Here is a 288,358-nt window from a genome sequence, read left to right as displayed (position 1 = left end):
TATGTTTTTCATTGGGTTCACCTTAATACTTAGCTTCTCTAGGATCATGAACTATAGGCTCAATGTCCTTTGTGATGACTAGAATCCAATATGAGTACATACCATATTCATATATTTGGATCTGAGTTATCTCACTCAGGATAGTATTTTCCAATTCCATCTATTTGCATGCAAAATTCAAGATGTCAATGTTTTTTATTGCTGAGTAGTACTCTAATGTGAATATATTCCACACTTTATCCATTCTTCCACTGAAGGGCATCTAGGTTGTTTCCAGGTTCTGGCTATTACAAATAAAGCTATTATGAACATAGTTGAACATATTTTTTTTGTAGTATGATTGGGCATCTTTTGGGTGTATTCCTAAGAGAGGTTTTGCTGGATCCTGAGGTAGGTTGAACCCCAATTTTCTGAGACACTGCCACAGATTTCAAAATGGTTGCACAGGTTTGTATTCCTACCAGCAATGGATGAGTGTTCCACATACTCCATATTTTCTCCAGCATAAGTTATCATTGGTGTTTTTGATTTTAGTCATTCTGACAGGTATAAGATGGTATCTCAAAGATTTATGATTTGCATTTCCTGAATAGCTAAGGAAGTTGAACATATCCTTAAGTATCTTTTGGCCATTTGAAATTCTTCTCTTGAGAATTCTGTTTAGTTCATTGCCCCATTTTTTAATTAGGTTATTTTGAACTTTAAAGTCTAGTTTCTTGAGTTTTTTATATATTTTGGAGATCAGATCTTTGTCTGATGTGGAGTTGGTGAAGATCTTCTCCCAATCAATAGGTTGCCCTTTGTCTTAATAACTGTATCCTTTGCTTTACAGAAGCTTCTCAGTTTTAAGAGGTCCCACTTATTCACTGTTGCTCTTATTGTCTGTGCTATTGGGTTATACATAGGAAGTAGCCTCCTGTGCTTTTTCTTCTGTCAGGTTCAGTGTGGTCAGATTTATATTAAGGTCTTTAATCCATTTGGACTTGAGTTTTGTGCATGATGATAGATATGGATCGATTTTCATCCTTCTATAGGTCGACATCAAGTTATGCTAGCACCATTTGTTAAAGATGCTTTCTTTCTTCCATTGTAAAATTTTAGCTTCTTTATCAAAAATCAGGTGTTCATAGGCATGTAGATAAATATCCGGGTCTTCAATTTGATTCCCTTGGTCACGCCTCTGTTTTTATGCCAACACCAAGCCATTTTCATTACTGTAGCTCTATAATAGAGTTTGAAGTCAGAGATAGTAATGCCTCCAAAGTACCTTTATTGTATAGGATTGTTTCAGCTATCCTTTTTTTTCATATAAAGTTGATTATTGTTCTCTCAAGGTCTATGAAGAATTTTGTTGGGATTTTGATGGGGATTGCATTGAATTTATAGACTGCCTTTGGTAGAACTGCCATTTTTACTATGTTGATCCTACCCATCCAAGAGCATAGGAGATCTTTCCATTTTCTGGTATCCTCTTCAATTTCTTTCTTCAAAGCTGTAAAGTTCTTGTCAAATATGTCTTTCATTTCCTTTGTTAGTGTTACCCCAAGATACTTTATGCTATTTGTGGCTATCGTGAAATGTGAAGTTTCTCTCATTTCCATCTCTGCTTCTTTATCCTTTGTGTATAGGAGGGCTACTGATTTTTTGAATTGATCTTGTAACCTGCCACATCACTGAAGGTATTTATCTGATGTAGGAGTTCTCTGGTAGAGTTTTCAGGGTCACTTATGTACACAATCATACCATCTGCAAATAATGAAAGTTTGACTTCTGCCTTTCCAATTGGAATTCCCTTAATCTCCTTATGTTGTCTTATTGCTATTACTAGAACTTTAAGCACTATTTTGAAGAGATACGGAGACAGTGAACAGCATTATCTTGTTCCTCATTTAGGCAGAATTGTTTTGGGTTTCTTTCCATTTAATTTGATGTTAGCTGTTGGCTTGCTTTATTTTTATTATATTTAGATTTGTTTCGTGTATCCCTAATCTCTCCAAGACTTTTTATCATGAAGGAGTGTTGAATTTTGTCAAATGCTTTTTTGGCAACTAATGAAATGATCATATGGTCTTTTCTTTCAGTTTATTTATATGATGGATTACATTGATAGATTTTCATATGATAAACCAGCCCTGCATCTCAGGGATGAAGCCTACTTAGTCTTAATGGATTTTTTTTGATGTGTTCTTGGATTCAGTTTGCCAGTATTTTACTGAGAATTTTTTCACCGATGTTCATGAGTGAGATTGGTCTGTAATTTTTTCTTGATTGAGTCTTTGTGGGGTTTTGGTATCAGGGTAAGTGTAGCTTCATAAAAAGAGTTTGGCAATGTTTCTTCTGTTTCTATTATGTGTAACACTTTGAGGAGTATAGGTGTTAGCTATTCTTGGAAGTTCTGGTAGAATTCTGCACCAAAACCATCCAGCCCTGGTCATTGTTTGTTGAGAGGTTTTTGATGACAACTTCTATTTCCATGCAACTTACAGGTCTACTTAAATAGCTCACCTGGTCTTGATTTAATTTTGGTATATGGTATTTATGTAAAAAAAATTGTCCATTTTTTTTCACATTTTCCAATTTTGTGGTGTATAGGCTTTGTAGTAAGACCTAATCTTTCTCTGAATTTCCTCAGTGTCTACTGATATGTCCCCCTTTTCATTTCTGATCTTGTTAATTTGGGTTTTCTCTCTCTGCCTTTTGGTTAGTTTTGATAGAGGTTGTCAGTCTTGTTGATTTTCTCAAAGAACTAATTCTTTGTTTCATTGATTCTTTGAATTGTTTTCTGTGTTTCCATTTATTTGATTTCAGCTCTCATTTTGTTTATTTCCAGTCTTATACTCATCCTGGGTGAGTCTGCTTCTTTTTTTTCTAGAGCTTTCAGGTGTGCTGTTAAGTCACTAATGTGAGCTTTCTTCGTTTTCTTTATGTGGGTACTTAGTGCTATGAACTTTCCTCTTAGCACTGCTTTCATAGTGTCCCATAGGTTTGGGTTTGTTGTGTCTCCATCTTCATTGAATTCAAGGAAGGTTTTAATTTCTTTCCCTATTTCTTCCTTGTCCCAGGGGTGATTCAGTAGTTGACTGTTCAGTTTCCATGAGTTTGTAGGCTTTCTGGGGCTAGTATTGTTGATAAATTCTAGTTTTACTCCATGTTGATCTGATAAAACACAGGTGGTTACTCCAATTTTTTTTTTCGTATCTATGGAAGTTTGCTTTGTTATCGAGTATGTGATCAATTTTCAAGAAGGTTTCATGAGGTGCTGAGGAGAAGGTATATTCTTTCCTCTTTGGGTGGAATGCTCTATAGATGTCTGTTAAGTTTATTTGATTCATCACATCTGTTAGCTCTCTTATTTTTCTGTTATGTTTCTGTCTGTTTGATCTGTCCACTGGGGAGAGAGGAATGTTGAAATCTTCTACGATTAGTGTGTGGAGATTGATGTGAGATTTGAGTTTTAGTAATGTTCTTTTACATATGTGGGTGCTTTTATATTAGGGGCATAGATATTCAGAATTGAGACTTCATCTTGATGATTTGTTTCTGATATGAGTATAAAGTATCCTTCTCCATCTCTTCTGATTGATTTTAGTTTGAAATCAATTTTGTTAGATATTTGGATAGCCACACTTGCTTGTTTCTTACGTCCGTTTGATTGGAAAAGCTTTTGCCAACCTTTTACTCAGATGTAGTATCTGTCTTTGAGGTTGAGGTGTGTTTCTTGTAAACAACAGAATACTGGATCCTGTTTTTCTATCCATTCTCTTCACCTGTGCCTTTTTATATGTGAATTAAGTCCATTGATTTTAAGTGATTTTAATGAACAGTGGTTGTTTACTCCGGTGGGTTTTTTTTTTTTTTGGCAGTAGAGTTTGTGTGTTTCCCTTCTTTGATTTGTGCTGGTGAAGGGTCACTAGATGTCTGAGTTATTATGGGAATAGTTGGATTCCTTGGGTTGTGATTTTCCTTCTATTACTTTCTGTAGAGCTGGATTTGTGGCTATGTATTGTTTAAATTTGTTTTTATCCTGGAAATTTTTTTTTTCTCCATTGAAGGTGAATGAAAGCTTGGCTGGGAATAGTAGTCTGGGCTTGCATCCATGGTCTCTTAGTTTCTGCAGCACATCTATCCAAGACTTTCTGGCTTTCATGGTTTCCATAGAGAAGTCAGGTGTATGTCTGATAGGTTTAGCTTTATAACTTACTTGACCTTTTTCCTTTGCAGCTCTTAAAATTCTTTCCTTATTCTGTATGATTTGTGTTTTGATTATTATATGGTGAGGGGATTTTTTTTTGGATTCAGTCTATTCGATGTTCTGTATGCTTCTTGAACCTTCATAGGAATATCTTTCTTTAGGTTGGGAAAGTTTTCTTCTATAATTTTGTTGAATATATTTTCTGGGCCTTTGAGCTGTAATTCTTCTCCTTCTTCTACCCCTATTATTCTTAAGTTTTGTCTTTTTATTGTGTCCCAGATTTCCTGGATGTTTTGTGATGAGAATTTGTTGGATTAGCTGGTTTCTTTGATCAGTGCATTTATTTTCTCTATAGTGTCTTCAGCATTGGAGATTCTTTCTTTTATGTCTTATATTCTGTTGCTTATGCTTGTCTCTGTAGTCTCTGTTCATTTACCAAGATTTTCCATATTCAGTCGTCCCTCGGTTTGTGTTTTCTTCATTGCCTCCATTTCAGTTTTCAAGTCTTCAACTGTTTCCATTATCTGTTTTATTGTTTTTTCTTGTTTTCCTAGGGTATCTTTTAGGGATTTATTCATTTCTTCAAACTTTTTGTTATTCTTCTCATCTATTTCTTTAAGGGAGTTTTTCATATTCTATTTAAGGGACTCTATCACTTTCATAATGTCTTTTTTTTCTACTTTTTCTGGACTAGGTGTTCAACTCTTCCTGTTGTATGTTCACTGGGTTCTGGTGTTATCATGTTGTTTTTCAGATTGTTGGAGGAATTCTTGCATTGGTGCCTACCCATGTCTTCCTTCAAATGCTTGCCAATTGTAGTGAGCCGGACAGGATCGCCATTACAAGATGGCGCCGACATCCTGTCTTGTTGGTTATAAACAACTCCATATTTGGCTATGGCTTTGAGAGCTGCGTGTCCCCGCTTCCCGCATGCGCGGTGGATGAGGATCCTTGAGCCTATCCCCATGCGGTCTGGTGTCAGCTGTTGGTGGCAGCCAATCACAGGGCGACCTGTGTGCCAATTCCCTATTTAAGCAGCTGCCTAAGTGCACACCGGTCCCTTCGCTTCCTGCTGCCTCTCCCCTTAGCTCCCTGCCCCTCCGATCCCTGTTCCTCGTTTCCCCTCCCTCTCGTTCCCTGCTCCCCATCAATCAAGGGCACTCCAGTAAAAGCGTGTTCTGAGTGGAATCCTGATGTGGTGGTCATTCTTTCTTGCCGGTCGAGAAGTCCGCCACAACCAATAGATCTTCTGGTACAGGATCAGGGCCCCTTGCTTGCCAGGGACCTCGCAGACAAAGGACTAGCTTGCTGCCTGCAGGCTTAGTCTCCAGTCTTTTTTTAAAATTATTATTATGGGACCGTCTAGTCACTATCATCTTGATGTATCAAAATTCATTTTTACTAAAGCCACTTCCATGTTTATATTCTTCTAACATAGTCTTTTATGTGCTACTTCTTTTTTCTAATACTGTGAGACATAGGAACATTAACAAATACACTTATGATCTGTTGTGAGAATTTTCTCCCCAGTGGAGGGGTGCTGTGGGAGCTCCTTCCGCTCCTCCAGCCATTAGCTGCTGAGATACCAGACCATTGGGGCATGGTCTCCTTAAAAAGCATCGGCAGCCTTCCTCGCATGCTCTCTTGCTCCCAGCTCCACTTCTGGCTACTGATCGCGCAGAGGGATGTTTTCTGGGACAGTGATCTGTAAGTCTTTCCGCTTTAAATAACCATTCTATTAATCATAATTCCAAACTGGTGTGGGACTGTTTGCGACTTACGCCTCCATCTGACACCCAAACGTTTGGTTTTAGAATCCCCTTCCCACCCCACCCCCCAGCTCAGCTGCCTGCTGCCAGCTCGGCTTGGCATGAGCCCTCCCTCAGCTGTGGCCTGTGCCCTATTGTGGAGCCAGCAGTTCAATATAAATTATCACACAGAGGCTTTTCTTGCTGCAATTCTATATATTTTCTCTTTACACGCTTCAGATTGGCTTCAAATCACGACACAACCTATCATTTACCTCCCTATGTGGATTTAAACTCCATGCCTCCCGGGATCCACAGGCCTTGACGGTCTCTGCCCACCTGGTTTGCTCTTTTCTGCGTCATTTTTAAATCCCCCTTGCAAGCTCAACACTTATGTGGCGAGAATCAGAGCACAAGCAGTTGCTGAAAGATGCAACCCCTTGGGGCGGCTTTGTCATGTGCAGGCATGCGCTGCTTCCCAGTTGTTCTTCTCTACCCCTGGATTCTGGGTTTCTGGTTCCATATATGGGATTGATTTAATTACATTTACTTTGTTGAGCAACTCATATTTCCCAGTTTTTAACAAATACTAAGGTGGATACTGAAACAGGACCCCATATCCATCACCTTTGCAGTGGTTCTAGTCATGACACAGCAACGGTGCCACCTGCTGGATAATAGGTAATATGGCAGTTTTCATTTCCAACACAAATTTTACTGCTTTCTTTACTAATACAATGGATTATATCACGCAAGGTTCATATGACTATGGGGATACCTCAATTTACTGGTTACTAGGTTTCAGTTTTCTTTTCCATATTCTATCATTAAGGAAGAATATGGGACTCCTAAGAACGATACAATCTTTATGGACTAATAATGAACGGCTAGTTGAAAGGATTAAAATTATTGAAAATCAGAGGTTATCTTAACAAGTGGATACTATAATAGGCAAAATTGACTTCATATCCAAGGATACTAGAAAGTTACCTGAAAGGGTTCAGGCTGTTGAATTTGACATTCAGACGTTATCACAAAGTTTTGATAAGGAAACAGAAAGAATGTACCTCCAGGATGGGAATCTATGTGATTTCCAAGAAAAGTTCAATGAGGACATGTTATCTTTGAAGGAAAAAATAAAACCTTTGAGTCACAGGTGCAGAATGGGGACCAAAAAATTGACACCTTAGTGAAATCACTAGAAACACATGCAGGTCAGGAGAGTCAGGCTTTAAGAGAGACAATGATAAAAAAATATTTAAAATGATTGAAGAAATTATCAGAGCTGGTGAACAGAGTAAGAAGGCACAAGGATAGGATACAACATCACCACTAGCTGTCATAACTGGTTTACCCAGGGTTTTAGTGGCATACCCTGTAATTTACTCTGACAAAGAGTCAACTTCTAAAGGCTCAAAGGAAGTCAAAAAAGGTAGATAGACACCAATAGGAATGAATGATCAAAAGAAATTAAGCAAGCTGTCATTAATTATGGCTTGCACTCTGCATTTGTTAAGGAAATGATAAGGACTTGGGCTTCTAATGTCAAAGCTACCCCCTATGATTTCTCTCAGTTAGTGTTTGCAGTATTAGATGATAAACCTTCCTTGATGTTTAGAATTTATTTCAGAGAAGAATCCAAACATATGGAACAGCAAGGAAGAGCAAAAGGTGTGGAGATTTCCCAAGATCAAATTCTTGGTGTAGGAGCATATGCTTATCCACAGGTCGAAGCTCTTTGCGACAAAGAAGTACTGTCCTTATTTCACAAAACAGCCTTGAATGCTTGAAATAGAATACAAGATCCAATGAAAGGGGTTGAATCATATACCAGGGTTAAGCAGGGACAGAGAGAGCCCTTTATTGACTTTTTGCACAGATTAATTATGGCTCTGCAAATAGTAGTAACAGACCCAGAAGCTAGACAAATAATTCTTAAATCTCTGACTTTTGAAAATGCAAACATAGAATGTAAAAAGATAATTGGGCCTTTAAGGTCTAGATCAGCACCTATGGATGAATGGATTCAGCATATGATGAATGTTGAGATGTTTGGCTATAATGATGAATCTTGGATAGGAGAGTTTCCAAAGCAATGAGGGGACATCAAACTGCCAGGCATTTTATGGTAAATTAGGACAAGGGATTGCAGGCAAAGAATTTCTAGGAATATCTCCTCTGGGAACTACAAAAATAGGAGATCTTGGCCTTTAGGTATATTTAGAAGGTGCAGTAAAGGCCAATATTGTGCCAACAACAGACAAGGCAACCCAATACCACCAGGAAAACCCTTGAGGGGCCTCTTGCAGGCCCTCAAGCCAAAAGTGGCCCAGTCATTCCCAGTCTCAGTGGAGAACGTGTCTCACCAAAAAAATTAAAAACTCTAATGTCTGCTATAAAAAGCAATACTGGTCTAAATGATAGGTTACATGTGGAGGATGAGTCAAAAAATCCAGTAGGACAGAGTAAATGCATATTTTGGCAGACTTCTATTAACGATCAAAGACCAAAGCTAAGAGTCTGTATAAATGGCATTTTTATTGAAGACTTATTAGAAACAGGTGTGGATGTAAGTATCATTACTCCAGAATCTTGGCACCCGAATTGGCCTCTTCAAGAGGTAGGTATTCAGTTCTTGGGAATTGGAACCCTATCTCATGTAAAACAAAGCACAAAATGGGTTGAGTGTATAGGGCCTAAAGGGCAAATAGGAAGATTAAGGCCATATATAGCCAATGTTGCAATAAATTTATGGGGCCATGACCTGCTAAAGCAATGGAATACCCAGATTAACATTCCTATAGTTCCAGGAACTCATAATTCTGGGAAAGATATAATGAGGTATTACAGAAAAAGGTCACCAGGCATTCAGGCTGTACAAGAACATACAGCAAATAGCAAACATTTAGAGGTACCAACAGCCCTACCTTTAAAATGGTTAACTGAGAAGCCAATATGGACCAAACAGTGACCTCTAGCTGAAGATAAATTACAGGCATTGGAACAGCTGGTACCAGAGCTACTAGATGCTCAACATATTGTAGAATCAACCAGCCCTTGGAATTCTCCTGTGTTTATTGTAAAAAAAGAAATCTGGTAAATGGAGAATGGTAACAGATCTAAGAGCTGTCAACAAGGTAATTCAACCTATGGGTCCTCTACAATCTGGAATTACTTTGCCTTCTCTATTACCAAAAGGATGGCCTCTTATAGTTATTGATTTGAAAAATTGTTTTTTCACTATACCGTTACAAGAAAAGGATAGAAAAAAATTGCCTTCACAGTGCCTACTTATAACACTTCTCAGTCTACTAGGAGATATCAATGGACTATCCTCCCACAGTGGATGCTCAATAGTCCTACATTGTGCCAATATTTTGTAAGTCAGCCATTGGAAATAATTTATAAACAATTTCCTAAGTCTGTAATTTACCATTATGTGGATGACATTTTGATATCTGATTCATATAAAGATAATTTAGAAATGATGTTCAAAGAGGTAAAAAAAAAAGTCTTGCCTAATTGGGGAATATAAATTGTTCCTGAAAAGAGTCTAAGAGGAGGTTCTGTTAATTACCTAGGTTACAGAATAGGTTTACAGAAAATTAGGACACAAAAGGTACAAATTAGGAGAGACTGGTTATGGACTCTTAATTACTTTCAAAGATTGTTAGGAGACATTTCCAGTCTATGACCAGCTGTTGGGATAACATCTGCTCTAATAGTTCATTTAAATAAAACCTTAGATGGTGATAAAGATTTGAATAGTCCTGGAAATTAACAGATGAAGCAGAAAAGGAACTGACAATGATTGAGGGAAAATTACAGGAGGCACATGTGGATAGGGTGAACCCAAATATTAGTTGCATTCTAGTCATATTGCCTTCCAGAATTTCTCCTACAGAGATTTTAATGCAGAGGGAAGATATTACTTTAGAATGGATATTTATACCACATAAACCAAATAAAAAGTTAAAAACTTATGTGGAAAAGGTCTCTGTATTATTTATAAAAGGTAAACTGAGACTTCATCAACAAGCAGGGATAGACCCAGCAGAAATTATAATGCCTTTTACTACTGATGAAATAAAAAAGTTATTGGAAGACAATGAACTATGACAATAGCTTGTGCTATTTTGGGGGAGAAATTAATAGCAACTATCCCAAAAATGATAGACTTAACCTCATAAAGAGAACTTCTTGGATTCTTCCCTGAATTGTACATGATGCACCAATAACTGGAGCCCATACATTTTGTACTAATGCAAATAAATCAGGGAAAGCAGATTACAACTCAGAAGAATTGAGTAAGGTGGAACAAAGCCCTTATAATTCTGTCCAGAAGGCAGAATTATATGCCATTCTTATGGTGCTAAGGGATTTTAATGAACCTTTTAATATAGTTATGGATTCACAATATGCAGAAAGAGTTATCCTGCATATTGAAACTGCTGAATTTATACAAGATGATATAGAATTGACTTCATTGTTTATCCAGGTGCAAGACATAATAAGGAATAGGCTTTGTCCTATGAACTTAACACACATCTGATCCCATAGGGGTCTGCCTGTGCTGCACACCACACCCCGTGTCTGCACTCTGTGTGTTGGCAACCAATTCGCAAGCTTCGGGCAAGGGAGCTGGAGGTTAAAATACACAGACACACAGAGACAGAGAGACAGAGACACGGGTCATCCTTGAATTCCCCAGGAATGCCCCCTTTATTGTGTTCAGGAGCAGATTATATAGAGATAGCCACACCCCAGCCAAACCCACCAGAAACCACTCTCTTGCCATCAGGAACTCCTGAAGGTCTCATACTCAGAGCAGCTGTAGGCACTCAGATCAGGGGATTACAAGAAATTCAGGATCTGGGGTCTTACTGCTTCCTTCATGCCTCGTCCTCTAGCACAAGGTAATGCTGAAATCAATCAATTATTGATTGGAAGCATGTTGCAGGCCTCAGAATCTCATAAAAAATCACATCAATAGTAAAGGTTTAAAGAAAGAGTTATCTATTACATGGCAACCAGGTAAGGAGACTATAAAGAGGTGTCCTACCTGTTCTTTCTATAATCAAACACCATTGCCTGTAGGGAGAAACCTATACCACACCATAGACACGTTTCAGGTTTTCAATGGGCAACTGCCCTGAGCTCAGAAAAGGCTGATTCAGTAATCACACATTTATTGGATGTTATGGCCATCATGGGTATACTTGCACAAATAAAGACAGACAATAGTCCAGCATATGTATCTAAGAAAATGAAATGCTTTTTTGCTTATTATAATATAAAACACATCACAGGTATACCAAATAATCCTACAGCTCAGGCAGTTATAGAAAGATCAAATCGTACTATAAACAGAAAGGGACGGAAAATACCCCCAGAAATAGATTACATAGTGCTTTATTTACCTTGAATTTTCTTAACGCTAATGAGAAAGAACAACATCAGCGGAGAGGCATTGGATAATGGAAAAAACTTCTGAATTGAATCAACCAGTATATTTCAAGGATGTGTTGATTTCACAATGGAAACCAGGAGATGTACTACATTGGAAAGGGGATTTGCTCTTGTTCCACAGGAGATGAAAAAATATGGATACCATCAAAATTAATAAAGATTCACTTTGAAAAGGAGAAACCTATTGAAACAGAGAAATGACAGCTCATCCACACTGGTGATAACCATACAGGTGGTAAGAAAAGCATTTAGGATGGGGGCAGGGTTCTGCTCTTGTCATTGCAGGAAAATCCTCATCTTCAAAAATTCAAGAAACCCCTGATGTTTGAATGATGACAGGTAGAAAAATAACTACCCAATAAGGATCATCAAGAAAATCAAATACGATTCGTAAGTACAAATGATACAATGTATACATTTATGTATATGTATAGGTATGTATATGTTTATGAATATATAGAGCTGGTTTTAGAGTTGGACAACTGCTCTGTCCTTCTTTAAATCCAAGCATGTTGTTAAAAGAAAAAACCCAGAGATTCTATCTCATGTCTGTAGCGAGCAGCATAGAGCCACACCTGATGGAGATGTATAATCAATTCCTATGGCTAAAGTCTGACTTATTCCTGATCACGCAATGATCATCAGCTGCTTGCATATGCGTGGGCCTATGGGCAGTGCCCACCTGGCAATCCGGGATTGGCAGCCCATGCCTACTTAAGGGCTAGGAGAGGTTTGCCCAGAGAAAGAGAGGGTGGAGAGAGAGGAGAGAGAGAGAGAAAGAGGAGGAGAAGGAGATAGATTGCTGTGAATAAAGTCCTAAAAACTGCTGCAAGAAGAGCTCCGGTGGGCGCGACTTCCTTGCTGGACGAGGTGGGGCATGACACATGTCAAGAGCCATTTGATGTGGGACAGAAAGAAAAAAGAATTTAGAAAACATCTTTGTTGTTCTTCATATCTATTTTTGTCTTTATCATACATTCACTGAATACATATGTCTGTATATGTCTATATAAATAATATTTAAGTTTTCCACAATGAACAATGAATTTTCCTGCAGTAATTTTGAAGTTTCCAGGAAGAAGATGGGGCCCTATAACAACAGCTCTACCTGGTTGATATGATGTCATGATACTGATAGCGCTACTACAAGACCTGTTTGGGGTACCAGCTGCACAAGATGATTCCAACTTGGTTAGCTGAAATGGTGCACATCTTTTACAACATTCTGGCCAGACCTCCACAAAATACTCAGAGACTATTTGCAATCTTACCAGACATTAATCTTGAAATTTAACCATCATTTTACTTTCACAGGATCCCCCAGAAAGAACGTCACCTCCATGACAGCTGGAAGTAATTCTAGAGGACAACATTCCCTCTCCCAGTAATGTTTGTCCTTGGGTTTAGGGACATTATTTAGGGGTTGATTATAATTAGTATACGATTGAGGGTTGGGGGAGGAATTTTATAAGCTCAGGGATATTTTTGAAAAAGAAAGGGAAGGGCTGGAGAGATGGCTCAGAGGTTAAGAGCATTGCCTGCTCTTCCAAAGGTCCTGAGTTCAATTCCTGGCAACCACATGGTGGCTCACAACCATCTGTAATGAGGTCTGGTGCCCTCTTCTGGCCTGCAGTCATACACACAGACAGAATATTGTGTACATAATAAATAAATATTTTAAAAAAAGAAAAAGAAAGGGAAAATTGGAATGATGGGATAATAGGATAATAGGTTGGTATTTGTGAGCTATTGTTTATAGATAATTTTTACATTGGCATAGATTTTTATATGGGTACAAAATTATTGTATGCATTCATGCATTCTTCTACCTGTTTAAAACATTTTTATGTATTTATTTATATATATTGTATTGATATATATATATATATATATTTACCATATTGCAGTGTACATTTCTACCTCTGATTAAGATACTTATATATTGTTTATGTATTTGCCAGAAGCAAAAAAGAAGGCAATTCCGGTTCAGTGACACCCTTTGTGGTCCCTGGACCACATGTTAATCTTTGGGGTCATGATATCCTTACACAGATGAATGTTATAATGTGCAGCCCCAATGAGGTAGTTACTAAACAGATGCTTAAACAGGGATTTCTCCCAGGAAGGGGACTGGGCAAACACTCCCAGGCTATTAAGGAACCCATTTCTGTGCCACAGAAATTAGATAAAGTGGGACTGGGAGCTCCATCTCCTTTGCCTTTTTCCTAATGGTCATTGATATTCCTGCACCCCATGCAGATAAGATCACCTGGAAAATGAGTGATCCTGTCTGGGTTGATCAATGGCCTCTAACCAGAGAAAAAACAATGGCACCAATGGAGTTAGTGCAGGAACAGCTTGCTGCAGGACAAATAGAGCCCACTAATTCCCCATGAAATTCACCCATTTTTGTTAATAAGAAAAAATCTGGCAAATGGGGGCTGCTACAGGATTTAAGAGCAATAAATAAAGCTGTGTTTCCCATGGGAGCCCTTCAACCAAGCCTCCCATTTTAAAATTGTCATAGACCTTAAGGACTGCTCTTTTACCATCCTTCTGCATCCTGAGGATAAACCTCACTTAGCATTCAGTGTCCCTCAGATTAATTCCCAGGGACCTATGTCCCGTTATCAATGGAGGACATTGCTACAAGGCATGTCAGATAGTCCTACCTTAAATCAAAAGTTTGTAGCACATGCCATTGACCCAATAAGAACCAAGTGGCCTTCTGTTTATATTCTTCATTACATGGATGATATTCTTTTAGCTGCCGCTTGTCAAGACCAACTTTTTGATTGTCTTCAAGACTTGACCGATAGCCTACCGCAAAAAGGCCTTCAGATAGCACCTGATAAGGTCCAGATTGCTGGTCCCTTTACCTATCTGGGAAATGAGTGTAGTAATATGAGCTGCGGGGCTGCATCCCCAGCACCCTGGCAGCCCGGCTAGCTCAGTCGGTAGAGCATGAGACTCTTAATCTCAGGGTCGTGGGTTCGAGCCCCACGTTGGGCGCCAACTGAAGGCGTAAGTCATAAACAATACCACACCAGTTTGGAATTATGATCAATAGGGTGGTATTTATTTAAAGGGGTAAAAACTTACAGATCACCGTCAGCCCTCTGCGCAACCAGGAAGGGAGTCTAGTCGCCGGCGGAGCAGGAAGTGAAGAGAGAGAGGAGAGGGAAGTGGCCGCTTTCTTAAAGGGAGAGAGACCACACCCCAATGGGCTGGTATCTCAGCGGTGATAGGCTGGAGGAGTGGGAGGACCTCCCGTAACATATGAGCTTTTTCAACTGTGTGTCTTGACACCATGAATTCAATTACGCACCTCCCACTTGAGTACTTTAAATGATTTTCAAAAGCTGTTGGGAGATGTTCAGTGGCTCAGACCATACCTAAGACTTACCACTCGTGAATTACTTCCCCTCAACGATGTCCTAAAGGGGGACTCAGACCCTTTGTCCCCCAGGAAGCTCACCCCTGAAGCTCAGACTTCTCTTACCTTAATTAACAAGGCCATTCAAAGCCAAACTGTTTTTTAGGTCTACTATTCTCAGCCCTTGCCGTTTGTTATTTGTGCCACACCCCATGCCCCTACAAGTGTTTTTTTTTGTTTGTTTGTTTGGTTGGTATTTCTTTTTGGCAGCATGCATCCTTAAAAACATAAAAAGAGGCCACCCATTGCTTTGGGTCCATTTGCCTACTTCTCCTCCAAATGTGTTAGCCACCTATCCATCCCTAGTTGCTCAGATGATCATAAAAGGAAGGGAAATGAGTCGCCAATACTTTGGAAAAGACCCTAATTTTCTGGTTATACCTTATACACAGAACCAGCTTAATTGGCTGCTCCAAACTAATGACAATTGGCCTGTCACTTGCTCCTCCTTCCTTGGCACAATTGACAATCACTACCCCAGTGACCCTCTGTTACAATTTGCTACGATACATTCTTTTGCGTTTCCAAAAGTAACAGCTTTGCAGCCCATAAAAGGGGCCCCTTCAGTGTTTACTGATGACTCTGCCAATGGAACGGCTGCCTATGTGGTAGATGGGATTGCCACCCCTCACCCCTCGCCTTATACATCAGCACAACTTGTTGAGCTCTTGCAGTTGTTAAGATTTTCCAGGCATTTTGTTCCCAGTCGTTTAATTTGTATATTGATAGTGCTTATGTTGTCCATTCTGTTCCAATTTTGGAAACAGTTCCTTTAATAAAGCCCACTACCAATGCATCTCCCCTGTTTTCCCAATTGCATTCCCTGATTATTGCAAGGTCACGCCCTTTTTTTTATCGGCCACCTCTGGGCTCACTTAGACTTGCCTGGTCCCTTATCTGCAGCTAATGCCCTGGCTGATGCAGCTACTCAGCTAGTTTTTCCTGTTCTCCTAGGTTCTGTCACCCAGGCAGCTCAGGCCCATTCGCTTCATCATCTTAATGTTTATACCCTCTACCTAATGTTTAAAATTACCAAAGATCAAGCTCGAGAAATTGTTAAAAATTGTCCTGACTGCTCAATTTCCCTTTCAGTACCACATATAGGGGGTTAATCCACGGGAACTAGTCCCCAATGAGGTTTGGCAAATGGATGTCACCCATTTAAATGAATTTGGCAAACTCAAATACATACATGTCACACTGACACCTTTAGTGGCTTTATATTTGCCTCACTCCAGGCAGGGGAAGACTCAAAAAATGTTATTGTTCACACCCTGCAATGTTTTTCTGTCTTGGGCAAGCCTAAGGTAATCAAAACTGACAATGGTCCAGGATATACTGGAAAAAACTTCCAGTCATTTTGTCAACGCCTTCAAATAAAGCACACTACTGGTATACCTTATAATCCTCAGGGTCAAGGAATTGTTGAACATGCCCACCAGACCTTAAAGTCTATGCTCCATAAATTAAGGAGAGGGGACCTCTACGACCCACGGAATCTTTTACATCATGCTCTTTTTGTCCTTACTTTTCTTACTTTGGACAAAAATGAAAAATCTGCAGCAGATCATCTGTGGCACCCTGAGACACAAAAATATCAGGCCATGGTAAAGTGACGTGATCCTTTAACAGTTCAATGGAAAGGACCCGACCCAGTCCTAGGATCTGCATGTGTCTATGATCAGACAGAGGAGGCCCTCGTTGACTCCCCAAAAAGGCTAATAAGGCAAGTTAATATAACATCTTAGTCCAGAAATGGAGAAAAACCTCCCCCTGAGACAAGTTTCTCTTCTTTTCTCTCTATAGATAATTGTCAAGATGCATTTCTTGCTCCTAATAGCTGGGATCCTGCTTACCCCACCCCAGAGCTCCACTTCTGCCTCCAACCCCCACCAGCTGCTTAATTAATTATACCTAAATGGTAATCAATGAATGAGGTGACATTGTTTGGAGTGCCCCCCAGGTTTCGCATGAGGACTGGTGGCCTATCTTATATCCCGATCTCTGCAAACTAGACATGGAAGCCGGAGTCCCCTGGGGAATAGAACATGTTTTTGATCAAAGTGCAGCTCCAGAGATAGACACGCCTTCCTCTGGTCAAGCTCTGGGGGGAGGGTCATCTGGAGCCATAGAATTAGGGATACTTGTCCTAAGAACAGGCAAGCCCAGGTGCTCCAACCAAATTGCTAGATCTGTCCTTATGGCTTACTCTATGTATGTATGCCCAGGATACCATAGAGATTGTTCATTACTTCACCAGTGCGGAGGGAAGAGTGATTTTTACTGTCGATCCTGGGGATGTGAGACTACTGGTGATACTTGCTGGAAGCCATCCTCCTCCTGGGATTACATCACTCTTCAGGCAAATTACTTGCACCCCTCCACACAACTCTCCACCCTGGATGCATGCAAAGCTGCCAACCCTAAGACCAAGGAATGGTGCCATCCTCTTAAGATTCAATTTACCTCTAAAAGAAAGCAGGCCACCTCCTGCTTGTCTGGGTACACCTGGGGCTTAAGGCTCTACAAGGAGAAAGATGATGATGGAATCTTCTTTACAATTAAATTATCCAAACAGGTCCCAAGGTCCACATCTCCCACCCATGCTTGGTCCTTCTGAAGAATGATGGCCATTGTTTAATGAACAACAGCCATCGCCTAACAACCTTGGGACAACTCCATCACCCCAGAATCACTCTGATTACTCTGTATCTCCTGTTTTACCTCTTTATGACCCCGGCACTTATAATTTTGTTTTAAAAATAATTAATCAAACCTTTTTAGCGTTAATGCAACTAATCTTACCCTAACAAATTCCTGTTGGCTATGTTATCATTCCACCCCACCTTTTTATGAAGGTGTAGCCACCTATGGAAACTATAGCTACTCTAACGACCCCAAAAAATGCAGATGGAGCCAAGCCCCTACAAGTAAAATTACCCTGACTCAGGTTGTTGGCTCAGGATCATGTATAGGAAATAACATACCCTCCTCTCACAAGCATCTTTGTTACCAGACTGCCCCAGCCAACAGTACTTTCCTTTATTTACTTCCTGATATAGAGATCTGGTGGGCCTGTAAAAATGGGCTGACACCCTGTATCTATGTACCCCACCTTAAACAACCTAATAGTTTTTGCATTCTTATTTAGATTGTTCCAAGATTAATCTATTATGCCTCAGAACAATTTTCTCAGACTTGGGATCCTGACAATAGCTATTCCTTGACCAGAGTTAGGCGAGAGCCTGTGACTGCAGTAACCCTGGCTGTTCTTTTGGGCCTCGGTGCTGCTGGTGCAGGTATATCCTCCTTAATTCTCTCCAACAAGCACTACTCTGAACTATGCCTCACTATTGACGAGGATATCCAAAACCTAGAAAGAGGCATCTCTAATTTAGAAAAATCACCTGTTTCCTTGTCTGAAGTAGTGTTGCAGAATCGATGAGGACTAGATCTCCTACTTCTCCAGCAGGGAGGCCTTTGCACTGCCCTAAAATGGCTAAGGTCAGAGAGGGATTAGAGCATAGAAGAAAGCAGAGAGAGCAAGAGGAAGGGTGGCTCAAAAACTGGTTCTCCACCTCCCCCTGGGTCACCACTCTCTTACCTTAGGATTTTTATTTTTGATGGCTTTTGGACCGTGGGCCCTTAATAGGCTCACTAAATTTTTCCCCACCAATTAAACATGGGAGGATCGGGCCTCTGTTTCCCCACACCCACGGGTTAATGCCTGCTCATCTACCAGATGACCTTTAACTCGCCTCATTCAAATACTTAAAAAGAGCAGACGTGCAGGAAGCAAAGACCTGTATTTTGAGATCAGCATTTTGTTTACAGCAATCTTAAGCTCACACATCAAGAAAAATATTTACCTCTATCCCCTGTGCAGGGTCTAGAAAGTCAACCTGGCATCTTATATCCTAGCAGAGACCTGCAGGCACCAGGCTCCCAATTAGCATTTTCCTTTATTAGTCAACAATCACAAACCTTCAGTATTTACTTATCAGCTAGGGCTGTCTCTGGACCTGAATTCCAGCAGACCAGAGTTTCCTGACACCTTTCCCTCCCCTCTGACACCCTTCCCTTCCCTCCCTTTGCCCATTTGCTATATAACAGCTTCTGAGGAAATAATAAATGGGACAGCTTGATCAGAAATCCTGTCTTGCCGTCATTTCTCACATCTCTTGTCCCTTCATTACTCTCCCCTAGGTTTATCAGGGACACCAGTTCGCATCCCGCTGGTCAGGATATGTATTGATATATATATTTACCATATTGCAATGTATACTTGTACATTGTTTACATTTAGAGGTCATTGTCCTCATTTATTGCACAGTTGCTTATTGTCTTAGTCTTTAAGTTAGATAGGTATTGAGAATTATATAGATCACTAGTCATCTATGTTTGTCATTTATAATTAGACTAATCAGGTTCTTTAGATACATAGAGATTATATTCAGTATAGATAGATAATCTTCAATCTCTTCAAAGAGCTGTAGAAAATGGCCTTTAATATAACTCAGAGTTCCATGGTAGTGAGACACAATTGCTCCTGGCAACACCGATCTATTCCCGAAAGAATGTTGAGCACCAGAGACACTCCACCTGGAGCCTTTCTTCTTGGCAGAACTGGCCATTGGGCAAAGAAATGCCCATACTTCAACCACTGACAGAGATACAGAGTATCCGTAAATGGATAAAACAGGACTGTCATATCCTGCCAAGACAGGGTAAGAAGTTTTGAAAAGTTTTTTGCCTTTGAAAATAGTATTCAGTTACGTTAAGGCCTTAGCCAAAGTTGGTTGCTTCAACGCTGCAAATGTGACTTTGGGTGATTGCCCAGGTAGCCAGTTGTCTCTGTGATTTGTTGCATGTTTTGGAAGTTGTTTAATTGCACTTCCCTAATATACTCAGGTAACATTATTTCCCTTTTCAGCAGCGGCAGCTCTCCTTGTGCTCTCTTGCTTCCGGCTCCGCTTCCGGCTACTAGACTCCTTTCCTGATCATGCAGAGGGCTGTTGTCTGCGACAGTGATCTGTAAGTTTTTTTCCTTTAAATAAATAACCATTCTATTTAATCATAATTCCAAACTGGTGTGGGATTGTTTGTGACTTACGCCTTCAGAGGGGAACAAAGCAATGTCTTTCCCACCCACAGAAGTTCCAATGACATTGCAAACAAAAAGTTCACCCTGGAGAACCAATAAGTTTATTGAGTTCATTTACTGAACATGGTTAAGGAGATACAGAAGTTTAGATACTGTGATGGTTTGAATAGAGGTAGCCTGATGTGGAATTTCTGTCTGTATCCTATGGATATGTTTTATTGCCATTGGTTAATAAATAAGCTATTTGGTCTGTGGAATGGCAGAATATGGTTAGGTGGAAAAATTAAACTGAATGCAGGAAGAAAGAAGGCAGAGTCCAGCAGAAGCCATGTAGCACCTCAAGAAGCAAGATGTGAGGACACAAACCACGAGCCTCATCGTAAAATACAAAATAATAAAAATGGGCTAATATAAGATATAAGAACTAGCTAGAGTATATGCCTGAGCCATGGCCAAACAGTGTTGTAATTAATATAGTTTTTGTGATTATTCAGGTCTGGGTGACTGGGAAAGCAAAGGCAGTCTCCATTCACAGGAGCCCCATAGTCCCATAAGGAGTGGAAGTATTAGGAGGAGTGGCTTTGTTGGAGTAGGTGTGGCCTTATTGAGGAAGAGTGTCTCAGTCATTTTCTTCTGCCTTCTGATCTGAATATAGACCTCTCAACTTTTTCTCTAGCACCATGATGTCTGCCTGCAAATCACCATGCTTCCCACTGTAACTACAATGGAACAAGCCCTCTTAAACTGCATGCGAGACCCAGTGAAATGTTCTCCATAGTCATAGTTTCTTTTCACAATAATAGAAACTCTAAGACAGATACTCAAAAGCAGCCACACAGTAACGTCTTCACATAACTGCAGTGGTTTGCACATTATTGCATATGTGGAGTTCACCTTCTTTCTTCTTTTCCAAAGCCCATGTACTCTTTATTACATTACATTTCACAGTGTACATAGAAGGTAAGCCTGATAGCACTCCAGGTAAATTCATATTTTAAAAAACAGCTTTCTCATAGGTCCATATGCAGAATCCACCTCCACACAAGTCTTTTCCAGGCTTCTCCCAAAAACCACTAGTTCACACGCATGTAAGGCTGAATTGTATATAGTTGTCAGGGAAGGAGGCTGTATACTCAGAAGGAGGGGATACCCCCTTCTGTGATGGAATATCAACAGTCACCAAACCTGGTGGTGGTCATCCTTTTTAAGCAGGTACAGCTGATCATAGTAAGGTGACAATTGTTTGTCTTAAGACAGTGCTGAGCAACAACAATTAAGTAAAAAAAGTTGAATAAAAGCTGTAAAAAACATAATGTAATAAATTAATATTTCCTAGGTACAATCTGTTAAACAGTTTTTAACCAGAAAACACAAGGAAGCCTTTATATAAAACATGGCATTGCTGCTGTAACTATGCTTTTGGTTTTTAATAGGTGTATGTAGTCAATACAAAGAAACAGCAAACACATAACAAAACATCATCAAATTGATGTGTACAGCATCCAGGACAACACTACTAAGAAATCTTTCTTAAAACTCTGATGCCCCAGCTTACTACAGAGAGATCTATACAGTCTCTCTCCCCTCTCCATGGATGAGCATCCCATTCGCTGTTTTTACCACAGATGTGTGACCAATAACAACATACATAAAACGTAAGCAAACATTTAAATCCTAGCACCATAATTTCTAACAGCCTGGTTAGCATACTACTCATCTTTGGGGTATTTTACAGTCAGCCCTCCTATAGCTAAATTCTGCTTTGTGTGACTTTCTATCTCCTAGGCATTGGTAAATCCTTTATACTACCAATTTTGTTTTTCTACAGCACAGCTTAGTAATGGAGTGTTACCCAGTACGTGAGATGCCATTTATAACCTTCACAAAGATGACTCCAATTGGATCTTACACTTAATTGTCAAATGGGAAGTGCACAACTTCTAAAAGATACTTGAGAAACTAGACCTCTCCGAGTTTGGCAACCTGCGTAGGTCTTGGGAGGTTTCTCTAAGGCCCTGATGTATAGAGCGAAAATAGAGCTAGCTCCTTCCCAAAAACCATAACTATGCTTGGGACAACTGGTAAAGGTCTGGGGACAGGGCCATTGGGAGGGGTTTGTTTCTTCAGCTCCTGAGAACCCAACTCTTTCCACACATGTGGCTATGGTTATCAGTCTTTCACACCACTGTTAACTTTGTTTATAATGTTCTTGAACAACCCTGTGCTCCTCTTGTACAACAATGTCTGATTAGCCTTCTGAAAATGTACACTTCCTTTTAAAATTGAATCAGTCCATCGGTTTACATTAACAAGAGCCTTGCTAAGTCATTTGGCACAGATTTCCAGCCAATCTGGGACAGATCTGTGCTTTGGTAGGAAGCCAGGGCTGTGAACCACGGTCCTGTCACTCAGATCTCACTAGCCAATCAGAACCTCGAGTGGACCCGCCTGTCAGATAGGGTTCTTCCGGGGCCAGGCTTCTGCTCTGTGCCTCTGCTGAGGAAGTCGGACGTCGTCCTCGTTCTGCTGTGGAGAGACCGTGGACTCACCTGGCAACCGCGCCATGGTAAACAAGAGACTGCGATCCCCAGACGGGAAGGAGTGGCCGGCCATGGTGAGCGAGGGGCTGTGGTGCCCAGACTGAGCCTGGGGAAACGGTGTGGTGGGGCCTCCCCAGCCTGAGTTTAATCAGCGGGCAGACACAGAGTTTCGCGTGTTACTGCATGTCCTTTCTGTCCCTGCCTGGTAATCCTTGCAACTCCCTGGGCTAGGGCGGCAGCCTCTGAGTAACTTCACTCCGTGGGCTGCGTCTGGCAGATCACTGGGAGTGTGGCTGCGCTTAGAAATATCCTTGTTTTGGACGCCGCTGTGAAATGCCGGCACCTGTGATCCTTGAATTGTCACTATCGAGGGCAGATTTGCCAAATTCGGAGAGCCCTAGTCGCCCTAGTATCTTCCAGATGTTCCCATTTTTAGCATTTACGTTTAGGATCTGGATGGAGTTGATTCTGTAGAGCTTGTAAAACGGTATCTCCTGTTGAGGATAGCTCTCCGCTGCTAAACCGTGATGTAGAAGGGTAGAATTGGTGATAATAGAATTGATGGTGTAAGATATACCAATAGAATACTTTAAGTCACACAAAGTAGAATTTAGGTAGGACACAGTTGCCTGCCAAAGGCTCCAAAGATAAGTAGTTTGCTAATCACGAGCCTGCTAGAGATTAGTCTAATAAAATGCAAGTGTCTGTTTACCAGGATTAACTGGCCATTAAACTATATTCCCATAACAAAGGAGACAACCCTAATTTACAACCAGCCAAAAGCCCACCTCCCATCAAAGAATGGCCTCTAAGGTGCTGCTCAAGGGGCTGTTACAGAGTCACAACATTAGGTCCTGATGTGCCATAAAGGTATATTAATTCTAGAACAGCTGCATCTCGTCTCAGAAAAGTGGTTTTGAGCCAAGATATCCTATGTAGACTGAGGTGGACTTGAACCCTACCTGTAGACTAACCACCCTAAATTCTTGGATTACAGCTCTGCAGCACCACAGTTCTAAAATTACCAGTTTGTGTTACACAAACTGTGTAGGGAAATAAGATTAGGCAATAGCTAGATCAATGACTGAAGTGCACTGCACATGTTCCCATCATAAAGAAGGACTTGATGGGACATGTGAGTGACTTACTGTGTAATTAACCAGTGTGTATGAATTCCTTTCATGTAAATGAAGACAGACAGAATTAATGAGTTTGTGTAGTTTAGGGAGGATAGCTTGAGCTACTAAGTATTCAGTTTCCAGTTGGGGAACTCTTCCATGCAGATGTATGCAATCCTGATTGACTCAGTTAAGTCAGCTTAGAGGTTTAAAGCGCAGACCATTGGCTGTAAATCTTTATCAGCTTAAAACACACTCAGCAACTAAGACTTTACAGGGGACAAAGTCATACAATGTCTTATTAATGGTATTCTCGGTACCAGGGAAGCACTTACTTTGTTTCAAAGTCAGGATAGCTGTGTGCTCTTCCAATTATTTTTAATCATTTTAAAAAGTCAATTATTGGTATTATTTTTTAAGTTTCATTTTCTTTAAATACATCACTGCTCTAATCTCTATTTGTTTCTATTTTCCAATGTTTCCCAGTCATTAAGAATTTCATTCCATTTTTTTCTTAAGTGCTCTTTATTTATTTAATCAGTTTAGAATGGGGTATCAAATGACCCTATCACAAAAGTGGCCTAAGACCATCAGAAAAGACAGATATTTATATTACAGTTCATAACAGCAGCAAAATTATAGTTATGAAGTAGCCATAAAAATAATTTTATAGTTGGTGGCTCACCACCACAACAGGAACTATTTTACAGAGTCACAGCCTTAGAAAGTTTGAGAATTACGAGTTTAGATGAATGTCACCTGTAGCTCAGGCTTGCCTCTCCCTATGTAACTGAGAATTGCTTAGAACACCTAATACTGCCTCTGCTGCCTAGGGCTGGGAAGACTGTCCTGCAAGTCCTTTCAGGCTGGGTCTTGACTAGTCAGTGAAAAGGAAAATTAGACCAGTGAATTAGTGTCCTCCAACTTCTTTGGATTTTTATTGTGAATTTACAAATGAAGCAGGACCTGTGTAAGAATTGAGTTAACTGACCAACTGTAAAGCAGGTATTGTCACAGCACAGAAAGGGATTGGCAAGAAGGTGAAAGCTTTCCTGCTTTGACAGTAATTGACATTAGCAATGAGTAGTAAGGTGATAAATATTAGGTGATCAAAAACTGTCCTGACTGGCCACATCTTGTGTTCACAGACGAGGCAGTTAAGAATCCAGATAAAGGCCGGGCGCTGGTGGCGCACGCCTTTAATCCCAGCACTCGAGAGGCAAGCAGATCTCTGTGAGTTCAAGGCCAGCCTGGTCTACAGAGCTAGTTCCAGGGCAGGCTCCAAAGCCACAGAGAAACCCTGTCTCGAAAAAAACAAACAAACAAAAAAAAAAAAAAAAAAACCAAGAATCCAGATAAAGAACTGAACTTTAATGAAACCAAATTACTGTAGTTACACTAGTTCTTCCAAAATAGAAGAACTGAATAAAATTGTGTGGCCCTGCCTAACATGAATGTGTTTTCCAAGTTTAAGATGTGCAGCCTGGGAGAAAAGACATGAGTAGTACTTGGTGTGCTCTAATGCCTATTCACTGTTTTTGGAGCACATGGCCATAAAGCTTGTTTCAACTTTTTAATATAACATTTGGGAATTTTGATTACATCATTTTCACTGTCTCTTTCCTGTGTCTAAGTCCTCCCTTATGCTCTTCATTATTTTCTAATCTGTGACCTCCTTTTGCTTTCACTACAGTAACTGTTTGAATGTGACCTGTGTTTGACTACACTGGACATTGATGGAGTGTGCACAATGGACCCTGTGCCTTGTAAGAGCAACAGAACGTGCTCTGGGAAAATGGAAGATTCTACTAAACTACAATTTCCCAGACTAGGGCCCTATCTGACCCTAGGGTGGAAGGAGAGAACTAGGAAGGCCTCGGCTGTCTGAGTCATTTAATATCAGCTTACCCAATAGGGTAACTGCTAATTTTGGGGGGCCCAACTAGGTGGTTCTAGCTTATGAGGGACCCTGAGAAGGTTTAGCAGTAAGGAGTACCTATGAGAAGTAGCTTATAGGTTCTTTCTAGAATTCTCCTCTGGTTCTGCTATAGGAAGCTGTAAAGACCACAAGCTATGCCGTGGTGAGTGTACAGGCCACTGTCCCCAGTCTAGGATGAACAGGTTGAATGAACTATCAGAGCTGCTGGAACTGGGATGGACCATGAACCATACTGGTTCTGTTGGTCTCTGTGTTGACCTGGTCAGTGTCCCTTGGCCTCTGTGACTCACTGAGTGTGGATTCCCTGGGGAGGGAAAGGCTCCACCACCCTGCTATTGGAGGCTAGGATGCTTGTAATATCACTGTCAAGTATACACACACAGGCATTACTTTTGGTGTACAGTGAAAAGACAGATTGGAAAGCTGAAGGCCTGGTTTCTAGAAATTCTGAATGTTGCATTCCATGTGCAGGTTTGTCTTATAAATGTTACAGAGAGTTTAGAAAATGGTAGAAAGGAGATAATGGGCATCATTCTTCAGCAATACATGTTTAGAATGCTGTTAACTGTCTGCTACTGTCAGCCACCATGGTGTGGATTAGTGAAGTCCAGTTCAAGGGGATAAAAGGAATTTCTGGGCTGCAGAGGTATCTCAGGTTTGCATGGTGTTGGGCAGATGCCACATCTTGTGCCATAATCCATACGACAGACATTAAATTATTCTTCTACGTTACATTTTGATTGACCTTCACTAGGGCTCAGTTTGCCTGAAACCACAAAGGAACAGGAGGGACTATAGAGCCATAGTAAGTTCTAGAAGAGATCACCTTTGTTTGCAAAGGGAATTCTAGAGCATGGAGCCTTTCTGGAAGAACTATCAGTAGCTAGAGAGTCAGAAGCGTAACACTTTGAGTTAATTTTGTGGGAGTTGTAAAGTTTGTATTTATTAAATTTCTGTACACATAAAATCATAGTTAGCTAGGTAGCATTGATTAAAATCACAGTTTTTCTGGCTGAGTCTCCTTTGGTATTTAGATAAAAGTTTACTATATTTACCTGATTTTGTTTTCGACTTTTTCTATCTTCTTTTTTCTTTCACAAATATTGTATGCATTCTTGATTATTGTGGTAAATATAGAAGTTACATTATGTCAGTATGTGTACTTTTTTTTTATAATCCCATATAGCATTCTGAAAGTTTTTCAGCTTTGCATGTGACTCTGAAATTACCTTTTCTGTTATAAATTTTGGGTCATTGTCTTTGGATTGTATTCAGTTTGTGGTGCAAATTGACCGTATACAACATCTTAACATTGATGCATTGTGTTTCCAAGGATGATTTATTTACTGTATTTATTTCACTTGTTGTTAATCTGTAAAAGACTTTTAGACTCTTAGATAAAATATTATGAAGCTTGGTAGATGGTTCAGCACATGTTCTTCTTCGGGATGACCTGAGTTCCTATCTTAACACCCAAGTCAGGAGGCTCATAACAGCATACTACTCAAAGTCCAGGGGATCTGGTGTTTCTGGTTTTAAAGAAACATACAATGTATGTTTCTTTAAAAATATGTTATCTTGCCTCTGGTTTAGCAAAGTTTTCCTATCTTCACTCTGATGCAGACTTACATCTAAATATCTAATCATCAATTAGGAAAGTGATTCTAACTTTTATGAACATAGTTAGTATAACAAAAGTTGTATCTTATTATGTTGCCAGTCATCACAAAAGTTCACACTCTAAATTGGGTGTGTTCCTAAGCCTAGTTCCCCAAGGCTGCTCAACTGTGTCACGTATCTTAGCTAAAGTTCAGACTCTAACAAAAGTCTCTGATTCAGGGACATGATACTGGGGGGAGATGCTTTAGTCACTGGGCCAATCTAGATGATGATGTCTCTCCAGATGTGCAGAGCAGAGCATTGCTCTTGATATCTGCTTATTTACTTTGGACATCATGGGGATCTTGGGCTATATCTAGTGATACCACTTGGTTCTGGTTGTCAGGTATAGCCTTGGGTGTTGTAGGGTTCCTGATTAAACTACTTTTACATATCTAAAAGGCTCTAAAAAAAAACTATGCTCTTTCTTTTCCCTGGTCCTTGAGGCATAAATAGTGCTGATGGGGACCACACGCAAGAATCATCAACTCTTTCACAGCAATTCGCAAATTCGGACCACAGCAGGAAAAGGAGAAAGCATATACTACATATTCCAACTACTAATAGAAAAATAAATGCAAGAAAATGAATTTCAGGGACTAAAACATACAGCTATTAAGCAAAATGGCCAAAACTATGTAGGTCACAGGATATTGTTGTGATTCCTCTAGCATAGATGTATTTTCCCAAATTTATATTTCTCCAGGTTTAGTATGCACCAAGTTGAAAACACATTTAGAAATTAAATGTAATCATTTTCAAAGGAAAATGTTGTAAAGGAGAGTATAGCAGGGTTGGAGCTCTAGGACTCTGAGCTAAGGCAACCATAGTACAGCTTCATCCTAACTTGATCAGTGTCAAGTAAGAGCATGGGGGTCATGGCTGTGGGGCAGGTAGTGTTTCTTTTATTAATGAAAAGAGCATCTAGGAGTCCAGTAAGCTTCATAATTAGATTCCAATGTTGTTTCTCAGGGGTTATTTTGTATGTTAATAAGAAAAAACAAACTATGAATGTAAAGCATTTGGAAGTTTATTGAGTCTCCAGAGGCGTCCACCTCTGGTCTATGACCAATGTATATAGATCCCCTCTTTTGGCAAAAATGGCAATGGCATTATGGGGCAGAACTAAGAATATGGTATACAATAAATGTAGCCTGAGGTGTCATCATGGGGATGAAACATTTCCTGAAGAAGTTTCTTCAATCATGGTTTACACAAATGTGTCTGATGGAATCATACACCTGGTTTGTTCCTTCTGTGGTGATAGTAGTCTCTGGAGTTTATTGTCATAGTTTCTTCTAAAATGAAGTTTATTAAACAAGGCCAAAATAATTACAAGGAATTTATATGCCCAAAAAGCACTTTGGGAACCAGTGTAAGTTCAGGCTGGAATTTTAACAGACTAGGAACTAGTGTTCCATATTCTGGAAGGAGCCAATATGTGATGTTCCTGGCATGTATATCCATAGGAATTGGGAAGTCTATTGTTTTCTTATTGTGGAGTGTATGCACGATATTATAGCTACAAAAATTCTTTCTCATTGAATGGTTCCAGTGTACCATTGATAATTAGTGGAATCCATTGTTCTTATGGTTTCATAATTTTCCTTAAAAATACATCAGTAAATGTAGTTGTCAAGTTGTAAATCTTCTGAGGATGGTGTATGAAAAATACCAGTGGATTAGTTAGGTTACTCCATTGTCTCTTCTACCACTTAAATTTGTTTTTTGGCAGTGTACTAAACCTTGTATAGTGCTGGTCCAGTTGAACCTGGAGCCATTGATGGATGACATGGCACTTTGAAGAGAGTTTGTCCCATATGCAAGAGGTGACATTAGTCAGTACATTAGTCCTGTTTGCATAAGTTCGTACACATCCTAGAGAGTCTTTTATGGGGGTTGAGACCTTTTACATTAAAAATTGGTGGTGGTATATAGGTTATATATGTGCAAAACATGGCTGACTATGTGTGCTAAGGTATAATCTGAGTTCCAGAAAACACCATGCAGTTACAAAGTGACTGGATGTCTACATGGGTTCTCCTCAGGTGGTAGATACAAAGGGTTATGGCAGTGGATAGGTCAAGATCAGTGGAAATTTCTAATTGTTGTGTCCGCAATGCGGTAACTTCCAACATTTCTGCCTTTCCTCTCAGGTGGTTATTCCGCATGTCCATCTTACCTTAGTAGGGTAGGTAGGCCAGAAACACTGTGGTCATGTTTGTCCTATTCAGTTGTGTTTGTAGTCCAAAAAGTGAATTTGAGCATTTGAATCCATATGGTAGTGGTATTGTATTCCAAGAGGGAAAATGCTTCCATGGTGTTTTCCTAACCGTGTCTCATGAGTTTGTTGTTGATGTCTCCTTAGTCGAGTAACCTGGCTCCTCATTCTGGTCTGAATCTGGATAATTGTATACTTTATTATTTAAAACCCCTATAGTTTTATTGTACTGGTAGACAAACACAGGATTTGTCTGCCGTATTTATGAGGGCAAAAGTACTGAGAGGAATGTGTGCTGCCATATCTGACATCTTGAATTTCATTTTCTCCTACTTCTCCATTATAAGGTGGAAGGATGATTTAAAAGATATTTCTGTCAAGCTAGACAATGGTGGTGTACACCTTTAATCCCAGCACTTGGGAGGCAGAGGCAGAGGCAGAAGGATCTCTGTGAGTTTGAGGCCAGTCTGGTCTACTAGAGCTAGCTCCACAACTAGTGCCACAACTTCTATCTCTTTTAAATATTTCTGCCCCTGTAAACACATTTATGGGGAATTATTCTATATATTCAGGAAATATCTGGTTGTTGTTCTGTCCCTGAGTTAATAGCTTCTTCTAAGGGAGAAACTCTGTTCAATCTTTGTCTACCATTTAACTCACAAAATGCAATTGCAATAGCCTTTCAAGGGGTATCTTTGAATTGTAATAACTTGGTTTTAAGATGTCCATTCCATCTTTCTGTATTGACAGCTGCAGTTGGGTTATATGCTAAATGGAAGACACACAGTATATCAATAGTCTGGGACTACCTATGGACTTTAGAATGTGTAAATTGTGTTTCTTGATGTGACTCAATAATCATTGGGCAGCTGTTTCTGGCTTCCCAATACTGGACTATGACTTTCTATAGCTAATCCAAGGACTATGCAGGCAGATAGGCCCTGTGAGTATTCAAAGCTCCAATGAAATCTATTTGTAGTTTATAATTAAATTGTTCAGGATATCATGTTATAACTGGTACTTGATGTCTGGATCTAGTTTTAAGTGCTGGGCAAAGGCGGCAGTCTTCAGTGGCTCCCACGATATCTTAAGGTTCCTTTTATCAAATCATGTGTGTATCCCAATGTGTATGTAATTTTAGGATTTCATTTTTACTAATTATGCTAATATACTCAGGTTTTTTAATTTTTCAGTCTGGGTTCATTTTAAGTTATTCTTATAACGTTGTCATAATTTAATTTGGTTCTCCATCTACCCTCTTTTTTTAATGTTATTGGTAAACTCTCAAGTTTACCAACTGTATAATATATCTTCCTTGATAATTTATTCTGAATTTGTTCCCTTAAAAGTTTTAATATTTCAGTCTTAATTTAGCATGAAGTCAATTTTTCTGCTATTTTATTAGTTTTAGGTGTCATTGTCTGTCTTGCCTGTGTGCATGTTTACATCGGTTACATAAATTTTGATGTCTTTGCTATGTTTTGTCGTTTCCATCCATGCCTCCCTTGAACAAATGTCTTTTGTCATCTATCTGTCAGTTAGTGGTTTTCCAATTTAATGACCATATGGCTATACCATTGCATACACATCATGAATTGAAGAAAGATACAGATTTTCCTTTTGCCTTGTCTTATAGCAGTGCTTCTATTGCTGTGACCCTTCAGTCCCCAAAGTCCAATGGGTGCCTCTTTTAGGTGAGGGGACTATAGGCGACAGAGCTATTTCCTCAGTGCAGGAAGACACAGATCCCCTTGCTACCACATCCAGGTCATGAGCGAATTCAGATACCATTTTCTCTGTGATACCTTTCCTTCTGTGGCTAAGCCCGAAAAGGACTCTTGCCTTCAAGTAGAGCCAATATATCGGTGAGCAAGTATCTAAATGCCTTTTGTTCTCAAAGACTCAGTAACTCCACTAAGAATCCTCTTTTTTTTTTTTTAACTTTTTTTTATTGAGAAAAGAAAAAAAAAATTTCCTCCTCCTCCCAGCCTCTCATTTCCCTCCCCCTCCTCCCACCCTTCTCCCCCTCCTCCCACCCTTCTCCCCCTCCCCCCACTCCTCTCCCCCTCCCTCTCCAGCCCAAAGAGCAGTCAGATTTCCCTGCCCTGTGGTAAGTCCTAGGTCCTCCCCCCTCCGTCCATTTCTAGGAAGGTGAACATCCAAACTGGCTAGGCTCCCACAAAGCCAGCACATTACATAGGTTCAAAACCCCGTGCCATTGTCCTTGGGTTCTCATCAGCCCTCATTGTTCGCCATGCTCAGAGAGTCCAGTTTTATCCCATGCTTTTTCAGTCACAGTTCAGCTGGCCTTGGTGAGCTCCCAATAGATCAGCTCCACTGTCTCAGTGGGTGGGTGCTCCCCTCGTGGTCCCGACTTCTTTGCTCATGTTCTCCCTCCTTCTGCTCCTCATCGGGACCTTGGGAGCTCAGTCCAGTGCTCCAGTGTGGGTCTCTGTCTCTGTCTTCATCCATCACCAGATGAAGGTTCTATGATGATATGCAAGATATTCGTCAGTATTGCTCTAGGATAGGGTCATTTCAGGTTCCCCATCCTCAGCTGCCCAAGGAACAAGAATCCTCTTATATTAGTGAAAAGGCCACAAGTTCCTCTTGCCAGACTGACCTGGGAAAAGGATGTCCTTGGAGATCAGACTCTCTACTACAGTTTAAGAGCAATTTTTATTCCTCAAGGGGCATGATATAGTGTAAGCACTGAGCTGTCCCGTGATTGTGTTCCTTTGTGTCTTAGTCTTACTATATGGACCTGTTCCCCCCATATGCTCCCAAATGAAAGGGTCTGATTTCTTACTCTTTTTCCATTATACGCTACCATTCTGATTTACTTATTACTAAATAAGTAAATATATTACTTATTAACTAAACTTTTGTTTTAATGGCCTTGGGCTCTGGATCTGAATTGTACGCTTTCCATCCTTGGGGTCAGGTGTGTCCAGTTAGTAAATCTCTAAGTTTTCTGTTCTTGGTGTAATCAGGAAGATACAATAGGGATTCCTCTGTGCAGTCATCACTCTATATAATTGCAAAGTGGTGGGAAGTTTTTCCAAAAAATTATTTTGTTTGAAGAGACTGCCATTATATAAATTTTCATCCTTTAAAGCCCACACAAAATTTCCCAGAAGAAAAAGCATAAAGGAACTCCCAAAACACATACTGTGGATGATTAAAAAGGAAAGCAATAGGGTATTGGAGAATTGTGGTGTACAAAGTTTGTCAAACAACAGTGGTTACCATGTGGTCCACATCACCTCTTCTACCTTAATGGTCACTCAAGAAAGCATCTATAAATGATTTCATTGATTTATAGTGAGGCAGTGACTTTCTTTGCCATTGAAATTATTCCTCATCAAATTCTGTTGCTTAATCTTATTTAACAAGTATTGGACATGCATCACGTGCCAAGAACTGTGTGATCCTCTTGGAGGTCAAGCTACATTGTGATCTTTGCTTGGAAACTTTCCTTACAATTTTAGAGTGAATATGGGTCTACTGGTGGTTTAGTTGCTTACAATTTTTCTTAATTTTTATTTTCATAAGTGAACTCATAACTACTTGTTGGCTATTTCTTGTATGTCCTTATTGATTAGTTTCATTTGCTGACAGTTTGACAGTTATTTTTCTCACTTAGTTATTTGGTAAATTATACCTCTCTTTGTAATTTACTTACACAATGCATGTCTTCTCCTGGATCGAAACAGATACCAGAACTCCATTCTCTCATAGTCCTTTACAACATGAATGAAATATACCATAAAATAATCTTTTTCTTTTTGTTATTCATATTTTGATTCTTACTCTAGAACTGTCTGGAATGGATATTGATATTATAGACCAGGCTGGCCCAAACCCACATAAAACCACATTATTCTCATAAATCCCTCTTTATTCTAGAATTCAGAGTACATCTCTGAAGTTCATTATATACATGTATGTAATGTATACTTTTTCTTTGAGACAAGTTCTTACTATGTGATTACCCCACTCCCTCATCCTCCTGAGTTATGGGATTAGAGGAATGATTCATAGTTTCTGGATCTGTTTTTATTTTCATTGTGTTCAAAAATAAAGAAAAGAAAGTCTTGAGAGTATCTTAACAATTTTAAGAAACTTAAACAAGAAACTTAAGAATGGTACAAACAGCACAGGAGAAAAAGCTGTGATATCTTTTTAGGGATTCCATGAAACTATTCATAGAACTTCAGTCCTTCAGGAATTGGTGTGTACAAGTTTATTTGGAGTACATGATAGACGCTATTTCTTATGTTGGCCAACTTTATTTCTGCCTTCAGATTATACTCAAGGTGGAAACCTTCCTAGAACCTAGAATAGAGGCTTTTCATCCTCAGTGCCACCTCCTGTAGTGATTCTGCAACACCCTCGAGTGGTGTTTTCCTTTTTGCCACATAGTTATTTTCCATATAGGAACCAGAGTGATCTAATTATAGTGGCAGAAAAGACCTTTTGGTCATTTATTACCGATTTGGGCATTATTCTAGCTGTTGTGCCCATTCTCATCCTTCGTGTCCTAGTAATCCTCTGATGACTGACAAGCCCTATTAGCTCTCTTCAACATGATTTCAAAATGTCTAGTTTAGAAAAATAAAGGGAGAGATAGCATGGACTGCAAGGTGACCACTGCTGCTTGACAAAGTTCCAGCATTTTAACATTGCAGACCACACTTCTCCGGCACCTTTTTACTTTCATTTTTAATGATAAATTTTACTTTTTTAATATTTATTTATTATGTATACAATATTCTGTCTGTGTGCATGTCTGCAGGCCAGAAGAGGGCACCAGAGCTCTTTACAGATGGTTGTGAGCCACCATGTGGTTGCTGGGAATTGAACTCAGGACCTTTGGAAGAGCAGGCAATGATCTTAACCTCTGAGCCATCTCTCCAGCCCCTAATGATAAATTTTAATGCCGTTCTTTTGGAAAATTTTGTGTGGGCTTTGATAAAGGATAAAAATGTGTATAATGACATCCTCTCTAAACAAAATAATTCTTTGGGAAAAAAATCCAGGGAACCAGGAATTCTGTTTTTTCCTCCTAATTACACCATGAACAGGATTGTTGGAGATTTCCTAGACACACCTCATCCCAAGGATGAAATGCCTACAATTCAGATCCACAGCCTGAGGCCTTTTAAGTCAAGAGTGCAGTTAATAAATACAGAGAAATCAGAATGGTATGGTATAAAGGGAAAAGACATCAGGACCTTCCCTTTTTTTGATCATTATGAGGGCAACAGGCTTTTATAGTTAAAGACTAAGAAACTGTAGTAAGTTTCTGCTCACCAGTAGAAGTCAGACATTTGGATAAAGGGTCTCCAGTCCCTCCAGGGACTTGAGGATAGTTCTGTTTTCTAAAAGGAGACAGTGTTATCTTCAGCAAGAGGAATTTATAACGCTTCCTACTTTTACTTTTTATAGACCAGTGTCAATTGTCAAGGTCAGTGCTAGGTCCCTCAACCTCTAATCTCTAGCCACACCCCAGCTCACAGCCCCTCGTCTCAAAGTTTAAAGAAAAGGTAAGTCTTTTGTCTCTTTCCCCACCCATTAACTTTTAACTATTAAGAGGAGGTGCGTGGCCTATAACCCAGCACACAGAAGCTGGGAGGAAAACTACCATGAATCAGTGACTACCTTGGGCTAGATATCAAAACAACATTAACAAAATTCCATTCAGAATAGTAAGAACAGACCTAAGAATTTCAAGTCCCTGAAAAAACTCTAAAACCTCAGAGTGTCAGGAACTGAGCAACCCTTTAACTAGAACACTCTGGTTCCTGACCTGCTTTGACAGGGTAGGAGTGGGAAGTGGAGGGATGGTTCAGTCAAAGTATATACCTAGTCCATCATTGTGAACCCAGACTCCCAGAATGAAGAGCAAAATACAATTCTGTATTTTAGTCCGCCTTTAGGATATTTAGGGGAATTTAATGGGTGGTAGCACATTTGGATAGATTTTTAAATGGCTACATCAGCATGCTCCTTCATTTTCTTGCAATAGCTTTTTCAACATTTTACCTGAGCTAATGTCTATCCTTGATGTTGAGGTGTGTTTCTTATATGCAGCAAAATATGGACCTAGTCTGTGTCTTCTTATTGGATAATTCACACCATTTCTATTGAACCATAGCAAGGACCAATGATTATTGCTTCCTGTTATTGTTGTTATTGTTGGTGTGTGTGTATGAGAGAGAGAGATTGATTCCCTTCTTTTGGCTTTCTGGTATGAGATTACTTATTTTCTGTGTTTCTGTCATGTCCCTTTAAGAGACAAGCTTAGGAAAACCCTTATATACCTAACTGGGGCATAATGAACCCCCCCCCACCCCTTGCAGGCCCAAGATGGAGTAAACAATGGCCCTATAGTTATCCACCAGGGGGGCAGAGGGAGCACAGGAACAAACAGGTTGTTTAGCTGGAAATTGCAACAAGATGTCTAGCCAGAAACTGTCCTAAAGATGAACCTTGGGAGGAGGGGTAGACCTGTGGACCCTATACAATTTAGTTGTGAATTCTATTAGTTTCATTTTCTCAATATCTGAATGATATTGTGCAGTATAACTGTAGCAGTTTTCATTATTTATTAGTTGGTGCAAATCCAGGATGCTTTTATTTCCTGGCTACTGTAAATGTAATCTCAATCTAAATGTATTGTAAATTGACAGAAGTCTCTAGAAAAGGATATGGACTCCCTATTTTATATTTATATATGGGAGTGGTACTACTGGGTCAAATAGAATATCTACAGTTAGCATTTTGAGGAACCTCCATTACTAAGTTTTAAGCTGTTTTCACTCATTTGCATTCCCTCAAGCACTGAAATGGAGTTTCCTTTACCACACATCTATGCCAGCACTTGTCATTTCCTCTCTGGATTTTTAATCTTATCCACACTGACTGGGGTAATATGAAATCAGAGATATTATAATTTGCATTTCCCCAGTGACTACAAATGTTGAACATTTTTACGTGTTTGTCAACCATTTGTATTTCATTTTCTCATAGCTCTCTATTTAATACTGCGTCTCAAGATTAGCATTTAAAATTCTTCTTAAAATATAAATACATATCAGCTCACTTTCCTTTCTCCAGTTACCTCATGCCCCTCACTCACTGTCTCAAATTGATTACCTCTTTTTCTTTTATTATTATTGAATATATATGTGTTCACTTGAATATATATATATATATATGTATATATATATATATGTATATATATATATATGCTCCTGAGTCCATTTAGTATTTCTTGTATTTATATGATTTCAGGGCAGACTACTTTGTATTGGATAACCAACTAGGGGGCTTTTCCCTGGGAAAACATTATTCTCCCTATGTCAATCATTATCCACATCTGGGGGTCTCATTTTATCCCCCATTCCACCTTCTATGTTAATATGTTGTTTGGTCATGTTTTCTCCTTCACATGATCTGTCTACCCTGCCAGCTGTGGCTCTGTGTTCCCAGTTCCTGTATGAGTCCTGCCCTGCACTATCAGGGCCCAGTGGTTACAGTGTATGATCTACCCTGGTGTCTGCACTGGCCTTGATCTTAGAGCAGCTCTCCAGTGTAGCTGCCAAGCTCTTACCATTCTGCCTCTTTTCTCGGGACTGAGGTCACCTGAGTCATCTTAAAGTAATTCTTAAAGGACATTTCCTAGGGGCAGGTGTGTGAGCAGGTTTTTTTTAGGTGTGTCTGTGAAGGACTTGCCTAGAGGACCTTCTGGAGATTGTTTTACTTGTGCTTGTAAGGGGGTAGCGATTTCTTCACTATTTGCCTCTAGTAGGCATTTGGCAGGGCTGGCTCAGGGAGACAGGAAGATAGTCCTGCATAGATCACAAGCTATGCTTACCAGCCCAGGTCTTGTCTTGCCTGTCTGCCAATATCTGTGGAGCTGAAGAAGGTGTTTCTGGAGCATCACCCTGCTTGATCAATTTTATCCTTGGGAGTCAGTCATGGAGAACCTTGCTGAGTCTTGCTGAGAAACGGGTCAACAAGGGCTGATGATGAAACCCAGAAAGATGAGGCCATGCTGCTGCCACTTCAGCACAGAAACAGCTTGCCATGGTCACACAGGTGAGCCCCTGGTGCCGGGAAACTGAGGCAGGCATCAACCTTCCCCTTTTAAGGACCTCCCCACAAACAAGTAGCCTTCTAATTCCTTAGCCTCTAAACCACTCTCTAGATCCTACTTTGAGCCCAAAGGACTTCCAAATTCTTCCTGGAACCCAGCTGCTTTATAAAGTTTTTCATGGGTCCCATACTGCCTTCTTAGCCATCAGAAAATACTAGAGACTTTGAATATTTTTGCGATAGCCTGATATTGTTAAGCTCCTCAGTAAAACTAGAAATAGAAGGCATGCAAACTCATATACTGTTGTTTTGAGGCATTCGCTATTTTCTATTTTTAAAAAATGATTATGGTGGCTATTATCAGAATTGTGGAGGTTGTTTGATGTTATAAATTGTTCCTGTTTCTACAGATTATGGTATTGATTTGTTGGTAAGAATCATGGTAATTGTAGTTAGAATGGCAAAAACCCACCAAACAACTGACAACAAATGCTGGAGGTGAGGAAGAAGGTAAATATTTGTAGTTAATAGAATATAAGCTATATTTTACTATGCTGATGGTCAGCACACAAGGTTCACACTCTGAATTCCTCACTATGGTCTTAAGCCTATCTCCCCAAGGCTGTTCACCTGTTTGAAATATCTTAGCTGAAGGTCTCTAACAGAAGTCTCCTATTTGAGACTCTCTAGCTGCAAGGCAGATCAAGGTGGTGTCTCTGGATGTGTATACAACAGCATTGCTCTTGGTCTCTGCTTTTATACTGTCCAGTGGGCATATTGGGGTTCTAGGACTGTGTTTGGTTATCTTGAATTAGTGATGTCACTGGATTCTGGTTTTCAGCTATAGCCTCAGGTGCATGTCTAAGGGGATTGTTTTTATTGTGCTCATTGTAGGAAGGTTTCTGATTCATATATGTTTGCCCATGATTAATAAATAATGCACTAGAATGCCTTGAAAATGATGATGGTAGGGCTTTCCTTTGGGCAACTGAAAAAAAATGGGAAAAATAATATAAATTATTAGAAACAAGTTACTAAAAATCGGGATCTCAAAACACTTACCTGTTATTAAAGAAGTGCTTCACTTACCTACCTGTCCAATTGGAGGACAAGGAGCAACCTTGTTATTATTTCCACATTGAGTTAAATATAAGCAGAGTGAAAGACCCCAGTGGTGGGCAGTCTTTCAGGCTGAGGAGACCCTCCCAAGGAACAGCGAGTCACTCTTCGGGTGCAAATAGCAAGAGGCTTTATTCAGTACACAGGTACCTGGGGCGACTTAGTCTCTCGAAAGACAAAGCGCGCCTGCAGACTGGGGGAAGGTCTTTTTATAGGAAAGAGGGCAGCAGAAGCAGATTACAGAAGCAAATGCGTGGTTAGTGGTCAGTTGGAATGGGGCAAGGGGCACAGGTGGTTTTTCCTTTCCCAGCACAGATGTATGGGAACAGATATCCTGTTCCTCTTCTGGTTTTTCCTTTCCCAGCACAGATGTATGGGAACAGATATCCTGCTTTACAGCCAGGGACCCTGACCTCACTCTGCACTTACATTTGTTCGTCAAAAGCCTTGTGAAATGACGTTACAGCAGCTAAGCTGGGATCTTTCATAGGGGGAATTGTTTCTTTTGTGAATTGCTGATATTCTAAGTTGGGCACATGTGCTGACTATAGGCATCCTGTTTCCCTAAGCAAACGGGATGTTCTCATGAGAGCCAGCTAGCTGCAGGTCCTGAGAGGGTCCTGAGGGTCTTAAGCGAACAGGATGTTCTCATGGGAGCAGGCCAGCTGCGGGTTCTGGGGGGGGGGGGTGTCCAGAGGGTCTTTCATTTCCCCCTTTTTCTTTTTTATGGATTTAATCATAAATCCATGTGTTTAAAAACCTCTACGTCATTCTGCTTTAATATCTGATATTGCTGGGAGAGTACCATGGTTTGGATAACTGAAAGCCTGTCTCTTATAAATTGTACCAGGCGATTTAAAATGCAAGGGCCGATTGTAAAGATGAGAAGTAAAATAAGTAGGGGGCCCAGCTATAGTGGAAATTAAGGTTTTTAACCATGGCGACTTATTAAATCATCCTTTAAATTATCCTTGTTGTGATTTAAACAGCTTTTGTCTCTGCTTTAATCTTTCTCTAAGTTTGATCATGAATCTTCTAACCAATCCACTATGGTCAGCATCTAAAAACAACCGAACCAGGCCCCTCCTGTCATGGAGCACCATCTCTGAAAGATTTGCTCAGACAATAGCCACATGAAAACTAGTACAACTGATGGGACAAAATAACTCATACTTTACAGAGCAGTATTGGGAGAAGATAGTAGAGCATCTCTAGGGTGTGCAGAATAGCTCTTAGCAAAATTATCTGAATGAGGCTTGAAAGTAACTACATGGTAGACATCGTGAACCACTATAGACCCAAGAATAGCACCCAACATTGTGGCAATAATAGTCTATTGACTACAAAGAGCTTAACTCAGCCCTAAGAAACACATGGATGCCTTCTCATAAGAGACAAGTTCAGTATTATGAAGACAAATCTCTTTTGCTGTAGACACCGGGAGTGTTGATCCTCAACTCCAGAGAATGTGCCGGAGAGGTCAGTTTCGGTCCAGCTGGCACCACATGGCATTTACGGGTTTCCATTGCATCCTGTAGCATCAGCTTTATCCAAATGTACAGGGTTGTGTCCATTGTGAGAACTTTAACAAACAATGAGAGAAAATGCAATACAGGATGACAAATGTTCAAAATAAACAAAAAGCCCTAAAGCCAGAGGACAGCCAATGAGGACATAAATATCTTTTTGAGACTGACTTACCCAGGCTTTACATTTGTAAGCACAGCATTAAAAAAGTTTTAACATCCCATTGACATTTATTTTATTATATATTAAACCATATCTGTTTATCTTTTGAAAGCCATATCATTTCATAACCCCATAGAATAAAGTAAGATTTTCCTGTAGAAAAACAAAACCTGTCAAGAGGTAAGGAAGCTTTTTATCTGCACAAAACGGACTGATCCGGAAAAATCTCAAACTGTACAAAATAATTTCTGTCAATAGGTCCCAGACACACAGTGGAGGAACAGAACAGAATTGCCTTTTGCTTCTGCTGTCTGATATTGTGCTTCAAAAGTGATGTAAGCCCACTTTATAGCAGATGTGCCTGTCCTGTGTAAGCCTTGAGCTCAGGATTTCATCACCAGGGTCAGCCACTGTCAGCGGATACATGAGCAGCAGCTAACTAGCCAGGCAACAGAACTAGTGGCAGCGATTGCTGGGGTGTTTTGAACCCAGGACAGGACAGGAGGGAGGGAGATCTGTCCAGTCATTTTTGCTGGTCTCCAGGTCCAATTATGTCAATTTGTTCTTTTAGAATCTTCTTTATCCTATCTATCTGACCTGAGCTTTGGGGTTGGTAAGCTTAATGTCTTGGCCCCTCCCTAACTTACCTGGGCAACAAAGACAGGTCTATTATGGGACATGATTATCTTGGGCATCCCAAACCTTAGGATGATTTCTTTTTGATCTTCTTAGCCATTATATTGGGTGTCTCAATCTTGGTCAATGTATGATGGCTATTTTCTTTGGCAAATGCGTGGCCTCCTGGAGGCTCAAAATTTCCGCAGATGTCAGTCCTTCTTATCTGTATATTGCTTTGAAGCATACCTGCTGTTAGTATAGACGTTCCCTCTGCCATCTGTAGAGCTTGTATCAAAGCCACAAGTTCAGCATTCTGGTCGGGCCGCCATCCCTGAAGGGAGGCTACTGGCCCAGATCATTTGCTTCCTGTCCACCAATGTTGCCCCCGCCTTCCGCTTACCTTCAGTCTTGTGTACCTGTTCAGCTTGGACCGCCAGCCTTGTGCCCCTGGCAAGCTTCGCCCTCATTTTCGGCTCTGCCTGGCACAGCTTAGCCTGCCATTTTGCCATTCGCCTGTCTTTTATGCAGATGTTGGTAGGATCCATAGTCCATCGACGTCAGCCCAGCACAGGAGCAGTAGTCTGGCACAGGAGGGCACCTGTGGTAGCATGGTGACTGCTGTATCGCAGTCTGACATGGGTGAGGGGAGCAAGACTGTAGAGTGAGCAGTCAGGGCTCATGCAGGCTTTAGAGCAAGCACAGCACCAAGGCAGTTGCTAGGAGGTGAGGATTTCTTCAGCGGTGATGGCAGGGAGAGGTGGTCATCCTGGTGAGGAGGGCGTGGTAGAGGCAGAGGCAGACAAGCAGCCTGCATCTCCTGCAGAACTGAAAACAGCAGCGAAAGCCAAAGTCCCTCTTCTGGTCAACAAAAGGCTTTGGTCATACATTCAGAACTGACCAGGGAGGAACGAGTTATTTATTTGTCTTTTTTCCAAATTTATAGTTCGTAAGGTCCAGTTTGTATTCTTTACTCAGTTCCAGTGTCCCTCTTCATTTGTCTTTGATCTTCTGTTGCCCAGGCTCCTAATCTGTCTGAGTCCTTTCTTTTGCTTCCCGCCTCTCTCTCTTTCGCTTCCCTTTTTCTGTCCCTCCTTTAACAATTTTTTTTTTGGGTCTCTCCAAATTTTACTAAGTATAATCTTTTAACCCATTTACTTGCTGTATCTTTTTTTTTCTTATATCTGATGTTGCCCGTCCTATGTAGGCCATGGCTACTGCTGTCTGCTGACCTTCAGAGGTTGGGTAAAATGCCTGTAAACTTTTATTCCTCTCTTACCTTGGCCGAATTAGTGGGGTGCCTTGCAGCCCCCCCTGAGATTTGCCATGAGCCCAACATTTTGACTGTCAGTTTCTCCCTTTAAGAATTAATTAGACATTATCATGTAGAAGAATGAAAATAGATCCATATTTATCTCTATGCACAAAACTGAAATCCAAACAAATTAAAGACCTTAACATAAGGGCAACAATATAAATAGAATTTTGAACATGGCCTCAGTAGCGTAGACATTAAAGGAAACAATCAGTAATTGAAATCTCCAGAACTGAGAAGCTTTTTGTATAACAAAGGATATAATTAACAACATAATATCAGCCTGTAGAATGGGGAGGTATCATGAGACATATAAGGAACTTAGGAACTTAATCCTCATAAAAACAAATATTTCAGTACAATTACGTCACAGACCAAAACTGTAAATTCTCAACAAATGAACTTGAAATGACTGAAAGATATTTAAAATTTGTTAAATATAACATCCTTAATTATCAGGGAAATGCAAATTAAACAATTCTGAGATTTTATCTTATTCCTGTAAAACTGACCAAGATTAAAAACATCATTTGACAATTTATGCTTATGTCTACTTTGAACATTAGCATGGTGGATTTTCAGAATTAGATAACATATTACCTTAAAAACTTAGCGACATTTTTTTATATTATCATAGACAGAATCTGAAAACAACCCAAAATGCACCTTTTTTATATTAATAATAAATGAGAATCTTCGCCATGTTTTTTTTTAAATAGCCATAAACATTATAAAGAGTCAAAGGGGCCATTTTAACTCAACCTCATCATTTAGTAACACCCCCTCTGCCATTGTAGTGGGGTGAGAGGCTTTAGCAGATCTTTGCCTTGTGGGGCAACTCGGGGCCCCCACTTTATCACAAGCATTGTGAGCAGACAAGTGTTAAATTCAGTTCTAAACATGGGCTGGCTTAGAAGCTCATCTGGGCTGTTCATATGGCCCCGGCCCTGTGCCAGGGCTTTTACAGCAATAGTTCTTGAAGACAGTGTAGTCCTGCACCCATCTAAACAGAGCTGGGAATTCACTTTTCTCTGGACACACTGCATAGTAAGAAATATAGAAACCAACAATCTGTAGTTTTTTTTTTTATAAGCACATTATTTTAAAGTGACTTAATTTAATTTTTCCAATTTTTAAACCAGAAGCTTTTACCCTGGATGTAGCATATAATGACTGGAATAGAGCATCCCCAGAAGAGAGATGCTATCAGGGCTGGTAGGCCCTTTTAATGTCAGCTTATTCCACTACCTGTCACTCCTGAATCCACATTCACCATTTACCAACAGCCACAGGGATATTTACTTGCAATCTCTTGCCCTACTGCCAAAACGGAAAGGTCCAGGAGGGCTTAGTTCCGTGACCCTGGCGCTAGCACCAGCTACTTCCCCTGGGCAAGGGCCACAGATCTTTGGCACAAGGCTTTACATGGCATTTGTAGAGGGGAGGCTGCCATTCAGTCCCTAGCACCTTATTTTCCAAGGAAAACAAGCCTTCTCTTTGGAAAGAAGACCCCACAGGGAACCCCACTGGGGATCCTCCCAGGACCTGGCTTCAGCCTCAGCTCCGTCCACAGTGAGCTCCTAGCTGTATAGCACAAGCTTCCCCAATCCATACCTCAGTACTCACAGCAATCTAGCAGCTTTTCTCTGAGTGGGATTCCAGAGGCCCCAGGAGGCATTCCCTCCAGGGAACTCGTCAGGTCAGGTTTGGTCGGCTGTCTGGAAGCCTCAACTCAGTTCCTGGGGGATGCCACATCGGTCACCACTGAGGCTCCTCTTTAGCCCTCACACTGCCAGTAGCAGCTGGGAAGACTTTTGCATTGGCTACAGAGGGGAGGGAACACCCTGGACTGTCTAAGGCAGCCCTCCTCTCCCAGTCCTCCCGTGCGGTGCTGGTAGACTTCAGGTCAGCAAGGGAGGACGTCACTCTCAGTACAGGGATTTCAGGGGGGCAAGCTTCCCTTCTCGTGGATGCAGGCCAGCTGCGGGTTCTGGGGGGGGGGGGGGGGTGTCCAGAGGGTCTTTCACAGAGTATTTCATGTACTCTATCATGAGTTGGGCTCCACCAAATATTTCGTCATCTAACAAGGTATGGTGTGGAAACGAACTTACTTTTACTCTTTTTTTTCAATAATATGGATTTACTATTTCTTTACTTAGCTCACAATATAGGAGAACATATTATACTTCTTTGTGAACATTGATACTTAGTACTTTATTCATTACCCTTTAGAAAGGAAACATGAGAAACACTGCTAATTTTACTTTGATACAATGAACAATAAATCCTGTTGTGCACAGGCTTTTGTAGTTGTTCCTCATGTGTTTTTACTAGAAAATGTAGTAATCCAATGGAGTCATCTTTATTTCATGTAACATACAATAGCTCCTATTTAACTCAATGTATTGATATCACTACAAATGATAGTATAATTGTGTTTCAACAGCCTCCATTTCTTTTTCTGGTTCCCAGTAAAATTAGAAAAATACTGGTTTTCCTAAAATTTCAATCCAATTCTTAAAAAATTTCTAACTATTTTCCAAAAAAAAACTTTCTTAAAAATTCATTGGGTTACTATTAGCTAGAATATTTAATAGGCATTGTTTCAGCTTTCATAGTTGGAATCTTAACAATAAAACAAAATGTGCAAATGACTCAATTTACAAACTATTGAAATGTTTCTAAAATAAGAAAAGATTGATATTGACTTCATAAAATGATTAGGTGAAGGTGAAAGACCCCCAGAGTTGGGAGACTCTCACTCAAGTCTCAGGATAACAAGCCCCCCTCCCCCAAGAGCTCACAAGAGACTGTCTGTGCTGCAATCACATGAGGTTTGACAGGAACCAGCACCCTGGGGCTGAGACTCCCGTCCCACACAGGGGTAGAGAAGCTGGGAGAAGGGGTATTTAAGGGAAAAAACATAACCCCAAGGGGGTAGGGAAGGCATCATTGGAAAATTCCGAAAATACCAGTGATAATCACAAGGGATAACTCCCCGTTTCTCAAGATTGTTTCAAGGTTAGATTGTTTCAAGATTACAATCTAACTTTATTGTCAGCTAGTTCCTGGAACAGAGTCACTGAACCGGCTAACCTAGATTTGTGGCTCTACTCTTCCTGCTAGATTCTTTGGCTCTATTCTTCCTGGTCCTTCAAAGGTAAACAACATAGGAGTGTAAACAGTAAATTTCTCTCACTTCTAGTTCCTCTTCAAATATAAATATAAAGAAAATTGCTTGGAATTTCCCTTTTGTTTAGAAAACTATCATACTTTGAATAGTGAGCCAATGGTATAGAATGAAAGATTTACTGAAATTGTTTTAAAAGATTCAATATACACTATTCATTAAAACATACATAGTGAATTTCAGGCCAACTGGAGCTCTCCAATGAGATCTTTTCTCAAACAACAAACCAAAATTATTTTTTATTAACAACAATTTATTTAATTTCTGAAAACCTTTCCTTTCTCTGTAACTTTTCCAGCAATATGCAGGCTTAATGGCTGTCCCTTGGACCCTATTAGCCTTCTACTATCATTATGTTAGAAGTGTTGAGGGCTGCTGGCCGGTGAAGAGAGAGAATCACAACAAGACTTCAAGATTATTGCTGTATTTCTCGGCTGGAATCAGAGGAGTGTCATTTTCAGCGTAGAAAAAAGTCCAAAGATACTCTACTAGTGCAAAATTACCTTCAACTCTCTCTCTCCCTCCCTCCCTCCCTCTCCTCCTCCTTCCCTCCCTCCCTCCCTGTCCCTCCATCTCTTTCTCTCTCTCCCTTCTTCCCTCCCTCTCCCTCCCTCCCTTCTTCCCCCTCCCTCTTTCCCTTTCTCTCTCTGTCTCTCTCCCTTCCTCCCTCCTTCCCTTTCTCTCTCTCTCCCTCTCCCTCCCTCCCTGTTTCTCCATCTTTCTCTCTCTCTCCCTTCCTCCCTCCTTCTCTCTCTCTCTCTCCCTCCCCCTATTTCCCTCTCCCTCCCTCTCTTTCTTTCTGTGTATCTGTGTATGTGAGTGTGTGTAAAAGAGAGAAAGACTATGCAGCATGACGTTCCTCAAATTAACAGTGGTCTTCTTGCTTGTGTCTACTTTATTTTTTTTTATTTTTTTATTTTTTTTTGGTTTTTCGAGACAGGGTTTCTCTGTGGTTTTGGAGCCTGTCCTGGAACTAGCTCTTGTAGACCAGGCTGGCCTCGAACTCACAGAGATCCGCCTGCCTCTGCCTCCCGAGTGCTGGGATTAAAGGCGTGCGCCACCACCGCCCGGCTTTGCTTGTGTCTACTATTACGATTGCAACCTTATTTCTGCCCAATGGGGTGCTTCTAAAATTATTTAGTGAGACTGGAGAATGGTTAGACAAAGATACAGTTCTGTGGAAAGATGAAAACATCAGAGCCACAGCCTCCTGTTATGTGTGTAGTGTTGTTTTGTAACAAACCAGTTATTTATAGGGACTTCTGTTGAGATTAAGCTGGGTCTTTTCAGTGCACTTTGGAAAAGGATTTCAAGACTGGTCAATACAAATCAGAGTTGAAATTTTATTTATTTTGAGACAGGGTCTCTATGTTGCTCTGGCTGTCCTGGAACTTGGGATGAAATCAATAATTTTAGATGATCAATAAGTTTACCAACTGGCGATTTCTTGCGGTCCACAGACCAGGTTAGTCAAGAATAAAGGACTGACCTTCTCATGAAACCAAATTACTGTTGTTAATATTAGTTCAACCAAAGTAGAATATCTGGATAAAATAGTGTGGTCCTGCCTAACAGGACTGTTATTTTCCTGATTTAAGATGTACAACCTAGCCGGGCAGTGGTAGCGCACACCTTTAATCCCAGCACTCGGGAGGCAGAGGCAGGCGGATCTCTGGGAGTTTGAGGCCAGCCTGGTCTACAAGAGCTAGTTCCGGGACAGGCACCAAAGCTACAGAGAAACCCTGTCTCGAAAAACCAAAGAAAAAAAAAAGATGTACAACCTAAGAGAAAAGTTGTGAGTAATCCTTGTGCTCACATACAAATCCCTAATCTCTGGAGGACATGGCTATAAAACCTGTTTCGACTCTACAAAATAATTCTTTAATAATATAACAACATCATATATATATAGTCTCTTTCCTGCTTCCAAGCCCTACCATGACTCCTCATTGTTTTCTAATTTGTGTCCTGTTTTTCTTTAACAAAAGTTACATGGTAACAGTAGTTACTGTTTGACTGCAGGACTTCCCAGCAGTGAAGCAATGGGTTGGCTGCACTGGACATTGAGTGTGTAATGGAATGTGCACACAAGGACTCTGCCTTAGGAGAGGAACAGGAAGTGCTTTAGGAGACTGGAAGAATTTCTACTAAAATAGAAACTTCTCACACTAGGGACCTGTCTTTCTGGGTGGAAGGCAGTAATCTGATCTCTGCTCACCCAGTAGGGGAGCTGCTAATAACCCGAGGCTCAGCGGGGGTGGCCCTAGATAATGGTCTCTGGGAAGGATGGCAATCAGGAGTACCAGTGCCAGAAGCCTGCAGATTCTTTCCAGGATTCTCTTTTGATTCTGCTTTAAGGAGTTGTGAGGGAGACTCATTCATGCCAGGATGAGTGTGAAGGCCAATGTCCTTAGTCCAGGAGAAGCACAGTCTGCTGAACTATCAAAGCTGTTAGGACTGGGGTGGACCAGGTTGTGAATTTTTTAATTATTATTATATTTATATTATTATTTGGTCCATGTGGTGGCCTGGACAGTGGCTCTTGGACTCTGAGCCTCCCTGTGTGTGGATTTTCCTGGGGAGCAGGAGTTTCCTCAGGCCTGGCGATGGGAGACTGTGATGCTTGTTATGGCGATTGTGTCCAGTGTGCCTAAGCAGGCATTTCTTTTGTTGTTTGATTGGAAGAGAGATTGGGAAATTGAAGGTCTGATGCCTAGAAATTCTGAAGGTTCTCTTCATCTTTCAGGTTTATCTTCTAAATATTACAAATAGTTTAAAAACTGGTAGAAAGCAGTTGTTGGGAATCTTCCTTTAGTGATAATACCCAATTACAACTCTTTTAACTTTTCACTACCAACCAACCTCCTTGAGTGATAACTCTGGGAACCCTAAAAAAGAGTGGGTAAGGACTGTAGGAGTCAGAGGGGTCAAGGACAAATGTAAGTATTTTGCCTGTCTACATGGATATGTACCGCATATGTGCCTGGTGAACCCAGTAGTCAGAACATGAACTCCAGAAACTCTGAACTTGGAGTTATGGATAGTTGTAAGCCCTCCTATAAGTATTGGAAATTGAACCCATCTCCTCTACAAGATCAGAAAATGTTGTTCACTCCTGAGCCACCTATCCTGCCCTGTTTTTTTTTCTTTTTTCCTTTTTTTCATTATTTCTATTTACAATGCTTGCATTTTCATCTGTCCATCTCTAATGGTTTTAAACATTCATTCCCTTTTAGTAAAATCTTATTCATCTTACAATTTAAACTATGACAGTTCAGGTTTCTGGAAATGAGTGCAGAACTGAAATGAATGCATATCTCTTTGTAGGAACCTTTGGCTGTCTTGTCATTACATAGAACAGACAGGCCTCTAACTAATGAGACTCATCTGCCCTTGCCTCCTGAGTGGTAGGATTAAAGGCATGAGATAGTATATACCAAAATGAGTAAACATCTTTTTGTAGCTAGCAATTGTTCATTCAGTTTCTCTGATGCATACATAATCTTGTTTTTTTTTCCTTGTCTCTATATGTCTGTTAATAGTCATTTCTGTTGGAAGGGTAAATCCTTTTCAAAGGGCAAAGAAATGACATATCTGAACCTCCTTTTCAGTTTCTTTCTAGGAAAAAATCCTCTCTGTAATGGAATAAGTATGAAACACAATAATTATGCTATTGTCAAAGATGTATACATTGACATTGTGATCAGTATCACACTTTCTGTTGTACACATGTATGGGATATTTCAGAATGCAATAACCTATGATGATGTGCACATCCACTTCTCTTGTGAAGAATGGGCTTTGCTGCAACCTTCCCAGAAAATTCTCTACAAAGATGTGATGCTGGAGACCTACAGTAACCTTACTGCTCTAGGTAAGACTGAATTTCCCTTCAACATTTAAAATAAGGAGACAACTATGTCTTGGTTATTTATGCTCTTCTATAACTGAGTCTGAAAAAGCTGAAGAATGAGGTGAATAAATCAGGCATGATTCTTATGGTCACTGAATATAGTAACTTAAAGTTTGCATAATTTCCAGTAATATATCATGCATTTTCTGGTTCTAAATTTTAGGCTATAAATGGGAAGACAGTAATATTGAAGAACATTGTCAAAGATTTAGAAGACATGAAAGGTAATTTTCATGTGCAAGCTAAAACAGATGTCCTACAGAAGAATTTTAATATGCCTTAGAGATTTTAAAGAAAAGCAACTTCTAAATAAGCACACCTTTAAGTGTATTGATGATTATTAAATTCTGACAACACTATGTACCTAAACGTCAAGTTTGCAAGGCATTCTTCTAAGAAAGAAAACACTACTGGGCTTGTCTAAAAAAGAAAAAGAAAAAGAAAAAAAGAAGAAGAAAGGAAAGAAACAATGCATTAACAAATATCACCATTTTAATTATAGCTCCATGAGAGCTAGGCTATAGATCTATCAATCAATTTAGTTCCATACCATGGTGATATAGCAAAACACATACCTGATCATAAGTACATGTTAAAGTCGTCTAATAAGCAAATAATCCCTAGTAAAGTTAGTGCTACTCATGTTCTTGTGGTGAGTTACCAAATTATTGTGAGTGTGGCAATTTATGAGAGTTAAGAAGGTTATTGTGGAGAAACTTTAATAGCATTTCTCCATGAGGAACAAAAAATTTAGCTGTCATGGTGCAATATGGAAACTTTAGTTTGCTCTGTCTTTATTGGTATATTATATGTCACTCTTGAAACAAGCCATGTATGCCTAAAGGATAAGGAAAGAATAGCAATGTACTTCCCCCCTTGAACAATTAGAAGATACGCAATAGTCCCCACTTTGAGTAGACTTTATGAATGTGAAATAAGTTTACAATTATTTTTTTCAAACTTCATCTGAAATATATTAACTCATACCACGGAAAATTCTGAATACAAAAAGTGGGAATTCTTCTGTTTGTCCTGGTTCAGTTTGCAAATGTAGTGTGATTCACTGTTATGAATGTAATCTGTGTATAACTCTGAGTTCTTCCAGTTCTCTTCAATTATGTGAAAAAACTCACATAAAAATGCTATAAATGTGAGCCATGTACTAAGTGCTCTTAATATCACAGGTATCTTGAAGCACACAAAGGAACCCACAATGAAGAGGAGCCCTATGAATGTAAACAACCTGGTAAAATCTTAAGGTCTGACTCTTCTTCACCATTGTACCAAACTGTCAAATTAAGTCATACAGATAGAAAAACATGCATCAACGTAATGAATGTTGTAAAGCATTTACGTATGTCAATTATCTTCACAGGCATAAAGGAAGTCATACTGAAGAGAAGCCCTATGCATGTAGTCAATGTGGTAAAACCTTTTCACAGCGGAGTTACCTCCACATTCATAAAAGAGTCCATACTGGAGAAAAGCCCTATGAATGTAAGGAATGTGGAAAAACATTTTCACAACAGAGTCATCTCCACACTCATAAAAGAACCCATACTGGAGAGAAACCCTGTGAATGTAAACAGTGTGGTAAAACATTTGCAGATTACAGTCATCTTAAAAGACATGAAAGAATTCATACAGGAGTGAAACCCTATAAGTGTAATCAGTGTGGTAAAGCCTTTTCAAAACATGGTAGTCTCCAAATACATAGAAGAACTCACACTGGAGAGAAACCATATCAATGTAATCAATGTGGGAAAGCTTTTGCAGATTATAGTTATCTTAAAATACATGAAAGAATCCATACTGGAGAGAAACCCTATGAATGTAAGCAATGTGGGAAAGCCTTTTCACAACCTGCTCATCTCCAGACTCATAAAAGAACTCATACTGGAGAAAAACCCTATGAATGTAAACAATGTGGTAAAGCATTTTCAATTTGTAGTTCTCTTAAAATGCATGAAAGAACTCATACTGGAGAAAAGCCCTATAAATGTAATCAATGTGGGAAAGCATTTTCGTACCTCTGTAGTCTCCAAACACATAACAGAACTCATACAGGAGAGAAACCCTATGAATGTAATGAATGTGGGAAAGCCTTTGCAAAACATAGTGCTCTCCGAACACATAAAAGAACTCATACTGGAGAGAAACCTTATGAATGTAAGCAATGTGGGAAAACCTTTTCACAGCCTGCTCATCTCCAGATTCATCAAAGAACTCATACTAGGGGAAGACATCCACGGCCCATCTGATGCTACTTTGTTCAGGTGGGCACAAGCCACCCACAGGCCAACCTGGGTCCTCAAGACCTGGGGTGGCAGAAAGACATACAGGGCTCATCTGACCCCTCTCTGCTCAAGCAGACACAAGCCAGCCTGGTTCCTCAAATTGTGCCATGGCAGGAAGATATGTCCATGCCCATGTGATACCACTTGACTCAGGTGGGCACAAACCACCAGAATGCCAACTTGAGTCCTTAAGACCTTGACTGGACAGAAGACATCCAGGGCCCATTTCATGCCACTCAATGCAGGTTGTATCAATCCACCCACAGACCATTCTGTGTCCTCATGACCTGCGGTGGCAGGAAGACATTCAAGGGCCCACCTGGCACCACACAGTTGGCTCCAATATGTTGAACAAGTATATGGTAGAGAAAGAAGTGAATGGTTCATATGTTATGGAAACAAGGAAGAACAGAAGTAAAGGTGTAGGCTGATGTTGGAGGCTTTCTTACCACTCAGGGCCATTATGATATCTAGTTTTGGGCTACTGCCAAGGGCCATCTCTGGGTCCCAGGAGAGTACCACAGCAAGGGTCTGTTGCCAGCAAATGGCACAAGAATGCCAAATATCTGTGGTGCCACTGGCGGCCATCTAGGTGTCTAAGAGCCATTCTGCCACCAGAGTCATGCTGATCTAGGTGGCCTACGCTGCCATATGGAGCCATTGTGTGTTCCAGTCCCAAGCTGCTGCTGAGGGCCATGTATGGGTCCGTAGCACTACAACAGCCAGGATCTGAGCTGACAACTGTTGTTCCTGTTGCAGCTGAAGGATGTGTGATTTCCTGCTGTCTGGTTTGCCACCTGCAACCATATTGGTACCCATAGGCCATGCTGCATCTGGACTATAATGATATATATATATATATATATATATATATATGTATATATATATATATATAATGTTATGTACTGATCTCTGGTGAAATCTGGGCCTGGGCTACAGCTGGGGGCCAAGTCTGGTTCTGTGGATCTGGTTGCCAGGAAGACCATGTGAATTCCTGGGGTCTGGGTTGCCACCTGGAGCCATGTTGTTTGAGAACTTCATTGCTGCCACAACCATTCTGGCCTGTGTGGCCTGTGCTGCTACTAGAAAACATGGTGACATATGGACCCAGGTTGCTGCCAAGGACTATATCTGGCTTCATGGTCCTACTATAGCCTCAGTCTCTGTTGAAGCCCGTAACCCATGAAGCCATGAAGGTCCAGGTAGATTCGCAGGGTCAGATCAACCACCTAAGTTCATGTTGAAGCTGGGGCCATGCAGATCTGAGCAGCTCATGCTGTTACCCAATGCCAGGTAACTGGGCCAGAGCTGAAGCTAACGACCTTGTCTGGGTTTGCAGCCCTACTGCAGCAACAGTCTGTGTTGATGTCCGAGGTTCCTGTTACCATGGAAGACCATATGAATGCCAAAGATCTGTTATGTTAGGATCCCAGTGCCAAGTACCAATCTGAGTGGCACTGCCACCTGGAACAATAGTGACATCCAGACCTGGCTGCTACTGCGGACTATATGTGGGTTTGTGGTTCTACCCCAGCTGGAGTCTGTGTTAAAGTCCCAGGCCTATGTTGCCACCAACAACTTGGAAACCTGGGGATAAAGCCAAAATCTGTGACTCTGGTGTCTGGTTGCCATGCCGCGACCAGAGCCATACTTGCTTGAGTGGCCTCTGCTTCTGCCCAGAGCCAGGATGTCATTTAGGCTCAAGCCCCTGCTGGGGGCAATATCTGTGGTTCTGCTGCAGCAGGGCTCTGTGTTGTTTGTCCCATGTCATCTCAAGGGATGATAGGAACTGTGTCATGAAATCAGAGGGCCATGCTGAGCCATCCCTACACTTGGCTTGCCCCAGGAATAGCTGGTCCTATCTCTCATTGGACATTACAAGAGAACTACCCCTATACCTGCACTCTGGGGAGATGGCCCCACCCCTCGCCATTGGTGAAAGAGGATTTACCCTGGTAACTTGGCCATAAGGGAGCTGGTTCCACCCACCCCTTTTGCCTAAGGGAAGAAGCCCCAGTTGCCTGGACTGACCAGTTCAACTACTACTCAGACACAGCTGGGCCTGGAGTTGGCCCACTCTAACATCTACCCTATTTAGGACCTACTGGAACTCATGAAGGGACTGGTCCTGTGGAGCAATACTTCAGGATCTCCATGACTTGGGATAACTGTAGGATATCCAAGAGGAGTTTTGGTGAAGATTCAATGATGATGATATACCAGAACCTAGAGGCCTTGAACAAAACCAATGACCCATTGCAATGAATATTTGCAAGTAAACCTGATTGGACAAAAGGGTATACTTTGAAACACCAAGGCTCCAAACACCACCAAGACAAATGAGGTGTTGGAAAGGTGGAAAAAATGAAGGAGCAAAGAGGTATTTTTGTTTTGTTGTTTTTTGCTTGCCTGTTTTGTTTTGGTTTGATTGTTTAATTTTCTTTTGGTGAGAGGATTGTGTAGGGATAAAGTGAAGCTACAACTGGACTGGAAGGTGAGCAGAATTGGGGGTGTATGATGAGAAATTCCCAAGGATTCAATAAAGAAATTGTTAAATTTAAAAAAAGATCTCATATTGGAGAAATCCTATAAATGTAAGCAATGTAATAAAAACCTTTGCATGTCACAATTATCCTCAAAGTCATGAAAGAATTCATAATGGAGAGTAACCCTATGTAAGTAAGCAGTGTTGTGATTACCCATTACCTTAGTCTTTGGCCCTAAAAGAATTTATCCAAAATTAAATCTTACAGTGTGTTAATAGTTAAAGCCTTTGTATATCACAGTAGAATTTGAGGATTTTAAAGACCTCATACTGAAGGAGAATCCATGAATATAAGAGATTTGTTAAAGTCTTTAACCAACAAATTTACATTTTATTACAAAAAATATTTTTCTGGAGAAAAATAAATTTTATTTGTCTTTCATGGACTGTGAATTTGGACAAAGGTAAACTTTGAATATCACACTTTTCAATTACATGAAATAACTCATCCATGTATAAAACTATGAATGTGTGGTAATGCCTTTTCTATTGCTGTGATGAAACACAACATCTAAGGAAACTTATAAAATGTTGGTTTGGCACATGGTTCTAGTGGGATACAAGATTATCATGAGCGACAACTTGTGCCAACCATGACAGCGAAAGCAGGAAGCTAAGAGCTCATATTTTTAACCTGAAGCATGGAGCAGAAAGTTCAACTGATGTGAGGATTTAAAAATCTCAAATTCTACCACCAGTGAAATATTTCCTCTACAGACTGGCATTCTCTAAACATTCCAAGTGATACCAACAACTGAGAAGTATTCTCTGATTTTAAAGCCTACATGCTTGCTTTCTATCAGATGAACTAAGTAAAAATAAAAAAAAAAAAACTTTATGTAAACATTTCGACGCCTCAACATCTGGGTTACAGGAATGAATGTTTACATAGAAAAATAGTTATGAATGAAAATGTTTTTAACAATTTGTTCTAATTTTTATTATATGATGTCAGTGTGTCTTTGGGTACATCCATGTGCTTGATGGTTTCCAAGAAGATTAGTGTTAAGTATGGAGCATAGCCCCAGCCCCTCCCTGACATCCATCCCAGCCCCCCTGGCCTGAAAGTTGCATTGGTCTGGACTCCAAGTCCCAGCATATGCCACTCCCACTGGGTATTTAAGTGGGCTCCCAGAGGAGGAACACATGGTTCTGGGTTTGCATGTGCTCCCTGCTTTCCTGTCTCCCCGCCATGCGCTCGGCCACCCAAAAGCGTCATACTTAAGAAAATGATAGGCATTTTAATTTGGTTTGATCTTACCCAATTAGATTTCTTTGCGCTAGTGGAGCCACCCCTCTTATTAACAGTTAGACCCTGTGATCTTTCTACATTTCTAGCAGGAAATATATAGGAAGTTGTCAAAAAAAAAATCACCTGGTTCCTGGGCACAAACTTGTCTTAACTACTCGGTTGTCTCTAACCCTATAAATATTTTACAACCTTCATATATAGTCTTGACATTAGGAAAGAGGGAAGAACTCATACATGAGACTAGGCCTATTCATGTATAATAATTCAGTATAATAATGACTTTAAGCATCACAGTTATCTCTAATTTCAAGAAAAAAAATTTATTGTATTCTTTAAGCAAATACATTACCATCACTCAAGTCTGATGGTGGAGATCACAGTGTTGCTTGTATTTTGCATTTGTAATTGGTATTGAAGTGTTCTGTATATGAGGCAAATCCATTTATAGAAGTTTATTTGGTAGTTCATATATTACTTCTCTGATTTCTGTTTTTCTGTTGTGCTTTCAGTTGGTGATAATTTTATTCTGCTGAAATGTATAGAATGGGGTGCCCATCATCTAAGTGGCTCATTGTTTATTTAAATATCAGACAGTATGTGATCATACATTTGAAATAACTGTCTGAAAAGGTGGTGGGTTTTTACTATTTTTTTATGTTTTCACAAATTTCCTTTAGATGTTGTTTGTGTTCCAGCCAGGCCTGGGCGTCACTAAATAGTCAAGGCTGCATTTGAACTCATGATTTTCATGTGTCAGCCTCCTGAGTACAAATTCAAGGATAGAAGATACACTCCCAATGTCTACAGTTTTGTCAATACATTTTAAAAATGTTAATGTTAAAATGCTTAATAGAAGAGGATATAAGAACCATTGAATATATTATCTGTGTACCCTAAACAGCATTTTTATATAGCATTGTGATATAATAATGTAGAATAATCAGCAACCAATTGTACATTGTATAACAGTTTGTGTACTATGGATATATATATAAGATAATCTAAAAGCAATGAGATTTCTTTTTTAAAAAAAGATTACCATTGTGTATGTGTGTGTGTAATATGTTTATGGGTTTCCATGCCATGACAGATGTGTTGCAACTGGAAGAAAATCTCGTGGGGATTTTTTTTTTTTGGTCCTTTTATATGGCAATTGCGGTGATTTGAAAGAAAATGGTCCCCTTAGGTAGTACAAGCTTAAAGCTACACAGAGAAACTCTATCTTTTCTTAAAAATATTTATTTATTTATTATGTATACAATGTTCTGTCTGTGTGTATGCCTGCAGGCCAGACGAGGGCACCAGACCTCATTACAGATGGTTGTGAGCCACCATGTGGTTGCTGGGAATTGAACTCAGGACCTTTGGAAGAGCAGGCAATGCTCTTAACTGCTGAGCCATCTCTCCAACCTCTGAAACTCTGTCTTAAAAACAAAAAAAAAAAAACAAAAAAACAAAAAAAAAAGATAGCTTTGGTAATACAAGTTAGAATAGAAAATGAACTAGGTACAACCTTTTGGACTTATCACAGTAGGATAGATATGAAGTATTTTCTCTGAATTTGCTAATTGCTAATGGACTATAAATTTTTGATGTATTTGTTGCCTTATACAGTTGTGCTTATTGTATATAGTTTTTCTTATATTAGTTATAACCCTTTTTATTTTAGACAAAAAAAAAGAACTATGTGATATCTTATTTGTACTCTACAAATAAAGCTTGCCTGAATCTCAGGGCAGAGCTAGCTACTAGTTAGCCGTAGAGGTCTGGAGGTCTATACAAAAAGACAGGAAGTGATGTGACTGGGTGGAGAGATGAGTATGATCAGGAGGAGATAGGAACTCACTCTCTTTTCAACTGAGGAGTTAGCAAGGTAAGAGTTGGCTGTGGCTGTTTCCTCTCTTTCTCAGATCTCTCAGCATTGGCCCCAATATCTAGCTCTGGGTTTTTATTATCAATACTAATTAGAACTTGTGCAACAGAAGTGTGTCTTGTGAGTTTATCTTTCTGAGTCTGGTAACAAGGAAAACTATCTAGACCTAGTAGTAGCATGAGGAAAATGAGTCATGTGGCCTAAACTTTATACATGAGGAGAACTAAGAAGTTAGCTGAGACCTTTATTTAAAAAAAAATGGTTGTTTATTGTTAAATCTACCTATTTACAAAGATTATATTGTAATAAAACTTTTTATGGACTTAAGATGCTTTATAGCCTTAAAAATACTAAATATATCCAAAAGTTATTTTTAGCATATATATAGTATTTATATTTAGTATTTAATTATTTTAGCATTTATATGTAATATTTAATATATATTGAGTATTTTGTAATTTAAATGTAAAATTTTAAAATTTCTTCTTAAAAAGATTTATGATCTCTCAAAAAACAAGGTACCCTTTCTTTACTTCAAGTCAGAAAAAACAGGGCACAACCATAATCCACATGAGGTAAAAAGCAAGCTCTAATAGTATAGATTATTTAATGTTTAATATCTAGGATTAATTTATAAACCTTGGTTTAAGAACAAGACAGGAATTATTACACAAAAGTCCATCTTAATATAAAATATATTGGAGACCTATTGTCTCCTTCGTAAGCACACTGCATGTGGCTACCTTTAATTATATGGTGGTGACGTCACATCTGTCTTCTCCAACCCTAGCAAGGATGGCAGCAAACCACATGTTGCTATGTTACTAGTTTTAAGTTGACCTTTTGTCTATATTTAATAGATTGTCAACCAAACCCAATCCAATTAATTTATAAATCTTGAGGTGTAGAATGTTTACATAACCATGTCTTTTTTTTTTTTTTTTTGGCTGTTCAACTTTGCTCTCTGTGCCAGTAGAATCAACCTGACACAGGGCACAGAGGAAACTTTTTAACATGTTTTAATCTAGAGGAGAGAGCCAGACCCCAACTTTAGAAACAGCTTTTTAATAAAATTGAACAACAAGAAGAATCTTTAATGTTATCTATACCAAAAACCCGAATCCAATGACTAGAGATTTCAGAGGCATATTCTGAGGTGCGTCCATAAGGTACCCCATAGTGACTGCAGTGACAAAGGCGCCAAAGGCAAAGATACCAACCCATTTATTTCTTCATGTCATATTTAAATAGCATTTAGCTTTCTAATGACACAGTTTGCTCGAGAAATAGACAAAAACTTTGGTGGGAGAGACATTTTGTTATAAATTTTATAGATTTTGAATCTTGCCTAATGGGCAACTTATAAATGTTGAGAGAAGAGTTAGAATAATTTTAAGGCATAGAGAAAAGATTTTTAGAGGGTCTTTTAGTCTTCTGCAAACAGGATTGTAGCTCCTAGGAGAGGAGAGCATGGCAGCGGGTATGTGGCACAAGCTTTAGCAAGCACTGTGGCCAGGGAGCTGTAACATCTGGGGCAGAGTGTTTTCACCCCACAGGTGCAGTTGCCCCCGTCCCCAGTCACCTTCCCTGCTGGGTGTTCCCAGCTGTCCTGGAATCCTTTGCAGCGTACTGCCATGGTTAAAGTGTGCCAGGTGGCAGGTTGCTGAACAGGATGCGGTTCCCTGCAGAATCCACCCCTGGCCAGGTTCACATGCTCCCTGACCACCATCCTTTACCCCACACTGGAGTGCCTGCCGCCCTTGGAGGGGAGAGGGTAGCAGCAGGACACAGGGAGGGGAATGATGCAGAGGTGGAGGGGTTGGGATTTATGAGAAGTGGGAAGGATTCTCCAGGGCCACTGGCATAGCCAGATATGTTCAGCAGAGATGAATCCTTTGGGTGGACTGGTCAGAACCCACCCCTGGTTCCGCCCTCACAGGATCTGTCACGGGATCTGTCTGGCGGTGGATGGGAGGGGGTACTGCGGTAGAGACAAAGGCTTTATTCTGCAGCAGACAGGTTGCCTGGAAGCAGATGTTGGGATATGGTCTCCTGCTTTGCTGCTCTCGGCTGTTAGAAGTGGCAGTCTCATCCACTGCACATCCTGCATGCATATACAGTGGTGAGACAGGCTGTGCCCTCTATGAGCAAACATTTATATGAGAGAGTACCTGGTGAGAAGCAGAATTTTCCATTATAGAAAGGAGAGAGGAAGATAGGAGAAAATTTGCCTGTCTTCTGAGGGACAGCCAGGCGAAAAGTGCCACATTTTGGAGAGCCGCTGTGCTTACCATTTCCTGAGGATTCCAGAAGTCCGTGTTCATGGCACTAGGATGAGGTTTCCCCTTATCTTTAGCCTTCAATCCACAGGGTCAAAGGAGCAAAAGTTGTGACAGAGATACTTGGACAGTCCGTGAACACAATGCCAATTAGCCCTCCAGGAGCTAACTTCAGAGACACAACTCAGCTTCATTCCAGAGTATTACACAGGCTTGTGAAGCCTAGGGACAAATCCTAAATTGGACTAAGTGGCACACTCCTATTGTATAGCTGTAAGCATCGCCCTATCAAGATGGCTAGAACATTTGCCTAATTACTATGTGGGCAGCAAGGAAGGAGCATTTGTAGTGAACTGTGTCAAGGGTAATTCTTGAGATAAATCAGGCATCTGGGTATAGAGACAAGAGTCCAGATGTCAAGGGCAGGTAGAGAGCAGGAAGCCTTGCTGGGAAGAGAGTTCTTCATGTTGCTGAGCTTGGAAAAAGTCACCAGGCCATTTTGACTGCTACCTCTGACCAATATCTCCCCTGTTGAATTAACGTGAGTTGTAAAATACAGGCTAACTCCAAGACAAAATCAATTATAATTTTCTTTAATATAAGGGGCAAACTAACAGAAGAGTAAGGAGAAGTCCAAGCTCAGCTGTGTAGCAGGGGAATCACAGAGAGAGAGAGAGAGAGAGACCTTGGATAGCCCTGTGCTTTTCTCTGAGTATCCAAAAGGTCACACCCTAACCTGGTCTCACCTCTTAAAGTTCATTGGCTGACAGAGATTCCCCATCATCCCCCTCTTTTATATTATAAAGAAGAAGTATCAACTAAGACAATAATAATGGACTAAACCTCCAAAAAAAATGTAAGAATTGCCCAGTGAAATTGTTTCTTTTAGCTCAGTTGGTTAGGGCGTGGTGCTGGTAATGCCAAGGTCAGGGCCAGAGTGTACTAAAGGCGTGGTGCACGCCTTTAATCCCAGCATTAAAGGGAGGCAGAGGCAGGTGGATCTCTGAGTTCGAGACCGGCCTGGTCTACAGAGCGAGTTCCAGGACAGGCTCCAAAACCACAGAGAAACCCTGTCTCAAAAAAGCAAAAAAAAAAAAAACAAAAAAACAAGAATTTCTGTGTTCATGGTTCTGCACAGCAATAGAACATTGCCTAAGACACAAGTCAAAATTGTGTTTCTCTTTAGTATTTGTGTTTTGAGGTTGCTTTTACTATGGAAATGACTATTTAGACCAGTCTGACCTTGAGTTCATAGTGATTAGTCTGCCTGTTTCCCAGGTAGTAGGATTGTGGCATGAGCTAACATGCTAAACAATGTTTGCTTTTGAAAATGATGGATTATATGGAAACCAGTGGCTGAGAATAAAAAAGACTTCAAGAGGTGTTGTCCCATTTTTCCAATGGTCCTTTTTCTCTGTTGTTTTGTGTGTGTGTGTGTGTGTGTGTGTGTATTGATGTTGTACAACCTTTCCTACACTGACAATGATCTTTCGGCTTCTGCATCCTGAGTGCTGTGATTTAAGGCATGCATCACCGTGCCCGGCTAGAAAAATGAGAAAGTGTGTTTTATTCTGAGAGTTGTCACTCTAAACACACACACACACACACACAAAACCATTGGTTTTAGTCATTGGACATTTTGCCTGTAAGTTTGTCTGTGTACCCAGTTCATGCCTAGTGGTGTGATGACGTAAGTGACAAAACAATCCCACAACAGTTCAGAATTGTGAATAATAGAAGGGCCCAAAGGCCAGTTTTGCCAAGAAGAAAACAAGCTCCAAGTGAATGTCTTTGGTGCTCAACATTCTCTTGGGAATAGATTGGTGCTGTCAGAAGCAATCATGTCTCATGTCAACAGAACCCTAAGTTATTTAAATGCCATGTTCCACAGATCCTTGAAGTGGTTGAAGATTGCCTATCTAGACAGAATACAATCTCTGTGTATCTAAAGAACCTAATTGATCTGACTGTATGTACGAAAAACCTGAACAACTATTGACCTATAATAATTAATACCTGTATAACTTAAAGACTAAAGCTTCATGTCAGAATATTAAATAATTGTAAACAAAAGAGCAACAAATTGATGACCTCAAAATGTAAACAAACTATAAGTATCTTGATCAGAGGTAGGAGTTGTAATACAATATTAAAACATATCCTAAAAGTTGTATCAATATACAAAATTCCTAAACAGAGATAAAAAACATGCATATATACAATCTGACAGAATAACTTTGTATAGGTGTACAAATAATATAAACAAAAATAACAAATATAATTTGAACTTGTATCAATATAAAAAACTATACCAATGTAAGTTACCCATAAATAATAGCTCATAAGTATTCATTTTATTACCCATTATTACTATTCCCCTCTTTTTTTTTAAATAAACATAGTTTTCACCCCAACCCTCCATCTAGTACAAATGATAATCAACAACCCCTAAACAGTGTTCTCAACCCTATGGACAAACTTTTTTAGGGTAGGGGATGTCATCTTCTAAAATTGCTTCCCGCTGTCATAGGGTTGATGGTCTCTTAATGGTATCCTGCAAAAGTAAAGTGATGATTAAGTTTCAAAGTCACTGTCTAGTATAGTTGCAAACAATTTCTGAGCAGTCAATAATTTTTTTTAAGTTCTTATTTGGAGTTCTGGCCAGAATGTCATGAGAAGGTGCACCGTTTCAGCAGCTGGTAACCAAAAAGAGCGGTCTTACAGTAACACTGTCAGCATCATGATGTCATCTGAACTATCTGGAGTTGTTGCTGGGGGGCCCCTTCTTCCTTGAAATTTCAAGAGATTACTGCAAGAAAAGAATCTGTAGGAAAATCTATTGTTGATTGTGGAAAACTTTAACATCATTCATATAAACATACATTCAATGAAGAATATGATATAGACAAAATAGGCATGGAGAAAATAAAATTTTTCCTAAAGTCTTCCTTCTGTCTAATACCAGATGGACTCCCAATATGAAGCAGAAACTCTGAAGGTTTCTTTTAACAACATGCTTGGATTTAGAGAAGTAGAGAGCCATTGTCCAACTCCAAAGCCAGCTGAGTGTGTGTGTGTGTGTGTGTGTGTGTGTGTGTGTAAATGTAAGTCTAACCAGTACCTGGATTCATAATCCATATTCTGTTTTCTAGATGCTCCTTAGTGGATAGTTATTTTTCCTTCTATCAGCATTCAAACATCCAGGATGTCTTGAATTTTTGATGATGTTTTCTGCAAAGATAAGAGCAGAACCCTGCCCTAACAGTTACGAGTTTTTCTCACCACCAGTATTGTTGTCACTGTTGTGGATGAGCTGAGCTGTCATTTCTCTCAAGAGTTTTCTTATTTTTCAAGTGAGTCTTTATTAATTTTGATGGTATACATAATTTTTCTTCTCCTGTGGAAACAAGAGTGAAATGTAACGTGAGGGGCTGCTTGTTGGGGTTTCTGTCCTTCCCAGTTTCCACAGAGAGTAAGCTCCAAAGAAAATCACACAGAGGTCTCCATAAGTTATAAAACTTATTGGCCCATTAGCTCAGGCTTTGTATTAGCTAATATAACTTATATTAACCCATTATTCTTATCTATGTTAGCCACATGGCTCAGTACCTTTTTTAGTGGGGTAGGTCGCATCCTGCTTCTTTGATGTCTGGACAAGACTACAGAGAAATGGGCTTCCTCCTTCCCTTAATTCTCCTTTCCTTGCCTCTACTTCCTGTCTGGTTGTCCCACCTATACTTTCTGCCTGGCTACTGGCCAATCAGCATTTATTTAAAACATAATTGACAGAATATAGAATTGTCCCACACCAGTGAAATCCCTTCCCGAATGCAGTACATCTCCTGGTTTCCATTGTGAGGTCAACACATCCTTGAAATATACTGGTTGATTCAATTCAGAAGTTTTTTTTGCATTATCCAATGCCTCTCTGCTGCTGTTGTTCCTTTCTCATTAGTGTTAAGAAAATTCAAGGGTAATAAAGCATTATGATATCTATTTCTGGGGGTATTTTCAGTTCCTTCCTGTTTGTTCTTTCTGTTTTTCCTTTATAGTATGATTTGACCCTTCTATAACTGCCTGACCTACAGGATTATTTGGTATACCTGTAATGTGCTTTATATTATAATAAGCAAAAGAAAAAAAATCACTTCATTTTCCTAGATACATATGCCAGACCATTGTCTGTCTTTATTTGTGCAAGTATACCCATGATGGCCATACTTCCAATAATTGTGTGATTATTGAATCTGTCATTTCTGAGCTCAAGGAAGTTCCCCATTGAAAACCTGAGTATGTGTCTATGGTGTGGTGTACATATTTTAATTTATCAAATTTCATAAAGTGGAACATATCCATCTGCCAGATCTCATTCCCTTTGAATACCTTTTGGGTTACTCCCTGCAGGCAATGGTGCTTGATTATAGAAAGACCAAATAGGACACCTCTTTATAATCTCCTTGGCTTGTTGCCATGTAATCGAAAACCCTTTCTTTAAACATTTGCCATTGATATGGTGTTTTTTATTAAAATTCAGAGGCCTGCAATACACTTCCAATCAATAATTGATCAATTTCTGCATTATCTTGTGCTAGAGGACCTGGCAGACCTGTATGGGATTGGATGTGTGTTATGTATATAGGACAAAGCCTATTCCTGATTATGTCTTGCACCTGGATGAATAATGAAGTCAATTCCATTTCATCTGATATAAATTAATCAGTTTCAATATGCAAGACAACTCTTTCTATATATTGTGAATCAGTAACTATATTAAGAGGTTCATTAAAATCCCTTAGCACTATAAGAATAGCATATAATTCTGCCTTCTGGACAGAATTATAAAGGCTTTGTTCCACCTTACTTAATTCTTCTGGTTTGTAACCGGCCTTCCCTGATTTCTTTGCATCAGTGAAAGTGCACAGGCTCTAGTTATTGGTGCATCATGTACAATTTGGGGAAGAATCTTAGAAGTTCTTTTTATAAGGTTAAGTCTATCATTTTTGGGATAATTGCTACTAATTTCTCTCCAAAAATTAGCACAAGCCCTTTGCCAGGGTTCATTGTCTTCCTATAACTTTTTTATTTCTTCAGCAGTATAAGGCACTAATAATCTCTGTTGAGTCTATTCCTGCTAATTGACGAAGTCTCAATTTACCTTTTATAATTAATTCAGAGACCTTTTCCATATAAGTTTTTCATTTTTCACTTGGTTTATGTGGTAAAAAGTTCCATTCTAAGATAATATCATCCCTCTGCATTAAAATTTCTGTAGGAGAAATTCCAGAAGGCAATATGGCTAGAATACAATTAAGATTTGAATTCACCTTATCCACATGTACCTCCTGTAATTTCTCCTCAACAATCATCAATTCCTTTTCTGCTTCAGCTGTTAAATCTCAGGGACACTTCAAGTCTTTATTACCATCTAAAGTTTTGTTTAAATGAATTATTAGATCAGGTATTATCCCAACAGCTGGTTGTAGACTGGAAATGTCTCCTAATAACTTTGAAAGTCATTAAGAGTCCATATGCGGTCTCTCCTAATTTGTGCCTTTTGTGTTCTAACTTTTTGTAAACCTATTCTGTAACCTAGGTAAGTAACAGAATCTCCTCTTTGAATCTTTTCAGGAGCAATTTGTAATCCCCATTGAGGCAAGACTTTCTTTACTTCCTCAAACATCCTTTCTAAAGTATCTGTATTTGAAAGAGATAACAAAATATCATCCACTTAATGGTAGACTTAGGAAATTGCTTATGTATTATTTCCAATGGCTGGCTGACAAACTATTGGCCCCATTGGTGGGGCTATTGAGCATTTCCTGTGGGAGGATGGTCCATTTATATTTCCTAGTAGGCTGAGAATTATTATAAGTAGGTACTGTGAAGACAAATTTTTCTCTATCCTTTTCTTGTAGAGGTATAGTGAAGAAACAATCCTTTAAATCAATAACTATGAGAGGCCATCCCTTTAGTACCAGAGAAGGCAAAGGAATGCCAGATTGTAAAGGGCCCATGGGTTGAATAATTTTGTTGATAGTTCTTAGATCTGTCACCATTGTCTTTTTTTCCAGATTTCTTTTACAACAACAAATACAGGAAAATTCCAAGGGCTGGTAGATTCTTCTATATTTCAAGCATCTAGTCGCACTTAGCACTTGTACCAGATGTTTTAAAGCCTGCAATTTTTCCTCAGCTAGAGGCCACTGCTTAACCCATATTGGTTTCTCAGTTAACCATTTTAAATGCAGGGCTGTTGGTACCTCTGAAGATTTATCAATTGCCTTGTGTTCTTGTACAGCCTGAATGGCTGGTGTCCATTGTCTATAATATCTTCTAATATTTTCCTCAGAAACATAAGTTTTAGGGGCTGCAGGAGAGTTAAACTGTGTATTCCATTGCTGCAATAGGTCATGACACTAAAAGTTCACTGCACTGTTGGCTACATATGTCCTTAGTCTTTCTATTTGCCCTTCTGGCCATATGCATTCAACCCATCTCGTGCTTTGTTTTAGCTGAGATAGGTTCCAACTCCCAAGAACTGAATATCTTACCTCCTGAAGAGGCCAATTTGGATTCCAAGATTCTGGAGTAATGATCCATCCGCACCCATGTTTAATAAGCCTTCAATAAAAATGCCATTTATACAAACTCTTAGCTTTGGTCTTTGATCATTTATAGAAGTCTGTAAGAATATATGTTTTCTCTGTCCTACTTGAGATTTTTACTCATCCTCCACATTTAACCCATCATTCAGACCAGTGTCACTTTTTACAGCAGGCATTGGATTTTTAAATTTTCCTCGCGAGACACATCCTCCACAATAACTGGGAATGACTGGATCACATTCGCCATGGGGGCTTGCGAGAAGTCCCCCCGTGACATTTTCTGATGGTATCGGGTTGTCCTCTCTATCACTGACCAACATTCATTGGTCCAGTGTCGGCCTTTGCCTTGCCTGCTACATATACATGAAGGCTGAGTCCTCCTATTTCTGCCATTCCCAGAGGAGACATTATTTCTAGGAATCCATTGTCTACAATCCCTTCTCAGATGTCCCGTTCTACCACAATTAAAACATTTGGTATTTTGATGTCTTACCATTGGAAATTGCTTCTCCTAATCAAGCTTCAGTACCATAGTCAAGTGTCTTGACATTCATTGTATGCAAGACCCATTCATCCATGGGTAAGATCCTTTTATCACTCTACGTTGGCATTCTCATAGGCCAAAGATTCATCATTATACGTCTAGTTTCTGGGTCAGTTACCCCTATTCGTACAACCCTAGTTAGTCCTTGCAAAGTCTCTAAATGGTTCTCTCTAACCCTGTTTAACCCTAAGATATGATTCAACTATCTTTTCTGGTTCCTGACTCCTGTCCCAAGCCTTTAAAGCTGCTGTGCTACATAGGGACAAGGTGTGGTCATCATAAAGAGCTTGATCCTGATGATCAGAGTAAAGTCCTTCACCTAGAATTTGATCTAGGGAAATCTCAAGGTTTTTTTTTTTTTTTTTTTTTTTTTTTTTTTTTTGCTTTTTCTTTTTACTCTAAACTTCTCACCTCCTCTTTAAAAAAGCACCTCCAAAGTAGTTGTGGTCCACCTTCTTGAACAGCTGAGATTAACTGAGTCCAATCTTGAGCCATTGCTTTGCTAATGAAAAGTCCATATTTTGGCCATTTCCCTAACAAAGGACAAATGTAGTCCGTAAGCTACAATTGCTTGTTTAATTTCCTTCAGATCAGTCATACATATAGGCTCTTTTTTAAAGAATATTATTTATTTATTTATTTATGTATACAGCTAGCCAGAAGAGGGCACCAGACCTCATTACAGGTTGTTGTGAGCCACCATGTGGTTGCTGAGAATTGAACTCAGGACCTTTGGAAGAGCAGGCAATGTTCTTAACCACTGAGCCATCTCTCCAGCCCCTACATATGGGCTCTTATGTACATTCTTTGACAAATTCAAGGTACTTGGGGCCAGATACTTTTTCTGATGTTATTACTAGAAAGGCAGGCAGACGTCTGGGGAAGCTATCCCAGAGATTTTTATATACCAATGAGGTTAAATTTTGCCTTTTTACCTTTTGTTCCTGCTCATCAAATTTGATAATTTCTTCAATCTTTTCAAATCTTTTGTAATGTCTGGATCTCTTATCTAGTGTTCTGCTCTAATGTCCTCATTGAGGATTCCAAGGTATGAAGTCTGTCCGATAGAGATAATGCCTCATCCTTGGACATAATCTTTATAGCATGCATATTACCTTCCTGGAGAGACATTCTATCAGTCAATCAGTCATATCCCTTTGACAGAGTCGGATAAATACATTCAACAGTGTGAATTCTCTCAAATAATGTTTCAATACCCACTGTCATTGATTGGGTTTTATGTGCCAAATTGGCCATTTCCTTCTCCAAAGTGCTGAATCTTTCTTTAAATAAATTACTATCAGTATGTACCATTTCCAAAAGTACCTCAGTTGACCAAGTTTTGTTAATTAAATTGTTTGTATCCTCCTTCAGATTTCTGACCTCTTTTTCAAGAAGCTTGGTATCAGTATGTACTATTTCCAAAAGTATCTCAGTTGACTGAGTTTTGTTAGTTAAATTAGTCATATACTTCTTCAGATTTCCAAACTCTTTCTTTAAAAGTGTGGATTCAGTCTATAAAGACTGTACCATTTCTAGGAATACCTCATTCTTATCACTATTGTCAAACCATATCTTTAAAAAAAAAATATTGAGGACAAGAGTAATCCCCAGAATCAAAAATAGTGATATAGAAGGGACAGCATATAAGTCTTGTAAAGCCTTGAACATGGTGTAAGTAAAGAGGCTATTGAAACCTTGGACAGTTAGGTTGTCTGACATATTGCCCTTTTAAATTAGCAATTTATGATCTATATTTAGGATATTAAATCTTACCTGTGGCCAGGTGATGGTGGTGCATGCCTTTAATCCCAGCACTTGGGAGGCAGAGATAGGCAGATCTCTGTGAGTCCGAGGCCAGCCTGGTCTACAAGAGCTAGTTCTAGGACAGGAACCAAAAGCTATGGAGAAACCCTGTCTCGAAAAATTAAAATAAAGCCGGGCGGTGGTGACGCAAGCCTTTAATCCCAGCACTTGGGAGGCAGAGGCAGGCAGATCTCTGTGAGTTCGAGACCAGCCTGGTCTACAAGAGCTAGTTCCAGGACAGGCTCCAAAACCACAGAGAAACCCTGTCTCGAAAAAAAAAAAAAACAAAACAAAAAAAATTAAAATAAATAAATCTTACCTGTCGTTTAATTAGCTGGATTAGGTGCAATAACTGTTACCTGCCAGTAGGTGTCACCTGCCACATACGAAACTGACCCAGCTGGGCCTGGTAACACAGTCGAATCTAGTTTTAGTGTGAAATGCTGAAATATATGCTTAGATCAAAAGATAGTTATTAATAGAAATTACAGACTGGGTGTACTGTGGTGAGCTCTGATCAGTCAGCAGCCACAGGAGCACTGGGATAACAAGATAACAGCAGGCACCTAGGAAAGCCCGCATCCCATCTGAATTTCTGCATGGTGTGTGTGTATGGTGGTATGCAGACACTGGAGCTAGCATGTGGGGACTGGAAGCTACTCTGAGGCAAGTAATGAGATAATATAAAGAACTCCAGCTGATCTACAGCAAGAAAAGCTGCCACTTCATGAGAATTCTATATCCAAATGAACTGCTGGCTCAACGCACAGGCCATGGCCATCTGATGTGCCTAGCTGTGTGTACTTCAAGCTGGCAGTGGGTAGCAGAGCCGGTGGAGCTGTTCTAAAACCAAACGTTGGGTGTCAGATGGTGACATAAGACACAAAACAATCCCACATGAGTTCAGAATTATAAATAATAAAAGGATTATTTATTTAAGGGGAAAACTTACAGATCACTGTCCTAGACAACAGTCCTATGTGTAAATAGGAACAGAGTCTAGCAGCCGGAAGCGGGAGCTGGAAGCAAGAGAGTGGGCACACATTTACAGCTGCTTTTACAGTATAAGAGACTATGCCCAAGTGGGCTGGTATCTTAAAGGCTTTGGCTGAAGGAGAAAAATGTGCTCCCACAGTAGTGGTGAGGGAGGCAGAAAGAAAGTATCAAAATCTCCTGGAAATGAATTGACAGATAGATGAACCACCGTGTGTATACTGGAATGCATCCTGAATGCTCTGGAAGACTCTTCAGTATTTCAAACTGCTGAGCTATTTCTTCAGCCCCTGTTTTCTGGTTTTCACTATGTTTTCTGTCCAAGGCAGTCTAGGTGATTAGGAAATAAGATTCCTATTCATCATCAAAGAGTGGAATCTCCTTCAAGTGGGAGAAATAGCCTCAGGCAGGGATGAGCTCTCTAACTGATTACTTAATCCTTGATTAGGTGGTTAAACATGAAACTATGTATACATATCAAAAAAAATTTACTAAGCATGATATGGTCATATATATATATATATATATATATATATATATATATATATATATATATATGTGCACACTTCTTTCAATTGTATATAGAGTCTTGGCAAGAAAGGAGGAAATTAATGTAATTATATTTTAATTAAAAATAAATTAAAAATAAAATGTAAGTAAAAATTAAAAAGCCTAGATTCTCACCCTGTAAGTCACAGCCTCTTTGGACATTGAATAACCCTTTCACAGGGTTTGCATATAAGATATCCAGCATATCATTTATTTATATTATGATTCCTAGCAGTAACAAAATTACACTTAATGAAGTAACAATAAAATAATTTTATGATTGTGGTTCGCCAAAACATAAGGAAACATATTAAAGGATTGCAGCATTAGGAAGGCTGAGAACCACTGGCCTAGAGAAATGGTTCAGTGTTTAAGGCCATTGGGTGCTGTTGTAGGGGACCCAAGTTCCATCCATAGCATTCATATGTTCACTAACAAGCTACTCTACAGAGTTCTGGCCTCTACATATGCACAGACATATACAGGTAGCCAAAAAATACATAAAATAAAAGCCCTTTAAAAAATAATAGAATTTTCTACAAAAATGTCACAGCCCTGAGAAAAGACAACAGCCAGGTTTAGTTAAAATGGGCAATATGGAAGCAACTGCGACTTTCTCTGAGCCATTCTACACAAAAATTAAAGTAGCCGGCCTCCCTGCTAGGGCGCTGGGACCCAACCCGAACCGGGAGGACAAAGGGGTGGCGGTAGCTCCTTTGTTCCCATAGCCTGCCCACAGCGAGCAGGGTGGGCCCTTTGTTCGCGAGCTAACCAAGCAGCGCGGAGTTTCGATCTGGGCACCGAGTGAAACATCATTGTGGTGAGTGATGTGGCAGCTGGGGAACATACCTCAGCCCGCCCACACTTCCTGGCCATCCTACAGGGGCTATACTGCCCATACCTCCTCTCTCTTCCTATCCCATACAGCTTACATCCAGATCCCCCCACCCCCTGTCTCCCTCCCTTCCTCCCTTCCTTGGCGGCATAGTGCCTCCCTGCGCAGCCTGCTAGGGTGCTGGGACCGAACCCGAACCGGGAGGACAAAGGGGTGGCAGGTAGCTCCTTTGTTCCCATAGCCTGCCCGCAGTGAGCAGGGTGGACCCTTTGTTCGCGAGCTAACCAAGCAGCGCGGAGTTTCGATCTGGGCACCGAGTGAAACATCATTGTGGTGAGTGAGTGCTGTGGCAGCTGGGAACATACCTCAGCCTGCCCACACTTCCTGGCCATCCTACAGGGGCTATACTGCCCATACCTCCTCTCTCTTCCTATCCCATACAGCTTACATCCAGATCCCCCCACCCCCTGTCTCCCTCCCTCCCTCCCTTCTTTGGCCGCATAGCAGCCTGCTAGGGCGCTGGGACCCACCCCAAACCGGGAGGACAAAGGGGTGGCCGGTAGCTCCTTTGTTCCCATAGCCTGCCCGCAGCGAGCAGGGTGGGCCCTTTGTTCGCGAGCTAACCAAGCAGCGGAGTTTCGATCTGGGCCCCAAGTGAAACATCATTGTGGAGAAACATCTCTGGGGAGTGACATCACTGGGAAGGTACATCAGTGGGCAAGAAGACCTGATCCTGTAAAAGAAGATCCAAAGGGGAGTATTGGGAGGAAGAGATGGGCAGACGCCAATGCAGGAATTCTCCCAACAATCTGAAAAACAACACGAAACCACCAGAAGCCAGTGACCTCACAACAGGAGGACATGAACAGCTTAATCAAGAAGAAGTAGAAAAAACTGACTTCACGAAAGTGATTGACACCCTTAAACAGCATATAAAAAACGCCCTTGTAGAAATGGATGAGAAGTATAACAGAAAGTTCGAGGAATTGAGTAAATCAGTGAATGATACCCTAGGAAACCAAGGAAAAACAATCAAGCAGATAAAGGAAACAGTTCATGACTTGAAAACTGAAATGGAGGCAAAGAAGAAAACACAAACAGAGGGCCGGCTGGACATGGAAAATCTAGGTAAACGAATAGAGACTACAGAATCAAGCATAACCAGCAGAATACAAGAGATAGAAGAAAGAATCTCGGATTCTGAGGATAACATAGAGAAAATAAACGCTCTGATCAAAGAAAACAGCAAGTCCAACAAACTCTCATCACAAAACATTCAGGAAATATGGGACACAATAAAAAGACCAAACCTAAGAATAATTGGAGTAGAAGGAGAAGAAGTGCAGCTCAACGGTCCAGAAAATATATTTAATAAAATTATAGAAGAAAACTTTCCCAACCTGAAGACAGATGAACCTTTGAAGGTTCAAGAAGCATACAGAACACCAAATAGGCTGGATCAAAAGAAAACATCCCCTCGCAATATAATAATCAAAACACAAAATATACAGAATAAAGAAAGAATATTAAGAGCCGCAAAGGAAAAAGGCCAAGTTACTTATAAAGGTAAACCTATCAGACTTACACCTGACTTCTCAATGGAAACCATGAAAGCCAGAAGGTCCTGGATAGATGTACTCCAAAAACTAAGAGACCACGGATGCAAGACCAGACTACTATATCCAGCCAAACTTTCATTCACTATAAATGGAGAAAACAAAACTTTCCAGGATAAAAACAAATTTAAACAATACGTAGCCACAAATCCAGCCTTACAGAAAATAATAGAAGGAAAATCACTAACCAAGGAGTCCAACAATGACCACAATAAATCAGACATCTAGAGACCCTTCACCAGCGCAAATCAAAGAAGGGAAACACACAAACCCTACTACTAAAAAAGTGACCAGAGTTAACAACCACTGGTCATTAATATCACTTAATATCAATGGGCTCAACTTACCTATAAAAAGGCACAGGCTAAGAGATTGGATATGAAAACAGGATCCAACATTCTGCTGTCTACAAGAAACACACCTCAACCACAAAGACAGGCACCTACTCAGAGTAAAGGGCTGGGAAAAGGCTTATCAAGCAAATGGACCTAAGAAACAAGCAGGTGTGGCCATAATAATTGCTAACAAAGTTGACTTCAAACTTAAATCAATCAGAAGAGATGGAGAGGGACATTTTATACTCATAACAGGAACAATTCATCAGGAAGAAGTCTCAATCCTGAATATCTATGCCCCTAATATAAAAGCACCCACGTACGTAAAAGAAACATTACTAAAACTCAAGGCAGCCATCAAACTGCACACACTAATAGTAGGAGACTTCAACACTCCTCTCTCACCAATGGACAGGTCAATCAGACAGAAACCTAACAGAGAAATTAGAGAATTAATGGGGGTAATGAAGCAAATGGACTTAACAGACATCTATAGATTATTCCACCCAAAGAGGAAAGAATATACCTTCTTCTCTGCAGCTCATGGAACCTTCTCGAAAATTGACCACATACTCGGTAACAAAGCTAACTTACACAGTTACAAAAAAATATTAGTAACCACCTGTGTCTTATCAGATCACCATGGATTAAAGTGAGAATTCAACAACAATGCTACCCCCAGAAAGCCTACAAACTCACGGAAACTGAACAGTCAACTACTGAACCATAACTGGATTAAGGAAGAAATTAAGAAAGAAATTAAAGTCTTCCTTGAATTCAATGAAAATAAAGAAACAACATACTCGAACTTATGGGACACTATGAAAGCAGTCCTGAGAGGAAAGTTCATAGCACTAAGTGCCCACCTAAAGAAAACAGAGAAAGCACATATTGGAGACTTAACAGCCCACTTGAAAGCTCTAGAAAAAAAAGAAGCAGACTCACCTAGGAGGAGTAGAAGACTGGAAATAATCAAGCTGAGGGCTGAAATCAATGAAATAGAAACACAGAAAACAATCCAAAGAATCAATGAAACAAAAAGCTGGTTCCTGGAGAAAATCAACAAGATTGATAAACCCCTATCCAAATTAATCAAACGGCAGAGAGAGAACACGCAAATTATTAAGATCAGAAATGAAAAGGGGGGCATAACCACAGACACAGAGGAAATTCAGAGAGTCATTAGATCTTACTACAAAAGCCTGTATAACACAAAACTGGAAAATGTAAAAGAAATGGACACGTTTTTAGATAAATACCATTTACCAATACTAAACCAGGACCAGGTGAACAATCTAAACAGACCTGTCAGTCGCGAAGAATTAGAAGCTGTTATCAAAAACCTCCCTACCAAAAAAAGCCCAGGACCAGATGGTTTCAATGCAGAATTCTACCAGAACTTCCAAGAAGACCTAATACCTATACTCCTTAATGTATTCCACAATATAGAAACAGAAGGGTCATTACCAAATTCCTTTTATGAAGCCACAATTACTCTGATACCAAAACCACTCAAAGACTCAACCAGGAAGGAGAACTACAGGCCAATCTCACTCATGAATATCGACGCAAAAATCCTCAACAAAATACTGGCAAATTGAATCCAAGAACACATCCGAAAAATTATCCATTATGATCAAGTAGGCTTCATTCCTGAGATGCAGGGCTGGTTCAACATACGAAAATCTATCAATGTAATCCAGCATATAAATAAACTGAAAGAAAAAAAAAACATATGATCATTTCATTAGATGCTGAAAAAGCATTTGACAAAATTCAACATCCATTTATGTTCAAAGTCTTGGAGAGATTAGGGATACAAGGGCCATACCTAAATATAATAAAAGCTATATACAACAAGCCAACAGCTAACATCAAATTAAACGGAGAGAAACTCAAAGCCATCCCACTTAACTCAGGAACACGACAAGGCTGTCCACTCTCTCCATACCTCTTCAATATAGTGCTTGAAGTTCTAGCAATAGCAATAAGACAACATAATGGGATCAAGGGGAATTTGAATTGGAAAGGAAGAAGTTAAACTTTCGTTATTTGCAGATGATATGATAGTGTACTTAAGTGACCCCCAAAACTCCACCAAAGAACTTTTACAGCTGATAAACAGCTTTAGTAATGTGGCAGGATACAAGATCAACTCCCAAAAATCAGTCGCCTTCTCATACACAAAGGATATGGAAGCAGAAAAGGAAATCAGAGAAGCTTCACCATTCACAATAGCCACAAACAGCATAAAATATCTTGGGGTAAATCTAACCAAGGAAGTGAAAGATCTATTTGACAAGAACTTTAAGGTATTGAAGAAAGAAATTGAAGAGGATACCAAAAAATGGATGGACCTCCCTTGCTCTTGGATTGGGAGGATCAACATAGTAAAAATGGCAATTCTACCAAAGGCAATTTATAGATTCAATGCAATCCCCATCAAGATCCCATCAAAATTCTTCACAGATCTGGAGAGGACAATAATCAACTTTATATGGAAAAACAAAAAACCCAGGATAGCCAAAACAATCCTATACAATAAAGGATCTTCTGGAGGCATTACCATCCCTGACTTCAAACTCTATTACAGAGCTACAGTAATGAAAACAGTGTGGTACTGGCATAAAAACAGAGAAGTCGACCAATGGAATCGTATAGAAGACCCGGATTTTATCCCACAAAACTATGAATACCTCATTTTTGATAAAGGAGCTAAAAGTATACAATGGAAGAAAGAAAGCATCTTCAACAAATGGTGCTGGCACAACTGGATGTCATCCTGTAGAAGAATGAAAATAGACCCATATCTATCACCGTGCACAAAACTCAAGTCCAAATGGATTAAAGACCTCAATATCAGCCCGAACACACTGAAAATGATAGAAGAGAAAGTGGGAAATACCCTACAACAGATGGGCACAGGAGATCGCTTCCTATGTATAACCCCAGAAGCACAGACATTAAGGGCAACATTGAATAAATGGGACCTACTTAAACTGAGAAGCTTCTGTAAAGCAAAGGACATTGTCACTAAGACACAAAGGCAACCTACTGACTGGGAGAAGATCTTCACCAACCCCGCAACAGACAAAGGTCTGATCTCCAAAATATATAGAGAACTCAAGAAACTAGACTCTAAAATGCTAATTAACCCAATTAAAAAATGGGGCACTGATCTGAACAGAGAATTCTCAACAGAAGAAGTTCAAATGGCCAAAAGACACTTAAGGTCGTGCTCAACTTCCTTAGCAATCAGGGAAATGCAAATCAAAACAACTTTGAGATATCATCTTACACCAGTCAGAATGGCTAAAGTCAAAAACACCAAGGATAACCTTTGCTGGAGAGGCTGTGGAGGAAGGGGTACCCTCATCCATTGCTGGTGGGAATGCAACCTCGTGCAACCACTGTGGAAGTCAGTGTTTCAGTTTCTCAGGAAATTCGGAATCAACTTACCCTTGGACTCAGCAATACCACTCCTGGGAATATACCCAAGAGATGCTCTATCATATGACAAAAGCATTTGTTCAACTATGTTCATAGCAGTACTATTTGTAATAGCCAGAACCTGGAAACAACCTAGATGCCCTTCAATGGAGGAATGGATGAAGAAAGTATGGAATATATACATGCTAGAGTACTACGCTGCGGTAAAAAACAATGACTTCTCGAATTTTGCATGCAAATGGATGGAAATAGAAAACACTATCCTGAGTGAGGTGTCCCAGACCCAAAAAGATGAATATGGGATGTACTCACTCATAATTGGTTTCTAGCCATAAATAAGGGCCACGGAGTCTACAATAGGTAACCTAAGTAAGAAGGTGAACCCAAGGAAAAACATATAGTTATCCTCTTGGCTAAGGGAAGTAGACCAAATTGCCGGGGAGAAAATTGGGATCTTGGGGGTGGGGTGGGATGGGGGTAAGGGGAGATGGGAAGAGAAAAGGTAGAAGGGAAGGAGGGGGGACTTGGGGAAACAGGAGAATTGGGATAAAGGAAAGGTGGATAGGAGAGCACGGAACCACAATTCTTGGGTAAGGGAGCCACTTTAGGGTGGGCAAGAGACTTGACCCTAGAGGGGCTCCCAAGTGCCCAAGATGAGGTTCCCAGTTAGTTCCTTGGGTAGCTGAGGATTGGGAACCTGAAATGACCCTATCCTAGAGCAATACTGACGAATATCTTGCATATCATCATAGAACCTTCATCTGGTGATGGATAGAGATAGAGACAGAGACCCACACAGGAGCACTGGACTGAACTCCCAAGGTCCCAATGAGGAGCAGAAGGAGGGAGAACATGAGCAAAGAAGTCGGGACCACGAGGCGTGCACCCACCCACTGAGTCAGTGGAGCTGATCTACTGGGAGCTCACCAAGGCCAGCTGGACTGTGACTGAAAAAGCATGGGATAAAACCGGACTCTCTGAACATGGCGAACAATGAGGGCTGATGAGACGCAAAGGACAATGGCACGGGGTTTTGATCCTACTTAATGTGCTGGCTTTGTGGGAGCCTAGCCAGTTTGGATGTTCACCTTCCTAGATATGGACGGAGGGGGGGAGGACCTAGGACTTACCACAGGGCAGGGAACCCGGACTGCTCTGTGGACTGGAGAGGGAGGGGGAAAGGAGTGTGGGCAGGGGGAGAAGGGTGGGAGGAGGGGGAGAAGGGTGGGAGGAGGGGGAGGGAAATTGGAGGCTGGGAGGAGGTGGAAACTTGATTTTTGTTTATGTTTTTTTTCTTCTTTTCTCAATAAAAAAAAAAATTAAAGTAGCCTAACAAGGTTAGAATAGCTCAACATAGCTATCAATCTAAGAACAGCATTCACAATTGGAATAGGTGACTTTTTCTTAGTATTTTCTGTATTTGTGTCCTCTGTCTCACAATATTGTGAGAATTGTGGCATTGATACATCTATCTCTCAGATCATGCAATCAACTTTCATAGTATTTTCAGCGAAGAAATTATGGTACAAAATGAACATTCCTGGAGTATTTCTGTATATCATGTTTATACTTTATACAGCTTTCTGTATGACTTTGTGCTAAGAATGCCCAGAATGTCTCTGCTTTTACATGTTCAATGAGTGGACTTGTTAACTGAACATGAGGAATCTTTGGAAATGATTCTCAAGCTCTCTTTGCTTGCTACAGGTTAAAAAAAATCTTCCTCAGCTCTTTGTATTGGATCTTGTGTGTATTCTTGGTTATCAACTTAACTACCTCTGAAATTAACTAAAACTGATACACCTATGGGGTATTTATTAATCATGTAAAATGGTAAAACCCAGATTAATCTGGTTCTTCTGAGGTGGGAAGATTCATCTTTAATCTGGTACCTTTTGGTATCATATGTACAGAATATGGAAGAAGGAGGTTTTTGTTCTTTGTTTACCCGAGCTCTCTCTGGCAAGTTCATTCGTATAGTAATGTTAGAAGCCAAGTCTCAGAATTCTTGTTTATAAGACTAGCCGAGATATCCAATCTTGCAGACTGAACAACTATTGGAGTCTTTGTTAAGAGAGGGAATGTAACATGGTCAGCTTTTAGAGGCATGAATGCTTCTGAAATGCAAATCTCTGCACAGCTGGGGCTGGTCTCTGTCTGCAGTAGAAGCCAGAGCAGATAACCACTGTGTTGTGTCGCTTCAGCACATTGTTTCCATAGGGAAGCTGCTTTTGTCACTCAGGACTCACTAGCCAATCAGGGCATTCTAGTAGAAACACCAGTCTTCCTGCAGGGTCAGAGGGTTCTTCTACTCTCCAAGTTGTAGATTTGCTCCATTTCTCAGTTTGGAGCGTTGCTGTACTATGAGACCACTTCCAGGCACTATGAGAAAATATGGGTGAGATTGGGTGAGTCCAAAAAAAAAAAAAAAAAAAACTGACATGGTAAGGTAGGGACTGCTTTTCAAAGATATTGAGGAACTGACAACTGAGTTGCTAGAGCAGTTGTGCTGGATCCTCCCCAGGACTAGGTGTGTAACTAGAGGCCAGGCATGGTATCTAACTGGAACCAAAGTGGCCCTTATAATAGCCTGGGTCAGGGCACTGGCCTCTGAGTGACTTTGTTCTGAAGAATGAGCTGTAGAGAGCATGGGGAACAGAGTTTGTGTACAAAAACATCCTTATTGAACACAATAGCTGTGCAATGTGCTTTGGACATAGCTCTGTAAGGCAGGTTACCAAACTCAGAGGTGTGGTTTCTCTAAAGTCTTCTAGAAGTTCTGAACTTATTCAGCAATAAAGTTTAGGATTCATTTAGAGATAACTTTGCTGAGACCCAGTCTGACCTCATCCTGGCTAGACTTGATGTGACCAAAACCCACAATCAATTTTGGTGTATCTGCAAATAGAGGCAGACAACCTGAAAATCTTTGTACCCGCACCCCACACCCTATACAGAGATCAAGTTGTAGGAAAATACAATTCTTTGACATATTTTTCTGCAAGGAACACTCTTTATCCCACAGTTTATATTCAAATCAGGTCTTGGTACAGAAAACTATTAACACTTTGTTCTTAAGGCCTAGAGAATAGATCCCAAAAGGTAAAAATACAGTGAGTGGAAACCTTTGCTGACAATTCACCTATCTTTTAAGAAAAATAAAAGTAACCAGACTATCTTCCTGATCTCCTTTGTCAATCTTTGCAGGTCTTCACAACTTCATGCGATGAATTCTCAGGATCTCCTCAATGGGGCTCTGACTCTGCCAACTATAAATGCATGCAACAGTGCTATACTGAAACCACAGAGGAAGAACCTATGACCTTTAAATTTTGACTTTTATTTTCAGATAAAAGTATCATTCAGATGATACCACCATTTGGGAACCTGGCTATAAATTGTCTTTGCCCTACTTGCTGCAGAGTGTTCTGTGGGAAGTTGCTTTCTGTGGTTAGGAATTGGCTCTTATCCTTAATGTGCTTTTTCTATGCTTACAATGAAGGGCAGGTGTCTTTTCTTTAATGTCACTAAAGTCCTTGGAAATTACTGCCAATGCAAGCTACCTACATTCCGGGTTAAAGGCATGAGTCACCATACCTAGCTTGTGAAGACAAAGGCGTAAGCCAAAAACAATCCCACACCAGTTTAGAATTATGATTAATAGAATGGTTATTTATTTAAAGGGGAAAAAACTTGCAGATCACCGTCCCAGACAACAGCCCTCTGCGCAACCAGGAAGGAAGTCTAGTGACCGGAAGCAGAGCAGGAAGTAAGAGAGAGTGAAAAGGGAAGTGGCTGCTTTTTTAAAGGGAGAGAGACCACGCCCCAATGGGTTGGTTTCTCAGCGGCTATTGGCTGTAGGAGTGGAAGGACCTCCCTCAACACCTCCCCCTTTTGTTTAAGTAAGAGAGTTCTAAACCTACTACGAAATTATGTACAATAAGTACAAATATCCTATTCTAACTAGCTTAAGTCTTGTATAATAAATAACTTGGCCAAGTCATGAGAGGAAAGTAACTACATTTATATAGTCTCCAACCCCATCAAAGCTCTGCGAAGGGAAATAATGTTACCTGAGTAATTAGGAAGTGCAATCAAACAACTTACAAAACATGCAACAAATCACAGAGACAACTAGCTACCTGGGCAATCACCCAAAGTCACGTTTGCAGCATTGAAGCAACCAACTTTGGCTAAGGCCTAACATAACTGACATACCATTTTCAAAGGCAAAAAACTTTTCAAAACTATCTTACCCTGTCTTGGCAGGGTATGACAGTCCTGTTTTATCCATTGATGCACGGTCTGTATCTCTGTCAGTGGTTGAAGTGTGGACATTTCTTTGCCCAAAGGCCAGTTCTGCCAAAAAGAAAGGCTCCAGGTGGAATGTCTTTGGTGCTCAATATTCTCTCGGGAATAGAGCAGTGTTGCCAGGAGCAATTGTGTCTCACTACCACAAAACTCTGAGTTAGATTAAAGGCCATTTTCTACAGCTCTTTGAAGAGGTTGAAAATTTTCTATCTATACTGAATATAATCTCTATGTATCTAAAGAACTTGATTAGTCTAATTATAAATGACAAACTTAGAATACTACTGATCTATATAATTCTCAATACCTATCTAACTGAAAGATGAAGATAATAAACAACTGTGAAACAAATGAGAACAAGGACCTCCAAATATAAACAATGTACAAATATACATTGCAGTATGGTAAATATAAATCAATACACAAACAATATATAAGTATCATAATCAGAGGTAGAAATGTACACTGCAATATGGTAAATATATACAATATATATCAAAACAATATATGTCAATACATAAAAAATGTTTTAAACAGAGGTATAAACACGCATGCATACAATAGTCAATATAATTTAACTTTGTATCAATATACAAGAATTGAAACCAATATATTTGTCTAAAAACAGTAACTCACAATTACAAATCTATTTTCCCATCATCCCTCTTTTTTTTTCCAAAATGATCCCTGAGCTTATAAAATTCTTCCCCCAACCCTCAACTGTTTATAATCAATCCCTAAATGATGTCCCTAAACCCAGGGGCAAACTTTACTTGGAGAGGGAACGTCGTCCTCTAGAATTACTTCCAGCTAACATGGGGGCGATGTTCTTTCTGGGGGATCCTATGAAAGTAAAATGATGGTTAAATTTCAAGATCAATGTCCTTTAAAATTCCAAATAGTCTCTGAGTATTTTGTGCAGGTCTGGCCGAAATGTTGTATAAGATGTGCACCATTTCAGCTAATCAGGTTGGGTTCGTCTTGTGCAGCTGGTACCCCAAACAGGTCTTGTAGTAGTGCTATCAGTATCATGACATCATATCAACAAGGTGGAGTTGTTGTTATGGGGCCCCATCTTCTTCCTGGAAACTTCAAATGTCACTTCAGGAAAAACTCATTGTTCATTGTGAAAAACTTAAACATTAATCATATAGACATATATATATATATATATATATATATATATGAAAGGCATGATAATATATTCAATGAAAAGTATGATAGATATGAAGAAAAGCAAAGATGTTTTCAAAACTCATATTTCTTTCTGTCCCATATCATGGCTCTTGACATGAGACAGAAACTCCAGAAACTCTGGGTTTTTCTCTTACTAATAGGCTTGGAATTGGAGAGGGACTGAGCCAGAGTCAAAACTTCAAAACAAGCTCTATAAATTTAGAAATATGGTTTAATATATTTTACTTACACAACCTATTCAGTTTTCTTGATATTTCCTATTGGGCAGGTATTTTAACATATGTCAGTATCTAAACATCCAGGGTCCCTTGAATTTTTCAAAGAAGAGTGTTTTCCTGTGGAGATAAGAACAGAACCCTGCTCCCAGTCTATATGTTTTTCTTACCACCTGTATTAATATCATCATTGTGGATGAGTTGTCATTTCTCCTTTCCAAGAGATTTCTCCTCTTCAAATCGAAACTTTATTAATTTTGATGGTATCCACAATTTTTCTTCTCTTGTGGAAACAAGAGCAAAACCCCTTCCCCAACGTAGCACATTTCCTGGCTTCCACTGAGAGGTCAGCACATCTTTGAAATAAATCGGTTGATTTAGTTCAGCAGACTTTTCCATTATTCAATGTATTTCTGCTGCTGTCATTCCTTTCTCATTAACATTAAGAAAATTCAAGGTTAATAAAGCATTATGTAATCTATTTCTGGGGGTATTTTTGATCCCTTTCTGTTTGTTCAGCATATCCTTTATAGTACGATTTGATCTTTCTATAACTGCCTGACCTGTAGGATTATTTGGTATACCTGTAATGTGTTTTATATTATAATAATCAAAAAAGCGTTTCATTTTCTTAGATACATATGCTGGAACATTATCTGTCTTTATTTGTACAGGTATACCCATGATGGCCATAACTTCTAATAAATGTGTGATTACTGAATCAGCATTTTCTGAGCTCAGGGCAGTAGCCCATTGAAAACCTGAATATGTGTCTATGGTGTGGTGTACATATTTTAATTTACCAAATTCCATAAAGTGGAACACATTCATCTGCCAGATTTCATTTCTCTTAGTACCCTTTGGGTTACTCCCTGCAGGCAACGGTGTTTGATTATAGAAAGAACAAGTAGGACATCTCTTTATAATGTCCTTAGCTTGTTGCCAAGTAATGGAAAATTCTTTCTTTAGGCCTTTCCTATTGATATGATGCTTCTTATAAAATTCTGAGGCCTGCAACACGCTTCCAATCAATAATTGATCAATCTCAATGTTACCTTGTGCTAGAGGACCAGGCAGACCTATATGGGACCAGATGTGTGTTATGTATATAGGACAAAGCCTGTTCCTGCTTATGTCTTGTACCTGGATAAACACTGAAGTCAACTCTGTGTCATCTGGTATAAATTCAGTGGTTTCAATATGCAAGATAACTCTTGCTGCATATTGTGAATCTGTAACTATATCAAGAGGTTCTTTAAAATCCCTTAGCATGATAAGAATGGCATATAATTCTGCCTTCTGGACAGAATTATAAGGGCTTTGTTCCACTTTACTCAATTCATCTGACTTGGAACCTGCTTTCCCTGATTTATTTGCATCAGTATAGAACGTACGGGCTCCAGTTATTGGAGCATCACGTACAATTCGAGGAAGAATCCAAGAGGTTCTCTTTATGAGGTTAAGTCTACCACTTCTGGGATAGTTGCTATTAATTTCTCCCAAAATATTAGCACAAAAATGTCCATTTCTTTTGCATTTTCCAGTTTTGTGGCATACAGGCTTTGATTCTCTGAATTTCCTCTGTGTCTGTGGTTATGTCCCCCTTTTCATTTCTGATCTTATTTATTTTTGTGTTCTCTCTCTCTTGTTTAATTAGTTTGGATAGAGGTTTGTCGATCTTGTTGATTTTCTCCAAGAACCAACTTTTTGTTTTATTGATTCCTTGGATTGTTTTCTGTGTTTCTATTTTGTTGATTTCTGCCCTCAGTTTGATTATTTCCAGTCTTCTACTCCTCCTGTGTGCGTCTGCTTCTTTTTTTTCTAAAGCTTTCAGGTAGGCTGTTAAGTCCCCAATGTTTGCTTTCTCCGTTTTCTTTAAGTGGGCACTTAGTGCTATGAACTTTCCTCTTAGCATTGCTTTCATCATGTCCCATAGGTTTGAGTATGTTGTCTCTTTATTTTCATTAAATTCAAGGAAGACTTTAATTTCTTTCTTGATTTCTTCCTTGACCAAGGTGTGGTTCAGTAGTTGACTGCTCAGTTTCCATGAGTTTGTCAGCTTTCTGGGGGTAGCATGGTTGTTGCCTTCTAACTTTAATCCATGGTAATCTGATAAGACACAGGTGGACACTGATATTTTTCTGTATCTGTGGAGGTTTCCTTTGTTTCTTAGTATGTGGTCAATTTTCAAAAAGGTTACATGAGCTGCAGAGAAGAAGGTATATTCTTTCCTATTTGGGTGGAGTGTTCTATAGATGTCTGTTAAGTACATTTGCTTCATTACCTCCAATAATTCTCTTAATTCTCTATTAGGTTTCTGCCTGATTGACCTGTACATTGGAGAGAGGTGTGTTGAAGTCTCCTACTACTAGTGTGTGTGGTTTGATGTCTGCCTTAAGTTCTAGTAATATTTCTTTTACATAAGTGTGTGCTTTTATATTAGGGGCATAGATATTCAGGATTGAGATATCATCCTGATGAATTGTTCCTGTTATGAGTATAAAGTGTTCATCTCGATCTCTTCTGATTGATTCTAGTTTGAAGTCAGTTTTTTTAGAAATTAGTATGGCCACACCTGCTTTTTTCTTAGGACCATTTGCTTGAAACACCTTTTCCCAACCCTTTACTCTGAGTAGATGCTTGTCTTTGTGGTTGAGATGTGTTTCTTGCAAACAGCAGAATGTTGGATCCTGTTTTCATATCCAATCCCTTAGCCTGTGCCTTTTTATGGGTGAATTGAGACCATTAATATTAAGTGATATTAATGACCAGTGGTGGTTTACTCCGGTTATTCTTATTGTTTTTGGTAGTAGATTTTGTGTGTCTCCCTTCTTTAAGTTGTGCTGGTGAAGGGTCGCTAGATGCCTGAGTTATTGTAGGCAGTATTGGAAATGTTGGATTCCTTGGGTTGCGATATTGGTTCTATTACTTTCTGTAGGGCTGTATTTGTGGCTACGTATTGTTTAATTTTGTTATTATCTTGGAATGTCTTGTTTTCTCCATTAATAGTGAACAATAGCTTGGCTGGGTATAGTAGTTTGGGTTTGCATCCATGGTCTCTTAGTTTCTGCAGTACCTCTATCCAGGACCGTCTGGCTTTCATGGTTTCCATAGAGAAGTCCGGGTAAGTCTGATGGGTTTACCTTTATAAGGTACTTGACCTCCCTTCCACAAAAAGCCCAGGACCAGATGGTTTCAATGCAGAATTCTACCAGAACTTCCAAGAAGAGCTAATTCCTATACTCCTTAATGTATTTCACAATATAGAAACAGAAGAGTCATTGCCAAATTCCTTTTATGAAGCTACAGTTACCCTGATACAAAAACCACACAAAGACCCAACCAAGAAAAAGAATTACAGGCCTATCTCACTCATGAATATCGACGCAAAAATACTGGCAAACCAAATCCAAGAACACATTAGAAAAGTTATCCATTATGATCAAGTAGGCTTCATTCCAGAGATGCAGGGCTAGTTCAACATACACAAATCTATCAATGCAATCCACCATATAAACAAACTGAAAGAAAAAAAAACCCATATGATCATTTCATTAGATGCTGAAAAGCATTCGACAAAATTTAACGCCCCTTTATGATAAAGGTCTTGGAGAGATTAGGGATACAAGGGTCATACCTAAATATAATAAAAGCTATTTACAGCAAGCTAACAGCTAACATTAAATTAAATGGAGAAAAACTCAAAGCCATCCCACTAAAATCAGAAACAAGACAAGGATGTCCACTCTCTCCATGCCTCTTTAATATAGTGCTTGAAGTTCTAGCAATAGCAATAAGACAACATAAGGGGATCAAGGGAATTCATATTGGAAAGAAAGAAGTTGAGCTTTCGATATTTGCAGATGATATGATAGTATACATAAGCGACCCCAAAAACTCTACCAAAGAACTCCTAGAGCTGATAAACACCTTTAGTAATGTGGCAGGATACAAGATAAACTCCAAAAAAATCAGTTTCCTTCCTATACACTAAGGATAAGGAAGCAGAGAGGGAAATCAGAGAAGCATCACCTTTCACAATAGCCACAAATAGCATAAAATATCTTGGGGTAACTCTGACCAAGGAAGTGAAAGATCTATTTGACAAGAACTTTAAGTCTTTGAAGAAAGAAATTGAAGAAAACACCAGAAAATGGAAGAATCTCCTTTGCTCTTGGGTTGGGAGGATCAACATAGTAAAAATGGCAATTCTACCAAAAGCAATCTATAGATTCAATGCAATCCCCATCAAAATCCCATCAAAATTCTTCACAGATCTGGAGAAGACAATAATCAACTTTATATGGAAAAACAAAAATCCTAGGATAGCCAAAACAATCTTATACAATAAAGGATTGTCTGGAGGCATTACCATCCCTGACTTCAAACTCTATTACAGAGCTTCAGTATTGAAAACAGCTTGGTACTGGCATAAAAACAGAGAAGTCGACCAATGGAATCGAATAGAAGACGCTGACTTTAACCCACAAACCTATGAATACATGATTTATGATAAAGGAGCTAAAAGTATACAAAAGTATAAAAGTATACAATTAAAAAAGAGAGCATCTTCAACAAATTGTGCTAGCAAAACTGGATGTCAATCTGTAGAAGAATGAAAATAGATCCATATCTATCACCATGCACAAAACTCAAGTCCAAATGGATTAAAGACGTCAATATCAGTCCGAACACACTGAACCTGATAGAAGAGAAAGTGGGAAGTACTCTACAACACATGGGCACAGGAGACCGCTTCCTACGTATAACCCCAGTGATGTGGGAGTGTCAAATATCAATCTGTTGATTTCATTGGTTAAGCAATAAAGAAACTGCTTGGCCCTGTGGGTGGAGTAAACAGAACAAAATGCTGGGAGGAAGAAGAAGTGAGGTCAGACTCCACAGCTCTCCTCTCTGGAGCAGACGCCTCAGAGAGAGATGCCATGCCCCGCTCCCGGGCAGACACACGCCATGAAGCTCAGACCCAGGATGGACTAGGCCAGAATCTTCCTGGTAAGACTGGTTCTCACAGATTACTAGAGATGGGTTGATCGGGATGTGAGAATTAGCCTGTAAGTGCTAGAGCTAAAGGGCCGAGCAGCGTTCAAAAGAATACAGTGTCCGTGTAATTAGTTTGGGTAAAGCTAGCCGTGGGGGCAGCCGGGTGCCGGGGACGCAGCCCCAACGCTCTTATTACTACACCCAAGCAGCACAGGCATTAAGGGCCTCATTGAATAAATGGGACCTCCTGAGACTGAGAAGCTTCTGTAAAGCAAAGGACACTGTCACTAAGATAAAAAGGCAACACACTGACTGGGAGAAGATTTTCACCAATTCCGCAACTGACAAAGATCTGATTTCCAAAATATATAAAGAACTCAAGAAACTAGACCGTAAAAGGCTAATCAACCCAATTATAAAATGGGGCACTGAGCTGAACAGAGAATTCTCAACAGATGAAGTTCAAATGGCCAAAAGACATTTAAGGTCATGCTCAACTTCCTTAGCAATCAGGGAAATGCAAATCAAGACAACTTTAAGATACCATCTTACACCTGTCAGAATGGCTAAAATAAAAAACACCAAGGATAGCCATTGCTGGAGAGGTTGTGGAGAAATGGGAACACTCATCCATTGCTGGTGGGAATGCAATCTTTTGCAACCACTTTGGAAAGCAGTGTGGTGGTTTCTCAGGAAATTTGGGATCAACCTACCCCTGGACCCAGAAATACTACTCTTGGGAATATACCCAAGATAGGCCTTATCATACAACAAAAGTATAGGCTCTACTATGTTCATAGCAGCATTGTTTGTAGTAGCCAGAACCTGGAAACAACCTAGATTCCCTTCAATGGTAGAATAGATGAAGAAAGTATGGAATATATACCTATTAGAGTACTACTCAGCAATAAAACACAAGGACTTCTTGAATTTTGCATGCAAATGGATGGAAATAGAAAACACTATCCTGAGTGAGGTAAGGCAGACCCAAAAAGAGGAACATGGGATGTACTCACTCATAATTGGTTTCTAGCCATAAATAAAGGACATTGAGTCTATAATTCGTGATCCTAGAGAAGCTAAATAAGAAGGAGAACCCAAAGAAAAACATATAGGCATCCTCCTGAATATTAACCTTCATCAGGCAATGAAAGGAGACAGAGACAGAGACCCACATTGGAGCACCGGTCAGAAATCTCAAGGTCCAAATCAGGAGCAGAAGGAGAGAGAGCAGGAGCAAGGAACTCAGGACCGCGAGGGGTGCACCCACACACTGAGACAATGGGGATGTTCTATCGGGAACTCACCAAGGCCAGCTGGCCTGGGTCTGAAAAAGCCTGGAATAAAACTGGACTCACTGAACATAGTGGACAATGAGTATTACTGAGAACTCAAAAACAATGTCAATGGGTTTTTGATACTACTACATGTACTGGCTTTGTGGGAGCCTAGGCAGCTTGGATGCTCACCTTACTAGACCTGGATGGAGGTGGGTGGTCCTTGGACTTCCCACAGGGCAGGGAACCCTGATGGCTCTTAGGGCTGACGATGGATGGGGACTTGATTGGGGGAGGGGAAGGGAAATGGGAGGCGGTGGCGGGGAAGAGACAGAAATTTTTAATAAATAAATTAATTAATTAAAAAAATAGCACAAGCTCTTTGCCATGGTTCATTGTCTTCCCATAACTTTTTTATTTCTTCAGTAGTAAAAGGCACTATAATTTTTGCTGGGTCTATATCTGCTATTTGATGAAGTCTCAGCTTACCTTTTATAATTAATTTAGAGACTTTTTCCACATAAGTTTTTCATTTTTTACTTGGTTTATTAGGTATAAATAACAACTCTAAAATAATATCTTCCCTCTGCATTAGAATCCCTGTAGGAGAAATTCTGGAAGGCAATTTGATTAGGATGCAGCTAAGATTTGGGTTCACCCTATCCACATGTGCCTCCTGTAATTTTTCCTCAATCATTGTCAGTTCCTTTTCTGCTTCAGGTGTCAGTTTTCTTGGACTATTCAAATCTTTATCACCATCTAAGGTTTTGTTTAAATGAACTATTAGATCAGGTGTTATACCAACAGCTGGTCGTAGACTGGAAATGTCTCCTAACAATCTTTGGAAGTCATTAAGAGTCTTTAACTGGTCTCTCCTAATTTGTGTCTTTTGCGTTTTAATTTTTCTAACCTTATTCTGTAACCTAGGTAATTAATAGAGTTTCCTCTTTGAATCATTTCAGGGGCAATTTGTAATCCCCACCTAGGCAAGACTTTCTTTACTTCTTCAAACATCCTTTCTAAAGTATCTTTATTTGAATCAGATAACAAGATGTCATCCATGTAATGATAAATTATGGACTTGGGGAATTGTTTACAAATTATTTCCAATGGTTTACTCACAAAATATTGGCACAATGTAGGACTATTGAGCATATCCTGTGGGAGGACAGTCCATTGATATCTCCTATTAGGCTGAGAATTATTATAAGTAGGCACTGTGAAGGCAAATTTTTCTCTATCCTTTTCTTGTAACGGTATAGTGAAAAAAACAATCTTTCAAATCAATAACTATAAGAGGCCATCCTTTTGGTAATAAAGAAGGCAAAGGAATTCCAGATTGTAGTGGGTCCATAGGTTGAATTACTTTGTTGACAGCTCTTAAATCTGTCACCATTCTCCATTTACCAGATTTCTTTTTTACAACAAACACAGGAGAATTCCAAGGGCTGGTTGATTCTTCAATATGTTGAGCATCTAGTTGCTCTTACACCAGCTGTTATAATGCCTGTAATTTATCCTCAGCTAGAGGTCACTGTTTGGTCCATATTAGCTTCTCAATTAGCCATTTTAAAGGTAGGACTGTTGGTACCTCTAAAGGTTTGCTATTTGCTGTATGTTCTTGTACAGCCTGAATGGCTGGTGACCTTTTTCCATAATACCTCATTATATCTTTCCCAGAATTATGAGTTCCTGGAACTACAGGAATGTTAATCTGGGTATTCCATTGCTGTAGCAGGTCATGGCCCCATAAATTTATTGCAATATTGGCTATATATGGTCTTAGACTGCCTATTTGCCCTTCGGGCCCTATGCATTCAACCCATCTTGTGCTTTGTTTTACACAGATAGGGTTCCAATTCCCAAGAACTGAACATCTACCTCTTGAAGAGGCCCATTTGGATGTCAAGATTCTGGAGTAAGGATACTTACATCCGCACCTGTGTCTAACAAGCCTTCAATAAAAATGCCATTTATACAGACTCTTAGCTTTGGTCTTTGATCGTTAATAGAAGTCTGCCAAAATATACATTTACTCTGTCATACTGGGTTTTTTTGACTCATCCTCCACGCGTAATTCATCATTTAGACCATTATTACTTTTTACAGCAGAAATTGGAGCTTTTAATTTTCTTGGTGAGGCATGTTCTCCACTGTGACTGGGAATGACTGGGCCACTGTTGGCTTGGGGGCCGGTGAGAGGCCCCTCAAGGAGTTTCCCGATGGTATCAGGTTGCCTTTTCTGTCTGTTGTTGACCTGCATTCGTTGGACCAATGTCGGCCTTTCCCACATCTCCTACTGAAGGCCGAGGTCTCCTATTTTTGTCATTCCCAGAAGAGATATTATTCCTAGAAATTCTTTGCCTGCAATCCCTTTGCAAATGTCCTGATTTACCACAATTAAAACACCTGGCAGTTTGATGTCTCCTCATTGCTTTGGAATTCGCTTCTCCTACCCAAGATTCATCATTATATCTAAACATCTCAAAATTCACCATATGCTGAATCCATTCATCCATAGGTGCTGGTCTAGACTTTAAAGGCCCAATTATCTTTTTGAATTCTATGTTTGCATTCTCAAAAGCTAGAGATTCAAGAAGTATTCGTCTAGCTTCTGGGTCTGTTACCCCTATGTCCAGAGCCTTAATTAATCTTTGCAAAAAGTTAATTAAGGGTTCTCTCTGTCCCTACCTAATTCTGGTATATTATTCAACCCTTTTTGCTGGATCTTGTATCCTATTCCAAGCATTTAAAGCTGCTTGGTGACATAAACACAGTACTTCATCGTCATAAAGAGCTTGGACCTGTGGATCAGCATATTCTCCTGCACCAAGAATTTGATCTTGGGAAAATTCGACACCTTTTGCTCTTCCTTACTGTTCCATATGGTTGGATTCTTCTCTGAAATGGATTCCAAGCATCAAGGAAGGTCCATTATCTAAAACTACAGACACTAACTTATGGAAATCATGGGGGGTAGCTCTAGCATTAGAAGCCCAAGTCCTTATCATTTCCTTAACATATGCAGAGTACAAGCCAAAATTAACAATAGCTTGCTTAATTTCTTTTAGATCATTCATTGCTATTGGCATCCATCTAGCTTCTCTGACTCCCTTTGAGCCTTTAGAAGTTGACTCTTTGTCAGAATAGATTACAGGATATGTCGTTAAAATCCTGGGTAAGCCAGTTCTAATAGCAGGTGGTGGCATTGTATCCTGTCCTTGTGCCTTCTTACTCTTTTCACCAGCTCCAATAATTTCTTCAATCATTTCAAGTCTTTTTATTATTGTCTCTTTTGAATCCTGAATCTCCTGACCTGCATGAGTTTCTAGTAAAGATTGTATGGTTCTTAGGAGTGCCATATTCTTCCTAAATGATAGACTATTCAAATAATATTGAAACCTAGTAACCAGTAAATTATGTTGTCCCCATAATCATATAAACCTTGCATGATATGACCCATTGTATTAGTGAACAAAACAGTAAAATTTGTGTTGGAAACGAAAACCACCATGTTACCTATTATCCAGCAGGTGGTGCTGTTGCCAAGTCACGACGAAAACGAGGTTCTGTTTCAGTGTCCACCTAGTATTTGTTAAAAACTGGGAAATGCAAGTTGCTCAACAAAGTAAATGTAATTGAATCAATTCCGTACACGGAACCATAAACCCAGAATCCAGGGGTATAGAAGAGTAACCCGGAAGCCGTGTATGCCTCCACGTGACAGGGTTGCCCCGAGGGGTTGCAGCTTTTGGCAACCATGTGCTCTGGTTCGTGCTGCTTAAGCGCTGTGCTTGCAAGTGAGATTTGAAAATGACTCAGATTACGCGGGCATGTGGAGTTTAAATCCACGTGGGGAGGCAAACGATAGGGTACATGCGGACTTGAAGTCAATCTGAGGTGTCTAAGGGGAAAAAATAAAGAACTGCAGCAAGAAAAGCCACTGCGGGATAATTTATATTAAACTGCTGGCTCCATGCACAAGGCACAGGCCGCAAGGCACAGGCCGCGGCTGAGGAAGGGAGGGCTCGCGCCAAGCCGAACTGGCAACAGGCAGCCGAGCCGGGGAAGGAGGGGTCCTAAAACCAAACATTGGGCGCCAGATGAAGGTGAAGGCATAAGTCAAAAACAATCCCACACCAGTTTAGAATTATGATTAATAGAATGGTTATTTATTTAAAGGGGAAAAAACTTACAGATCACCGTCCCAGACAACTGCCCTCTTTGCAACCAGGAAGGGAGTCTAGTCGCCCGAAGCAGAGCAGGAAGTAAGAGAGAGCGAGAAGGGAAGTGGCCGCTTTTTTAAAGGGAGAAAGACCACGACCCAATGGGCTGGTATCTCAGCAGTTATTGGCTCGAGAAGCAGAAGGACCTCCTGCAACAAGCTTGTCTGTGATTTTATTTTTTTAGTTAGTAATTGTTGACATTGTTTCTCTCATATATGTTCAATAATGTTGATTTGTTTGTGTGTCTCTCTAAATATCTGTTAGCAGACCTTTTTCTTGCAAAGCCAGATCCTACTCAATGACCCAAGAAACAAGAGAGATGATCCTCCATTTCTCCTTCCTTTTAAAACCATTTGTTTTTCTCAACAATCTACATGATTTATTTCTTTTTGCCCTACTTGTTGCTCTTTTTCACTATAGACCTGCAAGAATCATAAGTATTAACTATTACTGACTCAATGTTTTGTCAAAGAAGTCATGGTCTTTTAATTCTGCCGCTGTTTCTCAGGACATAGGCAGAATACAAACAGATTTTCCAAAATAGTACACAAATGAGCTAAGTTTATAGTTTTACTAATATTAATGGAGAATTGTCAAATCAACTCTTATAATAGAAAACTTTTAATTAGGGTCTTGCTTATACTTTTTAGAGGATTAGCCCATTGCCATGACAGGAAAGATAGCAGTAGGCAAGCATGGAACTGAAAGTTTACACACTGCTCTACAGGCAGAAAGGGAGAGCCCATTTCCAGTGACACACCATCTCCTACCACACCGTATCCCCTAATTTTTACTAATTAGTTCCACAAATCAGGAGCAAACACTCAAATATATAACTCTATGAGGCCCATTTTCATTCAAACTACCATATGAACTCTAGCCTAACTTTCATGGAGTTTATTTCCCACTGAATCCACATGACCTTGACTGAATTATTCTCAGCACTCTCATATTCCATTCCAGTTTTTCCTGGAATGGTCTGATAAGATCTGTGTAGAGCTTATAATGGCTTTTGATATCCTCATTCCTGTTATCATCTGCCTTCCTCCAAAATACAATATTCTCAGGTTCGTTCTTACAGCAAAACCCTCATTTTAAGGCTACCAAGTTGTATGATTTTTATTATACACATAATGCAATGTATTTTGCTCTGTTTCCTTTACAAGCTATAAGTGCTTTTCGCAAGTTAAAATATTCCATTTTTTATATGTGTTTGTGTGTCAGAAAGAGAATGTCGTCTATGTATCTGTGACACCACATAAAAGAGTGTGTTAGATCCTCTGGATCTACAGTTCCAGGTAGTTATGAGCCTCCTGATTTGGGCATTGGGATCTGATCACAGGTCATCCCCAAGAAAAATATGTGCTAAACCACCTGTGTGACCCCAAAGTAATATTTATACAATATTAGTATATCTTTCATATATTGTGAAAATAAAAAAAGAATTAAATAAAATCTTTTACATACTATGAAAACATAAAAGAACTAAATAAAATGTGAGGTCAATGATCCTTGTGAACAAGATGAATCAGTATTATGATGTTGGACATAAAAAATTTACAGCATAAATCAACACACCCAAGGAAAATGCCTAACAATTTATAAAAGAAAAACTGATTCTAAAGCTATATGGAAAGCAGAAAAACTCAGAATGATCAATAGGATTCTGAAGAAATACTACACACATTCACATAGTCTGTCCTCTATATTAAGCACAAAACTACAACAATCAAGAGAGGTTATATATTTGTGAAAAAATAAACTGATGGAGACAAAAGCCAAGAAAAAAGGACAAAAAGAAACTAAGCCAGGATATGTATGATCTTGACAGATGTTATCTTAGTACTTCTGTATCTATATGCATAGAAATTAAGTAAAAAAAGACTTCATAATATAGCAATAATTTCTTATCAGGACCACCAGTCCACAAGTAAAAATGTGGAGAATTATTATTATGAAAACATGCCTTAGCTTAGCTTTTTCTCAATGAGCTCTTAAAACACAAATTTATTAACTCTTAGTAATCTATGCTTTGCTATGTAATCTTTACTTTTCCTCAGTATGGCATGTCCATACTGCACCAAGTCTGCTGGCAAAATCCATGTACTTAGTTTCCTTATTACTTCTCTCTGACTTTCTCGTCCTGTAAGTCCTGCCTATTCTCTTCAACTAGCTATTGGCCATTCTGCTTTTTATTAAAGCAATTACAGTTACACATCTTCATACAGTGTAAAAAAGTATTCCATAACATTTCCTCAATTTTTTTCTAAATAAAAAGGAAAGGACTGTAATTCTAACACAGTAAAACTATATACAATAAGAACAATTATCAAGTTAGGATTACATTCACAATGTCCAGTCCATTTGTAGTCGGCAGCACATATACTAAAATTGGAACGATACAGAGAAGATTCGCATGGCCCCTGCGCAAGGATGACAGGCAAATTCGTGAAGCGTTCCATATTAAAAAAAAAAAAAAGAATTTAAACTAAAAAAAAAAAAAAACCCAGTGTCATTGTCCTTGGCTTCTCATCAGCCCTCTTTGTCTGACATGTTCAGAGTCCAGTTTTATCCCATGCTTTTCATTCCCAGTCCAGCTGGCCTTGGTGAGCTCCCAATAGATCAGCCCCACTGTCTCAGTGGGTGGGTGCACCCCTCACGGTCCTGACTTCCTTGTTCATGTTCTCCCTCCTTCTGCTCCTCATTTGGACCTTGGGAGCTCGGTCCGGTGCTCCAATGTGAGTCTCTGTCTCTATCTCCACCCATCGCCAGATGAAGGTTCTATGGTGATATGCAAGATCATATCACCATATGATCAGTATGGCTATAGGATAGGGCCATTTCAGGTTCCCTCTCTTCAGCTGCCCAAGGAACTAACTTGGGACATCGCCCTGGACACCTGGGAGCCCCTCTAGAGGCAAGTGGATTTCTGTGAGTTCAAGGACAGCCTGGTCTACAGAGTGAGTTCCAAGACAAAGATACACAGAGAAACTTTGTTTAAAAAACCAAAAATTAAATTAAAAAGAAAAAAATAGAGTTTTAAATAAAGCCACATAAAGATGGAAAATACACAAAGAATTTGGCTACTGTATGTTATTGTGTTTTCTTTGAATTGTGTGATGGCTGAGGAAGGAGCAACAGCTGCTAGAAGGCATTTGATTATAAATTCTGCTGGATTAATTCAACATATATATTTTGAAAATGACATCAAAATTTAAGACAAAAGATATAGTACGTTGGAGAGGAGGTTTTGCTCTTGTTTCCACAGGAATTAAGAGGCCATGGATTCATTCTGGGTTAAGAAAAATCAGGTTTGTTCAAGGATGATCACCTGAAAAATTTCCAAAAAGAGTGGATGATCCAGATAATCCGATGTTTCAGTGGACCTCAGTTTGAGTTTTCTCTGAATTCTACATCCAAAACAGACTCAAGACTGCTGGCTGAAATGATCAAGTTTCACAGAATATTCCTGTCAGGGTTTGACCTAAATTTTCTTTAGGTCTCCATAAGATTACCAGTGCCCCCAATCAGCAGGAAATAGCCTGGAAAACTATGCCCATATTCCCAAAAAATGGATTATGGATGTTTATTTTTTTTTAGAGTGTTGGTTACAAGTTATTATGTGTAATGGTCAGGAAAAAAGCTAAACAAAGGAGATTAGATTCAGAGTTTTTGTTATGAAAAAAAAGAGGGGGGAAGTGCTGTGGGACAATGGTTGTGTACCCTGTAAAGATTTGTCTATTGTATTGGTTTAATAAAATGTCGATTAGCCAGTAGCCAGGCAGAGTGATCAGAAAGGAGAATTCTGGGAAAAGGAAAGGGTTAATCTACAATCATCACCCAGGCACAGAAGGCACAAGATGAGAGTGCCTCACTAATAAAAGCTACCAAGCCACATGGCTAACACAGACAAGAATTATGGGTTAATGTAGGATATAAGAGTTAATAAGAAGCCTGAGCAGTTTATATTAAGGACAAGCAGTTTATAACTAATGTAGACCTCTATGTATTTTTTGGGACTAAGTGACTGTGGGACCTGGTGGGACAATAACCTCTGCCAATGAGGTGGAAGAAACAAAATTGGAAAATGTAAAAGAAATGGACCTTTTTTTATATAAGTACCATATACCAAAGTTAAACCAGGACCAGGTGAACAATCTAAATAAATCTATTAGTCGCAAAGAATTAGAAGCTGTTATCAAAAACCTTCCTACCAAAAAAAGCCCAGGTCCAGATGGTTTCAATGCAGAATTCTACCAGAACTTCCAAGAAGGCCTAATACCAATATAGAAACAGAAGAGTCATTGCCAGATTCCTTTTATGAAGCTACAGTCACCCTGATACCAAAACCAAACAAAGACTCAACCAAGAAAGAAAATTACAGGCCAATCTCACTCATGAATATTGACGCAAATATCCTTAATAAAATACTGACAAACCGAATCCAAGAACACATAAGAAAAATTATCCATTAAGATCAAGTAGGCTTTATCCCAGAGATGCAGGGCTAGTTCAACATATGCAAATCTATCAATGTAATCCATCATATAAAGAAACTGAAAGAAAAAAAACCCATATGATCATTTCATTAGATGCTGAAAAAGCATATGACAAAATTCAACATCCCTTTATGATGATAAAGGTCTTGGAGAGATTAGGGATACAAAGGTCATACCTAAATATAATAAAAGCTATTTACAGCGAGCCGACAGCTAACATCAAATTAAATGGAGAGAAACTCAAAGCCATCCTACTAAAATCAGGAACACCACAAGGCTGTCCACTCTCTTCATACCTCTTCAATATCGTGCTTGTAGTTTTAGCAATAGCAATAAGACAACATAAGGGGATCAAGGGAATTCAAATTGGAAAGGAAGAAGTTAAACTTTTGTTATTTGAAGATGATATGATAGTGTACATAAGCGACCACAAAAACTCCACCAAAGAACTCCTACAGTTGATAAACACATTTAGTAACATGGCAGGATACAAGATCAACTCCAAAAAATCAGTTGCCCTCCTATACACAAAGGATAAGGAAGCAGAGAGGGAAATCGGAGAAGCATCACCTTTCACAATAGCCACAAATAGCATAAAATATCTTGGGGTAACTCTGACCAAGGAAGTGAAAGATCTATTTGACAAGAACTTTAAGTCTTTGAAGAAAGAAATTGAAGAGGATACCAGAAAATGGAAGGACCTCCCTTGCTCTTGGATTGGGAGGATCAACATAGTAAAAATGGCAATTCTACCAAAGGCAATTTATAAATTCAATTCATAAAAACAGAGAAGTCGACCAATGGAATTGAATAGAAGACCCAGATTTTAACCCTCAATCCTATGAACACCTGATATTTGATAAAGGAGCTAAAAGTATACAATGGAAGAAAGAAAGAATCTTCAACAAATGGTGCTGGCATAACTGGATGTCAACCTGTAGAAGAATGAAAATAGATCCATATCTATCACCATGCACAAAACTCAAGTCCAAATGAATCAAAGGCCTCAATATCAGTCCGAACACACTGAACCTGATAGAAGAGAAAGTGGGAAGTACTCTACAACATATGGGCACAGGAGATTGCTTCCTACGTATAACCCCAGCAGCACAGACATTAAGGGCCTCATTGAATAAATGGGACCTCCTGAGACTGAGAAGCTTCTGTAAAGCAAAGGACACTGTCACTAAGACAAAAAGGCAACCCACTTACTGACAAAAGACCCAGATTTTAACCCTCAATCCTATGAACACCTGATTTTCGATAAAGGAGCTAAAAGTATACAGTGGAAAAAAGAGAGCATCTTCAACAAATTGGCAGCTGGCAAAACTGGATGTCAACCTGTAGAAGAATGAAAATAGATCCAAAAGACACTTAAGATCATGCTCTACCTCCTTAGCAATCAGGGAAATGCAAATCAAAACAACTTTGAGATATCATCTCACACCTGTCAGAATGGCTAAAATCAAAAACACCAATGATAGCCTTTGCTGGAGAGGCTGTGGAGGAAGGGGTACCCTCATCCATTGCTGGTGGGAATGCAAACTTGTGCAACCACTTTGGAAAGCAGTGTGGCAGTTTCTCAGGAAATTCGGGATCTACCTACCCCAGGAATATACCCAAGAGATGCCCTGTCATATTACAAAAGCATTTGTCCAACTATATTCATAGCAGCATTATTTGTAATAGCCAGAACCTGGAAACAACCTAGATGCCCTTCAATGGAAGAATGGATGAAGAAAGTGTGGAATATATACATATTAGAGTACTACTCAGCGGTTAAAAACAATGACATCTTGAATTTTCCATGCAAATGGATGGAAATAGAAAACTCTATCCTCAGTGAGGTAACCCACACCGAAAAAGATGAACATGGGATGTACTCACTCATAATTGGTTTCTAGCCATAAATAAAGGACATTGAGTCTATAATTTGTGATCCTAGAGAAGCTAAATAAGAAGGTGAACCCAAAGAAAAACATATAGTCAGCCTCCTGGATATTGGAAGTGGACAAGATTGCCGGGCAAAAATTGGGACTTGGGGGTGGGGTGGGATGGGGGTAAGGGGAAATGGGGAGAGAAAAGTGAGAAGGGGAGCATGGGGGGAGATTGGAGGAATGGGATGGTTGGGATAAAGGAAGGGTGCATATGGGAGCAGGGAAGTATATATCCTAATTAAGGGAGTTATCTTAGGGTTGGCAAGAGACTTGACTCTAGAGGGGCTCAACCTTAAACACTTTACATTTCTTGAGAGAATTTCTGTTCTGAACCTCGTAACAAAGTTCTCTGTGAGTTCAAAGGCAACCTATTCTACACAGAGAGTTCCAGGACAGCAGGACTGTTTCACAGAGAAATCTTGTCTTGGAAAAAAAAACAGAGAAAGAAAAATGTGCCTACAAAACTAGACACATTTGGGGTATCTAGTCTATACTTGAACTTCTACTCAGGAGGCTCACACTTTAAGATCATTAGTTCACATATAAAGCCTCAACTTTTGCAAGCCAGGCTGGATGTCCAACAACATCTCAAAGGAATTTGCAAAAATATAAGAAACCAAAGCAGGAAAAACAATGAACCACCCTTTCACAGACACTCTTATTAGAAAAGTCTATCCCACACTGCCCGATATTTAAACCACTTAGAAAGGCATTCCATTATATATATTACATCAGGAAAAAATGTCTGTCACTAAGTGAAAGTACAATAGAAAATGAACAAATGTCACAGAAGGAATATAAGCATCATGAAATAAGCTTTATTAAATGTATTTGCCACATATACAACACACTTTAATACCTAATCCAAATGTTTCAAAATAGGATCCCCTGCAATGATTCCCATCAACAGTCTTGAGTGAAGATGATAAGTGATTTACAAGCCTGATGAAAAAGAGATGAAACTAGATGTTTTTCTTAAAACTGAAGAAACTATGATGTCTAATTCTTGAAATCTTGAAAATTCCTGCCTCTGTTTCAATGCTTTACAGTCAGCTGAAACTACCTAGTATAAAAGGTTTGGGGCCAAAATAGCATACAAATTACCTCTAGCTTAATTTTTCATGGACTCTATTTCCCACTGAAATCAGATGACCTCAACTTCCATTGTCTGCATTAATCTCAATACTCTTATTTCCAAGGTCCTTCAAGAGCATCCATTTAAGCTCTGTCTACAGCTTTCTGTGGCTTTTCCCATTTAAAGTCCTTATATCTTCCACATTCTTCCAGAAAATGACATTCCCAAGTTCTGCACTGTCAGAAATTCACTTTTGGTGTAACATTTTTGTTCTAACCAACTCTTTATTGCTTTGAATAAATCCTCTAGCCAAAAGTATCCCAGGCAATGAATGGGTTTATTTGGATAATTCTCTCAGATCATAATCCATTATTTTAGGAGCTTAAAATAGAAACTCAAGCTAGCAACTGAAGGAAAACTTTGTTTCCTGGCTTTCTTTCTTGCTTGGTCACTATCTCATGCTTGTCTGGCCCTCTTATTCAGTCCATACTCACTTCCTTAGGGATATAGTCACCCTAAATGGAAGGACCTTTCTACATCAATCATCACTCACAGATAAAGCAACCAACCATTCTGATAGGAGCACATCCTTAATCGATGTTCCTTCAAATGAATATAGGCTCTGAAATGCTGACAGCCAAAGCTAAGTAAGACACAGAGACAATAATATGTATAGAAAAGGAACTTCTGGAGTCATCACCATCCCTGATATTAAGCTCTATTATAGAGCTACAGTAATGAAAACAGCTTGGTATTGGCATAAAAACTGGTTGATCAATAAAATCGAATCCAAGATCTGGCTATTAATCCACATACCTATGAACACATGATTTTTACAAAAAAAAAAGATAAAATTATACAATGGAAAAAAGAAAGCATCTTCAACAAATGGTGCTGGCATAACTGGATGTGAACCTGTAGAAGAATGAAAATAGATCCATATCTATCACCATGCACAAAGCTCAAGTCTAAATGGATTAAAGACCTCAATATAAATCTGACCACATTGAACCTGATAGGAGAGAAAGTGGGAAGTAGCCTTCAATGCATGGGCACAAGACACTACTTCCTAAATATAACCTGAGTAGCACAGACACTGAGAGCAACAATAAATAAATGGGACCTCCTGAAACTGAGAAGCTTCTGTAAAGCAAAGGACACAGTCAATAAGAAAAAAAGGCAGCCTACTGAATGGGAAAAGATCTTCACTAACCCAATGTCAGACAGAGGACTGATCTCCAAAATATATATTAAAAAACTCAAGAAATTAGATATCAAAATTCCAAATAACCCAATTAAAAAAATGGGATACACAACTAAACAGAGAATTCTCAACAGGAAAATCTCAAGTGACAAAGAGACACATAAGGAAGTGGTCATCATCCTTAGACATCAGGGAAATGCAAATCAAAACAACTCTGAGATACCATTCTACACCAGTCAAGATGACTGAGATCAAAAACACCAACAATAGCTTATTCTGGAGAAAATGTGGAGTAAGTGGGACACTCCTCCATTGATGGAGAGTATGCAAACTTGTACAACCACTTTGGAAATAAGTTTGGCAGATTCTCCGAAAATTAGGAATCCACCGACTTCAGGAAGCAGCAATACCACTCTTGGGCATGTACTCAAAAGTTGCTCAATCATACTACAAGCCCATTTGTTCAGCTATGTACATAGCAACATTATTTCTATAGAAACTAAATGGGAAACAGAGAAAATGGGTGTATCCTTTAAACAAAGGAATGAACTTGAATCTCCTCATTGTGGAAAATGGAAATTAACCATTATATACATTTAGTTTCATAGCTCAGAAGATCATGTGAACATTAGTATCATGGTAACCAGTTTTAATTGCCAGAAACATTGGAAAATGTGATCATTTTCTATTATATACAGGTGCCCATGAAAATCTCAGCTGAGAGGAGTTATCAACAGTAGAGTGTCCATTGATATTACACCTGAAGTTCTGTATGACTGAGTGACAGAACAAAAAATGGGAAACTTTGCCTTATCGTTACGATGAATAAATACAGAATAAGTCTTTTAAATTCAAAACTTTTCTTTCTTTCTTTTTTATTGATTTTCATGGAGCTATACATTTTCCTCTGTTGTCCTTCCTTTCTCTCCCCTCCCCTTCAACCCTCTCCCATGGTCCCCATGCTCCCAATTTCCTCAGGGGATCTTGTCTTTTTCTACTTCCCCTGTAGATTAGATCTGTGTATGTCCTCATTATTGTCTAGGTTCTCTGGGATTGTGAATTGTAGGCTAGTTTTCTTTGCTTTATGTCTAAAAGCAACTTATGAGTGAATACATATGAAATTTGTCTTTTTGGATCTGTGTTACCTCACTCAATATGATGTTTTCTAGATACATCCGTTTGCCATTTTCAAGGCAAATTTCAAGATGTCACTGTTTTTTTCTTATATGTAGTACTCCATTGTGTAAATGTACCACATTTTCCTTATTCATTCTTCAGTTGAGGGGAATTTAGGTTGTTTCCAGGTTCTGGCTATGACAAACAATGCTGCTATGAACATTGTTGAGCACATGTCCTTGTGGTATGATTGAGAATCCTTTGGGTATATACCCAAATGTGATATTGCTGGGTCTTGAGGAAGGTTATTTCCTAATTTTATGAGAAATCACCATACTGACATCCAAACGGGCTGTACCAATTTGTACTACCACCAGCAATGCAGGAATGTTCTTTATACCCCACATCTTCTCCAGCATAAGTTGTCATCAGTGTTTTTGATCTTGGCCATTCTTAAAGATATAAAATGGAATCTCAGAGTTGTTTTGATTTGTGTTTCTCTGATGGCTAAGAATATTGAATATTTCCTTAAGTGTCTCTCAAACATTTTAGATTCCTCTGTTGAGAGTTCTCTGGTTAGGTCTATACTCCATTTTTTATTGGATTATTCATTCCTTTGATGACCAATCTCTTGAGTTCTTTGTATATTTTGGAGATCAGTCCTTTGTCTGTTGTGGGTTTGGTGAAGATCTCTTCCCATTCTGTAGGCTGTCGTTTTTGTTTTTGACCATGTCCTTTGCTTTACAGAAGTTTTTAAGTTTCAGGAGGTTCCATTTTTAATTGTTTCTCTCAGTGTCTATGATACTGGGGTTATATTTAGAAAGTGGTCTCCTGTGCCAATGCATTCAAGTGTACTTCCCACTTTCTCTTCTAAGAGGTTTAGTGTGGTTGGCTTTATGTTGAGGTCTTTCATCCATTTGGTCTTGAGTTTTGTGAATGGTGATAGATATGGATCTATTTTCATTCTTCTACATGTTGATATTCAATTTTTCCAGCACCATTTGTTAAATATGCTTTTTTTCTATTTGATATTTTTCACTTCTTGGTCAAAAATCAGGTGTTTGTAGGTGTGTGGATTAATATCTGTGTCTCCTTCAGCAGGGCAGCATTTCCTAAACCTTCCCAAATGTAACACCAACTAAGTAGAACTGATTTGTCTGACTTAAAGCCTACATGCTAACTTTCTTTTTCATGAATCTATTGATACCCATCTGCCAGTCCCTGGCAGCATTTTATATAAGACATTTCCAGAATTACCTCTCATCCTTGTTGTTGAAGTTGTTCATGGCCTTTATTTATAAGGCACATTTGCACTAAAGAAATGGGGAAGAAATATTTTAGCAATTATATGAAAACCATATGGCAATTACTGTGCATTACTGCTATATAACCAAAAAGATACTCCTAACAATATGGAGCATTATTAGGTCCATGGGAAACCCAAGTCTTTTTAAATCTTTCATTATATGCATGTCATATCCCTAACAAACATCCTGGTTTTGTTGAAATTGCACTGGAAATACTAAGTGAAGCTCATGAAGTTGGGGAAGAATTTGAAAACAAATTCCTTTTCTCTGCCATGCCATAGATTGTCTAGGTTATACAGTTAGCTTTTTCATAGGCTGTCCTAAGTCTTCAACAAAAAACTGTAAGAACTCATGATTGTAGTGATTATTAAATTCTTTTTTTAATATTTATTTATTTATTATGTATACAATATTCTGTCTGTGTGTATGTCTGCAGGCCAGAAGAGGTCACCAGACCTCACTACAGATGGTTGTGAGCCACCATGTGGTTGCCGGGAATTGAACTCAGGACCTTTGGAAGAGCAGGCAGTGCTCTTAACCACTGAGCCATCTCTCCAGCCCCGATTATTAAATTCTTCACCCCATTCTTCAGGATCATCTTCCAGCAATGGAGGATAAACATCTAGAGGAGACAGCAAGGGAACAGAAGAGCTGTTGCCAGTATAGCTGTCGGTTTATGGTGTTTTTTGTGGTTACTTTTGACTTTGCCTGAATGGGGAAAAACCCCTTTTGACTATTTTATTTTAAGTTTTTGGGGTTTTTTTTTGGGGGGGGGATTGGGTTTTTTGTTGTTGTTTTGATACAGGATGTCTCTGTGTAGCCTTGACGGTTCTGAAACTCACTTTGTAGACCAGACTGGCCTCGAACTCAGAGATCCGCCTGTCTCTCTGCCTTCTGAGGTTTGGAATATTAAAGAGGTGTGCCACCACAGCCGGTTTGTCTTTTTCTAATCTTAAAGTTTGAATATCCTCTTTATATTCATGCAAGAAATTAGCCACCTCTTTCTCATAATTAATAATCATTTATATTTCTTATGTATTTTGATAACAGTCAGGATTAATGCCCAAGACACCCAAAATTGAACAAGGATCAATTTTCCTTAATTTGAATGCCTTTTTAATATTTTTTTTTTAAGTCTTACAAACTTTATTAGTGCTGGGGAAAGGAGGACAGGCAGCTCCGGTCTCTCCCTACATTACTGCTTGCCGTTGCCATTGATGGGACGGTTCAAATGGTCAGGGGAGGACAGGAAGGCCTTGATCTTGGGCCGGGCACTGAGGCGTGCCACATAGGCACTGAGCAGGGGGAAGTTGTCCAGGCAGCCAGGGGCCAGGACCTGGTGGATCAGCAGCAGATCTAGCAAGTTGTAATCGGCGAAGGAGATCTGGTCACCCACGATGAAGGCTTTGCCTCCTTGGTTCTGGGACAGCAGGGTCTCGAAAGGTTTCAGGTGTCCAGGCAGGGCCTTCACATAGTCATCCTTCCCTTCCTCATATTTGGTGTAGATGAGGGTGATGTATTTCAGGCGAAGGTCTTCCACCCCATCATTCACCATATCCACCAGGGCAGCCTCCTTCTGATCTTTTCCATAAAGCCCAAGGGATCGGCCCAAGTGCCTCAAGATGGCATTAGATTGGTACAGGGTAAGGTCTCCATCCTGAAACTTGGGGAGCTGCCCATACAGACAGGTGGACTTGAGCAAGCCTTTCATCCAAGTATCTATGGACACCACCTCCTCCTTCCAGCTCTGGTCCTGGTCAGCCAGTAGTATGCGCATGGCCTCACAGCGCCCTCGAACTGGGAAGTAGACAATGGTGTACGGCGGCATGGCTGCTGCGTAGACGGAGGCACGAATTCCGAGCTGCGTAGACGGTAACGGATCTTGGGTGTGGACGCCAGCCCCTTTTTAATATTCTTTTGGACTCTGTCCCACACTTCTTCATCTAAAGTCTCTTCTGGAAACGAGGGGTTCTAATCATGAACAACTTGCAAGCAATCTAAGAGTTGTGGTCTTAATAATTGTGTTCCTCCTCCTTTAAAAAATATAGCTCAATGCAAGGCAAAGCCTTCCCTGGTTTCTGCCTGTCATTCTCACTCATTTCCATCTGTGAGGGTCTCCATACTCTTACCTCATAGCTGACCTCAGGCTCCTTTCCAGGTGTCACTTGTCACCACTTCAGAAGCAGTAGAACCTGGGAGAGTGAAGTCACTAAATAAGGCAGACTGAAGTCTGATGCAATAGTCAACAATTTATGCTCTGAAGGTTAAGAAAGGTCATATAAGTAAAGTTCTTATGAGTTTAGGCTGTACACAATCAAAACAAGAAACCAATCATGGAAAAAAGATGAGCAAAAGCCTGTTTCAGATCCTAAGAAGACTTAAATGAAATGGGTGTATAATTTTTAACTTGCCCTGGTTTATCAGAATTGGGTGTTTTACAGACAGGGAAAAGAGAAAATCCTTTCACGTCCTCTCTCATCTCTCAAACTCGATAAAAAGTCTCTTCCCTGGGAGACCTGTACTTTGACTTTAAAGGAATTAATTCTCTTGGAAGGTCAGGAGTGCAGGAAACCTCCCTAACAACCGAAGGAAAAGATGAAGCAAAGCAGAAAAAAAACAGATGTTTCCATATCTGTAAACAAAGACTGCTCATTCATTTCCCAACTGCTCAGACCCAAATAGTCACACAGAAACTATATTAATTACAACATCATTTGGCCAATAGTTTAGGTTAATCCCATATTGCATATCATCAGGAACTGCACTGCAGCAATAGGTGTTAGGAGCAGAAGAAATTGGAGTGTGTGTGTGTGTGTGCATGTGCGTGTGTGTGTGTGCATGTGGGGTGTGTGTAAAACTAACACAAAGAAGAAAGGAAGGCAGCCAACTTTGTCAAAGAGATACTAGATAATAGAAATTCAGGTTCTAATTTTCCTTTATCCCCAGTTTTTCCTGATCATTTTCATTTTTAATTTCAACTGTGTCACTTTGGTCCATTATTGTTTTTAGTCCCAAAGCTGAAAAGCATCACTAGGAATTAGGATATTTTTTCTCATCCATTTGCATCTATCTAATTCTCCCTTAATTGCTCTTCCTAATGGAATCCACAGAAGGGAAAGGCTGAAGTCTGCTAATGAACTCCAAGAACTTCACCAACTGTTGGTGGCCTGCTTTAACGCTTTCATCCAACAGCCAAGTTCATAGAACTTCTGCAAACAAATGTTGCTCCTTCAACCCTTTCTCCTTCATTTTTTTTTACTTCTAATTGATTAATTAATCCCCTGCATTATTATATTTGCACACACACAAACCAGGAGTTTCTTACCTTTAACCAGTTTTAACCTTTACCGTTTCCTTTTTGATTTTTTTTAAATTTTTATATTCCAGGTCTCTGTTCCAGGCGCCATCTGTAAGTGCCAGTGCTCACTTACCAAACCAGGGTTATCTGGTTATGGCCAGTAAAAAAAATGCCATCTTAACCAGACATGGGAAGCAAGGGTCACAGCAATACTGAGACTGTAACAAGTTTATTGAAAATTAAAATTAAGGGACATTGTGAGGTAAAATAGAAACTTAAACATTTCCTAAAATAAGTATGCCCAAAAATTGGGTAGAAAGAGTCCCAACTGGCCAATCTCATCAGCAAACAAAGCTTATGGTACCAGGATTGGTTTACATATAATTGAGTTGTTGGACAAAGGATAAGAATCCCATAACAACCCACACTGCTGCCAAGACAATAGGTGCTTCTCCACATACAGAAAGCAAGGCCCCATTGATAAAGACAACATCAATACAATTCCTTGAACATGGGGAAGTTGAGATGGGTCTACATAGAGCCTCCATTCCCATAATCTAGCTTCTTTGTTACAAGAAGACACTCTGTGTGCTACTAAAAGAGAAACATAACCACTAGCCACAACCACAAACCCATTGATTTACAATGATGGCCACCTGAAAGATATGCTAGGATAATGGTGCTGCAAAAAAAAAAAAAAAAAAAAAAAAAAAAAAACAATCAATAACAGATCTGACTTAAGGGCACACTCCACAAGATGAAACCCATACCTGACACTTTTTGTGTGACCAAAGACCTGAGGCTAGATAGTCTGGTGATATAGAGTAAATCAAAATATTAATGGTCTTTAAAAATAAAATAACAATAACAAAAATGTAGTGATAAAAGTACTCCTAATGATATTCTGCTATCCTCATAGATCTGTGTCTTGTTCAGCTTTCATCAGGAAAGATTCTTCCTGTAGCAAATGTAGAGACCCACTTTCAGATATTACACAGCCCTAAATGTGATGTTGCCATCAAATTCCTCCCCTCAGAGCTCAGGGAACTTGGCAGAAGAGGAGGCAGGAAGAGATTAAGACCCAGAATTTTTACCAACTTTTTTACCAATAGAGGACTAATATCTAAAATATATAAAGTCAGAGTAGATAGAGGACACTAGAAGAACAAAGCCCTCTAAATCGGCATGAAAAACCCTCATATGGAGTCAGAGGGATTGAAGGAGCATACACAAAGCCTGAATGGGTCTCCACCAGCTCCTCTGCATATATATCTGGCTTCCAATATAGTATTTTTATGTGATTTCTGAGTGTGTGAACAAGTGGGTCTCTGATTCTTGTGCCTTCTCTTTGGCTCTTTTTCTTCTGTTGGTTTGTCTTGTCCAATTTTGACGTGATAGTTTTTGTTTTATCTTGTTATAATTAAAAAAATGAATGAATGGGGGACTGGAGAGATGGCTCAGTGGTTAAGAGTACCGGCTGCTCTTCCAGAGGTCCTGAGTTCAATTCCCAGCAACCACATGGTGGCTCACAACCATCTGTAATGAGATCTGGTGCCCTCTGGTGTGTGGGCATACATGGAGGCAGTATATATATAATAAATAAATCTTTTTAAAAAATGAATGAATGGATAGATGGATGAATGAATGAATGAATGAAACCTAACCACTAAGTAGTGTCAACTGAACTGTCACACCTTCTGGGAGAGAGAAAATCAGTTTTTTCTAATAGAGTGACGCTGGGTATGTCAACAACTCCAGGTCAGGCCTCAGGTCCAAGAGTCATTTAGTAACACATAATAGACTCCAGGTTTTCTTGGTATGTGCTGTCCCTAGATTACAGTTTGGAGGTTTTTGTTTTAATTTTTATTTTTTATGTATGTGTGGTTTTATTTTGTTTTCTTTATTCTGAGGAGTTTTATAGTATTGTGTTTTTGTTTTCTGAGAAAGAACTTAAAGCTGGGTGGGTAAGAAGGGAAAGAGAATCTGAAAAGACTTGGGGAAGGAGAGTTTTATCAAAATATCTTTAAATTTAAATTTTTATTTAAATAATAGAAATGTATTACAAAATAAAATTTAAAAAAGAATCCCTAGCAGAGATGCCTAGAATCCAGATGGGGAGGACCAAACCAAAAAGAGAAGAGAATTAGCCTGAAAGTTCCAACATCACCATCAAGGGCATATTCCTGCAGGGCTGTTCAGTCCAAGGTACTGATGTCCTCCTCAGTACTACAGCAAGTAGTCAAAGAGCCAACTCTCTCAGAAATGTTCATCTTTGCTAAAAGAGACAGAGAGACAGACTTTGTAATTTCTTATGGCAGAACAAGGACAACTGAAATAAGATCCCCTGCTAATAGAAATCTTTCTCTAGATGGACAGAAAGTAAGATGAGGATGAAGATAAAAAAGAAAGGAGGAAAGCAAAACAGTTTGAAAGAGATCATGGAGAGTCAGGGTGCACCAAAAGGCTAAGATCAGAGGTACCTGAATCCTCCATAGGTTCTCCTTAGTCTGTGTCACAGCATGAGATCACAAAGATATGACTGACCCACTCACAATGAGAGCACGCCTGGAACAACTCTTAGATGACAGCAGCCAGCTGATTGCTGCTCATTAAAGGCCTCTTGTTAGGTAACTTATATTGTTTCTTTAATATGAAACACTTTGTCAACATCTGTTTTTGAACAACATAGGTTTCTAAAGCAACTAATTTTGCTCTATGTTTATAGGCCCCCACATTTCTATATGACTTATGAAAATCCATAGTATTTCCCATCCCTTTTTGAGGTCTGATTAATCTTTGGCAGTCTTCACTGGCATTATAAAAAGCCAGCTGTTTTAACAAAAACTCTTGTCTTGGTTCCCTCATTTCTTTGTTTTTCAATAACATCTTTGCTCCCTATAAAACCAGGATAAGGCTCAGAGTGACCTTGTATAATTTTTACATAACTAAAGTCACATCTCACATCAGTTTTCTCCAGGCAGCCATAGCTCTGTCCCTCACATGTGGAAGAACCGCAGAAAGTATACTATGCAACCAACAATCTGATCCTCCCTCCAATTTCATCTCTCCCTCCCTTTGCTCAGCATTCAAACAATTCAGAGAGCATAATTACATACAGTATCAAGATTCTCTGTGTATTCTTCATCTTTATGTGACTTTATTTTAACCTCTATTTCTTTTATTTTTAATTTTTGGCTTTTTGAGACAGTGTTTCTGTGTATCTTTGTCACAGAGATCCGCCTGTCTCTGCCTCCCAGGCACTGGGATTAAAGGTGTGCTACCACACCTTGAAGTCACAGAGGTCAATCATCTACCTCTGCCTCCCAGGCATTGGGATTCAAGGTGTGTACCACCACATGCTACTACTCTCTTTCTTTTTTATTTTTAAGGACTTTAACCCTTTTTTAAGCCTTCATATATTTTTAACACACTGTAAACCATTTAGAGGTTTTCTTCGTCTTTGAATCTCTCTTTACTGTATATCTCTCTTTTTCTGACCACATGAGTCTTTAGAGAGGATTAAAGCCATGGCTTTGGCAGCTGAATCCAGCCCATTCCTTAGCTTTCCAGCCTCAGGGTGCTGGCTGTAGCCATTTTTATTGCCACAACTCTAAGGCATTTCAAGGTCCCTGCCAGCAAGCAAGCTGCAGCATTCCGCTTACAGACCACACTCTGTAGGACTGCCTACCTGAAATAGTGAGAGTTTGCCCTGGCAGGACAGCTCAGAAAGCCGGTATTTTAAAATGGCGCAGCTTTTTTCCAGCTACGACTGAAAACTGAAAAGTGTGCAGTCAGCTTTTCATCAACACCATTTAAGTGTTTCATGGCAGGACCTCTTAAAGAGCTGCAGGGTTTTGCAGCTAAAGCTGAGTCAGGAAGCCTCTCTTAGATGAGAGCGCTTGCTTGCCTCTAGCAAGCAGAGCAGACCCAAGAAATTGCTGCTACCAAGAAAACATGCACAATGCTGTCATTTTGTTCTAGAATTACTTCCCAAGCTGTCTCAGGCTTTATGTGGATCCAGTTGCCCACATGGGCACCATTTGTAGCATGAGGGGGCCTGTTCATTGGGGTTTCCGTCCCACCTGGTACCCGACAGCTAGCAAGCCCCAAAGAAAATCACACAGAGATCTCCATAAGTTATAATACTGATTGGCCCATTAGCTCAGGCTACTTATTAGTTCTTGCCTTTGAAAGTGGTATGTCAGTTATGTTAGGCCTTAGCCAAAGTTGGTTGCTTCACCACTGCAAACGTGACTTCGGGTGGTTGCCCAGGTAGCCAGTTGTCTCTGTGATTTGTTGCATGTTTTGGAAGTTGTTTAATTGCACTGCCTAATTACCCAGGTAACATTATTTCCCTTCTCAGATCTTTGATGGGGTTGAAGACTATATAAATGTAGTTACTTTCCTCTCATGACTTGGCAAGTTATTTATTATACAAGACTTAAGCTAGTTAGAACAGGATATTTGTACTTATTGTATATAATTTCGTAGTAGGTTTAGAACTCTCTTACTTAAACAAAAGGGGGAGGTGTTGCGGGAGCTCCTTCCACTCCTTTAGCCAATAGCCGCTGAGATACCAACCCACTGAGTCTCTCTCTCTTTAAAAAAGTCTCTCCCTTTTTAAAAAAGCAGTGACTGCCCTCTGCTCACTCTCTTGCTTCCAGCTCTGCTTCCGGCTACTAGGCTCCTTTCCTGATTGCACAGAGGGCTGTTGTCTGGGACGGTGATCTGTAAGTTTTTCCCCTTTAAATAAATAACCATTCTATTAATCATAATTCCAAACTGGTGTGGGGTTGTGACTTACGCTTTCACATATGCTCAACATTTCCAGTACATTAGAATCTTTCTCATTGAGCTACACCACAACCTAGCTGAAAGAAATCTGATCTTACTGAGTTCACAAGTATAAAACATGAAATCTTGGCATACACACCAAAGATACAAACAGAATGAATTCATGTATTAATCACACTCTTGTTCAATTCTTGGCCCCATTCTTGCTCACAATGAGCAACTGCTGCAGCAGTAGCAACATAAAAGGAGGATTACCAAAGGATGCAGTTGAGTGTATGCAGCCCAGACGTCAGCTAAACCTGGCAGGTGCTATAACAGACCAATGAGTAGACTGCAGAGTTGTGAAAGAAGGCCTGTTCTTCCTACAGTTATGGTTTCTGTTTCTCAAAGAATTCTGCCTGCCATATAAGTAGACTTTCAACTGGGCCTTCATGGAGCACAACTCCCTGCAAGAAGAACAAGTAGTCCAAGGACTTCAGAGAGGCTAGACCCTGAGTCTGCTTGACCATGGGCAAGGAAGGCAGTACCAACAGTACTGCATTATCCCCTCTTCTCCCATCACCCACTCATATCACAGCTGTGACAAATTAAAAGAGGAAGATTTTACCTGGGCTCATGGTTTTGAAAGTTCTAGTCAATCATGGTGAGTAGGGCACAGAGCAGAACAGTTCAATGCTAAGGCAGAGAGGATCAGCGAGTGAGACAGGAAACACCTAGGGAAAATAGACCCTCAAGAGCACTCCCTGGGAACCTACTCCCCACCTTCTAGGTTTTTTTCCCCAACCAATATGAAATCCATTTTAAATTATAGGCCAAATTTGCATATTTATAAGGTTCTGGGTTTGTAGGGTTTTACTGTTTGTTTATTTTTTATTGTTTGGTTGATGTGAACCACAAGTTGTTTGGGTGAAAGTTTCTTCCCAAGCCTCCTCCCCTGGGAGTTGCCTCAGTCCAGATTCCTCCAAGAAAGCCACCCAAACAATGACCCCTCCCCAGAGATGTTCAAAACCACTCCTGCATATTTAAATTGTACAAAGACTGACTTCATGAATAAATACAATGATTCAAACTTTAGAAGCTAGACAAATAATAATTGAATTTCTGGCTTTTGAAAGTGATTGTACACAATGCAAAAGGGCAATTAGGCCATTAAAAGCAAGATTAGCACCCTTGGAGGGATAGATCTGAGATACAACCAATATTGAATACCATAAATATGATGATGCTTGGATATGAGAGGTGATTTCCAGAGGTTTGAAGAAAAGTCAAAATGTCAAATGTCTCAATTATAGTAAACAAAGTCATCTAAAAAGAGATTATAAACAGGACATTTCTAGAAACAATGGTTTTTCTAAGCATTGTCCAAACAGAATATCCTTCCCTTCTGGATTATGCAGAAGCTCTGGTAGAGGCAGGCATTGGACTAATGAATGTAGATCAACAAGAGACAGTCAAGGTAACCCTTTGTTGCTGGGAAAGGCCTTGAGGGATCTCTCAGAGAACCCCATGTCAAATTTGGTTCTGTCATTTCCTGTCACTGTTGAAAAAACTCTTCCCCAAGCAACTAAAAGATTAGATTTGAAAAAGAGAGACCTTTTGATTAGAAGAGGTAATCCAACAGCATGACCATTCAATCTACACTAACTTATATGACTAACAAATTGTCGGGGATCAGCCTCAACAAAAATATTTCTTGCCAGGGTAAGGGCATGGGTATTAGAAATATAGTAAAGAATATGAAGACACAAATGAAAATAATAAAATGGAGAAATATATAGGATAGTATGGGGAGGGAATTTTTCAGTGAATACTAAAAATTTGTGTTTAATTTCCAACTGCTTAAAATACTCCTGACCCCAAAAGGTAGGAGACAAAAACTGCACTAACATGATACAAGGAAATGAACATACCAATTGAAAGTCACAGGCTACATTCACAGTTAAACATTCGGTTGCCAGAACAAAACAAGTCATGCTTACACCCTAGATCAAAACACTTTGTAGGCAAACCACTCCCTGGGTGGAATCCCAAGGGAATTGGAACTTAGTTCCTTAATCTTTTGTTTGAGGTAGGAGAAAACTACTTCCCTATTCCAGGAGGCCAAGTTCTGGCAATAAGCCACATCTGCTGGCAATAACATTGAAAGAACATATTTCTCTGATTTACAAGTATGTTGGACCTTTGTCTGAGGTAGAAGCACAATAATCTTGAAGGAACTAGAAATAAGTCCCTACTCTCTGACCTTTGGTCAGTGTGGAAATAGGCTTTTTGGACGTCCATAACAAATGTTTCTCATCTGATCAGATATAACTTGCCAAAAAGGAGTTGGAGCCGGTGCAGGATTTCTTTTTGTCTTTTCAGGAGAATGAAGATAGCCAGCTAAGGAGTCTGAAGACCACTGGACAAATGAGACAAGTGAAGATATGTTGCAAGGAGCCACTTGTTTTTCCTGGGTCCAAAATAATCAAACAGAAACTGTATTATTTAAAAACACTGCTTGGCCCATTAGTGCTAGCTTCTTATTGACTAACTCTTACATATTAATTGAACCCATTTCTAGTAATCTGTGTACTGACACATGGCTGTGGCTTACAGGCTAAAGTTCCCAGTGTCTGTCTCCAGTGGCTTCATGGTTTCTCTCTGACTTCACCTTTCTTTCTCCCAGCATTCAGCCCAGTCCTCCCCACCTAGCTCTGCTCCACCTTGCCCTGCTCTGCTATAGGCACAAAGCAGTTCTTTGCTCATTAATGGTAATCACAGCATACAAAGGGAAATCCCACATCAAAAAGACTGTCAAATCTTGCCAAGACAGGGTAAAATGGTTTTAAAAAACTTCTTGCCTCTGACAATGGTCTGTCAGTTACTCTAGGCCTTAGCCAAAGTTGGTTTCTCCAACATTGAAAATGATTTTGGGTGATTGCCCAGATAACCAATTGTCTCTGTCATTTTTAGAGTGTTGGAAGTTGCTTACAATGTACTTCCTGTTTACTTTGGTAATATTATATCCTCTGGATTCTTTGAAGGAGTTAAAGAATAGATATAGTTTTCTTTAGTTATGATAAAATAACTGTAATTCTTGCTTGATATCTGTTTTGTTAAATGTAATTTTACTATGTTAAAGTTAAAACCTTTTTTACTCAAACCGAAAAAGGAAATTCATGTGAGCAGATGTGTTGCTGGCTACCTTTTGACCAGAAAGCAGCAGAGAATTGTCTATCTCTCTGAGTGAGGCTTGAAAAACACCTCAAAGCCAACCCCACAGGGACACACTTCCTCCAATAAGACTTCACCTACTCCATCCAACAAGGTGGCACCTCCTAATAGTGCCACTCTCTTTGGGGACCATTTTCTTTCAAACCACCACACAAAGTTAGCCACTTGGAAGAAACTGCCATAGCCTTGACTACTGACAGCATGTTATCCAAACTGGAAAATCAGGACACAAAAGAAAGTCATTGCTGAACTTTGCCAAGACAAGATAGGAAAGTCCTTCAAAATTCCTGCTTCACAGAAAAGCCTGCCAGATATTCTAAGCCTGTAGACCAAATACGGGTTCCCCAATGTTGCAGGGGGCCACTTGTTGGTTCCCAGCCACCCAGTTATCTTAGAGCTAAAATAATCACACAGAACCTGTATTATTTAAAACACTGCTTGACCCATTAGCTCTAGTTTCTTATTGGCTAACTCTTACATATTAATTTATCCCATTTCTATTAATCTATTTAGCCACATGGCTGTGGCTTACCAGCTAAAATTAAAGCACGTCTATCTCATCTCCAATGGTGGCTCCATGGAGTCTTATCGATAAATAAAACAATAGGCTTTTTTTTTCTTTTGTTTCTTTCAAGAAAGGGTTTTGTAGGAGGTCCTTCTGTTTATATGTTGCTTTAATTGGTTAATCAATAAAGAAACTGCTTGGTTTGATAGGGCAGAACTTAGGTAGGCAGAGAAGACAGAACTGAATTTTGGGAGGAAAAAAGCAGAGTCAGAGAGCTGCCATGGAGATGCCAGGTCAGACATGCTAAATCTTTCCCGGTAAGCCACAACCTCGTTGTGAACACAAATTAGTAGAAATGGGTTAAATCAAGATGTGAGAGTTAGTCAATAGGAGGCTAGAGCTAATGGCCAAGCAGTATTTTAATCAATACAATTTCTGTGTGATTATTTCGGGTGTAAGCTAGCTGGTGGCCAAGACAAACAAAGCCCCCCCCCTCTCCTTGTAACAGGGTTTCTCTGCATAACAGCCTTGGCTGACCTGAAACTTACTCTGTAGATGAGGTTGGCCTCAAACTTAAATTTAAGCCTACATATACTTTCCAAAGCAAAGCTGGGGCCATGGTCCCAGAAGCCTCAACAGGCTACAGCCTGCATGGCTGGAAGACACTGACTGAGGTGCCATGGGGCCACAGACAATAATTAAATGTCAGCAAATTCATGAGTTCCTTCACTTATGCATGCATATTCTAAAGAGAGAACTCAAACTACTTGCTCTTCAAAGAATACTGTTTTTCAGTAGATTTTTAACAAACTTGCTACCTTAAGTACCCATGCAGAGTTGTTTTGATGGAAACTACTTAATATCTTTTAAGTAAAATTATCCAGTTATTTCTAAACTGAATTCAGCAATGCCTATGAAAGCCCACCTTATACCTAACACTATCCATAGCCCCAAACCCTAACCCTAGCCTTATTCCTACAGTAAAACACTAACAGTTACACTATTCCTAGCAATACCAACCATTACTATATCCCTACCCCAACAAAATTACTATGTATAGTTTTCTCTAAGAAGTCCCTGAGCATGTTTCCTTTACCTGTGAGCATATTTTCTAAAGAGCAAACTCCAGTTCTTTCTCGTCTAAGAGCACATGCTTTTTACTTTGTGCAGAACAGTTTTAATACTAGCAACACATAATCTTTCACACCAAAACAGCCCCCTTAGTTCTAAACTGGATTTAGTAATCACTGTAGAACTAGAAGTATGATTTTTCTCTATTAGAAACTGATCATATTTCCTGCACTTACATGTCTGATTTCTGAAAAGGAAACTTAAAGTTCTTGCTCAACTAAGACTTAAAAACATTTTTATTTGGATGTAACAGACCTTATTTCCTTAAGCATATAAGCATAGCTGTTTGATGCATGCAACTCAATAGCTATTGAAGGTAAACAAGTCACTTCTCTGCATGTTGTATTTAGTAATCACTATACAACAAAACTATGGTTTTCCCTAGTCAGATCCTGAGCACAGTTCTTTAAAGTGTGCCTATGCATTCTAAAACAGAAAATCAAACTTCTTACTCTTAAAAGAATACTGCATGTTCAGTATATTTTAACAAACCTGCTACTTTAGACAAATATGAAATTGTTTTGATGGAAGTCATCTAATATCTTTTGTAGGAAAATGGGGCACTTCTTCCTAAAAAAATTTAGCAATGCTTATAGAACCCTACCCCTAAAACTAAACCCAACCCTGACCATAATTCTGAACCTGACTCTAGCCCTAACCCTAACCCTGACCCTAACCCCGACCCTGACCCTAACCCTGACCCTGACCATAACCCCCACCCTGACCCTGACCCTAGCTCTGCAGTAAAACACTAACACTTACATTATCCCTAACGACAGGAACCATAAGAGTAACACCAAGCCAACAAAAATACTATGTATGCTTTTCTCTAATGAGTTGCTGAGCATGTTTCCTTTACCTGTGTTTTTCTAAAGAGCAAACTCAAAGTTCTTCCTTGTCGAAGAGTACATGGTTGTCCCCCCAGGTTTTAATACACATGCTTTCTGTAGGCAGGTAGGCTGAACTGTTTTGATGCTAGTAATGTGATATCTCACTGGATTTAGTAACCACTGTAGAACTACAAGTATGGTTTTCCCTATTAGCCAAATGAGCATATTTCCTACACTTGTGCATGTGGTAATATTTTGTTTATGATCAAACAAATAATGCTTGCCTGAAGATTAGAGTGCAGAACTAGCCACACTAGTTAGTCATAGAGGCCAGGCAGTGGTGGCACATACCTTTAATCCCAGCACTTGGGAGACAGGCAGGCAGATATCTGTTAGTTCAAGGCCAACATGGGCTACACAAAATTGATCCAATCTAGAAGAGAAACGGAGCTCACACAAAAGTGATCCCAGTACTTGGGACCACACGCTTTTAATCCCAGCACTAGAGAGATGGAGACAGGGGTGATATAGATGGGCAGAGAAGAGAATATAAGGCAGGAGGAGACAAGAGCTCAGTGCAGTCAGAGGAGGTAGTCCAAGCATGCAGTCTGAGTTTTCATAGAGACCGAATCTTCCTTTTAGTCTGAGCATTGGCAGATGTAAGACCTCTAGTGACTGGCTGCTCTGCTTCTCTGACCCTTCAGCTTGCACCCCCAATAGCTGACTCCAAGTTTTTATTATTAAGATCAATTAGAATTCGTGCTACATGTGTGTCTGATTTCTAAAATAGGAAACCCAAAATTCTTGTTCTTCTAAGAGTTATTTGTTTTTTCACTTGGTTGTAACAGACCTGATTTCCTTAAGCACCCAAGCAGAGCAATACAGGACACTGTTGTTGCTTTAACTCTTTGATCTTTATACTTTACTCTTTTGGGGGCCTGCCACCCAACTCCCAAATAAACACACAGAGGATTATTCTTACATATGAATGTTCAGCCTTAGTTTAGCTTGTGTTTAGCCCATTTTTTCTTAAGTTAGTCCATCTACCCTTTGCTTCTGGGATTCTATTCTATATACCTTTCTTTACATGTAACTCCGTGGCTGACTGTGTAGATGGATGGCTGGACCCTGGTGTCCTCACACTTTCTTCTTGTTCCTTCTTTCTTTTTCTTCCCAGATTTCTCCTTCTATTTATTCTCTCTTCCTGTCAATCCTGGATATTCTTTCCTGACAAGCTATTGGCCATTCAGCTCTTTATTAGACCAATCAGTTGTTTTAGACAAGCAACATAAGACAAACTTCACAAAGTTAAACAAATGCAACATAAAAGAATGCAACACATCTTTGCACCATTAAAACAAATGCTCCACAGCATAAAAAAAATGTAATGCATCTTTAAATACTATTCCTATAGTATATTTCACTCCCAACAACATTTAGTGAGCTCTACACAACAACACTAAGGTTTTCTCTAATAGACATCTGAGCATAGTTCCTTAACTTGTGCACGTGTATTCTAAATAGGAAACTCAGACTTCTTGCTCCCAAGGAATACTGCAGTTTCCAGTAGATTTTTAACAAAGTTGCTACCTTGGACAAGCATGCAGAGTTGTTTTGATGCAAATCACTAAATATCTTTCTTAGGAAAACAAACCACTTCGTCCTAAACTTAATTCAGCAATGCCTATAGAACCCTAATCCTAACCCTACCCCTAATCCTGACAGTAGCATTAGCCCTAACACTAGCCCTAGCCTTATCCCTACAATAAAACACTAAAACTTACACCATCTCTAACAACATGAACCATAACTGTAACCGTAACCCAATAAAAATAATATGTATTATTTTCTCTAGTAAGGCACTGAACATGTTTCCTTTGCCTGTGCAAGTGTTTTCTAAAGAACAAACTCAAAGTTCTTTGTCATGTAAAAGTACATGTATTTCCCTTGGTTTTACATGCAAGCTTTCCTTAGGCTCGTAAGCAGAGCTCTTTTGATTCAAGCAATACAATATATTTTTCATACAATATAAAAATGGTTTACCCTCCCTCACATCCTTCTACACACTTTCTACCTCCTTATTCACCCAGCCACCTCCCCAAAAGAAATACCACATTTAAAAAAAAGAACACCTACTGGGTCTAGAGAGATGAACCATAGTAAAGAGTACTTGTTCTTGTAAAGAACCCAAGTTCAGCTCCCAGGAGCCACATGTTGGCTTACAACCATTAATAAATCCAGTTCCATGGGGACTGATGCCTTCTTCTGACTTTGCAGGAACCAGACATGTTACACATACATACTTGCAAGCAAAGCACCATCCCAATTAAATAAACACACAAACACACCCATGTATGTATAAATATATCTATATCATGTTGAGTAAGTACACAGACCTATAGTTAGCCTGTCAAAGTCTTCACACTTAGCATATTGATCATACTACATATCAGTCCCTTCATCTAAAAACAAAAACTAGTTTCTTAACAATGAACATCATAGATATAACATGAGGATAAAAAAGTTAATACATAAAAGGCACAAGCAAAGCCTGGTGCAGAGCGTGCTCTTATCAGTACATTGTGTATTTTTATGTTGCTGTGTAGAGTACATGGCAGAAGCAACTTAAGGAGGAAAGATTTATTTCAGTGTATAGTTCAGAAGCTATCAGTTCATCATGGCAGGAAAGGTATGGTGACAGACTGGGTCTGTGGTGGTGTGAGCATGCTGTAATTGCTTGTACATGACACTGACCAGAAAGCACAGAGAGCTCAGGCCTGAAGCAGTACTGGACTGTCACTCACACAGCCATCCCCCTGTCCCACTCCCTCCAGCTAGGCTCCACCTCCTAAGGCTTCACAACCTTTTAAAACAGCATTACCGTGTAGAGACAAAGTATTCAAGGTTACGGGGGATATTTCACAGTTAAGCCAAAATAGGAGTCCAGTATGGTTGTTGAAATCTTTAATTCCAGTGCTCAGAAGTCAGAAGCAGTAAGATCTCTATGAGTTTCAGGCCAACTAAATCTAGTTCTAGGCCAGTCAAGACTATATAATGAGAACCTGTCTCAAAAAAAAAAAAAAGTCAGCATCAGTCCACATAATTCAACTAAATGTTTACATTCTTGGCATGAGGCTGAAAAATGCAAACATCTAAAACAAAAGTATAAAACAAGGATCCTGAGGCCTAGTAAGTGAAAGTTTGAAGAGATTTATATACATTTCTAAAACACACAAATGAAACCTAGAAGCAATCTGAAAGTGGTACCTTCCTGCAGCCTGTCTACCTACTGTACACTTGAGTAGGTTCTCCATAGCTTGCTACTGCTGAGTGAAAGAAAGGACTAAGCCAATGTAAGTGAGTACCAAAACATAATTGCAAAATGCTTTGAAACTTTGCTGCAGTTTGGTTTTGCATATCTCTTTAAACTTTTGCTCACCAAGTTTCTAACATATGTATGCTATTCAAAGGAATGTATACCACACTACCTGATAACTATTGAAGAATATTTTAAGGTTTATTTTTACTCTTTTTATTTATGCATATATATACACATTCTGTCTGAGTGCATTCTTCCTGCCATGCAGAGGTATAGACAGGAGCCCATGAAGAGGGCATCAAATCTCCTGATCACATCCACATTTCTAAATGAATCTTTCTAAAAACAAACTAACAAACAAACAAAAACACACTTTAATGCTTGGCTGTAGTGGCATAAACCCTTAGAGTTCTAGCACTCGGGAGGCAGAACAGAAGCAGGTGGATCTCTGTGAGTTCCAGGTCAGCCTGGTCTACAGAGCTAGTTCCAGGACTGCCAAGGTGACACAAAGAGACTCTGTCTAAAAGAAAAAAAAAAAAAAAACCCTTTTAAGCCAAGAATGATGATGCATACCCATATGTCAAGACTCAGGTAGCAGAAGCAGGAAGACAATGAGTTTGAAATTGGCTCGGACTGTGTAAAAATTCTGCGTCAACATTAAGCATGGGGTTAGCCCATTTCTTGTGGCAAAGGACTGCAATCCCAACACTTAGCAAGTTAAAACAGGTACACAGTGCACTGAGTGTCAACTTGGGCTACAGGACTACTTAATCAAATGTGGTCTCAAAACAAAAACACTAAAGAGGGGTATTCTGAACTGTCTTTGATGCAGAATGCTGCCTGACTCTAGGACCTACCTTTTCTTGCTCAAATAAATTGTGTTAAATGTTGCGTGTGAGAGATGGTAGGTTTGGTGACATTTGCTTGGAAGATGAAGGCAAGAGAACCAAAAGTTCAAAGCCAAACTCACTTATGTTAAAGTCCTGCCTCAAAAACCCAAGGGCTAGGAGTGAGTCAAATATAACCCAAACTCATTTCTACCAAGGAGAGTAAACAGAAGTTCCTGAGGAAAGACAAAGCTTGTCTCTGTGCCAGTGGCAGACTAGGCAGCTCACACTGACAAATCCGTGGGCCTAGAAGCTGGAATACTTTCATTTCTGCCTCCAATTCACAGATAAGGGAACTGAAGCATGGAGCAGTAATGAAGCATTTTACACAACACAATAGTTTAGTTGGGATGTAGTTCAGTGGTAGAGGGCCCACCCAGTTTGTGTGAGACCCTAGGCTCAATCACTAATATCAGAAAAGGAAATAATCAAAACAATAGCTGCAAATGTAAACTAGCCATAGAGTGCTTATCTAGCATATACAAAGCCCTGAGACTAATATAAAGTTAATCACTATTAAAAAGAAGGCAGATAAGCCCTTGTTCCTATAGTAGCTAGTTCTTGATTCTAGCTTTGCTTAAACAGCAATTCTGATGGAGGGTGGCAATGACTGACAGAGGAATTACCTATTCGAAAATACCAGATACCTTGATTTAAAATATTGCTCAATGGTGGGGTGCAGTGATATGTAGAGTAAAGCCTGTATATCTGGCTTTAAATGACAGGTATAGTAAAGTCTTTGTGTCTGGCTTTGAGAGAAATGATTCAGCAAAGCCCTTGCTATGTGTGGGTTAATCAGTAGAGCATTGTTTCTCTGGAGTCTGCACGTGGTGCTATACGAGAGCTTGCAGATGCACTTGGTCCTAAGACACTCCTGGCAGACCTGGAAAGCCACAATCAAAAGGAACTTTTTTTGATTATGTGTGTGGCTTATCTGCTCTGATGGGCAGAAAGAGCAAGACGACTTCGGTAACTGGAAACTTTTTCAGCCTCAATTTAAGCTTGTAAAATTGTTTGAATAAAGTAACTAGAGGGAGCTAGCCAGGTACCAGTCTTTCCCAAGAAGGCTGGACCCCTCTGCTCCTTTGGAAAGTGAAGGCTTAGCATCTTGGCGATCTGTCTCTGCTGCGGCACCTATGACCCAACATCAAACAATAATGGAGTGTTTGCCTCACATACTCAAGGCCCAATGTTAGACACCAACACCAACAAGCTATATGAAACAGCAGAAAAGGTGAATCAGACTCTCCTAAGGCAGCATCCCAGGAATGTGCTCCCTAGGTGACTCTTACAGTTTAAGATGCCCCACACTAAGTAGCTACACAGTCATCTTCTGTTTGTCACAGATGAGCTCCTTCATCTCAACCCCTCGATACTTGCTTACTTATTGTCGTCCATGTGCCAGGCATTATCAGGTCAAGTTCAGCTCTAATGTGTTTCAGACATCCTGGTAACTTCCTATGACAATAGAAGTTTGCTGACTATTGGAAATGACTGAGTAGATAGATCTAAACACATTTAAAGGGCATAGCTTCCCAGTCGGTGCAGTCAGGCTACTTCAACACACACACACACACACACTACATTTCCTATGGAAGCAAGGGAACTCAGAAGGGATATGACGGATGAATGTGACCAGATGTCAATGCTAACTATTCACATTACCCATACTTCGTTCAAAATTACGGTGGCTCCTCTTGGTTTAACAAGAGTTCTGTTTGGCTACTAATGTTTACCAAGGATATGACTTAAGAAGCAGATTATCCAACTGTTGAGGCTTCAAATTTCTTGTTATGGAGTTCCCTGCTGCCACCCTCCTCTTCCCTCCCATTTTGTGTGTGTGTGTGTGTGTGTGTGTGTGTATGTCCTGACCAAATCCCACACTACATCTACTGATGTGTGACTATGCTGCACTTTTCCCAGCATGCCTAAACCCAATTCCTTAACGATTCTCAGGAACTAATAAAGACGTTTAGGTTGTTCCCCAGAAAGTCCTTTTAAAATCCATCCTGGCCCTGAACCAACATTCCTTAACCTTTTATGTAAACTCAACCCTCTGCTCCAGGCAAGGCTGCTGCACCTCGAAAGTCTGTCCTGGGGATAGGCTGCAGTTGATTGTAAATCTCCTCAGTAAATGCTTGGGAGGGGATCAGGCTGTCACTTGGAGTTTCTTCCATGAATCAACCAGGCCCACCTGCAGAAAGCTCTTGTGTTTTCCAGAGGTTGAAGCTATAATCTCTCACGTCAGCCCTTACCCTGGGCCCTCCCGGGCGTGCAGCAAACTGACTGGACGTTTGCCACAAGAGGGCGCCCCCGAGCACGAGTCTGTCTCAATCTTTAGTTCTCCAATTCAGGTTTGCTTCGAACTCGTCATTCATCGTTCTCCTCCGTAGCCTCCAGAGAGCTGGGCTCTCCGGCGTGTGTCCAACACCCCGGCCTAAAACAGGAAGTTATGAACGCACCCAGAATCCAGCCTCCAAGCTCCGGGTGACTCCGCCCCTCGAACGGCCACGGGGCGCCAAAGCCTGGTCTCCAGCGAGGCTCCACCCTTCCCCTCCGCCCCACCTCACTGCGCGTGCGTGCACGTCACAGGCTGCGACTCGGGGATGGGTGAGGCGCTGCGCGCGACTGCCTTCGGGCAGCCAATGGACGAGCGCGACGGAGGATTTCAAATGTGGCGGCGGTAGTGTATCCTGCCTGGCGGAGCGGGAGGCCAGACAAGCTCGCGGTGCTGTGAGGGGCTGTGAGCGGCAGTGAGCGGCTGTGAGCCGCCGAGGTACGGGGAGGGACGGGTGGTGAGCACCGGGGGTACCCGACGGGGCTAGGCCTTCAGCTCGCGGGATTGTGCACCCCGCGCTTGGCAGGGCCTTTGCTGTAGCACACATCTTGTAGGACGTTAGCTTGCTTAGTTTATGCTAGCAAAAACTCCTTAGATAGGACTTTGCTTTTAAAGTATCTAATAGGGGCTGAGGATGTGCCTTGCTGATAGATTTTTGCCTAGCATGCACAAGACCCTGGTTCAGTTTCCTGCGCGCGCGCGCACGTAAACAATCTGTAATCAATTTTAACTCCACCAGTTATTCAATCTCAGACATCTCTAGTGCAAATTTTAAAAACTTGGTGGTGTTAGGGTGGCTGTCTTACGCAACCTATTCGTACTTTAAAAGAGTAGTTGCATTTATTCTGTTAGACACTCCCTCCAATCTATCGTACATATACATTGGTAGAAATACCTTTAGATGAGATATGGAGTACCTATTTAAGGCCCAGATATGCACGGAGGAAAAATAAGTCCTGGGGAAATTACCCAAGAAAGGAACAGATTCAAAAAAACCAAGAGAAGAGAATCCGTTGTGGTGAAATTGTATGTGGCAACAGTTTGCATTTTGGAGATCTGGAAGTTGTAGTCAAGGATACAAACTTAATGAAAAATAGCCTTTCATGTTGAAGCATGTCACTTTGCTTTAATCACATTTGTTTTAATATGAATGCATGTGTTCTCTGCCCCCCAAATAAATAATTAGTAATAATTGCTAAACAGCCCCAGATATCCATATAATTGCTTCTGAACTAATACTGTAATCCTAAACACTAAAGGTTGGTCATAAACATTGTAAGAAAAGTAAGGCAAAGTGTGTGGCTCACATATGTGGTTCCAGATACTCAGGAGGCTGCGAATATCAGCGCTCTTAAGTTCAAAACCAGACTGTGTAACATATTCAATAAGCAGATCCCATAGTGCTTAGAATATTGTATGCCTCCAATGAATATCTACTAGAAAATGAATAGTTAACACTTACTACTACTTTCTTATGAAATGGCAGAAGATTATTTCAGAAACATGAATGACATTTTACAGGATTTTTTTTCTTATCATGAGCTTGATTCTAACATCTGCTTTTGTTGAATTGTTTTTGAAATGAGTTTTACTATGTAGCCGAAGCATGAATTCATGATCCGGGTGCCATAATCATCTTAGTAGCTTGGATTATGCCACAACACCTGACTTAGTAATATTTTAAAGCTAAAAAACAAAATTACTGCCTTTTTTTGAAGTAAGTTTACAACAATTTAGTCTTTCCTTAATTCCTTTTTCCTAAATTTTATATTTGAAAGTATCTGAGAAATGTTCATTGTTTTTTTTTTTTTTGATTCATAGACAAAAATGGTTAAGGAAAGGTGTCAGAAAAAGTCCTTTCAAGATAGTCTTGAAGATATTAAGAAGCGAATGAAAGAGAAAAGGAATAAAAACTTAGCAGAGGTTGGCAGACGCAAGTCCTTTATCGTTGCACCATGCCAAGTACCCAGTAAGAGACTTCTATGATGTCTTTATATACCATTCTTGTGCGCTAGTGTGGCGTGTGTGTGTGTGTGTGTGTGTGTGGCGGGGAGCAGGGCTGTGCTAGAGGAGTTCTGGAGCCCTGCTATTTCTCTCTGTTCTATTCCCCTGCAAACGTTCTCTTACTGAACCAGAATTAGACTGGCAACCAGCCAAGCTCCAGAGATCCTCCTGTGTCCATAACCCTCCAACACCTTAATTCCTTTCCTGCTCTGACACACAGTGATGGGGTTACTTGTGTGTATGACCACATCTAGCTCCTTATGTCCTCTGGGCTTCATTGATTGATTGATTGATTACTCTTAACCACTGAGCCATCTCTCCAGCCCGTTTCACCTTCTAGGTGTAAGTTTAATTGAAATTTTTATCTTATAGCTAACACTGCTACACTGCTGAAAAATTACCAAGATAACAACAGGTTGTTAGTTTTGGCTTTGGAAAATGAAAAATCCAAAGTGAGAGAAGCCCAAGATATCATCCTACAGCTGAGAAAAGAATGTTACTATCTTGCATGCCAGCTATATACAGTGAAAGAGAAGCTAACTTCCCAACAAAGTGAAGACATTGATCAGGTATGTTCATTACAAAACTTTCTTATATAGTTTTTGCTGTATGAAGTGCAGCTTTATAAAGCTCTTTATTTGAGATATGGAAAGTATTCTAAATACTATTTGGAGAATCACTTAAAAATAATTTATTATGTTTATTTATTTAGGTGTGTATGTGAAGTTCAGAATACAACTTCCAGGTGTTATATAACATGGGACATACATTCACGTACCTTCACATATAATATGTGCATAGTAGACAGTGTAGAAAATAATTGCTTTCTAGCAGATGCTATTTCTTCCTGGGTGCCGTTCACACCTGTGACTTGTGACTCCAGAACTCGACATGCTAAGTCAGGAAGATTCAAGTTATTGAATAATCTGAGTTGTACAGTGAGTTCTTATCTCTGAAAAGAGACTTCTAAGATTTTGTTTTTGTTTTGTTTTTGGTTTCTGTAGTAGTAGTAGTAGTAGTAGTTGTTGTTGTTGTTGTTATTTGATTTTTCGAGACAGGGTTTTTCTGTAGCTTTGGAACCTGGCCTAGCCTCAAACTTGGAAATCCACCTGCCTCAAAGGCTTGCGCCACCACCGCCCAGCTTGGATTACATTTTAAAGATTGCGTTCTTTCAACATTTTAATCTTTTTCCCCTTATTCAGTAAATTACAAGGGACCAGCCTATCGGCATCTGAATCTCCCTGATGCTTTCCAGAATTTATAAATGATTATTTTTGTTTGTTTTTAATTGTGTGTGTATGTATGTATGTATATATATGTGTGTGTGTGTGTGTGTGTGTGTGTGTGTGTGTGTGAGCGCATCTGGGCATGCATGTGCTAGTATGGATGCACATGGAGGCCAGAGGCATCAGAGCTGTAGTTACAGGCAGTTTTCTGCCACTACACATCCTTACTGCTGAGCCAGATCGTCAGCCCCCTCCTTTCCAGAGTTTGGCTGAAATTCCAAGGACTACTCTTCAGTGTCTATGCAATGGCATAAATGCCAGAACAGTAGGGAGAAAATTCTGCTATTGTATGCTTAGTGCCAGCTCTCAATGTTCCCCGTTAAGTGTGTTGTTACTAGTTGCTATATATTCTTAGCATTTAAAAGAATTTTTTTTTCTGTTGTAGATCTATGTGTGTCACTTGTTCTGAACTACTCTGTACTTGTTCTTCAGTGTTCAAGGTTGATTTCTCAGTAGTAGAGAGCTCTTTTGTTTGTTTGTGACAGGATATCAATATGTAGACAGAGATGTACCCGCCTCAGCCATCCAAGTGGTAGGGTTAAATGTGTGTGCCACCACTAAGATGTTTTAGTCTAAGAAGGTTTTCTTTGGTTGGGTCTATAGCTCAAGAGTAGAATACTTGTCCAGAATGCATAAAGTCCTGAGTTCGTTTATCCTCAATGCTGCAGAAGAAATTGTGGGGGAAAAAAAGGAAGATTTGGAGCAAAGACATTCTAGGGTAAAGGTGTTTGCCCCTTGTTGATGGGACACACATGGTAGAAAGAGAGACCTGACTCCCCAGAAAGCTGTCCTCTGACATCCACACATGGCATAGCACGCCTTCCCACCAAATCAATAAATAATACTTTAAAATGTAGAGACAAAAGAAGGGGAGTTTTAAGACATGTTTCCTTCCTGTCTTTACTTAACTTGTTCACTAACAGTTTTATAATAAATCTTTATATTTTTAAGATTTATTTTAATTATTTATGGGGGGGATTGTGCACATGCATGCAGGTGCCCACACAGCTCAGAAACTTCAGACCTCCACCCACCCAGGGCTGGAATTATAGGCAGTTATCCAACATAGGGGCTAGAGGCATAGGAGTGAGTGCTAGGGTCCTAGCACTGAGCTTTCTCTAGTCCTATAATTTATCTCTTCTATTATACTGCTACTATACAATTAAATATTCATTTCTCCATTATCTTGAATAATGTTACTACTTTCTTTCTTTTTTTTCTTTTGTGAGCAAATTTCTTAACTTTTATTTTTTTATTCCCTGAAATGGGATCCATGGTTTTGCATATGCTAGGCAAGTGTTCTATCACTGAGCCACATCCCTATCCCCTCTAGTTATTTAACTGGTAGTAAAAATTATATATATTTATATATATAATTTTATTGATATTTATTGAGCTCTACATTTTTCTCTGCTCCCCTCCCTGCCTCTCCCTTCCCCACTTCAGTCCTCCCCCAAGGTCCCCATGCTCCCAATTTACTCAGGAGAGCTTGTCTTTCTCTACTTCCCATGTAGATTAGAGCTATGTAAGTCTTTCTTAGTGTCCTCATTGTTGTCTAAGTTCTCTGGGATTACGGTTTGTAGGCTGGCTTTCTTTGCTTTATGTTTAAAAACTACCTATGAGTGAGTACATGTTATAATTGTCTTTCTGTGTCTGGGTTACCTCACTCAAAATAATGTTTTCTACCTCCATCCATTTTCATGCAAAATTTAAGCTGTGGTGTTTTTTTTTCCTGCTGTGTATTACTCCATTGTGTAAATATACCACATTTTCCTTATTCATTCTTTGGTTGGGGGGCATTTAGGTTGTTTCCAGGTTCTGGCTATGACAAACAAAGCTGCTATGAACATAGTTGAGCACATGTCATTGTGGCAAGATTGAGCATCCTTTGGATATATACCTAAAAGTGGTATTACTGGGTCTTGAGGAAGGTTGTTCCCTAATTTTCTGAGAAATCGCCACACTGACATTCAAAAGGGCTGTACCAGCTTGCATCCCTACCAGCAATGCAGGAGTGCTCCCTTTTCCCCACAACCTCTCCAGCATAAGTTGTCATCAGTGGTTTTGATCTTGGCCATTCTTACAGGTGTAAGATGGAATCTCAGAGTTGTTTTGATTTGCATTTCTCTGATGACTAAGGATGTTGAACTTTCCTTAAGTGTCTTTCAGTCATTTTAGATTCCTCTGTTGAGAGTTCTCTGTTTAGGTCTATATTCCATTTTTTTTATTGGATTATGTGATCTTTTGGTGTCCAATTTCTTGAGTTCTTTGTATATTTTGGAGATCAGACCTCTGTCTGATTTGGGGTTAGTGAGGATCTTTTCCCAGGGAGGCAAAGGCCGACTCACACATCTCTGTGAGTCTGTGACAGGATCTCCAGGCTGTCTTTTTGTCTTGTTGACCATGTCCTTTGCTTTACAGAAGCTTTTCAGTTTCAGGAGGTCCCATTTATTAATTGTTTCTCTCAGTGTCTGTGCTCCTGGGTCTATATTTAGGAAATGGTTCCCTGTGCCAATGTGTTCAAGTGTACTTCCCACTTTCTCTTCTTTAAGGCTTAATGTGGCTGGCTTTATTTTGAGGTCCTGGATCCATCTGGACTTGAGTTTTGTGCATGGTGATAGATATGGGTCTATTTTAATTCTTCTATATGTTGATATCCAGTTATGCCAGCACAACTTGTTAAATATGCTTTCTTTTTTCCATTTGATATTTTTTGTTTCTTTATCAAAGATCAGGTGTTCGAAGATATGTGGATTGATATCTGGGTCTTCTATTCGGTTCCATTGGTCCTCCTGTTTGTTCTTATGCCAATACCAGGCTGTTTTCAGTACTGTAGCTCTGTAGTAGAGTTTGAAGTCAGGGATTGTGATGCCTCCAGAAGTTCTTTTATTGCCCAGGATTGTTTTGGCTATTCTGGGTTTTTTGCTTTACCAAATGAAGTTGAGTACCGTTCTTTTGAGGTCTTTGAAGAATTTTGCTGGGATTTTGATGGGCAAATGTTACTACTTTAAAAGTTAGCTATTTTGATATCAAATTGAAAACTTACATAAGAACTCATTTTTTTATTTTTTTATTTTCGAGACAGGGTTTCTCTGTAGCTTTGGAGCCTGTCCTGGAACTAGCTCTTGTAGACCAGGTTGGCCTCGAACACACAGAGATCCGCCTGCCTATGCCTCCCGAGTGCTGGGATTAAAGGCATGCGCCACCACTGCCCGGCTAAGAACTCATTCTTATAGATAGTTTTGGGCAATTTGTTATTGAATCAATATCTGTTGAGTTTGGATCCCTCCCCACATCAGCTGGCAGGAATCTGTTGCCCTCTTCTGGCCACATGAGCATACATTCAACAGATATGTAGACACATAGAATAAATAAAAAATGTGAGATAAAGATAAAGCTAGTATGTGTTCATTAAATTCAAAAGTTCATTAAATTTGATTAGGAGCTCTTCTTAGTGTTCCATCTGGGGCTCATCTTTCCAGCAGAAATGTGCAGGCTTCTCCTATTTTTTCTTATTCTCCCCCACAGCATCATGTTCTTCTCATCTCACCCCCGTGAGAATTTGGATCCTTATTATTTGTTTTCCTCCCTACTGGATTAGCACAGTCAGAGGTGTAGTATCTGCACTATCTTGTGCCTTCAAGATGAAAGATGAAATCATTCCTGGTCAGGTTTCCATCCCTTATTTCTTCCTTTCCCCCTCACAACACAACTTTTAAAAGAAGAGAGAAAGGGGGGAGGGGTGGAGGGAGCAGATGTGGTGTTCACACCTTAAATCCTTGCATTGGAGAGACAGAGGCACATCTCTGTGAATTCAAGGCCAGCCTGGTCTGTATAGTAAAACCTAGTCTCATTTAAACCATGTACATAGCTTCTGTCATTGCCGTTTTCTGCGGCTGTGTATCAAGATCACCAAAGCTTGCATGCTGCCAAGTTTGGCTTGCCCTTGTTTCTTAGCTTTGCAGTGATTGCGAGAGAAGTCTCTACTTGAAATCATTGATCTCTTAATTTTCATGCCATCATACTCACCCTGAGTTTTCTTCCTACTTCCTTGCTGTTCCATGTTAGTCTCCTGTGTTGGCAGCTTCTATTTTGGTAAATGCCAGTTGCCCTAGACACATGTGAAATCCTCCCATGGTTATATAATTGTTTTCTGGTAACTTTTGAATTCATAAATCAAAACTTAAACACAGATGCAGATGTATACACTCACAGCTTCTACTTGATTTTAGGAAGCATCTCAGACAAACTTTTATACAAAGCACAACTCTTGCTGGGTGGTGCATGCCTTTAATCCCAGCACTCAGGAGGCGGAGGCAGGCAGATCTCTGGGAGTTTGAGGCTAACCTGGTCTAGTTCCAGGACACAGAAACCCTGTCTTGAAAAACAAAACAAAACAAAACAAAACAAAGCATAACTCTTCCAATTCTCAAGAATATTGTATACCTCTGCCTTCTTCTGTAATCCCCTTTCTGTTTTTTACTCATTCATTCATTCATTCATTCATTGTTGTTTGGGTCACAGTCTCTCACTACAGCCCAGGCTAGCCCAGAACTCAGTCTGAAACCTGGCTAGCCTCACATTGATTTTCCCTCTGCCTCAGCACCAGAGTGTTGAGATTCACGCACTGCTGTGCCCAGATCTTTGTCCAGTTAACTGCTGCTCATCTCAGTAAAGCAGCCTGCTCACTTACTCTGGCCAAACCTGCTCCATCAATGCCTTCTCCCCCATCCACATTCAGTCCTTGCATGTGTTCTCATCTGTGTTATGGATGATAGAACCCTTGACAGAAACTCTGTGGCAAGTTGCTTAATACTGAATATACCCTAGACCCCTTGGGTTATGCATGTTTTTATTAATGGGGCCATGAAGTAATATGGGGCGGCAGGGCTGCGTCCCCCACACCCGGCCGCCCACATGGCTAGCTTATGCCCCGAAATAATTACACGGACACTATATCCTTTTAATCACTGCTTGGCCCATTCTCTTCTAGGCTAATTCTCACATATTAATTTAGCCCATTTCTAATCATCTGTGTGTAGCACCCCAAGGTGAGCTTACCGGGGAGATTCTAGTCTAGTCCATCCTGGGTCGGAGCTTCATCCCGGGAGCGGGGCATGGCATCTCTCTCTCAGGCGTCTGCTCCCGAGAGAGCTGTGGAGTCTCTGAGCTCACTTCCTCTTCCTCCCAGCATTTTGTTCTGTTTACTCCTCCCACCTATCCTCTAACCAATAAAATGGGCCAGGGCAGTGCCTTTATTAGCCAATGACCTTCCTCCATCAGGGCCATCCCACGAGCTTTAGTGCCAGTCCTACCTAGTCTCACATCTTCATTTGCTATGATGACATCCTAACTTTTTCCACTCTAGGACCCTTTTAAGCCATGCTTTGTGTTGGCCAGACTGATCTTTGTACTGCTTTACTTAGTAGTTAAGTGAGTTTCAGTGACCCTTAACCTTCCCATCAGTCACAGCTCTCCAGCTGCTGTGCTAGCTGTCATTGTATGCACACCTCCCATGCTCTCAGTTGCTGTGTTTCACTACACTGACCTGTTCTCTTAAACACACCATGACTGTTCCTGTTTTACAACTTTTGCATTTGCTCTTTACACTGCTTTTTCTTCTTCCTGCTCAGTAACTGCTGAGTCCTTACATTTCAGTCAGAGTCCCTTTGTAGTAGGGCTCTAGATTCACTCATCCCTCGCCTTCAGAGCGCTTTTCACTGTAGAAATCAAATGTGTGTGTTGGGGAATATTATTTTCAGGTATGTGATTTTGTTTACACTGCATTTGTTTAACTGCGCCTGTCTAAAACATTGGATGGTCTAATAGAGAGCTGAACAGCCAGTAGTGAGGCAGGAGCGAGGGTAGGGGGCCGGCAGCAGAGAAAATAAATAGAGGCAGAAACCAGGAAGAAGAGGAAGGAGAGAACAAGAAGAGGAAAACGTCAGAGGCCAGCCACCCAGCTACACAGCCAGCCATGGATTAAGAGTGAAAGTAAGGTATACAGAAATAGAGAAAGATAAAAGCCCAGAGGGAAAAGGTAGATGGGTTAATTTAAGAAAAGCTGGCAAAAAACAAGCCAAGATAAAGCCCAGAATTCATAATTATTTGTGATTTATTTGGAAGCTGGGTGATGGGCCCCGCAAAAAGCAAAAAGAGTAAAACCTCACACAACAACACATGTCTCTTTTCACTGGGAGAAGGGGCACGTGTGGGCTTGTGAAGGTCAGAGGACAGCTTCCAGGTGTGACTCTTTCCTTCCACCATGATTCCACAGACCAGCTGAGATTATGAGGCCTACATGGCAAGAGATCTTATCTGTGGGCTAACTTGTAGACCCGTTTTACAATTTCTTTCTATACACTAGAATGTGAGCTACAAGAGGGCAGTGTGTGATGTTTCAGCTAGGGAATCCTAGCCCCTGACACTGCATGGCAGTGCTGCACACTGTCAGCAAGTATATACTATAGTTGCAGGCATATGTGTTTATTCAGCAATACATTCATAATGCAGAATGCACATACATACTTCATAGCAGTAAACAATTGTAATGGTGTTTTCTTTTGATTTAATATATATATATTTTTTTGTTTTTGTTTTTTGTTTTTTTTTTTTTTGATTTAATATATTAACAGAACCGGAAAGGATGTATCTCAGAAGTGGTCTCCAGTAGTGACAACACCATCGGAGACTTATCTGTGAAGACCTTACGGTTAGTACCAAGTTCATTATTGTTTCTAGGAAATTGACATCATTTGTCTTTACAGTCTGAGGCTTTTTCTATTAGAAGTATACTTAAGAGAATTTGATATTAAAATACTGTTCTATGTGGAGAGTTAGAGCTTCTTTTTTACTGTTTATTTATTTATTATGTATACAATGTTCTGTCTACATGTATGTCTGCAGGCCAGAAGAGGGCACCAGACCTCATTACAGATGGTTGTGAGCCACCATGTGGTTGCTGGGAATTGAACTCAGGACCTTTGGAAGAGCAGGCAATGTTCTTAACCTCTGAGCCATCTCTCTAGCCCCTTTTCCTACTGTTTAGTTGGCTAAGTTAGAAACTCAACAAAGCTTTAAACTGTTTTCTTTCAGTTGTTTTATTTGTTTGTTTTTTGTTTTATTATTTTGTATGTCATGTTTTCATTCTTGTAAACAGTCATTATTAAAACTAATATTTTTTTCAGGCCTAAAAACTGTCCTATTTATTGGGACGTGGGGTGGGTGGAGTGAATTATCACTTTTTAATACCTCTGTCTGGTTGTTCAGTTCTGATTCAGATGCCCTCTTTCCCTTCTCTTCAATTATGTATGTTTTGTGTTCTTTTGTGAGCTAGTGATATGTATATGTATACCAAAATACACAGCTCTTTCTTATTAAAATTGTTTTCATGCGATATATTTTAATCATTTACCTCTCATCCAGCTCCTAGATCCTCCCTTCCCAAATGACTTTATGTCCATTCTCTCAAGAGGGGACAAAAAGCAAAACAAAAATGAAAAGCAGAATAGTCAAAAGAAAGACAAAAAAAGAAAAAGAAAAAAATGCTCAATAAAACATCCACAGAAATGCCACTGAGTCTGTTTTGTATTGGCCTGTTCTGGAGTGTAGTTGACAGACCCAGTGAGACTTCATTGGAGAAAACTGATTTTCTCTTTGCCAGCATGAACTCTCCAGCTCTTAATTATACCATTTTGTGAGTTCAACTAACATATATAGCTATAGATCCAAAACTTGGGAGGCTAATGCAGGAGAATAGTTATTCAAGATGGCCTGGGCTACGTAGCTAAACCTTGGCTCATAACAAACAAAAAACTAGAAAAGCTACCGAATGTGACCTCAGTCTGGGCGGTGCTAGCACATTGGGGTTGCCCATGTGCTGAGGATGTGGCCGTGTTCTTGGCCTGCACCACTATGTCGGGAGGACAAACAGTGCTTCCAGATGGTGGCTCTTAGCCCCAAGGGTGGACTGCCTGCCATAGATGGGGCTTTGTCATCCTCACTATAAAGTTCTAGTTGCACACATCACTATTAAACTTCCAGAGTTTTAAAACTGTTGGACTTTAAGACTCAATAAATGAAGTTAGCGGAGGTGAGGTAACCAGATTGTTATTAGACTTCAAAAAAATTAGTAGTTCCCTCTGCTCTATTACAAAACCTATATTTTAATATTATAAAGTGGGAAATTTTTACAAATTTAAATTACAAATTGTCAGTACAAGTTTTGAGTAGAAGAAAATTTGGTTAATGAAGCAAACTAGAATTCAGGTTTCAAAGAAAACAAAGGGGGCTACAGTTTCAGAAGAATCTAGAGTTGATACCATTAAAGCATGTACCGTCACCAAACGATAGCTCCCATAGGTCCTGAAGAGCTGAGTGACCAAACTTCATTCTTAAAAACTTTGAGGCAGTTTGGATTGACTGCTCCTTCTATGACCTGAAGTTGGATTAAATATCAGGTGTCATGTGAGCAGCATTTGGTTTTCTGTGATAGGGAACAAGGATTTGTAGATTTGGACTGGAATTGTGAAACGATATCACTAGCTTATAGCCTGGGAAAATGTTGAATTTGGGGTTTTCTTTTTATACAGTTGCTAAGATTTCTGTTTCTTATTCTTTAAGGCAAACTGCTCTTGAAGAAAATGACTGGCCTTTCCAAACCGAAGGTAAGTTGGTTAGAAACTCTAAAAATACTGATCTTTGTGAATAAGTAACCTGATACTTTGTTTTTCCATTTTCTTCCTTATTTTTAACTTTTAAGTCTGTTTATCTGTTATTCTGCTCAAAGAACCTTGATCTTACATAGACTGGTAGGGGATTAAAAGAATCCCTTCAAAGCCTGAGTGGTGGCTTATACCTATAATCTCAGCACTCGGGAGGGTGAGTATCCTACTTAGGGTCACTATTACTGTGATGAAATACCAAAAGCAGCTTGGAGAGGTAACCAGATTGTTATTAGACTTTAAAAAAATTAAAGCATAACATCGTTTTACTCATTTGTTTCTTAAATATTCAGAACCAAGTTCTACTGTTCCTCCAGACACACTGGGGAGTGATTTTGATTCAGGTAAAGTCGAGCCTTCTGATGACATCTTACCTAAGACTGTGTCTTTCCGTCGCCACTTAAAGAAAGATTTTAGTAATGTAAGTTGCTCCACTGCTTTGGACGACTGTGAAGCCAGTCACTGGGTGGGACAGTCTTTGGAAGTTAGAAGAAGTGGGTGTAAAGACCCAACTATAACTCTGCACGAACTTGAAAATGTAGAACAAAATGTTTGCCTGTGGAACAAGGACCAAATTAACTTATCCCCTAGACTGACTTACCCAGGAACGAATGCTAAAACAAAAGTCATTTTACCATCTGAATCTGAACAAACAGAACGTAAGCACCAACGTGCACAGAAAAGAGCAAAGCGGAGAAGAGCCAATCAGAAATGCAAATCAAAATCCTCACTGAGGTGTAAGGGCAAGAAAAGCAAAGATAAGCACACTTTGCAACCCACAAAATTGGATAGGTCTATTGGTTCCGGCGATGCTTATGATTTTAATGTGGAAGAGCGTGTTCATCTTACTCCTTTCCGACAAAAAATGAGCAATGGTTCCAGTAAAGAAATTAACAGTGGTGACCAGGAAGGGAATGCTTCCAATCTGAGTGCCTCTGAGGATGAGTCCAGTGACATCTACCTGCCTCCTTGCAAGCACTTGATAGACCACACCAGAGAATCAGACAGACCAGTCACCAGGCCTCGGCCTAAAGGGGAACTCAAGTACACGGATAAAAAAGATAAGGAGAAGACTCTGCCAACCAGAACTCCTACCGGTAAGCAGTGGGCTTATTTGTCTGAGTTTTGAATGTTTCTGCTAAATGGTTGCCCAATGCTGATGATTCTTAGATACTATACCGCCATCTGTTTCTCTGGGGAGTCTAGAGACTTTCCATATGTGTTCTCCGTAAGGGAAGTTATAGTCTGATTAAACAGTAGGGGTAGAAAATGGAAACATGGCTCTGTTATTCTAGCTTACTTGAAGCAAATAGGAATCTTACAGGAGTATTACTTCTCGGGGTCTGATTCCTATTGGAGAGGAGGCTTTTGAGCAGGATAAAGAGAGGACAGGTTGTGGTTGGATTGAATTAAAAGATCTTTACACTTGTGATCCCCTAGAAAATGAAAAAGAAAAAACTCATTTTAATGGACTTATATATTTAATTTAACAGGAAACTTGACTTATTTTTCTAGTTGAAGGTGAGCTTATGAGAGAAAGAAGTTCTTTTCTCATCTGCTGAAAACTTTAGCTCAGAAACCCATGCATTTATTTTATCAAAGTGGTTCAGTGTTAGTCATCAGCCTACACCTACTCACAAAGACTTCGTTGAGAGTTTTGATTCCTATGGCAATAGCTCCATGCTGTCAGGTCCTATCATCTTCAGAATGTTGTCACATTGTAACAGCTCAGTTGGCATGTTTGATTTGCTTTACTGGGATATTACGTCTAAAACAATGAGTTAACTTTCCTAGTTAAGCAGCTGAACAGTATAGCTTGTAAAAATGTGTTTTAAAACTATGTATCATGAGAATCCGCTCTCAGTAGCTGTTTGTCTTTTTCTTAATAAATGTTTGCTCTACTTTAAATAAAAATGCTTTAATGATAGAATAAGTTGAGCAGGGTTGGCAAACTTGATAATTATTGAAGTCGAGTAACATGGGGCATAGTTGAACTGTTTGTTGCCTCTTCTGTGCTCTTTTGACAACAATAAGGTTTCACAAAGAACAAAAACACTTAAATAGTTTGATCCCAGACTTCTATCAGCATCATTACCTGGAAACAGCCATAATCCCAGGTTCTATCCTGTCCCTTGAATTAGAATTTGAGTGTCTTTACAAGTTCCCCTGGGGGTTTATAAACACACATGGTGTGGGAAGCTTATTCTAGACTAGAACAGCTGGTCTAACCCTGTTGTCTACATTAATACTGGATTGGTTGTATGTTTGTGGTGGCAGGAAAGTATCTGACACCCAGATACTCTGTAGTTCAGAACCTCTGTTGGAGAAGATTGTCTTTTCGTATTCTCACTATGTGTGTGGTACCTGCCTCCCAAATAGATGTAGCTTTGAGATGATAGAGGACCTGGGTGTTAATGACGGGAAAGACATCTGAATTTTTGTAACATTAGCACCAGCGGGGAACACGTTTTATCCTGGTCTTCATGGTCTGATGGAGAGTTCTTGTATGTTTAATGGAATGACTTTGTGGTCAGTGGGCTCCAACAGTGTCACAAACTTTGGTGTTTCTAAGGATTAAAGTGTAACTAAAATACAGTTTCATACTTTAAACCAACTCTAAGCTATTGGGGAAGAAGATTACATTTTAGTAAATAGTTCTGTTGTAGCTAATAGTTCTTTACATCTACCATAGTTTCTACATTATCTGGCTTGAAAAAAAGAAAAAAAAAAAAACAAGAGGAAGTTTTGTAGATGGAAGTTTTTGTCCCACCCAGTCCCACAGCCATTCAGTCCCAACCAAACACACAGAGGCTTGTAATTGTAAACTGGTTGTCTTACTATTATTATTATTATTATTATACAATATAGGCTTATTATTAACTAAATCTTTCAACTTAAATTAACCCATAATTTTTATCTATGTTTAGTCACGTGACACGGTACCTTACTCAGTGAGGCATTCTTATCCTGCTTTCTTTGCCTCTGGATGGTGACTGCAGGCTAAGCCTTTCCTCTTCCCAGAATTCTCCTAGTCTGGTTGCCCCTCATATACTTCCTGCCTGGTTGCCAGTCAGCATTTTATTAAATCAATAAAAGTGACAAATCTTTAAAGGATACAAGACCAGTATCCCACAGCAAAGTTATTAAAGCATAGATCATGAAGTGCCAGATATTTTGTGTGTTTAAAAATATGTAATTGACCATAGTTTTATTTCTGTGGTTTGTATCCCTTGGATTCATATTCAATAAACACTATATTGTAGGTATGCCATGCAAGAATCAAGACTTATCTGGTTGTAGCCTAAAGGATGTCACCAATATCCTGCTGTCTCCTGTAGTGAAAATCAGGAAACTTTCTCTGTCTCCAAAAAGGCGTGAAGATAGCCCAGCCATGCCTCTGCCTAAGCGCAAGTGCTCCACCATCACAAGCTATAAGGAGCCAACACTCGCTTCGTAAGTACTGTGTGGACTCATCTGTAATGACTCTTATGGGAGGGCTGAAGAAGGGCTTTAGTCATGAATGGATTGTTTTTGAGGACTAGGACTGGCCTGTTATACTAATCCTGTGCTGAATATAATACTGCTATATGTGTAATCATACCTGAAATCTTTTTTATTTATAGGAAACTGAGAAGAGGGGACCCTTTCACAGACTTGTGTTTCTTGGATTCTCCTATTTTCAAGCAAAAAAAGGATATGAGACATCCTAAAAGAAGTACAAAGCACACACAGTAACTCCTTTGGTTGGATGCTATCAAAGAGGATCCTTCTCTGTTACCTGATAGAGTCTGTGAGTAGTGGGCAGAACCATCCCTTATCAAGCTCTGGGTCAGGACCTATACTTTGTAGTTGTGTGGATTGCTACCAATCTAAAATTTCTCCAGCAGGGGAATTTCAGAGTTGAAGTTTTATAAAGATAGGATGTGGATCTTTCGTGAATCCTTGACCATAAGACATACCATAAGTTGTTGAGAATCCCTTATTCTACTACCGAATCTTTGGGTAAACTATATGTGGAATCACAATTAAGAGAATTGGTAGTTTTGGTTCTGGGACAAGGTTGTGAATTCTGTGTGTGACATCATTCTTCATCAGAATCAACATATCATGGACCTCAGGCTAGCCCTTCATGTTGTCAGAAGTCTACAAGTATAAATATGTGACTAGTAAGTTTCTGGGTTTGATATATGTATTTAATGAAATAAATGAACTTCTGCAGGTGTGTATATATTTCTTTAAACTGAAATCACTAGAAGTGGTCCATTTTTAAAGAACACTGAAGTGTGGCCATTGTGGTGGCCACAATATAATATAAAGTCTGGTTGTACATAATGGTGGCCATTGTGTTTACCTTTTGCTCTTAACTGTCAAGTAACCTTGATTATCTTCCTTTCTGGCCTTAACCACTCCCATCTTGTTTCCTCATCTGTTGTCCTGTCAACTCTCCCCTTCTCTTCACATTAGATTGTCTTCATCAAGTTACCTGCAGCCTTCAGGCCCCAAACCAAGACATTTCAGTTTGTGGCTCAGTAATGAACACTTGTGTCATTTGGGCAAGGCCTAGGAGTAAATCCCACTGCAAACAACAGAAGGGCCTAGTGTTCATCTCAGACTGTCCACCATGACTTCCTGCAGTACGTTCAGTCACGCTGAGAGCTCTTCTCTGTTGCTCGTGTGCACCCCACTCTCCCGTTACAGTCTTATTTCCAGCCACTCTTCTATTTCAGCGCCGAAGGTCCTGTGTGTGACAGGAGCACAGCCACAGCAGTCTAGAGCCTCGCTGTTTATCTTTTGTAATATCATAGTACCTCCAGGGCGACCATTTTACCTAAGAAGTCCACTTTCATCTCAGTGGGCCTCATGTGGCTACGATTACCACAGTGCTGCCTACCCAGAGGTAGACTGTATCCTGGTCCACACCAAGCAAGCTGGCTTGTGGGCCATGCTTCATACAAGCTAAGTTTAGTTTTTATGTATTTAAAAAGTCAAAAACATGAGATTCCATCTTACACCTTAAGAATGGCCAAGATCAAAAACACTGATGACAGCTTACGCTGGAGAGGTTGTTGGGAAAGGGGAACACGTCTGCATTGCTGGGGAGAATGCAAGCTGGTACAACCCCTTTGGATTCCAGTGTGGCGATTTCTCAGAAAATTAGGAAACAACCTTCCTCAAGACCCAGTAACACCACTTTTGGGTATATATCCAAAGGATGCTCAATCATGCCACAAGGACATGTGCTCAACTATGTTCATAGCAGCTTTGTTTGTCATAGCCAGAACCTGGAAACAAACTAAATGCCCCTCAACCGAAGAATGGATAAGGAAAATGTGGTACATTTACACAATGGAGTACTACACAGCAGAAAAAATAATGGCATCTTGAATTTGCATGAAAATAGATGGAGGTAGAAAACATTATTTTGAGTGAGGTAATCCAGACACAGAAAGACGATCATCACAGGAACTCTCACTCATAGGTGGTTTTTAAACATAAAGCAAAGAAAACCAGCCTTCAAAACACAACCCCAGAGAACAATGAGGACCCTTACATAGCTCTAATCTACATGGGAAGTAGAAAGTAGAAAAAGACAAGATCTCCTGAGTAAATTGGGAGCTTAGGGACCTTGGGGGAGGGTTGAAGTCAGAGAAAAATGTAGAGCTCAATAAAAATCCAAAAAAAAAAAAAAAGCAGAACAAAAAAAGTCAAAAACAAACATTAGCATTTGAATGAAATTTGCTACTTAGCCTGCGGAACCCCACCTATTTATATCCTGGTTCATTTTCAAAATTTTTTTCATGGCCTGTTATGATGGTCCATACCTATAATCTCAGCACTGTAGAGGCTGAGGCAGGAGGATCCTGTTTTACACAAACTGTGCTACATTGTTGGGATCATTTGGAGCCCTGGCCTCCAGCTGCTCTCCCCTGCTAGTGACCTTTTCTTGACCTTCTGAAAGCTGTGTCCAGCTCTGCTTCCTGAGCAGGTGTTGCCTTGTCCTTGATTGCGGGTCAGGGGATGAGGTTTTCACCTGTTGGCCTATCTGATTGTGTTGGGTATAAAAGCCTCCGTGGTGCTATTCAATAAAGGGCTTCTTTTACCATGGACTAGAGGGGTGTGTGTGTGTTTAATCCTGACATCCTTCGCTTGGGTTTTGGTTTCAGGCCATGCAGGCGCATCACTACATAATCTCAAAAAGGCAAAAACCATTTTTCTACTTTCTTCTGTAGACACCTAAATGTTTATTCCAAAGATCTTTGTGTTGTGTCAGCCTTGACCCTTACTCTATGCGATCACTGTTATCTTTCCATTTTAGTACAAGCACCGGTCACTGTTACCTTAAAGCTGCTATTAAACTTTTAGTCTTTGTCATGTTTTTGTATTCCATGTAGTATGTGTTTATAGGCTGTTAAGGGTCTTGTGTCAACATTTTTATCTGATAGGCACTGTATATATATTGTATATACTGATTTATAATTGACTTAAGTGTTTGAGACTTACCATGTTGGTAGATATAGATTATTTCTGTTATACAATATCTTAGAAATAAACCAGACTTAGCGCCTCTTTGAGAAATAGTTATCACTTGTTATTTTAAAAATTGCAACTGCAATTAATATTCTTTACCTCTCCAGGGCCTTCTGTAAAGGCCAGGCTTCTCAGCAGAGTGTTTCATGATGTTCAGCCAGGTTTTCTGGCACATCTGCTTACACCCAGCCTCACATTAATCCCTTACCTCTGAATGCCCTTCTCCAATAATGTCCTAAAAGCTGACATTAATCTCTTACCTCTGAATGCCCTCCTCCAATAATGTCCTAAAAGCTGACATTCAACTGTCGTACTTCATTACCTTTGTAAAAGGTGTTAAGAGGATCAAGTCTAGCTGGGTGTGCTGGTGCTCAAGGAAAAAGAGGCAAAGGGATCTCTAAGTTTGAGGCCAGCCTGGTCTGCAGAGCAAGTTCCAAGACAGTCAGTGCTACACAGACAAACCCTGTCTTTGAAACCCATCCCCCAAAAAGAGAGATTGTGAAAGAGAAATAAAAAAGTAGCAATCCTACAAGGGGGCATGTGTTTATTATTAATAGGTGGAAGGAACTAAAATATATATTCCAGCTTTATGTTTCTAGACAAGATGGAGAGCTGTGGCTTGAAGGAGGATTCATTTGGTATGCCACAACCACATGACAGCATTCACTGGCTCCTGGCATTCAGTACTGTTCAGTAATGGTCAATTAATGAATAAGAAGTATCTGCCAGAGATGTAGAATGGTAGAGTATGTGTGGGAGCCTGGGCTTCAAAACCCAACACCACAGCAAAAGAGTAAAACTAACATGGAGATGAACTGTGTAATTTATAAAAATAATAAATAAAGCCGAGACCTGGAGATGAAAGGACTCAGGCCAGTGAGATGACTTGGTAACAGCACTTGCCACAATGACTGATTAGCTTACATTTGATCCACAGAACCCATATGGTAGGAGGAGAAGACCAACTCTACAAAGATGTCTTCTGCTGCATATAAAATATTTTTTTTTTAATCTCACCAGGAGCCACAGGCTTGGTGGTTCAGTTCATGTCTTAATCCCAGTATCCAGAAGCATGAGCCAGAGAGTACAAATTTCATGGTCTCATCAAATAGGCAGGAAGGACTCATCTTTGGACTAGAAAGGACCAATGAGGGACTTTTCATCAGCCTCCTTCAGAACAGTGGTACTGGGCTGGATCCAGCTGTTAAAGTTGTCACAGCAATGAGATGGCATAACGGGGAGGTGCTTGCTACCAAACCTGATGACATGAGTTTGAGCCTCTAGAACAGTGGTTCTCAACCTTCCTAATGTGGTGACCCCCCCCCCAAACAAAAACTATTCCTATTGCTACTCTATAACTGTAATTTTGCTATGGTTATGAATCATAATGTAAATTCTGCTTTCCGATGGTCCTTAGGCGTTGAGAACCACTGCAAAAAGCAGCTTCCATTTAATGCCTGTAGAGGAACATCAAGAGTATGAATACAAGATAGGCACCAAGAGAAAGGGATGTGTGACAGAACAGAGACTTGTCAAATTACAGCACAGACTGCTTCTTAACAATGAGGGTTGGCCTGATTCATTCTGTAAGATCTGGCAGAAAGTGGGTCCCTGTTAGAACATACAGTTCACTCTGATGAACCATAAGTTTATTAGGCCTACTTACTGAGCATGGGAAAGGAGTTAAGGGGAAGGAGTGTAATTGCCTGGAAGATCTGCACTCCCAAACACGGAGATTAAAGGCCTGTGTGCACCACCACACCTGGTTAAATTTAGTTATTTCCGGTTATTAGCTGAATGATCACAACAGTGAGGTGGAGGGACGCAAGGTCCAGTACTTGCTGCCACATATGACAACCAGAGTTCACAACCCAGATCTTAGACTCATGTGCACATACAAAACAACCTTTAGGGAAATGATTCAGATGCTAAAGAATTTGACATGCAAACTATGAAGGACTGAGTGTGGATTCCCCACCTCCACCCCTTGTGCTGGAAACAGGATGCAGCTGGGCACCTGGAGTTGGTTCATTGGTTAACCAATTTAGCCTAATTGGTAAGCCTAGGTTTAGGGAGATACCTTGCCTCAAAACATAAGAAGACAGCCATCGCCCTCTGGCCTACACACAGACACACACACACACACACACACACACACACACACACACACACACACTGAATAAATGGACAAAAGTGGAGATTTCTTTACACTATATAGGATGGAGAAGTTAGCTCGTGTGGGGAAGGACATTCAGCATCTGTCTCCCCCGTGTACCTCATCCATTCCTTACTTGGGAGAGACTCAACTAAGCATAGTTGTAGGCTGGACATGAGTTGGCATGACCATCTGCCCCCTCTCCCTCACTGGCACTGGCGGAGGTGAACCCAGGGTTTTGAGCCCAATACGTGGTGCACACCTCTCTCCTACCTGTGCTGCCAGGCCTGCCTTTCACACCATTGCTTTTGATACTACAAAGAGCTTAAAGGCCAAAGCCTTGCTCCTGGCTCAGGAAGTCATCAACATCACAACTACTATTGGGTTTGAGAACCCAGATAGCCTATAATTCCTAGAGTTTTGAGGATGGGAGATGTTTTGAAATCACATGCACTTTGCTCTTTCCTCGTTACTCTGGCAGATATAAAGTGAAATGTTACAAACTATATTTAATTTCTAACAACACTCTGTGAATGAATTTTTCTTCAGTGGTGGTGTTTTAGTGAGTGACACAAAAGGCAGAGAAGTGTCTTTCTCCCGGCATTCCAGCAGACTGGAATGTTTTTAACTTTGTAGTTATATGTATGTGTGTATGGATATTTGCATGTGAGTATGTGGAGAACAGAATGTGTATATGTGTGTGCATGTGTATATATCCATATATCTGCAAGAGTATGGGTGCCTGTGGAGAACAGGATGTGCACATGCCTGAGTGAATATCCATATATTTGCATGTGAGTATGGGTGCTTGTGGAGAACAGGACGTGTGTGTGTGTGTGTGTGTGTGCGCGCGCGCATGTGTTTATATCCATCTATTTGCACGTGACTATGGGTGCCTTTGGAGAACAGAAGATGGCATCAGATCTTGAGCTTGAATTATAGGCAGTTAATTATGAGCCATTAGATGTTGCTGCTAGGAATCAACCTGATGTCCTCTGGGAAAATGGGAGGTGCTCTTGACCCTGAGCCTTCTCTCCAGCTCCAGATATAGGGTTTGTTTTGCTTATAAAACTTCCTACGACTGCAGCAATTCCATACATGTTCACAAAAGCTTACGAGCTCAGGACTTAGGGTACAGTCCATGCTCATACCAGCTGACACATTGCCCTGTTTAACCTCAGACTCTTAGTGGAACAAAACAGAACACCACACAGAATTTTTTAAAATATAATTTAAAATTATTTTGTACCAGTACAATATATTAATTTTACAAATGTAAAATTTTATCAGCTGTTAAAGCATTTGCAAAAACCACACATTCTACTTCAGCTTTATTGCACAATAGCTATAAGAAAATATTAATTTTTAAATTAGAAAACATAAAAATGCTTTCAATATAGAAGAGACCATCTGATTTTAAAGACAATACTCTATAAGAATGTCTACCCAGGAAACAAACTTTCACAGGATACCAAGCTGGACAGATGCTTCAGCAAAATCTGGTTTTAAAAACAGTCTGCGATACTTAATGCAATCTGTATTATCATTCTTCATTAAAAGTCTAGACACCACTTAGAGTGTTCCTTGCAATTCAAAAGCTGAGGCATCTTCAGTGTGGTCCTCAGTGGACACTCTGAACGTATAGAATACCTCCGTGTCAGAAGCAGTGCTCAGTAGCATTGCCAGGGCGTTTTCCTTCAAGCACACTACCTCTGCAAGCTGTTTTAATGACATTAGTGACCTATTATAATTTATGCTGATAGAAAACATACATTAAATACATTTTTAAAACCTCAGCCTTTACCAAAAAAATCAGTTTATAAATTTGCATCATAAAAATTAGTGTCGACACCATTGAGATTAAAATGGTTGTATATTAGTTGGTTTTTCCCAGAGTTGGGGTGGCAGGAGTCCCACTTTTCTATGTAGTGTAATCAGGAAATAAATCCAAGCACTAAGCTTGAGTCCCCAGTCAAACTGGTTAATAAGATTATACCATTTTGGATGTTGCTGCTGGGAATCAACCTGATGTCCTCTGGGAAAATGGGAGGTGCTCTTAACCCTGAGCCTTCTCTCCAGCTCCAGATATAGGGTTTGTTTCATAGTGGGTGGATGTTAGTGGGATTTTATCAGGGACCATTGAAACGACTCAGGGGTTAAAATACTGGCATAAACTTTGGTGAGAATTCAGTTCACGTCAGACAAATATAAATCTGGAAGTGCAAATGGGAAATGTTCACATAGACATTGCTAATAAGGTTAATTGTACCAGAAAAATACAAAGAATCCTTACTCATTTGTAGTAAGACTCCCCAACATTCATAAATATTTAGGCTATATGTCTTAACATTGACAAAACCTCCAATGTTTTCAAGTTGACACCTTTGTGACCTGGTAAAGGATCTTTTAGAACTTAAAGCCTGCACAAGCAAAGGCAAATATGCTATTGATACATATCTGCCGAGAATTATTCCATAGTGGTTGTGCACTCAAGCCTGTGATAGGCAGACAGGACAACAAAGCCCTGGGCACTTTCAAAGAGTCCAGGCAGCTGCTGTTGGGGAAGCTGCATTTTTCAGAACTGCTCTGAGCACCTCTTCCAGATGAGTGTTTTAAAAATATATATTTGTAAAAGGTCTACAATGAGACTTCAAATATCACATAGTTTACCTTGACAGGCATATTGTGGACCCTTAAAGTCCTTCAGAATAAAATAAACTCTCATGTTCCATTAGAAAAAAATGGAGACATTCATGGTCAGAATTTTCTCTAGATCCCCTAAATATTGACACTGTGTGCAATTTCCTCGCATACAGGTTTTGAGGAAGCCCCTGATCATCTGTTAGCTACTGGATATGCCAAAGAAAATTTACATGATAGTAGGAAATAGTAAAATCTATCCCACAAAATAATTTTTTCTATGACTTCCATTTAAATAAGTCTCTGAAAAGCTAAAGGAGGTTTTGTTTGTTTTTCAAAAGTGCTAATTATTACAAGTCTCTTCAACACATGATATACAATTCTTAAAAACAAATAACAATAACAAAAAACAAAAACAAACCAAAAAAAAAAAAGCCCAAAACCTAAACCACCTGCTTTAGGCACACTGCTGTTGAGTGTCTAAGTAAAAGAAATCACTTATCAATCAACCCGGCTTCTTTAACTTTACTGAAGAAGAACTTCTCCAGGATGCTGGCACATTTGTAGTACTCGCTCTCAGGAGGGTTGTACTCCTTGCAGTTGGTGAACACTCGCTGCAAGTCCGCCATGAATAATTTCTTAGAAACATAGTACCTGTTCCTGAGGCGTTCGCTCATGGTCTTCAGATCTGAACAGGAAACAACAACATTAGCAACTCTTGACTCCTCCTACAGGAAGAAATCTATGCTGTTGATTTGCTTACATTTTTCTCATTCCAATGCCATGCTTAAGAGAAATTCTTGGGATTAAGCAAAATAATTGTGTGTGTGTGTGTGTGTGTGTGTGTGTGTGTGTGTGTTAAACCCTGTCTTGAAAAAAACAAAAAAACAAAAACAAAAAAAAAAGATTTATCTATTATATACACATACAACAGAAGAGGGTACCATATCACATTATAAGATGTCTGTGAGCCACCCTGAGGTGCTGGGAATTGAACTTAGGACCTCTAGAAGAGCAGCCAGTGATCTTAACCTCTGAGCCATCTCTCCAGCCCCCACAAAATAATTCTTGAGTCTATTCTTCTAAAACGGATTTGCATATAATACTGCAGCCACACTAATATTCAAAGGACTGTGAGTTCTTGTCTGTTCCCATCTCTTACTGTGCACCAGGAGACTAAGGGACAGTAAGTAGAGGATCCACGGATGCTGAGTGGGGCAGGTAGAACACTGGCACAGAATCTTTGATTGCTAAAACTTATCAGGCTGAACTCGTTTTAGTAAATTCATAGTTTTATTGGTGTGATACAAAGAAAGAAACTAGCATCTGGTTTACAAATACATCAGTGACCTGCACATAAAATATTAAAGTAAAATAAATGAATTTTGAGCAAGGTTCCATCAATGATCAAACTTTAACTTTTGACTTACTAAATAATCTTACAAACTTACTAAATAATCTATTTTTATTTTAATTGTATAGATGTTTCATTTCCATGTATGTCAGTGTGCATGTGTATGCCTGGTGCTCTTTGAAGTCAGAACAGGACATAGATTCCCTAGAACTAGAGTTACAGAGTGTTGCAAGTGGCCATATGGGTGGTTGGAATCAAACCAGGTCCTCTGAAAGAGCAATCAGTGGTCCTAAGTGCTGAACCATTGTTCTAGTCCAAAATGATTTACCCCCTCCACACACACACACACACACACACACACACACACACACACACACACAAATTAATAACATACATTGTTCTTTCAGAGGACCTGAGTTCAATTCCCAGTAACTTTCTGGGGCAGTTCTCAATAAGGAAGGAGGAGGAAAGAAGCTGGGCCTCTGGGTAGGAGTGGCTATGGACAGTCCTTCTTAACTCCTACTGTTTCTGATATGCTGCCAATACAAGGTTTATAATGCTTTAGAAAAATAATCATGTACGGCATGATCAAACCAGAAATAAAGTACACATGTCCCATGGTGCTCATACACCCATGTACACACTGACAAACTGATTAAATTTAGGGATTCTCAATCAATTGTTCCTGTTACCACAGTATAGGTGAAATATTTATTCTCTATTCCTGAAGCCTATTTGGTATTTTTTGGATTTGGAAAAAGACTGAATTAGAAGCTGGTAAGATGGTTCAGCAGATAATGACACTTGCATGACAAGCCTGATGGCTCCACAAAGCTGTCATTTCTCCTTCACTTGTGTGCTGTGGCACTTGTGCTCTTACACACATATCATGCACACACAGAAATATAGTCAAGAAAAAGTTGGGTTTTTTTAAGGAAATATATATAGTGATATTCACAGTATGGGAAAAAAATCATTTACTAGAGTTTTTCCATCTGAAAGAACAGCCATAAAGGAGCTTAATCTATCCTCATCAAGTTACCTTGAAAGGTTCTTTATATAAAAATTATGTAGCCAAGCATGATAGCACACACCCTTAATCCCAGCATTGGAAACCTGAGTCAGGTGGCTCTCTGGTTGAGGCCAGACTGCTCTAGTGAGCTCCAGGTCAGCCAGAGCTACTTAGAGAGATCCTGACTTAAGGGAGGGAGGGAGGGAGGGAGGGAGGGAGGGAGGGAGGGAGGGCAAAAAAACTTTATGTATATGTAATGGCGGTTTGACTAGGAATGGCTTTCAAAGGCTCATATAGTTGAATGCTTAGTCACTGGGAGTGGTGCTATTTGAAAAGTTTAGAAGTATTAGGAGGTGTGACCTTGTTGGAAGAAATGTATCACTGGGGGTGGGCTTTTAGAACCCACTAAAATGCCAGTCCCAGTGTTTCCCTCTGCCTATGGATCATGTAGCTCTCAGCTACTGCTCTATAACCTGCCTGCATGGCACCATGCTCCCCACTGTGATAATAACAGACTAAACCTCTGAAGCTGTAAGCAAATCCCAGTTAAATGCTTTCTTCCATAGGAATTGCATGGCCATGTGTCTTTTCACAACAACAAAACAGTAACTAAGACATATGGGTATTCTGCCTGCATGCAATGCTTAAGGAAGTCAGATCCCCTTGGACTGGAGTTATAAACAGTTGTGAACCACCATGTAGGTGCTGGGAATTTAACTCAATCCTCTGCAAGAGCAGCCAGTACTATTAGCTACTGAGTCATCTATCTTGAACAATTCTTAAAAATAAGAACCACTTTTGGCTGACTCAGGTCATAGAAAAAAGACAAAATCTGTTATCTTTTCATCTGTAACCCAGAAGGCAACTGTTAGGACTCTTACATTAAGGTGTGTTACTTTCATTTATGCTGCATTTGTTTAACTCTGTGAAACTGTGATACTTGCCCTGTCTAGAACACCTGATGGTCGAATAAAGATCTGAATGGCCAATAGCAAGACAGGAGAAAGGATAGGCAGGGCTGGCAGGCAAAAATATAGAAGGAGAAATCTGGAGAAAAGAGGTACGGAGAGGTAACCAGAGAAGGAGGACACCAGGGGCCACAGCAATTCATGGAGTAAGAATAAGATTTACAGAAGAAGAGAATGGGAAAAGCCTAGAGGCAAAAGATAGGCAAAATAAGCAAAAGTTGGCAAGTAACAAAGAATAAGCCTCTTTGGGATTTATTTGGGAGCTGGGTGGTGGGTCCACCAAAAAACCCAGAACAGTAAAAAAAAAAAAAAATCATATTACTACTGCTATTTATTACAGGTGGCTTCATCCAGGACTGCCTACAGTAAGGTTCCTACCTGCACTCCACAGCTGTGGATTGAAAGTGCATACAATGCACCATTTTCCCTCTGGTCCAGCAGCACTCTCCCGGGTCTACTCATCACACCCTCATTAGCACAGAGAGTCCACCCTAGCCAGCATTTGCCTCTCACATCACCACCCAGTTTTATATCTGAGAAAATTGTAATAGCATTACCCATAGGGAACCTTATAACTTCATAATATCCTGGAGCTTCTGTTCTCTTCACAGGTTCCATGAAAGGCCAAGCGCTTTGATGGCTCTTGAATAAAAGAAATAAAATAAGGTATCTCATATGGAAATGTCCTGTGGGAAAGCCTTTCAAAGAAGAGCATGAATGAAGGACACACCCACCTTCACCTGCTGCAGGATGGTCTTGAGGGTGCTGTAAAGCTGTTCTGGGTCTCTGGGCTCTTTACTTGAAATAACAGAGAGTAAAGAAGGATTAGTGCTCATGTTCCAGGCCTCATCACCACTCAGCCTCACAGGTCCCAGCCTAGAACTGAAGCCCACTATCTGCTATATACCAATTCCATCACTTGGCCCTCTTCCTAGAAAGTGCTGGAAAGGGGAGATCACTTGCATTAACAACCTCTAGCCCAGCTTGCTTACCTTTTCTCTTTTCCACTTGGTTTCCAGCCTGTCTCTCCTATATGTCAACAAAATTGAACACTAAATGAGAACTGCTTTGGGTCAAGAGAATAACATACTACTTATTAGAAGCACCATACATGAAAGCCATGTCTCAATAAACGTCTATTTGGGGAAAAACACTAAAAGTAACGGCATTTATCTTCCTTCTCATACAGCTTAAAGCGTAAAACGCTTTCCCAGACTGGCAGCTCTATTAATAAGTTTTGTTCATTTCATTGAGTTATTAATTTTTTTTGTAGTGCTGGTGACTGAAGTCAACACCTCACATCACCCCTGAGCTACAGTCTCAGCTGGTTAGTGTCTAAGGCAGGAGCTCCAACTCTTCAAAACAGAGAAAGGGGATGAGAAACTGCAAGTCGGAAATCTTTGATTATCTCACAATGAAGTGCTGCTGTTATTTTATGTCAAAAGAGTGTCTGTTCTCTGTTTTGTGTGGTCGAGCTCCTGCTTGCATTACAGATGGTTTATAGGGCCTGGTGTCTGAGGGATCTGAATTTGATTCTTCTGTTCTCTCTTAAAAAGTCATTTACCTTTCCTTCAGTTTACCTGCCTACAAAACACAACTACAGAAACTAGGTGGAATTAGCCACTGTGACATTAGTTGATTTAAAAAAAAAAAAGTCCAAATAGCTAAACATTTGACAAAAGAGGAAAAAGTAGTGGATTGGGACCTGGCACCATGAGGCATTCAACAATGGGGCAGCTACTTGGCTATTAACAGAGACAACACGCGGAAGTGAGACCCGGGATTCAGCATCAAGAGTCCTAGGGCAGGACAGATGCAATGAGACAGAATCCTGTCTCTTTCATGGAGAATTTTAGTTTTGTGCCTGTGTGCTGGGGTGGGGGGTAGTAATTATAAGAACTTAGAGATTCAAACTGAATAAGATTGCCAAATGATAATTAGAAGCTTTCAATCTACAAATCCGATTACAGTTCGTTTTTAGCATATTAAAAAGAATTCTTAAGAAAGTTACTGTAAAATAAAATCTTGAAACAACTGAAGTGACTTCTATCACACATGGAGAGGAGGGAAGAAGAGAAGTCAGGCAACAGGTTCATGCAGGTGACAATGACATCAAGGCAGGTTGTCCACATCTTGTTCTGAACTTCTGCATGCTAATATACAACCATTTGAAGACCAGTTCCTCCATTTTTAAATATAAAAATCCAAAGTTCCCATGCTATTTAATATATACTCCTGTTGCCAAGCATTGTGAATAAGTACTAGGCCTTAATAAATTATGTAATATTAATAACTCTTTTAAAGGTACTCTAGGCTGAGTTAGGAAGAAAAGGACATTAGAAAGTCTTTATTACTGCCCTTCCCATCCCCACACAGTGTCTCTCTCACTCTAGCCTCAGTTGACCTCAAATTCTAGATCCTCCTGCCTTACTCTCTCAGTGCTGGGATTATAGGCAAGCCCCACAACTAGTTTGCTGCCCACTACACAGAGCACACAGACACAGAAAGGGGACAGTTGAAAGCTTTTCAAATGACTGCATGCTGGAAATCATTTCAAATATATCTTATATGATCGACAGAAGATTTTGCTTTGTAAAAGTATCTATACATACTGATTCCAGGAATGCTTTCTATAGGGATCTGCCGAACTCCAGCTTTGAAACACGAAAGTCCAGGGTAGACTTTTCGAATCTGGGCTTGTTTTCTTTCTATCAGCTTTTTAATGATCTGAAAAGCACGAGGGGAAAGTGTGTTTAGGAAAAGAGGCCATACATGAACCAGGGCAAGTCAGATAAACGAAGGAGACAATGCATGCTCATGAGACAAAAAGAAGAAAGGCTAAATACATATTAAGAGGCAGAAGCACTCTGGGTCCTACCACATGGCTCAATGGGTAAAAGTACCCACCACCAAGCCCGAAGACCTGAGTTTAATCCTGGGTTTCCACATGATAAAAGGAAAGAGTCAACCCTAGCAAGTTCTTTATGTTCTTTATGTTATGGAGTGTGTGTGTATGTGCAAAATTTTGAAATATATCTTTTAAAAGAAGTATCCTTTTATACCATACTCATTAGTGACATTCACACAAACCCTTTACTAAGGAAAGGATCATCAGAGAGAAGGAAAGAGAGAGGCTGCCTCCAGAGGTGAGTAGGGGTCCTCCAGGTTCAGTCTCTTGACGTCTTACATGTGAACTGAGATATTGGAGTCACCCTCCATACCAACGTACACAAATGCATGCACAGAGGCGGCCTTTCAGCTCCCTGCCTATCACCTTTTCTCTTGCTCAAGGATACATGGTCCTACCTATTCTTGTGTCCAACATCTTATTTATTAAACAGTGACCCAGCCTTTGTTCATGCCACCCCCAAAACATACAGGTATTTGATGAAGCCATCTCACTTGTGGGGCAGTAGAGATTTTGCTCTCTGCCTTCAGCTCATTCTGATCAAGTGTACATTCCAGGACTAGAAAAGTTCTCAGTTTACACAGCTTACTCACTGCTTTTATTACTGAAGGAGAGTTTAGCATTTTAGAGTATTTCAGATTTTGGATTATCTCATTAAAGGTGCTCAGTCATAAGACAAAAGAAGTATTGGAGAAGAAAAAAACATTCTAAAATACCAGGAGCATTTATGATAAGAGATAGTTATCCAGTCTCTATAAGAAAATAATTATTTTATTATGGTGTGATTGCAGCTGTCTTAAAAATCTAGTTCAAAACACTGGGAATAAGGCTGTGAGGGTAAAGACACAGATTGAACATCTTTATCAACACATCTCTCCCTTCGCAATGACTCAGAAAACATCAAGGAAGAAGGGGCAGAAAGATGTAAGAGGCAGCAGGCAGGGAGGAATGTGTGAAAGGAAGGCCTCTGAACACCTATGGCCTGGTGCATACACACATGACCTCATTTGAAAGGAAGGCCTCTGAGCACCTATGGCCTGGTGCATACACACATGACCTCATTTGAAAGGAAGGCCTCTGAGCACCTATGGCCTGGTGCATACACACAGGACCTCATTTGAAAGGAAGGCCTCTGAACACCTATGGCCTGGTGCATACACACAGGACCTCATTTGAAAGAAAGGACTACATACCATTGGGCTGCTGCATACACACATGAAGTTAGCAGCTGTGGTTGTCTGCACAAGAGTTAAAAATTGCATCATGAAGGGGTAAGAGCTCCAAATGCCCCACCCTTAGATGAAGAGCAAAGGGCAACTGATGACTTCTGAGGGAGGAAGCGTAGCTTTTCTTTGTGGGTGTGGCCACTGATAGGTTGTCAATGCCTCGATGGATGACCCCAGCTCATGTGCACATGGGCAACAATAATTTGACTTAGCTTACTAAGTTATAAACCTGGGAGTCAGGTGGAAGATATATTGGGCGAGGCTGGAAGGAATGAGTAGAGACTAGATATGACCAAGATACATTGTATGAAAAAAAAAATAGGTTTACCTTCCAAACACTCCCATTTAATGGTATGTGTGAGAAAAGACTAGAGATGGGGCGGGGGGGGGGGGCGGGCGTAAAAGAGAAAAGAGAAAAGGAGGGAGCCGAGAGGGAACAGAAGAGAGGAGAGAGGGAGAAAGCCTTGTCTTTTAAAAAGTGAACTGTGTTTGTTTGTTTGTTTGTTTGTTTTTGCCATCTGAAACAGCTCTGCTTCTGGCTTTTCCCTAGGTATTAGAAGCTAACAGATCAGCTTCGGTGGGAATTTACAGACTTCCAAGGAACTCTGCTACCAGGGAATGAAGCCTTGTGACTGGTGGAAAACTACAGAACAAGCAGCTGACATCTGGTAAGCAGCCACCAATGCACTAAAGAACGGCCAAGTCCAAACCTGTTTGTTAGGATCTAGAAAACAGTGCGGGAAGACAACTCTTCAAAAAGATGTATCAGAGGCAAGTGCTGCACTAGGAATCCTTCCACAGCCCTATTGGAACTCCCCATGAGACAGACATCTTTGAGCATGCAACAAAGATATTTTGATTTTCTAATTTAAAATGCCTTTTGTTCACTTTACAGTAGCACATACCTTACTCAACTTTAAAGAAAATACTCAGTGAGTGACTGCTGCCACTAGGTACAGAATAAATTTTTTGGGTGTTGTTCTGGGTCACATTTAGTAAGTAAAAGAATTGGAACTAAGGATAGAAAGCAGATGGTTTTAAGGCAGATGTGTTTTTTTAGTAACCTGTCATGGAAAAACAGCAGATTAAGTAACAAGAGAACTGGAAGGAACTGAAGTGTTAAATCACTGTACACTCACATCTGGAGCCTTTTCTGTTATTATTTATCATTTCTGAGCATAAAGGATGTCATACCAATACACATAACAAACTATTATCTGGAAGGAAAATATAAAAATCTGGAAAGACTTCAGACACAGCTTGCAGTGTAAAGGGGAAAATAACAGACACTAGAAGAAATGTCTCTGAATTACTAATAATTAAATGCAAGTGTGTGGGTCAGACTAATGCTGCAGAAGTTCAAAGGCAGCCTGGAACAGAACCTGAAAGAATGTCACTTGCTTGAGCGAGAGGGAACAGGGTAATGTGAGCCAGAAAGCTAATGCATCAGCAATGGTCTTTGAGGACCCTCTGGGGGATGAAAGCAAAGAGCTATGACTACAAAGGGGCCAGAAGGCAAAAGGACCCAATGAAGTTAAGATGTCATGGTACTATATACAGGCTGTATTTCACAAAACACACACACACTCACCTCCTTCTGCTTTTTAATGATGACAGAGAACTCTGTGTATGGGATCTGAGGATTCAACTCACATCCCATCAAAGTGGCACCTTCATAATCCTTGATGTATCCGACATATTTGGTTTTAGGTATTTTGATTTCTTTGGAGAAACCCTACAAGGCAAATCAGTTGAGTTATCAGGATGCTGTGCAACAAAGCTGTTCAACTAGCTGCTAAGTGCTGGCTCTGGGCCAAGGATTAAGATGCACACTCTTCTCAATATCACTGCACTGCTATGAACAGCAGCCACAGAGAGTGACCCATGACAAACAAAATGATCAAAAATCAAACAGTGCCAACAGGAAACAAATCTAAATTAATTAAAGTATCTGGAGGTGGCAGTGATCATACCACTAATCCCAGAAGGATTGTAAACTCAAGAGTGGGATGACATCCAAGTTCCTAGGACTGGAATCCTCTGGAGATTCAATCCTCTGTTGAATCAATTTTCCTTTAATTTTTAATTTTTAAAAGAGATTCATATTCAGTGAGGGATCCTTTCTCAAAGCAATAAGCCAGAGCAAAATAGAGGAAGACACCCAATGTCTTGCATTGGCTGCCAAGTGTGCACAATAGGTGTGTCCACCCGGGCACACTCATGCCTGAACATGTGCACAGATGTAGGCTGAAGAGTAAGGCTTCCCTGGGAATTGACCTGCTTCTTGAAGTAGCCGATGGCGTACTCATCCGCATATGTGAGGAAGTTCAGAACATCATGCTTTATGTGGTATTCTTTGAGATGGTTCATCAGGTGTGTTCCATAGCCCTGTGGAATTAAACATACTCAAGAAAAGAAATGCCTAAAAACATGACAGAAAATTATAGCATTTAGGAGTTCATAGTTTTAAATATTTTATCAACCAGGATGCTTTCTAGAAGGAACTATTATGTTAACTAACCTTTCTTGGGTGTCTAAATTTTGAAAAGGAATCCCAAGACAGACATTCAAAATCTATGGCTCAAGACAAAAATCATCACTGGCGAATACTAATTCCTGGTTCTTTGAAAATAACACACAGAGACTCCAAACTCAGTCCTAAAATCCTTGATGTTTCTAGATGCTTTTAGAGTTGATGTCAAGGTTGAGTTTAATCTTGACCATATTTGAGAAACTGAGATGAAAGGAAGTGGGTAGAGGAATGGTGCTGACCGTTATTACCATATCCGAGGTAAGTAAATGAGCCATGCAGACCTTCACTGGGGTGTGTACTGATCTAAACATTTATCTGTTTCAGATACCAACAACCCTTCTAGCCACTGCATCACAGACACCCAACTTACCTTTGTTTATCAGACCAAGAAAAATCTGAGAAGGTCACAGTCTGAATCAGCAAATAAAACAGTGGAAACAAAAACTATGGACAATACTGAATAAATGAATAGTTTATGAAATATGAAAACAGGATCCGTGTTCTGGTACACATTTGTGATGCTAGCACTCAGGATGCTGAGGTGAGAGGGTCTATATCTGGTATATAATCTTGGGCTATATATCAGAACTCTGTCTCAAAAAAAAAGTAAAACATAGGCCAAGCAGTGGTGGCACACACCTTTAATCCCAGCACTTGGGAGGCAGAGGCAATGAGTTTGAGCCCAACCTGGTCTACAAAGCAAGTTCCAGAACAATCAGGACTGTTAAAGAAACCTTATCTCAAAAACAAAAACAAAACAAAACAAACAAACAAACAAAAACAAAAACAAGAAAAAAAGAAAAAGTAAGACTGAGGGGGGAAGCGACCATGCACATGTATTAAATTCTCAAAGAATTAATAAAGATGCATTTTAAAAATAAAAATAAATTAAAAGAATAAAACTGAGTAGTTTAAATTGGAAAAATGCAAGTGTTCACTTTTTCAGTATAAAGTTCAGATAAGACTGATGAATTGAGAAAGATCGTTTCAGAACCTCATAAAAAGACAGGAAACAGAGCGTCCAAAGGTGACTGTCCTTACACAAAGACTTCACCCACAGATACCACCTCACAGATTCACTTCCACCTCCCAAATCTCAAACCAAGCAGTATGTAAGCCAGAGTCTCTTTGTGTGGCATGACTAGGGGACCCCAAGCAACCTAAGCACTTTCCAGGACTTTCTCCAAGTTCAGGATGCCTTGGAAGCTCGGCATATTTATTACACAGAGTGAACAGGGAGGCTGGATTGCTGCACACAGCTGAACTAATCTCATAGCGGTAGGCTCTGTAGGAGAGGTCCTCAGCCTGTAAATATTGAAGCAGCAATTCTCAACCTTCCAAATGCTGCGACCCTTTAATACAGCTTCTCACATTGTGGTGACCCCATGAAATTATTTTCATTGCTATTTCATGTTGTAATTTTGCTACCATTATGAATCATACTATAAATATTTGTGTTTTCTGGTTGTCTTAGGCTACCCCTGTGAAAGGGTTATTTGACCCCCACCACAAGAGTTCACAAGCCACAGGTTGAGAACCATTGTATTAAGGGAAGAACACGATGGTGGACGTTGTCTGCATATACTATCAAAATATGTACAAGGACCAAAAGAAGGCTTTGCCATCCTTCTGAGCCTTGCGCTGGGAAGAGGGGGAGAGGCTTTGCCATTTTCCCATGGGTCAGACAGGGTCTCTGACATGGTGGGCTTGTGCCAGCAACACACATGCACTCAGGGCTTCCCGTGTGTGTGTGTGTGTGTGTGTGTGTGTGTGTGTGTGTGTGTGTGTATTTACCACCATAAATATACAATAAAGACTACTGAAAGACACCTGCACCTGAAAGACACTCTCAGAACAACTGAACCCTGGAAAGGACACTCTCCAGCCTCTTGAGCTGCCTGTAGGTTGTGCAGTGAGCTCCAAGTTCCCAGCTTTTGAGAGCTCTCACCCACCCATGCGTGATGCAACTGTCTTTGAATCATTTATTCTCCTGTAAGTAACTACAAGGACTCTGAATAATTTTTTCCCCTTGTTATTCCTACTCAGTCTGTAATGTTTGGCCACCTTCCTCGAGATTTTAGAAAATAACAGTCTGTGCTGTGGCAGTGGAGGGAAATGCCCTCTGGAAGCCATTGAAAACTTTCCCACCAGTGTTAAGGTATCTTCAGTTTCGCTCTGCTATTGATAAAAGTGCCTAAGTTCACCCTAATCAGTTCTTCCAAACTAAGTGCTTGGTACAACCATCTTTAAAAAAAACAAGTTACCTCATATTATAAGCTACTGGTGTGTTTTCCAAAGCAAAGTTTCTCTCTATGTATAGTCACACAAAGTTTGAGTGAGGCCCTAAATTCTGTATTTTGGGAGACATCTGGACGTTCTTCACGCTGGGGGATGGGTGGGTTATAAAGATAGCAACAGCAGCAAAAGGCATCTTGTCAGAATTCTTTAAAAAGCACTAAAGGGCAGTTTGAGTCTTTCCCTTCCCCCAGACAAACTGTGAGACCCCTGCACCTGCAATTTGCTGCTGAGTGTTAGGATTCAAAGCTAAAAAGCTCACATGTAGCAGGAGGCAGAAACAGGTGGACCCCTGTGAGTTCCAGGACAGCCTGATCTATACAAAGTTTCCAAGGCAACAAGAGCTACATAGTAAGACTGTTTAAAAGAAAGAAGAAACAAAACAAAATCAAAATCACAAAGAGCTAGATTGTAGACTTATAAATCCACAACCCCTAGCACCTGGAAGTTAAAGCAAGAATTCTGAGTTCAAGGCCAGCCTGAGCTTCCTAGTGAGTTTCAGGAGAACGTGAGCTACAGAGACACCCTGCTTCCATTGAAAGAGGGGGAAAATGGAGAGTTAGTAGGATCAGGGCTCAAGGCTATTTTTAGCTTTAAGCAAGTATGAGACCAGCAGCAACTCCTTCAGATTCTGTCTTTAACAGGGGAGAGGGGAGGTGTTGACCCCAATGAAAGCACGAGTGTACAAAACTAACCACACTTTATACAGAAAATTACTTTGTCCAGTGACTTATTTTTGGTTTCTGCAAATGACAGTGATTCTTTGAAGCTGAAAGAACCAACAGAGTCCTCATTCAGAACCCCGGGCCTCTGCTGCCCAGTGCAGAAATTATGGCCCTCTGCTGCCCCACATAGGAGCCACGGCCTCTGCTGCCCCATACAGGATCCATGGCCTCTTTTGCCCCATACAGGAGCCACGGCCCCTTGCACCCAGTTGATAGACAAGCTATGTGTGCAAAATATACACCAATGTCAAACACTTATCACATACAGAGAATATAGATGCTGTTGATAATTCCTCATGATATTAAATTTTAGGTTAAGTGAAATACATTAGAAAAATTAACCTCTCCTGCTTTCAATTGTTGCTTTGAAATGGACCTTCTAGAAAGTTTGTGCGGCTTTCACACAGCTATGTTGGACAACTTGCCCCAGACCTTCTAACAAATTTTCTGCAGCCACATTGACTCCTGAGCTGCTTACAGCTCCATCATCACAAGGTTTCTTCATAGCCTTTGCAGTGGTTCTTAACCTGTGGGTCTTGACCCCTCTGGTTATCAGATAGCCTGCATATCAGAGATTTACATTACAACTCATAACTAACACAATTACAGTTTTGAAGTAGCAACTGTATAATAACTTTATGTGGTTGGAGGTCACAACATTAGAAACTCTATTAAAGGGGCACAGCATGAGGAAACTTGAGAACCATTGCTTTAGTCTGTCCTGATAGAAACAGAGTGGAGTATAACAGATTCTACAGAAGAGCTCTTTCTGCCCGGCACAGCTAAGTTATTCCAGGCAAACCAAAACAACCCAAAAAGAGCACAACCTTAGCTCCCAGGAACACAGGGCCTGTGCCAGGTATAGCAACATGGCACAGGGAGAGGACTCCAGCAGGCTCATAGCCCACATGAGGGATGACGGCAACCGCTCTAAGACAAAGTGCTAGAATGGCATTCAGAGACATCTGGGGTCAAGGGAATGCTCTGAACCAAATCCATGGAAATGCTTTCTTCATTATTTGGAAATTTCTCACAACTTCTCTCTGTCTCTCTGTGTCTCTCTTTCTCTCCCTCCCCCTCTCTCTTTTTAGACAGAGTCTGCCTGGTTGTCCTGGAACTTAATAGGTTAACCAAGTTGGCCTCAAACTCACCTGCCTGCCTCTTATTATGCCCAAATCCACAAAGTCCCCGAGAAAGCCAACAAGGAGACAGAATCCCATATGTAAAAGCAAAGAACCTTTATTTTAAGTAAGTTTGCAAACTCGGTCTCTCCACATGTCCAATGTATTGGAATAACTGGAGAGCCCCGAGCTTAGTTAGAATAGGGTTTTATAGTAGTAAAGATGAGAGTGAGGGGTTTCTAAGGTTCAGGACCCCTGATTGGCTGACATTTGTCTAGGGTGTTCTGGTGAGTGTGTGCCGGCAGGTGATCCTGTCTACAGCAGATGGCATTTCCTTTGAATGGTCTGTTCTTGGGTGGAGGTCAGGTAATCTCAGCTTGTGATTCTTCCTACAACCAGATGTTGCTTCAGGGTAAACTACTGAGACTCAGGTCTCCATTTAAATTTATTGAGGGCCAGAGTCCTACTCTGGCAGGTGATAATGGTTGGAAGTAAAGAACTTCCTTTGTGTGACCAACTCCCACATCTCTCCTTCCCGAGTGCTTTTCTGCTATGATCCTGGGTTTCTCTTACCTTGACTTGTTCATTTGAAGTTACTGCACAGAAAACAATTTCTGTGAATCCCTGGGATGGAAACATCCGGAAACAGATACCACCAATGACACGGCCATCTTTAATTAAAGCAAGGGTTTTGTGTTTCCTGAAAGAATAAGGTTAAGCTTTATCTTTCTTGGTTATATAAAATACTTTTGGAGATGTTCCTTGTTGTGTAAGAAGACTTGGAGCAGGAGTGGGTTCTTTCATCTAGACACCAGCTCACCAGCTAGTCATTTTCCTGTAGTATTTAGGGCAAGCCTACTTCAGAGCTCCCACCAAACACAAAGGGAGAATTTCCTTAGAAGAACGTGAGCCTGAAAGTATGTGCTTGGAGGGCTCTAGAACTGGCTCTGGGAACTGAGGGAGAGCGCAGAGCTCAAAGTAGCAGCTAAGAGTTCACACAGTGATAGTAGCATCACAGCAAAGAACACAGCATCCACATGTAGGAACTGTCAAGTCCTGCAGTGTGGAATCCCAGAGTGCCTCACTCGGACTTGCCACCTTTTCAGATCACATTTCACTCAGGCTGACTGGTTAACGAGGGTAAAGTAAAAACAAATGGAGTTTAATTCCGAGTTGTTGGTATTTTTAGATTTCATTTTTTTTCTTTAATATTGTGGATTAAACCTAGGGCTTTGTTTTCTCCAGGTAAGCCTTATACCAGTGAGCTACAACTTCATCCTTGGATTTTTTTTTCTTCCTGAAAGCACTGGATTTCCTAGGATAATCTATCCCAAATCCCAATCATTTTCCTAGTGTTTACAGAAGCACATTGCACAAATGGATTATCTTGTGCTCTGTACTTTGCCTGAAGATCCAACAAAACTTTGGTGCAACCCTACCTGTGGATACTTGGGCTACAATGGTACCTCTCCAATACAACAAAACAAGGAATGTACTGACTTCAATAAAACACGTTAGTATTCCTATGTTCTCACAGAATGTGGTGCAGAAGGCTCCTCATCAGCTTAGTATTTTTTATTTCATTCATTTGTTTGCTTATTTGTGTGTTCAAGTGTGTGAGTACATGCCACTCTCTCCTCGTGTGTGTGTGTGCGTGCACACAAATGCATGCCACTCAGGTGTAGAAGTCAGAGAAAAATTTATGGGAGTCGGGTCTCGCCTACCATGTGGGTCCCAGGATAAAACTTAGATCATAAGGTTTGGCAGCAAGAGAATTTACACACTAAACCATCTCACGAATCCCAGCAATTTATAAAGCTTCAATCTATTAACAAGAACATTTAAGATTTATTGATAGATTAATCTTTATGACTTTGACATGAAAATTATATCATTGTGACTATGTAGTCATATCAAGATAGGAGGTAGCTGGATTCCAAGGGCTAAATGTCACTAAATAGTTCTCTCTTGCAATAAAGAAGGAATGAAAAATGAGTTGAACTTACGGGTCGAACACGAGTCGTGTGATGTATTCTTTGGGCATTCGAGGCAGCTGGTGAGAAAACACATTCTGCAGACCCACCAGCCACATCAGCATCTTCTTGCTCGGTTTCTGGCTCAAGGAATTGCCCACCACATGGAATTCAATGACACCCCTGCGCTCTTCCAGTCTTGCCGCCTCATCTCTGGCTGAATGTGCTGACAGAAAATTGGTCTGGGATCCAAGAGACAAGAAGAGATTACAAAGGGCTCTTCTTTGAAAACAGTGAACTGGAACACACAAACACTCTCCCTGTTCTAACAAGACTCTGGTATGAATTTCAGGGTTTTAAACACAAGTGCATGAGAGCAGCTGTGCATCCACACCACAAGTTCTGAAGACAAAATGGAAAAGTGGATTAAGAAGTAGATGATTCAGCAGTTAAAAGAGTTTACTGTGCAATCAGAAAAACTGAAGTTTGGATTCTAGAGTTCACATAACAAGCCAGGTGCATCCTTTGAACACTTGTATGACTAAGAAGGAAAAGGCAGATATGCCTCAAAAGACTTGACAAAGCCGGGCGATGGTGGCACAGGCCTTTAATCCCAGCACTCAGGAGGCAGAGGCAGGAGGATCTCTGTGAGTTCGAGACCAGCCTGGTCTACAGCTCCAAAGCCACAGAGAAACCCTGTCTCGAAAAACCAAAAAAAAAAAAAAAAGACTTGACAAATAATTATAAAAAAAAAAGATACTGGATACCCTCTTCTGGCCTTTATGTGTACATAGGCATGAGAAACCACACCCACACAAATAAATGAATAAATTAAGTAGACAAACCATTATCAAAAGATAACATTGCATGAATTAGGCATCAGCAAAATTTTGTTGAGACAGAGTCTTGCTGTGTGGTATAAGCTGGCCTTGAACTAACATCCTCCTGCTTCAGCTTTCCACTGATAAGAAGATTATACCACCACTTTGGGCCAGGTAACATTTTTATTTTTTTTATTTTTTGGATTTTTTGAGACAGGGTTTCTCCGTAGCTTTTGGTTCCCGTCCTGGAACTAGCTCTAGTACCAGGTTGGCCTCGAACTCACAGAGATCCGCCTGCCTCTGCTTCCCGAGTACTGGGATTAAAGGCGTGTGCCACCACCGCCCGGCTCCAGGTAACATTTTTAAAAAGAGAACAAATAGAAAATGTTTTAGAAGAGTTGGAAAGAAGGCTCACAATGTGAAAACAAGGGTTCGATCCACAGCACCTACAGAAGTTAGGAGGGTCTGGTGGCCTGCCTGCAATTCCAACATTACAGCAAGCTGGCTACTTAGAGTAGTCAAAAGGCAAGTTGTATGTTTATTTGAGAGAATCTGCCACAGGCACTAATGTGCCCCCATGCTCATATAAACTCATGGATTAATGTAAAAATTAATTTTAAGGCAATATTTTAGGAGGTTGGAAAAATGGTTCAGGTTTAGTAGCATGTACTGCTCTTAAAAACGGCCCACATGTAGGTCGTAGCTTGACATTAGGTGACTCCAGCCCAGAGGATCTGACACTTCTCTGGCACTGCACTCACACACATACACACTCGTAAACAGAAAAACATGTATGCATAATTTAAAAAAATAATAAACATTTTAGACATTTTGAATCATATGGTTTCTTAACTGCTCAATTGCTGTTGTAGTTTAAAAGATTGCACAGAATCACTGGTAAGGCATATTTGGCATGATGTTCTAATAAAACTTTAAGGATGGTGAGAGCCCTAGAAAGAGAGAGGGCTCAGCAATTAACAGTGCCTGCTGTTCTACAGAGGACCCAAGCTTGGTTCCCAGCACCGATACTGGGACTCCAGTTCCAGAGGATCCAATGCCCCTTTGCTTGCTTCTGTGGGAAGCCACACATGCCTGATCTATATGCAAACACATAGACATCAAAAAAAAAAAAGATATAAAACTTTTGAACTGGGGGGCAGTGAGATGGCTAAGAAGTGTGCTTGCTGCCAAGCTAAATTCAATACTCCAGACTAGTCATGTGGCAGGAGATCTCACAGACTACTGTGTCTGGCTTGAATTCCAGAGTACTAGCACCTAGGCTTTGAACTGCCTTTTGTAATGTTACCTTTAGTTACTGACAACCTTTGTTTGACGTGTCTGAATCTTATCTGAGTTCTTCCTGAAGGGTTCAAAGCTTTTGCAAAAACTTAGTTATGAGAGGACTTAGAAAACCTAGAGATCTTGTGACTGTGAATTGCTTTGGTATTTTGGTTTCTTCAAGGAACTTCAGATAAGAGGTTGTGGAATGTGGAAATTGTAAAAAAAAAAAAAAAGGCCTTTTGCAAATCAATGATCAGTAAGTTCACTGGAAACAGACTCCTCTGCTGTAGCTGTTTGGCGAAATCTAAAACTCATTCTGGAGTGAATCTTCTTATCCACAGAACCATGAAAAACAGAATATTGACAGTCAGGGTTCTCTAGAGTCACAGAACTTATGGAATGAATTTACGGGCTACAGTCCAACTAATCCAACAATAACTAACTATGAACAGAAAGTCCAAGGATCTAGTAGTTCCTCAGTCTCACAAGGCTGGATGGGTGTCTCAGCTGGTCCTCCGTATATGCTGAAATCCTGAAGAAGTAGACTGCAATGCCAGGGAAGGAATGGTTATGCTAGCAAAGTGAGGGCAACAGGCAAAGAGCAAAACCTTCCTTCTTCCTTGTCCTTATATAGGCTTCCAGTAGAAAGTGTGGCCCAGATTAAAGGTGCGTCTTCTAGACTCAAGATATGCTGTTTTCCTGATTAAAGATCCAGATCAGAGATGTGTCTTGCTACCTCCAAGGTCTAAAATAAAAGTGGATTTACCCACTTCAAACCAAGCAGAAAATCTTTCACTGGTGTGCGCTCCTTCTCTGGGTTGTAGTTCATTACAGATAGAGGCAAGTTGACAATCAAGAATAGCCATCACAATCCACCCCTTGTCAATTTGACACACAATCATATCTCCTTATATCATGATTAATTTCCAAATGGAAACAACCAGATCACAATAATGCCTAAACCTACCCCTTGGACAACCACAACATGTTGTAAATTTAGAATAGGTAGCACTGTCCCTTGGGGAACATCTTTTTAGTATTCTCTTATTTGATGTTACAAGCTCCCAAGGTCCCAATGAGGAGCAGAAGGAGGGAGAACATGAGCAAAGAAGTCGGGACCACGAGGGATGCACCCACCCACTGAGACAGTGGAGCTGATCTATTGGGAGCTCACCAAGGCCAGCTGGACTGTGACTGAAAAAGCATGGGATAAAACTGGACTCTCTGAGCATGGCGAACAATGAGGGCTGATGAGAACCCAAGGACAATGGCACGGGGTTTTGAACCTACGTAATGTGCTGGCTTTGTGGGAGCCTAGCCAGTTTGGATGTTCACCTTCCTAGGAATGGACGGAGAGGGGAGGACCTAGGACTTACCACAGGGCAGGGAACCCTGACTGCTCTTTGGACTGGAGAGGGAAGGGGAGAGGAGTGGGGGGAGGGGAAGAAGGGTGGGAGGAGGGGGAGAAGGGTGGGAGGAGGGGGAGGGAAATGGGAGGCTGGGAGGAGGTGGAAACTTGTTTTTTTTTCCTTTTCTCAATAGAAAAAATGGAAAAAAAATAAAAAAAAGAAAAAAAAAGAAATTAAAGGAAAACAGAAATATCTGTACAAATGCATTCTTAACAAAATTCAACAGGAGCACTCTTCTCAATAATAATCCTTATTTCTGCAACTGGTCACATGATCTTACCACTTCCATTTGATAATGGGTTGCTGCTGTGCATGCCCTACTTTAAGACTTGGTGGGTCAGATAACACCCAGCTCATGATGGGAAGCTCAGGTTGCACAGTACTTGATTAACACACTGTCAAATGTTCAGTTTCAACCAAGGCCCAATAGCACACCAAGAGCTGTCTTTCAAAGGGAGAATAGTCGTCTGCAGATGATGGCAGAGCCTCACTCCAAAAACCCAAAGGTCTCATCTGTAATTCACCTATAGGGCATACCAAAGGCTCCAAACAGCATCCCTATCTGCCACTGACACCTCAACTACCATTGCTGGATGTTATAGTCCAAGTGTAGAGCAACCTGTACTTGTTGAAGCACTTCTCTCATTCCAGGCCCCACACAAAGCTAGCAAATGTGTTTGCTAGATCAATTACTGGATATCATGCACCAAAAAAATCTGCTAATCTGCTCAAATAAGGATACTCTACAGTAGCTGCAATCAGAGTTACTACCTGATTGTGTTTTCAATAGTCAACTGTCATTCTCCACGATCCATCAGTCTTCTGCACTGGCCAGATAGAGTTAAAGGGAGCCGTAGTGGGAACCAGCACCCCTGCAGCTTGATGGTAGCACTAATTTCTGTTTTTGATTCACTATGTACCTGGCAGAGGCAACTCTAAAGGCCTCCATTTAGCCTCTCCAACCATAACAGCCCTCCTCCACAGGTCAGGGAACCAATGTGAGAATTCTGCCAATTTCTAAGTATATCTACCCAAATTAAACATTCTGGAACTAGGGAAATAACTAATGGTTCAGAGACCCACTGGATGTGCTGTGACTCAGATTTGTGCCAAATTTCCATTGATCACCTGACATCCATAAACCCCTACTTTAACTGAATGGCCATAATGTTGCTTGGGATCTCCCAGGATCGGCTTCAATTCAGAACCAGTATCCAATAGTCCCCAAAAAATCTGATTAATTCCTCTCCCCAGTGTACCCTTGTACAAGGCCATAGATCCCTCTGGGGAAGAAGTAGAGAAAAGCTAACAGTAAAAACTTGGTATTTTACCAAGTTCCTTCCTCAGTGTGAATCTGGCCATCTCTTCATTCAAGGGGTTCTAGGTCTGAAAACTGGCTCAAGTCTGAAAATTGATTCACTGACCAAGATTACCTTTTGTCACTATCCAATGTAGCCTTTCTTTCATTTGTTTGAGAATTTTTCTGCTTATACAGATTAAACAAAAAAATGTTTTAGGCTTTTTATCTATTTCATGCCTGTAAACACCACGATTGACATGTCAGTACCAATGGTCCATATGAGTCATAGCACTGTAAAATTCACCTTTCCTATGCTGACCATTACAGGTTAGGTATTATGGACATTGCTTTGGCTATGTTGCCCATTATAATAACTACAATCATCTTATCTGGGACAATGCATTTCTACCCGGACATAGCTAAACCCATTGCATTTAACGAGTCCCATTGAGAAGCACCATAAGCAACCCTAAGGTCTGGCAAAAGAAAAAGGGTGATGAGAGCAGCCCTGAAGCAACAAATTCCACAGGAGTAGGATTGAGACAGCGACCTGGACCAGAGCAGGCCTGAGGAAGTGTGAACTCCACAGGAGCAAGGCTGAGCCAGCAACCAAGGCAGAGAAGGTCTGAGAAAGCAAACTCCAAAAGAACAGGACTAAGCCAGGGACCTAGGCCAAAGTGGGCCTGGGACAGTGAACTCCATGGGAGCAGGAGCAGATCCAGCCCAGGGTCATTTGCAGAAGCAAGACTGGACCAGTGACCTAGGCTGGAGTGGGCCTGAAACAGCAAGCTCCACTGGAGAGGGAACAGATACAGACCAGGGACATTTGTGGAGGCAGGACTGGGCCAGAGAATACCAGAGACAACAAACTCCAGAGAAGAAGGTGGAGAGGAGAAATTGCTGAGCAAGTGGGCCAGAGCCAGAGACAGCTGTGTGTTCAGGCATGAATCTGGGACCTTGCAGGGAGTAGACCTGAGCAAGGACCCCTGTGGGTCTAGGTGAGTGTCGGGGACCTCTGAGGGAGTAAGCCTGAGCCAGGTCCTTTGCTGGTCTGAGCACATCCAAGTTAGAACCTCCAAAGGAGTAGATCAGAGCCAGAGACCTTTGCAGGACCAACCCCAAGCCAGGGACCTCTGCAGGAGCAAATCCAGAGAAGGGCCATTTACAGAAACAGATCTGAGTCAATAACCTAGGCCAGAGCAGGCTTAAGATACCAAACTCCACCAGAGTGCAGCAAACCCCAGGAGAGCTGAGAGACCTCCAGGAACACGGTGTGAATAATGAAGTAACTAGAACCATGGCACAGATTGTACCATGAGGAACAACAACCACCTAAGCCTTGGATTCACTGGAACCTAGATTAATCACTAGAATAACAGACAGCCCCAACCACACCAACTAGAGGAAAAGATGGGTAGACAAGGTAAGAACACATGCAACACCACAAAGAGCAACACGACACCAGTAAAATCTTGATGTCCTGCAAAAGCAAGACTTGAAAAACCAAATACAGATGAAGCAGAAGAAAATGACCTAAAAAATAACTTCAGGAGAATGTTTGAAACTCTTAAAGAAGAAATGAAAAATTCCCTCAAAGAAATGGAGTAAAAGACAAACAAAATATTAAAAAACATCAGCAAATCCCTTAAAGAAAACCAAGAAAAAGAAATCAAACATATGGAAGAAACTATTCAAGACTTAGAAACTGAAATAGAGACGATAAAGAAAACACAAGCCGAGGTAATTATAGAAACAGAAATCATGAGAAAACAATCAGGAACCACAAACGCGACCATAAACAGCAGGATACAAGACATGGACAAACGCTGAAGATACAATAGAGGAAATAGACTCATCAACCAAAGAAAACATTAAATATAACAAAAGCTTAACTCAAAATATCCAGGAAATATGGGACACCATGGAAAGATCAAACCTAAGAATAATAGGTATAGAAGGAGGAGAAGTTCAACTCAAAAACACAGAAAATACATTTAACAAAATCTAGAAGAAAACTTTCCCAACCTAAAGAAAGATATGCACATGAAGATACAAGAAGTATACAGAACACCAAACAGACCGGATCAATAAAAAAAAGAAAAAAGTCCCCTTGCCACATAATAATCAAAACACAAAACATATAGAATAAAGAAAGAATATTAAGAGCTGCAAAGAAAAAGGCCAAGTACCATTTAAAGGCAGACCTATCAGAATTACACCTGATTTCTCATTGGAGACAATGAAAATCAGAAGGTCATGGTAAGGCGTTATGCAGACATTAAGAGACCATGGATGCCAGCCCAGACTATTACACCCAGCAAATCTTTCATTCACCAAAGAAGAACAAAACAAGATATTTCATGACAAAACCAGATTTTATCAATACCTAGCCACAAACCCAGCCCTACACAAAATACTAGGAGGAAAACTCCAACCCAAGGAAGTTGGTTACATCAACAAAAACACAGACAATAGATGGTCTCACAGCAGAAAATCCCCCCCAAAAGGAAAAACACACAAATTAACATCACCAACAATGAAAACTAAATTAACAGGAGACAGCAATCACTGGTTATTAATATCCCTTCATATAAACAGACTCAAGTCACCTATAAAGACAGACTAACAGACTGGATACAAAAAACAGAATCCCTCCTTTTTCTGCATACAAGAAACACACCTCAACCTCAAAGACAGACATTGCCTTAGAGTAAAGGGTTAAGAAAAAATATTTCAATTAAATGGACCTAAGAAACAAGCTGGTGTAGCTATCCTAATAAATAACAAGAGACTTAAACTAAAATCAATCAAAAAAATTTTTTAAAGGCATTTCATATTAGGCACAAGAAAAATCCATCAAGAGGAAATCAACTATGCCCCAAATATAAGGGTACCCTCATATGTAAAATAAACACTTCTAAAACCTAAATCATATATTAAACCCCACACACTAATAGTAAGAGACTTCAACACTCCACTTTCACCACTGGACAGGTCAGTCAGACAAAAAAAGAGAGAAATAAGAGAACTAACTGATGTTATAACTCAAATGGATTTAATAGACATCTATAGAATATTCCATTTAAAAGGAAAAGAATATACCTTCTTCTCAGCACATCATAGAACCTCTCAAAAATTGACCACATACTCGGTAACAAAACAAACCTCAACTAATATAAAATTAATTGGAATAACAGCATGTATCTTGCCAGATCACCATGGTTTAAAACTAGAATTCAACAGCAATGCTAACTGAAGAAAGCCCACAAACACATGGAAATTAAACAATGCACACCTGAATCATCAATGGGTCAAGGAAAAAATATAGAAAGAAATTAAAGACTTCCTAAAATTCAATGAAAATGACCACACAACATAACCAAATTTATGGGACACAAGGAAAGCAGAGTAAAGAGGAAAGGTCATAGCACAAAATGCCTACATAAAGAAGCTGGAAAAATCCCATACTAGTGAATTAACAGAACATTTGAAAACTTTAGGGAAAAAAGAGAAGCAAACTCACCCAAGAGAATTAGATGGCACGAAATAATCAAATTGAGAGCTAAAATCAACAAAATAGAAACAAAAAAAATACAAAGAATCAATGAGACAAAGAGTTGGTTCTTCAAGAAAATCAACAAAATAAACAAACCTTTATCCAAACTAACCAAAAGGAAAAGAGAGAATATCAAAATTAACAAAATCAGAAATGAAAAGGGGGACATAATAATAGACACAGAGGAAATACAGAGAATCACTGGGTCATATTTCAAAAGCCTGTACTCTACAATTTGGAAAACTTAAAGACAATGGACAACTTTCTGGATAAATATCACTTGCCAAATTAAGTCAAGACTAGATCAGCAAATTAAACAGACCTATAACTCTGAAGAAATAGAAATAGTCATCAAAAGTCTCCCAACCAAAAAAAGCCCAGGACCAGATGGTTTCAGCTCAGAATTCTACAAGACTTTCAAAGAAGAACTAATACCAATACACCTCAAATTATTCCACACAATAGAAACAGAAGGAACCTTGCCAAACTCTTTATAAGGCTAAAATTACCTTGATACCCAAACCACAGAAAGATATTACTAAGAAACAGAATTACAGACCAAGCTTACTCATGAACACTGATGCAAAAATACTAAATAAAATACTGGCAAATCAAATCCAAGAACACATCAGCGCCTTCATCCACCGTTATCAAGTCGGCTTCATCCCACAGATGCAGGATGGTTCAACATACAAAAATTTGTCAAGGTAATCCACCATATAAATAAACTGAAAAATAAAAACCACATGATCATCTCATTAGACGCTGAAAAAGCTTTCAACGAAATATAACATCCCTTCATGATAAAGGTCTTGGAGAGAGCAGGGATACAATAAACATGCCTAAACAAAATCAAAGCAATATACAGCAAGCCAACAGCCAACATCAAGCTAAATGGAGAGAAACTCCCAGCAATCCAGCTGAAATCAAGAACAAGACAAGGTTATCCACTCTCTCCATATCTATTCAATATAATTTCTGAGGTCCTAGCTAGAGAATTAAGACAACAAAAGGAGATCAAGAGGATACAAATCGGAAGGGAAGAAGACAAACTCTCACTATTTGCTGATGATGATAGTTCACATAAGTGACTCCAAAAAATCTACCAAGGAACGTCTACAACACATAAACACTTTCAGCATTTTAGCAGGATACAAGATTAACTTAAAAAAAAATCAGTAGCACTCCTGTAAACAGATGATAAGAATGAAATCAGAAAAACATCACCATTCACAATAGTCACAAATAGCATAAAATATCTCAGAGTAACTCTAACCAAACAAGTGGAAGATTTGTATGACAAGAACTTTAAAATCTTTGAAGAAATTGAAGAAGACATCAGAAAGTTGAAAGATCATCCATGTTCTTGGGTAGATAGCATTAACATAATAAAAATGGCAATCTTACCAAAAGCAATCTACAGATTCAATGTAATGCCCATCAAAATCTCAGCAAAATTCTTCAAAGACCTCGAATGAACAATAATCAACTTCATATGGAAAAGCAAAAAACCCAGGATAGCCAAAACAATCCTGGGCAATAAAAGAAAGTCTAAAGGCATCACAATCCCTGACTTCAAACTCTATTACAGAGATACAGTACTCAAAACAGCCTGGTGTTCGCATAAAAACAGACAGGAGGACCAATGGAACCAAACAGAAGACCTGGATATTAATCCACACTCCTTTGAACACCTAAATTTTGACAAAGAAGCTAAAAATATCAAATGAAAAAAAGAAAGCATATTTAACAAGTGGTGCTGGCATAACTGAATTTCAACATGTAGAAGAATGAAAATAGATTCATATCTATCACCATACACAAAACTCAAGTCCAAATGGATCCAAGACCTCAACATAAAGCCAGCCACACTGAACCTTATAGATAAAAAAGTGGGAAGTACACTTGAACACACTGGCACAGGGAACCACTTGCTAAATATAACCCCAGCAGCACAGACACTGAGAGAAACAATTAATAAATGAGACCTCCTGAAACTGAAAAGCTTTTGAAAAGCAAAGGACATGGTCAACAAGACAAAACAACAACTGAGCCGGGCAGTGGTGGCGCACGCCTTTAATCTCAGCACTCGGGAGGCAGAGGCAGGCGGATCTCTGGGAGTTCGAGGCCAGTCTGGTCTACAAGAGCTAGTTCCGGGACAGGCTCCAAAACCACAGAGAAACCCTGTCTTGAAAAACCAAACAAACAAAAAAAAAAAACAACAGCCTACAGAATGGGAAAATCACCATTTGTCTGTATTCTGTCAATTATGTTTAAATAAATGCTGATTGACCAGCAGCCAGACAGGAAGTATAGGTGGGACAACTACACAGGAAGTAGAGGAGTGATGGAGGAAGGTCATTGGCTAATAAAGGAACTGCCTTGGCCCATTTTATTGGTTAGAAGATAGGTGGGAGGAGTAAACAGAACAGAACACTGGGAGGAAGAGGAAGTGAGCTCAGACTCCACAGCTCTCCTCTTGGGAGCAGACGCCTGAGAGAGACGCCATGCTCCACTCTCCCGGGCAGACACACGCGATGAAGCAAGCCGCCAGGTTAGACATGCTGAATCTTTCCCGGTAAGACCGGTGCTCACAGATTATTAGAGATGGGTTGATCGGGATGTGAGAATTAGCCTGTAAGGGCTTGAGCTAAAGGGCCAAGCAGTGTTTAAATGAATACAGTTTGTGTGTTGTTATTTCGGGCATAAGCTAGCAGGGCAGGCAGCTGGGGTGCTGGGGACGCAGCCCAGCAGCCCATATTACTACAGAGGAGGGTCAAGGAGAACAGGAGAATTCTGGGAAGAGGACGCAGTCCTTTCAAGACACAGAAGAAGCAAGATGTGACTGTGCCGCTGAAAAAGGTACTGAGCCATGTGGCTAACACAGATAAGAATAATGGGCTAACATAAGTTATAAGAGTTAATAACAAGCCTGAGTTAATGGGCCAACCAGTTTATGATTAATGTAGACCTCTATGTAATTTCTTTGGGACTTAACAACTGCGGGAACCGGGCAGGACAGAAACCTCAGACAACAGGAAAATATCTTCACAGACCCCACATCAAATAGAGATCTAATCTCCAAAATATACAAAGAACTCAAGAAACTGATCATTAAAAGAACAAATAATCCAATAAAAAAAAAATGGAGTACAGACCTAAACAGAGAACTCTCAACAGAGCGGTATCCTGAGCATAGAAAACCTCAAAGTCTGCCCCCCTCAGTGACATACTTCCTCCAACAAAGGTATGCCCACACCAACAAAGCTACACCTCCTAATAGTACCACTCCCTATGAGATTATAGGGGTCAATTACTTCAAACTACCACAGTCATCTTTTGATAAATGCTTCAGCCAACCATTCAAACTTTTGACACTTTTTTTTTAACTGTTCAAGCTTCCATATTAAGCTCAGAGTCTCTACTCAGAGGGCCCATATCAATAAACTCAACATGATCTAGTTTTATGTCCCTTCCACCATTAGCCCATACCTTTAAAATCCACTCCCACAAATATTCCCCAGACTTCTGCTTGAATGTACTGGCAAATTCATTAAGCTCTTAGTGCAGTGTGGTGATATTTTGTGCTTTAACAAATAAAGCTTGCCTGAAGATCACACTGCAGAGACAGTCACATTACTTAGCCATGAAGGCCAGGTAGTGGTGGCACACACTTTTAATCCTAGGAATTTGAAGAAACAGGCAGACATATTTCTGTGAATTCAAGTCCACCCTGTGCTACACGAGATTGAATCAATCTAAAAGAGAAATAGAGCTCACACCTTTGATCCCAGCCCTTGGAATCACATGCCTTTAATCACAGCACTAGGGAGGTTGAGACAGGAATGACTTGCCAGGGCAAAGATAAGAATATAAGGTAGAAGGAGGGGGTGGGAGGAGGAGAACTTGAGGGAACTGTATAGGCAAGATGGAAGAAGGACAGAGATGAGAGCAAGGAAAGAGATATTTTGATTGAGGGAGCCATTATGGGGCTATCAAGAAACCTGGAACTAGAGAAATTCCCAGGAATCCACAAGGACGATGCCAGCTAAGACCCTAAGCAATAGAGAAGGTGCCCAAAGTGGCCTTGCCCTGTAGTCAGATTGATGAATATCTTAAATTTCACCATAGAACCTTAATCTAGCAACTAATGGAAACAGAGGCAAAGACCCACAGTGGAGCACTGGGCTGAGCTCTCATTTGAAGAGTGGGAGGAGTGAATATGAGCAAAGAGGTCAAGACCATGATGGGTACAAGCACTGAAACAGTTTACCTGAGCTAATGGGAGCTCACCAGCTCCAGTTGGACAGGAAAGGAACCAGCATAGGACCAAACTTGATACCCTAAATGTGTGTGACAGTTGTATGGCTGGGGCAGACTGTGGGGGGCCAGTGATGTAATAATGTCTGTCCTGTCCCTTTCAGAGACAAGCCCTGCCCATTCCACCCCCCCATCAGCTGAGGCAAGCAGATCTTCCTTCTGCTTCTAGCCTGAGCTCCCTTCCTTTCTGTCTCTCTCCTGAAAAGGCAGCTTCTGTCTTTCTCCCTTCTCCCCTTCCCCCTCCCCTCTCTCTCTCTCTCTCTTTCTATTTTTTCTCTCTCTCCTCTTCTCCCTTCTTCACTTCCCCCATTTCCCCCCATAACCCACTAAATAAATATCCAACCTCACTCTGCATGGTGTGCCAATCCATCTATCTCTCACCTGCAGCTGCACCTCGTAGGACAGGTCTCTGTCTCTCACCCACCTTGTGGCTCCTAGCCTTGGATCTGCTCCCCCCACCCCATTACTACTGGCAGTGGCACCAGGATTTAACCCTGCTGCTTGTACTGGCTTTTTGGGAACCTACTCTCTTTGGATGGATACCTTGCTCAGCCTGGGAGGCTTGGACCTTCCCCAAAGCAATGTACCTTATCCTCTCTGAGGAGTGGATAGGGGGTGGGGTGTAGGTGGAAAGAATGGGAGGAGGGGAAGGAGTGGGAACTGGGACTGGTATGTAAAATGAAAACAGATAGTATGCATTCTTTTCTTTAAAAAAATAAAATAAAACAAATCTTTTTTTAAAAAACATAGGAGGAGACAGGAGGTCAGGGCATTCAGTCTGAGGATTCAAAGAGACAGGATCACCTTTTTGGTCTGATGTAGAGGTAAGAACTAGTGGCTGGCACTACAGTGTAATACATTCCACATGGACTACACTTTCTATATCCCCTCTAGAAAACTGCTTTGGCCTTGAGTTTGTTTGTAAATCTAGATGTAACTAGATTTGGTGGGTCCTGAGGGACATCAGTATTGTCTTGCTGGCATTGTCTTCAGAGAGAGTCACTGCTGGTTTAGTGGACAATTAAGGATTAAACTCAGTGAAAGGTCAAAGGAGCAGTATTTCAAAGTGTACTGGCTGGCTTTGTGTGTCAACTTGACACAAGCTAGAGTCATCAGAGAGGAAAGAGCCTCAGTTGAGGAAATGCCTCCTTGAGATCCATCTGAAGGGCATTTTCTCATTTAGTGATTAGTGTGAGAGGGAACTGCTCATTGTAGGTGGTGCCATCTCTGAGTTGGTGGTTCTGGGATATATAAGAAAACAGGTTGAGCAAGTCATGGGAAACAAACCACTAAGCAGCTCCCCTCTATTGGGTCTGCATCTGCTCCTGCCCCCAGGATCCTTTCCTGTTTGAGCTCCTGCCCTGACTTCCTTCAGTAATAAACAGCAATACTGAAGTATAAGCCAAATAAACCCTTCCCTCTCCAACTTGTTTTTTTTTTTTTTTGATATGGTGTTTCACCGCAGCAAAAGAAACCCTAACTAAGACACTTAGAGGGGAGAGGTCAAGTAAGATAAAATCCTTGCGAATCTGAAGGTTCAAAGTTCTCAGCTTCAGTAGGGTCCTCCACACATCCCCAAGCCATGTTATAGGGTCCACTCTTTACCAATTGATGCCCTGACTTGAACTGCTGACATCCTCTGAAGCTGGGGCTTGAATTTTTCCTATAATTCAGCCGACCTTATAATGAAGGCTTCAGTTTGATTTTTCTGTAACTCAAGCTCTGTGGCTGCTGGAAAGAAGATTTTTTTCTAGGGCACACTTAGAAACCTTTACACTGTTTATTAACATCTGGAGCTGGTCGACTTTATACTAAGTTCTTTATTGTCCTTCACCATATTTTGAAATTACTTAATTTTATCACAGAGCTCACTCCTATCTTTTATCAGTTTATACAGAAATACTAAAAGCAACCAACCAGCAGCATCATTTTCATTATTTTTCCCCAAACTGTCAAAATTTAAAATACAGGATCATCAAATCTAGTGCCATTCACAGCTGGTGACTCAAGATAATCAAATGTATTTACCCCTGTAAGTTTGTAATACAGTTCACACCATGGGCTTTTGGTACTCTCTGAGCTCCCAGGAGAGGGAGTTTTTGGAGAGACTACAGTAACCGAAAGTGGTAGAGAAGTGAACAGTTTATCCCAGACAGTTAAAAGATTCATCATTATACTTGTTCTTCTATAAGCACTTCTGGTACCAAAATCTGTATCTGTCAGGGTTCTCTAGAGTCACAAAGTCTATGGAATGAGTGTGTATGTATGTATGTATGTATGTATGTATGTATGTATGTTTGTATGAAATTATTGGAATGACTTACAAGCTACAGTCCAACTACTCCAACAATGACCAGCTGTGAACAGTAAGTCCAAGAATCTAGTAGTTCCTCAGTCCCACCAGGCTGCGTGTCTCAGCTGGTCCTCTGTATATACTGGAATCCTGAAGAAGTAGGCTCCATGGAAGGAACAGATGTTTTAACACAGTGAGGGCAAATGGGCAAAGAGCAAACCTTCCTTCTTCCATGTCCTTATCCAGGCTTCCAGCAGAAAGTGAAGCACAGATTAAAGGTGTGCCTTCCCACCTCAATATCCAAATCAAAGGCATGCTGTCCTTCTACCTAAAGATCCATATCAGAGGTGTTTCTTCCTACCTTAAAAGTCTAGAATAGAAATAAGTTTACCCACTGTAAACCCAAAAGAAAATTTCTCACAGGTGTGCTCTCCATTTCCTGGTTGTAGTTCATTCCAGATATAGTCAAGCTGACAATGAAGAATGGCAAGAATGATGGAAGGAGACAAGCAGTTCTTCCCCAGGGCCTCTAACCTGCATAGTCATGCCATGGTAAAGTTCTCCCCAGGGCCTCTGACCTGCACACTCATGCCATGGTAAAGTTCTCCCCAGGGCCTCTGACCTGCACACTCATGCCATGGTAAAGTTCTCCCCAGGGCCTCTGACCTGAATACTCATGCCATGGTAAAGTGTTCCCACATGTGCACAGAAACATTAAATAAATAAATGTAAATTTTTAAAAAGAGGACTGGTGAGATGGCTCATCACTCCACAAGCCTGATGACCTCAGTTTGATGCTCTGAATCCACAACTGAAGGAGATAACTGACCCCTAAAAGTTGTCCTGTACCTCCATGCATGTGAATGACTCCTTCACACAACATAATAACAGTAGCAATAATAATGAAAAATTAAAGTCCATTAAGGTAACAGGTTCCAAAATCTTGAAATAAACCATAAAGCAGTAGTCATATTTTATCATCTTAACAGCTCTTTTTGAATGGCAGTTTTCTTTCCAGAAGTATCTATTGATCCTGACTTAACTCACAGCAGGCTGTATGACCAAGTGCCAGCACCTCATGCTTTAATCCACCCCATGCTGGGCAAGGAGATTTTTGACAAATAGCTCTGGTTGGAAGAAAAGTCCTCAGTGCAGCACTAGCTTTGAGGGCTCCAGCTGGCTGTCTAGGTTACCAGGTATCACTGTGGTACAAGTTACCAAAATAATTAACAACTAGTTTGCAAAGACATCTGAAAACGCAGCCACTTTCTTGGGCATGCTGGTACACTACTAACTGCAGCAACAGATTGTGAGATGGTTGATTGCCTCCCCACTTTAAATCTGAGTAGACCAAGCTCTGCTCATGTGAGAAGTTACAAAAACCCTAAAGCAGGAGCTCAGCTTTAGGTTCGCACAACTGGATAGTCCAGAAAGAAAGAAGAATTTTATAAGATGGTTCTGTTGCAACCCCCAGTTCTCTGAATTATCCTTGGCATTGATAAAGAACCACAGAAACAGATCAGTATGAAACTTAATGATTTAATCCAGCAGAGCCACACCGAAGAAACAGAAGTTGCTTATAAACTCTGGCCATGTCTTCATTTCCTGGAAATGTCTTGAGCTTCCCTGTTCCTGGCTGTCTTACAGTAAGATGTCAGCAGTACTTTCAACAAAAACATTTTATCTGGATTGACCTAAACTATTACAGAGATCCAAACAGAGACATTATGCAAAACTAGCCAACAAGACTCCACAATAAAGGCAGCATTGCAAAAGAAGGGGAAAGGCCAGGGAGAACTGCTTCAGTTAAAACAGACTAAAGAGATGGGACGCAGCTCAGAGGTAAGGTGCTTGCCCAGCATTCAGGAAGCCCTGGATTTGATCCCCAGAACGTTATGTGGTGGTTCAAGGTCATTCAGCCTGGCTCTATAATGAGTCCAAGATCAGCCTACTACATGACATCTGTCAAAAAAAAATACACACTAAAGAGATGAAGAAATGAAAACTAAATTCCATGCTCAGTTCCTAACTGAGCCTCCAACAATAGCAATACATGTTTTGAATGGCATAATTTGGTAAGATAATCGATCATTGGATATAGGTTGCATATTAGGCCAACAGGTCGGCAAATTTTTCAGTGAGAAGTCTAGTGATGAACATTTTATTTTGGAAGACATATATTCCAAGCCTCAATTGTTTAATTTTCTGCTATGTGCAGTGGTGTACAGATAATACAGTCCATTAGAACAGTTACAAGCCTAGCCTGATCGTGTACACCTTTACTTCTAGCTAGCTGGCAACTGAGGCAGAAAAATTACTTCAACCCACAAGTTAAATAGCAAATCTGACTGGCAGGCTACAGTCTGCCAACCCTAAACCAGAGACCCTTGTAACAAAGCTAAATTTCCTGAGTGCTAACTTGTGGGATAATACAAGAGAATTGCTTTCATATGAGACACAGGAGAACGCATAGGGTGTGAGCTATTATTTCATCTGTTTGGAACTCTGAAATGATTCTAAAAGGTCCAGAGGGGAGGAAAGAAAAAGTAAACACAGGGAAATGGCATGTGAACACTGCTGAACCTCCTGGTGAACTACAAGGATTTTATCACAGGCTTTGTGCACTACCGATGGAGGTTTGAAACTCATCAAGATGGAAAGGTTTCCAACTACTCGAAACTGTGGTTTGTGGCCCTGTAATTGATATTCGTCAAGGGGGACCACATCTTGGTTGGCCATTCCTGCCCTCCCCCAGTGTGTCCTCAGCATTCCACCTACATCTCTGACAGCTGATGTGGCAGGGAGACCAGAAAGGCCTTCTCAGCTGCCTGCCGGGTTCCCCCTGCTGACCTCTGGTCCAAGCATCACCGCAGGGTCTGTGATGGTAGACATGACCTCATTGATCAATTCCACAGGAATATCCCCCGACACTCGGGATCTCTTGGTTTCCTCCGGAGCATGAGAGTTGTTCATTTTCCTCTTTTCTCCTGTGATGTTCAAAATAAAAGGCAAAAAAAAAAAAAAAAAATGGATGGTTTGAAATGGAAAATATGACCTAATGAATCTAACTTATTTGGGGGAGGGAATCTGGGGGTGAGACAGGTTCATGTATGTATCCCTGGCTGGTCTAATACTGACAATCAGGTGGGCTTCAAACTTCTGGCAATCCTCCTGAATGCTGGGATTAATTTTCTGATAGCACTGATAGCTGTCCCCAGCCTTCCAGTAGGAGAAAGGCAGGTGGTGGAAGAGAAAGAAGATCAGCACCATTGCCAGTTTCAGATCCACTTTAAAGACTGCCTGTTTTCTAAGATGTTTCCTTGGCATAAGAGTTACTATGTTTCTTTTTTTAATTTATTTTTATTCACATGTATTACTTCCTGTTTTACCTGCTGGTTTATCTGTATGTGGGCCTGAACTAGAGTTAGAGAGTTGTGAGCTATATGTGGGTGCTGGGAATTGAAACTGGGTCCTCTGGAAGAGCGGGCAGTGCTCTTAACCACCCATGTTTCTTTTTTGAAAGGTATTTTTATGTGAGTGTTTGCATGCACGTGTGCGTGCGTGTGCACGTGCATGTGTGTGTGTGTGTGTGTGTGTGTTGCCCAAAGAGGACAGACAAAAGCATCAGATTCCCTGGAACTGGAGTTATATATAGGCAACTGTGAGCTGTTGGGTACTAGGAACCAAATATTGGTCCTCTACAAGAGCAGTCAATGCTGTTAAATGCTGAGCCTCCTCTCCAGCCCCAAGCACATGTTTCTTCATCTGCAGATATAGAAGTTGGTGTCATTATTCTTGGAGGATTGAGAGCTCAAAGTCATCCTTGGCTGCACAGGGAGTTCAAAGCTGTAATATAAATGTCTGTAATCATAAATGTCAAAAATTGTTAAAAAATGTATTATTAACCCCAAATGAGAAGTTTCTGTTGCTTTTGTTTTTGGTTTTATTTTATAAATGTGCATGTCTTCATAGAAAGAATCTCTGTTTTTCAAGAATAATCCCTGAGAACCCAGTAGCCCAAGCCTAGAGAACAAGTCTTTTCAAATACCTAGATTCTCTTTTCTGTTTTTGTCTGCTTGCTTTTAAGAATTAACTAAGTTGTTCCTCAAACCTTTAGTGCTGGTTGATCTGATTATTTCTCTTTATAATCCCACTTATCTCAATTTACATACCATATGCAATATGGTATGTACATTACATATAATATGTAAATTAATAGTGTACATATGCATGTGTATATATATTATATTTAGGTATCTTCATATATATTTGAAAAATATTAGTAAATTGTCTTACTTTTAATAAACAAAACAGGGCTGCAGAGATGGCTATGGTAAAAGTGCTTGCCTTACAAAAGTGTGGATCAAAATTCGGATCATCAGAACTTACAAAAGCTAGGCAGGCATGGTGACTCACTTGCAATTCCAGCCCTTGCGAGGAGGAACCTAATGACTCTACAGCAAGCTGAAATGCTAGACTAACCTTTATCTGTGTGTGTTAGGGTCAACTGAGAGACCCTGCCTCAAGGAATAAAGTGGAGCATGAAGGAAGAATAACCTTTTTGTATCGATTTGTTTTCTGAGACAAGGTATTTTGGTGTAACAGCTCTGGCTGTCCTGGAACTCCCTCCATAGACCAGACTGGCCTCGAAACTCTACACACTTGTGTACCATACACACTCACATGTATACCATACACCATCAAATGTGCACCACACACACTCACATGTATAACATACAACCTCACAAGTGCACCACAAACATTTATACCATACAACCTCACATATGTACCACACACTCACATGCATACCATACACCTTCACATGTGTACCACACACACATGTATACCTTACACTCTCACATGTACACCACACACACTCACATGTGCACCACGCACTAGTATACCTTACACCCTCACATGTGCACCACACACTCATATGTATACCACATGTGCACCACACACTCACACCTATACCACATGTGCACCACACACTCACACCTACACCACATGTGCACCACACACTCACACCTACACCACATGTGCACCACACACTCACACCTACACCACATGTGCACCACACACTCACACCTACACCACATGTGCACCACACACTCACACCTACACCACATGTGCACCACACACTCACACCTATACCACATGTACACCACACACTCACACCTATACCACATGTGCACCACACACTCACATGTATACCACATGTGCACCACACACTCACACCTACACCACATGTGCACCACACACTCACATGTATACCACATGTGCACCACATACTCACATGTATACCACATGTGCACCACACACTCACATGTATACCACATGTGCACCACACACTCACACCTACACCACATGTGCAACACACACTCACACCTATACCACATGTGCACCACACACTCACACCTATACCACATGTGCACCACACACTCACACCTATACCACATGTGCACCACACACTCACATGTATACCACATGTGCAACACACACTCATATGTATACCACATGTGCACCACACACTCAGATGTATACCACATGTGCACCACACACTCACACCTACACCACATGTGCAACACACACTCACACCTATACCACATGTGCACCACACACTCACACCTATACCACATGTGCACCACACACTCACATGTATACCACATGTGCACCACACACTCACATGTATACCACATGTGCACCACACACTCATATGTATACCACATGTGCACCACACACTCATTTGTATACCACATGTGCACCACACACTCACATGTATACCACATGTGCACCACACACTCATATGTATACTACATGTGCACCACACACTCACACCTACACATGTGCACCACACACTCACACCTATACCACATGTGCACCACACACTCACACCAATATCACATGGGCACCACACACTCACACCTATATCACATGTGCACCACATACTCACACCTATACCACATGTGCACCACACACTCACACCTACACCACATGTGCACCACACACTCACACCTATATCACATGTGCACCACACACTTATATGTATACCTGTAGGGATAAGTCCCGCCCCTAAGGGGGCGTGTTCACCTGGGGCTAATGTTTGCCTATAAATTTGGCGAGCGTGCTCCCAGCCGCTGCTTCTGCTTTTCTGGTCTCCGCGTGAACGGTGGCTCTGTAAGTCTATTTCTACATTAAAGATATATATATATATATATATATATATATATATATATATATATATATAGTTACAATCTGTCTGCATTCATTTACGCCGTTACATTTTGGCGTCCAAAGTGGGCTATTTTGCCCCTGACTCAAGCGCGTAGCCCGCTAGCTAACACAGCACGCTCCCGGGTGCTGTTTTTTAGTTCGTGACTCGGGCCCCATTGTGCCCCGCCTGCTTGCCAGAGCAATTAACCCCCCTGCCCGCCTGCCTTGGCTAAGTTTGCAGCGGAACCCCACTGCCTGAATTAGCAGAAACTCAAGTACCTGCAGTTTTGCAACAAAAGCCGCCACAGCGGCAGATTTGGTCTGATACAAAGTGACTTGGCCGGGCGGTGATGGCGCACGCCTTTAATCCCAGCACTTGGGAAGCAGAGGCAGGCGGATCTCTGTGAGTTCAAGGCCGGCCAGGCGGTGGTGGCGCACGCCTTAAATCCCAGCACTTGGGAGGCAGAGGCAGGAAGATCTCTGTGAGTTTGAGGCCAGCCAGGCAGTGGTGGTGCACACCTTTAATCCCAGCACTTGGGAGGCAGAGACAGGCAGATCTCTGTGAGTTCGAGGCCAGCCTGGTCTACAAGAGCTAGTTCCAGGACAGGCTCCAAAAACACAGAGACCACCACTGGCAGGAACAGATCATTGCAGGTAAAAAATTTTTCTTTTATAAATAAAATGTCTAAACACGTTACTATTCAAGAATTTAACAGTTTTTTTAATTGTACCATGTGGGAGATTTTACAAGAGGTGTCTATCACCCCACATCTATGGATCCTTCTGGGATTCGTAGTTTTCATTGGCACTAAATGGTTTGATAATAGAAATATGATAAAGTCTTTACGAGACGAATCCAGGATTTTTAAGGCAGAGATTGAACGCTTAATAACAATTGAGAATGACAGCAATCTTTTCAAGAATCAGTTTGAAGTTCTCCAGGCTGATGTCAAGGAGAAATTCATTACTATGGAAGAGGGAACAGCTGATTTGGATCGTAAGCTTCAGTCCCTTTCTGTAGGAACTGAAACATTAGTGGCTGATATTAAGGAGAAATTCATTACTATGGAAGAGGGAACAGCTGATTTGGATCGTAAGCTTCAGTCCCTTTCTGTAGGAACTGAAACATTAACGGCTAATATTAAGGAGAAATTCATTACTATGGAAGAAGGAACAGCTGATTTGGATCGTAAGCTTCAGTCCCTTTCTGTAGGAACTGAAACAGTAGTGGCTGATATTAAGGAGAAATTCATTACTATGGAAGAAGGAACAGCTGATTTGGATTGTAAGATTCAGTCCCTTTCTGTAGGAAATGAAATATTAACTGAGAGAATCAAAACTGCTGAATGTGACAATCGGATTTTATCTAAAGCTAATGACAGATTGGCGGAATGAATGTGACAATCGGATTTTGTCTAAAGCTTATGACAGATTGGCGGAATGAATGTGACAATCGGATTTTGTCTAAAGCTTATGACAGATTGGCGGAAAGATTGTCAATACAAGAAGGCACGGTTTATGCCATAAAAATTATGTCCAAAGATGAGATGTTATCTCTAATGGACAAACTTCATACTTTAGAATCCTCAATGAAGGCTTTGGAATATAATTCTGGACAGGAGATTCAGACATTGCAGAAGGCAATGGTGAATAGAATTGAAAAGATTGAGGAATTTCTAAATTCTGATGAAGAAGAGCAAAGGGTAGAAAGGCAAATTTTGACTATATCTGTGGGTAAATCTCTCCGGGACAATTTCCACAAAGCTCTACCTACAGCTCTGCCTGCCTTTCCAGTAATAAGAACAGAGAAGGTGATTGATTCCAGAAACCTTAGGGTCATCAAGGAGGATACATGGGAGCATGTCCGTATGAATGACCTCAAGGAAATTAAACAGGCTGTCATGACTTTTGGGATGCAAGCCTCTTTTGTTAAAGAGATGCTAAGATCTTGGGCCACGACAAGCAGAGCAACCCCCTTGGACTGGCTCCAGATGAGCTCTGCGGTACTTGAGAGTGGACCGCAATTGAAATGGAAATGCTTATACAGGCAAAAGGCTAGACTTTTAGAAGAGCAGGAAAAAGCTAAGGGAATTGACATTTCCCTAGATAAAATTCTAGGTGAAGGGCTCTTTTCCGACCCTCAGGAACAAGCTAATTTGGATGAAAACACAATCTCCATGTGTACTACAGCAGCCTTAAGGGCTTGGGACAGGGTACAAGACCCAGAACAGAGAATGGAATCATTTGTCAGAGTTAAACAGGGTCAGAGAGAACCCTTTAGTGACTTTTTACAAAGACTAACTAAGGCTGTACAAATAGGGATATCTGACCCAGAAGCAACATGTATAATGATTAAGTCTTTGGCTTATGATAATACAAATGTGGAATGCAAATGGATTTTGGGGCCTTTAAGGCTCAGATCAGCGCCCTTGGAAGAATGGGTCTTGCATACACTCAATGTTGATACATTTGATTATGGCACTGAAGCATAGGTAGAAGAAGCAATTTCCAATGGTAAAAGGAGACACCAGAATACCAAATGTTTTAATTGTGGCAAAATGGGTCATATGAAAAGGAATTGTAGACAACGGATTTTCAGAAATAATAATAACGTATCGTTCAGAAATAATAATACTAATGCATCTTCTAGAAATAACAGAACTAGGAGCACTAAGCCTTCAGGTTTATGTAGAAGATGTGGAAAAGGCAGACATTGGACGAATGAATGCAGGTCTACAAGAGATAGACAAGGCAACCTGATACAGACGGAAAACATGAGAGGGGGCCCTCACAGGCCCCCATGGCAAACATGGTTCAGTCATTTCCAGTTTCTGCAGAGAACGTGCCTCGTCAGGACAATTAGGAAGCCCCATGCCTACTGTTACAAGCAATAATGATCAGAAAGATAAGTTACGTGTGTTTTGGCAAACTTCTATAAATGATCAAAGACCTAAACTGAGAGTGTGTGTAAATGGCATTTTTATTACTGGCCTGCTGGACACAGGTGCTGATGTAAGGATCATTACCCCAGAATCTTGGCATCAGTATTGGCCTCTTCAGAATGTAAATGTTCAGCTCCTGGGAATTAGAACCCTATCTCGAGTAAGGCAGAGCACAAGATGGGTTGAATGTATAGGGCCAGAGGGACAAATAGGAAAATTAAGGCCATAAGTAGCCAATATCGCAGAGAATTTATGGGGTCGTGACCTATTACAACAATGGAATAACCAAATTAACATTCCTGCTACTTCTAGAGCCTATATTTCTGAGAATAATATTAAAAGATATTACAAACGGAGAAAACCGGCCATTCGGGCTGTACAAGAACAAGCAATTGATGTCCCTTCAGAGATATCAACAGCCTTGCCGCTAAAATGGTTGACTGAGAAACCAATATGGACAAAGCAATGGCCTTTAGCTGAGGAAAAGTTACAGGCTTTAGAACAGCTCGTACAAGAACAATTAGATGCTGGACATATAGAAGAATCTACCAGCCCTTGAAATTCTCCTGTATTTGTGGTTAAGAAAAAAATCAGGTAAATGGAGAATGGTGACAGATCTCAGGGCCATCAACAAGGTTATTCAACCTATGGGCCCTCTGCAATCTGGAATTCCTTTGCCCTCTTTATTACCAAAAGGATGGCCTCTCATAGTTATTGATTTAAAGGATTGTTTTTTCACTATACCTTTGCAAAAAGAAGATAGAGAAAAATTTGCCTTCACAGTGCCTACTTATAACAATTCTCAACCTTGGAGGAGGTACCACTGGGCCGTCTTCCCCCAGGGTATGTTAAATAGCCCCTCCCTGTGCCAATATTTTGTGTACCAACCATTGCAAATAATACGCAAGAAAATTCCCAAATCTATAGTATACCATTACATGGATGACATTTTGTTATCCGATTCAAACATGGATACCTAGAACAAACTGTTTGAAGAAATAAAGATACTTTTACCAAAATGGGGGTTGCAAATCGCTCCTGAAAAGATTTAGAAGGGAGATTCTGTTAATTATTTAGGTTATAAAATAGGTTTGCAAAAAATCAAGACACAAAAGGCACAAATTCGGAGAGATCGCCTACGGACTCTTAATGACTTTCAAAGACTGTTAGGAGACATTTCCAGTCTACGACCAGCTATTGGAATAACACCTGATCTAATAATTCATTTGAACAAAACCTTGGAAGGTGATAAAGATTTGAACAGTCCCAGAGAATTAACAGCTGAAGCAGAAAAGTAACTGACAATGATTAAGGAAAAATTACAACAGGCACATGTGGACAGGGTGAATCCAGAGCTCGATTGTATTCTCGTTATACTACCATCAAAAATTTCTCCTACAGGAATTTTAATGCAGAGAGATGATATTATTTTGGAATGGATCTTTTTTACCACATAAACCAAGTAAGAAACTGAAAACTTATGTGGAAAAAGTCTCTGAGTTAATTATAAAAGGCAAGCTGAGACTTTGTCAACTAGCAGGCATAGACCCAGCAGAAATTATAGTGCCTTTCACTGCTGATGAACTAAAGAAATTATGGGAAGATAATGAACCATGGCAAAGAGCTTGTGCTAATTTTTTGGGAGACATTAATAACAACTATCCAAAAATCAAGAGGCTTAACTTCATAAAGAGAACTTCTTGGATTCTTCCTCGAATCGTCCGTGATGCTCCAATAACTGGAGCCCGTACATTCTATACTGATGCCAATAAATCAGGGAAGGCAGGTTACAAATCAGAAGACTTGGATAAGGTGGAACAAAGTCCGTATAATTCTGTCCAGAAGGCGGAATTATATGCCATTCTTATGGTGCTAAGGGATTTTAAAGAACCTATTAATATAGTCACTGATTCACAATACGCAGAAAGAGTTATTTTACATATTGAAACTGCTGAATTTATACCTGATGATACAGAACTAACCTCATTGTTTATCCAGGTTCAAGATTTGATCAGGAACAGGCTTTGCCCTATGTACATAACACACACCCGATCCCATACGGGTCTGCCTGGTCCTCTAGCACAAGGTAATGCAGAAAATGATCAATTATTGATTGGTAGTGTGCTACAAGCCTCTGAATTTCATAAAAAAACATCATGTTAACAGCAAAGGTTTGAAGAAAGAGTTTTCAATTACAAGCAACAAGCTAAGGAGATTGTAAAGAAATGCCCTACTTGCTCTTTCTATAACCAAACGCCACTGCCTGCAGGGGCTAATCCAAAGGTCACCTAAAGGAATGAAACCTGGCAGATGGATGTGTTCCTCTTTGCAGAATTTGCAAATTAAAATATGTTCATCACACCATTGACACTTATTCAGGCTTTCAGTGGGCAACTGCTTTAAGTTCAGAAAAAGCTGATTCAGTAATTACTCATTTATTAGAATGATGGAGGAAGGTTAAAAAAATAAAGAAACTGCTTGGCTGGCCCTCATAGGTTAGAACACAGGTGGGTGCAGAAAACATAACAGAATGCTGGGAGGAAGAGGAAGTGAGCTCAGACTCAACAGCTCTCCTCTCGGGGGCAGACGCCTCAGAGAGAGACGCCATGCTCCCTGTTCCCAGGAAGACACACGCGATGAAGCTCTAGAATCTTCCCGGTAAGCGCCCCTTGGGGTGCTACACACAGATGATTATAAATGGGCTAGATTGAAATGTGAGAATTAGCCTAGAAGAGGCTAGATAGAAATGGGCCAACCACTGTTTAAAAGAATACATTTTCCGTGTAATTATTTCGGGTAAAGCAAGCCGTGCGGGCGGCCAGGTGCCGGGGATGCAGCCCGCCGCTCTTATTTCAACAAATGGCGCCCAGACGTGTGGATAACTGAGTCCACAGAAAGCCTGAGAAAGCTTGGAAAAGAAAAGAGTAAAGCATGTTTCTTGTGGCAATTTCATGAGTCTGCTCTGCTTGCTAGAGGCAAGCAAGCGCTCTCATCTAAGATAGGCTTTCCCGACTCAGCTTTAGCTGCAAAACCCTTAAACCTACGAAACACTTAAACGGTGATTGTAGTAATAGGGGCGGCAGGGCTGCGTTCTCAGCACCCCCGGCCGCCTGCCCGGCTAGCTTATGCCCAAAATAATTACACAGACACTGTATTCTTTTAATCACTGCTTGGCCCTTTAGCCCTACCCCTTACTGGCTAATCCTGTTATCCCGATCAACCCATCTCTAATAATCTGTGAGAACCGGTCTTACCGGGAAGATTCTAGCCTAGTCCATCCTGGGTCGGAGCTTCATAGGGTGCGTCTGCCCAGGAGTCAGGAGCATGGCGTCTCTCTCTGAGGCGTCTCTCTCTGGCGTCTGCTCCCGAGAGAGCTGTGGAGTCTCTGACCTCACTTCCTCTTCCTCCCAGCGTTCTGATCTGTTTACTCCACCTACCTATGTCCTAACCAATAAAATGGGCCAGGGCAGTTCCTTTATGAGCCAATGACCTTCCTCCATCAGGTGATGACGAAAAGCTGAATGCATGCTTTTCGGTTTTCAGCCGTAGAAGGGAAAAAGCTGCGCCCTTTAAAAATGCCAGCTTTCTGGGCTGTCTTGCCAGGGCAAACTCTGACTCTTTTACGCAGGCGATTCGTGTGGTTTGCAACCACAGGCTGCTGAAGCTCACTTGCTGGCAGGGACCTTGAAATGCCATAGAGTTGTGGCAGTAAACATGGCTACAGCCTGTATATCCGCCATGAGGCCGGAAAGCTAAGGAATGGACTGGATCTAGCTGGCAAAGCCATGGCTTTAATCCTACCCATATTGCTAAGTAATTTAAAGGCTCGTGTGGTCATAAAAAGAGAGATATACAGTAAAGAAAGATTCAAAGACAAAGAAAATTTCTAAATGGTTTAAAGTGTGTTAAAAATATATGCAGACTAAAAGTTGAAGTTCTTAAAAAAAAAGGAAGAGAGTTGTTGTGTGTGGTAGTACACACCTTTAATCCCAACACTTGGAAGGCAGAGGGAGATTGACCTCTGTGACTTCAAGGTGTGGTAGCACATGCCTTTAATCCCAGTGCCTAGAAGGCAGAGACAAACAGATCTCTTTGAGTTCAAGGTGCAGTAGCATACACCTTTAATCCCAATGCCTGGGAGGCAGAGACAGGCGGATCTCTGAGAGTTCAAAGACAGCCTGGTCTACAGCGTTATTCCAGGTCAAAGATATACGCTCAAAAAGCTAAAAGTAAAAATAAACGAAATAGAGGTTAAAACAAAGCTGTACAAAGATGGAAAATAAACAGATAATTCTGATACTGTATGCTATGATGCTCTGTTTAAATAGGTTGAATGCTGAGAAAAGAGCAACAGCTGCTAAAAGATATTTGTTTATAAATGCTGCTGAACTAATCCAACATAGATATTTTGAAAATGTCTTGACTTTGAAATTTGGATCTAAGGACATGACGCTTTGGAAAGGAGTTTCTTATTTTGTTTTCACAGAGGATGAGACCCTGTTCATTTCTTCTATTCCAATTTGGTATGATGGACCACGCCCTCCTGAAGGGTTGGTGTGAACACCTTCAGAAAATTGCTTCGCTCAACTGCCAACTGAGATGAAACTAGCACAAAGGTTATACCATGAAAGACCTAATTAACGACGCCCCCATTCAGCAGGAAGCAGTTTGGAGAGAAAAAACTGCGCCCATGTTCCCAAATATGGTTTTTAAACGTTCTTTAACATTTAAAGGGGGATATGATATAGATATGAATAATTTTTATTAGTATAGATTTTGCTTTATTGATAGAGATTAAGGTCAATTTTGTTATATGTATATGCATATTTCTGCTATTGATTAAGATATTGTGATTGTGTAGTTCATTAAAAAATGTAATGTATAATTAAGAAATAGAGGTTAATGGATAATCATCAGTAATAGTCAAGCTTGTAGTCATGTTAGTTAGATTTTCTAGATATATAGAGATACATTTCGGTTAGATAGACATTCTTCATATCTTTCAAAGACTGCAGAATATGGCATTTAATGTTTTAATAACTTAGGATTTTTCATGACAATGAGACACGCTGCTCCTGGCAGCACCAATCTACTTCAAGAGGAAGATGGGCATCAAAGAGGATCTTTATGGAGTTTGATAGCCATTTGGGCAAGAAACTGTTCTTGCCTGGACTATTGCATAAATTGGACACAGAGAACCCACAGAGAGAGGACTACTGAACTTGCCTAAAGGTGAGATGATCTTTCAGGGTTCCTGATTCATGAAAGAGTCTGCGAGACATTCTGCAGGACACAACAGATAGTGATGGAACTGACTTTGAAATGTTCTGCTTCATGGAAATGTCTCTGGATACCATGGGCCTGTAGGCCGAAGATGAATGCCCCAACGGTACAGAGAAACTTTGGATGACTGACCAGGCAGCGAGATGTCTCTGTCATTTCTAGAGTTTGAAAGTTGCTTTTTTCTTGTTTGCTTAGGTAATATTGTATCTTTCTGGAGTCTTTGATGGAGTTAAGAATAGTTAGTTATAGTGATAGTTTTCCTTAGTTATGATAAAGATTATTGTAATTTTTACTTGATAACTGTTTGTTATATGTAATTATGCTATGTTAAAGCCTTCCTTTGTTTTAGTTTAAACAGAAAAAGGGGAAATGATGGAGGAAGGTCATTGGTTAAAAAAATAAAGAAACTGCTTGGCTGGCCCTCATAGGTTAGAACACAGATGGGTGCAAAAAACAGAACAGAATGCTGGGAGGAAGAGGAAGTGAGCTCAGACACGACAGCTCTCCTCTCGGGGGCAGACGCCTCAGAGAGAGAAGCCATGCTCCCTGCTCCCGGGCAGACACACGCGATGAAGCTCCAACCCAGGATGGACGTAGGTTAGAATCTTCCCGGTAAGCGCACCTTGGGGTGCTACACACAGATGATTATAAATGGGCTAGATTAATATGTGAGAATTAGCCTAGAAGAGGCTAGATAGAAATGGGCCAACCAGTGTTTAAAAGAATACAGTTTCCGTGTAATTATTTCGGGTAAAGCTAGCCATGTGGGCGGCTGGGTGCTGGGGACGCAGCCCGCCGCTCTTATTTCAACATTAGAAGTCATGGCTATCATGGGTATACCTACACAAATAAAGACGGATAATGGTCCTGCTTATGTCTCTAGGAAAATGAAACAGTTTTTTGATTATTACAATATCAAGCATGTTACAAGTATACCATACAATCCTACAGGTCAAGCAGTCATAGAAAGATCAAATGGAACTATAAAGGATATGTTGAACAAACAGAAAGGGGTGGAAAACACCCCCAGAAATAGGTTACATAATGCTTTGTTAACCTTGAATTTTCTCAACGCTAATGGGAAGGGAACAACGGCTGCAGAAAGACATTGGATAATGGAAAAGTCTACTGAGCTAAATCAACCAGTTTATTTCAAGGATGTGCTGACCTCACAATGGAAGCCAGGAGATGTGCTGCGTTGGGGAAGGGGTTTTGCTCTTATCTCCACCGGTGAGGAAAAATTGTGGATACTGTCAAAATTAATAAAGGTTCGGTTTGAAGAAGAGAAGCCACTTGGAAAAGATAAATAACAATTCATACACAAGGACGGTGAGCATACTGATGGTAAGAAATACAGTTAGGTTGGGGGCAGGGTTCTTTTCTTATCTCCATAGGAAAATACTCATCTTCAAAGAAATTAAGGGACCCTGAATATTTAATTACTGATGGGTGGACACATTTTTGTAAGTATTAATTTTTTTATATATATGTCTTATTAAACATTTCTTTATAAATACGTAGAGCTGGTTTTAAAGTTGGACTCTGGCTCAGTAGCTCACCAATTCCAAGCCTGTTAATAAGAGAAAAACCCAGAGTTTCTGGAGTTTCTGTCTCATCTCAAGAGCCATGATATGGGACAGAAAGAAATATGAGTTTAGAAAACATCTTTGCTTTTCTTCATATCTATCATACTTTTCATTGAATATATCTATCATGCCTTTCATTGAATATATATATGTATGTCTATATGATTAATGTTTAAGTTTTTCACAATGAACAATGAGTTTTTCCTGAAGTGACATTTGAAGTTTCCAGGAAGAAGATGGGGCCCCACAACAGCAACTCTACCTGGTTGATATGACGTCATGATACTGATAGAGCTACTACAAGACCTGTTTTGGGTACCAGCTGCACAAGACGATCCCAACTTGGTTAGCTGAAATGGTGCACATCGTGTACAACATTCTGGCCAGACCTCCACAAAATACTCAGAGACTATTTGCAATTTCAAAAGACATTGATCCTGAAATTTAACCATCATTTTACTTTCACAGGATCCCCCAGAAAGAACGTCACCCCCATGACAGCTGGAAGTAATTCTTGAGGACGACGGCCCCTCTCCCAGTAAAGTTTGCCTCTGGGTTTAGGGACATCATTTAGGGGTTGGGAGGTTGGGGGAGGAATTTTATGAGCTCAGGGATCATTTTGGAAAAAAAAAAAGGGAATGATGGGATAATAAATTTATAATTGTGAGTTACTGCTTTTAGACAAATATATTGGTATCAATTCTTGTATATTGATACAAAGTTAAATTATATTGACTATTGTATGCATGCATGTTTCTATCTCTTTTTAAAACATTTTTTATGTATTGACGTATATTGTATTGATATACATATATATATATTGTATATATATACCATATTGCAGTGTACATTTCTACCTCTGATTAAGATACTTCTATAATGTTTGTGTATTGATATATATTTACTATATTGCGATGTATATTTGTATGGTGTTTATATTTGGAGGTCATTATTCTCATTTGTTACACAGTTGTTTATTGTCTTAGTCTTTAAGTTAGATAGATATTGAGAATTAAAGTTTGTCATTTATAATTAGACTAATCAGGTTCTCTAGATATATAGAGATTATACTTAGTAGAGATAGATAATCTTCAACCTCTTCAAAGAGTTGTAGAAAATAGCTTTACTCTAACTCAGAGTTTTGTGATAGTGAGGCACAATTGCTCCTGACAACACCGCTCTATTCCCAAGAGAATGTTGAGCACCAAAGACACTCCACCTGGAGCCTTTCTATTTGGCAGAACTGGCTTTTGGGCAAAGAAATGCCCATAACTCAACCACTGACAGAGATACAGAGTGTGCATCAATGGATAAAACAGGACTGTCGTATCCTGCCAAGACACGGTAAGATAGTTTGGAAAAGTTCCTTGCCTTTAATAATGGTATGTCAGTTATGTTAGGCCTTAGCCAAAGTTGGTTGACTCAACATTGCAAACGAGACTTTGGGTAATTGCCCAGGTAGTCAGTTGTCTCTGTCAATTGTTGCACATTTTGGATATATCTCGTTTGTTAAGTAATATTTATTCCCTTCTCAGATCTTTGACGGAGTTGAAGATTATATAATTGTAGTTACTCTCTACATTATTTAGACTCCTTGGGATAGAATGTTTAGCAAAACTTTTGTTCTCAATATTGTTTGTTATATTTATAACTTGTTATTATTGTATATAGTTGTATTTGGTTTAGTGCTGTCTTTTTTAGACAAAAAGGGGAGATGTAGGGATAAGTCCTGCCCCTAAGGGGGCGTGTTCGCCTCGGGCTAATGTTTGCCTATAAATTTGGCGAGCGTGCTCCCAGCTGCTGCTTCTGCTTTCCTGGTCTCCGAGGGAACAGTGGTTCTGTAAGTCTATTTCTACATTAAAGATATATATATGTATATATATATATATATACATATATATATATTTACAATCTGCCTGCATTCGTTTACGCCGTTACATATACCACATGTACACCACACACTCACATGTATACCACATGTGCACCACACACTCACATGTATACCACATGTGCACCACACACTCATATGTATACCACATGTGCACCACACACTCATATGTATACCACATGTGCACCACACACTCATATGTATACCACAGTGCACCACACACTCACATGTATACCACATGTGCACCACACATTCACATGTATACCACATGTGCACCACACACTCACATGTATACCACATGTGCACCACACACTCATATGTATACCACATGTGCACCACACACTCACATGTATACCACATGTGCACCACACACTCACATGTATACCACATGTGCACCACACACTCATTTGTATACCACATGTGCACCACACACTCACATGTATACCACATGTGCACCACACACTCATTTGTATACCACATGTGCACCACACACTCACATGTATACCACATGTACACCACACACTCACATGTATACCACATGTACACCACACGCTCACATGTATACCAGATGTGCACCACACACTCATATGTATACCACATGTGCACCACACACTCATTTGTATACCACATGTGCACCACACACTCACATGTATACCACATGTGCACCACACACTCACATGTATACCACATGTGCACCACACACTCATTTGTATACCACATGTGCACCACACACTCACATGTATACCACATGTGCACCACACACTCATTTGTATACCACATGTGCACCACACACTCATATGTATACCATATGTGCACCACACACTCATTTGTATACCACATGTGCACCCCACACTCATTTGTATACCACATGTGCACCACACACTCATATGTATACCACATGTACACCACACACTCACATGTATACCACATGTGCACCACACACTCATATGTATACCACATGTGCACCACACACTCATATGTATACTACATGTGCACCACACACTCACACCTATACCACATGTGCACCACACACTCATATGTATACCACATGTGCACCACACACTCACACCTATACCACATGTGCACCACACACTCATATGTATACCACATGTGCACCACACACTCATATGTATACCACATGTGCACCACACACTCACACCTATACCACATGTGCACCACACACTCATATGTATACCACATGTGCACCACACACTCATATGTATACTACATGTGCACCACACACTCACACCTATACCATATGTGTACCACACACTCACATGTATACCATTTGTATTCCATACACTCACATGTACCACACACACATACACAGGAAAAATAATAAAAATTTAAATAAATAATTTTAAAATCGTTAATTTTCTCATTATAAAATGGGTCCATTTTAACACTCAAATGTTGTAAACTTTGGGGAGATTGGAATATTTTATCATAAAAATGATAGTTCACAAGGAGAGCAAGAGCACTGGCTGGGAAAATATGCAAAGGTACAGACAGCTGTGGATGGCCAAAAATATGAGCCTATTGACCTTGACTAAAGGTCAGAGAGTTGGAACTTAACTCTATTTCTTCACAAGGTTATTGTGTTTCTACCTTAAACTCAGATCCCACTAAGATTCAGACCAGAGAATTCTGCTCTCTCAAAGTTTTTGTCAACTTGTGTGGCTAATAGCCAGATCTTGTATTTCCAGTATAGAGAAGTAGATATGTTTCTACCTCAAAGAAAAGTCTATGGATCCAACTAAGGTTCCAGTTCCTTTAAGAAGATAACATTGGGACCTTGGGGGCTCAGTCCAGTGCTTCAGTGTGGGTCTCTGTCTCTATCTCTATCCATCACCAGATGAAGGTTCTATGATGATATGCAAGATATTCGTCAGTATTGCTCTAGGATAGGGTCATTTCAGGTTCCCTATCCTCAGCTGCCCAAGGAACTAACTGGGAACCTCATCTTGGGCGCTTGGGAGCCCCTCTAGGGTCAAGTTTCTTGCCCACCCTAAAGTGGCTCCCTTAACTAAGAATTGTGGTTCCGTGCTCCCCTATCCACCTGAGGAGCAGAAGGAGGGAGAACATGAGCAAAGAAGTCGGGACCATAAGGGGTGCACCCACCCACTGAGACAGTGGAGCTGATCTACTGGGAGCGCACCAAGGCCAGCTGGACTGTGACCGAAAAAGCATGGGATAAAACCGGACTCTCTGAACATGGCGAACAATGAGGGCTGATGAGAACCCAAGGACAATGGCACGGGGTTTTTTTTTGTTTTTTTTTTTTTGTTTTTTTTGAGACAGGGTTTCTCTGCACGGGGTTTTGATCCTACTTAATGTGCTGGCTTTGTGGGAGCCTAGCCAGTTTGGATGTTCACCTTCCTAGATATGGACGGAGGGGGGAGGACCTAGGACTTACCACAGGGCAGGGAACCAGGACTGCTCTGTGGACTGGAGAGGGAGGGGGAGAGGAGTGGGGGGAGGGGGAGAAGGGTGGGAGGAGGGGGAGGGAAATGGGAGGCTGGGAGGTGGTGGAAACTTGTTTTTTGTTTATGTTTTTTTTCTCCTTTTCTCAATAAAAAAAAATATTAAGTAAAAAAAAAATCCTAAACTAAGAAAAAAAAAAAAAAGAAGAAGATAACATTGGATTCCACCCAGGGAGTGGTTTGCCTACAGAAGATTTTGGTCTAGGGTGTGAGTGTGACTGGTTTTGTTCTAGCAACAGAATGTTTAACTGTGACTGTCGCCTGCAATCTTTAACTGATCTGTTCATTTTTTCATTTCCTTGTATCATGTTAATGCAATTTTTTATCTTACTCCTAACTTTTGGGACCAGGAGTATTTTAAGCAATCGAAAATTAAATGAATTCCCTTCCGATACTATCCTATCTTTTCTGTTGTATTATTTTTCATGCATCTCCGTATTCTTTACTAATTTTTCTAAATCCCCATGCACCTACCCTGGCAAGTGGTATTTTTGTTGAGGCTGGTCCCCAACAGCTTTCTCCAGTGTTCCTCCTGGGAATGTGAAACATAGAAGGTTTTTCTTTTTCTTCCTTTGTTTAAGGCATGTAAACACATCTCATGTAACCCCGTCTGCAGACTGACTTACTATGTAACCTAAATTAATCCTAAAATCCTAGGCCTCCTTTTCAGCCTCGAAATGCCTGGATTATAGCAATCCTACCCAGCTTGTCATCACCTTTTCTCCTTTCCATTCCCACACTTGGTTTTTCTGGCTTTTTTCTTTTACTATTTTACTTTTACTTTCTTTCACTATAATAACCTACACTAATTTTTTATAACTCTGTGTGTGTGTGTGTGTGTGTGTGTGTGTGTAGTGTTTTTGTTGAGGCTAGATCCCAGGGCTTCATATGTGTCAGACTGGCACTCTACCATTGAGACACATCCCCAGTGCAGTAACTAAATGAAAAATAGGAATAGTAACTTGAAGTCAGCCACAGTGCTACACGCCTTTAAACTCAACTCTGCAAAGGCAGGCATAGCTCTGTGAGTTTGAGGCCAGCCTGGTCTACAAAGCAATTTCTAAGACAGCAGAGATACACAGAACTACCTGTTTTAAAAAAGGAGGGGTAGCTTTTCAACATCCAAATATAATTTGTTCCTTCAGTATGCAGTCTAGTAAGCACACTTCCACACCGTATGCTCACTAACTTTAAAAAGCAGGGTACTATAAAGCACATAGTCTATAGAAAAGGTACCATAGTGTATGTACAATCCACTACATGGCCTTGTTTCCAATTCCACCAAATCTATGAAAGTTGGTTCTGGAGATTAGGATTGTCTTCAGATATTTGACTAGCAATCATAACCCATGATTTGCATGTGAACATTGAAGGAACTGACAATGGCATTTCTTCATTTCTCCCCCACTGTGACTCCATGTGTATCTATCTGATTTCTTTTGATGCCAGAATGAGTCATCCATCTCAAGACAGAAAACAGTTTTTTTTTTTAAGTGCACTCACTATAGGGGCTGTGGGCTGAACAGCAACAAGGAGTACTGCCTAAAGACAGCACCATGTACCTCAAACAAACCTGAGGTGATGCCACTGCCAGAAGAACATGCTGTGTGCAATGCAACGTCCCCAGAAAAGGAAGAGATACACATGGAGGAAAGTTGTTGCCCATTAAGTGCTTTAGCCAAGCCAAACCCAAAATGAGACCACAGAGTTCTGAGACGAGCTGAAATTCGATGACTGCCAAAGGACATACCACATGGGTGCTGTAATGACAAGTTGGTTGTTTAAGTTTAATGAAACAGAGATTCTCTGTGTAGCACTGGACATGTAGACCAGGCTGGCCTCGAACTCTGAGAGATCCACCTGCTTCTGACACTTGAGTGCTGGGTTGAAAAGTGTGTGCTATCATCACCCAGTACAAGTTTTTATAGCAACAGTTCTGCACTGTGGGTTTGTTAATGACACAGTAGTACATCCCCAAAGTCTAAAGCAAAGTGGCATCCAGCCATTAAAGTCATAAGAACATAACTGTGAATGGGCCTGAATGTAGTTCAGGACTCTGCTGATGACTGAGTTCCCAGTGTGAGCTACACAATCTACTCCCTCCATAGCTTACCTGGGTTTGCTTCAAGCCCAGAAGGACCTCTGCAACCAGGACTTGTTCTATCTCCATTGATCTGCTCATGGGAAGAGGCATTTGTGCAGAAAGATGCTGTCCCAGTAACAGGAGGACTGATCACTGCCCCAAGAGAAGAAAAAACAGATGTTAGATGATTCTTCTCTTAGAAAAGAAGCCAAGTACACATGAGATGATGAGGCCATCCTATGACTGCCCAGCACCATAAAGCCATGCTAAAGTAAATCCACAGAGCATCAAGATACTAGAGAGTCGGGGATTAGAAATCACCGAACAGATTTAGAATGTATCCAAGCCCACACTGATAAAGTAGTGAGTAAAGAATGTCCAGCTCTTTTCATACAGATGGACACCAGGAAGTAAAGAAGGATGGATGTTTGCTCTTTCTTAAAAAAAATCTAATCAGTCATTCAGTAAATAAATCACTATGGTAGTCATTGTGATAAAACTAATTAAAGGAAGATTGAGTATGGAGGCTAAACTTTGTGGGGAGAACGGTGGGGTATTGAGAGAGCCTAAAGTTGTTCGCGTGAGAATGTTCCTAAAAGTGAAGAAAGCCAGGGGACTCCAAGTTAACAATTAAGCAAGCCCCGTGCCAACAGAAGTGCACAAGCCTTACCCCCAGCCTCCAGCAGTGATTGAAACTATGAGTCTGCTATTTTACTGAGAAAGGAGGCAAAATTATAGGCAGCCTATCCACTAGAAAACACTGCATCCAGATACACTTATTGGCTTTAACAAGAACACTGTTTCCATAGAAGAAAATGTGATTTGCTCTGAGAGGAGTTCATAAGTGGGAATATTTGTAACTGTGTATTGATTTTTGAGAAAATACATAATACAGTATGTGTGGTAGTTTGAATGAGAAAAGTTCCCCCATGGACTCCTTTATATCTCATCCAAGGCTGGCGGTGCAGTTTGGAGAGGTTATTTAATACTTAGGTGCGGGTTTGCTGAGGAAAGTACTTCACTGAAGGCAGGCTTTGGAAGCTTGCAGCCTTACCCCACTCCCTTCCTGCCTTCTCTGCTTCCTATAAAAATGAAACATGATTGGTCAGCTTTCTGTTCCTGCCACCAGCTTCCATTCCATCCCAGGAATGATGGACTCTTGCTCTCTGAAACCATAAGCCAAAATAAACTCTTCCCTCTATAAGTTGGTTTTGGTCAAGGTGTTATATCATAACAACAGAAAAATGGATACAGCAGGGATATAATGAAGGGTGTGTGTGTGTGTGTGTCTGTCTGTCTGTCTGTCTCTCTCTCTTTCTCTCTCTCTCTCTCTCTCTCTGTGTGTGTGTGTGTGTGTGTGTGTGTGTGTGTGTGTGTATGTGTGAAGGCAGAGAGCACACACACATGAAAAGTGAATTGGAGGGAAGCAATTCTTATTTATTGTAAGTGTGTCAAATCCTAAGGCTAGAATGCCTTGTAGTATTGAGCTGGTAACTGCTCTATACACCAGAGGTTTATTTCCAAATAAACTGTGGTTTATTTGGTGGTTTCCATTATACATTGTGGTATGCCGCTTTCCTGGGTATGCCACTGATTTGTAGCTAAAGAAGTGAGAGAGGGTAGGTAGTGAATATTCTCAGTAACTCTATAGCACAGGTACCCAAAGAGTTCATTCAATCGGGTTTCCTGAGAGTAGTGGTTCATTCTGCAGATGTTCCCAGTAGCCAAGTCAGGCAATAGAATAAGCAAGCCTAGTGACAATAAGCCACCAAACCCTGACACTTCTAGCTGTAGGCAACTGAATCACAACAAAAATGGGGTACAGCAGCAACTGCAGTCCCAGATACTTGGCAGAAAGTTGCTTGAGCCCAAGAGTTTAATGCTAGTCTGAGAAACAAGAAAAGAGTATGCCTTCCTCTATACCTATAAAATGTGCTCAAGAGTAAAGCTGCAGACAGGCTTCTGGATCTCAAAATATAGAGAAGCAATGTAAACAGAGGCTGGAGAGATTCAGGAGACACTGGAGCAGCCTACAGAACCTCAGCACCATCATGATGACAGCCGTTTATCACTGTAGCATGTAGACATGGCAATGGAGGTGAGCACATTCCACTTTCCCAACAAAGAACACGTTGTAATTACCCTTCTGACTGGCTTCATGTTCCACCAGAGTGTATGATCTAGCTTAAGGGTACAACCTTAGCTACAGAGAAAACCTCTGCCTTGTCTATCTAGTGCTATGGCAGTAACCTGACCTGAAGGGGAGGAATTTAATCTGGCAGAGGTAAAAGGGGTTTTCATACAAAGATATTTTCCAGAGATCTTTCACCAAAAAACTAAGTAGGAATACTTACCCCAACTGTATATGTCTGTCAAAATTCCTAGTATATTATAAAGAGGAACTTGGCACTGATAAAGACAATAGCAAGAACAACCTGGTCACACTGAAAAGTACTTTACATACTGAAACCAGGATAACCTTCTTCTGCCCACCATCCCACCATTCTTCATAAAACAGATATCACAGCTGAAACAAACAGACTGAAGCTTGATTTCTGGGCATAGCTTACTACTGACTGCTCTTGTGGTTACAATGTAAAATGGCCCCAATAGGCTCATGGAGTTGAACAACTGGTCTCTAGTTAAGACTGGTGTTTTGGGAAGTGATAGAATCATTACGAAGTGGACCTTTGATGGAGGAAGTACCCTCACTGGAACAAGGCTTTGATATTTTATAGCCCGACCCCTGTTTTTCTCTTTCTTGCCTTTCTGTGTGATGATGAAATGTAATCGGCCAGCTTCCTGTGTCTGCCACCATGCCTTTCCCTACCTGTTGCACGGTTTCCTGGTCACGATAGACTTATTCCTCTGGAATTACAAGCCAAAATAAACGCTTTATCTCCTAGATTGCTTTTTGTCAGAGCATTTTATTACGTCAACAGAAAAGAAAATGAATACTAATAGAATAAGTATCTTCAAAAGGCCAGCATTTCATGACAGAGCTGAACTTCCTGGAATTTGATCCTCCACTAACTGGACTACGCAAACAAAGATTTCCTGTCCTTAATGTGGCTGTACCTGCTTGGTTTGTCTGTGCTTGTGCTGCTCATCAACAAATACACAGCACCATAATGTGAGTTAGGGTAATGCATCTACAAGACTTACTGGCTCTAAGCATCCATTTCCTTATGAGAAACTCGAATAAATACAAAGGGAATAACAGCTAACACTGTGACTTGATCTTCCTGGTTGCTCTCCGATTTATGTAAAAGGAAAGGTACCTGTTTGGATTCCTAGTGGGCTGGTTCTGGAAGAGGCTGACAGAAAATCCTGATCCCAGATAGGAGAGTTTTGACTATACACTTCTTCTTCCAACATGGACAGAAACCTAGGCACACACACACAAAAAAAAAAATCAAAACAAAACAAACAAACAAAAAACAACAACAAAAAACAAGAGTGACCTTCTAAAAATTATAAATATTTGTTGGGCCAAAATTATCTCAGGACCTGTACTTTGAGGCCTGTAGGACAGAGAAAAGCCTGGCTCGAGTTTGAGGGATAGTCTCAAAGCTGCTGAGGATGAGACAGTAAAATCTAGGTAGACGCCCCTCTAGTCAGAGGGAGGGCTTGGCTGTCTCTTATTGGCTGGAGGAACCCCCACATCACACGATGTCACGTAACCTATATAAACTGACGCTCACAGTAGTAAACTGAGTTCCTGCTTTGACTTGACCCCTATCGTGCCTGATTGTCCTGTGTTGTGGGGTTGCAGAATGGACAGATAGCCTACTCACCTTTCCCTGGGGAATGAGGCTAAGGAGGGCTGGCAAGTATTCCCCAAGGCTCAGAGACCATCTTAGAAGAGGGAACAAGAAGGAGGTAAGAGCTAGATGTCAGAAAGACTGAGGACTGAGGCAATACAGCAATACAGTGTCTTCTGGACATGACAATATAACTGCACTCTGGCTAGATCAAGGCAGTCAGGATTTCAGGTTGGAGAGAGGTCAGGGCTCTCACAGTCTCCACCCCAGCTGAAAGGTCATTTGATAGTTGATGGCTTCTGGGAAAGGGAAAGTCAGTTTTAAGGCCGTGTCTCCTGGTAAATCAACCAAGCTCCAGTAGATAGTCCCACAATGAAAAGTATAAGGGGTGTTGGGCCGTGGTGGCACACGCCTTTAATCCCTGCAGAGGCAGGCAGATCTCTACAAGAGCTAGCTCCAGGACAGGCTTCAAAGTTACAGAGAAACCCTGTATCAAACAAACAAACAAAAAAAAAAACCAGAAAAGTATAAGGGCAGGACAAATTGGACTTGATGGGTCATTTAAAGACAAAAGAGGGCATAAAGGGTAGTAGAGAGGTAGGGGTGGATCTGGGAGGAGTTGGTGGGGATGGATGTGATCAAAATACATGAAATTCTCAAAGAAATAATGACAATATTTTTAATTAAAAGATATAGGTAGGAAAAATGGCTGGGTGGTTCATTCTGAGCACCTACATGGTGGCTCACAAACATCTATAATGTCAGTTTCAGAAGATCTGATGCCCTCTTCCGACTTCCATGGATACCATGCATGCACAAGGTACACAAAAAGAAACTCAGGCAAAACATCCACACAAAAAAAAATAAAACAAAATAAAATAAAAACATTTTAAATAGATAAAAAATAAACCTTTGTTACCAGAATCAAAAAGCCTCAGTCACTTGTAGCAACCACCCTAGAACAGGGTTTCTACTTCAACCATAATATATATTGGAATTAAGACTCAAGTGATGATTTCAGATGGCCGTTTCTGTCTATTGAAATAGAGGAAAGTGTTTCTACAAACCTCTCCTTTTACTCCTGCCTCACTTGGTAGGACACTGGCTACAGAGTACTAATACACTGACCAGATGCATCCTCGGTGAGCCTCCCAGAAGATGCCAGCTCTCTATGTAGTTGTTATTGGCATCACTGCCACCAATGCTGTTGTGTCCTGACTAGGTACCTACCTGCACTGCTTCTGTAGCTTCTGGAACTTCATTCTGAATAACGGATCACGCTGTGAGTTACATATCTCCTTAGCGCATCTGAACACATCTCTTACTACTTGACAGTGTTGTGAGGTATTGATGTGCTTAGTTACTATAAATAGAATCCACTGCACCCATGGAAACATGTAAGGTGCACCCTTGACTACCAAACGGCAGGGTGTGAGTTGAGACCGATGGTGAGTACTTACTCACTCCTCAACCCACTATAAATATATCTCAAGTTTTGGAGGTCAAAAGCAAGATACCCCAATGTTACCACATTACTTTTTTCCACACACACAAAAGAAAAAAGGAGGGAAATAGGGGAAAGGCTAGGGATATGGCTAACATATATGAAGAAGCCTTAAATTCAGTCTCAGAACTGCAAAATTAATAAGAGCTGGGTACAAGCCTTCCATCACAACACTTGGGAGACAGAGGCAGGTGGATCTCTGTAAGTTCAAGGCAGCCTGGTCTACATAGAAAGTTCCAGACCAGCAAGAAATCAAGGCTAGATAGTTAGACTCTGTTTCAAGAAATAAATAATATGGAGGAAAGGGAAAACTGGGAGGTTTGGAGGGAGGGAAAACTGGGGTCAGGATGTAATACATGAGAGATAAAGAAATTTAAATAAATAAATAAATAAAGGCAAGTAATGAAAGAAAAAGCAACATATAAAGATAGGAAGAAGGGTATGAAATTTAGGAACAAACCAGAGAAATAGGTTCTATAGGGGAAATAGGTACTAGGTCTCCATCTGGCATACATGGCCAAGTTCAAATGCACCTGGGTTAATATCCAAAACTATATGTATAAACAGCCTCCAATGTTGTCATGTGCTATGAAAAGAGATTTGAAAGACGTGAGTGGTATTTTTATCATTAGTAACAGAAGAAGGAAAAAGAGCAGCATTGATTTCTCAGTTCAGCACACAGACATGCCAGAATTGTGAGCTGAGCGAACAACACACTATAATTAGCAAATATCTACAAAGGGCAAAAATAATTTTACTGTTATTATACAAACTAATAAAACTGCCACTATACAAAGTAATTAAATTTCTCCATTAGCACTACAACAGGTATGGGACTCAGGTTCCCTCTATGTGCCTTGACAGAGATAGACCGCTACCCTCTGAAGACAGAACGCTCCTTAAGTGGCAAATTAGAAACATTAAGTGTGAGATGGCTTTAAAATGGAGGAAAGGAGCTTTCAAAGCCTGAGACATGACCTCTGTGATGCTGCATAATCAGAACCACACACTTTCTAGCTGGGGTAGCATGCAACTTAAACGTTCTTCTGGAATCCTATACATTTCATGGCTGGAATTTTGCTTCCTGCTGAGCATGCCTTCATCTCATCTTAGAAAAAGTTGATACTGTAAATGTTGAGTACTTGGTTCAAGCCCTTCACCACTAGCCACAGCATTTCCTTCGTTAGCCTTTGGATTAGGATCCAGCAGTCAAGGAGAGTTCTGTAATCTTAATCAGAAAAAGATTTCTATTGTTGTTGTTGTTCTATGTGTGCATGTGTGTGTGTGCACTTGAGCATATAAGCACATGTAATGTTGGGGATAAAACCCCCGGGAGACAAAAACTCTGTCATTGAGGGACACCCCCAGTCCTTGAACCTTTCTGCTTAGTGCATTTTTTTCTCCCTTACTTTTATTTTTCAAATCAGCTTACAAAGTAACAGGTTCCCACATACAGTTTTGACACATTTCAATTTAGTTGATCCCTACCTCCCAACTCAGTACCTAACTTATTCTTAAATTTTAGAAAAGTATGTTTAGAGCCAGATTTGGTGATAAACACCTGTAATCCCACCACTACGAAGGCTGGCTTATGTAGAGAAAAACTCTGAGTTCACAGCTAGCCTAGACTACAGACTGAGATCTTCTCTCAAAACAAGAACTGTTGGGCTAGAAAGATGGTTTGGAGGTTAAGAGCATTCATTGCCTGCTCTTCCAAAGGTCCTGAGTTCAATTCCCAGCAACCACATGGTGTCTCACAACCATCTGTAATGGGGTCTAGTGCCCTCTTCTGGTCTGCAGGCATACACACAGACAAAATATTGTATACATAATAAATAAATAAATATTTAAAACAAACAAACAAACAAAACAAAACAAACAAACAAAACACTCAAGAACTGTTAACATCTTTCCTAAAACACAAATTGGGTAACTCAATAACAATATCTTGATAATAAAAATTCAGTTTTTCTGTGGCTAAACATAAGGTTCAGCAGTTAAGAAAATATATTGATCTTGTAAAGAAGAGTCAAATTCAATTCCCAGAACCCACATCAAGTACTCACAACTGCCTACAATTCCAGCTCTAGCCAAACCAAGCACTTCTGGTCTTCTCAGCTATTCGTGCTTACATACACAGACCACATAGAGATGTGTGTACACATAATTAAAAAAATCAAAGAAATCCAAATATTAGTTTCCCAAAAGCAAAATTTCAATAATCTTTGATCAAAGAATACAAAACTGCCTCTCCTAGTGTGTTCCAAATGGAGAGTTTTCAGTTCAAGAGGAAGGAAATATGTTACTCCTGGTAGGACAGGGAAGAAAGAAATGCCTCGTCACTCCTGGTAGCTCTCGAATCTTTACTTTTTTTCTACTGTACACCAACCTAAGCAGAATTTTTTTTAAAAAAATTTCCATCCATCCCCTAAAACCCAACCGTATTGTGTATTGGTCATTCATGTATTGTGGTCCTTGCTCAACAAGCCACGAGCTGTAGCCATACTTAATTCCTCTCCAGTAGGCATCCTCTTCCTAGACTAGACTCAGGGTTCTAACCTGAGGATGGACCTCACTGGCAGGCTACATACCCAATGTGTGAGGCCTGAGGTTTGAGGAAACAAAATTCTTATGGCCTCAAGGTCCAGAATCCAGAATGTAGCACTCGAATTTCCTTTTTTTTTTTTGTTTGTTTGTTTTGTATTGTTTTTCGAGACAGGGTTTCTCTGTGGCTTTAGAGCCTGTCCTGGAAAAAGCTCTTGTAGACCAGGCTGCCCGCAAACTCACAGAGATCCACCTGCCTCTGCTTCCCAAGTGTTGGGATTAAAGGTGTGCACCACCACCGCCCAGCCCAAATTTCCTTTTCTATAACACATCAGCAAAGCAAGATCCAAGAGTCACAGAGAGTGTGCATTCTCGAAGCAACAGTTCAGAGGAGGAAGCTTCCTCCCCGGCTCTGGCAGCTTGCTTTTCATAGGGTGAACTTCACCAGGGCTCAGAGAGGATTGCCTAGGTTCTTCTGCACCCCCAGAATGGACAGAAACAGCACCTACATGCTCTCTCTCATCCATCTTTAACACTAAGGTAGCTGAAATACATAGAGCCATATAAAGGCTGTGACTGCACAAGACTGGCCCTCTCTCCAGTCAGTCACAAAAAACTATTGGTACTGACAGATGCTGGGGGTGAGGAGACATTGGCTTCAGCTGTGTCCACTGGTGAACCCACATAATACAATAGATAGTTCCAACGCCATGGTCACAGACAGTCTGAGTAGAACATAGAAGGACAAAGAATGTGTGGATATGGAAAATAAATTAGTACAGAAGAGGGGTGTGCAACAAAAGAGAGTAGAGGTCAGAGCAATAAAAATGCATCATATACACATAAGAAATTGTCAAAGAAATTTAATTAACTTAACAAGTGCTAGTCAGATGTTAGGGGTGTTATGAAAGAAAATGGATCCCAAAGGGAGTGACACTATTAGGAGGCTTGGCTTTGTTGGAGTAGGTGTCACTTTGTTGGAAGAAGTATAGAGGGACAGGTTTTGAGGTTTCCTATGCTCAAGCTACACTCACTGTGGTACACAGTTGCTTCTACCTGAGGGTAAAGATGAGAACTCTCAGCTCCTTCTCCAGCACCATATCTACCTGCATACTGCCATGCTTCTTACCACAATGATAATAGATTAAACCTCTGAAACTGTAAGCCAGCCCCAATTAAACACTTTCCTTTATGAGTTTCTATGGTCATAGTGTCTCTTCACAGCACTAGAAACCCTAACTAAGACAGAAGTGGTGGTATATACCTTTAACCCCAGCATTCAGGAGGGCAGGCAGATATCTGTGAGTTTAATGCCAGCCTGGTCCATATAGTGAGTTGAAAGAAAGCTAGGGTCTCAAAAACTATGAACAAATAAAAACAAAGTAAGTACAGGCTTGCTGTATGGAAAGCTGAGAAATCTGGGAACGGAAAGTCCTTCTTCCTCTCCAGACACTTTCCCTGATGTGCATGATTTTAGTACTTAAGTAGACTTTGGCATGTTCTCCACAACCTCAGAGCAGGATAAAGCAAAAGCCCACAAGTAGACCCCCTTACTTTGGGAAATGTGTGAGGATTAATGTGCGTTTCTCAAGAGGCAGCTTGTCTTTTTCCTGTCTGGCTTGCTCCAGGAGTTGTCGTCTCATGATGGTAAAGACTGAGCGAAGCAGTGTTCTCCCAAACACCTTTGTGGTTTCATACCGAGGTAGGCTGTCACAGAACTGTGGTACATTACAGTAGCACAACCACCTGTAAGAAGAGGAGACGAGGGCCATCAGTGGGCTACCAAGTCACAGTCTTCCAAAACACCCAGTCACAGAGACCTGCTAGGCAATGAAGCTTAGTTGAGTAGGCCTATGATGACAAGCCAACAAGATCACTGCCAGGTAGTGAGCCTGGGATGAGACCAGCTGGCCCATATATATATCCCCTGTGATCCCATGTGGGCATCCTCCTTTCATCATGCAGGGAACCTTAAATCCAATTCTGCTTTACTGGTGTGGGACAATGATCTGTATTCTGTCAATCATATTTTAAATAAACACTGATTGGCCAGTAGCCAGACAGGAAGTATAGGCGGGATAAGCAGACAGAAAGTAGAGGCAGGTCAAAGAGAACAGGAGAATTCTGGGAAGAAGGAAGCCCATTCCTCTACAGTTGTGACCTGGCCACAGAAGAACCAAGATGTGACTGCCTCACTGAAAAAGGTACTGAGCCATTTGGTTAACATAGACAAGAATAATGGGCTAAAATAAGTTATAACAACCAGTTTATGATTAATGTAGACCTCTGCGTGATTTCTTTGGGACTTAACGATTGCAGGAACTGGGCAGGACAGAAACCTCAGTCAACACTTTACCACTTGACTACCTACATGGAAATAGTACACTATTCAGTGCCCCCTTTTTGCCTATAAAACAGGGACAAATAACAGCTAATTACTAGATTTTCTATGGAGTGATTTTCTAAGGTACAGATTGTAATCTGTGTTTATATTGAGATTATAGTCCATGAGTTATAGCCTATAAACCTAGTACTCTGGATGCTAAAGTAGATGAGTATTAAAGATTGAGCCCCAGAATTCCTGCAGGCCAGCAGGGATGCTTCTGCAGGCCAGGACAGAGACTCTGTACCTAACTCACTGAACAACAAGAGAAGTGTGGCTGCCTGAGTCACTGAAGTCCAAATGCACTATAACTGGATGTGTTGTGTGGTATATTCCTTCACTGTCCATGTGAAGTCAGAGTAGGCATCTGAAAAATGCACATAATATCACATCTACATGGCCAAAATGACCTTGCCTAATTATAGAGTTGGAAATGACTCTTTTCTATAAAACATTTGATAGGTGTAAGATATTTTAATAGTATAAAGTACTTAATTTTTAAAAAAAATTTAAAAAGGAAGTATGTATATAAAATACGGATTGGGATGTAGCTCAGAGGCAGAATGCTTTCTTTTTTAAAGTTTTTTATTTTTATTTGCATTGGTGTTTTGCCTGCATATATGTCTGTGAAGGTGTCAGGTCCCCTGAAACTGGAGCTACAGACAGTTGTAAGCTGCAATGTGGGTGCTAAGAATTGAACCCAGATCTTCTGGAAGAACTGTCAGTGCTCTTAACCACTGAGCCATCTCTCCAGCCCTTCGAATGGTTTCTTAACATGAGCAAGTTCCTAGGTTTTATCTCCAGGACTGACAAGAAAAAAAAAACTATATAAATGAGAAAGAAATAAGAAAAGCAACAGAGAAATTCCCTTTTGTAAGATTGCTCAAGGGGGAAGCCATTTGCTGCTAAGCCTAACAACCAAAGTTCCATCCCTGATACCCAGAATCAATTCCTACAAGTTTTTCTTTTGACCTACACACACACACACACACACACACACACACACACACACACGAGCACATGTGCATATACACACACTACATAAATAAAATGCACTAAAATAAATAAATACCTATGCAACTAAGCATGATAGTACATGCCCTCATGATCCCAGAACTCAAGTGGCTGAGGTAAATTTCACTGAAGTTTGAAGCCAATTTGGGATAGCTACATATTAACACTCTTTCCTTTCAAATACACACACACACACACACACACACACACACACACACACGCACACTTCTTTCTTATGATACAGGGTGAGTGAATGAAAAAAAATTGAATGAATTGCCTAGGCAACACTCTCTTACCACTGAAGCTGTGGGGAGAAGATAAAGAGCTCTAAGACTGTTGAAAACCCAGTCAGGTGCAGGAAGTAATAAGCTTTGACCATCTGTCGCCTAGGTACACCCTCTAGGGTCAGAGTCAAAACTGCTTTCAGTACCGTAGGATGAGCAAGGAACCAGGTTTGCAGTGAGCTGCCAATAGGGGCTTCTTCCCGCAGTGATGCTAGAGAACCAGAAACAGCAAAAACCACAAATCATGAGAGTCCCAGAGGGCAGCTCTCAACTAGGGAAATCCTATGGGAATGAGCCATTTTGCAAACCATCCTCTTCCAAGTTAGTGCTGCTTTCCAAAAATCAAAGCCCGTCCTCCCTCAGCGAGGATACCAAAGGTAAGGAAGGTGAAGTGAGGACAGAAATGAGCAGCATACCACTGTGCACATCTGTGGCCTCGTTTTTTCACATTGTTTTGTGCCTAACACTCCCCCCCCACACACACACACACATATAATTTCCTGTTTCTGGAAGGCTAAGGCAGGAGGGTGGCAGGTTCAACATCAGTCAGAGCTACACAGGGAAGTGGGAATGGAGGGAGGGATGGACGGATGTGGGGACCCACAGTTGTGAGCTTGTTCCTCCTTGACTGGAGGTCAAAAGTTTGAGCTTATTTTTGCTCTCTCAATGTTGTTGACAACAGGTGTGACTACAAATGAGAGATTCTGACCTAGGGTGTGGTTAATTAGTATTTTGGGTATAGAGGTGGATCAGCTCCACCTAGATCAGAGAATTCAAGTCTATTCCTTATATCATGCTAATAAAGTCTTTTGCCTCCCCTTCCCCTTTTGGAGTGAAATATATGAGCATGTGGAAAATAAATGAGGCGAATTCAGTATTCACTGAATGCTCCTCCCGATGCTGTTCTGTGTTTCTGTCTCTTATTTCTCTCATATCTCTGTTCCTTTTGCTTAATAATTCTAATCCTCACACTCCTACCCTGTACGATTTTTGTTGAAGCTGGTCTTCGAAAGATGGAAAAAGAGAAGATGGATGGAAGAGAAGGAAGAGGGTTTTTGCTTGCTCCCTGTCCCACCTCCATATTTTGAGACAGTTGTAGTTGCTGGTTGTAGTCTAGCCTGGTCTTGAACTCACAGCAATCCTGCTACGTAAGTCGCTCATTAGGAAGAAGCAGGTTAGCGTTACTGCATCTGCTTTGATTCACAATCTTTTCTTCTTTTCAGTTTTATTTTATGTGTATGGCTATTTTGCCTGCATGTAGGTATCTACATTAGGTGTGTGCCGGCTGCCTGAGGAAGCCAGAAGAGGGTGTAAGATCACTTGGAACTGGAGTTATAGGTTGTTATGAACCACCTAAGATGAGTGCTGGAAAATAAACACAGGTCCTCTACAAAAGCAGTGTGTGCTCTTAACCACTGAACAATCTCCCTAGATTCACAATCTTAAAACCTTATATATGCTACTTCTGTTTCTTTTCATCCTTCTCTCTTAATATTTCATGTGCAAATATTATTTTGAATTTTACTTATTATTGAAAGTGACCTTGTTACAAAAAAGCATTACTTACTCTGTAATTCCAAAATTCATCTGTTTTGAAGTCAATATTATTGGGCGTTAATTGTGCTCATTTAAAGGCAAGTGTGGTGGTTTGACTAAAAATGGCCTCCATAGATTCCTATGTTTGAATATTTGGCCCATAGTGAGTGGCACTGTCAGACAGGCTTTGAGGCATAGTGTGGCTCAGGCTCTTTCCTGATGCCTATGGATCAAGAACTCTCTCATAGAATTCTCAGCTCCTCCAGTACCACGTCAGTCTGCACACTGCCATGTTTCCCATCATAATAATGAACTAAACCTCTGAACTGTAAGCCAGCACCCATGAAATGTTTTGCTTTATAAGAGTTACAGTGGTCACAGTGTCTCTTCACAGCAATAAAACCATAAATAAAACAGGAAAAGTATCTGGAAATGAGAAGAAGCCAGCTCAATAATTAATTAAGAAAATATAAACACAGGAGCTACCTGGTCACAAACTTTTGTAATCAGAAGTCCCACTCCATGCAACTTTGACTATCCTGACACTATTTAAGATTTAAGATTAAAAGACAAGAAAACACTGCTGGAGTTGTAACGTAGTAGGGACAGTGCTTGCCTTGCATGCATGCCCAGGATTCAGTCCTCAACACTGCATAAACCAGGCTTGATAGTGCACTTCATAACCCTAGCACTATTTTAATCGCATTATCTGGTAATTTTCCATATTGATCATATCGATAGATGGCAATACTTTTTTGTTTTGGTTGATTTTATTTGTTTGTTTGTTTATTGAGACATAGTTTCTCTGTGTCCTGCCTATTCTGGAACTCACATTATAGACTAGACTAGCCTCGAATTCACAAAGATCCACCTGCCTCTGCTACTGAAATTCTGGAATTAAAGATGTGTTCCACCAAGCCTGGCTTAGGTGGCTAAACTTCTGATAAAGAGTAAAACTTATTTAAATATTCTATCTCTTATCTCAACCGCTCTGTGAATCAGAGTCTCCTGCAGGCTGTCCTTGAACTCAGAAGCCTCCTGCTCCAGGCTCCTGAGTGCTGGGGTTAAAAGAATGCACCATCTGGGGTTCATGTCTGAAAGTGAGGGGTGCTGACTTAGGTCTAAAACACATTAAAGGCAGCTGACATTCTAAGAAGGTGGGATTTCTGCTACAAAGATTTATAATTATAAAAGTTTATACTTATATAATAAAAGCTTTTATTGTTTGTTTTTGAGATAGGGTTTCTCTTTGTAGTCCTGATTGGCCTGGAACTACTTATATAGAATAGAATGACTTCAAACTCAAAGACCCACTTACCTCTACCTCTCAAGTATTGGGATTAAAGGGGCATGCCACCACAACTGGCTAAATTATAATTAAAAACTTGCAGTACTTTTCCTTTTATTCAAAATAGTAACAAGCAATACTGTTAAATCTGCTTTATTGAGTTTGAATTTTGTGGTAGGTTCTCCTGTAGCTCAATCTGACTTTGAACTCCTGACCCTCCTGGCTTTAAATCCTGAGGACTAAGATTATAGGTGTGCATTACCTCAGGTTGTTTTTTTTTTAAATTTTTTTATTGAATAAAGCCTTACAGTTTATCTCTGGGACAAGTACCTTCATCTCTAAGCCCAATATTAACAGCAGAAAATCCTATTTTGCCTCATTTTCATGTTAATGGTATGTCCATAAGTATGGGTTTCTTTACTTTAATTCCCCCAACTTTGCTGGGTTCTTCTCCTTGCTTCCTGTCTTAATCAAAGGGCATGATAGAATAAGCAGGGTGGTAAGTGCATCTACCTTCTTCTGCTATTTCTATCAGATGCCATATTAGCCTCAAAGGTCTCATTCAAACACTCACTGTAAACAGATTTTTTTCTTGGGCCACCAGCCTACCAAAAAAATGACACTGAGACTTACTATTAATTATGAAAGCTCAACCTAAACCTTAGATTTGTCCCACTAGCATTTACATTGTGCCTCATGGTATTTTACCTCTCCTCCATCTTGTACCTCCTGTTCCCTCTCTTTGTCCTCTGACTTCTCTCCTGCACCTAGATTCATCTCCTCTCCTTCTCTGGTGTCTGGAAGTCCCACCTAACCTCTTCCCGCATAGCTATTGGCCATTCATCTTTTTATTAAACCAATCAGAAAGTGCCTTGGCAAAGACACATCTTCACAGTGTACAAAAAGTTTATTTGACAACATTTCTCCCTTTTGTCTAAACAAAAAGGAAAGGTTTTTAACTCTAATATAATAAAACTATAAACAATAAGAACAATTATCAGGTAAGACTTACATTCAGAATGTCCAGTTCATCTGCATATGGAAAATTCAGAGAAAAGTCTATCCTATCTTGGTGAGTCCAAAGTTTTGTACCTTGAAAAATTCACTTTTTATCCTAATTTGCACTAACATCTCAAAACCTACTATATTTTTTTAGACCTCAAAACATTTTCTTAGAAAAACAATTTAAGCATTTATGTCTCTCAAATTTATATACTTTACACATCTTTTGTAAGTTTCCTTATTGAATTTGATTTGGTAAAATAGAAAACTGTAACTATAACAACTATCTCATCTTCACCTATCAGAGACCCAAAAAGGATGTAATATTACTTCAATAAACAAGAAGTGCAAAGCAAGCAACTTTGAAAATGGTAGAAATTATAGAAATAGTTGGCTTCCTGGACAGTCACCCAAGTGGGGCATCCAACTTCGGCTTACAGGCACAGAATATCTGTCAGACTTTTCTGTGAAGCAGGAATTTTGAAAGTCTTGGCAAAGTTCATCAGTCTTATTCCTTTATGTCCTGCCTCTCCAGTTTGTACAGTATGCTGTCAGCAGTCAAGGCAAGGACGATTTCTTGCCTAAATGACTACCTCTGTCACAATGGAAAAAAACCCTCCATATATCAGTTCTTTGATACACATCATCCTTCTATGTGTGAAGTAGACTGGTGCTGCTAGGACCAGACATGTCTCACTATCATGAAAAGCCTTAGATTTTTAAAGCATCTTAAATGTCATATTCTGTATGTCTCTGAAATGTTTGAAGACCATCTACCTACAAGTATAACAGTTTAACCATGAAAAAATACCTAATGTGACAACAAGTTTGACTGTCATAGATCACTGTTAACTTTTCTTTATTATCCTTACAAGCTTTCAAGGACTAGAACTTTACATTTTTAAATTAGTTGCATGGGTACAATACCTTAACAAGAATAGAAAAATACATATATTGTAAAAATTAACCTTAAATTTGTATCAATACACAGAAATATCTTAAACAAGAGTAGAAACATATACAGTATAACAAAAATAACCCTAAATTTGTATCAATTTACAAAAACCCATAATGTAAAATATTTGAGACTAGTAGTTGTTTTTTTTTTAGTTTGAAAGTTGATTCAATAACCTCCTCTTTTATCCTGTCATTTCCATATATCCCCCTTTTTCTTATCAGAATGAGATCCCTGAATCTAATTTCCTTTGTTTAGTATCCTAGCACCTCCCTGACCCTAATCAATAAAAACTTGTGACCACTTCTCCCTCCCAAACAATGACCAATATCCATCAAATGACCAAAAACCACCCACCCCACAGCTTGGGAATGTGAGCATCATGTTATTTAAATTACTCATTGCTGTCTAGGAGCAATAGCATCTTTAGGAGACCATGGGAAAACTGAGATTAAAAACACGGACTGCTTCATGAATTTGTGTGTCCTTGCGCAGCAGCCATGTTCATCTCTCTGGGTCGTTCCAGTTGAAGTATTTGTGCTGCTGAAGAACTCTTGCTCAATTGTTCATTACTCTTGTCTATTTTCAGCTACACAACTCCACATTGGCAGACTGTGTTTTAGACAGGGGGGTTAAAAAAATTTCCCTGAATCTGTTTCGTGCCAGACAGCAGTGCAAACTTCCCACAAAATACAACTTCACAGAAGAAGAAACTGAGTATCAGGGAAGAGACTGGTCAACAGCTGGGAGAGACAGAGATAAGCCTTGAGTCCACTCAAAACCCACATTTTGTTTTTGCTATTTCATAAGTATCTATTAATATGCGCTACCTGTTTCATGATAGTTCCCAAATGCTACCCTATACTATTACTTTATTTTATTTATTTCTGTTTGTTTGTTTGTTTGACTGACTGACTGACTGATTTTTGGAGACAGGTCTTCTCTATGTAGCCCTGGCTGTCCTGGACTCACTGTATAGATAGGCCTGGCCTTGAACTCAAAGATCTGACTGCCTCTGCTTCCTGGGTGCTGTAATAAAATCTGTGTGCCACCATACCTCGTTTTATTTTATTCCCAGTCATTCCACCTCTGCTGAGTGCATAGAATCACAGGTGTACACACACACAAACCTCTTCCTTTAACTATTTGCTTTGGGGGGGGGTCCTTTTTTTATTGATTAAACAATAATTTTCTTCCTTAAGAGCTACAAAGACAGGCTTGGTATTGCACACCTGCAATCTCAGAATTCATGACACTGAGCAGAAGATCCTATGTTAAAAACCAGCCTGGGGTATACAGAGAATCCAAGGTTACATGAGCTACATGCACCCTGTGTCAAACACACACAGTAGGAATATCATGAAAAGAAATAAAATGGATAATATTGGCCACTGCTGTTTAAAATGAAGATAAATATAGGTCTTTATATTTTGTATAATGAATGTGCCAAATTGTTTGTTTTCTAATTTATCTTTCATGTCTTGTTGGTTCAGTTTGTTATGTGATTTTGTACTCTTCTCATTAAACTTAATACAAAAAGGTTAAATTTAAAAAAAAATACAAGCTATGTATTAGTTCATGTATCTTTTTCCTTTGAGACAAAGTCTCGTTATATAGCTCTGATTGACCTGAAACTCACTAATGTAAACCAGACTGGTCTTCTCATAGATGGACCTGCTTCTGCCTATCAAGTGTTGGAATTAAAGACATATGCAACCAGCTCATGTAGTTATTGTAAATTAGATAGTAGAAACATTGAAGAAATAAAAAAGTACAAGTTAACCTTATTTAGTTTAATATATCCAAAATACAGAGTCAGTGGAATGGCTCACTGGGTAGCAGTGCATGCCAGCAAACCTGAGGACTCAGTCACATCCCTCTGTATCACATGGTAGAGGAGAGAACGAATTCCTACAACCTGCTCTCTCTGACCTCCACACAAGTTACGTGGCAGACAGACAAACAGAGAGAGAGAAAGAGAGAGAGAGAGAGAGAGAGAGAGAGAGAGAGAGAGAGAGGGGATAGATGGATAGATGATTGATAGATATAGATAGATAGATAGATAGATAGATAGATAGATAGATAGATAGATAGATGATAGATGATAGATAGACAGACAGATAGATAGAAAATTGAATTTAGAAAGCAAACTAAGAACTTGAAAGTTAAACAACATAGACATGTTCTACGAGTTGGTGGAGTCACCATAATAACTGGGCAACCCTTTCCTGCAGAGGCAAACAGCGATTTCATGTTTAGAGCCAGGGTGCAGTACCTCTGTTGTAATTAGGGGCGGCGGGGCTGCGTCCCCGGCACCCGGCGGCCCACATGGCTAGCTCTAGGTTATGCCCCAAAATAATTACACAGAAACTGTATTCTTTTAAACACCGCTTGGCCCATTTCTATCTAGCCTCTTCTAGGTTAGCTCTTGCACCTGGACTAGCCCATTTCTAATAATCTGCTGTAGCCCACGAGCTGGCTTACCAGTAATGATCTTAACCTGTGTCTGTCTGGAATGGGAGAATCATGGCGACTCCCTGACTCCGCTTCTTTCTCCCAGCCTTCCGTTCTGTTTACTCCACCCACCCAAAGGTGGGCCTATCAAATGGGCCTAGCAGTTTCTTTATTGCTTAACCAATGAAATCAACAGATTGATATATGACACTCCCACATCAGTACCTCGACTCAATTACCTTGTGTAGTTCTCCTTGTATCCAGAGATGTCATCATTGGGAGATCGCAGTCTGCGCTGTGACGGAGCTTCCAGGTGCCAGTAGTTGATTCGGTTCAGAAACATCTTGGCCAGCTCAACTGTTGTCTGCCTCTCTTTTGATGGCAAGTGACTAAACTTGTACTGTACAAAGTTATTTACACCCTGAAAAGAGTGGAAGGCAGCATGTTCATGTAGCTACGTGACCACACTAACTCTGAATGAACACAACCTTAGTTGTTGTAGCAAAGGAACAGACATTCTCAGTCCACAAAAAAATGTTCCCTTTTCTTCAAAATAAACACCACAGCCCAGGAGAAAACTCCCTTCTCGTCACAGTGGAAGAAAAGGTGACAAAACGGAAAAACAGAATTACAATTCTGTTCCCTCTTTAAATCCTGGAGCATCAAGGAGAAAATCATGGGTTCAGATGGGAAGGGTCAAAACCCTTTAAATGAAAAAGCATGAAGAGTGAGGACTTGGATAAATGATTCTCTCTGCGAAATTTTTTAAACTTTCTACCTTATCTTTCATCAACCTAAACACTAAAATTTGTACCTTTTTTAACACTCTTGTAGTTTTAAAGAATAGCAGAGGAAGAAAAAGAAACATTCAGAAATGTGCATTTTTCCACAACCATTAGAGATTAATCTAAACTTTCTATAGAATATTCCCATCTCATCACATAAAAGAACAAAAACTCTTATTAGTTCTTGAACTCTTATTAGTTTAGAATCAACATGAAACTTAACTCTCAGCCGGGTGGGGGTTGCACATGCTTTTAATCCCAGCACTCTGGAGGCAGAGGCAGACACTCTGAGTGTGAAACCAGCCTGGTCTACATAGTGAGTTCCAGGACAGCCAGGGCTACACAAATGAACCCTGTCTCAAAAAAATAAATAAATAAAGAGGAGTGGAAGAAAAGAAAAATGTGTTCTCCCAACACTTACTTACAAAAGTCATTTATGTAAAAGACTCTGGTATCATTTGGTGATGGTTAGCTCTGTAAACTGGATGACCTAGGATGGATTTCAGGGAAGGAGACCTAGAGAGGGACTGTTGACAATGGCTTGGCCGTTGGGAATGTCTTCAGGGCATGATCTTAATCAAGTTTATGAGATACATTATAGGTAACACCATTCCCAGTGACTGAGGTCCTGATCTTCCTAAGAGTGGAAAAACCAAACTGAACATAAGCGATTCTCATGCATACATTTCTCCCTGCTCTTGACTGTGACTGTGCTCTGACCAGCTTTGAGGGGCTCCTGCCATGGGACTTCCCTGCTATGAAAAACTACAACCTAGGTTGAAAGCTGAATAAAACCCCTTTCTCTTCAAGCTGCTTTTCTAAAATCAAGTATTTTATCACAGAAACAAAGCTAGAATTAGAATTAAACACACCTCAGGATACAATGTTTTCCACATCATTAATGATTCCCTCTCTCCTCAATCATTTTTTTTCCCACAGTGCCAAATAAAAAGACAAAGATTTGATTTTAAGACATCAAGAGCAAGAAAGCACACTTTATGAATTCTTACCAACTACACATTCTACTCATTTTCCCCTACATACAGAGTGGAGTCTAAGTGCACAACACGCCTAAAAGACAGAAGCTAGATTATTTATTACAGTGAACATTGTAATGGCTGACACTTCTGGGTTCCAGGGCCACGCATGTGCAGACAAGCCCTCAGGCAGAAGTGCCTAATGGCCCCGGGAATATTAAGATTCCCCCATGACCCACGTGCAGCATGGTTGCATCATCTACGTACGACGCAGCTGCGTGAGCCCTTGCGCACAAGTGTGAGCTCCGTCTTCTATGTATGACAGTGCCACATCATCCCCAGGTGCGCATGTGCTCGCTAGGCAGCCTTTAAAAGATGGATGCACCATCTTCAGCTCTCCCTCCCCCCCCCCCCCCCGCCCGCACGCACACCAAGCTTCACCAGGTCTGTACATCTCTCCCCCCAATAAACTCCTAATCAGGTTTGTTGTGTGTTCCTTGTTTCCTTCTCACTGGCGCCAGGTAATTTCAGGCATGCTTGTGGGACCCAGAGTGTCCCAGGTAATTCCTATTTTCTTTGTGTTAACATCTTGAAGCTGAGTGGGGATGTATGCAAGACCTATACAGAAATGTGGAAGGAAGTATGAAGAGTTCGCTAGAATACAGCTTAATGGTATATACTGACTATTCACGTGGTTCTAGGTTTGAGCACTAGCAAACAAAAGCTGGCAGGAGTGCTTCGGCTTTAAATTCATGTAAAAGAGATGTTCAAAATAATTTTACCTGTTCAATACTGGGTTTTTCAAATGGGGGCTTCTTCTCCAAGGAGCCTTCAACCACAGGTTTTCCTCTTTGCAAAATAGACTTTCTCAAGAGCTGCAAAGAAATCATTTTTAAAAGAAATCTTTAGTTTGAAATGCTTTTTAGGGTGTGTTTGTGAGTGTGTGATTTATCATTTGGTTTTTTTTAAGACAGAGTCTCCCTATGTAGTCTAGACTGGCATTAAACTCATAGCCCTTCTTTCTCACCCTCACCTACCCAAATGATGGAATTATGGGTATGTACCAACATAACTGGGACTTAAAACACACACACACACACACACACACACACACACCACATCTATTCCTTTTCTTCATTTCCCACCCCACATATACCTAACCTTTAAGTGAAGTCACCAACTATATTCTACTCAGCCGCATGAGAATTAATCTTCAACTCAAACAAACTCCTGGCTACCACAAACTTTCCTCATGTCTCTAAACAGAGCTTAGGGAGCTCTTCCAATTTTGAGCAGCCCAGACTACCCTGCGCTGATCCCCACACTCTACCCTTCCCCTCAGTTTCCCCTTTTTTGCCATTTTTGCTTGCTAAGGACCCAAAAGTCCATTTATACTTATTGAAGCCACCACAAGTAGCTGAAGGTCTCAGAGTAAACACTAGAAAAGCCAGGATCCATTCTATAAATAAGGCAACTGCTGCCCACAGGAGTCCCCTGGGAGGGAACTTTCTCTAGTTCTTTTTCCATTTCTTCTCCATCTGTAGATGCCAAGTGCATGTTCTTGGTGCCCACAAACCAAATATACTGCTTTTAATTCCTGTCCTAGGATCAAAAGTCTCCAAAGAGCAAACAAACAGAAAAGGGACAGAGCCATTTTTACCCAGAACTAAGCTGAAAATGAATTCAACCCTAAGGACTCTGGAGAAATCCACACTTCTCTTCCTCCCTTGATGCTTATGTTTAAGTCTACTTTAAAACATTTTCTTAGGTTGAATGTGGTCACTCACACCTATAATCCCAGTACATGGAAGGGTGAGACCAGAGGACTGCCGTCAGGGCCGTCATCGGTTACAAAATGAGTTTGAAGCCAAACAGAGAGCTAAGTTAGCCAAGGAATTCCCTCTTTGCCATGGCTGCTGGGAATCTCAGTGGATTCTTTACAGGATTCTCATAGTTTCTGTTTTCTTCTAAAAATTTCCTCTATTATCTCCTCCTCCTCCTCCTTCTTTTTCTCTCTTTCCCTCCATCTCTCTCTCTCTCTCTCTCTCTCTCTCTCTCTCTCTCTCTCATCCTCCCTTCCTTCCATTTCATTGTATTAACTAAGGGATTAAGGGTAAATAGCAGATAGAAGGTAGAAGGAAAATCCATTTTTAAAAAAAAAAAGTTTTAGAGGGGCTGGAGAGGTGGCTCAGTAATTAAGAGCATTGGCTATTCTTCTAGAGGTCCTGAGTTCGATTCCCAACAACCACATGGTGGCTCACAACCATCTATAGTGGGATCTGATGCCCTCTTCTGACCTAAAGTTGATAAAGCACTCATACATAAATAAATAAATCTTAAAAAAAAAAGTTTTAGGGTACTAATGGTATATTCTAAAATGGTATGGGGTGGGTGGGTAGAGGATTGAATCACAGAGTCATCTGATTGAACCCTGACAGATTCTGGTTGTTACTGCTTCTTTAGAAAAATAACTTAGTTGAGGGAAAACAAGGACTGCATAGCTGCCGCTACTGTTTATCTTGGAGCAAATGCCCTGCCAAGTGAAGGCACTGACAGACTTTCCAACCTGTAGGCCATGTGGCTTACAGCCAGTATAGCCAGCCAGCAAGCATTGTCCTGGGTCATAGCACTGTGGTCTCTGCCCGCTCCCATCTGCAAACAACAGTACAGATATACTTGCTTCTACAATCCAAATCCAAGATATCCAGAGCTCTCTTCTCTTCCAGCCATCCCTTTCTCTTCTCTCCTCTCCTCCCCTCTCCTTCTCTTCTCTTCTCTCCTCTCCTCTTCTCTTCCAGCCATCCCCTTTTCTTCTCTCCTCCTCTTCTCTCCTCTTCTCTTCTCTCCTTTCCTCTTTCCTTTCTTTTGGCTAGGTCTTTCTATGTAGCCATGGCTAGCCTGTGCCTTACTAGGAATCACAGGCTAGCTTTGGATGTGTAGCAGTCCTTACAGTCTCACCCTCCTGAGTACTGGGATGCTAGCATGAGACATTATACCCAGTTTCCACATCCATCACTTCATGTCTGAAGAAATAGGTTCAAAGTCTCCCAGTTCAGTTTCCCTCAAAACTGAACATTCCACAAGATCAAGTTGCCAAGTGGGGAATTGAGCTAAGAAAAAAAAAAGACTTTTTTTTAACTCAGAAAATAAACACAGGCAACTGGAATTGCTTGTTTTTAAAACTCATAATTACTCAAGTTTTGTTTTAAGATGGAGTCTCTTGTAGCTTCAAATTCATTGTGCAGTTGAGGATGACCTAAGCCTTCTGACTGCTCTGCCTTCACCTCAGAGGGGCTGGGGCAGAGGCTGGAATTCAGATCAATAGGACACTTGTTTGGTACATATAAGACCCTGGTTTCAAAACCCCAGTACCATAAAAGGTAAAAACTAAAATTAAAAATCAAAATAAGTTAAGCACAATTGTTCTTATTAAAAGAATAAAGTTTTGTGGGCTGGGAATATAGCTAAATGGTAGAGCAATTGTCTGACATGTGCCTTGCCCTCCTGTGGTACACGCATGCAGACATTCATGCAAGCAAAACACTCACATACATGAATAAAAAACACTACAGAGAAAGATAAAGAGAGCAACCACAGTGGGAGGTAAGTCGGTTTCATAAAAATCTATAGAAATCACTAAGCATGGTGGCCCGTGCTTATAACCCAAGCACTAGAGTGACTGAGGGAAGAAGACCAGTGAGTTCAAAGTCAGTCTAGAAATGACTAGGAGACACTATTTCAAAATGAATCTAAAAACAAGTGAAACCTGAAAGACAAACTGTTCTCTGACCTTCACATGTGAACCATAACCTGTACAAGCACACTTACAAATCAAGTAATTAAATATAATAAAAATGTTAGAAAATCTCACCTTGAATAGGTAGAAATAAACTTGTTTGGTATCTGCATCTTCTTCTTTGTGGACACAGGTAAAGAGGTACTCCACATCCAACACAATTCCCAGGAGTCTGTTCATTTCCTCCTCTGATGCATTCTCCAAGTGGGAAACATGAGCAGCTAAAGGTGAGAGCAAGCAAAAGGTGTAAGACTCAAGAGATAGTCACAGACATTATCCACAGTAAAACACACATGCCTATAATCCCGAGACTTGGCAGGCTGAGACAGGTAGAACACAAATTCCAGGCAAGCATAAACTACACAAGATCACAAATAAAAAACATAAAACAGTGGTGTTGTTTGCTATTTTGTCTGTGTTCTGACAATAAAATGTGTTTGGAGTCAGAAGGTGGAGCTGGTCACTAGTTAATCATAGAGTTCTAGAGGTACAGAGAGTAGACAAGAAGTGATAAAGTAGGGCAGAGAGAGACAGGTTTGCAACCCTATATTTGACTCCTGATTTTTATTGTTAAGATTAATTATTTTTATGTCTCACCTGGTGTTCAACATGGGGCACATATGCAAGAGATAGCCACTTACCGCTGTCTGTGCAGCTAACACAACTGCAACTCATAGCCGCAGATGCAATCACAGATGCCAGAATCAACTGGCTTCTCCTCCCTTGCCCCAAGCCCTCTGGGAGAGTCTCGGATCTTTCTGTTGTAGCCTCTCTACAGCAATTTCCATAAGCACTTGGGCTCCTAGCACCACCAGAGTTACCCCTCACCACCACACCGCTCGCCTTCAGACAGCTCTTCCCACACGTTTCTTGTTTCTTCCGCAGGATCCTCTGTGTAAGTTTTTCAGATGACTAGCTCCCTCTCCCCACACCCTGTGAGATGCAGGCTTATCTTGAACCCCTTCCTTGGGCTGCTGCCACACTAGGTGGCTGCCCTGACAGTCACTGGGGTTTTTACTGTTGTTGCCACCATCAGACACTCTCAACTCACAGCTACACACCAGCAGCAGCAGCCATCCTCAGCCAGGCTGCTCACCACCTGTGTTCTCCACTTAGACAAGCGACACAACAGCAGACAATCTCACACTTCACCACCATCAGCAGCAGATTTGGTAATACAATTGGGAATTCCTAAAATGGGGGGACGGACTAGTTTTAAAAAAGAGTGGTTTTTTCCCACATAAAAAAATAAGAAACACTGTTATCGGTTGTTATTAGTCACCTATTATAATCGAACTTGTAGTCATGTTAGGTAAGTTTGCAAGGTCAAACAGTAATATATTTTAGATAGACAGTTGGTCTTCAAACAATTCAGAGATCTACAGAAAATGGCATTTAAGATATTTTAATAACATAGGTTCTTTTATTTTATGACAATGAGACATGTCTGCTCCTGGAAGCACCAACCTACTTCAGAGAAGATGATGGGCACTGAAGAGATTCCTATGGAGTTTACTATCTATGAGGGAAAAGACCCTGTGGAAAAATGCTGACAGTATGCTGTGCAAATTAGACAAGCAGGACATAAAAAAAAAAACAGGATTGCCACACACTATCAAGGACAGCCCTTCAGAATTTCCTGCTTCACAGAAAAGTCTCTCAGATATTCTAGGCCTGTAGGCCAAAGATGGATGGCCCAACATTACAAGGGAGCTTTAGGGGACTGTCCAAGTAGTCAGCCATTTCTCTCCTTTCTTAAGTTTGGAAGTTGCTTATTCTGTACTTACTGTTACTCACATAATATTATATCCTCCTCAGGTCTCTGATGGAGTTGAAGACTAGATAGCTATGGTTAAAAGTTTTGGTTTTTTTTTTTTTTTTTGGTTAACAAATTCAGAAAAGAAACTGACAAGGAAGGTGTAAAGTACGCAAGGTTGAAAGACATAAAAAGATAGTTCTGGGTTGATAAACCAAGTTAGGATAGAAACTAAATTAGGTACTATACTTTGGGATGCTCAAGAGAGCATAGATAATGGAGCATTTTCTCTGACTTTGTCAATGTATATGGACTAGACATTGTTAATGTAATTACTACCTGTATATATTTGGATATAATTATTGTATATAGTTTTACTAGGTTAGTTAAAACCTTTGTCTTTAGTCTGGTGGTGGTGGCACATACATTTAATCACAGCACTTGGGAGGCAGAGGCAGGTGGGTCTCTGTGAGTACGAGACCAGCCTTTTCTACAAGAGCTAGTTCCAGGAAAGGCACCAAAGCTACACAGAGCAACCCTGTCTCAAAAAAAAAAAAAAAAAAAAAAAAAAAACCTTTTGCTTTTTATTTAGACAAAAAGGGGTAATATTGTGTGATATTTTGTTTTTGTTCTGACAAATAAAGCTAGCTTGGAGTCAGAGGGTGGAGCTAGTCACCAGTTAACCATAGAGTTCTGGAGATTTGTGTCGAGAGAAGACCAGAGGTGATAAAGAGGGATGGAGAGAGGATCTCAGCCTTTTTTTGGAATGAGGAACCCAAGAGGTAGGAAGCAACTGGCGGCTGTTCCTCTGCTTCTCTGATCCTTCAGGTTTCCACTCCGTATCTGACTCCTGGTTCTTACTGTTAAGGTTAATTAGATTAACACATCATACTGGAGCCAGCCATCAAGATGGTTCACCAGGGCACCCATTTGCACACAAGTCTGACAACCCAAGTTAAATCCCCAGAACCCACGCTGGAAGGAAACAACAGACTCTGACCTCTGACCTCCTCACAAGTGCTATGTCATGTTCATACCTACATGCACACACATGCACACAATAATAAGTAACCAAATATGGTGGCTTTCAGTGAGGTGGCTCAGTGGATAAAGGTTTTTACTGTCCAGATTGACAAACTTAGTCCAACCTTCTTATCTCACACAGTAGGAGATAACCAACTCCAAATGACTGTCCTCTGGCTCCATAAGCACACTATGGCACACACTCAAATACACAAGTACACAAACACACACACACATAATAAAAAGAAATTACTGAGGTGCCATTGACTGCAACCTCAGAGGAACTCTGAAGCACAGGCTGCAACTGAGTGGACCAAGAGGTGAGAAATCAGTCAGCCTACTGGGAACCCCACTCTCTAGTCCCAGGGCAAAATCCCAGACCCCTGCCCCACCTGCATCAGCTTCACTAACCAGCCAGCAGGCAAACTTCCTGCAGGTTGGCTGCTTCAATACACCCCCATCCATCAGACCCTGTAAGCTACAAGGCCCACTCCACACCCAAACCCACCCATCCCCTGCGACTTCAGAGGAACTGAAGCACAAATTGCAACTGCACAGAGCAAACAAAGAGAGTGGGTCAAGAGAAACCTCAGCGGCTCCCTGAGATACAGACAGAGACTGCACAGAGCAGACTAGGTGCAGCTCCCTAAGACACAGACAGCAACTGCAAGGATTGGAACAAGAGGCAAAAACACTGTCAGCTCCAACAGAGGAAGAAATGGGTAGGCACCAATGCAAAAATTCATTCAAAAATCTTAAAAGCAACATGGTAATGTCAGAACACAGTGGTCATACAACAGGAAGACGTGATGATCCTAACCAAGAAAAAGGAGAAGAAAATTATCTTAAATATATCTTTATAAAAATGATAGAGACCCTTAAAGAGGAAATGAAAAAATCCCTAAAATTATTGGAGAAAAAGACAAACAAAAACTTGGAATAAATCAATAAATAACTTAAAGAAAGACAAGGAAGCAAAGAAAAAGCAATCAAACAGGTGAAGAAAACAGTTCAAGATTTGAAAACTAAAGAGGCAATAAAGAAAACATAAAATGAGGAAATTCTGGAAATGGAAAATCTGGGTAAATAAACAGGAACTATCAATGCAAGCAACCAACAGAATACAAGAGATGGAAGAGAGAATCATAAATGTTGAAGATACTATAGAGGAAATAGAGTCATCTATCAAAGAAAATTCTTAACACAAAACATCCAGGAAATCTCAGATACCATGAAAAGACCAAATCTAAAAATAATAGGGATAGAGGAAGTAGAACTCCAACTCAAAGGCAGAGAAAATATATTCAACAAAATCATAGAAAAAAATTTCTAACCTAAAGAAGAATATGCCTGTGAAAGTACAAGAAGCTTGCCGAACACCAAATAGATTGGACAAAAAAAGTCCCCTCACCATATAATGAAAATGCAAAACATACAAAATAAAGAATATTAAGAGCTGCAAAGAAAAAAGACCAAGTAACATATAAAGGCAGACCTATCAGAATTACACTCAACTTCTCAATGGAAACCATGAAAGTCAGAAGGGCCTAGACAGATGTGCTGCAGTCACCAAGAGACCAAGGATGCAAGTTCAGACTACTAGACCCAGCAATACATACACTCACCATCAATGGAGAAAACAAAATATTCCATGACAAAACCAGATTTAAACAATACCTATCCACAAATCCAACCCTACAGAAAGTACTGAAAGGAAAACTTCAATCCAAGGAAGCTAATGGCACTGACAAAAACACAGGCAATAGATAACTTCCCACCAGCAAACCCCAAAGAAGGGAAACATTTAACCACTACCACTGAAAAATAACAGGAATTAACAACCACTGGTCACTAATATCTCTTAATATCAATGGACTCCATTCACCTCTAAGAAAAAAACAGGGTAACAGAATGGATACAAAAGCAAGATCTGTCCTTCTGCTGTATACAAGAAATACACCTCAACCTCAAAGAGAGATATTACCAAAAAGAAAAAGGAATGGGAAAAGATTTTCCAATCAAATGAATTCAAGAAACAAGCAGGTATAGCTATCTAACAAAATAGATTTAAAACTAAAATCAGTAAGAAGAGATGGAGAAGAACACTTCATACTCATCACAGGAAAAATTTGTCAAGATGAAGTCTCAATCCTGAACATTTATGGCCCAAATACAAGAGTGCCCACATATGTAAAAGAAACATTACTAAAGTTTAAATAGCAAATCAAACCCCACACATTAATAGTAGGAGACTTCAACACCCAACTCTCACCAATGGACAGGTCAACCAGACAGAAACGTAACAGAGAAGTATAAGAACTAACAGATATCATGACTCAAGTGGACATCTACAGAACATTTCACCCGAACACAAAAGAATATACCTTCTTCTCAGCACCTTATGGAACCTTCTGTAAAAGTGATCACATTCTCAGTAACAAAGCAAACCTCAACAGATGCACAAACAATTAGAATAACCTCCTGTATCTTATCAGATCACCATGGTTTAAAGTTAGAATTCGACAACATTAATTACAGAACGCCTACAAGCTCTTGGAAATTGAACAGTGCTCAATTAAATCATCCCTGTGTCAAGGAAGAAGGACAGAAAGAAATTAAATACTGCTAGAATTCAACGAAAATTAAGGCACAACGTAACCAACCTATGGGATACTATGAAAGCAATGATAAGAAGAAAATTCATAACACTAAAGAAAGTGGAGAAATCTCACACTACTGACTTAACAACACACCTGAAAGCTCAAGAACAAAAAGAGGTAGACTCACCCAGGAGAAGTAGAAGACAGGAAATAATCAAACTGAGGGCCAAAATCAATAAAATAGAAACAAAGAAGACAATACTGGTATAGGAGGTCCTTCTATGTGTTGCTTTCATTGGTTAATTAATAAAGAAACTGCTTGGCCTGATAGGGCAGAATATAGGTAGGCGGGGTAGACAGAACTGAATTCTAGGAGGAAGAAATAAGGGTCAGAGATTGCTGCCATGGAGCCAGCCACCAGGTCAGACATGCTGGATCTTTCTCGGTAACGCATGACCTCGTGGTGACATACAGATTATTAGAAATGGGCTGAATGAAGATGTGAGAGTTAGCCAATAAGAGGGTAGAGCTCATGGGCCAAGCAGTAATTTAATTAATACAATTTCTGTGTGATTATTTTGGGTGTAAGCTAGCTGGGTGGCTGGGACAAAAAGCAGGCCCTCTCTCCTTTCAACACAATACAAAGAATCAATGAAACAAAGAGCTGTTTCTTGGAAAAAAAATCAACAAGACAGACAAACCCTTATCTAAACTAATCAAAAGGCAGAGAGAGAAGATCAATTAACAAAATCAGAAATGAAAAAGGAGGATATAACAACAGACACTGGGGAAATCCAGAGAATCATTAGGACATATTACAAAAACCTGTATGCCACAAAATTGGAAAATGTAAAGGAAATGGACAATTTTCTGGATAGGTATCACATACCAAAATTAAATCAAGATCAGGTGAACAATAAAATAGACCTATAACCTGCAAGGAAATAGACATTGTCATCAAAAGTCTCCCAACTAAAAAAAGCCCGAGGCCTGATGGTTTTACCACAAAATTCTACCAGAAATTCAAAGAAGAGGTAATACCTATACTCCTCAAATTGTTCCACATAATAGAAACAAAAGGAACATTGCCAAACTCTTTCTATGAGGCTACAGTTACCCTAATACAGAAATCACAAAGACTCAACCAAGAAAGAGAATTATAGACCAATCTCACTCATGAACAGTGATGCAAAAATATTCAGTAACATAGGGACAAATTGAATAGAAGAACACATAAAAAAAATCATCCACGATGATCAAGTCGGCTTCATCCCAGAAATGCAGGGATGGTTCAACATATCAAAATCTATCAATGTAATACACTTTATAAGTAAACTGAAAGAAAAAAACGTATTTTCATCTCACTAGATGTTGAAAAAGCACTTGACAAAATCCAACACCCCTTCATGGTAAAGGTCTTGGAGAGATCAGGGATACAAGGAACATATCTAAACAAATTAAAGCAATATACAGCAAGCTGACAGCCAACATCAAATTAAATAGAGAGAAACTCCAAGGGATTCTACTAAAATCAGGAACAAGACTGGGCTGACCACTTTCTCCATATCTATTCAACATAGTTTTTGAAGTTCTGACTAGAGAAATAAGATAAGAAAAGGAGATCAACTGGATACAAATTGGAAAGAAAGAAGTCAAACTTTTGCTATTTGCAGATGATATGATATTATACATAAGTGACCCCAAGAATTCTACCAGGAACCTTCTACAGCTGATAAACACCTCCAGTAATGTGGCAGGATACAAGATCAACTTAAAAAAATCTGTAGCCCTCCTATATATGAATGATAAAGAAATTGAGAAATAAATCAGAGAAACACCACCATTTACAATAACCACAAATAACGTAAAATATCTTTTTTTTCTGAGACATCACATCTAGTTTATTTAGCATGAATATACAATGCTATCAAAGGACTATGCAAATATTTGCAAAGAAGTAACATTGTGAGCCTAGAGAGTGATGTATAAAATCATGTCGGCCTGTGCTCAAAAGGTGGTCATGTTCTTGGACAATGATGTTGAACTTGTTTTAACAGCAACCTCACTTGCAGTGGCAGAGACAAACAATAGAACTCGTCAAAGCAGGGTAAATTATGCCTCTCAAAAGTCCTGAACACAGAAAAGGTGTGTGTCTCATTCCTGATCCATGCCGCTATGAGTAAACAAAGGCTCGGGTCCTCACAGTCACCAAGTGGAGTTATCAAAGTTACCAACGTAGAGACACCACTTTGTCACAGCTAAATAAGCTCTTTGTGAGCAGCAGGGAAGATGAGCTGTGTGCGACTTTCCAGCAAGGCCAACAGAAAGAAGCATTTATGAGGCGTGTCAAGTTATTACAGAACCAGTTTCATGTCACATCTGCAAACACATCTCTGCCGCTTCCGTACACCTGAAAGTAGAGGACTGTCCGAATGCCAGTGCCCACATGTACGGCATACTGTTACTCTCTTCCATAAAAGACTGGTAAGGACAGGTGGAGTTATTGACATATACACAGAGATGCGTTTAGGTCATTCAATGAAGAGGTTCATAAGATCCACAGGGGAAAATGACAAGTCCCTAAAATTGTAAATTTTGACGAATGTGCATCTTCTGGGGAATCGTATAACACCTAGAGTCTGTTGTTGGGTTAATAAACGTAAAATATCTTGGGGTAACACTAACCAAACAAGTGAAAGAACTGTTCAATAAGAACTTTACATCTTTGAAGAATGAAATTATCTCCCATGCTCTTGTGTAGGTAGGATCAAAACAGTAAAAATGGCAATCTTCCCAAAAGCAATCTACAGATTCAGTGTAACCAAAATCAGCACAATTCTACACAGACGGCAAAAGAACAATACTCAACTTCATATGGAAAAACAAAAAACCCAGGATAGCCAAAACAATCCTTCATAATAAAGGAACTTCTAGAGGCATCACCATCCCTGACATCAAGCTCTATCTATAATATCTACAGCAATGAAAACAGCCTAGTACTGGCATAAAAACAGACAGGTTGACAATGAAATCAAATTGAAGACCCAGATACCAATCCACATGCCTATGGACACCTGATTTTTGGTAAAGAAGATAAAATTATACAATGTAAAAAAAAGCATCTTCAACAAATGGTGTTGGCATAACTGGATGTCAGCATGTAGAAGAATGCAAATAGATCCATATCTGTCCCCATGCACAAAATTCAAGTCCACATGCACTAGTCCACAAGCCTAGACCTGAGGCCCTCAGGCAACTACAGCAAATAACAGAAACCAGAGAGACCTCATCTCAGTAAAGCAAAGGTGAGGGCCTACTCCGAACATTCTCCTCTTAACTTCTTACACATGCACGCAAACATGCAAACACAGTAAGTAAGAAAGTAAGTAAATATTTGAAATAAAAAAGTATCACTGGGGATATGTCAGTGTAGGACATGTGTGATGCATGGTCCAACCCTGACTCTGACGCCATGCCCCCAAACATTAAAAAAGTAAATGTAGGGCTGGAGAGATGGCTCAGTGATTAAGAGCTGCTCTTCCAGAAGACCAGGGTTCAATTCCCAGCACCCACAAAGCAGCTAACAACTGTCTGTAACTCCCAAGATCTGACACCATTACAGACATACATGCAGGCAAAATACCATATACATAAAATAAAAATAAATAAATAATTTTAAAAAGTAAATGTAGACAAAGTCCACTTTAATCATATATTTAACTTAATATATATCAAACAATTACTATTGTTGTATACTCCATATTTGAAAGTTACTGTGGTGTCTGAAAGAGAATGGCCACCAATAGGCTCAGATGTTTGAATACTTGGTCCCCAGTTGGTATATGGCTCAGGAAAGATTAGGCGGTGTGACCATGTTAGAGAAGATATGTCACCAGTTGGGGTGGGGGGCAGTGGTCAAAAGACTCTCTGCCTCCTCCTTGCACATCTAGATGCTAGCACCCAGCTGTCCCTGCCACCGTCACCCCACTCTCATGGACTCTGACCCTCTGAAACTGTAAGCCCAATTAAAAGGTTTTATCACAGCAATAGAAAAGTAACTAAGACAACTGTATGTATTTTATATTCATTTGCTGTAGTCCACCTTCAACTTATGCATTTTACACTTTAAACTTTATCAATGATCCACGTTTCAAGTGCTGTTAGGCACACAGGGCCCAGTTTTAAACACTGTACCTACCGAGTCTAAGCCACAAGACCTTATCTGTGGGCCAATGCCACTCAGTAAAGCCAGTTAGCCCTCTCTCTTGCCATTTCACCCTCTTGCCTCCTCTTTCTTTAAAACATTATGCAATTTGATATTGTCAATGAGGAATAAACCCAATTTTACCCAAGGGATTAAATATATTCTGAGCTGCAAGCAAAGGTCAGCAGCCCCGAATCACAGTTCAGAAAAACAACAGCTATGTATTTGTAATTATACACAGGGAGTGTTCAGCAGACCTCTGAGACACCTTTATCTGTTAGCATTGTAGGCTTGGGACGATAAGAATTCCCCGGCAAAAACGAACACAAAAAAGGCATAGGGTATGGGCAACCAGATCTGAAGCTGGGAGGGAAGGGCATGAAGCAATCTTCAGTAAAAAGTGTTGTGCAGAAGGGAGGATGGAAAGCCAGGCTGCCTGGTCCAGCCCTGACCCTAAGCCCCACAACCTGCATGCTGGCTGCATTCACTTGCAGTACAGCTAAAACTCAAAGGTGGCTGGGTGTCACTGTGTACATTTTCAAACCCTAAACTTGGGGAGGAGGCAGAAAATGAGAAGTTCAAGGCCAGCCATGGTTAAGTAAACCCAACCTCAAACAAACAAAACAAGACTTATGATGTTGTACTTTTTTCAAAAATAAAAGGGGCCCCTCACCTAGTGTCTGTCATTTCAATAGTAGGAGCTGAAGCATGAGAATAGTGATTACAAAACAAGACTTTAGAAGCTACCTCTACTTTCCTTAGAAAGCAGATAGATAAAAAGATGGACATAATATCCATAACAGAGAACCTTCAGTTGCACTGAAAATGGCAATATCAACTGATGATGCTAGTGGTTGAAGAACAAGGAACAGCACTCTTCATCAGAGTGTGCTGGCACATGCCTATATTCTCAGAACTGGGGGTAGCCCAAGTCAAACAGAGAGCCTATCTCAAAAAGAAAGCTACCTATCTCAGGTTGGTGGGGCATACATTGAATTCCAGTACTCTGGAGGTAGAAGCAGGCTGACCTCTGTAAGTTCGAGGCCAGCCTGGTCTACATAAAGTTCTGGGCCAGCTGTACACAGTGTGACCTTGTCTCCGAAAAAAACAAAACTAAATAAACAAACAAAAAACGAATTAGATTACGGTGTTCCTGACGAAGGACACTGGAGTTGATCTCTGATCTTCTCACCCATGTCCACATGAACACACATACACACACACACACACACACACACACACACACACAGAGAGAGAGAGAGAGAGAGAGAGAGAGAGAGAGAGAGAGGGAGGGAGGGAGAGGGAGAGGGAGAGGGAGAGACAGAGAGACAGAGAGACAGAGAGAAGTAATCTGTATGCATAAGATGAGATTAAATGCTTAGAGAACTTGCTTAAAATACCCAAAATGTGGAGGTGAGGGGATAAAAGATGGAGGAGGAGTGGTAGGAGTTAGATAAAACAAAATAAACAAATGTTAATGATCTTTACTTGAGTAATGTGTCCAAGGTATTTGTTAAACTAGTTGGTGTGTGTCAGCAACTCTCTGTGATTGCATTTTGTAAGCATGGGGAGGATAGTGTAATCTCACCAAACAATTTTCTAGACCCCTGAGAAAAGCTAGCATTCCAGCAAGAATCCTAAGAGTTCTTGAAAATGTACAGATGTTTCCATTTAAGAAAGCTCTGTAGAAAGAGGAGTGGTGGGGGATTGCCAGTGCAATGGCTTTGGAAGGCTAAAGCAGGAGGTCTACATGAAGGTACCCTATCTCTGACAAAAAGGAATAAATCAAAATTTATTCTTTTCCGTAGAGCAGTGGTTCTCAAACTGTGGGTCATGACCTCTTTGGGGGTCAAACAACCTTTCTACAGAGGTCACATATCAGATATCCTAAGTATCAGATATGTATATTATGATTAGTAACAGTAGCAAATTTACAGTTATGAACTACCAACAAAAATAATTTTATGGTTAGGGGTCACCACAACATGAAGGACTGTATTAAAGGGTGGCAGCATTAGGAAGGTTGTTTTACACTGTTCTGATTTCTAAACTAATTAAATGGGGATGTACTCAGGAAGGCCATGGTGTCCCTGCAGTTGGGGAGGGCTACTTTCCAGGAGGATTCTCTGAAAGTGGAACTCAGGGTGGAGCTAAGACGGACAAACAACAAATCGCTTCCCTTTTCTTAACAATAGTTTTTATTGCTGCGTGGGGGCCATGCATGTCAGGGGACAATTTCTGGAAAAGTAGTTCTCTCCTTCCACCTTATGGGATCCACCAATTGAACTCAAGTCATCAGGTTTGAACAAAAGTTCTTTAACCACTAAGCCATTTTGTCCAGCACCTAGTTCTTTAAGTACAAACGAGGCTATAAAAACAGAACTTTTCAACATTTCTACAGGCAGCACTAACTGAACTCAGTAGATGACAAAGTAGAAGGAGAGACATAGAAGTTGGAGGGAGATGTATTCGAGGAGATGAGAGGAGTTGGAGGTAGAGCTGAGATTGAATATGACAAAATATGTCCACATGTATGAAATTGTCAGAAAGTAAATAAAATAAACTCGAATAAGTAACTATTTTACAAAATACTTTTAACTTAATTTCGAGGTACATCTTAATTTATGCACAGGTTAATTTCAGGTGTCAATTTGCAAGTATAAAGGACATGGAGCTATACAAATACACACATACATACATGCATGCGCATCCAAGTACACACTGCTGGTGCACACTGCTGGAGAACAGTTCAGTGGCATAGTACCTACCTAATGGAAAGAATGTCCTCAGCTAGATTTCTAGCAGTGAGGACCAAAAAAATTAGATAGAATAAAATAATTGAATATTTATTTTTCCATTCTTCGCTACATATTGAAAAAGAAGGATATCTGCTGCCAAACTTGTTCAGAAACATGAAGGGAAACAAAGTCAGCTGGAGTTTGTCACTCGTGCCAATTCTGGCATGCATTACATGCACAGAACCACACAATTCCCAGCTAGGGAATTAAAAAAAAAACTTTTTCAAATGGTAATTTTATTTGGGATAACAGGATTTCCCACTCAGTACAGCCACAGCCCAGGCATAGATCAAGTGCACTGTGTTTCCCAGGTGATTCAATTCAAAGAGCACCCACCCAGTCTGTTAGCCCACAGATGGGATATAAAATTGGCATATTATAAACTAAGACATCTCTGGTACTTTTGGACTCTTTCCTTTGCACTGTTTAAAAATGATTAACACAGCCTACAGCTTCAAACAAGATGTTTTGTAATGAAAGTGTTTTTCTTTTAATCACATCTTAGATTACTTCTGACGCCAGGTCAGTCAGCACAAGGATGCACTTCTTAGTGTGCTGGTTTCCTGTGAGATCTAGACTCTGCTTCCTTTTGAGGAGTGCTTTAGTGCAGCCTCTCCCAGTGCAGATAGTCATTGCTGACTCTTTTGTTTTGCAAGTAGTAAAATATCAATACTGAAATACCCTCTAGCAGAGAACAAAACAAAACATCAGACTCAGCTTAAAGGGGGCTGACCTCAGAGGTGGGGCTGCACCATTTGAACCAACAGCAAACTGTGAGAAAGACAAAGCCAACAATGCCACCCTTTTTCAGATGGTGCATAAAGGGGTAAGGGAGGACTTGGTGATGCCATGTTGTCCAGTGCTCGGTCCTTGCCATACTGGACAGTAAAGCACAGGCAGACAAGTGCAATCCATTAGATAACCAAAATGCTGTTATCTAAGAACAACCAGTTCCCCGCTGAACTGATCAGAAACAGAATCTGCACATATCTATGATCCTGGCACTTGAGGAAAAAAGCACAACATCATGAAGTTGAGACCAGGTTGGCTACACAATGAGACCTGAAAGGCAGCTAGGGGTGTGTGTGTGTGTGTGTACGCACGCACGTGTGTAAGAAAAGAAAGATAAATTCATCTAGGGCTGGTGTCATAGTTCAGTGTCAAAGCATGTGCTTTATATGTGCAAAGCCCTGGTTTCATTGTCAGCACCAAAAAGAGGTGGAGGAGATTTGTCCCAAGAGTAGTGTTAGGAAGACTGAAGTGGAGTTCAGCTGGTTAAGAGCCCTAGCTCTCTAGCAGAGGACCTGGGTTAGATTCCCAACACTCACATGACATCTCACAACCATCCATAACTCCACTCCCAAAGAATCTGATACCCTCTTCTGTCCGCCACAGGCTCTGACACAAACATGGTACACAGACACACGTTGTCTAGATGTGGTAGAGTACATTTTCAGTCCCTTTTTGGAGGCTGATATGGGGACTTACCAAGGGCATGGCTACAGCTCCGGCAGGATTCAGTCAGACTAACGATTATTTGCTGGAGGTCTGCTCTTGGTGGAGTGGGAGAGGGGTTGGGGTTCTTCCAGCCATTGCATTTACAGGACTCTTCTGCCTAGAAGGGAATGAAGAGAGAAACAGAGCTCTATGATGAACAGCCATGGACAGTCTTACAAGAGAGCCATGCACACCAGTTATCTGAAAGGGACTCACACCTATGCCATGTAAATTTCTATATATGTAAGAGAATTAAAACCAAGGGAGAACAAACGGGGTGCTTTGGGTGGTGGTTAAGTTTTGCTTCTTCTGATAGTATCTGCAGCCCAGATATTTTGCTATTGCCTTCCCCAGGGAATGGGCCGTTCCCAGACACTCTGAACCTCTAACTTCATAAACAAGCCAGACTCCCATAGAGTAAGAGGTCAAGAAAGAGCTTGGAATATTTGATATGAATCTCAAGTTTCCCTCCTTAGCTCTGTAGGAAAGAATGAAGCTGACATATTTCACCTGGGCTATAAAACAGCAAACAAACGTGAAGGATATATTATACACAACACCAGGCTTGTCATGTTTGTGTGGCTGGGAGGCCTTCAGCTAATGTCCTTGGACTGAATGAATCTGTTACTCCTTCCTTCGCCACACAGACGGAGAGAGACTGAGGAAAGGCAATCAACCTTGACCCTCGGCCTCCACCCAGCACCCTGGCTGCACTTGTCTATCTCTGACGACAGGATACTTGAAGACCAGAATCCCTCTTCAGAACTGACCAAAACTACCGCATCTAATATGGCAGGTGGGGTAACTACATGACAGTCCATTATAACTCCATTATAACACCACTGCAAACTAGCATGCCCTAGCCCCATGCCAGCTGCCACAGCAACAATTAAGAAGGCCCAAAAGCAGAGGGAAAAGAAGCAGAGTTTTTGTTTGTTTGTTTGCTTTTTACTGGGTTTCTCTATGTAGCCTTGGCCATCCTGGAACTTGCTCCGTAGACCAGTCTGGCCTCAAACTCAGAGATTCACCTGCCTCTGATTCCCAAGTGCTGGGATTAAAGGCGTGTGACACCACCACCTGGCTAGAGGCAAAGTTTAGATCCCCAGGAAACGTCTGTACATTCCCAGAAGACTACATGTAGCACAAATAATTAGAACCCAGCAACAGATACTGGGGTTCAACCTAAAGATCAGAAAAGCAAAGCAGCCTCTACCAATGCTCAGACTGAAGAGGTGAGCCTCAAACTACCAAACCTCAGATTCCACACTTCACTGAGTTCCTGATTCTTCCCCTTTAAATTCCTCTCTCCACCCAGCCATATAGCTCCTGTCGCCACCTCCCTAAGTGCTGGAACTAAAGATGTGTGATCACCTCTGCTGGGATCACCTTCGTGTGAGCTCTGTTTCTCTTTTTGACAGTCATTCTTCATAGCCAAGGGTGTCCTTGAACTCACAGAGGTCTAAACTCCTTATCTCCTGAGTCCTGGGATTAAAGGTGTGTGCCACCACTCCCTGGCCTATGTGGCTGACTAGTATGGCTGCTTTGTTCTCTAATCTTCAGGTAAACTTTACTTATAAAACACAAATAATATACCACTATAACTACTTGGACATTTCTCCCTTTTATAAGCCCCCCTCTCAAACCCTGTCTCTATAAGAACAGGTAGGATGACTCTAAAGTTGATCTTACATTTCTGTCCATGGCTAAGAACAAGCTTCTTGATTCTGCTCATCTGGGTATCATGGTTGCCACAGTTCCAAGAGGGAGGAAAAGCCCAGGTTAAGATGGAAAATGGCAGCACATTTGACAGAAAACAAAGAGCCTTTTCTGGCGCAGCAAGCTGCCAGGCAACACAAAATGAGCAAATTGTATTTCAAAGCATCAGTGCTATGTAGAGAGAAGTAAGACAACAACTGCGGGTGAGAAGGAGCACTGTGAGGAGGACGACAGGGACGAAGGGGTGCCCGTCCACGGCTGCTTGTGGAACTGCCATGCAGTCAGGAAGTGAAGGCCAGCCTGAGTGGTTTACACATGCAAGACACTATGTGCAATCCCCAGTACTAGTGGATAAAGAGAATTCAAGGATCCAAAACTTGTCTCCCTCTGGGGTTTCTTATCAATGCACATTCATATGAGTAGACAAAACACCCATGTGCATAAAATTAAAAATAACAAATACAAATAAAATATGTTTAAGGGACTGGAGAGATAGCTCAGCAGTTAAGAGCACTGGTTGTTCTTCCAGGGGATTCAAGTTTAATTCCCAGCACCCAACATGGTGGCTCTGTAACACCATTCTCGGGGAATCTGACATTCTCTCCTGGTCTCAGCGACAGGTTTGTAGGCAGGCAAATCACTCACATACATAAAAATAAATAAGTTAAAAATCAGACCAAAAAATAAAAAAACGCTTTAAAAAACTTGCCTTCCTCATTGAAATTCAGATGAACAAATAACCACCTCTGAAGCCTGGGTAAGAACTGCAGACTTTGAGTTGGAGATCATAACTTCACTACTACATGGGCTTAGTGCGACAGCAGAGAAACAAGTTCACACCCTACTTGCCTCTGCCTAATGTAAAATAATAGACCTGTTCCCTGGGGCTCATAAACCTCTAGTCACAAGTCTCAAAGCAGGAGGATTTATAATAATCAAGTCTTACATTTCTATTTAATATTAATCACACTAATTTAAGCCACTGTGATAGAATGCTGAATCTATTCTTCCACACAATAGATACTGTACTTAAACATGTCCGGGGATTCAATATATATGGCTTTCCTTGAAAAACCGGCTAATTTTACTTTCCCACAAAATCTCAGGACTCCAGTAGGTTTTACAAAGTCAATTTTGGTTTCTTTGGCTCAGAAACTGTGATTTTTTTTCTAAATAAATAGAAAACTCCAAAAGCAAGAGAAGACAAGAAGGAGGCATGGAACAGAACAATGACAGTCCAATGGTTTTGTGGCCTCATGGCACTCCAGAGTAGAAGGCAAGAAGGGCACGTCATAGGGGCAGCATGTCCAGGGAAAGAGATACCTTCTGGGGGATGTAGCTCAGTGGTACAGCCTTGACTTTCATGCCTAGAACAACAATGACAAAAAAAAAAAAAGCATGTATAGTGGTACCCACCTATAATCTGAGAATTTAACATTGAGACTGGAGGGTCATGAGTTCAAGGCCAACCTAGGTTACATATTGAGAGCCTGTCATTAATTTCAGAACTAGGGAGGCAGAAAGGCAGAAGCAGGTGATCTTTGTGAGTTCAAAGACAGCCTGTTCGCCGGGCGGTGGTGGCGCACGCCTGTAATCCCAGCACTCGGGAGGCAGAGGCAGGCGGATCTCTGTGAGTTCGAGACCAGCCTGGTCTACAGAGCTAGTTCCAGGACAGGCTCCAAAACCACAGAGAAACCTTGTCTCGAAAAAACCAAAAAAAAAAAAAAAAAACAAAGACAGCCTGTTCTACATATCAAGTTTCTGAATAGCTAGGGCTATATAGAGAGACCCTGTCTCAAAACAAAACTAAAAATAGAAAAAAAAAAAAGTCGAGCGGTGGTGGTGCATGCCTTTAATCCCAGCACTCGGGAGGCAAAGGCAGGTGGACCTCTGTGAGTTCAAGGCCAACATGGTCTACAGAGTGAGTTCCAGGACAGCAGGACTGTTTGACGGAGAAACCCTGTCTCAAAGAAAAAAAAAGTGAAGGAACTGGGACTATAGCTTATAGCACTTGTAGCATGCTTGAGACACTGGGATTAATTCCCTAGCAGTTCACATGGCAATCTAAATTGAGGTATGTTACCAGAAACAATATTAAAATATATGGGGCAAACAAAATGGCCCAGTGGGTAAGAGTACTTGCTACCAAGGCTGATGACCTCAGTCTTTTCCCCAGAACCCACAGAGTAGAAGAAAATGAACACACACAGGTTGCCATCTAGCCTTCACAGAGATGCTGCAGTACACGTACAGACTATATATATATATATATATATATATATATATATATATATATATCTCCACATGCACTCTAACTGGAAAACAAATATAATTTTTAAACTTATTAAATCGAGTATGATAGCTCAGACATATAATCCCAGCACTTTTCTATAATCCTGGCATTCAGGAGACTGAGAAAGGGTGATGACGAGTTCAAGGCCAGTCTAGACTACACAGCAAGACTCTTTCCCTAAAACAAACAAAAAAGCTTTGGGCCAGCAAAGGTGACTAATAAGTAAAGGCCCTTACCATCCTCAAAGACAGTCTATACACAGGCACTATGTTATGCATACAATCCCGTGTAATGATATTTCATTTGTATTTTAATAAATAAAGCTTGCCTAAAGATCAAAATGCAAAACAGCCACACTAGCCAGTCAAACAGGCCAGCAGACGTGGCACACGCCTTCAACCCCAGCAACCACAGTAGTCAGCTATAGAGGAAAGGCAGTGGTGGTGCACGCCTTTAATCCTAGCACTACAGATGAGACAGGAACTGGCTCTCTTTTTCAGTCTGAAGATTTCTTAGAGGTAAGAGCTCTCTAGTGGCTTGGCTGCTTTGCTTTTCTGGTCTTTAAGCTGAACCCCAATATCTGTCTCTGGATTTTTAATATTTGTGCTACATTTGGCACCAAACGTTTGGGGTATAAAGTCACAAAATAGTGATTTGTCCCTGGCTTTCTAGGCATCAGCATAGGCCATAGCAGCAAATGGGGTACATTCCAGAACTGCACGTGAGGCTTCAACCCCACTCAGCTAGGCTTTCTTTTCTATTTTCCCAATAGAACCCCAATAACTGTTTCAGGGTTTTTATTATGCATGCTACACTCCTACACATACAAAGATAAAAAGAGAAATGTTTAAAATAATTCTTAATTATTTTATATTCACTACATATTATGATAATAACTTTTGGAGTACCTGTCAGAAAAAAAATCATTTAACTTAATGAAATTTAAGTTCTAGTCTCTCTCTCTCACACACACACACACACACTTTAGCATATATATATATACATATATACAGAGAGACATATGTATAAATAGATATCATATTATAAATACATGTGTCCACACACATCTCCCCCTTCTCTTGCTGGGGATCAACCCAAGTGATTAACATATTAGACAAATCCTATACAACTGGGCCACATCCAAGCCACACCATTTTTTAGTGTGATTTAGTGTGATATTGTAGGTTGAACAGTGTCTCCTCCATTCCCCCAGGCAAAGCTCAAAGATTTGCACACAAAGACTCAAGCTGGGAAGAAGTCCAATTGAACAAAGAGGCAAAATTGGAGGGGTAAACCAGACAAACAAGTTGTCCAGGATTGCCAAGAGATGCCAGCTGCTGAAGGGAGGAAGGAAGAGGAAAGGTTGGGAAGGAAGAGAAGGAGGAGAGGGGGTGGTCCTTAAAAGGAGAGGAAAGGGCTTTAGAACTAAGGAGAGAGGGCCTTCTAACAGAACAAGCCTTGCTTAACTCTGTCCCTGACTTCAGCTCCCCAGAGCCAACACAGTTATTTTAAGCCACCAATTTTGTAATCATGTGTTAGATAGATCTAAGAAACTGATACATGAAGTAACTACAAAACCATAAGATCTGGTGGTTCATACCTCAACACTTGGGAATCTGAGGCAGAAGGACTTTGAGGCCTGTCTGGACTACATAGTAAGTTTTAGACACCCTAAGCTTCTAAAATAATTAAATTGTGTACATTGCTCACATTATAACTGTAAGTGATTTCTGCACTGGTGAATGAAGGGAAATCTCCCCACACTCCTCGTCTTCACTGTGGACATTACAGTTTTGGGTAGAAAACTTCAATAACCCTGAAGTGGTTAAAAACACTCCATGATGCATAGATTTCCCCGAGTCATGCTTGTTAGTGAGGTTTCCTTTTCTGGGTCAAGATTGGAGAACACTTATGGCACCTGTTCATGCCTAGGAAAATGTCAATCTGAGTGTACAGTGTTGATACGTGTGATGCACTATCTACTCTGGAAGGAGGAAATAAGTCCTTTACGAAACAGTCAGTGAAAGCTGGAGGTGCAGGTCAGTGATTCAGGGTTTGCCTAGAATGTACAAAAGCGAGTTCCAACCACAGCACCAGGAATAAACAAACCAGTGCACTCTATTGTCCTGGCTGCCAAAAACAAAGCTCTGACATGTGCTTTGAACTGCCCTCCGCTTTGGCCTTCAAGTCCCCTTCCAATTGTTACAGCCAGGCTACTGTTTGCAGAGACAAGTGGTCCCCTTGGCAAACCCTCTTCCACAGCTCTTGGTAATTAGGCATGACAGCTGCTGCCTAAGAGAACTCCTTGCAGGGTTAATCTAGTGGCTTTAACTGAATAACAGCTGAAGGACACCTTTCAGGTAGCCTCTACCAAGTCAATTACCACAGGAGCCAGCAACCTGGGCACCAAGGAGGAGCCAGCTGTCCAGGTGACATCATTTCCCAAGAGCAAGTCTATACAAACAGGACATATCCAAGGAAGAAGAAAATGAGCTCCAGAAAATGAGACACAAAGTGGTTTTAGCCACATAAAAGGATCCTGGGCATGCAGTGAATGCAGTGACTTTCTTACAATGAACTGGATCCTGGGCATGCAGTGAATGCAGTGACTTTCTTACAATGAACTGGATCCTGGGCATGCAGTGAATGCAGTGACTTTTCTACAGTGAACGGAATCCTGGGCATGCAGTGAATGCAGTGACTTTCTTAGAATGAATTGAAGACATTGGAGGGACTTTAGGGAACTGAGTTGGATAGATGTGTGGTCATACCCCCGACGACAGACAAGAGGAACAGTAGATTGCAGTTTGCTTAGTGTTAATATGTAAGTATTCATGATATTTGGAAGTCATATGGGGAAAATAGGAGAAAGACAGTCATCCTATCCAACAGAATTCTGTAATGCTGAAAATACTAGACAGACTCACATTGGTAGAAAACTCAGGAAAAGCAGCTGGGCAGTGGTGACCCATACCTTTAATCCCAGCACTGGGGAGGCAGAGGCAGGCAGATCTCTGTGAGTTCAAGGCCAGCCTGGTCTACAAGTGCTAGGTCCAGGACAGGCTCCAAAGCTACAAAGAGAAACCCTGTCTCGAAAAACCAGAAAGAAAGAAAGAAAGAAAGAAAGAAAGAAAGAGAAAACTTAGGAAAAGCACACTGACGGCAAATCGCTTCTCAGCCCTCTGACTCAGACCAAGTATAGGAAAACAGTAGAGAAAAATGATGAATCTAACATTTATTTGCCATTGTACTGGGAGAAACACCTGCATTTCTATCTTTCTCTCACTCTGTATGGGGAATGTATGAGGTACTCACACTGCTTAGAGACAAGCTGAGGGTGGGGCTCTGTCCACCATGCAGATGCACAGCTTCTGTTCTGGCAGGTACCTGGGCATGGGGCTGGGAGTAGAGGTCAAGGGGCAGTGGGCACTGCATTCCCTACCTCTGAGCTCTGAAATTTGAAAAAGACATACTATTTATTTAAAAGTCAAAGTAGGCCAGTGAGAAGACTCAAGACTCGGTGGGTGGAAGCACCTGCCACCAGGCCTTGTGATCTTAGATTCATTCCTAGAACCCACGTAGAGAAGGAGGGAATTGATTTCATAAACTTATTCTCAGCCCTCCATAAGTACACTGTGGTATACTTGCACCTACACATATACACACAATGAGCAAATAAACATTAAAAAAATAAAAGTCAGGAGTTGGAGAGACAGCTTTGAAGTTAAGAGCACTGACTAGTCTTCCAGAGAGCCCAGGTTCTATTCCCAACCACCCACAGAGAAGCTCACAAATGTCTGTAACTACAGTTCATGGAAATGCAAAAATTTCTTCTGGACTCATGGGCACTATACACACATGGTGCACAGACATGCCAGTAAAACACCCATACACATAAAATTTAAAAAAATAAATCTTTTTTTAAAAAATTAAAGTGGGAAGTTGACAATACACCTCCGTGACAGAGTAATTATTGCACGTGTGAGGCCTAAGGATCAACCCAGAGCTGACAAAAAAAAAAAAAAAAAAAAAGGAGAAGTCGGGCATGGTGACTCATGCCAATCCTCGGGAGGCTGAGGATCAGCAGTTAGGAGCACTTGCTGCTCCTACAGAGGACTTGGGTTCAGTACCTCCCAGGAGGCACCTGATCAATATCTGTAACTCTGGCTCTGGGGATCTGATGCTGTTTCTGGCCTGTCTGGGCACCTGCACGGACATTTATATACATACAAGAAATACAAACACAAACTACTGAGGTACCTCTCCTTCCATTAGCATGCAATAGTGGAGAAACAAGAAAACTGCTGGGAACGATGCAGGAAATGCTTCAGGTGGAGACTGTCAGGAGTGGTCGCTGTCCGCAACATTAGAACAGTACCTCAGAAATTTAAATTTTCCATATAATACAATTCCACGTATGAGCATATATTTTTAAAAATTGAAGCAATAATGTGCTTGCCTAGATGCATGAGGCCTTGGGTTCAAGGCTCAGTAATCATTAGGAAAAAATTATTACAGGAAATCAGAACAGATATTTGTTCACCCACGTTCTGGCTGCCTTATTTATTTAGCACAATGGCCAAAAGTCAAAAGCAATGAATGAATGTAGCATAAATAATAAAATCCAGAGACAGAAATTGGGGTTCGACCCAAAAACCAGAAAAGCAAAGAAAGCAGACAAGCCACTAGAGAAGTCTTACCTCTACCAAGACTGGGTGACCACAAAATAAACAGACTAAGTCCCTCTCTCCTCCCATTTTATATTCCTTCTAGGACTGGGATTAAAAGTGTGAGCCACCATCACCTGGATTTGTTTCTGCATTGATCTTGTGTAGCCAAAGGTTTTGCCTTAAACTCACAGAGATTCATCTGACCGTGTCTCCCAAATCCTGGGTTTAAAGGTGTGTGTCACCACTACCCGACTCTATTGGCTTTAGCTTCGCCTCTGGTCTTCAGATAAGATTTATTTATCAAAATACAAATCATATACCACTACACATTAATAGGTAAATTCAACCTGGCATATGTAAGCAATTTTATGTTCTTTGGAATATTTAGAAAATGTATATATGTGCCTCTACATATGTATGTGCCTGTGTGCATGCCTGTGTATATGTGTGTAAATCCAGGTGTGTATGCATGTGTGCATGTGTCTGTATGTACATGTACATACCTGCTGCAATGTGGAACTTGAGGACAGTTTGCTAAGTAAAATCGGCCAGTCACAAGAGGAAAGCTCTGCATGACTTCCCTTCTACACAGAGTTAAATTTGTAGAGATAAAAATATAGGAGTATGATAAAACACAGTTTATACATGTATGAAATACAAAAGAACAGATGAAAACATTCATAGAAAGGACAACAGGACTGGCAAGATGGCTAAGCGGGTAAAGTGACTGCTTTGGAAGCAGGACAGTCTGAGCCAATCCCAGGATCCTACATGGTGGGAGAGAGCTGATGCCACAAACTCGTCCTCTGACCTCCAAAAACCATGTGCCCACAGTCACCTCTCTCTCTCTCTCTCTCTCTCTCTCTCTCTCTCTCTCTCTCACACACACACACACACACACACACACACACACACCAACAATATAAAAAATTAAAAATAAGCAAGGTAGTAGTAGCACACAACTTTAATCCAAGCACTTGGGAGGCAGTGGAAGTTGGATCTCTGAGTTCTAGGCAACCTGGTCTATAACTGACTGTCAAGGCAACCAGGACTATACAAAAAAAAAAAAAAACTGTTTGGTTTCTTAAATATTTAGTATGTGTGTGTGGACCTAAGTGTATGTATGTGTACCATGAACATGCAGGTACCCAAAGAGACCTGAAGAAACAGTTAGATCCCCTAAAACTGGAGTTATAGGTGGTTGTGATCAGCCTGATAAATGTTGGGAACTGAACCCAGGTCCTCTGCAAGAGCAGCCAGTTCCATTACTGAGCCATCTCTCCAGCTCCCTACATAAATTTCTTAATGCTACTAGACTGTAGACTTAAAATGGTAAAGACAGTGAATTTTTTTGAGAGTATCATTCTGTAGTACAGACTAGATTAGAATTGTTTGGTTTGGGGTTTTTGTTTGTTTTTGTTTTGTTTTTTTCAACTTGACACAAACTAGAGTTATCTAGAAAGAAGAAACTCAACTGAAAAAAAATGCCTGCATAAAATTGGACAGTAGGCAAGCTTCTGGAGCAGCTCCATAATGACTGCTGAGGAAGAGCCCAGCACACTATCAGTAGGGCCAACCTTGGTCAGATAGTCCTTAGCTATAAGAAAGCAGGCTGAGCTGAGTGGTGGCGCAAGCCCCTTTAATCCCAGGACTCAGGAGGCAGCTACAGACAGATCTGTGGGAGTTCAAGGCTAGACTGGTCTACAGAGTTCCAGGACTAACCCTGGCTTGAAAAAAGGAAAGAAGAGAGAGAGGAAGGGAGGGAGGGAGGGAGGGAGAGAGAGAGAGAGAGAGAGAGAGAGAGAGAGAGAGATATTCTGCCCTGACTTCCCTGGATGATGAATTATAAATTGTAAGATTAAATGAATCCTATTCAATCTCCTTTTTGCTGAGAGTACAGAAATAAGCTATCATGCCCTGCTCTCTGGTTCTAGGGAGAAGGTTCCGAGGTTATAAGCACTTGTTGATCTTGCAGCTGATCCCACATGGTGATTCACAATCACCTGTAACTTCAGTTCTAGGGGATCTGATGTCCTTTCTGACCTCCACGGGCATTAGACATTCAAGTGGTACATATATATTCATGCAAGCAAAACAGTCAAAGACACAAAAGAAATCTTTAAAAACATTTTTAAAAAATCTATAGTACTATGGATGTGGCCTAGAGGTAGAAAGTCTGCCTATCATAAATGAATCACTTTTCTTTTGCTATGCAGAAGTTTTTAAATTTTATGTATTGCCCAGCATGCAGGCACATATCTTTAATCCCATCATGCAGGAGGCATAGAAGTGGGGAATCTCTGTGAGTTCAAAGCCAGCCTGGTCTTCCAAAGTTCAGGCCAGCAAGGGCAACACAGTGAGACCCTGTCTAGAAAAAACAAAAACAACAAAGACAAGGAGGGGTGAAAATAATAATGTAATGCTCTATTACTAGGTGTGTACATGTAAGAGTGGAAACACGCATGCCAAGGCCCACATGTGGAAGTCAGCAGAATGCTGAGGCGTGGCTTTCCGTCTTTCGTCGTATGTCAAGCCAACGGGCTTGCACTCTCACCGTAGATTTCTCAAGTGGCATTGAGTGCTGTGACCATATTCTCTCTCTCTCTCTCTCTCTCTCTCTCTCTCTCTCTCTCTCTCTCTGCATTGGGTACTGGACACAGGCCTCACGCTTGCCAGTGAGCCACATCTTTAGCCCAGAAAACTCTGTCCTCTTCCTTCTCTTTTCCCACTTCTGTTTTGCTTTTTGTTTGTTTGCTTGCTTGTTTGTTTGTTTGTTTGTGGTTGGTTGGTTTGGTTTTTCTTTTCTTTTTGTTAGTGAGACAAAGTCTCACTGTGTAACCCAGGCTGGCTTCACATTTGTGGTGTTCCTCTTAGCTTAGCTTCTCAACTGCTAAATTACAGGTATGAGCTATAAGCCCAGTTTTCTTCTTGATTTAATGTTGGCAAAACCTAGGAGAGATCAGTGCTATCGAAGTTTTGCTAAGTGGATATGAAGCCAAATCAGTTCCTGGACATTATGTTTATATTCCTAGATTAGTGCTGCTCTCAACCTGGGTCAGAGAAGCTTCTTGGTGCAGAAGACAGTTAATACAGAATCCTTTTTTTTTTTTCTTTCTGAGACAGGGTTTGCCTGTAGTTTTGGTGCCTGTCCTGGAACTAGCTCTTGTAGACCAGGCTGACCTCGAACTCACAGAGATCCGCCTGCCTCTGCATCCCAAGTGCTGGGATTAAAGGTGTGCGCCACTACCTGGCAATGCAGAATCTTATAACCGTTAAAAAGTAGTCTGACTACATAACTGTTGAGTGCTCAGTCCTAAATCAAACATCTATACCACCTCCTCCAAGGCTAGGGAGCAACATGGAAGAGGGTGGGCTAACTGAAGGGCTGGAACATGGAGGTGAGCGCACTAAAACACTGTCTTCTGATATGACATGGCTAAAGTAATCATGAGCATGTGTTTATGTAGCTGTGACTGGAAGGCTGGAAATTCAATCAGAGACAATGCCCACCTCCACTAACACATATACAGGGTCTCACGCTAGCCTCAAACCTGTGATCCTCCTGCCTTAGCCTCCCAATGAGAATTCTTTTTTTTTTCGGGGGGGGGGGGAGGGGTGGAAATTTGACAGAGTCATATATTGTGTCCTAGTCTAGCCTAGAACCCACTATGTCACCCAGCAATCCTCCTGCCTTGGGGTTCTGGATGGAGATAGATTTTAAGTGTGTCAGTTTTCAATGGGGTTTCTTTTTAGTTCTCTCTTCTCCTCTCCTCTCCTCTCTCTCTCTCTCTCTCTCTCTCTCTCTCTCTCTCTCTCTCTCTCTCTCTCTCTCTGCTTTTATCTGTGAAGATGCTGAAGCATCCAGTTGAGTTCTCAACTCTGTGAGCAGCCTCACTCAGCTGCCTGGTTGGCACTCAGCCACTTAGACATAAGCTGACTGCTGAAATGTCTCCATCCTCCACCTGCTGTTGGGCAATGGGATGAGAAACTCAAGTCTTGCACGGAGTTGCTTTGGAAGCTCATGCTCTCCCGAAGGACGCATAACCAGCCTAACCTGTGAAGCAGATCTTGCAGCCCACATTCCCAACCGCCCACACCAGCTTTGTGCCTAGAGCTCTACAGAGGGTTTGTCTTCGGCACCACAGCCCCCTTTCAAACCCCACTGCCCTTCATCCTATGGCCCTTCTCCAACTTCTAAGGCTCAGTTAACACTTTAACTCAATGCCTCACCCACCACCTTGGGTTCTTGGACTTACACCTCATTATCAAGGCCTCCTTCAAGGACTCTTCCTCCTTTCTTCCCACAAATCCCTATTCCCAATCCTTCACTTGAAAAACACAGAAAAATAAATTTTTAATAAAAAATAATGAAAATTTCACTCTATTCAAAAATCTCTAATTTTTTAAGTTAAAAAAGAAAGACCAAAAAAAAGTTCCATAACTCCCAAACTAGGCGGTGGTGGTGCACGCCTTTAATCCCAGCACTTGGGAGGCAGAGGCAGGCGGATCTCTGTGAGTTTGAGTACTGCCTGGTCTACAAGAGCAAGTTCCAGAAGAAAGAAGAAGACGATTCCTTTCTTTCTCTTCTTTTCTTTTTTGGTTTTTATTTTTGTGGTGTGGTGGTTAAGTCCATAAAAAATGTAATTGATAGCTCAAGTCTAAAATCCTCCAGAATAGTCTTTCTAACTGTATAGACATTCACTGAATCCACATAGTTTGGGATTTAGCAGTTAAGTAGCTACCATGATCCAGCTGTGTGATGATTTTCTGTTCATTAAAACACAGTGGTTTTCTTTTTAGACAGAGTCTCACTATGTAGTTCTGGCTGGCTTGGAACTGGCCTTGAACTCACAGAGATCTACCTGCTGCCTCCTAATTTTGGAGATTAAAGAGCACGTCCTAGCACTGTAAGATGAGTAATTACAAAAAAGGAAAATCTCCATTAGGGACTGGAAAAAATGGTTCAGCAGCTCAGAGCATTTGTTCTTGCAAAAGACAGAGGTTCAATTCCCAGCACCCACATGGCAGCTCACAATCAGTTCCAATAAATCTGAAGCGATCTGCCCTCCTCTGCCTCCCAAGTGATGGGACCATTCCAATCTACATTTTTTTGTTCTTGTTGTTAAATCTTGCTTACCATCAAGTAGAACATTTGATTCTACTTGATCTAGGTCATCTTATTTTCCCAACAACTCCATAGGAAGGCCAGTGATAGAGAAGGGTGTGGCTGGCCTGAGCTTACATAGCTGGCAAAGAGCAAGGAGCCAAAACCAATCCCAGAACTCAGGTCTGGCACTGGAAAATATCTTATGGTGCTTCATTCTTAAAGGGTGAGGTGATGCAACAGGGCCAGCAGTTCTAGGTTATGCTGGCTACCCAGGCAGTCAGAAACCAGCCTACATGAGACCCTGTCTCTATTTGCCTACACCAAAAGAAAATGGCTATTGACAAATGCAGCTACATGTGTGAATCTGAAAACCACCGCTGCATTTAAAGGAGATGGTGATGGCAGTGGTACCAAGGACAGATCACTCCATCTCTCAAGATACACCTTCAGCTTTCTTTTTAATGTTTTTCTTTAAAACCAGATCTAAAGTGTGTCCTGGCTGGCCTAAAATTTATCCTGTGACCCCAGTAAGACGTGAAACTTTTATTCTATTAATGGAGCGACTGGAGTTACAAGTTCTACACCACCAAATGATAAAACTGGACAGAGTCCATTCAGAAGCAGCTCCTTGGGGTGGGGTGGGACTGGGGAAAAGAGTAGTAGAAGGGGAACCTCCAGAATGACAGAAATGTTCTTGCCTCTGCTTGGAGAGGCACACCGGCACACCGGTAACTCAGACTTGCAAGGCTGAGGTAGAAGGAAGATTGTGGCAAATTCAAGGTCAACCAACCCTTCCTAGAAAGGTACAGGCCAGTGTGAGCTACACAAGTAGCATCGTGGCTCAGGCTTGGGACATAGCTTGCCTCGAATGTGGGGCCCTCGATTCAATCCCCAGCACATTCCTCACTTAGAAAGGGCCTCTGCGCAATTCCTGCTGGGTATGGCAGGAGGGAAGTCCCCAGGCACCGTCACAACATCTCTGTCTTCCTTGTGTGGCACTTACCACATTCTGTTCATTTCTTTCTTACCATCTGTTTCTGCTACCAGAAAGCAAGCTCTATGAGAATAAGGACCCATCTGTCATTACACCCCCAGCATCTACATCAGTGCTTGACACCTTGAGTAAAAATGCTGAGGGAATGGAAAAGCTGGTGTCACTATCCACCATTATGGAGCCCATTTCTGGGCCACACAGATGCAAAGAGGCATGGTAGAATTTGAACCGAGGTCCATGTTGTTCTAGCCACCCTGAGCTGTGGGTCTCCTCACTTGGATTCTTTTGCTTGCTTTCAGTCAGTTTACACCACTCTCCTCCACACTTCCAACTCAAGATGTGGAGTTTTTAAATTTAAAAAGTCTCTGTGGAGACTTTAAATTTGATTTTCACTTTAATTTTTTTCTTCCTGCATTATTGTCTCTGTAGCAAGAAGCTCCTATGCCTTTGGCGTCCTTTTACACAGATAGCAATGCTGGGCCAAGCACTTTTCAGAAGCAAGAAGAGTCAGGTAGTCGGTCCTTCGTGGATGTGCAATCCTGGGTTGCATGACTCACTGTTATTTCAAAGTATGCTGCCCTTGGCTTCCTTGGCATCCTGCCAGCCTATTTCAACACCAGCTTCTTAGAGCAGATATGCAAATTAGTGCAGCCACCATCCATCACTGAGACAGTGGCCGACAGTCCTGGAATCTCCCACACAGCAGGGGAAGGGTCCCAGATGACTACAAGGCGTGGAACAAATGGGGATTGGTCTACGTGGAATTTAGCACCCGGAGGCAATCAAAGAGATGAATCTATGCCTCCTTCAGAGATTAGGTGATATTCATTCCAAGGACACAGTTCACTTTTTTTCCCCCAAAATCAATATATTCATGATTTTAAAATAATAAAGTTGGGTATGGTGGCATAGGTCTGTAATCCCAGAACTCACAGAGGTCGAGGCAAGAAGATCAGAACTCAAAGTCAACCTTCGCTACATTGAAAGTCTGAGCCCTGGATGAGTTCACATGTGACCTTGCCTCAAAAAGTGAAGGGGGAGGGAGAAAAAGGGAGGGAGGAATAGCTGGCACCTAAACAAATGAACAAAAAACAAAGACAACCTATTGCCAACTTTACTTTAAAAGAGCAGTGTACGATAAAACGTTTAAATGGGAATTATGCCATGTAGTTTTTATATACAACTGATGTTTCTATTTCATCAATATAATAGATTTTTTAACTTTCTGGAAAGACCTTTTTTTGGTCTTTTTGAGACAGGATTTCTCTATGTAGTTCTGGCTTCCATGGAACTCGCTACGTAGACCAAGCTGGTCTGCAACTCCCAGAAATCCCTCTGCCTTGGGCTCTGAGTGCTAGGATAAAGGTGTATGCCACCATGTCTTTCCTAAGAGTTCTGGTGTCTTTATGAAAATATGATTCTAATATACAGACAAGGACAGAGTACTTGCAGAAATTCACCTTTTTGTTGCTGTTGGTTTTGGTTTTTGGAAACAAACACTTCCTTTGTAGCCTTCACTTGTGTCAAACTTGAGGTCCTTCTGCCTCAGCCTAGATGAGATTCTAGGGCTGTGCTAACTCACCTGGGGGAAACCCACAGCATTTGTTCAGAAAGAAGTGATCCTGTAGCAGAAATCCTTGCGATAAGAAAAGCATTGTTTGTTATCAAATCTACCCCAAGGCCAGATGACAAAACAGGAAAATCAAGTTTGAGGCCAACAGAAGCCAAGGAGAAGACCCTGTTCTCACTAATGACCAACAAAAAGATGGACAGGTGGCTCTAGTCTATAATCCCAGCATTGAAGAACCAGGAGCCAGCCTGGTCTAAATAATGAAAGCCTGAACAGAAAAAGAAAAGCCAGCTATGCATAAAGGGAACACATTTGGAGACACCTCTCTCCAGCTCCCAACCCTCTGCTTTGGACCCACAGCTGCAAAGCCTTTGAGAGCCTCAGTTTCTCATCTCTTCTGTTTCAAGATAGTCTCACCCTGCAGTTCAGAATGGCCTGGAACTCACTAGGAAGCCCAGGTAGCCTCAAAGTTTAGGCAATTCCCTGACTCGGTGCCAGGTTGTCAAGATTATAGGTGTAAGCCACCACATATGGCTACTTGTCCCATCCTTAAAAGTGTTTTCTTAACTGCCCAAGGAACTAACTGGGGACCTCAGCTTGGGCACCTGGGAGCCCCTCTAGGGTCAGGTCTCTTGCCAACCCTAACCTGAAATGACCCTATCCTAGAGCAATAATGACGAATATCTTGCATATCATCATAGAACCTTCATCTGGTGATGGATAGAGATAGAGACAGAGACCCACACTGGAGCACTGAATTGAGTTCCCAAGGTCCCAATGAGGAGCAGAAGGAGGGAGAACATGAGCAAAGAAGTCGGGACCACGAGGGATGCACCCACCCACTGAGACAGTGGAGCTGATCTATTGAGAGCTCACCAAGACCAGCTGGACTGTGACTGAAAAAGCATGGGATAAAACTGGACTCTCTGAACATGGCGAACAATGAGGGCTGATGAGACGCAAAGGACAATGGCACGGGGGTTTGATCCTACGTAATGTGATGGCTTTGTGGGAGCCTAGCCAGTTTCGATGTTCACCTTCCTAGATATGGACGGAGGTGGGAGGTCCTAGGTCTTACCACAGGGCAGAAAACCCTGACTGCTCTTTGGTCTGGAGAGGGAGGGGGAAAGGAGTGGGGGGGAGGGGGAGAAAGGTGGGAGGAGGGGGCGTAGGGTGGGAGGAGGGGGAGGGAAATGGGAGGCTGGGAGGAGGTGGAAACTTGTTTTTTTTTTTCTCCTTTTCTCAATAAAAAAAAAGAAAAAGAAAAAAAAAAGTGTTTTCTTGCCAGGTATGGCCGTACACAACTTCAATCCCAGCACTCACGAGGCAGAGCCAGGCAGATCTCTGTAAATTCAAAGCTAGTCTGGTCTACAGAGCATGTTCCAGGTCACAAAACCAAACAAACAAAAAAGAAGTGCTTTTTTTTTCCTGTAATCTCACAAAGCCTCTGAATTTTTTTTATTCAATAGCTATTTTTAGGCTGCCTAGTATGTATGAGATATGGCCTTCCTGCTATGTGAAATAAAACAAAGCCTCTGCTTCATAGGGCTTACTTAGCATATGGGCAAAAAATGGTTTTTGAATTTTTTATTTCTAATGGTGTAGTTTAGAAGAGCACTTCCCTACCCTTTGAGATGTCCTGGTTTCCATCCTCAGCACTACAATATACATACAATATTATATGGTATTATGTTATTTATTTTTATATATTATATGTATGTAACTATATATAAAACATACACATAATGATTTCCAACTATTGATAAGTATAGCAAAAAAATTGAAAAGGATGATTGACGTAAGCCACAAGTATTATACAAAAAAAATACAGCTGAGAGATCCATAGATAAAGCCACAGAAATATGATCTGGTGGGGAACCCACTTTGCAGAGCTTTGGGAACACTTGTCTTTTGAATAGTCACTGTCAATTCTGTAGAAATCTTGTGAAATCATGACATTTCTCCCTTCCATATTGGGATTCATCCCAAAATATGCCAACATTGTATAGCACTCTTTAAACCTGCCTTTTCCTAGACTGGCAACTGTATGCCTTCCTCCACACTATGGGGCCCTAATGTGAAAGCAATCACTCAGTCAAGTTCTAATAGTCAAATCCACCTAAAGCTATTCCCCCCAAAATATCCTATTGGCAGGACTTATTGACCAGCCAGAAGCCCTGAGCAGGAGGCACTGAGCAGAGAGACAGTACGTCTGCTCTTACTGATAAACAGGTCTGGATGGCACTGAATTTTCCAGCAGCAGACTCAGGAAGCTGTAATCTTTGCTCTCCCCTAACAAGCTATTGATATGCTGTCCTTACCTTCACCTTTCATTTGACTGTTTGTATCTTTACCCCTAAACATACAGGAAAAAAGCTTGGGTCACTATACCAGCCCCAGAGAAATAAATTCCTTCTTAACTGAGTACCAGCAGATACAGTGCTTGGTTGGGGGTGGGGGAGGGCAAGCTCTTAATCCTCCTGGTCTGCCTGGGAGCTTCACAGCCATACCCCTTCTGAGACATAAGCAGCCTACCTTGTCAGTATTTTATCCATCCTGTTAGCCCCCCCCCAAAAAAAAAGTGCACTCCTGTTAACTATGTCCGTGTGGGTATATAAACTGGAAACCTTGGGGGAAGGGGTGAAGAGCGAGGAACATTAAAAGGGAGCAGCGAGGAAGAACAATGAAGAAAATTAAAAGAACAGCGAGAAACATCAAAAAGGAGCAAGCATTAGAGAGAGCAGAGAAAGAATAAATATATTCTGACATGATAAAAAGACTGATGTGAGCTAATTTATTTCACTTACCCTCAGACCTTACTGGTCAGGTTTTCACTTGCTAAAGTGATTGTTCTGAATCCTGAGAGGTTTAGTGGGGTTTAACTCCAACATAAACCTCAAGAGATGATTAATGTTACAGAGTGATGGATGGTGCTACTTTAGATAGCCAGGGGAAAGGACTAAGATATAGCTCAGTGGCAGAGCGCTTGCCTAGCATGCAAAAGACCTCCAAGTTTAATTCCGAGCACAGAAAACACAGGAAAGAGGGAAAGAAGAGGAGGGGGTGTTTACTGGTCTCCCTGTTCATGTGCAAAGACAAAGGTAACCCAGGAACAATCTGATGTCAGGGATGAAAGCAACTCAAAATATTAGGGATTCCGGACCACATTTATGGCTCAGTGGACAACGGTGCCTGTTGATGGGTCTGAGTTGACACATGAGACCCACATGGTACAGGGAAAGAACTGTTTCAGCAAGTTTTCCTCTGACCTCCACAGGCAACCTGTAGCATGGATATATATATGTATGCACACAAAATAAATTAAAAATATGTAATTAAGGAGATAGATAGAAGCCAGTTAAGTGAGACTCTGTCTCAAAAAAAAATGGTCTACAAAGTTAAATGAATGGCTGCAATAGCAGTAAAATTCAGAACTGTACACACACTAAATCATACCTGCCCTGAAATCATGCTTGGAGAACATGATGGATAGTCACATGAGTCCTTACAGAAAGATCATTTTAACTCAATCTTAATTTTCATTTATGGAAAAACCGTGAGGAACTGTAGAGAATCCCACTTTTTGGTGCCATTCCTGAGGTGAAGGCAGCATCCAGGAGTTTGGCATCAGTTGAAGAGAATATAAGAAAGAAGAGATTCCCTTTGTAGAATCTCTACCCAGTAAGCCAGTGCTACAGAGGTACTGTTGCCCTCCGAGCTTTGTGTACTGGCTTCTGTCAGCCTCCCCAACACCTCCAGGTCCACACAGCTTCTGAAACGACCAGTGGCAAAACTCGTCGTCCTCCAGAGCAGGGGCACATGATATCCCCATTTCAGCCCTCACCACTGCCAAGACCAGGAACCACACCAAACAGAAGGAAGTCTGTAGCTGGCACTCCAGCAACGGGGACATCACCTCTTCCACCCACCGTAGCAGCCAAGAGTGGCCAGGCACACCTTGAATTCTTGTCTCCATTCCTGCCTCAAAAGGCCTTCTCAGTACATTTAAATGTCAAATTCCCGTCTGTTCTTTCAGAAACCAAATCAAATTCCAGTCTAGTGGGTGGCGGTGATTCAGACAGTCATTCCAGCACCCACTGGGCTGGGCCAGAAGGACTAAGAATTCCAGGTGAGCTTCAGTTTCATAACAAAACCCCACCTCAAAAGACCAAACAACTAAATTAAAATTAATTAAGTTTTTAAAAAAAGTGAAATCAGTTCTCTGACATTTCCATATCCATTTACTTCCATTTTGAAAGAGGCTGGTGAATTTGTTATGTGGGGTTCTGTTGACGGCTCAGCAGACAAAAGTGCTCAGTGCTCTCGAAGGGCAGCACATGGAGGCTTAGACCAGGAAACCTGGTCCCCTCTTCAGGCTGCACACTTGGTGAATATGCATTCAGGCAAAAACTCACACACATGAAATAAAACAAATCTTAAAAAATAAAATACTGTTACACATGACAACCTTGGCTGCAGTCACAACAGTTCATTCAGACCTAATGATTCTTCTGTGTGTGAAAGAGAGGGGTGGGGTCTTATGTGTCCTAGGCTGGTCTCAAACAACTACTAATATTCCTTCCTCTAGCATCTGAGTGCTAGGATTATGAGCATAAACCAACATGAGCTTGAGGTGCTGGGGATGATATCCAAGCGGCTCATGCACAGGACAAGCAAGCACTCTACCAACTGAGGTTCATCTCCCATCACTGAGTTGATCCCATCGTACACAGGGAATTTTAGAAACAGACAAGGACAATCCCAAGTAACAGAGTCACAAGGGAGACTGGAGTCTGCTGAGGGTCCAGCTTTCTCTGAGGACAGATGCACAGTGATACACTTACGTCGATAACATCAGTGTGGTGCGTGACTGGAGCGAGAGGCAATGAGATCATGTCTTTAAAAAGGAGCTGTGGGAGAGCTTAGCAGTTAAGGGTGCTTCCTGTTGTTTCAAAAGACCCAAGTTTCAGGCTGCACACATCTCTAACTCCAGTTCCAGGGGATTCAATGCTTTCTTTTGGCCTCCAAAATTACCACACATGCATGTGGTATACATAGAATAAAGAAATCTTTAAAAGAGAAAAAGAAAAGGGGAAGGAGTACTAGCACAACAGTAGAGTGCTCGCCTACCTTTAACAACAGTAGAGTGCTCGCCTACCTTTAACAACAGTACAGTGCTCGCCTACCTTTAACAACAGTACAGTGCTCGCCTACCTTTAACAACAGTAGAGTGCTCGCCTACCTTTAACAACAGTACAGTGCTCGCCTACCTTTAACAACAGTAGAGTGCTCGTCTACCGTTAACAACAGTAGAGTGCTCGTCTACCGATAACAAGGCTCTGCTTTAAGTCACAACACCACACACATAAAAGAATCCTTGAGCCACTAACATGATTTAAAAACAATATTGTTTTTTCTTGTTTGTTTTCTTTTATGATTTTATTCAAGACAGGGTTTCTCTGTGTAGTGCTGGCTGTCCTGGAATTAATGCTTCAGACTAGGCTAGCATCAAACTCACAGAGAACCTCCTGCCTCTGCCAAGTGCTGGGATTAAAGGTGCAGGCAACCACTGCCTGGCTTTGAACACAATATTGTATGTATAATAAATTTTAAAGTTTTAATTTGTTTGTTTGTTTGTTTAAAGACTGTGTCTCATTGTGCAGATCTCACTGGCCTAAACTCTCTGTTATAAAGCATGCTGGCCTGAAACTCACAAAAAACTGCCTGTCTCTGCCTCTTGAATGCTGGAAATAAAGATGTGCGCCACCATGACTGGCCCTTTCTTTAAATTAGGTCTTGGTGGCACACACCTTTAACTCCAGAACTTTGGAGGTAGAATCAAGAAGATTGGGAGTTCAAGATCATTCTCAGCTCCATGTTAAGGCCAACCTGGGCTACATGAGATGAGATGAGATCCCTGTCTGCTAAGACAAGCAGATCTTCCTTCTGCTTCCAACCTGAGTTTCTTTCTTTCCCTCTCTCTCCCGAAGAGGTAGCTGCTGCCATAGCTACTCTCCTCTCCCCACTTCTCTCTCTCCCCCCTCCTCTGCCTCTCTCTCTTCGTCTCCCTCCTACCTCCCTCACCCCTTTCCCCTTCCCTTCCAGAAGACACTAAATAAATATCCAACCTCACTCTGCATGGCGTGCCTAATAGGCCTCAGTTTCTCACCCACCACACAGCCTCTCGTGGGACCAAGTGCCCTCGGGTCTGCTGTGGTCTCCCACCCACCAGGGCCCTAAACCACCACAAAAACCCACTGCCACCACTCGGGTACCAGTGTTTTATCTAAACCATTACAATGAGAAAGAAGAGAGAGGGAGGAGAGGTAAGGAAGGAGGGATTGAGCCGGGTGGTGGTGGTGCATGCCTTTAATCCCAGTACTCAGGAGGCAGCGGCAGGCAGATCTCTGTAAATTCAAGACCATCCTGGTCTACAAGCTAGTTCCAGGACAGCTAAGGCTGTTGTTACACAGACAAACCCTGTCTCAAAAAAGCACACACAACAAGAACCCAATGGGATGGGATGCAGTTACCACCTATCACAGGGATAAAAAGACAGATGCCATCTTGGCTCACTCAGCTCACTAACTGCACAGTTTGGATTTTGGAGCACCTTTTTAACAAAAGGAAATTTCTTGCAACATTATTTTCACATTGTTCCTTTGTGAAACAGCAATATTATACTTTACCCACAAGGCTCACCAGAATTCTTTTGAGTTCTACCTCAGAACTCACATAATGGTGGAAGGAGAGAACCAATTCCACAAGTCCCCTGAACTCAACATGTGTACACACACAAACACATCACATACACATACAATAATAATAGTAATAGTTACAATGTTATGATTTTAGCCATTAGGCTCTTCTGCCTGACAGCTTGTCCCCACATGCGTGGCCCTAGAACCCAGAAATGTCAGCCTTATTGTGGCTGAAATCATAACAATATGTAAATCTTTGTAAGCTTAAAAATTTTCTGAGAACGCATAAAAACATTAAATTTAGCTCTTTTTTCCTACCAACCTTTTTGTTCTGAATTTGCCAAATAGCACAAATGTCTGGGTGCTATGCCCTGAGACTTAACAGTCTTTGGAGGGGTCACCCCCTATAAAATGTATGTTATACATTTGACAGCTGAGTACCACTTTTTCGAGCGAGGCTTGGTAGGAGGCAGAGGCAGAAGGATCTCAGAATATTTGAGGCTGGTAAGGGTCAAGGCCAGTGCAAGAGAGGAAAGGGGATCTTGTCTTGGTTTTTCATTTTGTTTGTTTTTGAGAAAGGGTCTCTAGTAGCCCAGGCTGGCCTCAAACTCAGTATGTAACTGATGCTGCCCTGGGACTCTTTATCTTCCTGCTTCTGCCTCCTAAATTCATAGATCAGAGGCACAGGGCTACAAAACCCAGATGACAGATATTTTAAATGTCATTTTATCTTCCTGCTTCTACCTCCTAAATTCATAGATCAGAGGCACAGGGCCACAAAACCCAGATGACAGATATTTTAAATGTCATTTTATCTACCTTTGGTCCTGTTTTGTATCTTTTTTTTTTTTTTTGGTTTTTTTGAGACAAGGTTTCTCTGTAGCTTTGGTGCCTGTTCCAGAACTAACTCTTATAGACCAGGTTGGCCTCAAACTCACAGAGATCCCCGTGCCTCTGCCTCCTGAGTGCTGGGATTAAAGGCGTGCACCACCACCACCAGGCCCTGTTTTGTATCTTAGTGTAACAATGTTACCAACTTGAAGAATATCCAAAAGTATACTTTTAATTTGGATCCACCTTGTAAACCAGCAACAACTCTCGGGATTACTGAACATATCCTCTTACCTGCAAGGATTCAAGTTATAAGGAAATAAAGCTGTTTACAACTATGTCTGCAGGATAAGATGCTTGCTGGGCAGATGTGAGAACTACTTTATAATTACTTTTTAATTTGTATTTGTGTATGCACGTGAGTGTGCAGATGCCTGTGGGGGCCAGAAGAGTGCTGCCCCAGCTCCTCTGGAGCCATAGTAACAAGTCTGGTGTGAGCCATTCTACATGAGCTGTGAATAAGCTGGAGGTCTTAACCACTGTGCCATCGTTTCTCCAACTGCCACCACCATCACCATCAGCGGGTAAAAATGAGCAAGACTAAAGGTATAAGAAGAAGACTAGCTCCAAAATCTTGTCCTCTGGCAGGGCAGTGGTGGCCCAGCACTTGGGAGGCAGAGACAAATGGATCTCTGTGAGTTCAAGGCCAGCCTGGGTAACAGAACTAGTTCCAAGACAGCCAGAGCTGTCACACAGAGAAAATGTGTTGGAAAAAAAAAAAAGTTGTCCTGTGACTCAACGTGAGTGTGCATGCTGATGTATACACACAAATATATCAATGATTTAAGAAGGGTCAGTGGTGGCTTTTGTATTACAATAGGTTGTGATATTAGGCAGGAGGTATACATAGGCAGGGAATGTATACATCTTGACACCCACGAAAGGGCGTGAGGAGAAATGCAGTGAATTGTGGGGTCTGCCATTGAAGCCCCCACAAAACATGACTCATGGCCATTTCCTGGGACCCCAGTATGGACTTGGTGAGTATTTAATTAAAGCTTGCTTCAAATTTGGTTTTTAATTGTAGTAGTGGCCTTATTCTTGACTGATGTGGGAGTGTCATATATCAATCTGTGGATTTCATTGGCTAAGTAATAAACAAACTGCTTGGGCTCATAGCTTAGAACATAGGTGGGTGGAGTAAACAGAACAGAATGCTGGGAGGAAGAGGAGGTGAGCTCAGAAACTCGACAGCTCTGCTCTCTGGAGCAGAGAGACGCCATGCCACGCTCCCGGGAAGACACACGCGATGAAGCTCCGACCCAGGATGGACGTAGGCTAGAATCTTCCTGGTAAGACCAGTGCTCACAGATTATTAGAAATGGGTTGATCGGGATATCAGAATTAGCCAGTAAGGGCTAGAGCTAAAGGGCCAAGCAGTGTTTAAATGAATACAATTTGTGTGTTGTTATTTCAGGGCATAAGCTAGCAGGCGGCTAGGGTGCTGGGGATGCAGCCCCGCTGCTCTTATCACTACACTTGACCAGTGGGACTAACAATTTCTGGAGACCCCCAGTGAGATTTGGACCACCCACACACAAATTCTAAAACCAGACCTTCACTCCTGAACTCCAGGCTGAGGAGCCTCTTCGGGAGGCACATGCCTTAAAGCATCCCAAGGGTCCAAGTCCATCTTTGGTTCTCAGACTATAAGGGTAAACTTCTGTGCTAAGAAAAGCAGCAAGCATCTATGGAAGCCTCCTAGTGAGTCACAGACTGTTCTGTTTTGTGAGATCCCTATCTGGAATATGGAAGGGCCTCAACAGGACCCCAAAATTCTCCCTTCCAGGGCAAATAGTGAGACATCACCAGCCTGCCTGGTTATGGTTGGATGAAAGGTTTTGTTCATCTGTTTCGTGCAGAAAGTTTTGTCTGTCTTTTTCATATACTTGGACAAGTCTTTTTTTTCTGGTGTGTCTCTAAGTTTTGTTGTAAAATGTATGAATCAAAATGTATGATGAAGAATGCCCAACACATGTTTTGTTTCTGACTGCTCTTCTTTGAGTATATGAGTTTTCTGTGTTGTGTTTCTTGGTCACATTTTTGCTATCTCTGCTGTTGTCAGCCACCAGCCACAACTGCCATGGCTGCTTTTATGGTCATTGGATTTGAGTTAGCATGAGTTCAGATGTGTTTTGGATGTGAATAACATTAAAGTTGTTCTATGCTACTGGAAATCTGGCCTTCGGGTTCGGTTATGGCTCTCCTTTCTCTAGACTCAAGCATATTTAAATGTTTCCTCGCTGTCCTGTGTCAGTCAAGTCACCTGACACTGTAAAGGGAAAAGAAAGCAAAGCAGAACAGCCACAAATTAGATGTGGTTTATGTGAACATTCTATAGCTCAAGATTTATGAGTTTGATTTATTGGGTATAGTTAAAAATCTGTTTAAAAAAAATTAACCTAAAACTTGTAATAGGGAACCAGGCATTGGTGGTATATGCCTTTAATCCCAGCAGTCTTGAGAGACAGAGGCAGGTGGGTCTCTGAGTTAGGTATCAGTCTGTTCTACAGAGTTAGATCCAGGACAGCCAAGATTACACAAAAAAAAAAAAAAAAAAAAAAACAGTCTTGAAAAAATAAAATGAAAAAATAAAAAACTTGTAACACAGGATTGACATTTAAAAATCTATGCATATGTAATCTTTGAGACACCATGGCATGATCCCATTTTGGAATATAAGCAACACATGCCTTGATACCATCTTGAGGCAGTCATATGGCTGAATGCCAACTTTGCTAGGGCAGGAATGGGCAGATGCCAAGCAACTTCACCACCATCTTTTGACAGCCATCTCTGCTAGGGGTGGAGAAGGCAGATCTCGTGTCTTGATTAAAAGTAACCACGTGGCAAGGGCCAACCAAGGAGGCAACAACAGGCCTCCACAAAATTCTGGATTCGAATGGATTTTTATATGATAATTTCTGTCCTGAAAACAAGGATTATGAAAAATAGAATTTAAAACAATGTATGTTTAATAAGGTACTAAAGATGCATCTCTAAGCATTCATATGCAAAAATGTACTTTGCTGGAAGTAAAACTTTGTAACTTTAGAGTAAACCAGGTAGTATTGGTTTTAGAGATACGAAGGGGTCATATAGAAAAGCTGAGGTTTGCGAGTGTGTGGCAGGGCTTGAGTTCCTAAAGAGAGCCCATTTGCAATAGACCATAGCAGTTTTGGAGATGCCTGTTCCATGTGATAGTCACCAGAAATTCCACCTGCAATTAAACAGGACTGGCTAGGATCTAGAAATCAAGCTGTATGTGCTGCCAAGGGTGGAGCCAGAGGAATGACCCAAGTCAGTGAATGAATCCCAGATATTGAGCAAATTGTTTGTACTAATGGAGAGTGATTTTGCTTTGTGCAGATTATGGTTGTGCCATGTGTCTTCTCTCTTGAAGTAAAAAAGGTACTTTATTTTTTGATATTGCAAGAAACATACAGTTAAGCAATTATAAACTATTTTAAGAGGAAATTTTGGAGTTTTACAGAAATGTAGGTTAAAACAAATGGATTCTTTTAAGGAACAACTTTTAAAATATTTAACTTTATAAGACCACGGGAGATTCTTAGCTCATAAAATGTTTTGTACTATTAATAAATGATCTTAAAAATAAATAAATAAAAGGATTAACAACTAAGGCAACAACTTTGAGCACCAAACACTTAACCCCAAAAACCGGAATATTCCTAAATTATGATGCCACAAGAAAACAACCTAAGCAATCTGAAAAAGAGCCTGGAGCAGTTCTTACCCTATGGGACTGAAAGATCTCTTCACAGGGGTAGCCTAGGCCCCGTGCATGCTGGATGTTTGCATTGCAATTCCTAACAGTGGCAAAATTGTGGTTGCTGCATGGCAGTGAGAGTGAGTTGTGCTTGGGGTCACCACAGCATGGGGAACCTTTTGAAAGGTCACAATATTACAAAGGTTGAGAACAACTGGCTTAGAGAATGTCTCTCCTTACTTAAGGTGTATTCAGGCTTAAGAGTGTCTGCCTAGCCTCCTTATCTTTACTAACTTCAAGGCTCAACCGTAAAAAAGATAAAGTTGTAAAAATCCTAATCTTCATAAAAGCTACTAATTTAGTGTAAACTGTTAAAGATAATTAAAACATGAAAGTTAAAGGTAAGACACCTTATAAATGATCACATTCTTTTTAATGTGTTCATAACTATACATACAATCATGCTAAGTAATAATTACAGGAAAAATTTAGTCTCCTATATGTCTTTTCAAGGATATGTCTAAAACAAGTAGCTTAAAACAAGCAAGTTTGTTTAGCTCAGATATACTTAATTGATAATGGTCCTCAAATTTGTCAGAGATCTGCTAGCAGTGACCCCGCGTTCTCCAAAGAAGAAGATGGGACACCGCAATGACAGCTCAGTATGGATTGTGGTAATGTTAACCACTGGGCAAGACAGCCACATTGCCTCCCTCACCACCCTACCCAAATTGTGAACAAGCATGACACTGGAAAGTTAATTGCCCCACTTTGCCTAGGCAAACTAAGATCAGTCATCCACAGGAAACGTCTCTCAGGACTCCTGGGCCTGGCTGCCAAAGACTAATGATGCCCTGGTACCTCTGACTCAAACAAAGCTATGGAGACCACAAGAGCCTGGGAAAGCTACCTACTAGATCAACTATAGTTAGGTCAGCTTGGCAGTAGCAGCCAACCAAGTTCTTATCTAACCTTGTAAGTTCATTTCATATGTAAGAAATCGGGTCTTGTGTTTTGAAGAGCTATTAGGTCTTTAGTTAAGAAAAGGCAGACAGGTTTGCCTTGTAAACAGGCTTCAACTGTAACTTTTTACAAAAAAAAAAATGTACAGATTCAACGCAATGCCCATCAAAATCCCCAACAAAATTCTTCAAAGACCTCAAAAGAACGGTACTCAACTTCATTTGGAAAAGCCAAAAAACCCAGGATAGCCAAAACAATCCTGTACAATAAAAGAACTTGTGGAGGCATCACAAGCCCTGACTTCAAACTCTACTACAGAGCTACTACTGTACTGAAAACAGCCTGGTATTGGCCTAAGAACAGACAGGAGGACCAATGGAACTGAATAGAAGACCTGGATATCAATCCACACATCTTCGAACACCTGATCTTTGATAAAGAAACAAAAAATATCAAATGGAAAAAAGGAAGCATATTTAACAAGTGGTGCTGGCATAACTGGATAACAACATGTAGAAAAATGAAAATAGAGCCATATCTATCACCATGCACAAAACTCAAGTCCAAATGGATCAAAGACCTCAACATAAAGCCAGCCACACTGAACTTTATAGAAGAGAAAGTGGGAAGTACACTTGAACGCATTGGCACAGGGAACCACTTTTTAAATATAACCCCAGCAGCACAGACACTGAGAGAAACAATTAATAAATGGGACCTCCTGAAACTGAAAAGCTTCTGTAAAGCAAAGGACATAATCAACAAGACAAAATGACAGCCTACAGAATGGGAAAAGATCTTCACTAACCCCACATCAGACAGAGGTCTGATCTCCAAAATATACAAAGAACTCAAGAAATTGGTCACCAAAAGAAAACATAATCCAATAAAAAAAAATGGAATACAGACCTAAACAGAGAACTCTCAACAGAGGAATCTAAAATGGCTGAAAGACACTTAAGGAAATGCTCAACATCCTTAGTCATCAGAGAAATGCAAATCAAAACAACTCTGAGATTCCATCTTACACCTGTAAGAATGACCAACATCAAAAACACTGATGACAACTTATGCTGGAAAGGTTGTGGGAAAAAAAGGAACACTTCTGCATTGCTGGTGGGAATGCAAGCTGGTACAACCCCTTTGGATGTCAGTGTGGCGATTTCTCAGAAAATTAGGGAACAACCTTCCTCAAGACCCAGCAATATCACTTTTGGTTATATATCCAAAGGATGCTCAATTGTGCCACAAGGACATGTGCTCAACTATGTTCATAGCAGCTTTGTTTGTCATAACCAGAACCTGGAAACAACCTAAATGCCCCTCAATCGAAGAATGGATAAGGAAAATGTGGTGGAGTATTACACAACAGAAAAAAATAATGACATCTTGAATTTTGCATGAAAATGGATGGAGGTAGAAAACATTATTTTGAGTGAGGTAACCTGGACATAGAAAGACAATTATCACATGTGCTCACTCATAGGTGGTTTTTAAACATAAAGCAAGGAAAACCAGCCTACAAACCACAATCCCAGAGAACCTAGACAACAAGGAGAACACCAAGAGAGACTTACATTGATTTAATTTACAGGAAAACTAAAAAAAGACAAGATCTCCTGAGTAAATTGGGAACATGGGGACCTTGTGGGAGGATGGAAGTGTGAGGGGAGAGGCAGGGAAGGGAGCAGAAAAAATGTAGAGCTCAATAAATATCAATAAAATAAAATAATAAAAATAAAAATCAATCAGAATTATATGCTATTCTTATGGTATTATTAGATTTTCCAGAATCTCTTAATACAGTTACTGATTCTCAATATGAAAAAAGTCATTTTACATGTTGAAACCACTAAACTTATTCCAGATGATTCAGAAGTAACTTTGTTATTTATTCAATTATAACAAGTAATCCGAAATAGAAATCATCCATTGTATATAACCCATATAGGTGTTATATCTGATCCCATATAGGTGTACCAGGTCCTTTGGCATAAGGTAATGATGAAACTGACTAGCTATTAATAGGAAATGCGCTAGAAGCCTCAGAATTTCACTTGGCAAGAAGCCAAGGAAATTATAAGAAAATGTTCTTTGCATAACCAAACTCTATTACCTGCAGGAAGTAACGCAAAAGGTACTCAAAGAAATGAAATTTGTCACAATGAGGACACTAAGAGAGACTTACATAGATCTAATCTACATGGGAAGTAGAAAGTAGAAAAAGACAAGATCTCCTGAGTAAACTGGGAGCACGGGAACCTTGAGGGAAGGTTGAAATGGAAGAGGGGAGAGGCAGGGAGGGGAGCAGAGAAAAATGTAGAGCTCAATAAATATCAATAAAAAAGGGGGGGAAAAAAACATGTTTTGCAATGACTTTTCTCAGGAATGCCTCAGGTAAATGGAAGGTGGAAAGAAAAAGGTTTAAAGCCTATGCAAGTTCTGAGGATATAAGTTCTAAGGTATGTAAAGGTCTGAGGCTAAGAATGCTTGAATAAGAAAATTATTTAAGGTGTGTAAATGCAAGTTGTAACTGCAAAAGAAAGTGTGTTGGAGCCACAAGACCATACAGTGAATGCACAGCTGACAACCAATAGGCAGATCCACGGGAAGTTTGTACATCCATGTCCACGTGGAACAACCTGTTGTGCAGAGCTGCGGGATTGTCTTTGGAAAAGTCGCTGTCATATCTGTGGAAACCTTGTAAAGTCATGATTCTTCCCTTCAAAATGGGATTTGTACCCAGAGCACCCCAGCAGGGTAACCTCTGTGGGACAACGAAGTGACCTTGCTCCATTCCCCCACACCAAAAGGGATTGGAGCAAAGGCATTCACTCTTTGTTCTGTCAAATTTACATAGTCAATCCCACAAAATTACCTGCTAACAGACCACATAGAAATTTCTACAGAAGACAAGAACTGAGCAGGAAGGCAGCATGCCCCATCTTTGCTAACAAACAAATCTGAGCATCCCCCAAACTGGTTATCACCAAAGAGATTAGAGGAGGAGAATGGGTGAATCCAGGATTCAGGGATGTTTAGTAACTTCATCTAGTGGTTTGGAAAGTCAAGTGCTTACCCTTGAATGGTTGGGTCACCTGTTCCAGAGTACAGCTTTGTCAGGGTTTACTTGCCCTTTTTTTGTGTGATTTTAATACGGATATTATCAATTTTTTTGCCTATGGAGTTTTCCAACTATGTCGGTAAAAACTAGAAACCTCCTGGGGATCATCCTTTACTCTTCCTCTCCTCCTCTTCACTAGTTATTCTACTTCTTTCCCTACTCTCCTTTTTTCTTCTTATTGTTCTTATTTTTCTCCTTGTTTTCCATCTCCTCCATGCCCCCTTTACTTCATTTTTCCCCCTCACACAAAAAATAAAGAACATGCAGAGGTAACATACTTCAGTTAATTTTTTTACCCTCAGATCCTTGCCTGCCATAGACATCCAATTCTGAGCCCTGAGGGGGTACTGAGGCTGGTACTCAAAGCCCCCAATAAAAGTGCATCAAGATATGTAAAAAAAGATAAGAAATGTTTCAGGCTTATTTCCCCCATCTATTGTTGTTGTTATACTACGATTTTGGAAGTTCAGTTTTAACATCAATCAATGGAGTTCTGGTCAGCTAGCAGAGCACTGGTTCCTATTATCAGTCACAAGCTCAAGATTTTAAGTTTCCTTTGGTTGTTGTGGAGGTTGGAATAGGAATAGGCTCCACAGACTCCTGGGTCTGAATGTTCCCCCCATCATTAGGAGGTGTGACCTTGTTGGAGGAAGAGTGTGTCTGTGGTGGTGGGCGTTCAGGTCTCATATGCTCAAGCTACTCCCAGGTTGGCTCAGCCTCCTGGTGCCAGCAGATCAAGATGTAGAACTCTCAGAGCCTTTTCTAGTATGTACCTGCCTGCATGTCACCATGAGTCTTGCCATGACGATAATGGACTGAAACTCTGAAACTGTAAGCTAGCCCCAATAAATGTTTTCATTACAAGAGTTGTCATGGTCATGGTGTCTCTTCACAGCAATAGAAACCCTAACTACAACAGTTGTCTTCTAAGTTTAGACTTAAAGATGCTTCTCATCAGGCTAAAAACATCTCTGTTCAATCTATACATCCAGCTTTCTGGACAGGAAAAAAATGCTCATGCTTTCTAACCCAAAGCTACCGCTTTCGTGAGGACTCAAAGGTGAGTCTGCTCAGCTAACACTTGTTAGCTGCTTTCTCTCCAGTGTGGATTTCAGTGCCGATTACAGTAGATAGCTAAGACTTTTATCTCTTTTAGTAAACTACAAATTTATGATAAGTACAGCCCAAGTTTCTGCACATGCCTGTTCCTGATAGTGAAATATCTCTTCTGGTCTTGGGACTCCTTCCACCCACAGTTACTAGGACTGTGGGCCTGGAAGTTACAAATGTAAGATTTTCTTTTAAGTTCCTAAACTTTAACTTCTGTCCCTAGCCTATATCTGTCTCAGTAGATTTCCACTTGACTGACAGCCGCCATCCAGGAAACAGCTGCTGCCTACAACCTGCCCCAGATGACCACAAGCCCCGGACTTGCTGGAAGCTGAAGTGAACCAGTCCAGCCGAAGTCAGACGGGTCAGATAACCGGATGCTTCTGAGGAACGCCCCGCTGCTCGAATCCCCTCCCAGCCTCTGACTAGTATTCCAGCCCTACTGAGCCCTGACAAAGACATTCTAGTTTCAGCAGTTAGCTGTTTCAGAAGACACTATCTCACCCCATGCGCTCCAACAGACCAGAATATGAGATCAAAAGGAAGCTCCCTGGCATAGGGAACAAAACGGCTACCATAGTGCCTATTGGCTACCAGGAAAAGTACCCGTTAAAACCAAATAACCCAGATCTATCAGGGGGTAAATCCATTAGCTGAAATCATTCTACAATATGATAGATAACTTGGCCTGTTTTATGTAGTTTATGCAGAACACAGAGGCATTATGTGGGTTTTTTGTTGTTGTTTTTTAGTTTGGTTTGATTTGGTTTGGTTTGGTTTTTCAAGACAAGGTTTCACTGTAGCTTTGGAGCCTGTCCTGGCACTAGCTCTTGTAGACCAGGCTAGCCTTGAACTCACAGAGTTCCTGCCTCTGCCTTCTGAGTGCTGGGATTAATATTAATAAAATGAAATCGATTAATAGTCAATATTATTGAATTAATATTAATAATATTTTGCCGGGCGATGGTGGTGCATGCCTTTAATCCCAGCACTCGGGAGGCAGAGGCAGGTGGATCTCTGTGAGTTCGAGACCAGCCTGGTCTACAGAGTTAGTTCCAGAACAGGCTCCAAAGCCACAGAGAAACCCTGTCTCGAAAAACAAAAAAAAAAAAAAAAACCAATAATAATAATAATAATATTTTAAAAGCTTCTATTATGAGGATCTGACTTTTCAGGTTCCACTTTAAAGAAGGGGGCTTCATCTTAAGCCATATGTTAAGTTGGGAGCGCAGCCCCCAGCCCCTGGCATCTGTCCCAGCCAACCTGGCCTGGGAGTTGCATTGCTCTGGACTCCAAATCCCAGCATTCCACAGGGTATATAAGTTGGATCCCAAAGGAGAAACGCGTGGTTTTCGAGTCTGCCTGGGCTCCCTGTTGTTCTGTCTCCACCCCCCAACCTTGCTGACCACCCGAGAGTGTCATTCTTAAAACGATGGGCAATTTGATTTGGTTTAATTGGACCTAACTGGATTTCTTGCCCTGGCGGAGCTGCCTTTCTTTCTTATTATTTTTTACTTAACACCATATAGTGACCAGGGGCCGACCTCAGTTCTAGGAATGTGCTGCGATAGCGAAATTTAAATGGATACCCTAGAAATAGCCAATTAAGGAACTAAGGAGCAGAGCCATAAAACTTAACGAGGTCCAGATGTTTTCTGCAGACATCCTAGTCCTTGCAGATATCCCGACAGCAGTTTGTGGTCCTTTGTTAACAGTTCGTGCCCAAAGTTAACCAAAGATCTCAGAAATTATCTTACTCTGTACACCCTTTCCAACCAATCCCACGACCCCAAAACATGCATCCACCCTACTTGTGGCCATTCCCCTTTAAAAGCTCTCCTTCCCCGGACTCACCCACTGTGTTGTGTGCTACAAGAGTGAGGTCCAGACTTGAGGTTTGTTAAACAAAGACCCTCATGAATTCTGCACCAGACTCAGTCCATGGATTCATTTGGGGTTCAGTGACACAGGCATAAGGCTATACAAACCCTTTATTAGACACTAGAAATAACCTGGCTGTACTCAAAAAAGCTCCATTTCCAGTCTCTATCTAGACAGTACTCTGATATCAGTCATCAGAGGGCCTTTGGCAGTTCCCTTTCTGCTATTCACTGGACTCTTGCACCATTGATACCTTAACTAGATAACTATTCTGTCTCGGTTTGGTGAAGCTGATGGTTATTAGATCCCAATATAAACAAGTACTCATCACAGAGTCAAGGATTTGACTGAGGAGAGGCTATTATTTATGTTTTCACTTCCCTAAACGTGTTTGACTCATCTGCACAAGGCCAAGCAGAAGGGAATCATCACCTTGTACACTTGCCCTGACTGGACCTGATGAGAAATGGGGTAAATTTTGCAGTTTGATCTTTTCTTCTTTGGTTCATTTACTCACTCACTAATTTCATCACAGAATCCAGTCAGTTGACTTAAACAGGGCAAAAAATTATACTTTGGAGGCAGGCTTATAATTCCAGCACTTACCAAGCTAAGAGTATGGGATCTTTAGCTCCCAATCAGCCTATATTAAAATAAATTAATAAGGCTGGCCAAGGTGGCACACACCTTTAATCTCAGTACTGAGACAGGAGGATCTTTGTAAGTTCAAGGTCAACCTGTTCTACAAATGGAGTTTCAGGGTAGCGAGGGCTACACAGAGAGCCTCTATCTCAATAAACAAGTAAATCACATATCTGCAGGAAGGAAGAATTTGGGTAATTTCTAATGAAAATGCTGACTAGCGACAAAGGAACCACAAGATATCTGAGATCAAATTTGAGGGGTTATTTGTTTTTGGCTAGGGTTCGGTTGTGTGTTTGCATATGAGATCAATGCTGAACCCTTGTGATAAGCTTCCCTCCCCAGAATGGAGAATTAACTTCCAAGAGGGCGGAAGAGTTTTCAGATCAATCCCAAAGGAACCACGCAAAGACCTGACATAGAAAGAGAACTGTTCACAAGGCCAGGCCAAACACAGAATGTGGACTCAGGAATAGGGGAACTAAAGGACCACAAGTCAGCAAGGTCTACACGATATAGTCCTTATCTCTCTGGCTGTGTCACAGAAGTCAAGAAACTCTGATGCAACCTTTACCAGGCACAGTTCAAAGAACTCTAGGCTAGAGCCTGTAAAACACGTTTGTTTGTAACACACAGACTTTTCCCTCTCTTCTCTGGGCCACATCTTGTCTTGGTCTCAGGCCTGCTCTTCTTCCGGTGGCCCCCAGGAAACTGTATCTTCCCAGAGTTAACTTTTCCACCTCGCTTGCTCTCCCACTGGCCCAGGCTGAGTCTTCTGTCCTTTGTGGGTTGCTTACATTAAGCACAAACACAAGCTGATAAAAAGCCACAGAGTGTCTGACCCAACCAACACAGTCTAAAGCAAACACAATCATCTGAGCACTTGTGTGCACACAAATGCACATAATTGAAAATAAAATAAACTTTTATTTTTTTTAAATCTAAGATAATGTCCCTCCCAGCTTAGTCCTGGATCCCTGAGTACCCCTCTCCCAATCCAGTGGCCCCAACAAAGTGAGGACTCTGACTGGCCCAATTCCAAGTTTTCAAAACTGCTTTCAGTTTCTCTTCACAGAAGAAACCCTACCCCACCCAACTCCAGCCAGCCAAAAGTTGTAATCAGGATGACACATCCTCTAGGGAGTTGTCCACAGGAGCCTCAGCCCCTGAGTTCCCCAACTCCCAGCCCCTAACCCTCAAAGAAGGCTTCGCTGGACTCCATTGTAACTGATCCCCAATTAGAATTCCTCAAACACTTACTAAATAAATCTACAAGTATGAACATACACTTTCAGGCTGGTGAGATGACTCAGGCGGCAAAGTGCTCATTCTAAAAACTTGACAACCTGAGTTCAAATCCCAGAACCCGTTCTCTCAGAGAACTGACCTCTACAGAGTGCTCTGGTACATGCAAACCCACACACCATACACACACTAAACTTCCACATGTCCAAAGTTTCACAGAAGCAGGAAGAAAGGACTTGAATAGCAGATTTTCCTAGGAGTTTGTCAAAAAAAATATGGACCCTGTCTCGAAAAACCAAATATATATATATATATATATATATATATATATATATATATATACACACACACATACTTGAAGGTATGTTTCACTACTCAGGAAAATTTTAAATATCAAGGCCAATGGGAGCATAGTGGTAGAACTGTAATCATAGGCAGATAGGAATTCAAGGTCATCCTGGGCTTCATAGGGAGACCTGGGGAAATTTTTTAAAGTATAAAAAATGCATGCCTGAAACACCAGGAAAATTTTCAGATACTACACAACAGCAGTATGTATGAAGGATGGGTGCTGGTGATGGGAACTCTGGCAACATACTGAATCCCAGGCAGGACTGAAGTAGCTGACTGGGTTTCCATAAACACAGAGAGGCTTCAAAAGTCAAGCTTATTAGTCCTTGAGATTGCTCTGGGTTCTCTCTGTCACTCTCCTTTGTGCCTTCGTGCGACGCCAGGGGTCCTGACATCCTTATTTTGGAGCTATTGCAGTAGAACTTCAGACCTTTCCCACGTCTCCTGATTCACCTTTTCTGCATTCCTTAGGATATATGACTGACGTTAGTATTTCACAACTCCTCTACAGAATTCAATATACTTGCTTCGTGGAAAATATTCTCAGTTACCACACACATCTCCGGGGCTTTGTTAGAAACGCAGGTCCTCAAACCCCCACCCCAGATCTGATTCCGCATCAGCATTTCCACCAGCTCATTCAGCAATTCCAGCATACACCAAGTGCATAAAGCACGGCGGTGGAACTGCTCAGAAAGGCACGACCAAACAGGAGGTGGCCGCTTGGAAAAGGCCTGCAGGAAGCCCGGCGGTGGTGGCGCACGCCTTTAATCCCAGGACTCGGGAGGCAGAGGGAGGCGGATCTCTGTGAGTTCGAGACCAGCCTGGTCTACGAGCAAGTACCAGGACAGGCTCCAAAGCCACAGAGAAACCCTGTCTCGGGGGAAAAAAAAAAGGCCTGCAGGAGACCATTCAAGGCCCTCAGAAGAGCCAGTAAACACTGCAGCCAGCATTCCCCGGGAGGGATGTCATCTGCTAGGTTTATCCTTCCTCACTGTGGAGGGTGGGGCTGAGAACGCTGACGCTGGGAACTTGACCCCTTTTGCAGTAGGCGGGAGCAGCAACGCGGGAGGTGCGAGTGAGTGCGCCTCTTCCAGCCGCCAAAGCTGACAAGGCCAAGTCCCCGCCCCCTTCTGCTGTCACCCTGTCAAAACAAAGCCGCCGCCTGCGGCCTAGGAAGCACCTCCAGCTGGAGGCTCTAGGGTGCCTAGAGCCCTCGGGGAAGGAGAAGGGCAAGAAAACTGTCCTCAAACTGTGAAGTGCTCGCCGCCTGGGCCGTCACCTTGCCAGACCTTGTTTACAGCCTAAGCGGCCAAGGGCGCCACAATCACTAAACAAGTAATAACACAATAATGACAGGGCTGTCGCCGCCCATCCGAGGCGCCAGGCGCCAAAGGACCCAGGCTTGGGGTCGTGCCCACCTCCCACCCCGCGCTCCGCCCCTTCGCTCCCGCAGAGCGCCAGTATTCCGGGACTCTTCAGCGCGCTCACTCCCGAACCCAGCTCCTCCTAGCGGGGCACAGTGGGAAGGGTGAGCGCAGGGAGACACACTCAGATCCCCACCCCCCACCCCCAAAAAGATACTTCCCAGCCGAGAGTGATTCGCTACACCAAGCACAGTCCCGCGAAAGGTCTCCCGCAAACTCCTACAGAACAACAAAGCCCCAGGATAGCCCTGGCACTTGGAAGCCAAGACTCAACAACATTCCCAGAAGAAGGAGAGGAGCAGATTTGGATAAACCCTACCCCTACGGGACGTTGTGCAAGCCGCGGCCGGGAGCGCGCGCAGCGAGTGCAGCACTTCCGCGGTGCTCTCCCGAGGCCAGGAGCGGGGTGGGGGAGGGGAGAGGAGGGTCCGGGCCCGCCCGTGACCCCGCTGTCGCGCGCGTCCCGGCGGGTACCTTGCAGGCGGAGTACACGCCGAGTTTCTCCAGTTTCTTCGCCCGCGGAGCCGAGCGCAGTTGCGCCTTCTTCACGGCGATCCGGGCCGAGCCGCCGCCTCCCGGTCCCTCGGCTGTGCCTGCCGCGGCCACCGCGGTCGCTGGCCCGCAGGAAGCAGAGCTCCCGGCGGCGGAGGCCAGGGTCCGGGGAGAGCCGTGCTGGGGAGCCGGCGGCAGTGTAGGGGAGCCGGCCCCGCCAGCTTCGGCCATGCCGCCCCAAGTGTCACCCGCCGCCGCCAGGGTCCCTGCGGGTGCCCGTGGCAGAGCTCAGACCCTCCCCCCACCCACCCACCCAGGCCGCCGCCCTGAGCCCTCCCCACCCCCGCCGCGCTCCGCCGCTGGCGGCCGCAGGCCCCCGAGCCGCCCGGGGCGGCTAGGACGCTAGCGGGCCTGAGCGCCGGGGCCGCGGTCTGCTCCCCTGGGCGGCCGGCATGTCGCTGCTAGCGTGGCCACCCGCCCTGCGCGCCAGGGCCTGCGGGTGACCGGCGACCCGAGAAGCCGGGCCGCTGCAGCCCACGCACCTGCCGCCCTACGCTGAGGCGTTGCTGGGCCTGACACCCTCCCGCGCGGAGACCCAACTTCCTCCACCCTAGCGGGAGCCAGAAAAAAAAAATGTTTTTCAGAAGTGTCCGTCAGCGGCCAATCCTCCTCTTTGTTGCTAATTCACCGAAATCATGGCGTGAGAGGTTCCTTTTTTTTTCTAAGCGACTCTGGGTAAAACTTTTTCTTTTAAGAATTCTTCCCCATCCCTCTTTCCCTCATAGTTTCTGAGCCGAATCCGCCCAAAGAGAGAAGACTCAATGAGCGCTCTCTCTCTCTTGTAAGAGAACGTTACGGGGTCGGCAAAATAAAAGCTAAGTGCGTGGAAAAGTTTGAAATGAGTCTGCCTGCAGGATTCACCCGGGTTGGCACGATTGCAGTCTGCTGTTAGTTTCTTGTCTATTATGCTTTCAAAGGTGAAACCCCGGAGTGCATGTTAGCCGGCAAGACTGTGTCCAGAAGAGATTGTGCTTTTTAGTTAAACTTTATAAGCAAAACTATTGTCGCTGTCGCAGAAAGCAAGTTGTTTAAGTGTTTCATCTTGAGTCCACCCTCCTAAAACGACTTGAAAAGCCCTACATTGTGTGTCACCGTTGGCAAGTGCCCTAATTCTGCGGAGCAAGCCATGGTCATAATGTGGGACATGGGTTGTAATGCGTTTATGATTGGTTGTCTGGCAAGCTTGGTAGCTACTGCCACACTTCAGCCATAAGGGATGTGCTTTCCCTTGTAAATCCTCCCTTGCCAGTGCTGTTTGTGTTTTTCGGGATCTTCTTTCCAGATCCTGTGTTCTTTTAACGCGGGCTCACATGTGAATGTGGTTTTCTCTGAGCGGTGAAGCCTGCCGCTGTGAAATGGCAGCGCCTTATTAGTTTGCGTTTGATCAGTATCCCTTCCTAGGCTTGGCCTTAGCCCAGTATGGAGGAGGCTCATGCCTATTATTTCAGTACCTGAGAGGCTGAAGCAGGAGATTGGCCATGAGTTCCAGGGTATCCTGGGCATCCCCAGTGAGACTCTTTTTTTTGTTGTTGTTGTTGTTTTGTTTTGTTCTTGGGGGGATTTTTTTGTTTTTGTTTTGTTTTGTTTTTTGAGACAGGGTTTCTCTGTAGCTTTGGAGCCTGTCCTGGCACTAGCTATTATAGACCAGGCTGGCCTCGAACTCACAGAGATCCACCTGCCTCTGCCTCCCGAGTGCTGGGATTAAAGGCGTGCGCCACCACCGCCCGGCCCCAGTGAGACTCTTGCCTCAAAAAATATTAATAAGATTTGATCCCATAAATACAGAAGCATAAAAACAGGTCAGACTATGTGAGTTCCAGGTCAGCCACACAGAGAGCTCCTGTGTATAAACAAACAAAGAAAACTTCAGGTTTTACAGCACTTTCCTTTCTACAGTTGCTCTCTGGTGTTTTGTTTTAACAATAATGTCATTAAACCAGAATAACTTTACTGGGTGAGTCCAGGATATCTCTCTCTCTCTCTCTCTCTCTCTCTCTCTCTCGTTTTTCGAGACAGAGTTTCTCAGTAGTTTTGGAGCCAGTTCTGTAGATCAGGCTGGCCTCGAAGTCATAAAGATCCACCTGTCTCTGCCTCTCAAGTCCTGGAATTAAAGGTGTGGGCCACAACCACCCAGCACATCTAAGACTTTTGAAATGAATTCAGAAGGGAAGCTCCGGGTTCATTGTATCATAGCGACTGTTAATCGCTGCCCAGAGGAAGACTCAGAAGAGGAAAGAAGAGACTGGCTTCTTTTTTGTTGGAATCCGAAAAGTAAGCCTGTTCTGCAATTGGGGTGGGGTGGGGGTGCAAACAGCTGTATTGAAGGGTAGGTTTGGAGGGTGCATCCTTTAGAGAAAAGTGGAAAATACCCACCCAGAGTGTCAGGGGAAATACACTTTTGATTTTGGCCAGTCACTGAAGATAGAAAGGGTGGAAAGTTAAAGACAAACTTTCTGAGGTAAAGGTCAGAAATTTAGACAAGTTACGTACTGCAGACCGGTAAATATCTGCACAGAGAGGGGACTTCTGCGTGTGTAAGAGCATCATCTCCTGGAAGGGGCTGAGGATTTCCTGTCTCCTTAGTGTGTTGTAGGGATATCTACTTTCCTAAGACGTGATTTTTAATAGATTTTCTGTACTGTGATAATAGGTTTCTCTGCTAATGCAGGAAACCAGATCAACCCTAAATGAAAAAGTAAAAGAAAACAAACAAAACAAAACAGGATTATTTGAGCAAAGAACCCCCTGCGTGAGTTCTCCAGTTCCAGAGATGGAGGCAGGAAAAGTCACGTGCCAGAACTGAAGCAGGAAGCTTATATAGCCTGTAGGAGAGAGGTGATGGCATGTCCACCACAAGCTGGGCTTGTGTCCAAGTTCAAAGACTGAATGCTTTAGACCCAGACTTGGGCTGCTGGCAACGTCAGGGGAGGAGCTGCTGCAGTTGCCAAGAATGCAGAATTGGGCTTTCTGTCGCCTTTTCTTTTGTTGGAAATTCTCTGAGAGGGTGAGATTTGGAGACAGACAGACAGACAGAAAGAGAGAGAGATGGGACTTCTCAGATTCTACAGGCACAAGCTAGAGGTTCCAACCAACCAATTTTTTTTTGAGCCAGGGTTTCCTCTCCCACCTCCTGTTGGTCAAGTGATTTGACAAGCCCAGTTGGAGAGAACAATAGTTTGTCTTTGCATCCTTTATGTTTTGGCTTGAGCAGCTTAAACTATTTTGCTTGTATCTACCCAGAGTCAGATATACCTCTGAATTCTCAATTGTCTCAAAAAAAAAAAAAAAGCAAAAAAAAAACCCACATGTAACCTAGTAGATTAAAGATAAACTTTTAAAAAGAAATCTATTCAAGGTATGATGGCACTCAAGAGACAAAATCAACCAGGGCTACATAGTTAAAGCCTGTCTCAAAAAAAATAAAAATAAACATGTGAAGCAGCCAAGCTGGTGCTGGAGAGATGGCTCAGCAGTTCAGAGCCCTGGCAATTCACAACACCCTACTCTAGTTCTGTGGCACCCACTCCTGACCTCCGTCGGCATCAGGCTTGCACGTGGTATATATTCACACATTACATGCAGGCAAAACACAAATGCATATAAAAAAAATCAATAAATCTAAAACAATTCATTTTAAATAGTCAGACTTACAGAGGAGGAAACAGCCCTTCTCAAATGGCCTTTAACAAAGTCCTGCTACTCCACCTTCCTCTATTTCATACAATATTTTAAATTCTAAGAAGGGGCAATTGGGATACTTCCCTTTCTACAAAATGGTTCTAGTAGCTGGGGTGACAATGCCTACATGTAATTCCAGGACTTTGGAAGCAGAGACATATGGTAGCAAGTTCAAAGCTAGGCTGGACCACATAATGAGGTGCTGCCTTTAAATTAAAAGCTGTGTTGCCACATATGGTGGTTTTAATAAAAATGGTCCCCATATGTCCATAGGGAGTTGCACTATTGGGTCTGGCCTTGTGCCTTTGTTGGAGGAAGGGTGTCACTTTGAGGGCTCAGAAGCTCAAGCCTGACTAGTGTGTCACTGTCACTTCCTGTGCCTGCAGATCCAGATGCAGAACTCTCAGCTCATTCCCCAACACCATACCTGCATGCTGCTGCTTCCCACCCACCATGATGACAAGGAACTAAACCTCTGAACTGTCCGAATTAAATGCTTTCCTTTATAATGGTAGCTGTGGTCACGGTGCCTCTTCACCTTAATAAAACACCCTGCAAATAGGAGCTGGAGTCTAGGATATGGTGAAGGAGATCTGTTCTCACGGATTAGCCTGCTGATGCCCATCCAGCTACCTACCAAGACTAAGTGACTGTAGTTCTCAGCTCAAACAACGTCTTACATTATGACATTAACAAAGGATGATAGGGTATTGTGTTCCACCCTATGCCATTTGTTACATTGATGGGATGGTCCACTTGACATTTGTATGAGCCACTGGATGTAAATATTATCTAAAGGGGGAAGGGGAGATGAAAGAGCAGCTGTGGTGGTACATGCTTTGGGGAGAAAGGAAGAAAGGTGGGAAGTGGATCCTGTTGAGTTCAAAGCTAGTCTAGTCTACATAGTAAATCCCAGGCAAGTCATCACTACACAATGAGACTCTGTCTCAGAACAGTAGCGAATAGCTTTCTTAACATTAGGAGGATGGAATACTATATAGAAGACTAAACTATATCTGTTATTTTTTTAAATTTCGGAAGAATAAATTGAGCAAAAATGAAATTATAGTATGAGATAGTTTAATAACATTTATACAAACTTATAAAACAGAATAATTCTACATGTTCTATAGGGTTTCTATAGATTGATTATAATAATGTACATAAGGATAAATACCACACTTATAATAATGTTGCCTCTGAGGTGGGATAGAAGGAAATGGGGCCTGGCAGGCTTCAACTTATATATGATATCTTATTTTTAAAATTGAGGCAAAAAGATAGTATTTCCTAAAGCTGTTTTTCACATATTTTTCTCTCCACTTTTATGTGGGTGTTGAATGTTTCATAAAAAGAAGTAAAAAAAAAAAAAAGAAAAAGAATTGTCAGGAGGTGGTGGCACACGCCTTTAACCCCAGCACTCTGGAGGCAGAGGCAGGCGGATCTCTGTAAGTTCCAGGCCAGCCTGGATAAGGACAAGCTCCAAAGCTACAGAGAAACCCTGTCTTGAAAAAACAAAACAAAACAAAACAGGGCTGGAGAGATGGCTCAGAGGTTAAGAGCACTGACTGCCCTTCCGGGGGTCCTGAGTTCAATTTCCAGCAACCACATGGTGGCTCACAACCATCTGTAAGGAGATCTGGTGCCGTCTTCTGGCCTGCAGGCATGGAGGCTGAACACTGTGTACATAATAAATAAATAAATCTTAAAAAAAAAATCAAAAAATTTGCTGGGGCCGGGCGATGGTGGCGCACGCCTTTAATCCCAGCACTCGGGAGGCAGAGGCAGGCAGATCTCTTTGAATTCAAGACCAGCCTGGTCTACAGAGCTAGTTCCAGGACAGGCTCCAAAGCCACAGAGAAACCGTGTCTCGGGGAAAAAAGAAATGCTGGGCATGGTAGTGCATGCTTTTAATCCCAGCAGAAGTCGGAGTATCTTTGTGAGTTTGAGGCCAGCATGGTCTACAAAGTAATTTCTAGGACAGCCAAGGCTGTTAGACAGAGAAACCCTTCTGGGGAAAAAACAAAAAATTACAGTTTGAGTTTAGCCGGGCGAAGGTGGCGCCCGCCTTTAATCCCAGCACTCGGGAGGCAGAGGCAGGCGGATCTCTGTGAGTTCGAGACCAGCCTGGTCTACAGAGCTAGTTCCAGGACAGGCTCCAAAGCCACAGAGAAACCCTGTCTCAAAAAAAAAAAAAGTTTGAGTTTGAGGCCAGACTATTCTTACAAAAAGAGTTCCAAGGGCTGGAGAGATGGCTCAGTGGTTAAGAGCATTGCCTGCTCTTCCAAAGGTCCTGAGTTCAATTCCCAGCAACCACATGGTAGCTCACAACCATCTGTAATGAGGTCTGGTGCCCTCTTCTGGCCTGCAGACATACAGACAGAATATTGTATACATAATAAATAAATAAATATTTAAAAAAAAAAAGAGTTCCAAGACAGCTCAAGATACATAGCAAGACCCTGTTTTAAAGCCTATTGTATTCATTGAATACATTTTTAAAAAAAAGGAAGACTTCATGGACATAGTGATACTCTTCTGGAGCTCTGGTGATACAAGGGCGTCAGGTCCCTGCTTGGAGAACAGAAGCAGAAGGAAGAAAGATCATGCTATGGAGGCTGACATGTCGGTCAGACACAGAGACGAACAGCCAGTCCGCAGCAAGGTAACTTTAGAGAAAGAATCAAGGAAACCCAGTATGCTGGGGAGACAGGGACCCAATGTGTTGATGAAAGTATGCTTAGAAAAGAGATACAAAGGTTGGAGATGTTATTGGCTTATGCCTTTAATTCTGGCTCTAGGAGGCAGAGGCAGGCAGATCTCCTCACTCAAGACCAGTCTGATCATCACAGAACAAACAACAAACCAGGCTAGAAACCCTGTCTCAGAAAAGAAAAAAAGTAAGAAATATAAGTAAAAGAAAAGTTACATTTTACTAATTCAGAAAACCTGACAGATTTACAAGCCATCTAACTGCAAAGCAATAGTCCAGTAGCATAAGCCACTGCACATGGGGTGAAGATTCTGGACAGGAAAAGTACAGTATCTCATTAAAAGACTCATTGTTCCATCTCCATCTAGCATGGCTTACAATGTGCCCACCTGCCTGGGGTAACAAACCAGAACACCTGAAATGTCAGGTCTCCACCAAAACCTGAGGGTTTATTCTGTTGACTACAAGTATTTTACTCTAACACTAGGGTGCTGGAGGCTGAGTCAAGCAGGGTGGAAGGTTGAGGCTAGGCCGAACTGTATGGCAAGATCCTGCCTATAAAAACATGCTGGAGAGATGGCTCAGTGGTTAAGAGCATTGCCTGCTCTTCCAAAGGTCCTGAGTTCAATTCCCGGCAACCACATGGTGGCTCACAACCATCTGTAATGACGTCTGATGCCCTCTTCTGGCCTGCAGACATACACACAGACAGAATATTGTATACATAATAATAAATAAATATTAAAAAAAAAACAAAAAAAAACATGCTGGGCTCTTTCCGTTCCCAGCGCAGCCATGGCTCGTGGTCCCAAGAAACATCTGAAGCGTGTAGCAGCTCCAAAGCGTTGGATGCTGGATAAACTAATTGGAGGGTTTGCGCCTCTCTGTCCACTGGCCCTCACAAGCTGAGGGAATGTCTGCCTCTGATCATTTCCTGAGGAACAGGCTTAAGTATGCCCTGACTGGCGATAAAGTGAAAAAGATCTGCATGCAGCGCTTCATTAAGATTGATGGCAAAGTCAGGACCGATATAACCTACCCTGCTGGGTTTATGGATGTCATCAGCATTGACAAGACTGGAGAGAACTTCTGTCTGATCTATGACACCAAAGGTCGCTTTGCTGTTCATCGTATTACACCTGAAGAGGCCAAGTACAAGTTGTGCAAAGTGAGAAAGATCTTTGTGGGCACAAAAGGAATCCCACATTTGGTGACCCATGATGCTCACACTATTCGCTACCCTGATCCCCTCATCAAGGTGAATGACACCATCCAGACTGATTTGGATACGGGCAAAATAACCGACTTCAAGTTTGACACTGGTAACCTGTGTATGGTGACTGGGGGTGCTAACTTGGGAAGAATTGGTGTGATCACCAACAGAGAGAGAATCCCAGCTCTTTTGATGTGGTCCATGTGAAAGATGCCAATGGCAACAGCTTTGCCACCCGGCTTTCCAACATTTTTGTTATTGGCAAGGGCAACAAACCATGGATTTCTCTTCCCTGAGGAAAAGGAATCCACCTCAAAATTGCTGAAGAGAGAGACAAGAGGCTAGCAGCCAAACAGAGCAGTGGGTGAACCGGTCTCTAAGAGACATGCTGGAGACGTATTTGTACTTTTGCTAACAAACCTTTCTAGGCAACGTGCTAGATTAAACAGCATGATGAAAACTAAAAAAAAATAAAAAACAAAAAAAACATGCTGGAAGCCGGGTGGTGGTGGTGCACGCCTTTAATCCCAGTACTTGGGAGGCAGAGGCAGACAGATCTCTGTGAGTTGTAGGCCAGTCTACAAGAGCTAGTTCCAGGACAGGAACCAAAAGGCTACAGAGAAACTCTGTCTCGAAAAATCCAAAAAAATAAAAAACATACTGTGTGGTGGTAGCACATGTCTTTAATCCCAGCAGTGGCGAGTTAAAGGCAGACAAATCTCTGAGTTCAAGTCCAGCTTGGTCTATAAAGTGAGTTCCAGGATGGCCAGGCTGCACAGAGAAACCCTGTCTTTAAAAATAAAAACTAAGAGCAGTCCGAGAGGGAGGGGGAATGGAGTGAAGGGGAGAGGGGGAGGGGAGTGGGAGAAGCGGGGGAGCGGGAGGAGGGGGAGCGAAATGGGAAACAGGGAGGAGGCGGAATTTTTTTTTCAACAACTAAAAAAAAAAACAACAAATTGTGCTGGCAAAACTGGATGTCAATCTGTAGAAGAATGAAAATAGATCCATATCTATCACCATGCACAAAACTCAAGTCCAAATGGATTAAAGACCTCAATATCAGTCTGAACACACTGAACCTGATAGAAGAGAAAGTGGGAAGTACTCTACAACACATGGGCACAGGAGACCACTTCCTACGTATAACCCCAGCAGCACAGACATTAAGGGTCTCATTGAATAAATAGGACCTCCTGAGACTGAGAAGCTTCTGCAAAGCTTTAGCAAAGGACACTGTCACTAAGACAGAAAGGCAACCCACTGACTGGGAGAAGATCTTCACCAACCCCGCAACTGACAAAGGTCTGATCTCCAAAATATATAAAGAACTCAAGAAACTAGACCGTAAAAGGTTAATCAACCCAATTATAAAATGGGGCACTGAGCTGAACAGAGAACTCTCAACAGAAGAAGTTCAAATGGCCAAAAGACACTTAAGGTCATGCTCAACTTCCTTAGCGATCAGGGAAATGCAAATCAAGACAACTTTAAGATACCATCTTACACCTGTCAGAATGGCTAAAATAAAACACACCAATGATAGCCTTTGCTGGAGAGGTTGTGGAGAAAGGGGTACATCATCCATTGCTGGTGGGAATGCAAACTTGTGCAACCACTTTGGAAAGCAGTGTGGCGGTTTCTCAGGAAATTCGGAATCAACCTACCCCTGGACCCAGCAATACCACTCTTGGGAATATACCCAAGAGAGGCCTTATCATACAACAAAAGTATATGCTCTACTATGTTCATAGCAGCATTGTTTGTAATAGCCAGAACCTGGAAACAACCTAGATGCCCTTCAATGGAAGAATGGATGAAGAAAGTATGGAATATATACATATTTGAGTACTACTCAGTAGTAAAAAACAAGGACTTCTTGAATTTTGCATGCAAATGGATGGAAATAGAAAACACTATCCTGAGTGAGGTAAGCCAGACCCAAAAAGAGGAACATGGGATGTACTCACTCGTATTTGGTTTCTAGCCATAAATAAGCTAAATAAGAAGGTGAATCCAAAGACAAACATATAGGCATCCTCCTGAATATTAACCTTCATCAGGCGATGAAAAGAGACAGAGACAGAGACCCACGTTGGAGCACCGGACAAAAATCTCAAGGTCCAAATCAGGAGCAGAAGGAAAGAGAGCATGAGCAAGGAACTCAGGACCACGAGGGGTGCACCCACACACTGAGACAATGGGGATGTTCTATCGGGAACTCACCAAGGCCAGCTGGGCTGGGTCTGAAAAAGCCTGGGATAAAACCGGACTCACTGAACATAGCGGAAAAGAGGACTACTGAGAAGTCAAGAACAATGGCAATGGGTTTTTGATCCTACTGCACGTACTGGCTTTGTGGGAGCCTAGGCAGTTTGGATGCTCACCTTACTAGACCTGGATGGAGGTGGGTGGTCCTTGGACTTCCCACAGGTCAGGGAACCCTGATTGCTCTTTGGGCTGATGAGGGAGGGGGACTTGATTGGGGGAGGGGGAGGGAAATGGGAGGCGGTGGCTGGGAAGAGGCAGAAATCTTTAATAAATAAATAAATTTAAAAAAATAAAATAAAAAGAATAAAGAAACATGGATAAACAGGAAAAAAAAAAAAGAAAGCAAGGTGATCCTTGGAAGTACTCAGTTGTTAACATGGTCCAAGAATAGAGGTGTGTGAAGAGTATTCTGAGTGT

General features: G+C 40.9%; 4 protein-coding genes, 1 non-coding gene and 2 pseudogenes across 11 annotated transcripts; 4 read left to right on the top strand and 3 right to left on the bottom strand.

Moving 5' to 3' along the window:
• Nucleotides 1-22,430: 22,430 nt before the first annotated feature.
• LOC121451070 (zinc finger protein 431-like) lies at nt 22,431-56,666 on the top strand. Of its 3 annotated transcripts, XM_041656555.1 has the most exons (6): nt 22,514-22,563; nt 25,301-25,373; nt 49,205-49,331; nt 49,534-49,594; nt 50,555-50,629; nt 50,746-56,666. In XM_041656555.1, exons 2-6 carry the CDS (start codon nt 25,344-25,346, stop codon nt 51,629-51,631), a joined length of 1,179 nt encoding a protein of 392 aa, XP_041512489.1. In that variant the 5' UTR covers nt 22,514-22,563; nt 25,301-25,343; the 3' UTR covers nt 51,632-56,666. The 3 variants fall into 3 exon arrangements, with proteins under 3 accessions (XP_041512488.1, XP_041512487.1, XP_041512489.1); XM_041656554.1 differs by lacking the exon at nt 25,301-25,373 and having other exon boundaries at nt 22,431-22,563; XM_041656553.1 differs by lacking the exon at nt 25,301-25,373 and having other exon boundaries at nt 22,461-22,563; nt 49,069-49,331.
• A 38,274-nt stretch (nt 56,667-94,940) lies between these two features.
• LOC121451183 lies at nt 94,941-95,044 on the top strand. Its single transcript, XR_005974706.1, has one exon. It is a non-coding gene; the product is annotated as a U6 spliceosomal RNA (small nuclear RNA).
• A 9,792-nt stretch (nt 95,045-104,836) lies between these two features.
• LOC121450805 (glutathione S-transferase P) lies at nt 104,837-105,629 on the bottom strand. The gene has a single exon (XM_041656104.1). The coding sequence runs from the start codon at nt 105,540-105,542 to the stop codon at nt 104,910-104,912; it is 633 nt and encodes a 210-aa protein (XP_041512038.1). The 5' UTR covers nt 105,543-105,629; the 3' UTR covers nt 104,837-104,909.
• Nucleotides 105,630-124,222: 18,593 nt separating this feature from the next.
• On the top strand, nt 124,223-157,787 carry Sgo1 (shugoshin 1). Of its 3 annotated transcripts, XR_005974622.1 has the most exons (10): nt 124,223-124,467; nt 125,851-125,998; nt 126,406-126,602; nt 133,955-134,031; nt 135,942-135,985; nt 136,336-137,139; nt 139,306-139,495; nt 139,666-139,832; nt 155,384-155,501; nt 157,691-157,787. XR_005974622.1 is itself a non-coding variant. In XM_041655476.1 (8 exons), exons 2-8 carry the CDS (start codon nt 125,857-125,859, stop codon nt 139,775-139,777), a joined length of 1,566 nt encoding a protein of 521 aa, XP_041511410.1. In that variant the 5' UTR covers nt 124,223-124,467; nt 125,851-125,856; the 3' UTR covers nt 139,778-140,268. The 3 variants fall into 3 exon arrangements, 2 of the variants coding, with proteins under 2 accessions (XP_041511410.1, XP_041511411.1); XM_041655476.1 differs by lacking the exons at nt 155,384-155,501; nt 157,691-157,787 and having other exon boundaries at nt 139,666-140,268; XM_041655477.1 differs by lacking the exons at nt 155,384-155,501; nt 157,691-157,787 and having other exon boundaries at nt 139,415-139,495; nt 139,666-139,808.
• Nucleotides 145,939-278,703, bottom strand: Kat2b (lysine acetyltransferase 2B). Of its 3 annotated transcripts, none has more exons than XM_041655475.1 (18): nt 278,552-278,703; nt 239,094-239,220; nt 225,300-225,445; nt 222,211-222,303; nt 219,906-220,087; nt 210,305-210,496; nt 204,220-204,326; nt 200,969-201,091; nt 181,311-181,447; nt 163,514-163,722; nt 162,081-162,207; nt 157,111-157,221; nt 156,425-156,568; nt 153,312-153,426; nt 151,692-151,728; nt 151,434-151,497; nt 151,257-151,341; nt 145,939-148,053 (listed from the first exon to the last, which is right to left on the bottom strand). In XM_041655475.1, the coding sequence occupies exons 3-18, from the start codon at nt 225,402-225,404 to the stop codon at nt 147,860-147,862; spliced, it is 2,025 nt and encodes a 674-aa protein (XP_041511409.1). In that variant the 5' UTR covers nt 225,405-225,445; nt 239,094-239,220; nt 278,552-278,703; the 3' UTR covers nt 145,939-147,859. The 3 variants fall into 3 exon arrangements, with proteins under 3 accessions (XP_041511409.1, XP_041511406.1, XP_041511407.1); XM_041655472.1 differs by lacking the exon at nt 278,552-278,703 and adding an exon at nt 277,992-278,295; XM_041655473.1 differs by lacking the exons at nt 210,305-210,496; nt 278,552-278,703 and adding an exon at nt 277,992-278,295.
• Nucleotides 217,666-217,764, bottom strand: LOC121451136 (annotated as a pseudogene).
• A 6,552-nt stretch (nt 278,704-285,255) lies between the features above and the next one.
• LOC121450959 lies at nt 285,256-286,041 on the top strand (annotated as a pseudogene).
• Nucleotides 286,042-288,358: the final 2,317 nt, after the last annotated feature.

This window comes from Microtus oregoni, unplaced genomic scaffold, assembly GCF_018167655.1.
Source record: "Microtus oregoni isolate MIOR12 unplaced genomic scaffold, Mior012 000007F_ref0000211, whole genome shotgun sequence".
Classification (NCBI taxonomy): domain Eukaryota; kingdom Metazoa; phylum Chordata; class Mammalia; order Rodentia; family Cricetidae; genus Microtus; species Microtus oregoni.
Note: the sequence above shows the minus strand (reverse complement) of the source record. Positions and strands in the feature narration are given on the sequence as shown.

Bases quoted from the DNA above. Each gene is read 5' to 3' on its own strand.
- LOC121451070 (XM_041656553.1), top strand. From the start codon at position 49,109: ATGAAACACAATAATTATGCTATTGTCAAAGATGTATACATTGACATT. The intron at 49,332-49,533 runs GTAAGACTGAAT...TCTAAATTTTAG, and splicing joins CAGTAACCTTACTGCTCTAG to GCTATAAATGGGAAGACAGT. The intron at 50,630-50,745 runs GTCTGACTCTTC...TTATCTTCACAG, and splicing joins CAACCTGGTAAAATCTTAAG to GCATAAAGGAAGTCATACTG.
- LOC121450805 (XM_041656104.1), bottom strand. From the start codon at position 105,542: ATGCCGCCGTACACCATTGTCTACTTCCCAGTTCGAGGGCGCTGTGAG.
- Sgo1 (XM_041655476.1), top strand. From the start codon at position 125,857: ATGGTTAAGGAAAGGTGTCAGAAAAAGTCCTTTCAAGATAGTCTTGAA. The intron at 137,140-139,305 runs GTAAGCAGTGGG...ACTATATTGTAG, and splicing joins GCCAACCAGAACTCCTACCG to GTATGCCATGCAAGAATCAA. The intron at 139,496-139,665 runs GTAAGTACTGTG...TTTTATTTATAG, and splicing joins AAGGAGCCAACACTCGCTTC to GAAACTGAGAAGAGGGGACC.
- Kat2b (XM_041655472.1), bottom strand. From the start codon at position 278,240: ATGGCCGAAGCTGGCGGGGCCGGCTCCCCTACACTGCCGCCGGCTCCC. The intron at 220,088-222,210 runs GTAAAATTATTT...CACTCTTTTCAG, and splicing joins AAAAACCCAGTATTGAACAG to GGTGTAAATAACTTTGTACA. The intron at 201,092-204,219 runs GTACCTTTCCTT...CTCTTGGGGCAG, and splicing joins CCCACTAGGAATCCAAACAG to TGATCAGTCCTCCTGTTACT.